The 241,350-nt window shown below is 40.0% G+C and overlaps 6 protein-coding genes across 7 annotated transcripts in view; 4 read left to right on the top strand and 2 right to left on the bottom strand.

The window, feature by feature from the left end:
• LOC140233098 (lactosylceramide alpha-2,3-sialyltransferase-like) overlaps positions 1 to 18,120 on the top strand; it is a 35,165-nt gene extending 17,045 nt beyond the window's left edge. For both annotated transcript variants that reach the window (XM_072313209.1, XM_072313210.1), the window contains exons 4-10: positions 7,081 to 7,248; positions 9,709 to 9,896; positions 10,451 to 10,514; positions 12,653 to 12,748; positions 15,402 to 15,597; positions 16,842 to 16,985; positions 17,875 to 18,120. In XM_072313209.1, the coding sequence (XP_072169310.1) occupies positions 7,081 to 7,248; positions 9,709 to 9,896; positions 10,451 to 10,514; positions 12,653 to 12,748; positions 15,402 to 15,597; positions 16,842 to 16,985; positions 17,875 to 18,120 (1,102 nt within the window). The remainder of the gene's footprint in view (positions 1 to 7,080; positions 7,249 to 9,708; positions 9,897 to 10,450; positions 10,515 to 12,652; positions 12,749 to 15,401; positions 15,598 to 16,841; positions 16,986 to 17,874) is intronic.
• A 47,336-nt stretch (positions 18,121 to 65,456) lies between these two features.
• Positions 65,457 to 188,742, top strand: LOC140233334 (uncharacterized). Its single transcript, XM_072313443.1, has 82 exons — positions 65,457 to 65,930; positions 78,448 to 78,678; positions 79,417 to 79,668; positions 81,616 to 81,864; positions 82,681 to 82,932; positions 85,371 to 85,628; positions 89,136 to 89,405; positions 92,546 to 92,804; positions 93,102 to 93,358; positions 94,538 to 94,807; positions 95,345 to 95,596; positions 96,352 to 96,603; positions 97,692 to 97,943; positions 100,178 to 100,429; positions 101,616 to 101,867; positions 103,068 to 103,319; positions 103,715 to 103,966; positions 104,371 to 104,622; positions 105,022 to 105,273; positions 105,847 to 106,098; positions 108,920 to 109,171; positions 110,175 to 110,426; positions 111,595 to 111,846; positions 112,160 to 112,411; positions 113,731 to 113,985; positions 114,499 to 114,753; positions 115,144 to 115,398; positions 115,790 to 116,044; positions 116,904 to 117,158; positions 117,676 to 117,930; positions 118,708 to 118,962; positions 120,153 to 120,407; positions 127,962 to 128,213; positions 129,264 to 129,518; positions 130,175 to 130,420; positions 131,871 to 132,125; positions 137,058 to 137,303; positions 138,262 to 138,513; positions 140,009 to 140,254; positions 140,981 to 141,238; positions 142,076 to 142,321; positions 142,786 to 143,040; positions 143,448 to 143,699; positions 144,196 to 144,447; positions 145,127 to 145,378; positions 146,430 to 146,684; positions 147,151 to 147,264; positions 147,826 to 147,948; positions 148,659 to 148,784; positions 149,191 to 149,313; positions 149,953 to 150,078; positions 151,008 to 151,142; positions 152,150 to 152,308; positions 153,343 to 153,489; positions 153,952 to 154,071; positions 154,874 to 155,122; positions 155,622 to 155,870; positions 156,585 to 156,836; positions 157,656 to 157,910; positions 158,364 to 158,615; positions 159,504 to 159,755; positions 160,332 to 160,574; positions 161,418 to 161,669; positions 163,216 to 163,467; positions 163,982 to 164,236; positions 164,931 to 165,185; positions 165,450 to 165,707; positions 166,133 to 166,390; positions 167,490 to 167,744; positions 170,714 to 170,968; positions 171,637 to 171,885; positions 173,097 to 173,348; positions 174,705 to 174,959; positions 175,632 to 175,892; positions 176,680 to 176,931; positions 177,481 to 177,726; positions 178,458 to 178,715; positions 181,035 to 181,115; positions 185,033 to 185,071; positions 185,900 to 186,001; positions 186,664 to 186,798; positions 187,441 to 188,742. Exons 1-82 carry the CDS (start codon positions 65,870 to 65,872, stop codon positions 187,668 to 187,670), a joined length of 18,774 nt encoding a protein of 6,257 aa, XP_072169544.1. The 5' UTR covers positions 65,457 to 65,869; the 3' UTR covers positions 187,671 to 188,742.
• Positions 89,704 to 92,229, top strand: LOC140232720 (hyalin-like). Its single transcript, XM_072312837.1, has 5 exons — positions 89,704 to 89,734; positions 89,915 to 90,166; positions 90,605 to 90,868; positions 91,225 to 91,479; positions 91,922 to 92,229. The coding sequence occupies exons 1-5, from the start codon at positions 89,704 to 89,706 to the stop codon at positions 92,227 to 92,229; spliced, it is 1,110 nt and encodes a 369-aa protein (XP_072168938.1).
• A 3,740-nt stretch (positions 188,743 to 192,482) lies between the features above and the next one.
• LOC140233333 (metallophosphoesterase 1-like) lies at positions 192,483 to 203,327 on the top strand. Its single transcript, XM_072313442.1, has 8 exons — positions 192,483 to 192,820; positions 193,610 to 193,718; positions 194,918 to 195,021; positions 197,203 to 197,283; positions 197,886 to 198,090; positions 200,109 to 200,231; positions 200,722 to 200,862; positions 203,154 to 203,327. The coding sequence occupies exons 1-8, from the start codon at positions 192,483 to 192,485 to the stop codon at positions 203,325 to 203,327; spliced, it is 1,275 nt and encodes a 424-aa protein (XP_072169543.1).
• A 4,916-nt stretch (positions 203,328 to 208,243) lies between these two features.
• Positions 208,244 to 209,426, bottom strand: LOC140233332 (uncharacterized). Its single transcript, XM_072313441.1, has 3 exons — positions 209,319 to 209,426; positions 208,861 to 209,271; positions 208,244 to 208,387 (listed from the first exon to the last, which is right to left on the bottom strand). The coding sequence occupies exons 1-3, from the start codon at positions 209,424 to 209,426 to the stop codon at positions 208,244 to 208,246; spliced, it is 663 nt and encodes a 220-aa protein (XP_072169542.1).
• A 13,303-nt stretch (positions 209,427 to 222,729) lies between these two features.
• On the bottom strand, positions 222,730 to 237,942 carry LOC140233103 (cytochrome b5-like). Its single transcript, XM_072313218.1, has 5 exons — positions 237,802 to 237,942; positions 228,898 to 229,035; positions 225,915 to 225,951; positions 225,237 to 225,328; positions 222,730 to 223,192 (listed from the first exon to the last, which is right to left on the bottom strand). The coding sequence occupies exons 1-5, from the start codon at positions 237,850 to 237,852 to the stop codon at positions 223,169 to 223,171; spliced, it is 342 nt and encodes a 113-aa protein (XP_072169319.1). The 5' UTR covers positions 237,853 to 237,942; the 3' UTR covers positions 222,730 to 223,168.
• Between the last annotated feature and the right edge of the window lie 3,408 nt (positions 237,943 to 241,350).

The raw sequence follows: 241,350 nt of genomic DNA, 5'->3' as shown, positions 1-241,350 counted from the left end.
GTGTGCAAATTAATCGAGCGTAATTGAGATTTGAAGTCTTTTGTGCAGAACGGTGCCATGTTCTATATGTACATGTAGGTCTATATAGGCCTCTATATATGATACTCGTGTGTGTAAGTGTGCGTATGTCTGTGTGCGTGTGTGTGTTTAATTATTAGCAATGTGAAGTATCATAGTCTGTCTCTTTCGCCACCCATGAACACACACATCTGGAAATATTGATATCTGCAGTGAGTGTGTGTTTGTTTGTACAGTAACAAATTCCACCGTGTGTGTCCTCCATGGCCATGCACTGTGAGTACAAGGTTATTGTCATTCGTCCAGGACAAAATACATTCTACTGTGTGCCCCTGTGCAAAATAACCCACTATCAGTAATTTTCATGGGGATAATTAGTAAATTGTACACAGACTTGTTGGCAGCTATGTAGACTTGTCCAGATCAAATGTGCACAGAATCGAAAAACAACGTTGTTGTTGTTTTTTTTGTTCCTGCGCATTTCTTTTGCAGTTCGCAGCAGCTTCGTCACTATATTATAGAAATTTAACCAATAATGATATTCCCTAATGAAAGGTATCAGATTATAAAAATTCATAAGATAGACGATCGAAGCAAGCTACATGAACACATTTCGCCCTACAAACTCACACACGTAAAAACACACGCACACAACATATTTTAACACACCCGGGTTAACACACTCACAGTTGTATACACAACCGCACACATGCACTGACTCGCACATAGACAAGCACAGCAGCACTTTCATAATGTGATTATGTGAATACACAGTTAAACCTTTCTTAGCGGCCACCTGCCGCATACGACCACTAAAAAATCCCCATATTACACCCCACCCCTGGTCCGCAGCTCCCCTTGCTCAGTAAATTTATAGCCTATGACATGTGATGCATACAAAATGTAGGGAGAACATGTCTATAGCGGCCACATTTCTATAACAACCACGGTGCACGTTTCATCTTCCTTTGGGTGGCCGCTTTTGACAGGTTTGACTTTACTTCTGTAACGCAACATACACAGAGAGAGAGAGAGACTAGCTCACGCACACATACACACTCAGGAAACACACACAACATACAAGTTACAACACAACGCACACGTACTGATTCACATTACATTCAAACACGGCAAAGTTATATGAAGTCAAACCTGTCTGTAGTGGCCACCCAAGGGAGACGGAAAAAGTGGCCGTTATAGACAGGTGGCCGCTATAGACAGGTAATCCAACTTTGTGTGCATTGCTTACATGTACATGAATCATCATTGTATCCTTTGTACATGTATGTGTGTACGTATGCACACACCGTGTGTTTCATGCATATTTGACCATGCCGGTGTATATGAAATTGTTGCATAGTATAGTATGTGTATTGTCGTGAAGAAAGCTTAACACTAGTGCATTATTATTACTGAATGAGGAATGAAGGCAGCGGTGGCGATCACTGAACGTTGCCAGCACTGTTACAAAGCAGAAAAACACGCTGAATTATCGGCTCGGCTACGGCTCAATTGGGTTTTTGGCCGCTATAGACAGGTTAAAATCTACCGCGGGAAACAAAATTTGTGGCCGCTGGCCGCGTTAGACAGGTGGTCGCTATACACAGGGTATTTAACAGGGCTTTTCTCTCGGGGGATTTTTCAGTGGCCGCTATAGACATGTGGTCGCTATAGACAGGTGGCCGCTAAGGCAGGTTTGACTGTACACGGTATGCAACATACTTAATCAACACAATACACACACACAGACTCAAAGATGCACAGACATATCACATAATTATATCGGACGTACAACCGACACAATATGCACACAGTATTGCTATACAGAACCACTTTGCATACGTCGCGCTCTTGCACTCCAAACTATAGCTGGTAGAGTAGGCCTATATTGATGTATAGTTGGTGATCGAAATCCCGTCTGTTTATCCAGACTGAAGGGTTAAACAAATAAGACACAGCTAGCCACAACGACATGCCCCTAGGCCGCCTCAAAGTCTCGACAAAGTGCTAGTGAAACAGTCGAGAGCTAAGAAAACGCAAAGAAAAGAAAAAATCGCGATCAGATAAATAGCGCAGTGTAGTGTAGTGTAGAATATATCGAGTAACAGTAACGATCATGTTTTGACGTCATCAAACACGGGCGGGGCGTGAAAAGTACAGTCTTGACTATGACAAAATGTTAATGTACAAATGAAAACAAAATCAACACCCTAGCATGTAATTCGAAGAAAAAAATCACGTTCCGACAACAAAAAAATAACGTGGGTTTCTTACAATTAAGGAAAGCAATTTTGTGATGCAGCAATTACGTCATACGGCTGAATTAAGCTTCGATTATCGTAAGTTATCATCACATACCTATCTTCTGTTAGAATCTCCCTAGTGCGATTTTATTTCCCCCCCCTTTTTTTTTGCTTTGTAAATGAAGGACATTCACCAAAAATCTGCGTTTCCCTATTGTGAGAAAGGTTAAATCAAAACAAAGCCAGCTTCGATCCGACTATGAAACAAAATTTAGCGACAGAATGTACAGATGAATTTTTGCATGTGCCTGTGCATTTGCCTTTATATAGAGATAATAGTAGGCCTATTATGATTATAGATGTATATTATACTAACAGATATATGTATCCATATCTATCTATTAATCTAAATGATTTATAGATAAACGCAGAAAAAGAAGATTGGTCCGTCAAGATAATGTTCTCGCCGATCATTTATTTACTAGAGTTTTCGGTCATCTTATCCTTGTCGAGATATTCATGGTTAAACAAATTGTATGATGGTGAACACGGAAATTTGTCTCAACCAGGCAGTTTTACAGACATACTCTTCATCCACATGCAGATCATGCACATTTTATACACATTGTAGACAAACTAAACTAAGATGATAATCAAAATCACTTGCACATTTTTTATGCTCAAAATGGTATTAGCTATAGAAATCGAAATTTTAACTATTAAAAGCTAAATGCAACTAAATGAGCGTGGATAAAATGCGGGTATGTGTGTCCCGTTTATGTGATGTTATGACTGTTGTCAGTGCCATGTTGTTAGACCAGTAGAAGGGTTGTGTACTTTATTGGTGTGGATGTCTTTTCTGGCCCTGATACCAGTGTCAGTTTGCTGACGTTTCAGGTTTCAGGTTCAATGACATTTATTTCCAGCAAATATAATATGATATAATATATATATATATATATATATATATATATATATATATATATATATATATATATATATATATATATATATATATAGGTCGAAACATGTTGAGAATTCACGTATTGGCTCCACGAAGAAATGAAGAAATAAACTGGTAATGCATTTTTGCCAATAAAGAATGAGTTTATTCGACTTAAATTTTCAGCGGCCACCGCCTTCTTCAGGAGTCTTGTGAGTCGAATAAACTCATTCTTTATTGGCAAAAATGCATTACCAGTTTATTTCTTTATATATCAATCAATCAATCAGTCAATCATAGTTTATTTCCAATCAACGAAAATAAAAAAAACATAGTACAATGTATACATGTCATTAAATGATATTGTTCATATATATATATATATATATATATATATATATATATACAAATATATATATATATATATATATACACATATATATATATATATATATATATATATATATATATATATATATATACATACATATAAGAAACAACTGCAATTAGTATAATATGCGATTAACTCAAAACTGCTGGAGCCACATCTTCATGTTGCCAAATACTAATAGCAATGGGAATTCTAGGTTCAATTCCAGAGTCTAGCCTTGTTTTGTTTGTTTTCATTTTTCATCTGACCTGTCCTACCAATTAGCTAGGTGAAATATCACGAAAAGCGAGTCAGGTGCAAGAAAAAGTGGCAGATCATTGTGCGCCTTGATACAGGGTAACATCAAGTTTGGATGCCTTTCTGTTCATTCACTCATTACAGGTATATACTTCTCTTTATAAAATGTCCATGAAGTCAATACTCTGTAGCAAGTGCTTATTATATTAACATTGATGAGAAGTTGGGATATATATACATGTGTATGTATATATATGTATATATATATATATATATATATATATATATATATATATATATATATATTATATAATAAAACAGTATTATTAATACCATTATTATTATTATTATTATTATTATTATTATTATTATTATTATTATTATTATTATTATTATTATTATTATTATTATTATTATTATTATTATTATTATTATATCTCATCTATTTGTTGAGACTGTCATTTCCAGTCTGTTGGAGCATACTTGTCAGGAATGTGGAGACGAAACATACATACACAAGAACACGGAAACAATAACAACTGAATGAAGGGAATTTATTCACTTCCAGCATTCATTGAGATTCTCAAAGGGATATGTGCATGAGTGTATGTGTATGTCGATCTGTATGTGTTTAGGGAAGAGTAAACACCAATTCCATTAGCTGATCAGTGCAGCCTTTGATCAAGATCAAAAAGAGTGTTGTTTTTTAGCACCATGTTGTGTTAAAGGCATATTTACCATTTGCAGATGAAACAAAAACGCAGCTTTTTAGTGCTTCAAAATAGTTCTAAAATGTGAGTTAGAGATAGAAACAACCGATGTAAGAATTTGAATCGGTATAATCAATGTTAAAGTATTGTTAGATATACAAATTGTGAACAATAGTTATAATATAAAAAGTTTCTAGACTAAACAGTCTACAGTTATGGTTTAGTGGGGAAAGTAGTAATATGTTGTTATTTTTAAGGCTTTATTACAAAATGTTTATATGGTAGGATGTTTTGTGATACAACTGACCTATGACAAATATGCATCAAATGATATATCTCGAACATTTTTTAAATCACTACACCCAATGGTAACGTATTAATAGAGACAAGAACTATACAATTGTCCTTTGCGTGTCAGTGTCAGGCAGGAAAATTGGAGGATAAGAGAAGCTGTCCTTCACAAAATATTGAAAAACAGAAACTTAAGGCATCATTTGAATATTCTTCTTTCCCCTATTTCTCTACTTGGCAATGACAATGGTTGAGCTGAGTAACTATTTCCTGTTTGTAAGCTGTCACTCTCTCATAAACGCTCTTTTTAAAGAAATGGCAGTACGTGTGAACTCAAAAATGTTACTTTTTCCTCTGTCGTGATCCATGCTCTCCGCATTAGGTTTTAGTAATTTTGGCAGAAGTTCCATCTGAAACATGACAACATTGATGGCATGGCAACAGTCCTTCATTTTCATCTTTTTTGTGTGTCTGTGAATTTAATAGCTTTTGCCAAAATCACGAAATCATGAAAATGAGTCTAGAGAGTGATCCGAGAAATGAAATAACAGGGGAGAGATGCTTCCTAGTTATTACGGGGCTTCCAGAGAAGCGAGTTTTGTGAATAGACTGAGTAGATGCGGTTACCATGCAGCATGGTTTGTCGTCATCTGTTTTCTGTCATACTCTCATAATTGACCAGCAATTCTAGTCAAGACCGTCAAACGATGACCTGTCTGCAGTGGCGAATGATTGGGGGGGGGGGGGGGGTAGCAGGTTTAAACCCCTCCCCCTCCTTTCTCCTCCCTTCGCCCCTTGGGCTACCAAGGGAAATATGATGAGCATTGAAAAACGGCATCACGACGATTTGGCATTGACATTAAAAAAAAAAAATGGGTAGACTTTTTTTTTCCCTTTGTAATCCAATTTGGGAAGAGAAGTGGCAGCTCTCCCCCCCCCCCCACCAAAAAAAAAAAAAATAAATAAATAAAACATAAATTTAAAAAATGAAGACTTTTTTTTTTCTTTTAGTTTTTGTTTTTGTTCTGTTTCGTATCAGTCAAGTTGGCGAGAGAATTATCATTGGGTCAACCTTCTTATATAGAAAAAAGCTATTTCGGCGCCTGGATTCATATGGGTTAGAGAATATAGAACCCACTTCCAATTAGTGTTCCGTTGTCTATTTCTGTCCAAATAAGGGGATTAATTGGATCATTTGTACATACGATCTTTAGAAATGTCTTTTAAAAAAGTGTGTGTGTGTGTGTGTGTTTGTGTTTGTGTGCGTGTGTGTGCACGCGCGCTCAAGAGGTCATATTGTAAAAAGACATGAATCCACACATTAGTTTTATGCGATGAATCCACTTTGATAGTAACTATGGCACAAAATAGCGCAGAGCGTGACAGGATCTGTAATTTGATCCAATTTATGTAGACATTGATGCTGAATGTGAATCCAGCATTGCCCCGAGTTATCACTATAATTGATGATAAGACTTCGTCACGAGATTTGACAAGTAAAGACAGATGGTTTGTATGTTTGTTTGTTTGTTTATATGTTTGTTTTTGATAACCTTATTGTGTCATATCTGATGTTCAGTTCAGTTCATTTTTTTTTCTTCATATTTTCATTTTTTTCTTTCTCAAAGCAAATAACAAATTAATCACATTCATACAACAGGTAAGAATACAAAATGTATACATGCAAGCATGCATGTGTCTTGATTGCAGCAAATAAAGAACACACTGAACACGTTATGTTGATGGTCATATAATGGTATAAAAGGTGTCTCAAAGAAGTAACAGGAATAATGATGGGGCTCACATACGTGCTAGCCTGTAAAACTGTATAGGTCAAAAAATTCACAGGTGTGGAATTATCATGGAGAGCGGCTAGGAGTGCCGTGACCAGCGAAAATAATTACAATATAAAAATCAATCTTAAAAACATGTGGGCAAGAACTTCTTGTTTTTTTTTCCCCTTTCTTTACCATCCGGTAATAAAGAATAATGATTGCGTCGGCCCTGAATAATGACAGACGCAGTTGTGTCGTGAATTATATAAATGCAGAAATCGAACGATATGCCTGAAAGAAATCAATCCTTATTCCCACGGTTGAAGCCATTAGTGTCACGAATGTTGTATCGCAACGCTTGTGGGGGTCATACTCGTAACAGCTGTGATGCCTCTTGATTTTAAACACAATTTCCACGTGATCAGCATATAGCTTGTAATCTACTCGTTCTCATTCTGTTCTCTCTTTGCAGCAGTACTTCAAAGTCGGACAGAACAAATCTGCAGGGTCAGGACGCTATCACAGTAAAGAAACCGTCAGAGATGAACGTAGTCAACTCGGCCGTATCATCTCGGAATAGTAGCGACAGAAAGCCGACCCCCGCCATCCCCAAACCGGCAGAAATAGATATTATCTCAAGGTGTGCATGACGTTTAAGGGTGTTCACATATCTTTATCTTAAGATAATTGCTTACTGCTCTGTGATTTTGTACTCATTTAAAAATGACAATGACGAAATTCAGTAAAATTTATGAATATATATTATGGAAGCATGACGAAATTATCGATATTCTTTTTGTTTATTCCCCCTTTCTCTCTTTCTTGCCTTCTAAAAAAGAGATATTATTGAGATATTAATCTCTGTGAAAATCTGTCTATTTCGGTGTAAAATAAACTTTGGGGAATCAAAGATCAAAGAGTAATACTTTTGAGCATATCTACTCCATTTTCACATCCAGTACATGGGGCTCGACGCTGACATTTTTTTTTTCCTCGGGTGGCCCGTTCAGGCCACACACCAAAAAAAAACAAAAAACAAAAAACAAAACAAAACAAAAAACAAGTCTATTAATATTGTATTTTGGTGGGTCAACATACGAGGAAACATACGAGGAAACATAACAATCCATTTTGAATGTTATTTGTCCGATCGGGCCACCAAAAGATAGCCTTCTAGGAAATTTGGCGGCCCGACATCATTTTTAGTGGCCCGTGGCCCCAGGCCCCGGGCCACCATTAATATCGAGTTCCCTTTTACATAACTTTTTCGTTTGATGACGCCAAAGAGAAAATTAAATATGATGGTATTTTTTGATCGTAAGATATTTTGATATGAGTAGAATTTGATGGAGGTGTCGTGGCTGAGTGGATAAGAGCGCTCGTCTGTGAACAACATGAGCGTGGTATGGTTCGTGGGTTCGAGCCCATGCCAAGCCCGACACGTTTGCCCTTCAGCAAGGCACTTTATCCACATTGCTGCTCTCCACCCAGGAGTATAAATGGGTACCCGGTAGGATGAGAAAGTTTATGTTGGTTGATCAGCATGTGCGCGCCTGTAAAATGGCTGCGACTGGCTGGAATGCTCCCCAGGGAGTGGAAAATGAGCACTATTAGTGCTGGTTGGAAATAATGTATCCAGTGACCGGGGTGATAATAGTCTGTAAAGCGCATTGAAACCCTGAAGTGTGTGAAATGCGCTATATAAAAACCAGCTATTATTATTATTATTATTATAATAAAATAACGGTATAATGTCGTCAATGAATCTGTTACAGGAAAAAGTTATAAAAGAAATGGGATAATGAACATCTCCGTTATAGCAAATAAATACATTTATACGAACAAAATATTTAGGATCTCTTTCTCGATCGCTCGACCTCTGTCGATATCAGTCCATATCTCTCATGAACACGTTGTATGTATAGTTAGTTGTTTTAGTACGTGACTTAAAGCTGATGAATGAATTTTAGTGGGACGTTCTATTTCAACATAGATTTCAACATAAATAATAATTATGTGTTCCACTCCATGAGCTGCACACATTTTGTTTCTGTTTCCTGCAAGTAATCCCGGTTACGCTGCATGAGACTAGACTGTATATACGTATAGAATTAAGCGCCCGAGCGGTAGGTGGCGACATAATCTCTGCAACTAATAGACTGCCGAAGCTCGAAGGTTTTCTCATTTTCGGGTGTAGGCGGTCGGCAGCTAACATCTGCCATAATGCGTAATAGTTTGACTAGTGTGACACTCGTTCGGAGAACACAGATGCTGCGGCGTTGTGTTGAAGAAAGTATCCATGCAGAATGATCTGATAGGCCATCGATTCGCGTGGCAAAGCAAACATTGAAGCTAAACATAACAGCTGTTTTTTGTGGGGGTGGGTGGGGTATATGAGTCATGCTTCTTTTTTTTTGTTTTTAGGTTTGTTCTCTTCCTCTTCTTTTCTTTTCCTTGCTCTGTTTTTCTTTACTTATCTTTGATTATTATTGACTCTCACTGTACCAGTTCTGTAAATGATTTTCATTAAGGATTTTTTTAATGTTTTGTGTATATACAGTGTATTATTCTTGTATTCTAATATTCGGGACCCTGTGGAAGTACAGTCACATTTTGCAGATGTGGCTGAACGGGCAATCCCCCGTTTCTTCATCCTGTTCATGCTGTTACGTATATGCAATGTATATGCAACTTGTGTGTATTTATATATTTTTTTAATCTGAAGACGGAAATAAAAACAAACAAACAAAGCCAAACGTTCTCTCGTGCATGCGATATGCCCCCATCCCATTGATCACACGTTTAAGCCGAGGAGAGGCTCTTTGGCTAGATCATCCAAACTATTTGTTGAATAATCTGATCTAAGAGAACAAAGTCTCTTTGTCTCTAGTTTAAGCTCGGTCAGTCAAAGACTGAATAGAAAGCATGCGAATTGGAGCCAACCCCTGTCTGTATCTGATGTAGTAGACTACCACTGTTCACTATCACATCATGAGAGGAATATAGATATTGTCACATTCTGTCGCTATATATTTAGTTATTTCTAATTCCACTTTTCGATGATTTAAATATTGTTTGTGTTTTCCTTTTATTTGTTCAGGCAAGACAAGGCTGACGCAGCACCAGTCATAGAAAGACCTTCGTGCACCAAGGGGAAGACACGCCAACGCCTTGACAATCTATTTGGGGAAAAGTTCAATCCCAACCTGCCCCCCTTCGCCACCCCCGAGAGCATAGAGAGCCAAATTTCGAAAAACTTTCCCTTGCCATTCGGATTTAAGGGAGCTGGTAAGAACTTACACTCTCTTGCACAGTCACACAATTACACACAAACCTGTCATTAGCGGCCACCAAAGGAAGACGGAACAAGTGGCCTCACTCCGGGGTCGGAGGGACTACATGTGTGTTTCCCAGATCTCCGGTAACAGGGTACTTTTGGCGCGACTAAACCACTTTAGTTTCACTCGTAGTTTGAACGATTAGCTCGCCAATGATAATGATCCCAGTGATGAAGATCCCAAAACGAATGAGCGTGTATATTAATCTGGTGATCTGCATTCTATGAATGAATAATCAAGCCGTCTATTTTCAGTTCCAGTGAAGCGATGAAAACGATACCGTGACCATCCAAAGTAGGACCCTAAATCTGAACGTAAATGTAATGTGAGAAAAGAATGTCAGCTAACATACCGTATAAAGTTGTCCTAATATCGTGATAGAGGTTCGACACGTTTCTATTAGTCATACATTGTCTGTTCAATGTCTCTGCGTGATGTTGTTGTTTTTCGTTGTTATTCGTTGTTATTACTGTTGAAAATTTTCTTTGTTTTATTTCTAAACAGAAAGTATAGCGCAAACGGTTGTGAGTAAGCTGCCTAATACCGGTCTACCCGACATCATATCAAGGTATGTACATTCACTGCCGCCACAGTACTAGTACTTGTCTCACATTACAGGTTCATACCTGTGAATAAAGTGGACCAGCCAGCAAGCTACATCACTTTGTCATTCTAAAAAGATACTAAAATAGATAAATGAAGTAATGAATATAATGTATGTATATTATATGTATATATACTGTACATATGTTCATTTATTTATTTTAGTATCTGTTTTGAACGGCAAAGTTTAATATAATTATATACATGTATATATATATATATATATAATACTGGCTTTATGTCACTTTACCAATATCACACAATGGATCCAAATTGACATATATACAAGTAGAACACTATGAAATCATGACTTCAAATTGTCACAGGGAAAAAAGGCAAATATCAGCTTACCTGCATGGATGTAAGTTGATGCCTTTAAAATATTCTGAATAATGTAATGTATTAGAAAAATGAAATGTCTAGTAAGTGCCAGCAGGTTTCTCACGCAAATATTAGACACGGATACCGAGTTAAAGCATACTTTAGCACCATGGTTTATGTTACAAACCACCAAGTTTTTACCCGTCCACCCCCCCCCCCCCCAAATGGTAGTAAAATTCCGAAATGTATAATAACCCACTTTTGTCATAAAAGGCCAGCATATTGCGCGTGTTCTGGCAGATAGAGCCAGAAATGTTGAACTCGTGCCTACTCCCTTATAAAGGGGGAGATTACGGGGATCACTCCCATAGATCACGTCATAGGCGATAAAGGGGGGGGGGGGGGGGGGGAGAAGATACATACCATCAGCCCACAACTTTAAAGGACAAGTTCACCTTCATAGACATGTGGGTTGAGTGAATGCAGCAATATATTAGTAGGACTCATCAGTGAGAGTTTGAAGAAAATTGTACAATCCGTTCAAAAGTTATGAATTTTTAAAGTTTCTGCTCAGTCATGGCTGGATGAAAAAGACTACTGTAATAGCTTGTGATGTCACATTTGTACAACGATATGAAAAAAAAAAGAATAACGAAAATCCAACATATTTCCATTTTTCTAGCACAACAAAAGAACACTCCACTTCTCTCTTTCAGAAGGCAGGGGGAATAATATTACCCTTAACATACATCAGTAACAAGTCGAAGAAATGTACACTTTATTCAAGAAGTAAAGTTTTGTGAAATTCTCTTTTTATTTTCCTTTGATCGTTGTACGCATATAACATCATACACTTTAGTAGTCTTCTCATCCAGCAGTGACAGATAATTCATAAAAATTAATAACTTTTGAACGACTTTTCCGATTTTCCTCAAACTTTCACTGGTGTGTTTCACTAATAATGCTGTATTCTGTCAATCTAGCTTATGTATATGAAGGTGGACTTGTCCTTTAACTCTATCTGACTAGGAAATCCTGTGAACACTATGACTACGTGAATATCATGGACTCGTCTATAAGCATGACATAATTATACTGAGTAGGCCTACTACGAATAGCTGTCATAGAAATTTGAATAACGCCGGCTGTATAAAGCGCTTCGCCCTATACAGGTTTTGTAGTGTTCTTTAGTTGTGTTCTTTTGCTCTTTTTAAGGCAAAATTTCTTTTGGAGTAGAATAAAGTTCCTTCAATAAATTCAAGAAGAATCATTGGTTTGTTCATCACGCACGTTTCTGCTCAAATTGTACCTGGTATCGCTGTAATGAAATTATCACATAAGTTTGCTCGCGTATATTGCATTCACCCCTCGTTTACCCATAATTCTTTGAGTGGAAATACCTTGGCACAGTTATTAGATGATGCTCTCGACTCGGAAATACTGGATCCCTGCAGTTCGCATAATGCACGTCGTTGTCTAGTCTCTGACCCACTCTGTCCCAATGTTACCCGGATGTTGATGAATGCACATCCAATAATGCCGGGTTAAACAAAGGCAGGGCGCTCTTGGAGAACGTTACTGCCGTGGCTACATTGCCATGACATTGGATTATTAAGACCTTAACTTTATGCTAGAAGTATGCCAGTATCACTAGTATAATTGTTATTATTGTAATTATCAATATTTGTGTCGTTGCTGTTGGTATTGTTGCCGTGGTTGTTGTCAATACAATGTGTATCATCATGATATCGTTGTCTTTGTGTGTGTGTTTTTAATGCACAGCTTATCGTGCCGGCGATGCATTGTGGTTGGCAACGGAAATCTCATGAAGGGATCAAGGCTTGGTCACGTGATTGACAACTATGACGTCGTCATGAGGTATTTTGACATGTGTGCTTGGAAAAAAAAAAACAAACACCGTGCATTCGTATTGTCTGATAGGAGTTGTATACAGTGCGTATAAAAAAGGGGGTACTAGTAATCCAAATTTGGAGAGCTACTATAATTGTCAGCCATGGAGAGTGCAACTTTAAGATTGAGGAAAGGGGAACTCTTCCTCTTTCCAATGATACCTAATTATGTAAAAAAAAAAAAAAAGTCATGCATGACTGAGCACATGAACTTTAAAGGCAATAATAACAAAATGCACTTTTTCCAAGTTTGCGTGTTATTGTGAAGGAACATTGCATGCTTACTGTATGGATGAGACCTGTCAATGAAAGTGGTCAAATCAGTAGGCCAGCCTGCACGGCTGCAGGTTCTTGTTTAGGGTTTCTTCTAACCTTTTTATTGTTCATAACCTTCAACATGGCCACGCTGTCGATAACTTAGTCCTTCCCATAAAGGCTAAACCATTATCTATTTTTCTCTCTTTATATTCAAGACATGGTTTATCGCTGCGAGCTATGTGTTGAATATGAATAGAGAAAATGGACTGTGTGGGTTGGCCTCTGTGGGAGTGACCAAGTTATCTGACAGGTGGCCATGTTAAAGGTTATAAACCATACAACATTAGGAGAAACCCTAAACACAAACCTGCATTCGTACAGGCTGCATGGCCTATGTAATTTGGCCACTTTCATTGGCAGATCTCATCCATGCAGTGAGACATGCATTGTTCCTTCATAATAACACACAGACTTGGAAAAAGTGCAATTTGTTATTGTTGTCTTTAAAGGTCATGTGCTCAGTCATGCATGATATTTGTCAACAAAATTAGGCTATACCAATAGAAAGAAGAAGAGTTTGTCTTTCCTCACAACCAACATTGTGCTATCCATATAGCTGCAATTATGAAATAGTAGACCTCCAAAGTTTAACTTTTTTTTTATTCATACACACTGTATATTTACAATCTCATTAAATGCAAGTATAGCTTGATAGCCAGGATTGATAGCAATACAAAAGCACAAATACTTTAATATGCTCGAGGGCCCACAGTTTGAATTTTCATTTAACGGCGGCAGCTCAAATGCGCGGTTGCGAGTCATCAGGATTATCAACAAATTTTGTTACTACAGCCTGACTGAATTAATGAGTGGATAGGATCGCTCATTGTCCTGTTATGACTTTCAGGAGGGGGATGTTTAAAACATTATTATAGCAACTTGGAGTAAACAAGAGTGACGTCGGGCCTTGAAAGTCAACCAAGCTACATGTATTGTTTGCCAGCACACTGTAAAAGAGTTATGGGCGGGAAATAATAATGCTTTCACTTCTCATAGTGCGTAACAATAATTGCTGGCGTCGTGCTGACACCCACTCGAAACAAACTTGAGATAATAACTAATTATGCAATGGCGTGAACAATCAGCTCTTAGAAAGCAGAGAGGAACAAAAAGAGACAGGAAAAATGAGGATGAATGAAAGAAAAGTGAAACAAGGAAGGATTTTGCAGCCAATGCAATACCAGGTTTCATAAAGTGTGCACTTCACCATGTTCACACACTCTTAGAGCTAGCGATTCTGGCCTGACATTTTTGTCATCCGATAAGGTGGTGCCACGTCACATTTCACATTTAAAGGGAAAAAATGGCTCTTTTGTATGCCTGCAGAAGTGTCGAATTTTTTTTTTCCTGCCGTATTTGTGAAATTATGCTGTGATTACACGATTTCAGGTAGGTAATGACGAAAATGAAATATTACCCCAAAATGACTAGCTGGAATTACCACAGAATGAGAGCATACCCGGTCGTGGTTGCTACGCTTTTCTTCTTGTTCTTTTTATAGAATAATTAACTATGGATAATCGACAAAATTATAATGATCGTTCTACAGCAGTATCCACCCATCTTCCGCACTATATAGGCTACAGACTGAATCGCATTAAGCGTGTTGGGGAAACGATTGCTAAGGCACGAGCCATCATCGCGTAACGTTCTGATGCAATCTACCTATACCCACTATAACTAAACACGGAGGGTTATCCTGGTATAAAAGTCGGGTACATTATTTTACTCTTTTGATCTCAATTATACTCCAAAATTTTGAGTCCCATTCGCAGGGTCTAGGCAATGAAGATACAGTATCATGCCTATAGGGTCATTGTTAGTCCACGCATGGTCTTCTATCCACTTTAGCTATACAATCTCCTCACCATCATTCGTGAGAATAATGGAGAAGGCCTGGCGGGCGCATCACTCTTTCTGAATGATTCATCCGCCGAATAATTCAGTTTCACTTTGCCAAATGAAATTACTAAAATTCGTTCAGACCATCAGTGCGGGCTGAATAATGAATGGTCCAGAATTCTTCAGACCGCTGCTCGCTTGAATTCATTACATACAATTACTTGCGCCACTTAATGCTGCTATCAAAATTCGGTGATTCAAATTCATACTTTCCTCCAGACACTGCTTATATTTGTTCCCTCTGAAACTGAAAGTCAAATTAGACACGGACAATACGGATTTTCTATATGCCTGTAAATTTAGCGATTGGACTGTACAAATAAGAAGTTTTACGATGCACATATTAAGCCATAATTCGAAGCCCGCCGACTAAATTCCGCTCCCTGTTCCCTCTCCTAAAGGCTGAACGACGCCCCCATTAGTGGTTTCGAGAGAGACGTGGGCGCGAAAACGACGTTTCGCCTGCTGTACCCAGAAAGCTCCCTACTGCCAGGAAGCAGATACAGCTATGCCCAGTCTAACTTCACGTTGGTCGTACTGCCCTTCAAGGCGGCAGATGTCCAGTGGGCGGACAAGGTCGTTGACGGCCGAGACACGGTGAGGAAAGAAACAAATCCTGGGAAGATGTAAATTTGAGAGAGACGGGGGGGGGGGGGGTTGGGACAGGAGATGCAGGAAGAAGGAGATGGGGGAGGGGGTGAGAAGAAGGTGGGAATAACTGAATTAAAAAAACATATCCTGCGTTTTATCTTCAGTAAACTTTGATGTTTGACTGGCATTGAAAACCATAAATTTTCCAGCTTTTTTAAATCTTAATAGTTAACCTTGATGCTTGACTGGCTAAATGTTGTCCACTCCAGCGAACAGCTGCTGTGTGAAATTCGGGTCATTTCTCCGTCATATAGTCTTCCATGGAGTTTAACCAAAGCTAATGAAAGTGTAAAAGTTTTGAAAAACCCAAGTGAAAACCATGCCAAAACAGGATTTGATGTTACGAGTTCGGTGATTAGGTGACAGGGAAGAAAGTCATGTCTCTTCAAGTGTGTATGTGTGTGTCTATCATTGTGTGTGCGCTTGAACAGTACAAGTTCAAGTTCAGGTTGATTTATTTCATCTCCAACAAAATAATTAGGGATACAATGAAATGTTCGCGTATAGAAATAATGTCACGAAATCAGTACAATGTGATGAACATAATAACATGCAATAAAGACACAGTTAAATCATTTATAGAGATACAAATAAATGTTATATCATTATGGTAAACTCAGAAACAAAATTGTTCGAAATGGAGGGGACTGCTAAAAGGCAGAGCTTGTAGTATGCAGTCCCCTCATTAAAAAAAAAAAAAAAGATCTGCACAATAGTTCCTCATTTTATAAAAATAATGTTTGACCAGAAATTATGAAATTTGTGACTAGAACCAATGTTCTTACAGTCCAGGTTGAAAAGAGAGACGCAATCACAAATATGAATCACTAGTTTGAAAAGTATAGGCATTTGATTATTTTGTGTGTGTGTGTGTGTGTGTGTGTGTGTACGTGTATTTATCTTTTTTTTTCTTAATTTAATCATCTATTCAGCTATTTGTCTGTTAATAAACCTACCTGTTCTATCTAAACATCTATCTACCTTCCAACCTATCAACCTACCTATTTTAATCCATCTATCTATATCGTCCATCTATCCACCTAACTTTTTTTTTCTCTTTTTTTTCTGTCCTTGCCATCCCCCCCCCCCCACACACACCATCCCGACCTGTATACCACCTTCTCCAACTGTCCCGTTCCCGTTCCCCATCCCCCTCTCCCCACCTCCATAACTCACCCCCATCTAAACAGTCCGGCGTGAAAGGATTCTGGGCTTCAGTGGCTCACGTCGTGCGGATTGCCAAGAGTAACGTGCGGTTGTTTAACCCTACAATCAGCTACGAGCTATCCTCTAACCTCATTGGGTTCAGTATGAACGGAGGAAGGATGAACAAGGTAAAATCCGGGGATCTCTAAATCGTTAATTTTATTCGTAATTATAGGCAATGTGCAACAATACTTCACATTAACAGTGTGTGTTTCGTGGTCTCTGCTACCAGTGTCTCTCACACTGTGAAAAATAAAAGTTATATAGTTTAGGGGGTTCCGAAATGCAGTTAAATGTTTCACAAAGCAAACAATTGATGATAATCTGTGAATTACCGGATTTACCGTCCTCAGTGATGTTAAGAGAAGCAAACAATTCAACATGAAAATAACGGTCGAACAGCATTGCGGTAATTTGTGTTTTCTTAATAATATTTAGTAGTACAATAATTTTAACAATGTAATTTAAAAAATGCATTGTACAGAAGGGATTTTTCTTCCATATTGATCAAGTTGTACAGTAAGGTCAGGAAGTCGGCAATCGGTGTTAAAGAGTGTCCCTTTGATACATGATAGGGCCTACTTACTCGTAAGCAATGGGTTAATCTCCAGCTGATTTTCAGACTTTTACATTTGAATAACTGTAAACTGGTTATACTGGGTACAGAGTTTCAGAATAAGTCTGTAAGTCCACTTATCTAAACATGGAGCAGTCGAGTTATGAACTGCATGTTGTGAAATCATGAAAATCGCATGGATTTCCCATTTTATGGTCATGTTCAAAGGAAACATGGGGAAAACGTAAAGAAAACTCCAAATATTTTCATTTTTCCAGCTTGATGAATGAGCACTAGACTTAGCTCCTTCAGAAGGCAAACGAACGTAACACAAAACGTAACATGAATATTTACATGTCAGCAACAAGTCGAGGGAATGTCCCCTTCTCATTGAAAAAGAAGACATTTTGTGAAATTACCAACCATTATGTCGGTTTTGTTTAAATTTCACCTGTCGTCAGAATGTGCCTACGTCTGGTGTCATGGCCATCATGCTAGCAGCCCGTATATGCGACGAAGTATCCGTAGCCGGGTTCGGCTATGACACGAGCAAGCCGAAGTCTCCCCTCCATTACTACTCGTCGGCCAGTACGCAGGTGGTCATGAACTCGCGCACGCACAACATCGGGCCCGAACGGAAAATGCTCGGGCGACTCGTCTCGCAGGGCGCCATCAACGACCTGACGAAAGGTATTAGAAATTATTGAGTCTTGGCTACAGAAAGAGTTCTGTGGTCGTGACGCCGCATGGTCCGCGGACGATTATAAGTTGACCATGCTGGACGTTTCTGGTTTTTTTTGTTGTTGTTTTGTTTTTTACTGTGCCAATGATGCTCCTACTGTACAGTGGAAAAATGTGACAGACGAGACAAATTTTTGCCAAGTTTGAGATGACCGCCAAAACTGTACTAAAACAAGCTCGTAATCAGTACAGTGACCTTAATCCATGTGTCTTCGGTTGTAATGATCGAAGATGTGTATCTCTTTGTTAGAGTAAGATGAGTTTGTATGTGTATGTGTGTGTGTGTGTGTGTGTGTGTGTGTGCGCGCGCGCGCGTGTTTGTGTGTGGGTGTATAATGGATGTATATGGATGGAGGTGTGTTTGTGATGGTGTCTATTTAGATTCGTGGCTTTGTGTGTGACGCAGCTTCCGCTATTGCCTCCTAATTGTAATTAGATGGATAACAGGCATACTTCACTGAGGGAGTAAAAAATATTACATCATGGAGGAAAAACAAACTAACCTTGTGCACTTTGCTGTCGTGCGCATGCTCGTTTTCAGCAGGGCGGATTTTGATGCTGTGATTTATACCAGCCGTTGCACGACGTTTGATTGTTTGCAATAAGGATTCAAGGGGCACGCAAAACCCTTGAAAAATGGAGGAGACGTTCCAGCAAGAGACATCACACGACCATATACCAGGTTCTTCAAGTATACTTTATCCTTTCGATATCAAAAAACAAATTGAAACATTATGACCAATGTATTGCATACATACGTGTGCGTATGATTACGCAATAGTTTGTCTGACCAAAATAATACCCGTAAACGTGCCAAAGGTATAGGAAGTTTTGTATTTGTGGATTTTAACCTTAGTTTCTTTCGTCCCATCATGTACATCTAAGTAAAAAAATATTTCGTTTCGCCACATTTTTGTAGCGTATATTATGTGGGTAAGAAACAATATGAAAACTTGGCGTGGATAAAGTAGAACTGAAGAATTGTGTGTCAGTTGGATATAAAAGTTGTTGGATCGTTTTACAATGTAATGCGCACCTCGTAGGACTGTTCTATTGATATTGGTGGGTGAAACGTTCGAACCATTAACTTTGAACCATTTCTTTGAAAGCACAGTGGATGAACTGCGATCCTTGCTCAAATCAGCTTTAAAACCAAATCGTGAACAGTTCTAGAGTTATCGTAATCGGGCAAAGAAACAATGGATAAATTTTTGACAGATTTTGGGTTTCACATGACACCGTGAAACAGTATAGGCCCTTCAGGCTAACAGCGGTCATGATAATGAGTGGAAATAATGTGAAACAAAGGGTGATTTTCATGCTACCCAATGAAAGGCTTATAAGACAAACGTTCAGACGGTGATCCTTAATTTTGAGGATAAGCTAACTTCGAGAATAATCTTGCAGTTAAGTATGGGGCGCCAAGTGTCGCATGATCTCTTTCGTTACGAAATGACAGTTTCGTGATGAAACTTTTTTTTTTTTCGTTGACAAGTGACAACGTCAGTTTCGTCGACGAAATGACAATATCGTCACAAAATTGTCATTTCGTGACGAAAGACATCATGCAACACTTGGCGCCCCATCCACTAATATCCACTAATATCCAGATCTTGAAGTAAGATTATCCTCGAATGTAACTATTGACATGGTCTCAAGATTTGCATATTTTATTACGTCAGCACTACATTCGTCACCATCTGGTGAAAAGTGAGGACCAGTAAACGTTCTTCATTATATTTTGTCCTATTTTTTCTTCAGTTTCTGTCTCTTTTTCTACTTTTTAAAAAAAATAAATTGTTCCATTTTCCACATTTCATACAATTTTACATTCCATTTGATTTCGAGAGGGAAATACAACACGAAATATTAAGTGTAAGATGGAAAGAAACAATTAAATATGAGCGAATATGAATAACGTATGATAGCAGAAAATAATATACTAAAAAGCAGAAGCTCGTAGAATGTAGGCTCAAAAGTGATGATTTTAAGACTTTCCTACTATACTGTATGTAATAATGAAGAAAATGACGGAACATGCAAGAAACAACATGTCGATAACGATATAAAGTTACGCATTGCACAAAAAAAAAAACCAAAGAAAAAAAAATGCAGTGTTCATGATTAACCTAACAAAGCTTATTGACACTTTGCTCAAACAAATTTATTCAGTTCTGCGGAGTCAACTTACACATCTTCTTTTGATTAACACATAAAAAAGTCACTATCAAAACTGCTATCACCACAATTTGACGTCTGTGTTTCTTCCGTCAACTTTTTTTTTTTATGAACTCGAAGAGTATTTTCGTCTGACAAGGTCATATCTGTCAAGGTATCAACACTACACGCCCCATCCAAGGTCTTGACTCGAATACATCATGGATCAATCTTTGTTACGCTGCATGGGTATGTAAGAACGATGAAAGCACAGAACTACATGTAGACAACATGGAATACAAAAGGGATGGTACAGTATTGGTGGAGATGAGAATTGGGATTTTAACTTTTTGCGAGATACAAAAAAAAAAAACTTATGAAATAGTACAGAGCATACCATTCTAAGAGGAATTCAAAGTTTATTTGATAAAAATCGGGTTTGGAATGACTGAAACATCCAAAAACAAAGTAAAACAAAGCGATCGATGAAAAAGAGTGGATCCCACACTTTATTAGAATCGTTCTGTTTTGGATATCTCAGCCATTTCAAAATAATTTTCATCAAATAAACGTTAAATTCCTCATGGAATTGCATGCTCTTTCATATTTCATAAGAGATTTCTCATTATCTCACAAACAAAATGTTAGAAACCTGAAATTAAGTCTCAACCAAAACTATAAGATCCCTTTAAAGAGATGTAAATATTTTGTTTTCTCGTGTATCATTCACTCTATTCTAAAATTTCCATCAGTTTTACGGTTGTCCTCGGAACAGTAGATGAAAACAAACACGGAGAATTTCCCCCTTCTCTTGCTTTCTGTGTGTGATGATGATATAGGAAGTACAAGTCATTATTGTACAAGAAAGCCACTTGCCGTTGGTATGGCATGTGAGTTAGTGTTTGTTTATTGTTTTTTTTTTCTTCAATGTTTTATATTCCGACAATATATTGGCGTAATTATTCAGCACAAGCAGATGACACAAGTAAGAGGTTTGCACAGTAATGTATTGATATCTTCACGGTTTTCGTGTCTGTTGGTCTTCATCTTTATGTCAATGTTTACGAGGGTATATCCCAGGCTATCCAATGACGTCATTCCGCTGTAAAATTGTGTACAGTCACTAAGGGAAAATTCCTGTAAAAAAATGTCTCCAGATCTTACTAACTGCTGATACGAACGTACTATGACGCAGGTTGTCGAAGCACGCTTTGGGGTAAAAATTTGGGTTAAGTGTTACAAAGTGTGAAGTGTTTCGCGACGAGTGACTGTGACCCAGAACCCAGAATATGATTCTTCAGGTTGACAGTGACACTATATTATGCTGCTATTTTCCCTTTCCATGATCATTGATTATTATCTTGTTCTGACAAATGCAATCTGGTATAGATTTGTCTTTAGACAGTTATCTCTTCATTTTCACTCACTGGGTATAGCTTAGAAGCCTTTTTAACAGTGTGCTCATATTCAAGAGGCTCCAATATCGGCTTATCATACGGTTAAAACCGTGACATGTGTATTTCGTACATTGCTTCTGTACGTTTGTGAAACAGTTGCCATAAATTCACAGTATACGTACTTTATAAACGGATCAGGGGATGCAAGCTGTTTGGGTATGATGCCAAAATATTGCCGGTCTGTCGAAAAAGTATACGTGATATTGTGAACACATGTTGTTGACCACTCGCTTAATGCCAACCACTGTCACGTAATGTGGAGGTGGGCTTATATATCCACTGATCCTGACCTTGGCCAATAGGAGGTCATGATTTTACTGGCTTTTGTTTGTTTATTTGTTTGTTTGTTTGTTTGTAAGTTCGTTGATTGGATGGTTGGCTAGCAGTACTTCGTCAAAAGCATTTGAACGGATATTGATGAAATTGTATATGTCCCAGGGGCCGCGGAACGTTTTTCACTTTGGGGGGGGGGGGCTGTGAGACCGGGGAGGGGGGGGGGTGTGTCAAGGTCAAGCCCCCCCCCCCCCCCCCCAAGGGCGGAATCTTTGGAAATTGAAATTCATGGGTGATTTTGTTTTTACGATTTTTTTCCCGATTTTTTTTTCGATTTTTTTTCAGAGCCAAAAGTGTGTGTGGGGAGGGGGGCTGCAGCCCCCCCCCCCAGCCCCCCCCCCCCCCCCCGCTTCCGCGGCCCCTGTGTCCGTTGGGGTGATTGCTCTTTTTGTGGTGACCCCAGAGTCAGATCAGTATATCTATGATGGCATTAGAAAACACCTGCGCTCTCCGAGTGCTTCCAAAACAGTAACAATAATGATAACAATGATAATGACGTTTAACGTTACTCAAAGACAGCAAAGATAAAAGGTATTGGTGTGTGCTGTTCTTGTTATAATCAAAATCATTTTATCATTATGTATCGCTGTTGTGGCAATGAAACGCTTATCTCAGATTTTTGGTTTAATTCCTTGTGTGCAAGCGTGTGTTGTGTGCACTAAGCATCATTATTGTCATTCCACTGCCGACAGTGGTAGATTAAAAGATGTACGCTACAACTTCTCTAAAACCTTCGAGGTCAGGATTTTTCCGCACTATGGCAATATTATGATTCAAATTCAAATTCAAATTTATTCCGTTTTTCGACAATGAAAAATAACATAACATACATCACACTTTCTTCAGTGATAGAAGTCGTATCAACAAAGCAATGTGAGTTTAACAGAGTAAACAGTACTTGTATACTTACAGTAAAGATACATTACAATGCCTGAAGTAAAATGATGAGCCAAATGGAAGAAAAATCAAATGAGAATAGAGTAATAAAGCAAAACAGACGCATAGGGATACGAATCACTTGATACAGATTGTGTGCAGAGAGGGAAAAAGGTCAGGCATCTGGCTAAGTATAAGACACGAGTGAGAACGTGTTTTGGCAAAAGTGGATGGAGAGGTTAACGTCTGCTTATGTTTCCCTTTATGATATGAATTGAGGACTTCATTTACATGCATAATAACTATTATACATCTCAAAACTACATTGTGAAAACCAAACTAATCGCATCTCAACGGATGGAAGGTTACATTCCCAAACAAGATAGGCAGCTGTTCTTAATGTTTTCCTGTCCTTATCAGCTACAAACTGCCAAACTTTGTGGCTATTCGTCATTCTTACAAACTTCTTTCCAGATTTGTGTTTCTTCTTATTTTCCCTGTTTTTTTATCAGTAGCTACGCACCATGTGAGTGCCTTTGATAATTACTGTATTGTTAGCACCAATATACATCATACAGGCAGTGTAATGGAAGGTTGTCTGTTACAACAGATGAAATGCGTAGATTGTTTTAGTCATTATTTCATCGTTAAAAAGTGGTTATGAGACCAAGTCGATATGTTCAAATTCATCCTATGTTCTGTTCGTTACAATGTTCACACAGGTGACAAGTTGTGTATTTATTTCCTAATTCTGCTCAGGTTGGGAATTCATAAATACTGTCACTCCACAGTGGATCAATATATCAACTTGAGTATTACAAAGTGTTTGTTTACGTTTATACTCAAGATAGTTAAAATCCCACAGACGAACAACCCGCTCGTCATCGGGATGATGAATTTTATTAAATATTTTAATGCACGGGGTCAGCTGTATCCTTTATTTCGGGACGCATTTTCATGGGGGGGGGGGGGAAGGAAAATGAGGGTGTAACACGAGTCAGTTTGTCTTTCCATTTTGCGCATGAGCAGAATAGGTAATTATTAATTGTACTAGACTTTTCCCACTTATTGTCGAGTTCTGTTATATGTAGAAAAGACCGAATGATCAAGAGCAATAATTATTTAAGACCAAAGCAAGACAAGAGTGTTTAGACGATCGGAAGAGGTGAAATCAATACGTCACCACCGTGTATTCTGTTTAGAAACATTCATGTATTATTTTTACAAGAGTACATTCTATTCTCGATTTGCCAAATTTTACAATGAAAATGGAAAATGTTCAAGGCAATGTGTAGTGTAGATGGATTCCACATTGGCAGTTAATAGTCCGAAGATGCCTATGGAGATTGCGATTTTGTAAATCCATAAATTCAAATATGACACATTGCGTATACCCTAACGGAAACCAATGATTTACGCTGATACGTGCATGCGCCTGGTATACTTATTTTGCTTTTTTTTTTCCTGTAGTCCATAGATTACAGTTAAACCATGACATATTTAAAACTATATATGTAAATAATGTGGACCCATTTGGCATCCATTCTCATCCTTTTCCTCCGTGAACCATTTGAGTCCTACACAATGTTTTGACATTGAGAAAAAAACAACCACACCTCATAATAGGGATCAGGTTACATTAAACTAAGAGCATTATTTTGTGTGTCCTGTGCTATAATAATATTGGTTTGTTCTCGTTGAGTGCGTTCTTCTGTGTTTCCTTATTTTGAGAAACGTACGTGTATACATGCAATACTTTGTTGCAGTGATTCTTGTGATACAATTATTGATATTTGTCAGTTGTCGAGTCCCTAGTCATATCAAGGGAAGCGAGTACAATGTGTAAATGACTCATTCTCGGTTACTCTCTGCAAACCTCTATAATGGTTATTATTGTTAGGGGCCTACTTCTCATTGTGCGTGTGGGACTATGAAAAGGAACTCGCGCCGATGATATTATTGTTACTTCTCATTGTGTGTATGGGACTATGAGAATGAACTCTCGTCATTGTAATAATAGGCAACCTATAAATGATGTTATTTGATATGAGTGAAATTTTCACAGTCCTATTCCAAAGGTTATCGTTATTGTTTGTTTCTTTCTTTTTGACTGTGTAAACCTGGGATGAGAGTGGTTAAACCACATTTTACTGAAATATTTTCGAAGTCATTGTTTTGTCTTGATTATGATTATGTTACGCAATATCGATGATATGATACTACAGCACGCGATGTATAGAGCCCGGTAATACTTGCACGCAGAATCCCGAACTCCACTGGACTACAGCGTAGTCTAGTGTCCAGCCTTACTCAGTATTTACCAAGCCATCGCGACAACGCGTTAGAGGGCATATTATGAACACGCGGAATAAAATAAAACAAAAGAAAACAAGGTAAAACTGATCAAAGCCAGGAGCACATCATGTAGGACTTGTTTCAATGATAATTTCCTGTAGCTTGTGCTATGAAATAGGCGCCTGTCTTGCCGATTTACCTGTACAAAGAGTCTGCCTAAGAGTCTCGAACAGAGAATAGAGAGCTCAGTAGTGACGGCGTAAATATTCCTCGAGGAATGATAAACGCCAAATAAATTCAAATAACAACAACAACAACGACGTGCAGTGATGACGTAATAATCTGAAATATCCTGTCACCCCTTTCGCGTCACCATGACCTGAAAATATTTGTGTGAATTTCTCTATATATACGTTCTGACATGACGCAACGGGAATATCTCTTGAGTACTTATCGAAAATTACGGGAAATTTGAATACGCCAAAATTTGCTTGAAATGTGGAAGTGACTTGCCTTTTCAATGTTTTTGGAGTCATCTATTAGATTAGATGCAATTTCGTTCGACGGTTAGTATGCGCATCGCTGTTCAGGAAGAATTGGATTAGTGAAGAACAAAGGGAATATGAGTTTACATGAGACTCCTGCACAAAATCATAAAACATTTAGTGAACACATTTTCATTCATTCATTCATTCATTTCTTGTTCCAGTCAAAGCTAGCTTGAAGATGCTACTTTAATATAATGACTGTAGTATACGTGATGTACATGCATATTGATAATTTCTTGTCAAAGGTGTAAGATAATATATTGTGTATGCTTTTCATTGCAAACTTCTATCTTTTATAGAGAAAAAAATGAGAACGGCTTCTGCAACAAAGTAAGATATATTATGATATTTAACTGGCTCTATGCATGTCTATGTGTGGGTAATCGATTCTTGCGATATCTAATGTCGCCTCTTTGCTGTCGTACTATACATTGTCGTGTGTAGTCTCTGGTCGGATTGTTGTCTACTGGTATGGCTATCATGCTTTGGTGGAGTTAATAAAGGACTGCTATATCTTGAATAATTATGACATAAGTATAGTCTAATGGCGTCGTCAATTTGTATTGTATCCATGATATACATTACTATCTATCTATCTATCTATCTATCGATCTGTCTATCTATCCACATGATTTATTATATAATTATATATTATATATTTCATTTATTTCATTTCATTTCATTTATGTCATCTTATTTCATTTTCAACATAGAATGTCAGAGTACAAAACATAGCACAAAAAAGAAAAAAATATAAAAATGCATAATTTGCATACATGGAAAAATGATATTAACAAAAAAAATGAGGAAGAAATAGACACATTATATACATTATACAGTATATATATATATATATATATATATATATATATATACTGTATAATGTAAAAAAAAAAATGGAGGGGAAGTTAAAATGCAGAGCTTGTCGTATGCTTTCCACTCAAAACCATTATTAATAACTTAAAACCCTAAAAAGCTCTTCACAAGGTCGCCTTCTCTCAGCAAAGAATTGGAGTGAGAAGGAGACATGAGATGAATTCAAAACGGACCATTTTAGACCTGGAAAAGAAATTGCAGATGAAAAGTAACAAATCCTCACAAATAAAAACTATCACAATGTGAGAGAGAAGAGAAGAAATAATGCACTGTGTATGGCATCAGAATTGCTTCGGACGAATATATTGTTTAAAACAAATTCATAACAAGAAAAGTTTTGGATGACTGACAATTATTTAAGGCTGATTCTCTGAATATCCGATACAGAAACAATTTTAGTCTGCAGTTTTAAATGACGTGATACTTGATGCAAATTTAATGCTGTCACCAAAAGAATTCCAAAAGAGCATATGTATTATCCATGATAATATACATTTGTTTATTTATTCATATATACCTCATTTGATGGATCCTCGATCGTGATTGGTCAGCATTGCATCTTGCATCTCTTGAATTATTTTACTTTCTATTTTTATTCTCTGACCGGTGTCCACTTGGTTGGTAGCATGACAATAAGCCAGTTCGGAGTTCCACTTTGCGCATGAGCAGAAACAAGGTCATTCGGACCAACATGCATGTTGGTTTTTAAATTCACTCGGATAAGCATCTGTGATGTAATGATTATTCATGTAATCCTTATAAATGCCGCTTGCCAGCACATCCACCTGACAGCAAAAGTGGTATTTGGCAATATCAATAAAAAGAGATTGTCAATACATCCAATGCAAAATAATGAAATGGATGCTTTCTCAACTGTAATTGACAGATCATTCTGCTCATCTGGTCTTCGCAAGTTTATTCTTTGTTTGAACAGGATTGATGAATCCCATAAATTGTTACGTAAAACTTATATGCATTATGTCAGGTGCAGTGTATGAAGACGAGTGAAGTGCCCCTAACCAACTGAGAAAAAAGGTCATTCGTACCAATGTGCCCATGAGCTAACTCCGAACTGGCTTATTTGATTTCAATTCCCTTAATTTAACATAGATATCCTAATAAATTCAGACAAAGGGTATACTGTTTGAAAGATATATCGTTATCATACTCTGGATGAGCAAAAAATATGGGATAGTATTGGATTCCATACGGATCCCAATGGAATCGCATTTTCTTTGCTCATTCTCCATTTATAGATATTTTTAAGTAAGTGAGATGCGGTGTGTAAAACAGATATCAATTGCAGCTATTCGGGTCACTGTTATAACTATCTGCCCTCGCTTATTTATTTACTTCTTTTTTTTTTCTAATAGTGCTATTCGTCTCAGGGCATAGCACTGTTGAGAAATCAGTGAGGGCAGATAGTTTTGACCATCCACCGCAAAGCAGTCTGTATTTGTGGTATGTGTTGATAGTGTTGAGGTTATATTATACGGGACTAATGATAATGATGAATTTATACCACTTGAAATGAGATGAAGAGATCGCTGATGCATCATCGGAGTCTAACATTATGCGCAGGTACTATGTGCGTATATAAATATGTGTGCGTATCATTTCGTAAACGGAAAAAGGCAATTAAGCACTCAACAGCAACAACAATAACAACAACAACATTTTTGTTGTTGTTGTTGTTTCTCATGGATTTGGCGTGACCCATCACGGCAGCAAAGTTAAAGCATGGACCTAAAGTACACATGCATGGACATTAATCGCTCGTTGATTATTCATGAAGCTGTTTCTGTCAAAACAAGCAACAAAAGATTTTAAACATACTTTCCTGCTTTGATCTCATTATCACCGCCGACAGCCAGCCTGGATTAAAACAAGGCGGCGATTTGAGAAAGTAATCTAAAAACTACACTCGCAGAAGATGATATCTATCAAATCCAGAAAAATGCATGTGCGGTTTAAGTGCATGTGCAATAGGAAATCATCGCTCAGGCAATATCATCTGCAAAATGCTCGTACATTACACGAGAACTCAATGTTTTGGTTTTTTTTATTGTGATTTGTAATCTAATTTTTCAATTTTCGCCACTATTTCAGAGAAAAAAAGGGACAGTAATGGTACAGGACATGCATTTTCTATCATTAAGCAACGTTACATGCATGCCCACAATTTAGTGTCCACTTCAGTAATTACCAAGTTTGTGATACAAAATTTGTCATGATTGGAGGTTTGCTGCTCCCCATCATTGCTGTTCATTCAAAGGCAGTTATTGAGTCTGGAAAGTCACCTCAGTGAAATAAGACCGAAATTAGGTAAACGGTTCTTTTGTCAGTGACGATGCACGATTACATAATCGTTATTGTTCAAACATCTGAATGTACTCATCAACATGCACAACCGAGGTGATGATTGGATCAAAGAATGAGTTCCTTTTGTAGTCCAAATTATTAAGTGTAGTAGATAGGTCCATGGTGAAAGTAAGGTGAAATAAACCAGTGCAGGTACGAAACACGTACGGATAATGAATTCTGTGAATTTACCTCTCGGACTGAATTGCAAAGGCATTGAAACCCATATTGTCGGATAGGGGTCATCCAATGAGTTCGACACCCGCGAGTCATACAGCCCACGAGTTAGAAAGTAGGGAAAAAAAAGGGGGGGGGGGGGGGGGGTCAACGAGCTCGACACTAGGCTGAAAAAAAACCCACCAACCCACAAGCTAGACAATAGGTAAGTACACATAAGGCCCACACTGCAGAAGCAAGGTCCACTAGCTCGACAGGATGAATAGCGCCATCTATGTGCCAACAAACTCTACATTGAAAAAAGGTCGACATACGCCCACGAATCATATAACCCACGAGCTTGTCACTAGACCCCCCCCCCCCCAAAAAAAAAAAAAAAAAAAAAAAATGGTCCAACATCTCGACGCTGGGTAAATAAGGCCCACAAGCTCGACACTAGACAAGTTAGGCCCACAAGTTGGACAGGATGAATAGCGCCATCTTCCCATACCAACGACAAGTACGTATTTGCACAGGGTGTTGCAATAAATAAATGACATAAGGGGGAAAAATAACTGGTCGAAGGGAGATATATGACTTTCGTCATACTGTCCAAGGCAAACGAAGCAGAAGAGGCGGTATCTCACATATCCATGATGCCTGCAATGTCTGTCGAGTTCGGGGACAAACAACCAGCTCATCCTAGACTCAACCTTTCCACGAACCTATACTGCGAAAATCACTACTGATTTGAGGGCCACTAGGCCGTTGTTCCTAATAGATAGGATGCACGTCTCGAGTCCGACACCCACGAGTCATACAACACACAAGACATACAGCCCACCAGTCATACAGCCTACGAGCTAGACACTAAGTGCACAAGACCCACGAAGTCAATATCAAGTCATATACATGTACCAGTAAGGCCCATTAGTCGGACACTAAAATGCCCCCCCAAAAATAATAATAATAAATGAATAAAAAAACCAAACAAACACGAGACCGACATTACATCATAGGGCTGGTCTCGTGGGCCTTTTTTTTTTGTGTGTGTGTAACTTTGGGCTGTATAACTCGCGTCCTGTATTACTCGTGGACCTTTTTTCCGTTGTCGAACTTGTGGGCCGTATGACTCGTGGGTGTCGGGCTCGTGGGATGACCCCAACAGATGTGGTACAGTACCATGGAAGGTTGGAATACTGGATTTGTGGGCCCTAAATTTCCGACATATCTCCGGCAACTTTTGCAAAATCCTCATATTTGGGAGGAGTTTTCGTAGGGTGGCAAGAAATTAGAGAGAGAGAGGAAGAAAAAGGGAGAGAGGTGGAAGCGTGTGTGTATGTGTGTGTGTGTGTGTGTGTGTGTGTGTGTGTGTGTGTGTGTGACATGTAGTGAAAAAAAGGTATTAGGTGAACTCGGTCACATGCTGCAATAATCTATTGTACTTGGAAAAAGACCGCAGTTAGTGAAGGAGGGTCTGTGTAGGTTACATGGTACAAAGATCCTGTAAAGTTGCCAACACCCTACCCCCCGTTCCTCTCTCCCTCCCCCCCCCCATCTCTCCTTCTCTCTCTCTCTGTTTCTCTGTTTCATTCTGTTATCATCTTATACACTCCGTATTCAACAAAAGGCGGCTTTTACATGTCTTGCCATGTCTCTTCGTCTTGTTTCTCTTCAAATGTCGAGATTCAACGGGACTTACTGATTTCAGGTACTATAGCATATTTAGCAAATTCCAGAGGGGGGGGGGGGGTAGGGGAGAGGGGATGAACAAAGATAAATTACATTAATTCCGCTCAGCTGCTAAGCGGACTTAACTTCTCATCGCATGGCGGAGATTAGTACTGTACTGCAGAGATAAAAACCCGAGTCGTGAGAAGTCGTTAAGTGCAAAGTTATAAAGCCTGATATAATAGTATAGGCCCTACTCAAGTGTATAAAGCATACTTCTCTGTTAGCAAGGAAGAACAGGTACTCGTGCGTGTAGAGACGTTGGGATAACTCCATGTTGCATCACACATCAGTTATTACACATAGTAATTATGATAATAATAATGGTGATGATGATCATGATGATGATGATAATAATAATAATAATAATAATAATGATAATAATAATAATGATAATAATAGTGATAATGATAATAATTATAATACTAATAATAAGAAAAATAATAATAGTACTAATGATGGTAATCATAATCTTCATGATCAATTATGACTAATTTCATTCTTTATCATTCAACTGCTTTCTGCACACACTTGATCGCCCAATTATCCCAAGAGAGTTATGTCGCCGAATATTCTTACTTAGTATCTTTTTTGTTTTATGAAAAATATTACCATATATTTCTTACCTTATTGACATGTTTTGTACATAACGCTGTTTGTCTATGTTTTTATACTTTTGATTAATACTTTTGTTTTAAAAAATGAGTCATTGCCTTTGTCAATGTTTTCATTTCTGGATTTTGAATTTGTATTTTGTTTGAATGAAGAAGTAAACCAAACCAAACCAAACCAAACCAAACCAAACCAAACCAAATCAAACCAAACCAAACCAAATCAAACCAAACCAAACCAAACCAAACCAAACCAAACCAAACCAAACCAAACCAAACCAAACCAAACCAAAACAAACCAAAACAAACCAAACCAAACCAAACCAGGACTTGGAATTGGTAAAAGTTTCATTAGAATTCCACGTATCGGCTTTGTAAATATAGAGTGAAATCAAACAGACGAAACGTAGGAGTGGTGTTCATCAAAAAGTAGACTTGCAGTATGAAAGTTCCACATGTTTACGCGAAATAGTGATAGACGTTTTAGTAGCAAGCGTATTACGTACAATGTATTTTGATGAAGTGATGTAAGCACGTGTACATACAGTTTGTTTAAAAATTACAAGGGTACGCTCCGCAATGATAACTTTAGAAATGGTGAATCAATCCAAATGCCATTTTAGGGTATGACAAATATTACCCACATCTTACAGAAGACCCCATCCGATTGTCTTCTGTGGTTAAAGAGGATCTTTGTAGAGCATGTCAAGAATCTCTTCCCTCCAAGTTCTGTCCATTGTGTTCACACATTAATATGCAGTTCCAAGAGCATTCAAGTGCTAAACTTGAAACCCATGACATGCTTTACAACAATCGAAATTTTTCTGTGACCACTTAACCAAATTGAAGGGGGTTTTCTGCAAAATATAGTAAAGATGTTATATTTTCAGACCTTGGAATAGCATTCAGACAGTTTAATCACATTGAAAGTTATCAATGCGGAAATCCGACTGTATTTTTTTTTTTTTGGGGGGGGGGCATACTGTATAGGGATAATTATGTATTTGCGTGTGTTGTGTGTGTGTGTATGCGTGTGTGTTGTGTGTGTCTGTCGCACAATGAGAGCACATGCCTGAGGATGTGAGGATGAGGATGTGAATGAGATAGATGATCGGTTTACATCTTGCAGGGATAACTCCCAGAACTGTGCTGAATGGAATCAATGGGCGAGAATGTAAGGAAATCTCGAGAGCTTAATTGCTCTCAGAATGTTTAGGACTATCCTGACATCAGTGAACTGGAACGTCTCTTTATCAGCAGATCTCGAGTAGAATGAGAGAACAGCAAAAGTAAGCATTCAGTTCTACATACTGAATAGTGAGTCTTATGTCGAGCCATGGCATCATCCATTGTGAAAAATCATGTTACGGTAGCTTTGTTTTTTTTTTTCTGATGTCAACTTACATTTCGGACCCTCGCATAAGTCATATCCTCGCAAACATTTTAAAATCCGTGATTCTTTGCTATGTGCTGTCTCAGGCTTTCTTTTTCTCTCTCTTTCTCTCTCTGAGATATAAGAAGCACAAAGAGAAGATATATATGTATACATACGTAGAATATTTACACATGTAAGTAATTAAGTATACATGCATATATACAATCATACATTATATCATATAAAACCATGTACACCTGTATGCATGCATACGTATTTGTTTCAAACTCGTTGAACATGAAAATTCTGTATAAGAATGAATTAACGATGCCTATATACCCCAGCTTCCAGCTACATTGCTGAATATCACCTGCTTATCACCATAGTAATTATGACTAGAATCATAGGCGTAGCCAGGATTTTTAGAGGGGGGTGTTTAACCCTATGAAGCCCAAGCTATTTTGACCCCTCGCAGGCCCGGGGGGGGGGGCATTGTGCCCCCCCCCCCCCTTTATAACTTTTTTATTATTTGATGTATCATTGTCATATTTAGCACATGGGTAGAGTAACTCATACTCTACACGACTGTACATTTGAATTTTCTCAAGGTCACCCATGGAGGGCGCTAGTTTCCAAAATATAAAGAAATACATTCATGCTAAAAACATGATTTTTCTGCATAATTTCTTTATCCCCATTATATATGTCTTATCATAGACCAATCATTTTCATATTTGTCACAAGTGATAAACAAGTGGAATCTTATTATTTGTTATGGTTGAAATTTCTCAAGGTCACCACGTGGGGCGCTATTCGTGTCAACATAATAATACATTATGAGACCTGAGATGAAATGTTTTGGGATGGGTACATGTACAGTTATGACATTTCATATTTGCATAATAGTGGAATTTCAAGATTACAAATTGAAAATATGAAGAACTAATGATGTTATAGAGGGTTAGCTTGGGTGAGGGAATCAAAATATCACAAAATAGAAGGGCAATATTTAGAAAGTATTATTGTTTTCAATTATCTCTATTATATCTATTGTTTTATGCCTTTGTCACATAAAAACACAGGAAATGATAAGAAAAACTTTCCAGGACCATAATTACTTCAAATTTTACTCGTTCAACAAATTTCAGCCAAGAAACACCCATATTCATCCACTGTAATGCTGTTAAATAAAATGGGAACAGAAAAAGATGCAAAATCTGACTGACATGCTTGTCAGTTTATGGTTGCCATGGCAACCAGCAACATCAAATATAGCTGAATTATATATCAAAATGTTCGCAATAAGATTTTAGGAAAAGTCACCAAATTTGGTTGAAATCGGATAAAGGGCGAAGGAGTGGCAAATGAAAATCTGGTGGGGGGGGGCATAATGTGCCCCCCCCCCCTGACACCGGGCGTCTTTTATATTTTTTTCGTAAAAGACGCGCTCGATGGCTGTAGAGAGCACGCGCATCATCCATACGGGGAGTGAATCCGTGGCCCAAACACAGCCCGGACGCCAGCAGAAGTTTCTCATGCAGTATAGCCTAAAATTGCTACGTCGTGTCTGTGGGCTCCCAAATCCGTATGCTTTTGCCAACGGACGTTGAACAAGTGTGTGTGTGTCAACGGCGTAAATCCGTGCTGAGGAGTGTGTGTGTGGGGGGGGGGGGGGGGGGTGATCGGCGATAGTCACCATCACCACGATTACAAGCCCATAACCGGACGGGTGCAGCCAGTGAAGTACCGTGGCGGGTTGGTCAAGACAGGGGGGGGGGGGGGGCACCTCGTGGAAAAGTAATTTAGAGGGTGTGTATGCATGCTTGTGCGTGCGTGCGTGTGTATGTGTGTGTGCGCGTATGTGCGTGTGCTGTCAGTCTGGAAACTGTAATGGGGACTGCAATACATAACGGAATATGATACATTCCACTGCGCAGTCATTTTTTCCTTATGGATTATGGAATGACGGTGTGAAACGACAAATTACTGGCAGCAACATCAGGAGAATTACATAACAATTGAAATGAATGCGAGCGAGCGGAGCGAGCGAGGGTTGAAAATTTGACATTTTACAGTCCCCAAACTGCCGTTTGTAGCTATATTTTTCGCTTTGGAAATTAAGTGGGCGCACCGGACGCAACTGCTGGCAATTACTGGCAACGACATCAGGAGAATGACATAACGAGTATATGCGAGCGAGCGAAGCGAGCGATCTTGAAAATTTTGACATTTTACAGTCTCCAAACTGCCGGTGTAGCGATATTTTTGTCGCTTTGGAAATTAAGGGGGCGCACCGGGCGCAACTGCTGGCAATTACTGGCAGCGACATCAGGAGAATGACATAACGATTATATGCGAGCGAGCGAAGCGAGCGAGCTTGAAAATTTTAACATTTTACAGTCCCAAAACTGCCGGTTGTAGCTATATTTTTTCGCTTTGGAAATTAAGGGGGCGCAACGGGCGCAACTGCTGGTAATTACTGGCAGCAACATCGGGAGTATGGCATCACGATTACTGCGAGCGAGCGAAGCGAGCGAGCATGAAAATTTTGACATTTTACTGCCCCAAAACTGCCGTTTGTGTAGCTATATTTTTTCGCTCTGGAAATTAGGGGGCGCTCCGGACGCAACTGCTGGCAATTACTGCCAGCGACATCAGGAGAATGACATAACGATTATATGCGAGCGAGCGAAGCGAGCGAGCATGAAAATTTTGACATTTTACTGCCCCAAAACTGCCGTTTGTGTAGCTATATTTTTTCGCTCTGGAAATTAGGGGGCGCTCCGGACGCAACTGCTGGCAATTACTGCCAGCGACATCAGGAGAATGACATAACGATTATTATGCGAGCGAGCGAAGCGAGCGATCTTGAAATTTTGACATTTTACATGCAGTCACAAAACTGCCGGTTGTAGCTATATTTTTTCGCTTTGGAAATTAAGGGGGGGCACCGGGTGAAACTGCTGGCAATTACTGGCAGCAACATTAGGAGAATAACATAAAGATTATAATATGCGAGCGAGCGCAGCTAGTGAGCCTGCAAATTTTGACATTTTACAGTCCCAAAACTGCCGTTTGTGTAGCCGTATTTTTTCACTTTTGGAAATTAAGGGGAGGGGGGCGCACCGGGCGCAACTGCTGGCAATTACTGGTACCAACATCAGCAGATTGGCATAGCGATTAAATGCGAGTGAGCTTGAAAATTTTGATATTTTGCAGTCCCAAAACTGCCGTTTGTAGCTATACTTTTTTGCTTTGGAAATTAAGGGGGGGGGGGGTGCAACGGGCGCAACTGCTGTCATAACTGGCAGTGACATCAGGAGAATAGCATAACAACTAAACGTGAGCGAGTGGAGCGAGTGAGCTTGAAAATTTTGACATTTTCAGTCTCAAAACTGCCGTTTGTAGCTATACTTTATAATGAGGGGGCGCACCGGGCGCAACTACTGGCAATTACTGGCAGCAACATCAGGAGAATGGCATAGCATTAAAGGGAGTGAGCTTGAAAATTTTGACATTTTGCACTCCAAAAACTGCCTTTGTAGCTATATTTTTACGCTTTGGAAATTGAGAGGGTAGTCAATGGTGTCGGTTTATGTTCATGATTTGGGGAGGTATGACCAGCGAGGGGACGTCGAAGTGACCAAATGGGGGAAGGATATCCAAAACCTGCACTTTAGAACATTCTCTAATATTATTGTTTGTGTTTGTGTGTGTGTGTGTTTTATATACATGAAAAAGTTAGGAAATAGCCCAGGTCAAGTCTTATTATTGGCAATGCAAGGCATTTTGATATAGACTAGTATGTAAGCAACACTGCAAAATCATTAATGATCTAGCTTTGATATAATAAACGAAGCGTAAGGTACAAAGGTGTACATTCTACATCAAATTGCGCAACGTTATACAGCGACTCTTTTTGCCGTTCGGATGTTCTGAGTACACTGCACACATCCTGCTTATATTCAGAATGCCAACAGGAATCATGCTGAATCGCAATATTTTGTCGGCTCCGCACTTTTTGCACAATGTTTCACGTTACATACCTCTTTAATTATGGTTACAAGAAATCTTAGAAAAATATCTTATTTCTTGATCCCCTTTCATGTCGATTTCAAAAAGCAGTTTAGTAACCCTTGAATTACCATTTTGGTAAGTTTCTTATTCTTTTTTTACGAGCGGATGCGGGGGGGGGGGAAGCTTGGCGCCCCCCCCCCCACACACACACACACTTAACAGGGATCGAATGTACCACTGTTTTGCATGAAATATAAAGTATGAGGGAAGTGGCAGCAAAAATATGAAGACTTTTTGTTTTTGTTTGGGTTTTTTTCTTTTGCTTGTCAGCCGACTTTTGGTGGAAAATCAGACCTTGAAAGAACGAGGAGTTTTTGCTGTTGTTTCTCTTATCTTTTGATTTTCTTTCTTCTTGACTGACAGGTGATTTTGACCCCCCCCCCTCCCTTTAAAAACGTAGCATAGCCCTGAATAATACCCAAATATATTCAATGAAATGGTAATATGGATCTCCATTTCTTTGTATGTAATAACGTACCGGTATATTATCTTCCTGTAGGTATTGTATTTTTCTATTTTCTTGATTTAAGTCAATAAAGCAATCATCCCAGAGGCATCGTTCTGTAATGATGGTGGGTGGGGGAGGGACTTGGAGTAGGAATATCTGTGCGAGGGAGCGGAGCGATCGAATAGGGGGGGGGGGAGGGTGTGGGAGGGGGATACCCCCCTCTCAGACGAGGAAGATTTTGCATTTTCAGACCTGAAATTAAGCGATCTGGTGCACACTTTTGGTGAAGTTTTGGATTTACATGTTTACAATGTAGGCCTATAGGGCTATACTATTTGACGTTGTCAACGTCTGGGTCATACCTTATGTCGATATTACTGTCTTTGCGAGCGAGCGAAGCGAGCGAGCGCTTGAGAAAATTATGTATACATTATCCTACACTAATCAGCTCTGTTACCTGTCTGGAGGCGGGCGTACGAACGTCATGCAATATGCCAAAATTGATGCAATCACATTTCTGCTTCCTCCATTTTTTCCCTCAAATTTCGGGGGGGGGGATGATTGTACAGGCCATCCCCCCTCCTCCATTTCGGGGGGGGGGGGGGGGATATATCCCCCCCCCCATCCCCCGGGAAGTTACGCCCATGGTGTGTGTGTGTGGGGGGGGGGGGGGGCAATGCACGGTGCAATGTGCGTCCCTCAAGAACATACATGCATCCCCCGGTAATATTGGAGGTGTTCAAAAAGGGGCATTAAATGCAAATAATTTGATATCAAATGATTTTAGACATTAAGTGTAAAATCTTAGTCGATACCTAGTTGAATCATTACAAAAAATCTTTCATTGCAACAACTTCCCATTTTCGTCTTGCACAGATGCACTGCGTTGGCGAATAAAATATTCCCACACTAGACACTACAGAACAGAACTAACTTAGGTCTGCTGATACTGGCACGTCATGACAGGGCTATTAGGAGTGTCGATCGTGAAAAAAATTAGGAACTTTTAGTTTTGTGCGCCTCCGCCAACATAAAAAAAAGGAAGAAAAGAATAAAACCCGGATATGAATGGGTCTAATAATTATATTATCAAAACTCATTCAAATTATTGCATATCATTTTATCTTCAAAATTTGTGGTCAAATCATGAGACAGAGTAATAGTAGCTTAACTTTGGAGGAATAAAAATTATTCACTTTCCGGAAATGGAAGTGGCAGCTAAAGGCTTTTGTTTTTATATTAGTGTTAATAGTCTGGATCCCCCCCCCAAACACACACACACAAATTAGCTTAAATTAACTTCAATTATTAATAACAAAAAAATCAAAATTTGAGGCAGTGCATTGTGTAACGTTTTTTCGCACTTTATTTTGGGAAAATAAGGAAGTTGATAATTTGGCAAAAAGCCGAAAGGTTCAGCTCCCCTCCCCTCCGCCGGCGAAATTGTGCTCGTATAACCAATGTTACTACTAGTAATAAATGTGTGAAGCATCAGTATAGTTAAGACTTAAGACCCCAATTTCATGAATTACTTTTACAAAAGATAATGGAGAGGGGAAGACCGGATAGATCGCCGTTTTTGGTGTAACGCCTGCCATGCATAATTATGGAAAAGGGCGCAAAACAGCATTGGATAAGTAACCGACGCATTTTGTGTATAAACAAATGGGAGAACCTGACCCAGACCACACCCGTGTAGCCAGGGGGACGATGGGTGTGGTCGCCCCCAAAACGCAAAAAAAAAAGGAAAAGAAAAAACATGAAGAAAAAAAGGAGTAAAAAAGACAAGAAGGTGAGGAAAAGAAAGAAGAGAAGAAGTAGAAACGTCGATGCTTCGATAATACACAAAGCGCGTCACAGAATCGGTATAGCATGCATTGCACACACATAATAATTATGCATCATACACAATTTACGGTACCGCGTACGGTATAATACCGGTAAACGGTGAACATTATGCGCAATGTATCTTCGCGATTCGGCCAGAAAGCAAAGCAGGGAAGAGAGAGAGAGAGAAAGAAAATGAACACAAAAGAAAGGAAAGGCGGAATTCAAAACGGAAATAAAAGCGGTAAAGACAGCTTTTGTTTCATTTTTTTAACATCTAAACATTGTTGAAGAGGGGTGTTGAACAGCTCAAACACCTCCCTTTTGCCCAAGGGAGGTGTTTGAACACCTCAAACACCCCCATTTCGGCAAAGGGGGGTGTTTGAACACCCAAAACACCCCCCCCCTCGCTACGCCCTTGACTAGAATATTATACCCAGTTGTAAAAGCCAATCCGTTAATTTTCTCGTGGGATCATATCACCATTATACGTTGTATGCATGTCAGTCAAGCATTATGGTGTCAATTAAGGCTGACATCCGGCGAAAAGAAATAGAGGGAAACTTGCGACGGTTAGAGAAGGATAGGGAGAAGGGGCGGGCCAAGGAGGTAGGAAAAAACGGGACAGGGGTGGGGGAGAGGGGAACACTAGAAACAATTTACACATCTCTATATTCTATTGGGTGTAACCGGAGGCAAGGAAAAAGTATGAAAATCTAAGAAAAAGAAAAGAAAAACAAAACAAAACAAAACCCAAACACATTATGCGCCTTGCCTCGGCGTCTTTCGACGGCTTCGCATTGTCCGAAAACCACGTCCCCTCAAAAGTCTTCAACTTATCGTGTGAAAAGAAGCACAAAGAGAAGATTTCTATCGCGCCAGGTTACGCTAAGAATGATAATGACTGGGTAGTAAGCAGATATGACCTCAACATCAGGGTGTACTTTTCGGGGGGGGGGGCGGGAGGGTTCTCCTGTTGTTCCTTCTAATGAGTGTGATAACGGGATGTTTGATATTTCTGCCCCTATATATGAAGTGTTTGTTCGCAAAAATCGATAAGTCCATTTTTGAAGATTTTGAAGTACGGTCTCTGTCATAAAGTACAAAATAATACCTTTTAAATGATACATTGGTCACTACATGTAAAGGTACATTTTTGAAGTTATGGTCAAAAGAAGCAAAATTTTTTCTTATTATTCTCTTTATTTTTCTTGACCTTTAATCGCAAGTATCTCCATTTGGCAAATATGGACTTATTGGTTTTTGCGAACAAACTCTTCATACAGTTCTGATCGTGGTAAAAAACAATTGCCCCAGCAACAACAACAAAATTGAGGTCTAAAATACTTATATGACGGAAACATACTAAGAAAATGGATGTCATTCTCAAAACCAGAGCAACGACCAAGTAAACTACAAGGGATGTGCAGTTCATCGGTGAGATGAACCGGCTCAGAGACCATACCTTTTGACACCACCTTTTTATTTTGTGGAGATATCCCAATAAGAAATTACTGATATTCTGCTTAGAATCATCATCGTCGGCATCAACACCATCAACATAATCATTACAATTATCATTATTATCTTCGTATTTAAAGGGGATGACTAGTCACTGATCAGTGGGAATCAGTGGGAATGCTTGGGGATGATTGTTCCAATCCTTGTGGGATTCATTTAAGAGTACATTATATATCTATTGTTGTGTGAGAATTATTTGCTTGAGAATGGTCTCCTATTCAAGTAATGTGCAGTTTAATGTTTCCAGGTTAGCATGCCTGTACAGTGACGGGGCATTAAACTGCACCTTACTTGAATATGAGACCGTTCCGAAGCAAATAATTTTCACACAACAATAGATATATAATGTACTCTTAAATGAATCCCACAAGAATTGGAACAACCATCCCCCAGCATTTGCACTGATTCCCACTGATCAGTTACTAGCCATCCCCTTTAAGAAAATGGATGTCATTCTCAAAGCCAGAGCAACAACCAAATAAACAACAAGGGATGTGCAGTTCATCGGTGAGGTGAACTGGCTCAGAGACCATACCTTTTGACACCACCTTTTCATTTTGTGGAGGTATCCCAATAAGAAATTACTGATATTCTGCTTAGAATCATCATCGTCGGCATCAACACCATCAACATAATCATTACAATTATTATTATTTTCGTATTTAACAACATTACCATATATCATAGCCATGGGTACAGCAATGCCGCCACTGCTGATATATCGATTAAAACTTCTTCCCTCTCCCTAAAACCTTCCTCAAAAACAAACAACTAGGTACTATATTTTATATGAAAAATAAGTCACACTCCGCCGCTCCGACATAAACTTTTTTTCCCTCTGGTGGCCCGTTCGTTCCCTTAAACAAATGTTAAAAGTCTTTGAATCTGACATTTTGGTGGCCTGAAAAAGAAAGAAATGTAGTGGTCCGAAATAACAGGAACATATCAAAATGATCTGTATTTTATGACAGGAATTAACAATACATTGTAAATGTATTATCAGCGTAAATAGACATTTTTAGCATTAATCATTCTTTTTACATATGCGTTGCAGTCTATCTGAGAACAGCAAAGAACAGCAAACTAGTGTTATGTAAACGTGATTATGTTTGCTAACAATGACTTGAAACCACTGAACTCTGCGAAAGCATCACCTTGGAACAAGGTCTTAAGAATTAACTGTTGTTGTATAGTTGTTTGCTGGGGTCATGTCTTAAAATGATGAATCAGATGTCTCTAAGACCCGTAGATTTTTAACTAAAGCATTCTTCCTTCACGGACGCACTGCGTCTACCGACCGTTGCAACGCGTTGGGGCAAAGCTCCCCACAATCATGACAATCAGTATACAAAATAATGTGTGTTACCACAGGGCGTTAGTAAGAACCATCCCCCAATCGTAACTTTAGAACAGTCGGAAACACACGAATCAAGTCGAGTACGTTTAGGACTGTTAAAACGTTAAGGAAAGTGAATAATTTTTACTATAAACGTTAGAGGAAGTCATGTGCATTATCAGTTTTATGAAATGGTTACAAGATATAACTTCTGCAGCGCAGCCATTAAAGCAAACTAACTTAACAGTACACACAAACATTTGCGATGCATTTGAAATACACAGGGAACTGCAGCTAAGCTCAGACGAGCGATCGTAAGTACCTGTCATAAGCATGATAAGTATACTAACGCCCGGTAACAGCGAAGGTGAGACTTTCAGGCCAAAATAACATATTGGTCATTTCATTTTTTTATTTCTATTTTATTTCAAATTTATTTCATATTTCCACTTTCTCAATGATGAGATTACAAAATGATCGGCAGTAAAACAAGAATCCAAATATACACAACCATGTCTTTTTGATTGAAGAAAAAACAACACAAAAACATACTTAACACTAATGTATATGGTCATACTTATCATCTGAGGATGTCACAAGTAAATATCAGAAATATGATGGGGCCTACATAAAAGCTATAACGCTTGTAAAACTGTAGGTTCCCGAATTCATAGGCATGGAATTATACGGAGAAAGGATATGTTCATCTTGACCAAAATTGTACCAGCACAAAAATCAATATAAAGAATGAACTAATGAACCACATGAATATCATGTGATAGTTCTCAGCCAATCATGTGGTTAGATTCCTCATCAGCATTCTGTATTACACCGATAGTCGCTTTGATCGCTTGACTTCAAAAAGGGGCGTGGCACTATATCGGACATGATCCTTCATTCTGTCCTCGCTGGCTCGTCATAATGTGCGCACATGGACAACATTGAAGGAAATGTTCATCGCAACTCCTTTCTTCTTTTTTTTTCAATCTCTTTCTCCTCTCTCCTTCTCTCTCTGTAGAACGTCACAGTGAATGAAAAGGAATGTCTGTCTTCTGCACATGCACGACCTTTCTTTTTTTTTCTCTCTCTCTCTCTCTCTGTCGTGAACGTGCGAGAGCGTACTACACACAAACAATGCAAATCTTTTAAAAAGTTGTTGTTTTTATCGCTGTCTCTTTTGTCGTCTTTCTCCCTCTATTTTTCCTGTCTCTCTCTCTCTCTTTTACACACACACACACACACACACACACACACACACACACTGATGTGTTTTTCTAATGTTGCTGCTTTCACTCGATCCACATTTCTCTTTGGGTTTTGGTTTCCTTTAACTGGAGTTGAACGAAGATGTCGCCTTCATACATTTTGTTTTCCCGTTGGTCAGAATTGAGCTCATCATTATAGTTTGAAATCAAGACCTACATCGTGTGTAGAATCATAACGAGTATCTCTTTATAGTATTGTCAAATTTGCTTTTATCATTATTTCATTAAAACAATCTATTGGTGTCCTGTTCGCACCCACTGGAGCTCCAAAATGAAACAAAAAATATAGTAGTGAATACATAAATGACACCGGTGATTGTATTATGTACTTTAATTAGAATTGGACGTAGCCCTTACACACTACTAGTATTCTGACACGTATACATCCACACACAGGATTTCATTGTTTGAACCTATAAGGATTGTGCATATGTAAGCCTCTAACAGACAATGGCAGAGGATTAGCATATTACGTCAGGTAAGTTCAGCTTGTTCGTCTGCCTGTCCGCCTCTCTCTCTCCTCTCTCTCTCTCTCTCTTAGTGCGTATCATATGTCTTTCTCAGTCCATTATATGCCTCTATCAATCCATCTAATCTATCTATCTGTCTATCTATCTATCTATCTATCTATCTACCTATCTATCTATCTAATCAATTTAATATTGCATCATTGTTTTATATGCGCATCCACTTTGCTCTTTCTCTATAGTCCATGTATATGCTTCTATCAATCCATCTAATCTTTCTACCTATTTATCTATCTGCTTATCTATCTATCTATCGATCTATCTATCTATCTATCTATCTATCTATCTATCTATCTATCTATCTATCTATAAATATAATATATCTGTCTATCTATATATCTATCCACCTACCTGTCCATCTATGTAATCAATTTAATATTGTATTATTGTTATATGTGCGCATCCATTTCTGTTTCTCTATCACCATCATCTCATTCACTTTCTTCAGTCGATTGCATCTCCTGTACTAGAAGCTACGACACATTTCCTATTCTTCATTTCATCCTCACAGATTAAAAACGATGCTCCCAACTAGAGACGACCAAGCTCCGTTTCACTGGCTAACTTGGGGTGAAGGAAGAAAATCGTGTTTGTTCTGTCCCTTAACGAATGCAAAGCACCAAAAGAGGAATTTTGGAGGTCTCTTAAGGAGAGGGGTGGGGGGGGGGGGAGAGAAAAGAAAGTCTATTGTCATTCATTTGCAATCAAAGTAAATATCACATCGAGTACCAACCAAACACGCCCTGACTTTAATGCAAATCGTTTGACGGGCAAAGTTTCACCTCACTACAAACATTCCTTTCCGTCTAAACTCAATGCTTATTATAGATGAAGAGAGAAAGAGAGATAGATGGGGAGATATAAGGAGTAAACTCTAGCATTCTGCACACATTACTTTTCAGTGGCTTCCTTGTTTTATTTTATTTTGTTTTGTTTTGTTTTCACTGAACATGGTTATTTTGTCGAAAATGACAAACTCGTATAAGAATATCGTATATGAAATGTACTTGATATCATTATGCAGTATCGAGTCATCGACATTGTTGTTGTTTTTTGTCTCCAAAAGCTTTGCATTTTCATTTTGGTGCTGATCAAAAAGTAAAACTAAAGTTGACTCGATGATGATGATGATGATGATGACGACGATGATGATGATAATGATAATATTGATGAAAGAATGAATAAACCATAAAAAAAAAAACATGATGAAATAATGAAAGATCAGTGTCGCAACGAGAGACAGCAGCAACGTAACAAATTCATTGAAAATAAAAAAATGTAAATAAACAGAGGTCTGTATAGACATTATTATTGTGTACGTGCATACATGTCATGTATGTATACATAAATGCATTTTATCATATCTTGATATAGTGATATTAATAATTGCAAAGATCTTGATTAAGTTCCATTTGATTCAAACTTTGTTATCTTTTTCCACAACAGAATATGTAAAGTAATTGTTGAAATTAGACATCCATTTGAATAATAAACCGGAAGCAAAAAAAAAAAAAATAATTATAGTATGTTCACATCCCTGATCAATGCAACGAGATATATGATTATTTCAATTCAATTCAATTCAATTCAATTCAATAGTTTATTTATTTCCATCATCATAAAGAAAAGAAAAAGTTGACATAATCCAAAGTGATACAATTTTTTCATTTTTCTTACACTCGTCTGATTAAAGGATTTTTTTTTTCAAATACAACATTAAGTATATGCACGAATGATGTCATAAAAAAGAAACAATGCACTTTGCCATGGCAACAAAAATAGTAAATAATCACAATGATGGAAAACAGTGTTCCACTAAAAAAGCCAAGCTTGTAAGACGTGGAACACTGGAACAAAACAACAACAGCACCAATTTGTTATACCAATAAAACATATTCATTTAAAATTCTTCTGTATACTATTGTACATTTACTCATTGATAAATGATGCTGATATGAACAATACTTACTAGGATACTATGAACAATACTTACTAGGATTATACAGACACGCTTATATATTCTGCGAACAAAATTGGAGGTACTCACTTAAACGACACCTAGTATGCTTGTAGTATGAGGTCACCTCGGGGGAGGGGGAGGGTAAAAACTTAAAACTACAAAGAGTGCGGAAATAAATGCTTGCTTTATGATTTGATGATCACTGTAATCAGGTAATCTCAAAACACTCGCAACATACACAAAGTAACATCAGATTAAGAAAATGCTTCAAGACGTTGTCCGATGTTATAGCTCTCTTCGACACAACTTACATCAAACTACTTTAGTACGCTTCTGTCCATTTTCTCGTTTGTTATTTTTGATTCTAACATTGTCAAGAGCAGGGTGCATAACCCGGTGAAGTGGTCGGTCGGACTTACATCCAACTGAACCCCATGGAAGACCAGCTATATGTGAAGCGGAATTTGGGCTCTCCAGACATCTTCTCAGGTGGAAAATGAAACAAGTAAGTATACAAGCAAGCAAGCAAACAAACAAACAAACAAATCAACAAACAAACAAACAAACAAATAAATAAACAAACAAACCAACAAACCTGCATGTCTTTTTTTCATGACTCCCAGTGGGTGATAAAACCTTAGCATAAAGAATAAAGCCACTTTCTTTACGCCCATTAGAGCCCGGCATTAGAGCTACTTTTGATTCCCAAAACCAAGGAGTTATCAGACATAACTCCTTGCCAAAACGTAAGGCCAGAAACTTGTCGGTTGTTGCTCCTGATGGCTGAGTCATCGGACGGTGGATCCCATTATTACGGGAAGTTTTCATAGCGGACACGAGGGAGGGAGAATAAACGATCCGTAAAGCTTTATGCTGGTTTAGACTAATCAACCAGGACGACCACCGCGCCGGTTACATCGTAAAAGTCACCAATATGAAAATATCTCAGTTTAGTTGTTGTATCACAGCGCCACCGTCAAAATTTAACGAAAATAGCTATGCGCTTCACGTTCTGCGTATACACTGCACCTTCTGTACTGTTCCTGGAATACATTATCTTTTAATAATCAATATACATGAAAAACAAATACATTGTATCGTCATGAAATTGAAATAAACCATCCTAGTGTCATCGTTACTTGAAATATGCAGTATATGGTGTCTCCTGTTCAAAGCTTGAATGTAGCATGATGGATGGTGGGGCAAGAGTCATCAAATTCTAAATAAAGACCAAACAGATGAAAAGTCGACCGGACGTCCCAATATAATCATTTTTTTCGCACATTTTCAATGAGAGTGGAATATGATATGTATTTATACACACCATTTTCTCGTGGTGTTAGGTTACAAATTAATGAACAGTATAGCGTCATCTGCAATCGAAACTTAACTTACACAGTCCCAAACCTCGAAAAACATCGTGTTTATACACCCACACCACCATCTACTTAGTGTAAGTCATTCGTATGTACTGCACATAACCAACTTGAAACGCAATTCATCACCGTGCTGAAATTGGCTTTACCCCATAAAGTACAAGTACTCAACCAGAATGGCGAAGACTTCGTCAGAATCAGACGTTTTAGGAATAGAAAATCATGGATAAAAAAGGAGTGAAATTGATAACAAGAAAGCAAAAGGTGAATTTGTGATTTTTATGTCAATGTGTCGTGACTCCAGAACTCTTCCATTTACCTACACAAAATTGTTACTTAATTAGGCATACAATGTACTTGCATACAGCTTTTGTTGAGGTGGCAAGAAATTTACACCTGATTATTATCGTAGTTTTGTCCACAAAGCAATTGCAGAGTTGTGACTTAAGGAAGAATTATCATCTCAAGAATATACGTAGGCCTACATGCGGCAAATATCCATTTTCGGTAAAAATATAATGTAACACATTAACATTGCATAAGGAATTGTTAATTTACGCCCAACATCAGTTTGTCCAAAATGTTCTCTTATTTTCAAGACAACGTCAACATAATTCCGAATTGAACTCAAATCAGCTGGTGAATGAAGTACGAGAACTCAATACGAGGATAAGTTCTTACATCAGTGCCAGATATATGCTCAATTCAATTCAATTCAATAGTTTATTTATTTCCATCATCACAAAGAAAGAAAAGAAAAAGTTGACATAATCCAAAGTGATACAATTTTTTTTTTCATTTCTCTTACACTCGTCCGATAAAGGATTTTTTTTTCAATACAATATAAAGTATATTATACACGAATGGTGTCGTAAAAAGAAACAATGCACTTTGTCATGGCAACAAAAATAGTAAATAATCACAATGATGGAAAACAGTGTTCCACTAAAAAAGCCACGCTTGTAAAACGTGGAACACTGGAACAAAACAACAACAGCACCAATTTGTTATACCAAATAGACATATTCATTTCAATTCTTCTATATACTATTGTACATTTTACTAATTGATATAATGATGTTGATACTATAAACAATACTTACTAGGATTTTAGGATGCAATCGTATAAACTATATAACATATCACATTTGTGGCACAGACACTATGGGGCCAGGTGTGCCAGGAAAATTGAATGGAAAAAGATATGCAATCGGCCACAAAAAAAATAACGACGACAACAACAATAACACAATACACAGAAATAACAAAATTTGAGGAAATGCACTCAGACAGATACTGGACAACGAAGAACGAGGAAAAAGTAGCAGGGAAGAATAGAGAAGGAAAAGGAGAGGGATGGAAAAGGTCTGTGGACACACTACAAAATCTCAAGGAAAAGTGAAACATGACGGGTTTTTCCATTAAACAGAATTAACTGGTATATTTAGAAAACAAATATTTTTTGAGTTTATACTTAAATGTAATTAACTTCACAGATTCTTTTAGATCATTATCTAAGCTATTCCAAAATCTGGGTCCGGTATAAACAAATGTATTTTGAGTGTGTACAGTTCTAACTAAGGGAAGATGAAATTCTTTAGATTGTCTAGTGGGATAATTATGTACGTGGCTGTTACGGTGAAATAAAGAATGAAATATTTTGGGTAGATGATTGCAGTTGTAATTAAACATAAATTGACCAAGTTGTAACAAATACAACTCATTTATTTTCAGAATTTTGTGCTCAAGGAAAAGCTTGTCAGTATGTGCTCGGATATGAAGGTTAAAAACGATTCTGAGCGCCATCTTTTGCAGAAGAAATAGTTTATCTAACAATGTCGAATATGTATTCCCCCAAGCAAGAATTCCGTAATTCAAGTACGGCAATACCAAACTTGAATAAAGCGTAATCAAAGCCGAAGAAGGAAGATAATATTTCAATCTATTCATTATGCCTATGTTACGTGCAATTACTTTACAAATATTGTTTATGTGACACTTCCATGATAACTTATTATCAACACAGACACCTAGGAATTTAATAGACGAAACCTCTTCTAGAGGAGTAGTGTCAAATATAACATTACCTGGTAATCTATCTAAAGAATTACTGAAAAACATATACTTTGTCTTCTCAATATTCAGTGACAATTTATTTGCATATATCCATTGTGAGACATTCTTCAATTCATCATTCACTGTACTAATCAAAGTATTAGGGTCAGGGTGGGAATAAAAAAGATTGGAATCATCCGCGAATAATATGAAAGAGAGTTTATCTGAAGATCTATAAAAATCATTAATGTAAACTATAAATAACAGTGGACCTAACAAACTTCCTTGCGGAACACCACATTCTATTTTCTTCATAGAAGAATCAAAACTGTTGACATGTACATATTGAAAACTGTCAGATAAATAACTCGTAAACCATTGCAAGGCTTTTCCGCGAATACCATAATGGGATAACTTAGAAAGAAGTATACCGTGATTAATCGTATCAAAAGCCTTTGAAAAGTCCAGGAAGATGCTTATTGTATGCGAAAATGTATCAAGTGCATGTGTAATCTTTTCCACAAAGGTAAGTAAAGCGTGGGTGGTGTTGTGATTTTCTCTGAATCCAAATTGAAAATTCGTAAATATATTACTCATATTGAAAAATTTTACAGTTCGGATATGTACTATTCTTTCCAAAATTTTAGAAATTGAGGTTAATAACGATATTGGTCTGTAATTATTGACATCATTTTTCTCCCCTTTCTTATATATAGGTATAACTTTGGCAGTCTTCATTTGACTTGGTACAAGCCCAGTACTAAGTGATAAATTAATAATATATACTAAAGGATCTATTATTTGAAGAATTATATTTTTCAACAAATAATTATCGATTCCATCACAACCTGGGCTTTTCCCTTCTTTCAAATTATGAATAATATCAATAACTTCTTCATTATACGTAGGGTCCAAAAATATAGTTTTAGGATTAGGTATATCTAAAAAATCATAAAACACTTTATTAGATGAAGGGATACTTTGTGATAAATTTTTCCCAATCGATGCAAAAAAATCATTAAAAATTTCGGCCATACCAGCAGGTACATTGCTTGAGGTATTACCCCATCGTACTTCTGAAATACTAGATACATCATTAGATGTATTCATAACCTCTTTTATTGTTTTCCAAGTATTCTTGATATCATTTTTATATTTCATTATCTGGTTGACATAAAATTTTCTCTTTTGTAAACGCAATAAATTAGTAAGCGTGTTTTTATAAGTCACATATTTTTGTCTGTTTTTATCCGTAGGGTTACTCCTGTATTTATAAAACAAATTATTTTTTTCTATTAATCGATCTTAAAAGTGATTGGGTTATCCACGGGAGTCTTGGAGTTCTTTTATAAGAACTTTTCCTTGTGCAAAACGGAATATGTTCATCAATTTTAGAAGTGATAGTTTTCATAAAATGATCATAACACAAATCAAGATCGGTATTGTTGTATACATAAAACCAATCAATATCTTTTAAACTATTTTGCAAATTAATAAGATTATTGGCCGTAATCTTACGACGTCTCTGATAATTATTTTGCCTAGTAGATAACTTAATTGGCACTTGTGTGAAGATTGGATAATGATCAGAGATGTCAGATAAAACAATACCAGACTCGGGAATTGGGAGAATATTACAAAAAATATTATCAATCAAAGTGGCAGATCGGTCAGTAACACGGGTCGGCTTAGAAATTAACGGTAATAAAGAAACAGACATTAAGGTTTCTACAAATTCTTGCGAAATATGTTGGGAGTTACATTTCATAAGATCAATATTGAAATCACCCATTAAATATACGTGTTTATTTGTAAAGATAGAGTTCTGCATTAAATTTTGTATATACAACAAAAAATCATTCGGATTCGATCCAGGGGGTCTGTAAACAACTCCAATCAGTATGTTTTTCCCATTCGGGTTTACCATTTCAACAAAAAGAGATTCAACTACATCAGTCATGACATTCAATTCTTCGTGGATAGAATATTCAAATTTGTTGGGGATGTATAAACCCACGCCTCCACCCATTCTTTCTTTTCTATTTCTGTACACGAAATCAAAGCCGGATATAGAAAATAAATGACTTATATTGGGAGTCAACCATGTTTCGGTCAAACCTATAACAGAACAGTTATTACCAGAGTTTTCTAAAAATAATCGCAACTTATCAAAATTTCTATTTATGATTCGTATATTCAAGTGAGCTAACAAAAAAATTGTCATCATCACTATTCATAACATATTGTTTATACTGATTTACAGTCAGATAAACACATGATGAACTTTGCACAGGATCTTCAGGATCAAAATTATATTCAAATTCTTGTGCTGAAGCATTAAGTTTGTTCGATATGTATGCTTCATATAAGGTGGAAGTTTTGTTTTCCTGCGCGGACGTAAAAGAGCGCCCAACTGTATCATGAAATTCATCATCGTTCACAGAGTTGAAAGCAAATGTTGGATTAGCCATAAGTATAAAGAGAATCACACCGGAATCGAAAAAAGTTCCACTTAGACCTAGACCTGGAAATTGTAGTTATGTGGGAATGTACAGACCTGGAAGAAAAGAAAGAGAAACGCATATACACAAACATGAAACACATACAAGAAACACACACATGAAGCATAGATATGAGACACACACAAGACACGAGAAACAACAAGGACGCAGACAAGACATAGCCGATGATATCAAATTGGGCACGCACGTCCGTGGCCTGTGTCTGCTCTGCCAATACAAAACGAGGCATAAGCAATAATGTCAGCTTGGATTTAACAACAGACTGCATTTGAGTGAGTGAGCTCCCTTGATATTCAAAAAATATCATTTTCATACGAGATATATTCACGTGCATAATTCAAACTATCAATATGAATTTTTATAGGTTATTTGGGGATCAGGAGAGAAGGAGAGAGACGAAGGGAGATACGAATAGAACTTTGATGTTTACTGTATACACCTACACTGTAGTTTCTGATATTAACAGTAAGTGCCTATTGGGCCATAATAAAACAATAAGTGTCATATCTTCACAAGTCATGACAGACAAACTACGATGTAATTCGGAGCACCCGTTAACGTAACTGCGCAGTATACACGTACAGGATTCTTACTTCGCAGTCTGTTTATCAAGCATTGGGAAACTAAAGTGAATATCAACAGGAAAAGACGAAACAAGTGTGTTTGCTTTCCCCCTCTCAAACTCAGAAGCCCTAAGTTGCATCGCAGTAAGAGCATCTTGAAATAACAGCAGCCCTATACACATTTTAACCGAGGGTGCGGCATTCCGTTGATGTTTATTCGGCACCAAATCGGCACACACTGCAAATAGTATAGCCCGAACGGAAGATTTACCCAAGAAGCACGACATATGCAACGAATCGCCTCAACTCGCACTCAAACTGTATTTGGAGAAAGCTGAAGTGTTGTGTTTGCTGCCTGGAGCAAATAGCACACACTATAGTTTGTCATGGAACCATTCTCGTCAAAATCGTCTATGTTTTCCAGTCACGTATGTGCCAAACTTAACATGTTTTGTTTCGCTAGTGAAAGTGCGACCGCTGCTATTCAATCACCTGTCATAGGAAGAGTAATCACTGTCTTTTCACACACAGGAAAAAAAGAAAGATAGAAGATGTCTCAGGGAGCGGCCTTGCAGCACACATCATTTGGGAAACGCCTTTATCTGACAACAATCGCTATAATCTCCAATGTGTCGCATCCGGGCCAGGCTAAGATGAAAATTGGCTCTTATACAGGTGTTTATAGGAATGCAGGGCCTACGAATCTGTCATCAACTCGTGAAACTCCCTGCAGTGGCTCAATAGCGGCTCCACCTACAATGTCACTCCTTTTGATTGACAGAAATGAGAGTAAAAGAGGCGAAGAAGACAGCATTCACGGTGGACACTTGGGATGAAATCAGTGACGCCAATCCGAGAAATAGGTTCTATCTCCATTGTACGGTGAAGTTCTATATACCTCACAGGAGTTGGGTTAATTGGAAGGTGATGGACAACATCGGGAGGGGGGGGGGGGATTCATGAAGCGTTTTGTCCGACGAACTTGTCGGACAAATTTGCTCTCAGCCAATCAGATACAAGGGGATTTCAGTAGCTTATAACAGTTTTCAGGAAAAATATCTGACAAATCGCTTCATGAAATACCCCCGGATGGCTCATCAGTTCGGACTCTGTTGTCCACCCCCCCCCCCCCAAAAAAAGGAGCCAAAACAAAGACCACCACCACCAACAACAACAACAAGAACAACAAACCAAATCAAAATATAAATACACACACACACACACACACACATACACACACACACACACATACACACACATACGAAAATAGTTATAGACTGGAGACGGGGTTAGGGCGGTGAGTTGGCTCAGTCGGTAGCGCGTCTGCCGCACGATCCTAAGGGCCTGGGTTCGAGTCTGGAGTCTGGACTGAGCAATGTTGTGTGTAAGCATACCGTCCCCTCTTGCAAGAGGCAAAACACTCTGTCCCTTGGATAGGACATAAAAATAATGGAGGTCCCGTGTATGAAAGAGTAACAACTCATGCACCTAAAAGATCACGCTTCATTCATTCATCGCAAAGAGCAAGGAGTTTAACCCGGTGAAGTAGTCCCACCTCACGTCCAACTGGACCCCATGGAAGACCAGCTTAACATAGCTGAATATGGGCTATCCAGCCATCTTCTCAGATGAAAATGAACAAACAAAAAAACAAACGAACATCAATTGCAAGGAATGAGTCGAAGTTGAAGTTGAAGTTGAAGTTTATCATCTATATTCACATGTTTACATTACATATATATTACATAACAAAAGAAGAAAGAAAGTATGGCTGGGCCCGAGCGTTCTATGACCGAATGCTGATTTCTTAAGGCACTACTTCGAATATCACGTAAATCATTTCTAAAAATAGCTCGCACTGCAGTGTTCACCTATTCTGCCTACTTGTGATAGCCTTTCTAAACTCAAGTCTGCATTTGCGTTACAAAGTAAAGCAGTCCTCGGTTTTGTACAAACAGGAAGAAGAAGAAGAAGAAGAAGAAGAAGAAGAAGAAGAAGAAGAAGAAGAAGAAAAGCTCCTGTATATAGAGAAACACGACACGGGATCTGTTACAAAGCTATACTGCACTGGCAAAATGAAGCTTGGAAAAGTTAGAAATGTTTGAACGTGTTTCCTCTATATGACATGATAACTACACAATATTTCAAACAGGGCTCCATGATAAAATAATATGATCTTATCGCTCCCGTGTGTAAAGCAAAACCAACATCGTTTTAGTTCATCTAGTAAAAAAAAATCGAGAGGAATAAAAAACCGTAATATGTGGAGAACTGAGGAATAAATTAGCTTTTCTTCGAATTCAGGGATTGTCGATAAGCTGGAAGAAGTTTTACAGGGTTTTTTTCTTAGCATGTCATTATGTGGATAATCCCTAAACATTCAATTTGGTAAGATACTGTAAAGGCAAATATAGATAAGTGAATTTTTTTTTTTTAATCTTGAGAGAATTCGGCCAATCTCTTCAAGAGTTCAAATTAAAAGAGAAGGTAGCACATGAAATTTACCACAGCTTTATCAGAAGTCATAACATTTTAACGAATTTTCCCATAAACCCTCAAACTTTCATGGGGTGTTTCAATAATCCTTCTTCATTCACTGAATACATGTCCAGGGAATCTTCTTCTCTTAATACAGATATGATATTATTGGCGGAAATAAAAAAAAGGAGAGAAATAAAGGGTGACTTCAAAATACGCAGCTGTTTTTTAGGGAACGGTTACCACTATGATGCCACTTGGGTATTCCGGATCATCCACACTGGTGCCTAATTCATGTTGTTTTGTTCTCCCAAATGCACTGTGACAAAATAATCATAAGATCAGGGAAAACTGTTATATACAGTATAGTGCGGAGTGGCAAACTCTAATAGGAATGAATCAAATCAGAAAAACAACGACAACAGCAACAACAAAACAATGACAACAATAAGACATATAAGTTTTATTGTACTCGGGGAGTTTTATCGAGCTAGACCCTGGGACCAGATTCCGTCCGGAGAACAGGGGTGTGCTAAGCCTATTGGACAAGCCCGATTGACACTAGACAATTCTATCGACATCGTTAGGCTTCCACGTTTTATGCACACCAAACCCCAACCACATTGTCATGACACATGCACATGCTTCTGGAAACTTTCGAGAAACCTGTACATGTACATGTTTTTCTCTTTTGTTGAAATCCGGTTTTACACGTTTCTTTTCTCCATAAGATTACATAACTCTGAGTTACATAATTACATGTATATATGTGTACATGTATATAGTACATGTTTTTATCTCTACGTATTGAAACTGACTGGAAATCAAATTAACATCCCTATTATCCGAGGACAGTTTCTCTTTGGTAACCATATGCATCAAAACAAAAATAAAATAGCATGTGTGATGATTTTGAGTTCAGTAATTCAAAGCACAAAAAAGTTTTGAAATAATTTTCTGTCCTTGTGCTTTTTATCTTCAATTTTTGGAGTCTTTCTCTTCAGTGTTTTTTCCCCTTTATCTTCATCAATTTATCAAGCAGGACCACATATTTTTGGTTTTATTTGAAAAATACTGCACTGCATCATTTTATTCGATTGCCGCCACCTACCTTTCTGAGCAATCTGAAGACTAATTTTGAACTCCAGCACAATATCGCGAGCATACATTTTCAATTCGAGGGTGTCTACTAGATCATCTTGTACTCTTTCCACATGTACCTCGAAGCAAGCGCCTAAAAATTCCTCACTTGTAGTATTAGTGGGGCAGATATGTGAAAAAGATGCTCACATCCGGCGGAAAGTATGACATTTTGCACATAGGGGTATTTTGGGGCACTGATTTCAAAAATTGCCGGATCCAAGAGATCTGGCCACGGGGTCGGCCGCAATTTTGAATTCCAATATGGCCGCCGTCAAAGATCTCTATCTTCAGTTCTGAATGACATAAGCCATTGAAATTTGATACATAAAAGCATGGTGATATGATGAACTCAAGAACAGACTTAATTGATATGTCTCACAAGCTGCATGGCAGCCAAATTGGATTTTCCTACATAGTTACCATGTTGGAGTGTTGAAAATCTCTATCTTGGGTTTGTAAATTAGGCAACCTGATTGAGCGCGCGTTTGTAACTGATTGAGTGCGCGCTGCAGATTTACATTGTGACGTCAGTGAAAGGTACATTGTGCTTCAATTTTGCTGCACTTTTTGGCATGCCCCTGAATGTTAGTCGTGATGTTTGTCTTCGCAGCCAATATTGGAATTCAAAATAGCGGGCATTGCGTTTGTCAGACACATCACATTAGTCAATTTTTGAGCTCAGTATATTAATATACTTGTTTGCACCTGATTTCAGCGCCACTCACCACTTAGAACTCGAGATAGGGATTTTGAAAATTTCGTCGAGGCGGCCATATTGGAATTCAAAATGGCGGCCATTCGATGTTTGTCAGACATTTCAAATTAATCTGTCATCAAATTCAATATGTCAAAACGCTCTTGTGTACCAAGTTTTGGTACCACCGGTCATTCAGAACTGAAGATAGGGGTCTTTAAATTCATTTTGTGATGGCGGCCATATTGGAATTCAAAATGGCGGCTATTCGATGTTTGTCAGACATTTCAAATTAATCTGTCATCAAATTCAATATGTCAAAACGCTCTTGTGTACCAAGTTTTGGTACCACAGGTCATTCAGAACTGAAGATAAGGGTCTTTAAATTTATTTTGTGATGGCGGCCATATTGGAATTCAAAATGGCGGCCGACCCCGTGGTCAGATCTCTTGGATCCGGCAATTTTTGAAATCAGCGCCCCAAAATACCCCTATATGCAAAATTTCATACTTTCCGCCGGATGTGAGCATCTCGACCAATTTTTGCTACATATCTGCCCTACTATATAGATTCTTTTTGAATGCATTTCGTAAAGGGATCAATTTTCTTCCAAAGATTCTTGGCTTATATTTATAACCAAATCCTAGTTATATCTATATATATATATATATATTCAAGTCGACAACCCAGTTTCCAGGCAAAAACGGAATTAGCAAAGCTGTTAATTTGGACGTATTTGGCCTGCATCTGATTTTCTCCCCTCTGAACCGAAGATGAAGTGTAAGACTTTACTGGAGGAATGTGCAGACGTTCATTCATTTGGTCAAAATGTCGAGGACAATATTCACTTATATTCATGCAATGCGAAAAGGCTATACACATATATATAATAGTCGGTATAATGAGTATGTAACCTCTTCCTGAAAAACTAAAAAACCCTGAATCAAAGAGCCTGAAAATATCAATGCACTCTACTCTGCCGTTTATATCTGTAGTTTGCATTGAACCGTTCAGACACGGCTAAACACCTCGATGCCCTGTACAATGTATTGACAATAGAAGAGCTTGAGACTTCTCAAGGCGCTCTTGATTCCGAATCACCGAATTTTGTCTAGACTTGGCGGCAGCGATTGCGATATATTCACAGACCTCATCGATGGAGGCTTAAAAAAAAAAAAAGCTTCTCCCATCTCGTCTGCATGATTTCACTTGTACATGATCCTAGCAAACTGCTTTATTTTGGCATTCAAGTTGTTCCACCCCATCCATTAGGCCTAAACTTCCCCTCCCTTTTAGATTGTACATATTCAATTTTCAATTGTCCATTTATCGTTGTTCAGCATGAAGATAGCTTGTCGTCTCACTTTCTTCTCCTCCTTAATTCTTTCTTTCCTCTTAGGATCCAACATATGTTATCATATATATACGGTATTTATTGTGATTAAACATCCGCTTAACAGTTACAAGGGTGTCACATGCAAAATGGCATGTCTTATCTTTTTTTTAACATGTAAAATAACATTTACAATGCAAGTAATTGCGTTGCGTCGACAATCTTATCAAGTTTGCAATTGAAAAAAAAAATAAAGTTCAGTAAATTGATTCCCGAAAATGGCGTTATTAAGTGGTCAATCGAACTAACAGCCCTCTATAGTCCCTTTAGTACAGTATTATTACTTTTGTTTTATGTGGTATGTGGACACTTTTCAAGCATTGTGTTTCATTTAATGATCATTCCAGAACTTATCCGAGTTCTACACACGTAACGATATCGCTGTATTCTATATAGATTATGACGTCAACTACGCATTGTAATCCTATATGCCTACAATCACGAATACCTGAAAATGTGGACTGTTCTTCCTTCTGCTTTGTTTGTTATGCTATGTGTTAACGTGTGCTATGTGATGTGACAACCTTGTGTAAATTTGTTATGCAAACCCACAAAACCCCAGTCACAAGATAAGGTTGAATGCGCTTCTATATGATCCGGACACACATATTTGAAAAGCCCACACTTTCTTTCAATTCAAAGAAAACACTGTCCACTAAAGGTATAAGAATAAACGAAATCGCTGTAGTAACTGTGGAGAGCAAGCACACGTACATTAAAGATACAACGCTTCATCCTCATTTTTCATTTCATTTAATTTCATTTATTTTTCTATTGATATAGCCAAATAATACCAAATTATTACAAAGTAATAAAACAAGTAGGTGAAAAGACATAATTAGGATAGCACAATAAAGCACGTAAAATAGATGTTTGAAATAAACAACCATAATGATTAACATTACAAATACACACCTGCACAAACAAACACAAGTCATGTACAAATATTTTAATCTTCATGAAGTCAACGTGAACTGAAGTATAGCACTAAATTATTTGTATGGAACATAGAGGGAACTTGCAAAAATAAGCACAGCTTGTACAAATATTAGCAACTTATGACCACTGTATCAATCTTGATAATCTGTCTCATTGTTCAAATCGATAGCACATTGCAGTAAAATGTAAATCATAAAATTAATGGCATTTAATATCGGAAATTCATCATAAACTATCTCATTATTCACCAATGACATGCATGAAGGGGGGGGGGGTCGAGGACACAACGTGTTTTCTATGATACGAGAATTTTCGAGAGAACTCTCGCGATGCCACTTTATCCAACTCATCAAATGAAATGTTGCATAATCAAACGTCCAACAATTGCATAATAGGGGATGATTATGTACCCCTATTATACCAGCCGTCATTTCACGGCGCCTTGAGCGAACTCCTTTTCATCACACCAACAATGGTTTAAACGTGGCGATATCGTACCATTAAGGGTATAATGACGGGCAGTTGCAGTCGGTTCTTTGTCGAATCCTTTCAAATTCATTTTTCTCCTGTCTGATGTCTCTGTCTGCGCGTCTCTTTTTTTTTTCTTTTACTCTGGCAAACAATAGGACTAATAGGCCTACAAAGTGTGCATCTTCTTGTCTTAACTCTTCAGGGACACTCATATTATACTTCGAATGGACTTCTTTGTCAGGCAGGCATCTTCTCGACGCTGTTCTCTGTTCTCTCAGCGGTGCAGACCTCCTCGAGGGAAAGGCTTCGAAACCTAGTCCGCGGGGGCCAGTCCACGGGGGCCAGTCCTGGGTACAGTCGTTTTTTTTAGCACCGGGCTAAAATTCTTAAAGGGAAATTCCAGACGATTTTCATAATTTCACATCATGACATTGTAGTACATAAATCGACAACTCCGTGTATAGATTTGCGGATTTTTTTCTGGTTCTTGAGCAGAGAAACAATACTTTGAAAAACCTTAAACAAATTACACTGAACATGGATGATGACATAGGAGGTTCACATATTTCAGAAATGCAGCAGTGTAATTCCATTACAATACTGCTTGCTTGCAGTTCACCTGTGTATTAATCTATGCATGCCTTCTTCTTTTGTTCTGCTTCCTTGAGCCCCAACTCATGCTTTCTTATGGTGACTCTGCCATGTCATCATCCTTGTTCATTGCAATTTGTTCTAAATTTTGAAAATATTCTTATTCTTCATCCCAATTTCTGAAAACTCTGAAACAAATTCTGAAACTCTGTCCTCAGTATTACTAATTTATAGTTGTTCACATGTAAAAATCTGAAAATCATCCGGAGGTCTCCTTTAAGTGAAGAGTATTTCCTCTGAGAGACATGGAGAGAGATATATTAGTAGTATGAAGCTAGAGAGTTAGGGAGAGGGAAGGCGGGAAAAGGAGAGAAGGAAAGAAGCAGAAACACAGGGAGAAAATTGATTAAGAAAAGGAGACACGCACACACACACACACACAAATAAACAAATAATATATCATTCTTGGTCATTCTATAGGTCATTATTTACAATTTGAAATGCATCGATATTCAGGGCCTGTGATTTTCGTCTTCTTTATCATTCTGTTAATTCATCTGGTGAATGTATATATAGGGTGCACTTGTAATTGTATTGTCCGTTTTTGTCTGACGTCATATTGCGTCTTTAGTCAGAATTTGAAAGGGTAAACAAAATGTTCTCCACCGAACCTCATCTTTCAGTGTTATTTTGTATCACGTATGTATATGTGCATGGGGTGTGTATACGTACATTTTGTTAATAATAAAATAATAATAATAATAATAATAATGATAATAATAATTATAATAATGATAATAACAATAACAACAATAATAATACATTGTACATACGGTTTCTATAGCGCCATACATCATACCATTGTTTGACACTCAGTACGTATATTGTATTTGCTTCATGCCATTTCACCATTTTTACAGTATATCGTCATTGTTATTTTGTAATAATTTTGTATTATTTGTAAATTGAAAAACAAATGAAATGAAATGAAATGAAATGAAATGAAATGATTTTAGATTATTGAATTTTGATATTTTGTCCTTGAGCCCAATATTACAAAATCAGTTTCGAAAGGGTTTGCTTCTAATCACAGCATGCGCTCTGCACATTTTCGTTGTATCTTTAATTTAAACACTATTTTGATGATTAGTTGAAATAAGTTTGACGCAATCGCATGGGCTTAGTTTCCAGTCACGACACTGATGAACGCTAAGAACAAACATAATTGTTAAAAAAAAACCCCGCAATGTTACAACGCCGTATTTGCTTTACTGAATTGCAGCAATTACAAAAGACAGGTTAGAGTAAAACGTTGTTCATGTTCATGTAAAAAGGGAAATGGTTATAATAATAAGACACACATTTTGTTGCAGTCTTTCGAACTGTTTGGTATTTTTCATTTCCTTTCTCTACACAGCGTTTTATGTTGAAAATTCCCATGGTCGTACTGGTGTCCTTGGAGTGAAACTTTTACTTCCGCTCCCACTAACGCCACGCTACCTCCACCGTCCACGCCCAGTTTACAAGCAATTAAAGGGAGGGGCTGTCATATAGATGTAAGAGTTAATTGCTCGGCAAAGAAATCGCTGTTCATCTCTCCTTTGTTTCGGACTTTAAATAAATGAATCATTGTTGGCAAGAAGGGAAGTGCCGAAAACCACGTAACTTGTCCTTGGCCTAAAATGAGTTGTGCCCTCGTGGGCTGGTCTCACTGAGGGAGCGCGCATCGCAGATCGTATATCTACAGTTAAACTACGCTTAAAGATCCGCAAACCTGACAGTGTACCTACTGCTATTGATGCCCTGTTTGTTCTGCGCCAACGCGATCACTGACATCTTAGTCAGAAGGGCTTTCAATGTTTGTGCATATACACAAGTCGTTCTTATCCCAGCTAACAATAAGCCACCAGTTCTAACGTAATAATACCGAGAGCTGCGATGCATCAGAATCGAATGAATGAAAGACGATTAAGTCATTATCATAACAAACCTCTTGCATGCATAGTTTATATGCATTTAAGGCATATCTAGCGATGATCCATTCCTTTCACAGATGGAGGTTGTGGCATAGTGGATGATAAGATTCTTGATTTTGAAACGCAGGTCGGAGTTCGATGGCTGTCAATGGCTGACGTATTGGTCAAGATATTTTTTACTCATGCTACCCTTCTCTACCCAAGTGTGTGAAATGGGTCCCTGGATAATGAGAGATGAGATAAATTAAATGGGGAAATCCAGTCCAAATATCAGTTAGTGTGAAAAAAAGAGTAAAATCTTACGAGTTCAATGGTAAAAATGTGACTGAAATTGGATGAGAAATAAGGAAGTTATGACATTTTGAAGTTTTGCTAATTTCTGCAAAACAGTTCCTGAACAGTGGATATGAATATGCAAATGAGTGAGCTAACCATGCCATAACCTCACAATTTGCCATTGATCGTGTGAAAAAAAAAAAAATTGATGAAACTTCAATGTTTCTGTCATTGTACTCCGAATTATTATGTTATCCCTGGTTGCATAACTTCATAATAGTGATCAGTTAGATATACGAGGATTTGGGCCTCGGGCATAATTGCGTTTGAATGAAAAATCTTGAAATTTCAAAAGTTTATGTACAAACTATATAGTTGTGAGGGGATGACATGCTCACTTTTTCCATTCGCATATTCATATTGACCGTTCAAGAACTCCCCCACCCAACGCGAAACTTTACAATGTCACAAGTTCCTTATTCTTCATCCGATTTCGATCAAAATTATACTGTTGAACTCGTAAGATTTTACTCTTTCTCATCAGACTAACTTATATTTGGACTGGATTTCCCCTTTAAGGGCTCAGTGGGGTATCAAATGGTTTTACAGGGAATAAGACTTTTGTGAATTCATCTCCTGGACCTCCTAAACAGTTTGAAACCGTTATCTACGGAAGATTGTAACCTAGACTGCTCTCTGATGTCAGAATGGTATGTCTATTGTATGTGCGTTTGTGCGCGTTTGCGTGCGTGTGGGTCTGGGTGTGGGTCTGGGTCTGGGTGTGTGTGTGTGTGTCTGTGTGTGTGTGTGTGTGTGTGTGTTTGTTGCATGTGTGAGCACGATAATGAGTGTGGGTGTCAAATGAAATTAGAAAGAGAGGAAGAGAGAGAGAAAAAGAAATAGATGCACGACAGGAGAGGTTAGCAATCATAGTCCGTCATTAGACGAATATAATTTATGCTTCACTTTAAATACCAAATCATGAACCTGTTTTAAACAAGGTGTAATAACAAGTCGGTATAATAGCCAATCAGGATTAAGTGTCCAGAGATTTAGGACCTATATTTTGATATTTGGACTTGACATGTTTGATCTCAACTTTTTATGCAATAGGGCCGAGGAATACACAATGTAGGCCTACATATTCTATATACGTTTTTATGAATTTTTTACGGTTGTATCAGTTTCATTGGAATCCAGAACGACAGCTGACGTGTGATCTTTAAAGGGAAAGCTAGCCTGTCTGGAATCCCCCTAATAAGAAATAGGTCTGTAGCTACATGTAAGTGATTCGCACTTTGAACAGAATTTAAGAAGAGGTAAACAAACAGTCGGCTAAACAAAAGATGGAACTCGAATCATAAGATGAGTAAGGCCTCATTTCACTGACCATCGGAGGCTCATCTGATCCTCAAAATGACAAAAAAAAAAAGCGTATACGGACGAGTTCCGATGAAATCTCATCTGATACGCGACAAGTTCCACAGACTTGCACGAAGGTACACCGAGGGCGATACTAGTGCCTAGTTGGAGCCCTAAAACCAAGTCTCACGTTGATGTCCGATGACTGTTTAATCATCGGACACTCAACAGACTGTCATAAGACACAAAATGGACACTCCCGCTACTAGTATTAGACCGCGCAACACGAATCTAACACACACTGGACTGTCTCGACACTAATTCAACACCGAATTGATTTGCAACGGCAAATGACGTCCGATGACGGTCTAGGCTCTGAGCTTAGTTCCTTCATCGGAAGATCATGCCTCATCGGCACACGCCAGATACAAAATGGACGACAAACACAAGAAGGATTCATCTGACGGCGAGCCGATACACATCGGTGAGTGGTCGGAAGCAAAAAACTTTGTATCCGATGATTGACCAATGAAAAAAAAAAAACACCTCTGTATAGAACGGGAGTATTACTGCAAGTAATAAGTGTTGGATTTGGAGCGCTCAAAAGCTAGCCCCTTTTTCATTTCTGTTTGTGAATTGACCTTCTATGACAGTGTATAGTGATTTGGAATACGAGACCAATCGAATGTCATACGTGCAACAGTGTTGCAGCCGCAATCCAGAATTTTGTGACCGACATGTAAAGCTAACAACACTGGCTCGTCCCACGCACATGCAAATTATTATTTTCTTGTTGGTAGCTTTGCGTTTATTTTCATGAATGTCTCCAGTAGGTCTGTTTATTTTTTTTAAACGTAATCATGCACACACTCATGGAAAAACCGAAGACAATTTGTCTCTCCCTTGATCGCAGTGACGTCCAATTACAAACGACTCTTTACTTTAACAGTAGCAGAGTGCGTTATTTCCGCGTTCGCCGGCGCAAGAGTACAATTGATTTCAAAGACCGTGCTCAATTAAGAGGAGAAAGGAGCATGAATTCGGCCTGCCGGGACCGACATTCCAACCAGCTCGATTTACATTTTGGTTAAAGACATTCTAAGAATAGGCAAAATCGTTATCGACGGGTTTCTCAGATCACCGAAAGCTTTTTTAAACAGTGCTACCCTGTAGCAAGCAATGCTACAATAACCCCTTCGGACAGTTCTGGGTCCCGTAACGCTTAATTTGGTGTCATGTAAGGGACTGAGATCTCGGGGAAGTAAATGAATGATTATACAGTCTTGCCATTCGTGGTTTTGACGCAGCTTCAACATTATGTAGGGGAAAATGAGATCAAGACAACTCCCTTGCGTGTGCCTTGCGTTCCGTGTCATGTGTTGCATGATTCATAAAATGCCCAAGTCCCCTTTGACTGATCAATCCGCTGCAGCAATTGATTTGCATTGTTACATCACGATCCGAAATGCCAATTTGAACATTCTTCTGAATGGACTCTCCTTCACTCTCTCTCCTGCACTTCTCCCCCATTCCCTCTCCCTCTCTTACCTTCTCTTACCATGTTCCTATTGTCCAAGTGGAGTGTCCTGTCAAGCACGTCCCATTGTTCGCAATTCTTTGCAATTTGCATACGCCAATGAATGGCGAGAATGGGAGGTGAATGGCGAAGGGATTTTTAAAAGAAGCCCTCGATCCTTTGCGCAATCAAAAGAAGAGCTTTGGAGGAGATTGGTACGTACGGCGTCTGGTGCACTGGTGCGTCGTACCAGGTCTATTCAACTCCTCAACAGTTATACGAAGAGAGAACGGAAAATAGGGCCAGTCGGCGAGGTTCAACTCTGCGAGGAGGAAGCCAGCCGTCCCGACCACTCCCTTTTCTTCTAAGATCAGTTTTTTTTTAAATCCCCCCTCTCTTCAATCCGGACCCCCATCATTCCCGCCCATCTTTCCCGGCGACCGTGCTGAGGAAACCTGTGGGACCTGTCCCGAAGCGGGGATTCATCAACCTCAACTCCTTGATTTTGTATTCCCCCGAAGAGGAAATTTTGTCGACAGGGGAAAATAAATCTGTTTGGACTCTCAGCAAGTCCCCATCTTCACCGTCCAGAGTAGAATACCATCCATCCTGTACCTCAAACGATGGGGAGGTTAACATTCATCCTCATAGCAGCCAGCTTCCTTGTCCAGGCTCTCGCACAAGGTAAGATTGTCTTTTTCAGATTTAAAAAAAAAGTTTGAACTTCACTATTGAAGAAAAGCTGTATTTCTAAGTGATTAAATATGATTATTACAAAACAAAGTCTTATGGGGGGGGGGGGAAGATAACATCGCGCTGTAGCCACCAACTATACATTAGACCTAGTTTATGTGTAAAGGTTTGCTTTTAAAGTCACATTTTGTGATGAAGGCCCCTCCGGACCCCGAAAAAAAAAAGAAAAAGAAAAGAAGAAACAAAACTCACTGAGCCGTAAGGATTATTTAGACTAGTCTATAGACCTATGCCTCCAATCAGCCTGATCAGAAAGTGGAACAATGACTTGAGTGTAGAATCCATGACAGTAATATCTTATTATTTCGTTCGTCGAGAAGTCTTTTGGTTTTCACTTTCAGATTCAAATTGTTAAAACCTACTGGTGCAAATTTACATAGTGTACAGAAAAAGCAAAGAGGAGAAGTTGTTGTTGACTTTGTCGTTTTTCTTGGTGTTTTGCATTAAAATTTTACATAGATCTAGATCTACTTATCCATCTCTTTGGTCACAGAAATGGCATTTGAAAAAGAATTGGTGGGAGCGAGGCATATTGAATGCGCCGAAGTATGCAAGCTATAGCAAAAAGCAACAAGTTAAATTAACTAAACCTTGTGAAACTACTGCTGAAAAACTTACAAAACGTAATGACAGAAAAATGAAACGAGACTTAATTTTAAAGCCACAGCCAAATTTTCCCTCTCAAAAAAAAAAAGTATCCCGAAAATCAAAACTTTCAATCGTGTTAGATCTCACTTCTTTACATCACTGGTCTAATTCACTTTATCGTTGTCAGTCAGAGTCCACTCTTGGGTTGTCAGAGCAGCTTCTCTAGGAATTCACAGTAAAGCCGCAGTATCAATTCAAATATGAAAATCAATTCAGACAACTGCACCAAGGTCACGGAATGTTCCTGGAGAATTGATCTGCATAATGTTTTGGGGAACGAAATGATTTAACTATGTTTAGTGTAACCCTGGAATGCACCAGACCGGTTTACCTTTAGTGAGAGCTAGACATTATTATTTTGATTCACCCGTTCTTCTGTGATAGCGGCTGCTCGGAAATTAACGGTTGCACGCATCACCTGTTGCTATGTCGGGTGAGTGCTGGCTGGCCTTTGCAGTTATGTCAAACCACCACTGTTTCTGACGTAAGCTGTTGAACTCTCCGCCTCACTGTGGATGACTACAACGCCACACCACGTGATCTTCAAAGTAGTGTCATGTGACATGCACGACTCGGATTTGAAAAAAAAAAATACATGTACTAGTCGTTTGAAGGAACACTTTAAAGTGCAAACGAATCTGAGGTTAAAGATATCCAGTCTCCTAAATCCCAGGTGCGCAAATATGTCTATTTTGTTCGTTTGGTTATCTATTGCCAGAAGTTATGATTCGCGATTGTCTTGGTAATACCCCGCAAGATATGACTGTTTAAATTCTGCTCCGTGAATTGCAGGTGTCCACAATCTGAGTGTGCGTTCGTGTGTGTGTTTGTATTTGAGTGTCCGAGCCTACATCCTGCATGATAGGATGGAGGAACCTGCAATGATAAACATAAAAATGCATACGCGATATGCAGAAGGCAGTTATCGAATCGTACGATTGGTTTTGCATCAAGTTCGTTGGATGTTTAAAGCTTTACACATCGCAAGTTCCGCTTCAAATTGCCAGTTTACAAGTCCGAGGTTTGTTACTGCAGCTCCTACTGATATGAAAATATAAATCCTCAAATCACTCTTAAGCGTCTCGAGTTACCGATGACACGGTATAATCTGCTTGTTATTACTTTGAGAGAAAAGCAAATGTAAGATGCATTTCACGTGTGGATCCAAGAACACGGTCAATGACAGTGTTCATACCCACACGTCATTTTGATCTGTGCCGACATCACTATGAGATATCCTCTATTTTACTCTGGAAGTTAAGCACAATCATAGGTAACACTTCGTTGACGGAGCAGCGAAACTCTGTGACGACAACAATTGCACGTTACGATATCACTTCCGTCTGTCCGTCTTGTTTGTTTGTTTTTGTGTGTGGTTTTTTTTTTTTTTTTTTGGTTTTTTGGTCAGTAACGGGATCAATCTCTTTGGTTAAATTTTCATTCTTTTAGCAAGGTTCGCAAAGAAAGCAGACAACTGAGAAAAAAAAAACCCCGGGTAGTTTCGTAAAGTTGGCGGAAAACGGAGAGGAGAAGATTTTTGGGATGAATTCCTGCTAATCGGATCTCGGGCAATTCCATCTCTCGAGCGTGACACGAGGACATAGCTCCGCATGAGAGAGCGAAGCGTCTCCTTTGATTGATTTTATCGAACCAACACGCGTCCCTTGCCCTGTATCGATTTCACGAGCCCAGTTCGGGCACCATTTTTAAATGCCGATTTCGCTGTTCCGCTGTTGGATTAATACTTCCATAATTATCCTCCTTGTGAGAACAGACTATACTACTTAACGTCTTGTAGATCCTTTCGGTCACGGTCGGCATGTTGGCCTATCCGCACGTGGGCCAGGTACTCGGAACAATGATTTGAAGGAGGGCATTATCGGAGATCCTGTAGACAACCATCATATTCACACAAAACGTCGTACATGTATATAATGCCAGGGAGGTGGACCACCTGATAATACCTAGCCAAAGACGTTCAAGCGCTGGGATTCCAACTGGCTACGACTATTCAAACGGGGATGCACAAAAGAATCCCACAGGTTCACTTGTGCCTTTGATTGTCGGGGTTTGCATTATGTCGCCATCTTTCAGAGCAATCTGAAAATTGATTTTAAACTCTCACTTTAAAGTGTCGATATTTCTTGCTTGTTTACTCATTTAATGAAAGTCAATGCCGTTCAGAAATATAATTATACAAAAGTGTTAATCAGAGCAGTAGGTTACGAAAGTATTTGAAATTACCTTCTTGAAAAGCCGATTAATTTACTTCTGATTAATTTTGACAAATAAAACTATTAGTTTTAATGGCATAATCTATAAGTAGAATTCTTCATGAATTGATAGTTCAGATCAGTGTCCGGACATGTCTATAGTCGAGCAATATTGATTTTGATTTCATCAATTTTTTGCTTAAAGGGATCGTATACAATTTTGGTTGAGACTTAATTTCAGGTTTCTAACATTTTTATTGTTGTTGAGATAATGAGAAACCTCTTATGAAATATGAAAGAGCATGTAATTCTATTAGGAATTCAACGTTTATTTGATGAATATTGGTTTTGAAATGGCTGAGATATCCAAAAAAGAGCAATTTCAATAAAGTGTGGGACCCACACTTTATTACGATCGCTTTGCTTTACTTTGTTTTTGGATGTTTCAGTCATTCCAAACCCGATTTTCGTCAAATAAACTTTGAGTTCTTCTTAAAATGGTATACTCTGTACTATATCATACATGTTTTCTTGGTATCTCGCAAAAAGTTAAAAGCCCAATTCTCATCTCCACCAATACTGTACCATTCCTTAATGTTTTATCCACGCATCCCCATGTGTTGACGATTATACCGCTTATTTCTCATAAAGTAAAGACAATCCATGATTCGTGATGAGAGAGTGGCTGGACAGCATTCAACGTGACATAGTCTATTATCTTCCTATCTGTGCTGTAGATCCATGTTGACATAATAGCGACGGGCATCAAAGTCGGTTCGAAGTAAAACGGGACTGCTGTGGTTCCATGATCTCATTCAATTTGTTTGCATTGCGCGCTCTGATCCCTCTCATGTATTGGAGTCCGTAGGTATGCATTTAGATCACGTGCTTGAAAATTGCAAAAATGGATTTCTTTTTTTAATAGTTCTAATTATTGAGCAGGTCTCGAGCTTGCGGAATGCTAAAGATGTTCTTCTCTTTTCAATTAGGAAATGGAGGAAAAAAAAAAACCTCACAAGGTGGTGGTGATTGGGGGCGGGGAACGTTTGAGCATGCGCCAAGAGTTCAAGATATAACTAACAGTCACGTGTTTGCCCCCAGATCACCTGACTTGACTTCCGGGAGTGTTGCCACCGTTCTGTTGCTATTCCTGCATTCGTAACTAGCTATTATTCCTCCAAGCTATTGTTCTCTAAATCCTTCTTAAACATTAAAAAAACCCCGACCGACAGACCAAACTACAATGATAAATTAAACAAACGGGGTGAGGTACATCGATGACAGCTCATAAGGTTAGTCAGGCCCATCAGGTCATTGCGCACAGATCATTATGCATCAGCGACCCGGATCACGTTAATTTTACTTATGCATGATGACATGCAGGAAAGCCCACATTCATGCCAAACAGTAACGTTCTTTTCCGGTTCATTTAAGCACCATATGAGTTATCTAAGCACACTATTTTAAGAAAAATACTATTCACGCAGAAAACATTGCGAATGAGATTAGTCGATCAAAATTGAACTAAATTCGAGAAAAAAAAAACCATCAAGACAAAAAAAAAAAAATCCGCAGACAATTCTTAGTCGAAAGATGGAAAAGAACTGCAATCCACGGGTATACGACGGTACATAGACTGGCACATGTACTTCCCGTTTTCTTCAGAAAAACACATTCGTCATGGTAACGATTTATGCCAAAGGGTGTAACATAGACAAATGTTTAGAATGAAGTCCCTCGAGTGCCTCTCAAAACAGTGGAGAAATTTCGCTCCTCCCCCCTTAGATGTGAAAGGCAATAGACAGGTTTCACCCAGGTCATGTGACCAGACCGTGAGATGGGCAGTAATGGGAACGCCATTTTTTCGATGTGTTGCGTTTTGTTTTGTACGCTGTCTTCGTTTTAGGCAACTTTTTTTTGTTTGTAATATAGATTTTCTTTAAAACAATATCTTCCTTTGAGGCCTATTATTTCGAACTTATTAATCTACCTTCTGCCTACAATATTGGACAAAATTGTATTCTATCCTTTGAAGGATTGAATCATCCTTAATCGATATTATAAAAGTAAAAAGAATGATGGCACATTAAATGGATAGAGATCAGCTTGGTACTCTTTCTTTTTTAAACAATGATAATCGAATCTTTATTTCATATAACGATTGAGGGATTCTTTGTAATTTACCATAAGGTGGCCGCATTTTTCATAATCGGTTCGCTACTTACGCTTGTCATCGTGTGAATAAAAAGTAAGTGGAGTCGTCGATGTATATACACTTGTTAGTGCTGCAGTGAGTGTATTTTGTAAAACCGTGTCATGGTCTTAAAATAATTATGATCTTGGTTAGTTGAAATATCCCAGCATTCCCCGCTACATTCATAATACTGCATGAGATAGCGTGCGGACGACGAGTGTGTAGTAAATGGGCGTGGCCCGTCTCACAGTGTACTCGATACACGGCGGAAGCGCTTTTTAAGCTCCCAAAACTAATCTACACACGAATGTGTCACGCATCACAACATGATCCCCGCCAAGTCAGGGAAGGAGAAAAAACAACAACAAAAGGTCTTTTGTTCGAGAAGCTCACGAATGCCACAGCATTTGTGGGCTATCCAATCGAGGGTCCTGCACCTGTAGATTTTGGTCCTGTCCGTGTGTGTGTGTGTGTGTGTTCGAGTGTGTGTGTGTCGTGTATGTTTCTTGCGCCACGAAGAGACAGCAAAAATCAGTCGTCGGTGGTTTGAATACCGGTACTTTGTGTGATGCCAGACACAGGCTGTTCTAGTAGAATTCCAGTTGATATCAAACAGTTTAATTTCTTGTAACACAATAATCCCACAAGAAAGTATTGTGCGTCTTGCACACATGAGAGCAATAAACGTCTTAATTGGCAGTTCGAGGGAACCCAAGAGGGGAAGGTAGGGCCCACAAAAAAAGAAGAAGATAAAAATGGCTCATCGTGTTTGCGAGAGATAGACTGATCATTGTTCACTTTTAGTAAAATATGCAGTATGAGTATACTGTAATATGTAAATGAGTTAACGTGAATTATGTAGCTTAAAATTGTTCTTCATTAATTAGGCTTCCTAGAAACGTCCCTGGTATTGCTAAAGGGGAAAGATTTCAGTGCATAATTTAGGCACAGTGAAACTTTATTCCAAATTAAAAGCAGGATTCTCAAAAAGGGCGACGTCAATCTGTAAACTAAATGTTTAATCTCAGACCGCCACGGCGAGACGCCATCAATGTTGTGAGCAAGAAGTATAGTATGATGATGGTAACCACAATAGCACCACCACAGCCGCCAACATCAACAACAACTTCATCACCACTATCGGACATAAAAAAACAACAACAAAAACAGAACAGACAAAACAGATTAATCGCGAAGCTCCTCAGTACTAGGCTAACAGGGCGCGCCGGTGTGCCTTTTTAAAAGTACGCCTCAGAGCTTGCCCCACCCTCACGACCTTGGGTATGTCTTGTACTTTTTATAAGTGGATTAAAGAAAAAACAAGCAGAAAAAGACGGACAATCGACGCCTCGCCTGCCCTTTGTCCATACATTTATTGACAGGAACCGAAATATTGTGTAAGCATATCGATCCTCGGCTTAGCGAGACTCGCACTGAATGTATCACTGTGAATCCACATTAAACAACGAGGAGGTCCATTTCACATGGGCATCATGATTTCTTGTCTTTAGTTCTCATTGTTGTTTTTCGATGATGTTTAGTGGAGATGACGCCTGTCCGGTGATCAGGAGGTCGTAGGTTCGAATCCTGCTCGAGTAAGTACGCCCATGATTTTTTTTTTTTTTTTTATCATGGCTTCTACTAAAACACTGATCAATTCAGTTCTTATTTACGTCGATGTAGGGCGATTTGTCAATCAGTTGCAATGAAAACATCTCGACGGAAGAATTTCATGAATTTGAATAACAAAGCAGTACCCGCTGCATGCTATAAGGATTAGAACCAACACTTGCTGTCGGGCGAAAGCTCGGTGGTCTAGTGGAGATGACGCCTGTCCGGTGATCAGGAGGTCGTAGGTTCGAATCCTGCTCGAGTATGTAAGCCCATGATTTTTAATCATGGCTACTACTAAAACACTGATCAATTCAGTGCTTATTTACGTCGATGTAGGGCAATTTGTCAATCAGTTGCAACCGAAAAGTTTACCCGTATCTTACCTAGTGGATAGCTTACAGTACCTTCCTATACATGCGATTGGAATCGCCACACCCTCACTATACAATATCAATTACGCAGCTTTATAATGAAGCAGCCTTGATAAAGGGTCTTTCTCCTTAACGATAATGGCTCCTCAAACATTCACTGATGTGTTATCAATCATTAATATAGTCTATTGATTTCGTTAATATTTACGATTCACCGCACAGATCCATTGTGTTAGGCGAAATGAATAACAGGATCTGGCAAAAGGGGCATTTACTTCCCGTCGCTGACCAAACCTCGTGTATTTTGCCGCAATTGTCCGGGCAAGGACATAACGCCGTCAACCCTTTTATGCATGTGCGCCCGAGCTCGCTGATGCGAAACGGAGGCTCATTGTTTGGAGTGTCCGTTAGCTGGCATTCCGAACTGTGATTCGGATGAATGGATAAGAAAATGTGGTCGCTACATTCAAGAAGAAAAATGCGCTGTTCAGCGACACACCCCGGGAGATCGGTCTTCACAGATCCCATGTGACCTCGCTCAGTGAATGCCTCGATCAGTTCACGAGTCTGAGCTGAATTTAGTAATCGTCTTGAGTAATCGCCTATGTGAATGACTTGTGTTATGGAATTACATACGTGTCGTACAATAAAATGTTCGTATGTGCTACCAGGGAGTCCCACCTCCCTGGTGCTACTGCGTGTATGTTTGTGTTGTGTGTGTGAAAGGAAAAGATGGTGCTTGTGTCTGGAGGCCTCCTTGTCCATGCTAAAGCTAGTGTCAAATCACCCCCCCCCCCCAATCTAACGCGAAGATTTTGGGCGGCGCCATTTTGCCGTCCTGAATACTGGTGTGACCCGACAATGAAGGTCCACTTACACCACAAACTCACAGTACTTTACGACGGAAAAGGTACTTCTTCATTTTGTAAACATCACAATGTGGGTAATCTGAGGCGGGATCCCCGGGTTCTTTTTCTGCCTTTTATATATTAAAGTCATTTCTAACCACGCCTATGGCCTTTTTTTAGGGGGATGGGGTGGGGCGTGAGGGGTTATCTTACTACAAGGCAGGATGAAAATAATATGCAAACTGATCGGTGACAAGGTCGTGCTATACTAGTTTCAGAGTTTGATTTCTGGAAAAGTGTCGACAAGAGAGTTCAAACTCTCACTTTTTCGTCAGCGGCATTTGCTGGTAACATTTCACCCGATACTTTGATACTTCATTGTTCATTTTATTATCATTATTATTGTTATTATTATTATTACTATAATTATTATCAATATTATTATTATTATTATTATTATTATTATTATTATTATTATTATTATTATTATCATTATTATTATTATTATTATTATTATTATCATTATTATTATTATTATCATTATTATTATTATCATTATTATTATTATCATTATTATTATTATTATCATTATTATTATTATCATTATTATTATTATCATTATTATTATTATCATTATTATTATTATTATCATTATTATTATTATCATTATTATTATTATCATTATTATTATTATTATCATTATTGTTATTATCAAAGTAAAGTGGTATGATTTCTTAGAAACCGTCGAGCAACACATGCAAACATCAAAAGGCAAAAAAGTGACGTAGTTTCGATACCATGAGGGAAAATGTCCCTGGCTGATTAGAACGTCGTAGCTCCATGATCAGAATGAGTCACAATTCAGCAGTAGGTCTTATTTTTTAACGCCGTGAGGTACGCTGCAACGACCATTCTTTCTTTGTATGATTCGTCGCTTGTGCACAGCGCAGTTTCCCCTTTCATTTTATCCATATATGAGGGGCTCTCGACAGGATTATACACAAAGAATGAACGGTGTCGGGTATATAGGTTGTTTGGGCGCTCACATCACAGGATGGTCCTTTTGTAACCGTTGCAATCACATCGTCAGGCGTTTAACGCTTTTTCAGAGATGGTCGAAAAGACAGTGCTGTACTCGAGTATTTTATGCTGTATCATGTTTCCATGTTATCAAAATGATAATGGTATTTCAGTGTATTGCAATTCAGAAACTTGTCAACAATCTAGATATGATACGAAAATTAGGAGGCACCATGAACCCCCCCCCCAAAAAAAAACACAAAACAAACAAACACCCAAACAACAACAACCCCTTATAATAAATGCCGATTGAAACAAAGTTGAACATAACTGTGCAGAAATTGACCTGTACCCTGGAAGGTAATTACACAGATATGGATGAGTAGGACAAGAAAGGCTACATAAAAATTGCTGCATGAGGGTGTTTATAGGCAAATTATAATAAGAACCGTTAAGACACGTGTTTCGTTTTGCTTTTAATCATGAAGAGATTTCACTGTTCGAGCTTCACTTAGCTTTATCAAGTGCGGGTCTTTATTTTCATAACCAGAGTAACAACATAGTCAGTATTTCGCAAATGGAGATTTCTTAATATTGTTCTTGCCACAATTAACTGTGATTTGCGATAACCTGTATATATATCGACACAATCTGAATCTTTCGCAAATGATGTAAAAGATGTTTGACCCCAATTCCCACAGAATTATTTGAACAAGATTCTTTTGCAGGAAGGAAAGAAAAACGTCGTTCTACTCAACCGGTGTCTTTAAACATAAAAAAGTCACCAAACAATAGGGAGAAGACTCTACAAGCCGTTGGATTCTTTCCTCACCGTTATAAGAAGATTACCACGTGCAATTCAGAGAACGAACAAATCGATGACATCGCGAACAGAAAAGGTCACTTTTTACTCGGAGACTCTACCTCTATTCTAGTATTCGTATTTTGTGTAATCTCCTCGAAGTGCGCAAATGGCGTAACGGGCTTGTCGAGAGTCCGGAGCGAGAGAGGGTGTGGTACTTTGTCTCCTTTGTGATTGGGCGGAGTCCCTCTTTTTTTTTTTTCCAGGGTCGCGACCAAAGAGGTTACTTTGGTCGCGACTTTGTGCGCGTGCACCCCAGAGAACTCTACTGTGTGTAGAGTTCTGTGGTGCACCCCTTGTTCTGTAATCGTTAAGATTCTTCTTGATCAGGATGAGTTGCCCACGTGATCAGGTGATACAGAGAATTAAAGTATGCACATGTTAGGATTGCAAACCTTTGATTACGCACCATCTCGCAAAGCATTATGGGATACTGAGGAGACCGGTATTATGTCACATGTAAAAATCACTATGGGATATGTGCAAAGCGCATAAGCAGGGACTGGGCTCATTCGTGGAGACCGATCGAGATCTTACCATGCCCCAAAATATAATAACTAGTCTTACGCGGGTCTCTAAAAGATGACAGTCCCTTCGTGATGTCTGAACAATTTCTGAATTTAGTGTAAGTGTTTCTGCACAAGAAGGGTAGATCTAAATTAAAACAAATAAAGGGTAGAAATTATCCAGAAATCATTTCACTTCAGTTTGTTTCATACTTCTCATAGGCTCTATCAAGTTGCATTGAAAACCATTAATGTGAGTACACATTTTTTGCACTTTGTCAATAGTAAACAAACAAAAGAATACACGCGCGCATACACTTTCGATGATAACTTGTTAATATCGATTACGTTACGGGTTAATAGTAAAGAAGTTATGATGGGGTCTATACTCCTAATTTTTTGGCTGTATGCCCCGAATGATCAGTGGTTGCAAAATGAAGGGAGCGCGGATAAGAAAATTCAGACAAGATCAAATAATGATATCAAATAAAGAAAACGACTTGTTTCTATATATGCCGAACGTAAACTATTTCAATCACGACTGTGACCCAGTTTGCATTTGCTTTGAGAATCGAAAGTGGGATAATTCAGGCCTATAATAGCTATATACGTACATTGTATTACTGTATGAAGTGGAATGCACAGTCATTATTAGGCCTACCCCGCCGTCGAGCTCTCAGCAGAGAGAAAAAAAAAATCCAATCGGACACATAAAATGAAAATCACAAATCATTTACGAAGATTTTACAATTCAGCACGCAAATAGTGGTACTCATACTGAATGCTCAGTTACTAGGCCTCATTGGTGCATTTTGTAGACGAAAAGATAGCGAACGAATTAGTATCCTCAGAAACTATCTTGGCTAGATCCATTCCCATACGTGTTGCAATTTTCACAGATTAACAACATAAGATGCTTAAATTTGCCAACAAGACTCATTCTTATGCTGCGAATTGCTTATGATAAATTTAATCATTATTTTCAGCCTACCCGTATAAAGACCTCAGGGAGACCTCTTTCCTTGGTTTCTAAAAGATAAGGTCGACACTTTAATTTAGAAAAAAATAATGAGCCTCCAAGCAAATCAACAAAAACGCTGGGCTGGCTTTGACATTTTCCTGATGATGAGAATGATATAGGTAGAATTCCTGTAACAATTTACTTGTACTCTCATTGTTTTGTATTACCACACTGAAGTAGAAGTGGGAATTCTCAAAACAACAAACGATCGAAGGTAAACAAAAGAAAACAAAAAACGCAAAAACCCTCGTGTGCAAAAGGTTGGAACCAGGTCACATGACCAAAGTATTGTCAGGTGACTAACATCAAAGAGATTTTTCTCCTCCCCAGTCGAAAGTCACCGCGTACGGGGAAAATCTCTTTTGCTTACATTCGCAGTAGTGGCCACCGGTGAACGTGCGCATTCCGTTGTCTTGGCGTGGTTTCATGTCCCCGATCATGATCACGATTTAATCATCAGGGAGGTGGGCACCTCACACCTCCCCGATTCGATTGATCCTCTGCGCGGCACTGCACAATGAGGTAGAACAGCAAAGTTGGTAAGAAACTCTCGGCCATGTTTTGTGATGGAGATAGCGGTCAAAGCCTGTCGGAGGTTAACTGCGACCGGCAGCCGGCAGCGTATGGGGCTGCTGGTCTAGTCCGACCATACAGACGCCGTGCGCTATAGCGCCAGCACACTTGTGTACAGCGACAGGGCTGTGTATAGTTAGAGGTAATCAAATGAGCGACCACTAGAAAGGTGATAGATTTAAACACTAAACTTTACCACTGGTTTTCCTGTTCATGCATTAGGCTAATCTACACGTACATCATCACCCACTTCAAATTATCAGTAATATTTACAGAATAATTCCATTATCTTGTATCATCAGACAATGAATGGCTACCGGTCTAACATATGAAAAAGGTCTTGAAAATCTTCATTTAGAAAGTTGAGCAACATTGAAGACATACACAACATAGACTCTACCATAATTTTAAGTCAATCTTAAATTTTAAGTTCGACTTAAAATCTGTGTGAAACATCCAGGAATGTGAGATTGTGTCCAACCTGCTGTGTGTGCTAAGTAGCAATGCTGCATGCTGCCTGGTGACAACAAAATTTGATCTTTATTCATAGCATGTTAATTTTTTCCACCTTTCTCCAGGGCCGGACATCGTGGACTGCCCCAATGACGTGAGAGTAGTCGTCGCTTCCACGGCCAGTTCGACGCAAGTGACCTGGACGGAGCCCACAACAACTACACCAGCATCCGTCATTCAAACGGCATCGCCTGGAGACACATTTGGCTTTGGCTTTACAGATGTCACGTACACATTTACGGAACAAGCGAGTCCATTTGATTCGTCTGTTTGCAGCTTTACTGTGATTGTCTCTGGTAAGTTGAAGAAAAAACACAAAACAACAAAAATGTAAAAATATTTTATTCTTATGTTAGATTCTTAGATGAGATAGATTGTGAATTATGTGCAGTTGAGATGCAGAACATGTTCTGGTTGATTCTGGATATATTCTTTAATATTTTGAATATCAATTGCAGTCAGGATCACACAATTAAATGAGAGCTTTGTCTAGCGAACTGAACCGATCAATAAGAGCCTAGATAATAGATTCTATCTTAATCTAGTTCATTCTCAACTGAAATTTGCACCGAAGTTTGGCATGCAATCGATGGAAGCTTCATGCAGTCAAAAAGTACTCAATCGGCAATCATTCATGACCCATTATTGGAGAAACCTCACACTAGACCATCTAAACTATTTTTAACTGCACTTTAAAATTGAAAAAACAAACAAAACAAACCAAAACTAGATTCTCTATAGACATTGTACCACCAACCACTAAAAGCAAGAATAGACCTTCTACAACTTCTAGACTCATGTTGTGAACTCTAGACAATACTACGTGGAGAGTACGAAAAGCTTTAAATAGAATCCTATGTATGTTGTCTATCATCAACTGAGTTAGTAGGATGGTCTCTGGTATTGTCATTATTGTCATCTGCTTGCAGCCATCTTGTTGTTTGTGACTTTTTCTTAAACCTTAGTGTAACCATTCAAGAAAAAAATGGATCAATGGAGTATCTCGGTATGACCATCATTTTTGTCGATCACAGTACCCAATGACAACACCTTGCCAACGGTCTTCAGCTGTCCATCCGACATCACTACCTATGTGGCAAATGGGGTCTCGAGCACTCAGGTGACATGGACCGAGCCAACCGCATCGGACAACCTCGGTGCTGTGCGGTCATTCAAGACAAGCTCGCCCGGTGACGTGTTCTCTGTAGGCACCACCACAGTCACATACACATTTGAAGACACAGTCCCAAACCAGTCGACGTGTACATTTGACGTTGCCGTTGTTGGTAAGTGGGCAACAGCCCCTTTTTCATTAACTTAACCCGTTGAGGACGAGTCCCGACTATACTCGGGCAAGCGTCTATGGGAAATGCGTGTTGTAGCAAAATAAAACCGCCCTCAACGGGTTAAGATTGTAGTGTGTGGATATCTTTTGAAGAAATAAGGTAACCATCCTTGACATTTTTTTTTTTTTTTTTTTTTAGATATCATCCTGAATGCAGATTTTAAACAGTGTTGCATTTACATATATGTATACTCATTACGTAGTTAAAGGGCGGAAAGTGCTTGCAGATTGCTCATTTTAGAAACATAATTTTATTCCATCTTGTAGTAGCCAGAAAAATATGGCAGGGTATTATATGATTTTAAGTTGAATTTTATAACAAACAATGTCTGAAATGTCTTATAAATCTGTCTTCTAGAATTGAAAATTCTTTTAAAAGTGCAGATTACATTACAAAGTTCAAAGTTATGTCTTCTTTTTAATGTCAATTTTTCAGCAGCAATGCAGCGCAAAGTTTGATAAAAATGATAAACTTGTAAATTGACAGGAGATTTCATGGGGGGGGGGGGGGACATTTCCTGAAGCTTTTTGTCTGATAAATCTGTTGGAAAATTTGCTCGCAGCCAATCAGATGCAAGGATATTGGTAGTTTATAACATTTTGTCGAAAAAAATATCTGACAAAATGCTTCATGAAATGCCCCCCAAGGTCTGATGTTGATGAAAGCTCATCCATTCTGTTAGTATCATTTGCTGCATGCATCCTAACATCAAATATTATAGTCTGGGTGCCAGAGGCTGAACCTTGTTTTACCGTCCACCCAATGTTTTTTTTATGGTTTTACCCTATTTCGGGGGTGCTGAATCCGAATCTGGATGATGCAACTCTTGCATCCTTGAGGATTTTGAGATATTCAAGATGGCCGCCAAAATGGCCGCCCGAACTGGAAATTCCCAAGTATTTCCTTCTAAATGGTGAGATATTGAAAACAATTCATGGTTTTACCCTATTTCGAGGGTGCTGAATCCGAATCTGGATGATGCAACTCTTGCATCCTTGAGGGTTTTGAGATATTCAAGATGGCCGCCAAAATGACCGCCAATTAAAACCGGAAATTCCCACGTATTTCCTTCTTAATGGTGAGATATGGAAAACATATCATATTGTGATAGTGATGTAGAGAAGTGTACTGAAATTACCCAATATTACCTGTCTTAATCCATGAGCAGTTTTAATCTCTTCATCCATGAACACTCAAATTGGTTATTTGGTTTATATTGATGGCATTTTTTGACACTGCTTCTGTCAATGGGATTAAGGTTGTTGTGACCACAGGCCTGTCATTTTATAAACAATGCTTGAACTTTAAGACTCCTGGAGGATTACTAGTAGAACCACTTGTAGATCCCCAATAAAATCAAGGGCTTTAAAATACACCTGAAAAAACTCCACAGTCTGGGTGACAGTGAAAAACAAAACTTGCTCTTTTTTTCTTTCTTTTTTTAATCGGAAGTTACTGAACTGATCATGTAAACATAGAACAAAGAATTTGATGCAGAAAAACCACTATTATTTATAGGCATTATAGAGCAAAGCAAGCAGTACAATAGCAAATTTTATTGCCTGCCATGCAGTCCCGAGAGAAAGGGCTGATATGAATGAATTAAATGTAGATGGGTCTCAATGTATCAGCAGAAATTTGTTGAAAACACACAAACTGATCTATGGAGTAACAGGCACCCTCTCAAAAGACATACATGGGCACACAAACAGCAGGGTGGTGCACCTCCTTGCACAGAGCAAGACTTTATGAAACACTTCATCTGTCACTGTTTGCATGTGAAGAGGAAATGATTGTACAAGGGACTGAAACAAATGTAAAGAATGTTGCAATGTCCTTTGTGCCCAGTGGTGCTAATTTGTTCTTCACGTCTTGTTCCTGATCCAGTCGATTCAACGGCCCCCGTTGTGTCCAACTGCCCCGCGGACATCAGCTTGCTGGTGAACAACCTCGGGGACACCACAACGGCAACATGGACTGAGCCAACGGCCACCGACAACACTGGACTGGCCGTGTCGGTCATCCAGTCCCACACCCCAGGAGATTCCTTTGAAATTGGTTTCACCGGTGTCACATACGTCTTCAGGGACTCTGTCAACAATGTCAACATCTGCAACTTTGTTGTCAAAGTTGGATGTGAGTTTCCCTCCCCATATTTTACCTCTGGAGTGGCACCTTTTCTTTTTAATCAGCTCTCAAAGAGAATTTCTGAACCTTTCTAGTGTTGACATTAGGGTAAAACTTTTATGCCGCCAAACTTACCTTGCCAAAAGTCTAAAAGGAAGTGGAAAGAACCATACATGATTGAGCCGAAGCTCCCTTTTCCTTGGTCCACAGTAAATATGTAGGGCCTAGTAATTACCTACACTCTCTTATACCGCATTATCAAAGGTGTTTACAGGGTGAAGAAAACTTTCCATGTTGCATGAGTTTTAGGCAGCTCAGTTTTAGCAGTACCAAAGTACTCATGACCTTTTTGGACCAACGTGGACAGACAAGAGAAATAAAAATGACTATGAATGACCGTTCCAAATGTACTGAATCATTCAGGTAATGTCTTTACTGGTTGTTGAATTGGGTTAATGCCAGAACTTACATTCTGTGTCATAAGCAATTGCTATTTTTACCATTTACAGGCAATTTCCCGTATAGCAAAGTCCTTGGGACGGACAGTTTTCTTTTGTTATATCCAAAGAAAATATTGAAAGATGTATAGATATCAATTTTGGGACCTGAAATTTTACCTTGCTTTGATAAAAGTAATGTTAGTATTACAGTCTCTGTTATAGTGGGAGCACACTTTATCAGCCAGTTCAGCAATCTTGCGCTCTTTTCGTAAAATGTGTGCATTTTTGTTATGGGCAGTTTTTAACTTTCGCTCTGGCTGCCTTGGTGATTTTTAAATTCTTTCCCCATTTGCCTTTCCCCTGTGATTCACCGTATTTCCTGAAGTGGTGGGAGATGCAACAGCGCCTGTGATAAGCAACTGCCCGGCAGATTTCACCATCTTCGTCCCGACGAGTGGCTCGACGGGAACGCCGACGTGGACGGCGCCCACAGCGACAGATGACACGGGCGTGACCCAGTTCACCGCAAACCTCTCGCCCCTGACCAGTCTGCCTGTAGGCACGTTTACGGTCACCTACACCTTCGAGGATCCGTCCGGCAACGAAGCAACATGCTCCTTTGCTGTGACAGTGGCTGGTAAGTTCTGCAGGCTGCCCTCCAGAATATTGTGATTTTTGAAAGCAAACAAAGTTAGTATTCTGTAAAGTCTGGACTTCTCGTTATTGGCTGTTTTTTTTTCTTTTTCTTTCTTTAGCCAGCCAACTTCAAACTTGTTATTTCTGACAAGTTCTGTAAATGCCTTGATGTAATCATTCAAACAGAATTCCAATCCTCTTAGGTCCTTAGCTTTACTTGCCAATTCTTTTTTGTTTGTTTGTTTGTTTGTTTGTTTGTTTGTTTGTTTGTTTTTTTGTTTTTTATGCCTCCGCCACGAAGTGGTGCCGGAGGCATTATGTTTTCGGGTTGTCCGTCCGTCCGTCCGTCCGTCCTTCCGTCCGTCCGTCCGTCCGTCCGTCCGTCCTTCCGTCCGTCCGTAATGAATTTTGTGGACAAGGTAACTATCGAAACCTGTAGAGGTATCCTAATGAAACTTGGCATGTATGTGTATTAGGGGGTGAAGTTGTGCCTATCAACTTTTGGGTGCACATGGTCAAGGTCAAAGGTCAAAAGGTCAAGGTCAAATACATAAAATTTCACTATTTCCACCATATCTATTGAATGCCTAAAGATATTTTCTTTAAACTTAGTGTATGCATGTATTACCCAATTAAGATTCTCTGGTGAAAGTTTGGGTCATGAGGTCAAAGGTCAAAGGTCAAAAGGTTAGGGTAAAATACATAAAATTTCACTATTTCCACCATATCTATTGAATGCCTGAAGAGATTTTCTTGAAACTTAGTGTATACATGTATTACCCAATTAAGATTCTCTGGTGAAAGTTTGGGTCATGAGGTCAAAGGTCAAAGGTCAAAAGGTCAAGTAAAAATATTAAAACTTCTTTTTTTTTTCTCCGTACCTTCGAAAATTGTTCAAGGTATCTTCATGGAACATAGTATATACATGTACTGACTGGAAGTGATTATCTAGAGAATGTAGGGTTCATGGGGTCAAAGGTCAGGGGTCAAAGGTCAAGTGCAAGACTTCAAAATTTTACTATTACCCTCATATTTATGCAATGCCAGCAGGGTTATTTTTTTACACTTGGTGTATGTGTGTGTAACCTAATAGAAATTCTCTGGAAAGTTTTTTTTTTTTTTTCTTTTTGCCTCAAAGGTCAAAAGGTCAAAGATCAAGTGAAAGTGCTGAACTAACTTTTTCCTCCATATCTCGGAAGTGGCTCAAGTTACCTTGAAACTTAGTACATATTATGCATGTTCTACCTGAAAGTAATTATCTTATGAATTTTAGGGTCAAGGGCCAGATGAAAATGGTAACAATTTACTATTCAATTCAGAAATTGCACTTTTTCTCCACTCCTGTACCTTGAAAATTACTCAATGCCTAAATGTGTGAATGGGTCAAAGTCGAGTTAAAGCCCTTAAATCCCTAGATACATGCTCTCCTATTCATCCAATTAAACCTACGTCAAGGAAGGTGAAAATTCAACACATTTGTGACAAACTTGTCATTCCAATATTTTGCCAATTTTGTGAAAATGTAATCACACAGTGTCCACATGTACTATCTAGACCTATTGGGAAAATCATGCATTATGGCGGAGGCATACCAGTCGCCAAAGCGACATTTCTAGTTTGTTCTTGCATTTAGTAATTCATCCAAACTTGGCCAAGTTGTAGATTAGCAAACCCATTCAGGTGAAACCACTCTCTTCAGTCCAACAGGAAGACCATGGTGACCCAATAGGGACTAGGAGGGAAAGGCAATCACTATTCACTGACAGTTGGTTACCAAACATTGGTGCCTTATTGGCGAACAAAGCACAGTACAGGGTTAAGGGATGATAAGAATGCATTATGCACTTCCTGTTGAGGCAAAGTGAAGCTGATTTAGTTTTAGGTCCATAAACCTTAGAAGTAGGAAATGGGGGAGTACACTCGGAGTTTATGCAGTGACGTTTCACTTGGTTTGCTTTCAATAATATTCCACAAATTTGTGTCTTGAATAGCTGCATTAGTCCCACTTCAAGTCAGAATTTATTCCATTGTCTTCAGCAATCGGTAAAAGTAATGAAATGAATTCATGAGAAAAAAAAATCAAACTTTGAGGCTGTGGTTCTTTTATTGTGCATCACCCAGTCATGATTGAATAAAAAATGTAATGCAGCTGTTAATGTCAGAAAATCATATCACTAAATATTTATTTTTTATTCCTCATTGACTTTGCACATGGTGAAAACGGAATATACATTTTATTTTTTGTTTTATGCTAATATATCATATTAAGATGAGGTTAAGGAGGTTCATGGAGTCTTTTCTTTTGTCCACATTGGCTTGAATTGATGTATTTCTCTTTTTAGATTATTTAGATTAAGTGTCTAGATTTTTGTTACTGTCTAGTCAGTTATGAACTGCACAAGTTTCAGTTCCATGTCTTTGTATCGTTGCTCTCCGTAGTTGGAACTCCCGATACCACTGTTCCCGTTGTGACATTCTGCCCGTCTGACATTGTTCGCGCAAATGGTGGACAGAACTTTGTTCTCGTCACTTGGGATGTGCCGGTGGTTGTTGATGACTCGGGCGTTGTCAACCAGCTCTCTGGCCCGTCCTCGAACTCCCAGTTTTACGCTGCTGGTACCACCAACACCATCAGCTACCAGTTTTATGACCCCTCTGGTAACCGTGCAGACTGCAGTTTTACAGCAACTGTTACAGGTAAAGACCTCTTAGTCGTGTACGGTATATAGATTCCTAGTCATAATTCCATGAGATTTCAGCCTAACCCCACCTTTTTTTTTTTTTTTTTTGGTTGGAATTCTTTCTGTGGAAAGCAGAAGAGAAACTTTGATTAAATTTCCAAGTTTTGTCAGATGTTGTTGAGACACTCCTTTGCATACCATAGAAGTTATCATCAACACTTCAAGCACATCAACCTGAGTGCATAGAACATGGTAGACATTCACAAATCTGTATTTAGCAGCACAAACACAGCACAGTTTACTACTACCATGTGGAATCCAAGGTATGAATATTTAGTGTGACATCAAGATTTTATGTTTAACAATCAAACTTGACATTAAATTCCAATGTGTCATTGTCTTAAAAAAGGAGGGGCAAAATTATAACAAAGGTCACATGAAATACCTGGGCCCCGTTTTATCAAAAGATAAAATCGATTTTAAATTTCCTTACCACACAGGCTGCCATAGACTTACAGTTGAAATTAACTATATAATCAATTTTAACTCTTCATAAAACAGGGCCCTGGAAATGTAACGACAGGTTGTATTAATTTCTTGAAAGGCTGGAATTCTTGCTGTGGTCTTCTTTTATAAGAAAGGGTTGAGGCTTGAGTGTAAAGGTTACCCACAAATGTTCTTGTCAAATTGAATGTTTCATCGAACCCATTGATAATGGGCTGATTTTGCTATAATACGCATTTCCCATAGACAACTGCCCGAGTATACTCGGGACTCGTCCTCAACAGGTTTATTGAATGTTTCATTTGATTGAAAAGGTCAAAGTTTGAGTGACCAGTCTCTTTTGTCCATCACAGCTCTTGGTGATACCACGGCACCTGTCATCAGCAATTGTCCAGCTGACATCACCGCTACTACGGCCTTCGGTCAGACAAGCACCATTGTCACATGGACCGAGCCAACGGCCACTGACGACTCGGGAGTGGTCAGCTCATCCAGCACCAGCTCTCCCGGCCAGTTGTTCTCGACGGGAGTCACTACAGTCACCTACACCTTTACGGATGGGTCGGGGAATTCCGCAGTGTGCTCATTCACCGTCACTGTATTGAGTAAGTTATTAAGGTTGTTATTTTCTCTTGTCTTTGATACTGTAAAATGAGGAGTGTTTGTGTGCATTTTAATTTTGTGAATTTCTTGAGATTTAAGATTCATAAAATTAAAATCCATGCAAAAGTTCTTGTCGTCACTATATACACTGTATACTGATATGCCAGTGGTAATTCACGAAAATTTCATGCCACGAAAGAGGCCATTGGCTCCCATTTGCGAAAATGTCATGCCGCGAATATATCTTGTTATGCAGGAAGTGAACAGGAATGTGTGTGCTTGTGTACTGTTGGAGAGAGTCAGCTACAAGATATTCTTTATATTATCTTATATGGTGTTGGTGACCTTTGACCTTCTGACACTCAACTGCTGCATAACTCTTTTGATTTGTATTTATCAGTCGCATCTTGTAAAATGTACTATACTTTCTTAATGTTGTCACTATTATTCAGCCTAGCTAGGCTGCAGTGGAAGACATTTGACTTTTCCTTGCCCAGAGAAAGAAAATGAAAACAAAATTGAGAAGTTAAGTCATACTGTTGGTTCTCCCTCTCTCTGCACACAACCCCTGAAATCTCGGCATTTCTCGTGAAAGAATTGACAACTTGTACCTAGTGTACAACTGAGAATTTTCACCCAAAATATAAGAGCATCAATTCCATATTTGCTCCCAAACAAATCCACAAATGGAGCATAGTGCAGCATTCCTAAGATCAGCCAAACTTTTGAGGAATATCCAAAGTTTGTTTTCATGCTATGTCAGTGGTGCAGTGTAAAGCCTCATCTCCTTGTAATGTTGATTTTTTAGTTTTCTTGTACCAAGAAAACCTGCCAAATGCAATGTAGTATACCAATAGTTCATGCATTTGACATTTTCTCCCATCCTTTTTGAGTTTTGCATAGGCCTATTCATCCCATTTTACATATAGTTTGTGTCCAAATGTTCTCTGTGAGTTGGTCCAGTTGCCGTTTTCAAGCTGTGATGACTGAGTATTTGTGATTTGATTAAATTAAGTCCACCTTCTACAAAATTTATTTATAGCTCTCTGACTACAAAGAGGAATCTAGTACTAGAGCATGGGTCTCAGTTTAGAGTGGGACAAAAGTTCTTCAGAGGTTGTGACCAAAGGTTTACAGAAAATCCAGAAGTCTTGTCTCCAGAGGTTGTCTTCTCAATTCATTTTAAGGCTTAAGATATTTGTTTAGGCCTTTGCAGCAGGAGATTCCATTGCAAAAGTATGGAAAATTTATCAACTTTGTGTGCAAAGAGAGCATTGTAATCAATTTCAAGTTGTGGCATATTGGCACAATAAGGGTTGCGTTTATAGTGCTAAGCATGGCATCTCAAGTAAAGCTATTTGAGATGATTGTCATAAACTTGAACTTGGTTTTTTGTATTGTATATTAGTATCAAATTATTCTTATTTCAATTATTAATTCTAGCCTCGAGTGACACCACCGCACCAGTCATTTCCAACTGTCCATCCGACATCAGTGTGGCCATTGCATCTGGGTCCGCTGGTACAGCCGTCACCTGGACTGTTCCCACAGCCACGGACAACTCCGGTTCGGTCAGCTCTTCGTCTACTGCTAGCCCAGGCGACTTCTTCCCTGTCGGCACAACAACTGTCAGCTACACGTTTTCTGATCCATCTGGAAATTCGGCTGTCTGCTCATTTGACGTCACCGTCAGTGGTATGTTGTTGGGGAAAAACAGAGCAAATGGCACCCTCCCTTTGGGTGGGAAGTGGTGACGTGGGTCGGTGGATTTTGTTGCATTTCCTGCGGGAAATTGTCGGGTTATATGCTATCACTTGCAGCGTTTTGTCAATGTGCTTGTCCAAGTTTAGTAATTCTGTTCTGTCAATGTAATTGTCCAAGTTAAGTAATTCTGTCCTATCAATGTAATTGTTCAAGTTAAGTAATTCTGTCCTGTCGATGTACTTGTCCAGGTGAAGTAATTCTGTCCTATCGGTGTAATTGTCCAAGTGAAGTAATTCTGTCCTATCGGTGTAATTGTCCAAGTGAAGTAATTCTGTCCTGTCATTGTTTAAGTCTGTCATGATATCTTGTTGAAGAGACTAAACCTGTGTAACCAGTGATGAGTATTTTCATGCGAGTTACACCAATTTTCTGTGGTTTGAAATGTATTAAACTGACCTAACACTCTTTCCACAAGTGACCTCAGATGTAAACTACTTAACACAACTAAACAAGCAACCTACCGACAAATACTGAGCTTTTCTTGCTAGTCCCCGTTCATCATTCGATCCGTTCGGGGACCCTCAGATGCATGCAGGTATCTGCTGGTACTCGTCACACTGCACACTTGCATGAGCATCTTTCATCCATGATTAGCCTCATCTGGCTTCTCCATGTGCCTTTCTCGTGTTCCCACATTCCTTCCTCTTTTAAGCATCGTCAGATGGGGACACGACCCCACCGGTAATCACAGGATGCCCCGCAGACATAAACCTAGAAATCCCCTCTCTTGCCCTCACGTCCGTCTCGATTTCGTGGACGGAGCCAACGGCAACTGACGACTCGGGTTCGGTTAGTTCCATGTCGACCCACCAGCCAGGTGACTCCTTCGATGTAGGGACTTCGACGACTGTCAGCTACACATTTAGTGATGATGCTGGGAATACGGCCACATGTTCCTTTGATGTCGTCATTACCTCTGCTGGTATGGGATCTTTCTTTTCCTCTCCCGACCAGCACATGTCTTCAAGAAATGTGGTTGTTATTCCATACCTGTCTTGTATTCAAATTTCACTCTTTTGAACCTTGTACAAGACAAGTGTTTCATTTTGATTGATAAAGCTGATATCATTCCTAATCTAACTCGTAGCCAATCACTAAAACTAGTTACAACTTGACTCCTAACACTATGTGAAATAATTGTATGGTACATGCTCTCAAACAAAAACTCAACTACTCTTGAGTGCCCAACTATCTTCCTATTTATGTGCTGAAATGAGACTATGGCTTTATCTGACAAATATCATTTCTCCTGTAAATCCTCTGTTTTTGTGGTAAAGGATACAATACCATCTACATTGTAACTACTTCACTTTTCTCATCATGTTCCATGTGTTTTTCTTCTCAACTTGTGTTGTACTAGTATTTTTTGCGCGAGTGTTCCATATCATTGTGTTTATTTCTATTCAAACATCTGACTGCCTGTTCCTGCAGCTACGTTAGACACCACACCCCCAGTGATTGATGGGTGTCCGTCCAACATAGCGATTGAAGCAGCAAATGGAGCCAGTGATGTTTCAGTCACGTGGGTCGAGCCGACGGCCACGGACGACTCTGGCTCAGTGAGCTTGACTCAGACAGCCATCCCCGGAGACATTTTCCCTCTGGGGTCCACAGAAGTGACATACACATTTTCTGATCCATCAGGAAATTCAGCAACCTGTTCGTTCAGTGTTGTAGTGTCTGGTATGTGTTCCTTTCCTTTCATCCGATTTCTTTTCATCTTATATTTCCTTCTTGTGCATGTGTGATAATCCTTTGTAATTGTACCATGTTGTGCACTTTGAAAGGTCTTTGAACCCCTTTGCACTTCGCACTTTGTGATCAAGGTCTAGTCACTTGAAGTACCTCACAGTTGCGTGTGAATACTTCTGTTTGAGTCATTTACGATAAACTTCATTTGACCACAAATTACTAACTGAGATGTGGAATATCCCTGAACTAACATCTTGTACAATGGCTACAATGATCAGAGCAGTCAATGTAGAATTTTTCTTTCAAAGTCAAATGCTACGCTTGCCAATGTGCTGTGGGATGGTGTCACTTAGCAATAGAAGTGATTGAGTGACTCCTGTTAGTAGTCATTTACATCTCATTTCCCCCTTGCCTTCCTTCCCTCTGAAGTGGCCAGTGGTGACACAATAAGTCCGGTCATCACAGGATGTCCGTCCGACATAAACCTTGATCTCCCCTCCGATTTCCTCTCGTCCGTCTCGGTGTCGTGGACGGAGCCCACGGCCACGGATGACTCTGGTTTTGTCTCGTCCACATCGACGCACCAGCCGGGTGACATCTTTGATGTCGGATCTCAGACAACTGTGACCTACACGTTCAGTGATGAAGCTGGAAACACTGCGATATGTGCCTTTGATGTGATTGTTTCTTCTGGTATGTCTTTCTGAATAACTTTCATGAAGAGAAAGAAAACCTGAATTCTTACCCCTCTATTAGTGGAGATCAATTCAGACCCTATCATGTGTAATATTTGCTTTTGCTTGTCTTTTCTCTGCCTAGAACAAACCATGTTTCTGTACTGTCAAATTTTGCTGTCCTGCATGTGTGCTCCCTTAGTATTGTTTGTTATAATGCATGTGCTTCTAACAACTGAACATTTCTATTCTAAGTCAAGTTTTCTTGATATCCTGTGTCCTGTCATTAACCATCCACCTGTGAAATTTCTGTGTGTCCTATCTATTGAATCATGTCTTGGGTGTGTGTATTACTTTATGTGCTACGAAACGCAGCCACCCCATTGGATACCACACCCCCAGTGATTGATGGGTGTCCGTCCAACATAGCGATTGAAGCAGCAAATGGAGCCAGTGATGTTTCAGTCACGTGGGTCGAGCCGACGGCCACGGACGACTCTGGCTCAGTGAGCTTGACTCAGACAGCCATCCCCGGAGACATTTTCCCTCTGGGGTCCACAGAAGTGACGTACACATTTTCAGATCCATCGGGAAATTCAGCAACCTGTTCGTTCAGTGTTGTAGTGTCTGGTATGTGTTCCTTTCCTTTCATCCGATTTCTTTTCATCTTATATTTCCTTCTTGTGCATGTGTGATAAGCCTTTATAATTGTACCATGCTGTGCACTTTGAAAGGTCTTTGAACCTCTTTGCACTTCGCACTTTGTGATCAAGGTCTAGTCACTTGAAGTACCTCACAGTTGCATGTGAATACTTCTGTTTGAGTCAGTTATGATAAACTTCATTTGACCACAAATTACCAACCAAGATGTGGAATATCCCTGAACTAACATCTTGTACAATGGCTATGATGATCAGAGCAGTCAATGTAGAATTTCTGTCAAAGTTGAAGTCAAATGCTACACTTGCCAATGTGCTGTGAGATGGTGTCACTTAGCAATAGAAGTGATTGAGTGACTCCTGTTAGTAGTCATTTACATCTCATTTCCCCCTTGCCTTCCTTCCCTCTGAAGTGGCCAGTGGTGACACAATAAGTCCGGTCATCACAGGATGTCCGTCCGACATAAACCTTGATCTCCCCTCCGATTTCCTCTCGTCCGTCTCGGTGTCGTGGACGGAGCCCACGGCCACGGACGATTCTGGTTTTGTCTCGTCCACATCGACGCACCAGCCAGGTGACATCTTTGATGTCGGATCTCAGACAACTGTGACCTACACGTTCAGTGATGAAGCTGGAAACACTGCGATATGTGCCTTTGATGTGATTGTTTCTTCTGGTATGTCTTTCCGAACAACTTTCATGAAGAGAAAGAAAACATAAATTCTTACCCCTCTTTCAGTGCTAATCAATTCAGACCCCTTCATGTGTGATATATGCTTTTGCTAATCTTGTCCCCGCCCCTAATAAACTATGTTTTTGTACTGACTGTCAAATGTTGCCGTCATGCATGTGTGCTCCCTTAGTATTGTTTGTTATAATGCATGTGCTTCTAACAACTGAACATTTCTATTCTAAGTCAAGTTTTCTTGATATCCTGTGTCCTGTCATTAACCATCCATCTGTGAAATATCTGTGTGTCCCATCTACTGATTCATGTCTTGAGTGTGTGTATTACTTTGTGTGCTATGAAACACAGCCACTCCATTGGATACCACACCCCCAGTGATTGATGGGTGTCCGTCCAACATAGCGATTGAAGCAGCAAATGGAGCCAGTGATGTTTCAGTCACGTGGGTTGAGCCGACGGCCACGGACGACTCTGGCTCAGTGAGCTTGACTCAGACAGCCATTCCCGGAGACTCTTTCCCTCTGGGGTCCACAGAAGTGACATACACATTTTCAGATCCATCAGGAAATTCGGCAACCTGTTCGTTTACCGTTGTAGTGTCTGGTATGTGTTCCTTTCCTTTCATCTATTTTCTTTTCATCTTATATTTCCTTCTTGTGCATGTGTGATAAGCCCTTGTAATTGTACCATGCTGTGCACTTTGAAAGGTCTTTGAACCCCTTTGTACTTTGCACTTGATGATCAGGGTCTAGTCACTTGAAGTACCTCACTGTTGCTACAATGCTAGACTTGCCAATGTGCTGTGAGATGGTGTCACTTAGCAATAGAAGTGACTGAGTGGCTCCTGTTAGTAGTCATTTACATCTCATTTCCCCCTTGCCTTCCTTCCCTCTGAAGTGGCCAGTGGTGACACAATAAATCCGGTCATCACAGGATGTCCGTCCGACATAAACCTTGAACTCCCCTCCGATTTCCTCTCGTCCGTCTCGGTGTCGTGGACAGAGCCCACGGCCACGGACGACTCTGGTTTTGTCTCGTCCACATCGACGCACCAGCCGGGTGACATCTTTGATGTCGGATCTCAGACAACTGTGACCTACACGTTCAGTGATGAAGCTGGAAACACGGCTATATGTTCCTTTGATGTGGTTGTTTCTTCTGGTATGTCTTTACAACTTTCTTGATGAGAAGGAAACATGAATTCTTACTCCTCTCTCAATGTTGATTGAATCAGACCCTTTGATGTGTAATATTTGCTTTTGCTTGTCTTTTTTCTGCCCCGAACAAACCATGTTTCTATACTGTCAAATTTTGCTTTCATGCATGTGTGCTCCCTTAGTATTGTTTGTTGTAATGCATGTATTTCTAACAGCTAAATATTTCAATTCTAACTAAAGTTTTCGTAATATTCCATGTTCTGTCATTAATCGTCAATCTGTGAGATCTCTGTGTGTCCCATCTATTGAATCATGTCTAGTGTGCATGTGTGTGTGTCTTTCTGTGTCATGAAACACAGCCACTCCGTTGGATACCACACCCCCAGTGATTGATGGGTGTCCGTCCGACATAGCGATTGAAGCAGCAAATGGAGCCAGTGATGTTTCAGTCACATGGGTCGAGCCGACGGCCACGGACGACTCTGGCTCAGTGAGCTTGACTCAGACAGCCATCCCCGGAGACATTTTCCCTCTGGGGTCCACAGAAGTGACGTACACGTTTTCAGATCCATCGGGAAACTCGGCAACCTGCTCGTTCGGTGTTGTAGTGCTTGGTATGTTTGTCTGTCTGTGTATTATCACACATCTTGACTCCATCTTGCTTACTTGTCTGTGCTCCTTTGTTTATCTCTTCCTGTGCATGGAACTATTCTGTCACCAGTTACCCAACTGATAAGACATTTATGCCTATCTAGCTTTCAAAGTCGTACCCCATTTTCAAAATTGGAGGACTAGTTCTGATAAATGATCGGTTTGATTTGTTACTGTTGACTAAGTTGTAATTTACAGCTGACATTCAGTGCACAGTACAAATCAAAAATGCACAAACATTTCTCAGTGATTATATAATGACACCTAGAAAGATAACAGTGCTAAAGAGTCTGGTAAAGAGTAGAGTTGTGCGAAGTAACCTTTTATAGGGCATAATGCTTTCACAAAACATTCTACATTTCAATCAGCTTAGTTAGACAGGAGTCTTTCTCTATTACTTCTGTGTGTTCTGTTATTCCCTTCTGTGCTGCTCACAGTTAATACCTCTTCATTCACACTTTCTCCTACTTTTCTTTGGGAAAAATGTTCATAAAGTTGATCTACATCAGGTTCACATTTTCTTCTTTTGTAGCATCTACAACCAGTGATACCACAAGTCCAGTCATCACTGGCTGTCCGTCTGATATAAACATTGAAATCCCTTCCGCTTCCATAACGACCATTTCTGTCACCTGGACGGAGCCCACGGCAACGGACGACTCTGGCTCCGTCACATCCTCCTCAACCCACCAGCCTGGCGATTCATTTGCACTGGGCTCTTCCACGACTGTCGTTTACACGTTTAGCGACAGCGCCGGAAATACCGCCACATGTTCTTTTGATGTCGTATTAACATCGCCTGGTATGTGTTTACTAATCCAGCTTGGTCTAAATTTACATCTTTCATTAATCAATTTCTGCCAGTTATCAGCTACTCGTGTGATATTTGATAGGCTCTTTCCCGAGTGAAAACATTACAGTTGTCATGTAACCTCAATTACTGCATCTGTGTCCAATGTTAAACTCTATCTCTCTGTGTGGCAATGTCACTGTCCTAATTTTGCTAATTACTACCTTGACTTTATATCTAATGCATCTGACCTTATCAAACAATTGTGTGTGCTTGTACCTGTTGTAAAAACCATGGCAAGTTTTGTTGGACTGTCTTGTTACTGTAATGTACCTTCCATGTGTTTGTGCACACTATGTATATGTATGTGCTTGTCATTTTTGTAATCCATTCACATGCTTGTCCACATCTGTTAAGTCTTGAAATACATCAAAAAAAGGAAGGCTCATTTATACTGTGCTGGCTCAAACTCATATTCCTCTGTGAGCCATTGTTATCTTTGCTCTGGAATCTTGTCATACTAATATTTAAGAATAATGTTTATAACAGCAACAATGGATACAACACCACCCGTGATCAGTGGATGTCCATCCGACATCACCGTGGAAGCAATTTTCGGCTCCAGTGATGTTTCGGTCACGTGGCTGGAGCCGACGGCCACCGATGACTCGGGGTCTGTGAGCTCAACTCAAACGGCCATTCCTGGGGATCAATTTCCGTTTGGATCCACGGAAGTGATTTACACCTTTGCCGACCCCTCAGGAAACACGGCTGCTTGCTCGTTCAATGTTATTGTGTCTGGTATGTTGTTTGTGTTTTCTAATCTTTGTGCTCACAAGTGACACATGCTTGAGGGTCACTGTGTTTGGTACTAACACACACACACACATGCACACTCACGCAAACAAACATACACGCAAACATACATACACACACACACACACCTAGCAGTAGACCAAGGTGCCAGCACATCAGAACACTAATATTTTATTGGCACACTTGAAAGAAAAGTTACTGACAAATGATTTGAATGATAAGTTCATGAAAGGGTTCACTGATGCAAAAGTCACATGTGAAATATTCAATATGGTGAGAAATAGTAGTTTCAGATCATTCCTTTATCAATTTTTTGTTTTATTTCGTTATTTCTTGAAACTCCCCTGATAGATAACAAAGATAATTTTGACACTTTGTAGAAAAAACTTGACTAGTCTACATTTCATTTTGGACAAATTCAAAATACCAACAAGGTACATGTTATTCAAAAGCTTGTCATGAAAATGCAGTTTCCTCTTTGATATGAAGAAATGTGAACCAGTTGATAGAACAGCATTTACTATTAATAAAGTCAAATGCAAGAGTTGTCTTAGGGAGAATTCACAAGTTGGTACAAATATTTCACCCTTCGAAAACGTAAGAAGCTCAGGAATTGCACATTCACGTCATTGTATCTGTCACTGGTACAAGTGTGTCTTTTACTAAAAAAAAAATGTTCCTGTCCATGTGTGAGTATCTGTTTTGTGTTAATGCACCCTCACATTCGCACGACCTCTCAGCCATACCCGATGAATTTGCGCCCGTCATTGAGGGCTGCCCAGCGGACATCGTGGTCGAGGCTGTGGTCGGGTCCAGCGACATTCCTGTGAACTGGACGGACCCCACTGCCACGGATAACTCTGGCACGCTCACCCAGACGCAGACGGCCCAGCCTGGGGATACCTTTCCCTTTGGTTCCACTAACGTTGTGTACACTTTCACTGATATGTCGGGCAACAGTGCTTCATGTTCCTTCACTGTAATTGTGTCTGGTATGTCTGAAACACTTGTCACTACTTTCCTGCAATGCATGGCTATATTTATCACAGACAAAGAGTTTTATTATCCCATGACTGTTCTTAACACTACTTCACTACAGTGTATTTCAACACAAAGACCCAGATAAATGCCTTGATTGCAAAGGGGCTGATACCTGACCTTTGAATCAAGTTTTCATTAATTTGCTCATGTATCTTACTGATATCCCACACATATAGGTCAGTGTAATCCAAAAGAATTTCTACTAAATATGTGAATAAACGTGTAAGTGCCGTTGCACTGTATTTCCATATCTAGCTCTCGCGCTTTTTTCCCCCTAGCAGTTTGGCAAAGCCAGTATGTCCATCCAAATTACTTTACTATCTACTGAAGATGTGAGTAGTCGTGAAAGTACAAATTACATTTGTACTGTTTCATTTTTGTAGCAATTTGGTCACGTCTGTGTCTGCATCCAAATAGATTTTCTGGAATACAAAAGGGTATTCATTTACCCAGACCCTTTATGTGCCCCAAATTTGCTGTCTTTCTACCCAAGCAAAAGGTTCTGTCAAGTGGCAGTAGCTTCCCAACTTGTTTTTATTTGGTATGTTCCCAAGTGACTACTGCAATGCCACATGCACGACTGATGATGACTAGTGAAGTAAATAAATTTGCAGTGCTACCACAAAAATTTCTATCACATCCAACTGGCTTCAGAGTTTGGTTGCAAGGGAAAATTAGTATACTTTGGAATTTTTTATTTTTTTTTTGTAATTTGTAATTTTTTTTGCACCCCTGCCTCCCAAAAAGTGTCTTGCCGCTCTTTTCCCTTCATTTTCTAATCTGTAAATGTAAAGATGTAACTTACAACCATCCAAGTCAACCTCATGAAGTCTCCAAACTCCTGTAGGTTTATCCCAGATTACTGTACTTTAATGCATTCAGAAAGTTAAGGTCAGTGTAGATCATTCATGCATATGGTCCACAAAAATGTCAGTGGGTGCTGGTCCTTTGACTTTATCTGCCAACCTATCTCAGTTGAAGGCATCTTGGTCACATACAACTCACATCATCCACTCTTAACCAACAATGATTCACGCAGCAATTCCGGATCTGTCCCCTCCTGTCATTACTGAGTGCCCCACCGATATCGTCGTGGAGGCAGTGGTTGGCGTGGACGGGGTTCCAGTCAGTTGGACCGAGCCGGTGGCCACGGACAACTCGGGGAACTTTTCCGTCACTCAGACAGCCCTTCCAGGAGACACCTTTCACTTTGGCACCACTAACGTTCTTTACACCTTCACTGATGCTTCGGGAAACACTGCCATGTGTTCCTTTGATGTAATTGTCTCTGGTATGTCACATGTCATCAACTAACCACTTTCCCCCACATTCATTGTGCGATCACAGTAATTCAGTACTTTTCAAATTGTGAAAGGTTTGATTTCTTAAGAATAAAGAGCAGAATCACAACGCAACTGTAACTTCTTAGTCAGATGACAATGGCAAATATCAAACCATCAATTACACCAACATTAGCAAGGTAGATACTTCAATGCTTGTGCACAAGTCTTCTTAATTCTTTGTGATTAGGGAGCACTACCACTTTGTGAACCTTGATATATTCATCCATTCATATCCTATCATACACAAATTGCTGATTCTGCTGCTGAAAGAACTTGCAGTCAAATGAAGGACATGAATGGCATGTCACATATCAAAGAAACAAAACACTTCTCTTTAATACTGTTACTGTCTCTTTTACTTGTATGTGATGGACATTGTGAAACTTGTAATTGTGCAGTCCCATATTTGTTGCTCTGTGTTATGTGCATCTTATTAATGAAACATTGACATATCTTTGTTGCTGTCTGTTTCACATTAAGTTCACCTGCTAAAACAAAATTGTCTTTTATGTTACTATGTGTTTCATTACCCCTTCTGCTGCTAAAACAACCTTACCTGTGTTTTTCATTATTATGTAAGTGTCTCATACATGTATACTCTTCTGCTGCTAAAACATTGCCATCCATAATTGGTATGCCTGTAGCCATACCTGACACTGAAGAGCCGGTCATACAAAACTGCCCCGCTGACGTGGCAGTGACGGCTCCAGAAGGCACGACTGATGTTAGTGTAACGTGGGTGGAGCCGACAGCGAATGACAACTCGGGATCTATCTCCTCCTCGGCATCTCACATTCCCGGAGACACGTTCACTCTCGGCACTACGCCCGTCACGTATACCTTCTCCGACGCTTCTGGCAACTCAGTGACTTGTTCATTTAACGTGATTGTGTCAGCTGGTATGTTTACTCGTGACTAATTTCATAATTCCGTCTGCATTTCAGATATTCTGTACTGTTCCTGAGTTCTTTCTTTTGTAATTTTTGTACAGCAAATAAACACAACACTATGAGTATTCTACTCCCTGACCCACATGTACAAGTGTACAGTACTGTATATGCTGTCCTGTGCAAGTCCAATTTGTTAATGTGTATGTATTACATACATGTATTCTATGTAATCTATTATTCTATGTAATCTATTAACATTGGTGCATCTTAATCAATTTGTGACTTCTGATCATCCACCCCATGTGTGTCAAACATGCTTTGCATACTTGTTCAATCAATAATTGTTGTGTCCACTGCCCTTTGCAGACTAATTTTTAAGCACTTTTGTGTCCAAAAACTATTCATGTCCTTTCTCTTGCCTGTCTATTCTCATTCTTGCTTGCCACTGTTCGTTGCGGAAATTTTAGCAAGTGTTGACACGACGAGTCCGGTTATCTCGGGCTGTCCCTCCGACATCGACCTCCAGATTCCGTCAGACGCCATATCGACCATCTCGGTCACATGGTCCGAGCCCACGGCGACGGACGACTCGGGTCCGGTCACGTCGTTGTCGACCCACGCGCCGGGAGATTCTTTCGCGGTGGGTTCTTCGACGACGGTGACCTATACGTTTAGCGACGAGGCTGGGAACGTCGCCACATGCTCGTTTGATGTTGTCGTAACCTCTGCTGGTATGTGTAGCTAACCCTTTGTCTGTGTCTAACCTTTAAATGTAATTTCATGTCTTGCCCCCCCCCCCCTTTCCATGTTGACAAAATGTTTAACTCTGTGTATGTATAACTTTTTTGTGATTGTTTTGTTTTCATGTACTGTATGTGTATATGTATGTGTGTGCGTGCTTGTATGCATTATGAGGATTGTCTCATTTGTCTTTCTTGTTCGTTTGATTGCATTTCATGCTCGGCAATTATTATTCAGAGGCCCCCCTCCCCCCCCCCCTAAAAACAAAAGTATTCTATTGCTCATGTTAAACAAACATGTTTATAGAGATGTACAATTTTCCTGTGTTTACATTTTGTTATTTGCAAAGTCCTTGTCATATAAATGTTCTTGTTGCCTCACTTGTGCATTGTACCGCATCATTTTACTTCATCTCGTTTAATGTAATGTTTGAAAGGCACTGTAGAAGTTGTTGCTATTCTCAATACATGCATTGTCCTGTGACTCATCATGCTCATGTCAGTACTGCACACACAACCCTGCTTTTCACTATCCTGCCTGTGTGTGTTTAGCCACGATCGACAACACCGCACCGGTCATCTCCAACTGTCCCTCGGACATCAGTGTGTCCATTGCATCTGGGTCCGCTGGTGTAGCCGTCACCTGGACTGTTCCCACTGCCACGGATAACTCTGGTTCTGTCAGCTCTTCGTCCACTGCTAACCCTGGCGACTTTTTCCCCGTCGGCACAACAACTGTTAGCTACACATTCACTGATGGTTCCGGCAACTCTGCTGTGTGTTCATTTGATGTCACTGTTGCTGGTATAATGCCTATCTTCTGTCACCATTTGTCTCTGTCTGTTAATGTATATCAAATGCGACTTTGTGTCAGAGAACTTGAACAAATTCTGCTGATGAGAATACCCCTCCCCCAATTCTGATTCTGAAAGGAAAGGTTCTTAGCTTTGGAGTTAAAGTTTCTTGTCCATGTAGAATGTTCCTATGAAACCAGCTGAAATAAGCGCTGGAATATATTATCCATTTTCAAAAGAGAATCATTGCTTTGAGAGGCTCTTTTAAAGTTGATTAAGTTTCTACTGACGTTTTGTGTGCGTCTGTTTGTGCACACAGAAGAGTACTTAGCTATGAGTTGGTATTAGAGGATTTTCAAATTACTGAAAAATTTGCATATGCATTCTTAAGCACACAATATTCCAACTTATTTCAAAGTATTGAGGCTACCAATGACTGTTTTTGAAAGTTTATAGGGTTATTATGTTCACTCTTATTTGCCTCATTGGAGGAAACTGGAGAAAACAAGATCAGACTTTGGAAATGTGGCAAAAAAAAAAACTGTTAAAAGCACTAGGGCCTACTGTCCCTTAATTTGCTTCAAAGCTTCAGATAATTAGGTACAATAGAAGAGGAAATGCTCTAAAAAAAAAAAAAAAAAAAAAAAAAATCAGAATTCATCATTTACTTTCATAAATGAGTGTACTTCACCTGTATACGAAATTTCCTGTTGTGTTATGTGTGAGGATGGGTATTAAACATGAGGTTGGATTGTGTCAAAGGAAATACAGTTTCAGAGCTGCCAACTAGTACTGATTTTCAGCAATTTCCACTGAAATTTGTGAAGAAGACTGAATGTTACTAGCAAATTGTACTGGTTTTAGAAGTCATTGTCTGGGATGTATTCTATTACACTGTTTAATAAGGATTACTGGTTCTCACTCAAAAATGGTGCAAATTACTGATTTTACAAAAGTTGGCAGCTCTGCGGTTTGTGTGGTCCAGTCCAGTGTTTCCTCATTCATCTTTGCTGCACATTCCCATCCCATACCCAAGCAAATCATCTGTAGTCCTCACTCTGCCTGGGACTTCACTGTGCTAGTATTATGTTCATGCCATTTCCTGCACAGAGTTGCTTCATCTTACATGTTGCTTGTCATACATTTTTTAATGTCACATGCACACACTCTCCATTCACTGTCCTGTCTGTGTTTAGCCACGATCGACAACACCGCACCGGTCATCTCCAACTGTCCCTCGGACATCAGTGTGTCCATTGCATCTGGGTCCACTGGTGTAGCCGTCACCTGGACTGTTCCCACTGCCACGGATAACTCTGGTTCTGTCAGCTCTTCGTCCACTGCTAACCCTGGCGACTTTTTCCCCGTCGGCACAACAACTGTTAGCTACACATTCACTGATGGTTCCGGCAACTCTGCTGTGTGTTCATTTGATGTCACTGTTGCTGGTATAATGCATCTCTTCTGTCACCATTTGTCTCTGTCTGTTAATGTATATCAAATGCGACTTTGTGTCAGAGAACTTGAACAAATTCTGCTGATGAGAATACCCCTCCCCCAATTCTGATTCTGAAAGGAAAGGTTCTTAGCTTTGGAGTAAAAGTTTCTTGTCCATGTAGAATGTTCCTATGAAACCAGCTGAAATAAGTGCTGGAATATATTATCCATTTTCAAAAGAGAATCATTGCTTTGAGAGGGTCTTTTAAAGGTGATTAAGTTTCTACTGACCTTTTGTGTGTGTGTGTTTGTGCACACAGAAGAGTACTTATCTATGAGTTGGTATTAGAGGATTTTCAAATTACTGAAATATTTGCATATGCATTCTTAAGCACACAATATTCCAACTTATTTCAAAGTATTGAGGCTACCAATGACTGTTTTTGAAAGTTTATAGGGTTATTATGTTCACTCTTATTTGCCTCATTGGAGGAAACTGGAGAAAACAAGATCAGACTTCGGAAATGTGGCCCCCCCAAAAAAAACCTGTTAAAAGCACTAGGGCCTACTGTCCCTTAATTTGCTTCAAAGCTTCTGATAATTAGGTACAATAGAAGAGGAAATGCTCTTTAAAAAAAAAAAAAAAAAAAAAAAAATCAGAATTCATCATTTACTTTCATAAATGAGTGTACTTCACCTGTATACGAAATTTCCTGTTGTGTTACGTGTGAGGATGGGTATTAAACATGAGGTTGGATTGTGTCAAAGGAAATACAGTTTCAGAGCTGCCAACTAGTACTGATTTTCAGCAATTTCCACTGAAATTTGCAAAGAATACTGAATGTTACTAGCAAATTTTACTGGTTTTAGAAATGATTGTCTGGGATATATTCTATTACACTGTTTAATAAGGATTACTGATTCTCACTCAAAAATGGTGCAAATTACTGATTTTACAAAAGTTGGCAGCTCTGCGGTTTGTGTGGTCCAGTCCAGTGGTTCCTCATTCATCTTTGCTGCACATTCCCATCCCATACCCAAGCAAATCATCTGTAGTCCTCACTCTGCCTGGGACTTCACTGTGCTAGTATTATGTTCATGCCATTTCCTGCACAGAGTTGCTTCATCTTACAAATTGTACATGTTGCTTGTCATACATTTTTTAATGTCACATGCACACACTCTCCGTTCACTGTCCTGTCTGTGTTTAGCCACGATCGACAACACCGCACCGGTCATCTCCAACTGTCCCTCGGACATCAGTGTGTCCATTGCATCTGGGTCCGCTGGCGTAGCCGTCACCTGGACTGTTCCCACTGCCACGGATAACTCTGGTTCCGTCAGTACTGCGTCTACTGCCAACCCTGGCGACTTTTTCCCCATTGGCACAACAACTGTTAGCTACACATTCACTGATGGCTCTGGCAACTCTGCTGTGTGTTCTTTTGATGTCACTGTTGCTGGTATATTGTCTTTTTTATGTCATTGTTTGTCTCTGTGTTATGTATGGATGTACTACATCAGTAAAATAGAATGTACTGTTGTGTTAATATGTGCTTGCACTATAGCATTTAAAAACCTCAAATGTAAACATATTTTATATGTTGCCATGCATGTGAAAACTTGCTCATTGCTCAAATCATCATAGCCGCATTAAGATGTTCATTCCCTTTTTTGTGTATGCCAAATTCAGGATAAGTAATGGCATATCCATCTCATACCCATTTCATTATATCAATATGATCCAATACGTTACCATGCATGGATATGATGATACACATGTACACTTGACTGTTTTTCATGCATCTATCTATATCGCATACACATACCCACTGTATACTATCCTGTCTGTGTGTAGCCACTATCGACAACACCGCACCGGTCATCTCCAACTGTCCATCGGACATCAGTGTGTCCATTTCATCTGGGTCCACTGGTGTGGCCGTCACCTGGACTGTTCCCACTGCCACAGATAACTCTGGTTCCGTCAGCTCTGCATCTACTGCTAACCCCGGCGACTTTTTCCCCGTTGGCACAACAACTGTTAGCTATACATTCACTGATGGCTCCGGCAACTCTGCTGTGTGTTCTTTTGATGTCACTGTTGCTGGTATAATGTCTTTTATATGTCATTGTTTGTCTCTGTGTTATGTATGAATGTACTACATCAGTAAAATAGAATGTACATGTATGTTGTGTTAATATGTGCTTGCACTATAGCATTTGAAACAGCAAAATGTAAACACATTTTGTATGCTGCCATTCATATGAAAATTGGTTCATTGCTCATATATATATCAGCATAGCAGCAAATTCCATTTTTTGTGTATGCCAAATCCATTATAAGTAATGGCACGTTTATGTCTTACCCATTTCATTTTACACTGTACCAATGTGGTCCAGTAAGTTGCCTTGCATGGTGTTGTGATATACACTTGTACTGTTTTTTCATGCATCTACATGTACCTCTATCGCATCCACATACCCGCTGTATACTGTCCTGTCTATGTTTAGCCACGATCGACAACACCGCACCGGTCATCTCTAACTGTCCATCGGACATCAGTGTGTCCATTTCATCTGGGTCGGCTGGTGTGGCCGTCACCTGGACTGTTCCCACTGCCACGGATAACTCTGGTTCCGTCAGCTCTTCGTCCACTGCTAACCCCGGCGACTTTTTCCCCGTCGGCACAACAACTGTTAGCTACACATTCACTGATGGCTCTGGCAACTCGGCTGTGTGTTCATTTGATGTCACTGTTGCTGGTATAATGTCTTTTATATGTCATTGTTTGTCTTTGTGTTATGTATGAATGTACTACATCAGTAAAATAGAATGTACTGTTGTGTTAATATGTGCTTGCACTATAGCATTTGAAACAGCAAAATGTAAACACATTTTGTATACTGCCATTCATATGAAAATTGGTTCATTGCTCATATATATATCAGCATAGCAGCAAATTCCATTTTTTGTGTATGCCAAATCCATTATGAGTAATGGCATGTTTATGTCTTACCCATTTCATTTTACATTGTACCAATGTGGTCCAGTAAGTTGCCTTGCATGATGTTGTGATATACACTTGTACTGTTTTTTCATGCGTCTACATGTACCTCTATCGCATCCACATACCCGCTGTATACTGTCCTGTCTATGTTTAGCCACAATCGACAACACCGCACCGGTCATCTCCAACTGTCCATCGGACATCAGTGTGTCCATTGCATCTGGGTCCGCTGGTGTAGCCGTCACCTGGACTGTTCCCACTGCCACGGATAACTCTGGTTCCGTCAGCTCTGCATCTACTGCTAACCCTGGCGACTTTTTCCCCGTTGGCACAACAACTGTTAGCTACACATTCACTGATGGCTCTGGCAACTCGGCTGTGTGTTCATTTGATGTCACTGTTGCTGGTATATTGTCTTTTATTTGTCATCATCCATTTGTCTCTTTCTGTTGTCATGTATATATGTACTCCATCTGTCAACTGGAATGTATGTTTTTGTTAATGTGTGCTTGGACTATTGCATTTAAAAACCTCAAAATGTAACCATATTTTGTATGTTGCCATGCATGTGAAAACTTGGTCATTACTCGAATCATTGTAGCAGCATATTCCCTTTATGTGTATGCCAAATCCAGGATATGCAATGACAGATTTATCTCATCCCATTTCATTATATCAGTATGATCCAATTACTGTAAAAGTGGAAATTTTCGCGCATTTTGTGCAACCAGAAACCAGCGCTGAAATAAAAGCCATACATGTGTATGTTCCAGTGGTTGGATGTCTTGATTCCGCAGAATGAAAAACATGCGAATCTCGCCTTACCTGGCCGAGCACAAAAAATTAGTTGTGCAAAAATATCCACTTATACAGTAGTTACCTTGCATGGATGTGGTGATACACTGTACACTTGTATTGTTTTTCATGCATCTATAATTGCATACACATACCCACTGTATACTATCCTGTCTGTGTGTAGCCACTATCGACAACACCGCACCGGTCATCTCCAACTGTCCATCGGACATCAGTGTGTCCATTTCATCTGGGTCCACTGGTGTGGCCGTCACATGGACTATTCCCACTGCCACGGATAACTCTGGTTCCGTCAGCTCTGCATCTACTGCTAACCCCGGCGACTTTTTCCCCATTGGCACAACAACTGTTAGCTACACATTCACTGATGGTTCCGGCAACTCGGCTGTGTGTTCATTTGATGTCACTGTGGCTGGTACACTACACTTATTGTCTTGCACGACTGTCACACTTGATATCAAAGTGTCTCTGTAAAGCATGCATGTGCGTCTTTGTACATGGCTTTGTAATTACACGTGTATCTTTTGCTTTTGTATGCATGTTTATTTATTTTTTTGCCTTTGATATGGTCAATCCATCAATTCAATTCAATTCAATTCATTTATTTTCATACTTCTCATTTATGAATATTACACCAGAAATAATAGTACAAATTCTTTTACCTTATCAACAATGTGCAAGAATACATTACATTCGCCATCTTTGTTCTGCATTACCTTTGCTGCATGAGATGTGAATGAACTCTTTCTGTCCTGTATTATGTAATCACTGTGTGCATATTCCTTTGCGATATACTCTATAAAGCTTTCATACTCCATTAGCTTTTGTTTCAGAATTGCATACATGTAAATACTGACAGGTTTTTGTATGACCTGAAGTGGAGCCAGCTTTGCATGTTACAAACCAGTATTTCCCCCCTTTTTAGATCGCCCAGCATATTCTAGCTGTTCTCATCATCCGCATCGCATGTCAATTCTTTTCATGCAGAATTTTGAAGTGTTCCATGAGCCGAGTTTTGCAGCTGTGTGCTGTATACAGCATATATTTAGCGAGTCTAAATTTTCACGAATGGGCACTTCCTGACAATTTCACGAGTGGTTAAATTTGTGATTGTGGAGTACTGTACTGGATTGCAAAATGTACTTGTGCATATCACATTCATATTTGGATCAGGGTCAATATTTTTGCATGTCTTTAACTTCTAAATAGCACCTCACTCGCGAAATTTGCAAAAATGAAAACCTTGCGATATATTCAACGTACAATGTATGCTCTGGTTGTCATGAAATGGAGTTAATGTTCTTCTTTCCCACCCCACGTACAATCAGTTGGTATGCCAGTGACACAGTGGAGCAGTTTCCTCGTTTCTGTACAGAGGAGTCGCCTCTAAGCATACATAATGTGATATCATTCCTGCAGCCGCCGCTGACACCACGGCACCGGTCATCACCAACTGCCCCAGCGATTTCTCCGTGAACTCGGGCACGAATTCCTTCGTCTTCGTCTCCTGGGGTGCCGTCGACGCTACCGACGACTCGGGCACGGTGACTCAAGTGGCTGGGCCATCCTCCAACCAGGGGTTCTACCAGGCGGACACCGTCAACACGGTCACCTATGTCTTTGAGGATCCCTCTGGCAACCAGGCCACCTGTACCTTCACTGTCACTGTACTGGGTACGTTCCCCCATGAAAGAAAATGCCTCTTAATTTTGCTAGATGTATACCTGCAAATAGTGAAAGGCATGGTACAGTTGGTCGAGATGGGTGATTCAGAGTTTAACTTATTATGATTAAAATATTAATGAGCAAACATGTATGATTCTAAGAGGAATTAAAAGTTTATTTGATGAAAATTGATTATGAAATGACCGAGATACAGTGTATCAATTAACAAAGTAAAACAGAGTGGTCCTAATAAAAGGTAGGTCCTGCCTTTTGTTAGGACCTTTTTATTTTTGGATATCTCACCCATCATAAAACCAATATTCATCAATTAAACTTTAAATTCCTCATAAAACTGTACATTCCTTAATATTTCATAAGAGGTTTCTCATTATCTCACTCAAAAAAGTTGGAAACCTGAAGCCTCATCTCAACAAAAATGACACCATCTCTTTAAGCTGTGCGTAGAGACATGTTTAGCTTTTGTTGTTTTGTTACTCTGAAGATGATATCCGAACATCTTTGTATTCTTGGTAGCGAAAGTGCCAAGAGACAACCCAGGCTCACTGCTGATGAATTTACATGTGCATATCGTCGCTGGGGTGACAAGACCTTGTATCTGCAATTTTGGTAAAAATGACTTTTTGAGTTAATGGTCAGATAATCAGTTAAGTGATGTCCTGTCCAAATCCCAGATGTCTTACCCCAAAAATGAAGCCACCACGGCATGTCAAAGGAATGTCTATCCCATTGGATACAGTGCTTTGGCTGCCATGTTTTTTTGTTCTCCTGAACATTTGACATTTTGTAGATATGAGGTCTTGTCGCCCCAGCGTCGATATGCTCTTTTTATGAAACATAAGGCAGGGCTCGACACTAATGGTGGCCCGATGGCCCGGAGCCACCAAAGACGCACGTCGGGCCACCAAAATTTCAAAAATGAAGAATTTGGTGGCCTGATCGGGCCACCAAAAAAGTGGGATGTTTGCCTTTGGGCCACCAAAAATCAAAGTTATTGTGGAGCCCTGCATAAGGGTTTGTTGTGATGTTCTCTCTCAGAGATGTATACTGTATTACCAATAACTGGGAGGAGGATATCGCACAATATCATATTCCACTCCAGCTGTTCCGCAAGAAAGATTCTACCAGTTGATACAAGCAGCAGTATCAAGTTATGGCTGCTGACAGGAGGAAAATGCTGTCTGTTCATTCTGGTCATAAATTCCGAGGTATTCTGCATGGCACTGCCCAAGCAAATGCCGATTGAACACGCGCATCGCATACCCGGCCAGATTTGTATTCCACACGAGGCAATGATTGAAGCCTAGAGATGTGCTCAGTGCAGAGATTCTGTGGGTTGAACATGTACATGTCATGTGGCAGACATGGGCATTGCAGTCATATAACACTGATAAGTAAAAGTAACTTCTTTTTTTTCCGGTCAAGTGTTGGGGTACATGTACAAGAGGTTATAAAGAGCATTTAGCAGGTCACGCTTTGATTCAAGCAAATTTTCTGCTTCGGACAGTGACAATTATGTGCCATATGCGGTTTTAATAATCCTTTTCTTGCAGGCAACGTAGACAACACAAGTCCTGTCATCTCTGGTTGCCCGTCGGACATTACCGTTTCGACGACGCTGAATGGCAATCCCGTGGCAGTGACCTGGACGGAGCCCACGGCCACCGACGACAGCGGGTCGGTCACCACCACGCAGTCCGCCAACCCCGGCGATTCTTTCAATGTCGGCTCCACCACTGTCACGTACACCTTCAGCGATGCCGCGGGCAACACAGCTGTCTGTTCCTTTGATGTAATCGTGGTTGGTGAGTGTGTGTGTGTTGTGTTTTGGGGAAGGCAAAATGTCTTTTGAACAGGATGTATCTTATTTATCTAACCTCCACCTATACAGATACATGTATGTTCTTACTGTAAAGGAATGATTGATATTTTCTGTGCAGTGTCCATTTTAAACTAATCAGGGTCCAACTATTCTTGCATTTGCAATGTTGTGCATGTTTGGTGGTGGTGGTGACTTTAATGATGTCCTTCTCTGATTCCTAACTCTTGTTTGTTTTGACATTTGCCGTGATGAAAGAGAAACTGGTAGAGACGGCCAGATTGCATATTTGAGTGTTTGTACAATTCAAATACTGTATCACTAATTTTTTTTTTTATTATTATTCACACTAAATCTGATCCATGAACCACATTTTCCTGTGAACCAACCAAACAGCAGATACAGATATCTCGTGTCCCAAAACTGCCCCAAGTTGTGATTCTCTTTTTGTTTTAATTTAAGAATCAATTTTCCTCTTTTTCAGTGGAGCAATGATGCGCCAATACAAAGACTGAAATCCCTCAATGTGCCAGTCACTTGAGATCTCGTGTTCTGAAAGCTTGGTATTACAGAAGAATGCCACATTCAATTTCTTTTTTTTTCCCCCTCTGGTTTGCCATTTAAGTCTTAGTGGTAGCCATGCGGATGATAATTGTCAAATTTTGTGCACAATACAATTCATAATCTTTAATTTGATTTCTATGGTTTATAAAAGTGTAATGAATAGATGCTTGATCAAGTGTCATATCACAGTCTGCACCAACAGACAAGAAGAATGAAATTTATTTTGCCTTCAATACACGGGACAAGCTTTGGCTGCTGCTTGTACAAACAGGAAAATGTGGTCTTAAGTACACTGTAACATCAAGTTAACATTGAGTGCCTACAACCTGAACCAGTGGAGGAAATTCAGCAAGTTTGTGAGTATACAGTTCCACGCTCTCCTCACTTTCATCCAAATGCGTGTCATGCTTGTCTCGAACTAACAGCGACAATCGACAACACCGTTCCGGTCATTTCAAATTGTCCGAGCGACATCGCCGTCCAGACCACTCTGGATGGTGCCGCTGTGGCCGTCACCTGGACCGAACCGACCGCTACTGATGATTCCGGATCGGTTACCTCCGCCTCGACCGCCAGCCCAGGGGACTCTTTCCCGGTCGGGATTACCACAGTCACGTACACATTTAGTGACGGCTCTGGCAATTCTGCTGTCTGTTCATTCTCTGTTACTGTTTCTGGTATGTGTTTTCGTTTGTTTGTTTGTTTTTTTGTCCCTTTCCCTGCCCTTGCATGCATATAATCCACAGGGAATGTAATTCCTGTAATAAATCTATAGACAAATCTTGCATGTCTCATATAATCATCAAATATTACATTTTTGACTAGACACTTGGTTGTCTTTGAAATGTAGAAGCTAACCTGTATAACAAGCACTTGTTGTGGGAGGGGCAGATCATGTTCAGTTGTAGCTAATATCCATGATTATGTAAGCAGTAAGAAATGATAAATATCTGTCCACATTTCTCAAAATTTTACTTCTCAACTAAGTGCTTTGTGACAGAATGATATGTTGTTATGGTAAGAACTTGGCTCTTTTAGAATTTTTTGAAAGTATCTGCAGTAATTTGAAAGTATCTGCAGTATGTTTCATGTTTGTAATTCTTATTATAGCCACTTGTATGCCTGTGTACCCTTGTACTGCATGGTAAAGTCCCCACTGGGTACTTTGGAATTAAACACTATCACAGATCACAGTGTGTATATGGCCATGCTTGTTGCTGCATTACTTTTCCTGGCAGATTTTATTCCAAAGTTGTGCATAATTCCATTAGTGTTTCAAAGTTCAAAGTCACACCTGGATGCCTCATATCTTGGCAGGGAGGATTTCAGTTTTACAAAAGTCAAAGGTCATAAGGTCAATAGATTCCGCCAAAAGAACTCTGTATCTGTAGATGAGATGAAATCCTCATATTCGAAATCTCACAAAACTTTTTACAGTCAGGAGTTAGGATGAGCACATTGGTCCAACGGATGAATTTGTGTTATTCTGCCATGAACAAAACAAAACAAGAAAAGAATGATAGCACATCCGCAAGTGGTCTGCATGTGTGAGCATAAATGGCACTCACTGTGATATACATATTTTATAACACCAGGAGGCTAAATGTACCTCTGTACCTTCTTTTACTGGCTTGTCACAAAATTGAGTATTCTCCTTCCCACAATCATGTACTGCCAATTCTAAGCACAAAATGTGCCTTCCCAGCGGAATGCACTTGTGTGCAAAAGAGCTGTACGTCCACCACCATTGCTTGAATATGCTTAAGGAATGGAGTGCTGAAAGGACATAACTCAAAACGGTTTTCATTGATGCCTTCAACCTCATACTAACTTCGTATCGTGCAGCTACCGTAGACAACACCCCTCCCGTTATCTCGGGATGCCCGAGCGACATTTCCGTCCAGACGACACTCGGTGGCACCGCTGTTGCGGTGACTTGGACAGAGCCGACTGCTGTTGACGATTCTGGCTCTGTTAGCGTTGCCTCGACAGCTAGCCCCGGAGATTCCTTCAATGTTGGCAGCACCCTTGTCATTTACACTTTCACTGATGGCTCTGGGAATGCGGCTGTTTGCACATTTACCGTGACCGTATCTGGTATGTTTTCCTTTTATTGAGCATCACCCGTTTACCTTCACAATGTACTCGGTTGTGTTTCACCCTTAACTGATGAAGACGTAAATGACATGTCATGCATGCACAGGATTAATTCAAAACAGTGTTTTTGTTTCATTTTCAGTTGTTCTCGTGCATTATATACTGAATTCATAACATGAGTGATCATTTTATCCATCATACAATGAGAAATTGTTTTCTCACCTAACCTCCATCCTGATTTATCCGCCATGCATGTGTGTATTAAACCATATTTATCCACGTACCGTGTGTTGTGCAATGTATTCACGAACAGCCACCGTTGACAACACCTCGCCCGTGGTCTCGGATTGCCCCGACGACATCACGGTCCAGACGACGCTCGGCGGGTCCGCCGTGGGCGTGACGTGGGCGGAGCCGACCGCCGTGGACGATTCTGGCTTTGTCACATCCTCCTCCACGGCCTCTCCCGGAGATTCGTTCGGTGTTGGCGCCACCACAGTGACGTATACGTTTAGTGATGGCTCCGGCAACGTAGCTGTGTGTGAATTTACAGTCACTGTGGTTGGTAGGTGTATTTTCCCAACCAACCCATCATATCTTCTTTTTTCTCTTTAAATTTAGTAGTCACGCTACAACCCTCTTGTTGCTGTATCCTGTACATTCCAGTTCCTATGGTTTCAATTTTATAACACTAATGACATGCATGTTTCCATTTTGTCTATATAGAAAAGCCCGTGCATGCAGATAATTCCTTATTAAATATCATATTCTCTTCTGTAGCCCATTTCTAGAGCCTTGTACCTAAAACACTTTACTTGTCTGAATATATTTCTCATTAATGTACTGTCCTCGTATCAACAAGTTGTGTTTGGTGTGTGAGATAATTTCCCAATGTGTGATTTTCAACAACAACAACAAAAGAGAAATATAATATCTATGTAATGTCAGGTAAAGTTTTGTACATGTAGTTTCCTCACAATTTGTATATACTTAGTTTGAATATCTACAGGCATTTTTTTGCTGCATCACTCATACATGTATGGTCTTTTGATTTTGTTTTGTGAGTTGTTATATGTAACTGTGATAATGATTGCCCATGACATCACACGCCAAATTGAATTGCTTGTATTTTCATTATTCTATTTCAATATTCAGTTATTTGTTCTAGCAGACAATGCCCTCGTACACACTAAATATGATGTGCTTTTAAAATGTTGTCAAGCATTTGTCAAAACCAATCGTAATTGAAGCAAAGAAGCGAATTTCCAGACTTGCATTCCTCGCCATCCTTCCATTCGTCTGGGATTATATCCATCGGCCTCTGTTACCCCACTGATTAATTCTTTACTTTGGTTGTAGCAGGATTATGATAGACATTCTTTTCCCTTCCAGTATCCTCTGGCTTCTATTACAAAAACTGCATTTATTATAGCGTCCATCTGTGCTGCCTTAGCTTCTGCCACAAGCAGTGGTGATTAAAAGCACAACAGCTGAACGGTATATTGCCTCCTTTAGCACTTTCTGGTGTTGGGATGGTGAAAAGGAATTTAAAGTGATTAACCCAAATCCAGTCACCCCATGTGTCCATTTTTTTTATTCGGGTATTGTCCTCCCTACATTTTGCTTAAATTGAAAGGCTTGTATTATGTCGCAACATAAAACATTGGCGGTCTCTAGCAATACTGGGTAAAGTGTTGACTTGCCTCTATCTGGCTTGACAGCTACAGCTACATAACACTTGTGCCATTGCCCTCTGCTGGTGTTGGAAAGAGTTACTCGTGCTTGACCGCGGCCAAATGCACCCGCCTCTCAGAGATGATAATGTGCCGAGTTATCGAGTTCAGTTGGTCACTAAAAAGCCTAACCCTGCACCCCCCCTCCCAGCTACCATTGATAACACGGCACCTGTGGTCACTAACTGCCCTTCCGACATCACCGTGGCGACCACCCTCGATGGCAGTCCGGTCAGCGTGTCGTGGACGGAGCCCACGGCGACGGACGACTCCGGCAATCCCGTCATCACCACGTCAACGTCTTCCCCGGGAGATTCTTTTGCCGTCGGGGCAACCACGGTTACGTACACCTTTGCTGATGATTCAGGAAACGCTGCCGTCTGTACATTTGATATCATTGTCGTTGGTACGTGTCAAGCTGCATTCCGCTCTCTGCCGTGTTTGTCCTTCGAGCTCTCAACTTTGATTTTTTCACCCTTAATCTACAGTTTGTAGATATTAACAACTTGTTTGCTCAAACACTGACAAGTTCTAAGCCATACACTGTACAAGTATCCTGCTCTTCGACATTGATACTCCATTGACTGATACTTTTCAAAACCCAACTATTTTTTCACACCTGCAACAGCAGTGTACATAGCATATGAACAGGATGAAATTACATGTAGGTTCAGATTAGTTCAGGGCAATTTGATTTTAGTATGTATACCCGTCCAAAAATAAAAGACTACTTTTTTTGCAGTATTTGTCTGCGCAGCCCATACATGGTCACTTTTCTTATGCATGATGATATCTGATTGATGGCAAGAAATGATGATTTTCCAGTCTTTAATGTAATCAGTGTGTAATTTGAAGTATTAATATCAGAATATTACTTAATCTGATCTATACCTCACATATATTCACATCAATAACCCAGCTACGGTCGATAACACGGCACCTGTGGTTACTAACTGTCCAAATGATATCACCGTGGCCACCACCCTCGACGGAGCGGCTGTCGCCGTAACTTGGACCGAACCCACTGCTGTGGATGATTCGGGCTTGCCCGTTACCACCACCTCCACATCTACACCGGGAGATTCTTTCCCGTTAGGAACCACCACAATTGTGTACACTTTTACCGATGGTTCCGGCAATACAGCTGTGTGTACATTTGATGTCACAGTCACTGGTATGTGGTAAATTAATTGCATACTACTACACAAGTAACACCTAACATACATTGTACCTTCTGTATCCAACTATTTCATTTAAACCCCAATGCTGCTATACTATGAATAATGCAGCAGTTTCCTTCAAATGTTGCCTCAACTTACATTTTGATTTTCACATTTGCCTACAAATTCGAAGGTTGTAGTGAAGCTTTCAATAGAACACACAGCTAGCAATTAGAAAAAAAAAAAATTTCCTATGATGATACAACTTTTTTTTTTTCACCTAGCCGAGAAACAAATTGCTATGATGTTCTGCCAACTTTGTGCAACATCTGAATTATGGAAAAAGATGTTGAATGTTTCCTTACTAACGTGACATATGAAATTTTTCCTCTTACTAACTCCAGCAACTATTGATAACACTGCACCTGTGGTCACTAACTGTCCAAACGATATCTCTGTGGCAACCACCCTGGATGGCGCGGCGGTCGCCGTCACTTGGACCGAACCCACTGCTGTGGACGATTCTGGCTTGCCTGTTACCACCACCTCCACATCTACACCGGGAGATTCTTTCCCGTTAGGAACCACCACAATTGTGTACACTTTTACCGATGGTTCCGGCAATACAGCTGTGTGTACATTTGATGTCACAGTCACTGGTATGTGGTAAATTAATTGCATACTACTACACAAGTAACACCTAACATACATTGTACCTTCTGTATCCAACTATTTCATTTAAACCCCAATGCTGCCATACTATGAATAATGCAGCAGTTTCCTTCAGATGTTGCCTCAACTTACATTTTGATTTTCACATTTAACAGCAAATGTGAAGGTTGTAGTCGAGCTTTCACATAGAACACACAGCTTGCAATTAGAAAAAAAGAATAATTTCCTATGATGCTGCAACTTTTTTTTTTCACCTAGCCGAAAAACAAATTGCTATGATGTTCTGCCAACTTTGTACAACATCTGAATTATTGAAAAAGATGTTGAATGTTTCGTTACTAACGTGACATATGAAATTGCTCCTCTTACTAACTCCAGCAACTATTGATAACACTGCACCTGTGGTCACTAACTGTCCAAACGATATCTCTGTGGCAACCACCCTGGATGGCGCGGCGGTTGCCGTCACTTGGACCGAACCCACTGCTGTGGACGATTCGGGCTTGCCCGTTACCACCACCTCCACATCTACACCGGGAGATTCTTTCCCGGTGGGAACCACCACAATTGTGTACACTTTTACGGATGGTTCCGGCAATACAGCTGTGTGTACATTTGATGTCACAGTCACTGGTACGTGGTAGATTAACTACTTGTTCATGCACATGCACTAATACTTAATGTATTCTTTGTATCTAACTTTCATTTCCATGAAGTTCAAGTCTCTCAAATGAAATGAATAGAGATGATAACGTTTCTTATGTTGCGAGACAGCTTTGATATATTTCATAACCTGCGGGCATATTGCAGCCATCAATTAAATTATTCAATTCTCTGTGCCAATTTTCTGCCATAGTGCCACTGTGCATTATAAAGTTGCTGTCAAGCTGCCACAATCTCTCTTGAATTCAACTTCTCACCAATTAGACACTGCAAAATTTCAAGTTCTTAGGATTCTGCATCTTGTATCTTTCTTGCTTCCTAGCAGAGGAAAAAAAAAATTTCCCATGTGATTTAACATATCTAAAGCACTGCTGATTCTAACCCTAACTTTGCGTATTAGAGCAGTTCTTGAATACTGTGGGTATCGGATTTAGCTGATCTTATTTATATTAACACGTACAGGCATGCAAAATGCACTTTCGGCTTCCTTTCACTTTTCCCATTTCTCAGAGCCTCGTTCTGCCAAATGTACACTGATGTTGATTTGCATGAGGTCGCAGGCAAGCAGCTTAGAAAAAGAGGAATTTCCATTAGTATTTCCTCAAAGTCCATTACAGATGATATTAATTCATAGTGCTGCAGCTTCCTTTTTTCTTCTTAGCAAAGAAAAGATAATTATGCTGTCAGCCTTAATACTGCTTCAAGCACTGCCCGTCATCATCCAAATTTTTTGTGCAGTAGTAAAACTTTGTAAACAGAAAAAATGTCAAATACATTGTACTTTCATCGCTAACTTTACCCCTGTAATTATTTCTTTGACTAACCATAGCAACTATTGATAACACGGCACCTGTGGTTACTAACTGTCCAAACGATATCTCCGTGGCAACCACCCTCGGAGGAGCGGCTGTTGCCGTGACTTGGACCGAACCCACTGCTGTGGACGATTCAGGCTTGCCCGTTGCCACCACCTCCACATCTACACCGGGAGATTCTTTCCCGGTGGGAACCACCACAATTGTGTACACTTTTACCGATGGTTCTGGCAATACAGCTGTGTGTACATTTGATGTCACAGTCACTGGTATGTGGTAGATTAACAAAATGTTGCTACACAAGTAATACTAACCATGCTCTTAATATCTACCGGTTGTTTCTCCAAACCCTGATGTACATGTAGGAATGAAAGGGACGTGAATGAATGATATTGCACTTATGTATTGGAGCTTTTTTTAAGTGCTTCATTGTATTTAACATCTGCAAGCAAGATTTTATTTTTATATAATCCTGTTTTCCATTTTTTTTCTGCCAATTTTGCCGACCTTCTCTGGTTCACGCTGCATAAGATTGCAAACGGGCTGCCAAAATCTTTGTAAGGCTTAATTTTCATTTGAAAAAGATATATATTTTGCAAATATCAGAATCAATAATGGCTTGCTCTATTCTTTCAAAACCATTACCAGTAGCACAATGTAATGAAAATACTGTCATGACCAACTCCAAATTTCGAACATAAGAAAATTCAACAGCAACAAAATACAGAATGCTCTCCGGGATGACACTACCGTACCTCGTTTAATTGTTTATTTGACTAAACCTAGCAACTATCGATAACACGGCACCTGTGGTTACTAACTGTCCAAACGATATCTCCGTGGCAACCACCCTCGACGGAGCGGCGGTTGCCGTGACTTGGACCGAACCCACTGCTGTGGATGATTCAGGCTTGCCTGTTACCACCACCTCCACATCTACACCGGGAGATTCTTTCCCAGTGGGAACCACCACAATTGTGTACACTTTTACCGATGGTTCCGGCAATACAGCTGTGTGTACATTTGATGTCACAGTAACTGGTACGTGGTAAATTAACTGCATGTTACGGCACATGAGTGATACTAAATACATTCTTCGTATCTAATAGTTGCTTTCTCAAGTCTAAATAAATAAAGGTGATTAAAAACCCAAGTAATGAATCGTTCCTTCTACTGCGAGATCAGCATATGAATTGTCGCCTGCAAGCCTTCCGCAAACTTTCTAAATATCCAACTCTCTCTGTCAATTCTGTCAACTCTGTGCTATTTTGCCTCATAAAGTTGCCATCATGTTCCCAAAATCTTTCTTGTGGTCAACTTCTCACCTATTTGACATGCAAAATATCAAGCTCTTATGATTTCTGGAACTTGTTCCACTCTTGCTTCTTGGCAAAGGAAAAACATTGCTGTCTTCCGTACTATTGCTTTTTTTTTATTTGATAGCATTATTATTTCAAGCACTACAGAGTCTAATCCTTACTTTCTGTATGGGAGCTTTCCTTTGAATGCTGCATCACCTGATGTTTGACACTTTGCAAACAAAGTTTCAGCTGCCTTCAAATTTTTTCAGATTTTTCTGATTTCTTATTTTGCCAAATTTACACAAATGTATCTTTTAATGAGGTTGCATTGAAGTTGCTAAAATCTTTCTTTTGTCAATATTTCATGAAAGCTCAATACTGCAACTTTTCTCTTCTTCTTGGCACTGCAAAAATCTTTCAAACTTTGTGCAATACCGTGATAAGTTAGCAGAAGAGTCTCAAATGCTTTCCTCACTAACATTACCCTTGTAATCATTTCTTTGGCTAACCTTAATAGCAACTATTGATAACGCGGCACCTGTGGTTACTAACTGTCCAAATGATATCACCGTGGCCACCACCCTCGACGGAGCAGCCGTTGCCGTGACTTGGACCGAACCCACTGCTGTGGATGATTCGGGCTTGCCCGTTACCACCACCTCCACATCTGCACCAGGGGATTCCTTCCCGGTGGGAACCACCACAATTGTGTACACTTTTACCGATGGTTCTGGCAATACAGCTGTGTGTACATTTGGTGTCACAGTAACTGGTATGTGGTAAATTAACTGCATGCCATAACACTAAACATGCCCTCTGTTTCCAGCTATTTCCTTCAGGTTCCAATCCTGCAATAAAATGAAATATGCACCAGTTTCCTTAAGTCATCTCGTCATGCATTTTTACATTTGGTAACAAATTTGTAGGTTGCAGCCAAGCTGCTAAAATCTTTGTAAAATGATTTTTCCATAAACAAAAAGCTTGCAAAGAGAGAAAAAAAATGTTTGATTTCGTATAATGCTGCAATGCTAATTCTTTTCAATAAGCTGAGAAAAAAATTGCTCTGATTTGCTGCCAACTGTGTGCAACATCTGAATCATTGAAAGAGATGTTGAATGTTTCCTCACTAACGTCACATCTGAAATTTTTTCTCTTACTAACTCTAGCAACTATTGATAACACTGCACCTGTGGTTACTAACTGTCCAAATGATATCTCCGTGGCCACCACCCTGGACGGCGTGGCGGTCGCCGTGACTTGGACCGAACCCATCGCGGTGGACGATTCGGCATTGCCCCCGGCTACGACCTCCTCATCCCTCCCAGGGGATTCTTTCCCGCTGGGGACCACCACGGTCGTGTACACATTCACTGATGGCTCTGGCAATACAGCCGTGTGTGCATTCGATATCACAGTCACTGGTACTAATTTTACTTTGCGTGTTCTGTTCCCCACACACAAAGTACATGTACATGTAGTTGCTACCAAAAATAGGAAAAAGGGCAGTGAACGTGAGCTCCCTAGGATTATAGTGATTGAGGAATGACAAATGCTTAAACAGAAGTGCTGCGTTTTGTCAAAGCAATTTATTAAAACCTGCGATAGAGCGCATGACTTCTCCACGGCACGGAGCATTGGGTACAAAGGAGAGATTCTAGTTTCTTCTCCTTCTCTGACACCTCCCTGATTAACTTGGTTTGAAGTCCTGTCCGCTGAATCTCAAAAGCATCTTTCCTCATACTTTTTTTGTGTGTGTGTGTGTTAGAACTGTTTTTCTAACATTTAAGTAATGATATTGGCATTGTGCAAAGATTGATTCACATCTCTTTAAATTCTGTCATTACACCACACCACTGAAATGATGTTATATTCCCTCTCATTTACGTGTTCCTTGTATTGCGCATTCACTTGAATATATACTTGATACATGAACATTATTTCTTCCCCATTTCACTAACCCAGCAACTATTGATAACACTGCACCTGTTATTGATAACTGCCCAACTGACATTACTGTTCCGACCACTCTCGATGGCTCGCCAGTCAGCGTGTCTTGGACCGAGCCGACGGCCACTGACGATTCGGGCGAGATGTTGAATGTGATTGCCACGTCGGTACCCGGGATCGCCTTCCCCCTTGGCACAACCACTGTCATATATACTTTCAGTGATAATGCCGGAAACAGCGCCGCGTGCACATTTGATATTACTGTCACTGGTACGTCTCAAGGTTGAATGTCCCCTCGTTATAGCGCCCATCATCCTAGTTTTGGAGCAGCGACCAGAAGAGCATGCAGTTGGAAGCTGTTTTAGAGTAGGGTCAGATCTCGTGGCTCAGACATTTGCTGCTTTCTCTCAAGGAGGTCATGGAAATACAATGTAGCTGTACTATAGGTTGGCCCCTTCCATCATTGAGGAGATGGTACTCCGGACATTTTAGCATTTTAATTTCGGTTTTCATCACACAATTTGTCAATCGCAGTTACTGTAATCCTTTGTTCAGTTCCATTCTTACAACTGTACATCTTGATTGCATGGCTCTTTAGACATACATTTGTAGTGCATTGTGGCAACCCTGTGCTCCTAGTTTCATTCATTTCTTGGTCACAGAGACGAGGTAGCATGCGCTTTTGGAGCATTGCAACCTGTGCTGCGACCTCGTGCTTGCAGGTTGGATTTTACAGCTCAATCCATGCACTGTTACAGTGCAATGCTTGTACACGTAGATCATGGTGCAATGAATGTAACATGTCCATGATGTGTCCATTCCATTAGGGCATTGGGAGGAAAGCACTGATTTTAATGTTACTCTCTTATTTATCCCATTGCGAGAGAAGATATGAGATGCTATTCCCTTTGAGTGCTGTCTCTTAATTCAGACTAAGCTGGCACAAAGTTTCCCAAACCTCATCCAGACTATTGAAGTTACAGTGTACCTACGGTCTCTGCGTGACTTCAGCACTTGTACGCACATTCACTATTACTGTATTCTTTCCTAGGAGGTTTTAAAGTCCAAATTTTCAGCCAAAAGTGGCTTCCTATGTAGTCATTCTTTTTTCGTTAGCAATCTCTTGGGATCCAAATATGTCTCACTAGATTGGGGAGCGGGAAGGATATCTATGTCAGATTTGAATACATTATGAAATTTGTGCAGTCAAATATTCATCATAAAAAGTAATTTGGTTTTGCAAACTAAACTTGATCTGAAACCTTTCATCCACACTCTACTCCAATTGGCTTCATGTATTAAAGTCTTTTTCTTTCTTTTTAGTTTTCCTAGTATTTTTTCCATCTCAGATGACCACTGGAGGTAGCGCTACCAGAAATAAAACACTTTTTTCAGAAGTTGTGTTTTTCCTGATCTTTCCTCCCCTTCTTGAATCATTTTCATCTGGACTTCGTTACAAAAGCTTTATTCTCTCACTGCATTGACCTTAATCTGTTCTCTTAATTGCAAATAATGAACTAATGTGGTTTCAACTCATTACTAATTATTTGTTGTGTAATGGCGCGCTAGGCGCCATTTGGGATCGAAGTTGTTGAGTGTTATGACATTGTGGAGAGGTACAGATTCAAACATGCAATTACGCTGATGAAGTCATCGACGAAATAAAGGAGATGTGGAGTCCATTAATATGCAGTTGAAGTGTTTATTTCTGAGTCCCGAAACTCAGACAGCAAAATAGTGAACGTGTAACATAGGAGTTACACGAATTACAAGTATCTCCAATGCGGGTAACACAGATAAATCACAACAGATGAAATGCTAACTCATCTGGCTGAGGCCTGGAGTAGAAGTCTCTCAATTATACTTTTAGAAACTATCTCTAAAACTTGGGGGAAATCTCATCCTGAAAAGCACATGGTCCATACACAATATGATTGGTCAGTTCAGCGTAGACATGGAAACGTAGGGTGTGGTCTTACTCATTTTGGGGCCTGAAACAAAGGAACAGTGTTGAGGGTAATGGGAGATGGATTTGCAGGAAGGGAACTGGACAAGGGGTGATAACTTTCTGACCACAATGGGAGTGTTGTTAGGAGGAAACTAACCTTGGTGGTCTAACATAAAGACTCCTATTGACATGAGGGGTGATGGACAGGTGTTGGGGTTACTGTGTTATAGCAGGGGGTTATTGAACTACAAGGGAAAGGACTAAAGCACAAATGGAAACTATATTACATAGTTAGGTAATGGAGAATTGCCTAACTCTATGTAACATCCCCTTTCTCTAAAGAATGCTGGGGGGGGGGGGGGTGTCAAAATACTATGCAACATCCCCTTTCTCTAAAGCATGCTATACTGTATATAGGGTATCATAACAAAGAATGCAATTATAGAGTATGAAATATCATTCAAATACAAATAATATGGTTAGTGAAACTCTGTATCATTGTTCCAATCCACTCTCACGCAAAACACTCTCTTTCTTAAATTTTGTTTGGGTCTTCCAAGGTAAAAATAAATTAAAGTCTTTCATTACAAATGCACATAATATTATGCTTCATCACGCATGTCAGAATCATAAGGATCACTGTACCACACTACCAAAAAAACATATGTACCATGATTGTTTCTTAAGACAACAAAATCGTAACATGTGAAACCTATTAAATTTTAATACCACAAATACTAACTGGATGATAGTGTTTGGATGTAGGAAAACCCTTTTTGTTTCTTTAGAGTAGATCAATGTCTAATCATTAGATCATTGTAATGATTGTCGCACTAGCTCAAATTCATATAATGAAATGTCGTGAACCAGTAAAATTAGTGCTTATTTACGTTTATCTACAAAAAAATACTATAAAATATTGAAAGGTACTTTGTGCAGACTTATGCACTGATGCACAGAATTATACAAATGATACTATTAAGTGCGAGTTGTACTGTAGACTAATCATTAATGTGATCTTGCCTATCATAAGACAATGGCAATCAATGTAACACAAAACAAAGTAAAAACAATTCGCTGGTCATTATTCTGTGCAGTGCGATAAACAATCTGATCCAAATAACGACCTTGAGTGCTTGTATCTAATGCACTATCCACACATATGTCTTCGTAATAAAATCATTGGGAAAATAATAGGAACGCTCAAGGAATAAAAGTCAAGTCTATGATCCAGGCAAAATGTCATTCAATTTTGAAAGACTGTCATAGAATATCATGGCTTACAAACCTTTCCTATTTAAGCACAAATGCAAATTTCCCAATTGATAAAAAGTAAAACTTGAAATGAACGAGGGAACAAGCACTTTCAAGCTTGCTTTAATTCTAACAAGTATAATCTCAACTTGCAAGTAAATGAATGTTCACTTAATGAAACAATAATCGTTCATGACAAGTACTTTCAAACTTGTATGTATTCATGTCACATGTATATTACTAGAAACAATCAGATTGAGTCAAATGTCATCCATCAATCCACATAGAACTATACTTGATCAAATCTTTCACAAAAGAGTATGCTGAAATAACTTCAAATTTCATCAAACATTAGGCTACTGAGTGTCTCATCAATATGGTGGAAGGTCAACAGGTATACTCAAGGTATTGATAGCGTCTATGTTAAAAGGGGCCCATATACTTCATTTTGAAGTATCAACATAGAATAAATTCACTATCAATCCTATCCTGTTAAGCAAGGGTTTCCTTCCATATTCTTCCATACTAATGCCGAATTGACGAACGATTGAACAAGTACTTTCAAACTTGTTAGTATCATAAACGAGTCATTCAAGCTCGTTCCACATCAAATTGATGCCACATAATGATTAATATCGTTCAAAACTGAGCATACTGTCTTGCAAAAGATACAGTCGTAGTCAACATTTAATGAGTATGATGCTATCCAACCATGGCCGATGTTTCACACTAAAAGGAAGTTACATAAGAACATAACATAACATAACATAACATAACATAACATAACATAACATAACATATCATAACAATATGATTTTTTTTTCTAGTTCGCCTGGAACTCTATGCTACTTGAAGATAAAAGAGATACATGAGACTATCTACAAGTTATACAATCATCACAAGAATTGGTCTGTCTTCTATTGTTTTCTCTTATTAGGTCTGTGTATACCATTGTACTATCCTATGTCCAACCTCTAAACAGGTTTGAGTCATGTTAATATCGCCAGAGGAGGCTGTCGAGAACTGGCCAACTTGTCTTTGCCGTGAAACATGATAAAAATAATGGCTGGGCTGCATGGGGTGCAGCTATCCATTTGTATTCTTTTTTTGGTTTTTTTTTTGTTTTTGTTTTTGTTTTGTTTTTGTTTTGTTTTGTTTTGTTTTTTTTGCTAGTGGTAGATCTGTCCATCGACTTCATTTTGTGTGAGCTGTCCAGCTACAATATCATGTTATTTATAGTCAAGGTTGTTAGGGGTGAACAGTTCAAGTAGTTCTTCGCTGGGCAGTGGTCATTGGGGGCACATTGCATTTCATTCTGTCTGTCGTCAAGTCTGGGTTCAGTGGAACCGTAATTGGGTCTGTTAGTGTTATGGTAGGACACATTTTACGTCATTGTTACATAGTGAAAATGAAAGGATATTAGTTGTGCATGTTGTTGAACCATGCTGGTAGTGATTTTTTTTTTTTTTATAATAACAGAATGAAAAACTCTTGATTGTTGAAAAAAAGAGTAAAAAAGTTATTATACCATTGAGTTTATCTCTAGTGATTGCAGCATCCAATGGCATTGAAGTTAGTGCAGACTGCCAATAATCTAGCCAATTTATATACTCCATACTCCTCTCTCATGCTCGCTCTCATTCAAATTGGAACAATGAAAGTGTGTTTCACTTACCGGTCATAATGAAGGATTTGACAAATGTTGACGCATAGGATGCCAAGGATGTGTCGAAAAAAGGTAAAATTTAAGCAAAAAAGGATAAAAAAAGGCAATAAATGTGTTCGAATCAAAGTGTCACTGTTCAGAAAAATAAATTCCAGGGATTAATTATTAATTCTAAGTGTCTATGTCCTCTATAAATTTTCTGTGGGTAGCGGTAGTCGTCGTCCGTTGTTGGGGTTGAGTTGAGTTTGTCGCATCATGTCACATATCTAGGCAATGCTGGTTATGACCGGCGGTGTCCATGTCGTACATTTGTCATTGTGGGCTACATCGTGGGGCGTCATCTGGCAGGTCTGGCTGTCGTCAGCGGTGCCGGTGGGGTGATCAGTCGATCCCGTTATGGTAGTTCGTCGTCGGGGTCGTCGTTATAAGTCATCTTGGATTCGGTCATGTCAGAGGAGAACACATCAGTCAAAACACGTTATCATCCAATGTCCCATAAAGACAATGATGGCAGACGGTGTTGTATGGCATAGTTTATCAGTCACATGTAACAAACTCTCAGTTCTGCTGCACAGACTTTCACAGCAAGGAGACAAGTTCTGGTCTCAGGAAGCTGAAACTTTCGTTGGCCACAGCAACAGATGTCAGTCTTTTTTTTCTTATTCTCGGAGCACCGGGTTCTCAGGCGGTAGTGTCGCAAGTCATGAACAATAAATTGTTAACAGTTGATGTTCTGTCACAACTGATGTGTTGAATAAGTATTGTTCAAATCAAGCCGGGTTCTCAGGTGGTAGTATCACAAGTCATGAACTGTCAAGTCTGTTCTGTCACAACTGCTGTGTCGAATTGTTCGAATCAAGCCGGGTTCTCCACCATGTTGTGTAATGGCGCGCTAGGCGCCATTTGGGATCGAAGTTGTTGAGTGTTATGACATTGTGGAGAGGTACAGATTCAAACATGCAATTACGCTGATGAAGTCATCGACGAAATAAAGGAGATGTGGAGTCCATTAATATGCAGTTGAAGTGTTTATTTCTGAGTCCCGAAACTCAGACAGCAAAATAGTGAACGTGTAACATAGGAGTTACACGAATTACAAGTATCTCCAATGCGGGTAACACAGATAAATCACAACAGATGAAATGCTAACTCATCTGGCTGAGGCCTGGAGTAGAAGTCTCTCAATTATACTTTTAGAAACTATCTCTAAAACTTGGGGGAAATCTCATCCTGAAAAGCACATGGTCCATACACAATATGATTGGTCAGTTCAGCGTAGACATGGAAATGTAGGGTGTGGTCTTACTCATTTTGGGGCCTGAAACAAAGGAACAGTGTTGAGGGTAATGGGAGATGGATTTGCAGGAAGGGAACTGGACAAGGGGTGATAACTTTCTGACCACAATGGGAGTGTTGTTAGGAGGAAACTAACCTTGGTGGTCTAACATAAAGACTCCTATTGACATGAGGGGTGATGGACAGGTGTTGGGGTTACTGTGTTATAGCAGGGGGTTATTGAACTACAAGGGAAAGGACTAAAGCACAAATGGAAACTATATTACATAGTTAGGTAATGGAGAATTGCCTAACTCTATGTAACATATTCTTCTCCCCGCTATAGGAATTGCTACCATCTGCAGGTTTTACAGTTCTCGCATCACATTTTTAGCTGCTTTTATCCCAACGTGTATTTCTCTATACCTTGTCTTGATATAGTAATGTAGCATTTGCATCTCATTGCTAATGATTGTAGACTAGTACTCCTAACAATATCTCTTTCATTGCATAGGTAAGTTTGCAGTATAATAGTATTCTGTCTATTTCGTTCCACTTCTCTCAGCCTCACCCAATGCAATTAATACACTGTACTATTATGTCGTGTCTGTATCGTGTACAATTGTCACCCCCATTACTCTAAGCAGTCACTTTTCTCCCCTACAGCAAGCTGGAAATGAAACTTCTTTGAAATGCAAGCTGTGCATTCCATTTGATCCATTCCCTTCTAGCAGCCAGTGCCTACACACAATTTCTCTCGCAGCGAGCCGCCCAAAAGCGCACACGAAAAGGAACAGCAAAAAGATAACAAAATTGCAATACAACATGCATACTGTGCATCAATTCTTTTGTAATGGATTAAATTTGAGCATTTTTAAAGATTTATCTATTTATTTTTTTTTTTTTGAGGGGGGGGGGGTGGGATACACAGTGTACATGGTGAGTTTCCTGTGATCCATAATGAAAACAATATTCAAGCCAGTGTGCATTTTATCATCAAGTGACTTTTGTGAAGTTTTGTTATATGAAGGTATGCCATGTGTGCATAAACCTTTCAAATGATGTGTGACACACATTAAAGGGAATAGATGAGAAGGGTGCACTTATAAGCTAGTTCGGATTTCCGCTTTGAGCATGAGCAGAAAAAGGTCATTTGTACCTGCAGAGCATGTTGGTTTTTAAATTCACTTAGATAAGCATCTGTGATGCAATGATTATTCAAGTAATCCTTGTATTAAAGTGGTGCTTGCCATCACATCCACCTGGCAGCAAAAGCAGTATTTGGCAATATCAATAGAAGAAGATTGTCATTACATTCAATGCAAAATAAATAGATGTTTTCCGAAGTGTCAATTGATGGATCATTCTGATCACCTGGTCTACGCGAGTACATCCTTTGTTTGAACATGACTGATGAATTCCATGAATTGTTACGTTAGGCAAGCTAATGCATTCTGTTGCTTGAAGACTAGTGGAGTGCCTAATCAACTGAAAAAGAAGAAAGGTCATTTGTACCCATCTGTACATGAGCTAACCCCAAACTGGCTTATTGTAGGCCTACATACTACATACCATGTATGGTTTGGGAGATTGTGATGTAGGCAATATCTATAATCACCATCTGGGGTTATTACATGTACACTGTATGTCTCATTAAAAATGCCATCCCTCGCTCACACAGCCACCATCGATAACACTCCGCCCGTCATCTCCAACTGCCCCGGCGACATCACCGTGCAGACCAGCCTGGGCGGCGACTCCGCCACCGTCACGTGGCAGGAGCCGACGGCCGTCGACGACTCGGGCTCCGTGACGTCCACGTCAACGACCTCCCCCGGGAGCTCGTTCCCCGTCGGCACGACGACGGTCATCTACACGTTCACCGACGGCAGCGGCAACACTGCTGTCTGCACGTTTGCTGTGACTGTTCAGGGTATGGGTTATCACCTGTCACCAGTTCACTCTTGTCTTGTGTTTGTGGTGTGTGAGGCTTTTTTTCACCTTTGTGAGTTTGTGGACACAATGCTGCCTAGTGTTGGACTCCACCGATTGTTTTATCCCACTGTAAACCAGTGTTTGAAATTACTTGCACCTCACGTCTGCAATGTGTTTGAAAGCATACACCAAAATACTGTTTGTGGTGAATGTGCACCATTTGGGATGTGTGACTGAAATGAATGCAATGTTTAAAGTTATAATTTCCATTTCTACTTGAATAGATTGTAAATTTACCCGTATTTTTTTGCATGTTTTCTGCCTGAAAAAGGTAGAATACTTTGTATGTATATGTTGTTGGTCTCTGTCACTGTCATGTAGTGATATTTAAGTTGGTAAAGACGTATGAACAGACTGAGTAGTCCACAGATATCCTTTTTATTCTCAGCTGATTATGACATTCTTATATAAACCAGAAATATTATATTATGACCAGGAATATGTTCCAGTGAGATAGTTCCTATTTATTGTTTTCTTTTTCGAAAGGAGATTCTTGCCATACTCTGCTAGTAAGAACACTTCGGACTGTGACTGCACCAGTACACATGTAGGCAATGGTGTCCAATTTGTTTGTATTTTAAAGGAGTGAATATACGGTGACATGACGTTTGCTCTTGTGACCCTTGCTCCGGTCTTAATTCTCCAAGGACTTGGGGTTAGGGTTAGAGTTATGTTTGTGGGTAAAATTTTTGTTTGCCGTCGCGTGCAGATACTTCATGGGAGCAATTGCTGAGGAGCAAATGCCATGGAACCAAATATACTGCCCATTAATGCAAGGTTTTGGCTTTATAGGCTCTTGTCTGTAGACACCCACCAACCATTAATTCAAATAAACCTGCAATATGTTTGTTTGGTTTGTGTTTTTTTTAAAGAATCTATGTAGACCCATAGATTGAGTCTCCTTGCTTTAGTATGAGTCCGCAAGTGCAAAATAAAAAAAAGAAGAAAAAAAATGGTCTGAATGTATCCTCTTCTTTTACCCTTGAAGCCACCATTGATGTGACCGCTCCTGTCATCTTTGGCTGCCCCAACGACATCTCGGCCAACAGCGTGTCCAACAACAACCAGGTGACCGTCACATGGCTGGAGCCCACGGCAACGGATGACTCGGGATCAGTGGCATCTGTTGTATCCACTAGCAGCCCTGGTGACCCATTCTTCATCGGCGTAACGACCGTCACCTACACTTTCGCCGATGCGGCTGGCAACACAGCTACTTGCACTTTCTCCGTCACCGTTGTCGGTAAGTCTCGAGTTATTCCACTTGAGCCAATGTGTTCCTATCAATAATGCGTGGTTTGCCCATTAACAGACAAGTACACTCAGTGGGGTTTCTTCGGAGGTTTTGTTTTTTTTTTCTTCTGCTTCTAAAAGTGTATGTATAGATGCTGATTAGATAAGAACAGGTATTATACCTTCTTTTTCTTCTTTTTTTGTTTCTGTAGAAGTGAAGAAACGATAAGTGCAAAATTTTGGCAAATAATTAAAGACTCTTTCAAAGCTATTTACATGCCCTCACAGCTGAAAAGCTGTGCAAAATGTGCATTATCAGCCAACTTTGTGGCAGTAAACCTGTCTGTGCCTAATCATCAACAGCCAGCCATGTAGTCTATGTGATTATCCTGAATGGCAATATGCTAAGCGGAAGGGCCTTCTCTTGGAATGAAATCTTATTCTCGATTCGTCCTTCAATGTTACCTTTCATCAAAAGTAAATAGGTGTATTCAAACCTTCAGCTCCCCAGTGTGCTTCTATTCAAATGCTGCCCACCCCACCCCATACTTCCTCTACAGTCCTTGTAACTCTTCAATGTTGCATCAGCTGGTAAATTTCCTTAGAAATTCACGAGAAATGACTTCTCTTCTCCTCCCCCGATTCCCCTTCCTTTTTTGCCGACAGACACAAGCGCACCAATCATCAGCAACTGCCCCAACGACATTGTCGTCAGCGTTCCGTTTGGCACCAGCAGCGCCTCCGTCACGTGGACCGTGCCGACTGCCACCGACAACAGCGGAGGCAGTGTTACTGTCTCTGCCACCGCCAGCCCCGGAGACACCTTCCCCGCAGGCGTGACTCAGGTTACCTACACATTCACCGATGGCAACTCCAATACTGCCGTCTGTAGCTTCAACGTCATTATACCCGGTAAGACCGTGGGCTTGTGACAAGAGGTTTGCTGAATACGAGATTAGGTTGCGATTAAATGTTATGTATAATGTCGCAACAACCTGAGCATTTGACTTGAGATTTGGCACATGTGATGGCTATGATGTATAGTTGTGCAAACTTCATTTTTTGTTAATGTCAAACATTGTGTTGGCATCATATTTTTAAAATGAAAATCAGAGAAATTGCCGATTTACTTATCTTGCCACCTCGGGTTTTGAGCACTTGACTTGAATATGGCACATGTGACTATCAGCAAGCAAAATATATATACGTTTATTCAATGTTGAACAATACATTGCCGTGGTAACTATTTTTTATTTTCAATAAACAGCACACAAAGTAATTGCTGGTTGAGCTGACTCCCTCAGTGTTTAATAGGTGGGGGTATCAATCGCATTGAGTGATAGTTCTAGTTTAAAGAGAGCTTCAGTCTTTGAATCATACAATACAAGTAGTGATTATGGAATACATGTATACTTGAAATGCTGTCCCTGTGTTGTGTGCTCTGTCTTGATTTATAATTCTGCCAGCTTGCAGACCTTGCCAAATCCAGATGCACCAACTCTCAATAGCAAGACAGGTATTAATGCAATATAATTGCAGACATTTTCTTGCCCCAAATTCCGATTCCTTGAAAATTTTCCACACAACAATGGCTATTAAATCACAAATGAAAGGCTCTTGGGTGTTATTCTAGGAGACCAGTCTTTTCTCTTGTGAAGTCCTGATCAAGTTGGTAGGGTGCATACCATCAGCATTGTGATGCAGATTTTCTTTGATTTTTTCTAATGATGACATCACAAAAGGAAAGATATATATATATATATATATATATATATATATATATAATGGTATTATTATCCGCGTGTTGGAATAAGAGCATGAAGACGATGAAGACAAACAAGTTGACATAATGCATGAGAATCCAACTTCATTTATCTGTGCTGAGCTTCAAATACAAATATCACTGTTACCCTGAGGAAGATCCGTGCAAGGGTCGAAAATTTGGTTTACAAATAAATGAAGTTGGATTCTAATGCATTATGTCAACTTGTTTGTCTTCATCGTCTTTATATATATATATATATATATATATATATATATATATATATATATAATTTTTTTTTTTTTGGGGGGGGGGGAGGTGGTAGGGAGTAGGGGCAGAGCTTCGTAGGTGCAAAAAAGAGTGAGAAATAGAATTATAAAAAATTAATTATCACATATTTTGGTCAAACATTTCCATAGAGTGTGATCTGTAGACCTAGTCACAACATTTCTACAGAGTGTGATCTGTAGACCTAGTCACATCAGCAGAAGTCCATGTGGATTTGCATGGGGACCTTTGATTCCCTCTTGTTCTCACCTGGTCAGTCTTGACCATTAACTATGTTCGTGGTCACCTTTTTTCCTCTCTCTTACATGCCAGTTGAGGGCGACATCACTCCCCCAGTCATTGCTGGCTGCCCGAATAACATTGTCGTCGCCAGCGACGGCAACTTCAACGGCGCCACCGTGACCTGGACGGAGCCGACAGCCGTGGACAACTCGGGAGATGTTCCGACCGTCGACAGGACGAGGGCGCCAGGCTCCCTCTTCCCCATCGGAGACACCGCCGTCACGTACACATTCACCGACGCAGCCGGAAACATGGCCAGTTGTTCCTTTGATGTCACCGTCGTTGGTGGGTCACATGCCTCTCGAGTCTTGCCGTATCAAAAATTGGTCAAAAGATAGGAATTCCGTATTCCTTTGATTGAACCAGTTAGAAACTTTGATCTTTGTAAATGAACTAGTGACCCCCTTGTGTGAAAATGAAGGTACCAAACATTTCTTTGAATGGTACCTTTTTGGAATGTGGGTTGGAAAATCTGTTGTGGTGAAATTAGTAGAGGCTTCTATGTAATCCCGTGAGATTTTTGTGCCAAAATTGATTTTTTTGGCTAACTTTGTCAATTTGGGGGTGCTGAATCCAAATAAGTTTGGTTCCATTTTTTCCGACCACGTCTTCAGCCGCCATTTTGAATTCCAAAATGGCCGCCATAGTAAACTGTAATTTTATCCATATCTCATTAAGTGAGTATTATACAAGCTTCAAATTTGGTGCAAAGTGCATGGTTGTGATGTCAGACACTCTGGTATATCTTTTTCTGATATTGTGGATTGTTTTGATACAATTTGTAGGCTGTCATCTTGAATTTCAAAATGGCCGCCATAGCAAACAGTATTTTGAACCATATCTCATGCAGTGAGCATTGTAGAAGCTTCAAATTTGGTGCAAAATGCATGGTTGTGATGTCAGCCACTCTGATATATCATTTTCTGTTATTGTGGCTTGTTTTGATACAATTTATAGGCTGCCATCTTGAAATTCAAAATGGCCGCCATAGCGTTTTTACCCATATCTAATGTTGCAATTATTGTAGGAGTATCAAATTCTCAGTAATAGACATGCTAGTGGTGTCCAACGTTCCAATACAGCTGTTTCCTATTGTCGATCATTAGATAGGCCACCATCTTGAAATTCAAGATGGTGGCTATAGAAAAAAATATGATACTGTGGTAAGCGCCCTAGATAAATTTGCCAAAATTGTCTTAGATAGACCGAATTCACTTTCAGGTCACGCAGAACGACAGCCATCTCTTAATTCAAAATGGCCGCCATAAATTCAGACTGTAAGGACGAGGTTCCAATGACGTCATCAAGCCATCCTGAGGGGCAAAAACTGTGTGTGGGGGGGGGGGGGGGGGAGGGGAGGGGTCCCATACCATTTCCCATAAGTGTGGGCAAGCGTGTAAGCGTTACATCCCACGTCCCATAATAGCGCCAAGCGGGTATGTGATTCGCTTACACGTGATTTGTTTTTGCCTCTCAGCCAAAACATTATCTGGTTTCGTGGAACCTCGTCAATAGTTACATTCAATCCCAGTTATTAAATATTTGTACAAAAGTAAGCATTGATACGATTAAAGGTGATCTTCAAAAATTTGATGCTGCCTTGAGAGAATGAAGACAAACACGGGAAAGTCTCGCAATGTCAAGAAATGCCATGGTCACCCTACCAGGCATCCCATTCACAAGCTTGTTTGTTGACCACAAAATAAAACAACTCATCAGGGAGCTCATAATTGCTGGATGTATTTCTGGAATAACACAGAATGAATAAGGAATGCCAATGAGTAGGATTTTCCTGATTGCCCTTGTGTGGGTCATCCTTAATTATCAAGACTTCCAAGATGCTTACTGCTGTACCGTCAATGACACTAAAACTACCAAGGAGCAATAATAGCTCAGTTCTGTGGCACTTTGGATGCATCGGAATTCCTCAACAAGAACTCCATCACACGAGGGTAATCTCAAAAATTATCACTGCATTGAAACTGATGAACGTGGTGTTTGGCAATCAGATATCGGAAACATTCAAGGAGGATATTCTAGAAAGAGATGAAAATTGATGTTTTCATGTTCTGTACTACGAATTTGTATCTGAAAGAATAAAAAAAAAAAAAATCTGTCTGGGACAATATGAGAAAGGCCAGTCATACAGCTCTTGCAATTGAAATACACCATGTAAGATTGGATCAAAAGTCACTAAGCTTAAGAAGACCACTACCTTCTTATAACACTTCTACCGGTACAACAGTCTGATAGACCTGTCATTATCCAATCATTACTGGAGGATACAATTATCGGTAGTTATAAGTTCTACTGTTCTATCAAGTAATTCCACAATCACTCTTCATCTCACAATTTATGGCCTTCTCCTCATTCTGACTAACAAAGGTTCATTTTTCATACCCATGCCTTAGAAACCCACAAAACTGAGCCAAATAATCAGCCTGAAAGTTGAAATACTGAGCAGTCAATTCCATCTGACACAGAACGGGGAAAAAAGAAACAAAAGGTTCATCAAAGATGCCATGGGAGCTGTCACCCGTCACAATGAGGAAGCAGATATCCTCATTCCGTTGCATACTTCAAGAGCAACAGGGAATTTCAGAGATATTGATGATTATTACGTATAGACACTGACATTTTCATTCTCCTAATGGATCTTTGCTTTACTTTTAATACTGCATCGCATGTTGTCTGCTCCATCACTGGAAAAGGGGAGATGATTAAGTACAATTGACAATGTTCAGAGATTATGTTCTGCAAATTGTTGCGAAAAACAAAGGTCTGCTTGGTCATGCCTTTCATGGCACAGGATGAAGTTGAAAATTTGAGGATGTCTCAAAGAGCCGATGATTCAAGAATTCTCTAAGCCTTGAATCATGCAGAATGTCCAATGACACAGTCCATGCCTTCCAGAAGTTGGGCGTGGATGACTTCAACCTGGACAATCTCCCGCTTTGCTTTCGTAGAGTCTTCATACAACACATCCAGAGAACAAACTTTGTAAACCTTCAAAACCTAATTTGTGCCTCTACTATACAGGGGAATTTAATATGGTACATCGTAGTTATTTCCAGCGGATATACATAAACTGTGCAATTAAATGATTTGAGCTTCCTACACCAACGGTAGCCACATAATTCATTATCATGTTCATAATAATGACAAGAAATGCAAAAGTCATTGTTTCTGGAAGAATTTAGAGCCAATTCTCCCTTGTGTACAGCCCTATATACAAGTGCTGTGACTTTAAGAACACATGCAGGAGTGAGCCTAGAAGACATTAACTAAAGTAAATTTCCAATAAATTTTCTAGTACACGGCTAATATTGTTTATTTAAACTCTACAACCAAATCGTCTAAATGGGGGCATTTAGTCACCCAGACACAGTTATTGAGGAACTTTTGAAAGTCATTTGCTTTGACACCAGAATCACATGATTTCCCATTCACAAGTTTTACCCAAATGCAATGCTCTTAAAGGAATGTTTCCCATGGCAGCCATTTTGCATTTCAACATGGCAGTGTACCTACAGGAAGCAGTCCCTCCTATGCAATGATAACACTATTTATTGAAGTGATTGACTTACACATTGGTCCTACATGAAAGTGCTCCATCATGCTTGAGTTTGCAGGGTACAGATCTTACAGTACCAGATATGGGTCGAAATCATCTTGAATTTCACGAGTGGCAGCCAATGCGAATAATCCATTATTACAGAATGTATATGATTATGTGTGTGTGTGTCTGTGTTTGTAAAATAATGTACAATGTACACCACCATAAACATTGATATGCCTAAAAGTTGCTTGTCGACCACAGATATTAGCTGAAAAGCAGCCATTTTGAATGATGAAATGGCAGCCTCAAAAATGATCTGCAATTTTAGGGAGGGGATCAAAGTGCATCTGAATGTTCAACATCATGAGCCCGGTTTATGCCAGAAATGTGAACTTTCTGTATTGTTTACTGCATGAAATACGGGTCAAAATATACATTCTGGTATGGCGGCCATTTTGAATTTAAAGATGGCCACCTATGATATCAAAATGGACCATCATTTCAGATAAAGATGTTTCAGAAAGTATGATAGCAAACGCATGCTCTTTGCAGCAAGTTAGAACCTTACACAATGCATACAATATGAGATATAGGCCCAATTACATTTGCTATGGTGGTCATTTTGAATTTCAAGATGGCCGCCAATCAAAATTATCCCTCATTTAAAACAAATATGTATATATTAGCATATCTGACATCATAAGCATGCTTTTTGGCCCAAATTTATACTTTCCATAATGCTTTACAACCTGAGATACAGGTAAAAATGCATTTAGCTATGGCGGCCATTTTGAATTTCAAGATGACAGCCCTCGAATTGTATCAAAACAATCTACAATATCAGGAAATGGTGTATCACAATGTCTGACGTTATAAGCATGCTTTTTGCATCAAATTTGAACCTTCCATGATGCGCACATTATGAGATCTGGGTCAAAATACAGTTTGCTATGGCGGCCATTTTGAAATTCAAAATGGCGGCTGAAGACGTGGTCGAAAAAAATGGAACCAAACTTTTTTGGATTCAGCACCCCCAAATTGACCAAGTTAGTTAAAAAAATCAATTTTGGCACGAAAATCTCACGGGATCCAATATTTCGACATAGCAGACCGTACTAAATGTGAAGTGCTTTCGTTGATACTACCATTGTGTATTGTGCCGAATGCACATCTTCTATCAAATCTGCTCCCCAAAAAGTGCAATACGAGGCATTTTCTCAAAAAAATTTTAGGGAGACTGAAGGTTTTAATTTTGTCATGGTTGTCTTTCTGAAAGTAATTTTTGTTTTCCACTAGTCCAATTCATTCGTTCTTAATATTGATGGGGTGGTGTTCCCACTGCCTACTATAATGATTGAAGACTGGCAGCACTTTAAAGCAGCATCTACACAAGTACATATTTCACATGCTTATCGGTATACGAATGGAAGATACCGTAGAAAGGTATATTTATTTTACATGAAAACAACTGGTTAAAGCAGTGGTGTCTGCACTTAAATCATCTTCTTCAGTCTTTTTTTTTTTTTTTTTTACTGCAAATGGTCATTAGGTTTCCTGTATGAAATGAACCAAAAAGAGATTTTTGCTGTTACAGAAAATATTTTCAACATCAAAAGTTTCTTATGGTGTGTGTGTTTTTTTTCTGTCTCCATCCTCAGATGCATCTGCACCGGTCATCGCCAACTGCCCAGTGGACATCACGTTGACAGTACCATTTGGCACTACCGGTGCGGTAGTGACCTGGACCACGCCTACTGCTACCGACAACTCGGGCGGAGTGGTGACCAGCACCAACACGGCCTCACCCGGCGATGTGTTCCCTGTCGGTCTGACCCAGGTCCTGTACACCTTCTCGGACAACCAGGGCAACTCGGCCGTCTGTAGCTTCACCGTGCTGGTCACAGGTATTTTTGACTCGCTCCCATGCAGTTCCCCCTCCCCCCATACCCAAGAATTACTGTACAGTGTATATGCCATATATTATGCAGGGTTTTTGATTTCACAAATGCAGATGTTGGGTGCTAGTCACAAATTTAAGAACACGCTAGAATATTATGTCTGATTCCAACATGAAAGCGACATGCACATGCATGTATCGTCGCTTGAGAATGATAAGGGCGTTAAGTTGCCACTGAAACCATAGTGTTTGAGGCACTTTAACACACTATAATACCATTCTTGCCCAGTGATATAAATTTTCTCCATTCATCACTGTTTTCCATGATTGCGATTTGATTTTAATCACTCCTGAATACTGTCGGCGAGTCCTGATTCGCAAAAAATGACTCGCTAAATGTACGTTGTATACACTTCTATCTGATGGAAGAGCATGTTAAAAATTAGACTTTTAGGAACTGGGACACACGCTAGAACATGATGAATAACGAAAAGCATTCCCCCTTTCTACAATGCATCAAAAAGTGTTGGTGAGTGTACAAAGGATTGCCCAGGGATTTTAGATGAAATTAGTTGGCAAAATTTCGTTACTGACAGAACTTGACATTACACGGAGCAGAAGCAGGAGGTCGCAGAGAAAGTAATCGTTACCTTCCCATTACGAAACACTTTGAAAGCAAAAAACAAAACGAGTGACTGCTAAAGGTCCTGACACTTTGCCAAAGTTCATATCTCAAGTATACACACGTATACACATTCTGTTCTAAGTTTCTCTCCATCTCGATTCGCATTGCAGTTGGCCTTGATGAAAAGGCTACTACATTCTAATGGTGTCAGAGCAGTAGGCTAAAAAAACAAAAGAGACAATTCTTTCACGTTTGTTCACCCACTTGCATTGACTGAACAAGTTGAAGAAAATACGTAGGTGATTTAAACAGTGCCATATTTTGTTGGTTTAATCCATAGCCCTCGGTGACACCACTATTCCTGTCATCACTGGGTGCCCCAGCGACATCGGTGTCACGGCCGACAGCAGCCTCAATGGTGCATTCGTCCAGTGGACCGAGCCAACAGCCACGGACAACTCGGGGTCCGTCAGCTCGAGTTCCACGGCATCCCCGGATGACTTCTTCGTCATTGGAGAGACGACCGTCACATACACCTTCACCGATCCTGTGGGCAACCAGGCATTCTGCTCATTCAACATCCTTGTCACTGGTGAGACGATTAAGACCACAATTTACCTGACATAACAAAACTATTTCTTTCTTCTTTTTTTGCATGCAAAGGAGCATATAGTCCCTTGGGTGATAGGACCTCCTATCTCAGTCGGCATATATTCAAAAACCTACAAGTAACTCGATTTTGAAAATCAAAATCCTGATTTTGACTGACAGAACAGTAGTTGATGTGATTCACAACAACATTTCAGCATTATTAAACATCAAGATTCATGTAATCCTGCGGGGATGAGGGGAGAATGATAATTGAGGAGCAATTTTCCGAATTATTTCCTTACAGTGTATGTCTCCTGTAATAGTTTTCTCCCACATACTTAAACTTTGTTCGATTGTCATATGCAATTTGCTACCTGTGTATGCTATATTCATCTATGTCATGAAAAAGGACTATTGCAACATTATCTTGTACTGGTCTTGTACTTGTATTGGAAAAAGGCACATACTTTGTGCTCTATTTGCTACTGTATATGGAGAAGAATACATTGTGTACATAAAATGTAGCTGGTATACATCTTTTAACTCAAAAAAGTTAAACATATATTTGAACATAAGGATTACAATGTATGTAGAATCAGATTCCTTCATCTCCAATGCTGATACAAAATTTATATGCCCTTATGTAGGACTTCTAGTGCTGTGCCATTGGCCACTTTTAGATGGATTCCTTATACTGCCACTGCAGTGGTTTCAGCTGAGAACAAAATCACAACTGGCCCTTCTATGGAGTCATGCACAAATATGCATTATGGGAAAGGGTGAATGAACTCCTGTAGGGTTCATTGACCCCTCTGATAAGGAGTGAAACTAATTCAAACATTCTACTGATAGATTGTAGGGCTGACATAGACTGTACAATTGTCAATATACAAATGGCGCACAGGTCTGAGTGCATCAGTCGGAATTGTGTGCATGAGGTAACTATGGAATGCTTAACCCACGAGGTGAAGCCAAGTGGGTTTAGGCTGAATTCCATATAGTTACCGCATGCACACTGTATTCCGACTGATGCACGAAAAGACATGTGCATCATCTGTTTTATAGAATGGGTAATTTTCTTGCCAAAAACCCATTTTTCTATCATTACCCGATGACAAATTTACTGGATGCATTTCCTTTTGGCTTGCCAGAGACGAAAGCCCCCAAAATCATGCATCCGGTATGTACTTGATGCATCCGGTATGTACTTGATGCATGTTTTTTTTTTAGCCAATAACGCGTCTTGTACTGAGTGCGCAAACGCTTGCTTAGTGTGCGAACCTTTGTTACAAGTGCGCGTACTCTTGCTACAAGTGCGCGATAACATGTTTACCACTGTGACTCGGCGATGGCCAGTACAGAATCAACACATAGCTCTCGACCAGTGAATTCTCAGCATTCTCACTACTCATTCTAAAAACACAAGTATATGTAGATCTTGAGCCTTGATGATGGATCCAATAACATGTGACTTCTGTCGATTTCTGTTTGTGTAGACACCACTGCTCCTCTTATCAACAACTGCCCGGAGGACATCTCTATCACCGTGCCGTTTGGAGTCAGCTCCGCCGTCGTCACGTGGACTGTTCCCACGGCGAACGACAACTCCGGTACCTCCACCCTCACTTCCAATACGGCCAACCCGGGAGATGCCTTCTCTGTTGGCAGCTCCCAGGTTGTCTACACCTTCAGCGATGACAACGGCAACACCGCCGTCTGTGCCTTCAACATCTTTGTCAATGGTAAGGAAAGCCACCCCATCTCTTTGATTTTCTATTTTTGTGACTTTGTCTCGGTGTTAAGAATTGATGAGAACTTTAAAGGGGAAGTCATCGCCTTTTTCAGAACTGAGAAAATGTAAAGTAGCTACTAAAGCAAGAATTGACATGTCAAACAAGATTTGCACATACCAGTTTGTCGCCATGATTTTTGCAATTTTGTTATAAGTTAATAGTTGTAGCAAGTGTTGTATCAGACAGGAATCTTATACAAGCACTCTTCTCGCAGCTTTGTGTAGCAAGATTTGCAGGAGCTGCTGAAAAGTTCAGATACAACACGTATCTTGACCTGCTTTGAAAATAAAGTAGATAGTAACCCTTTTTGTGCTCGGGACTAAGCTTAATTTGCCAATCTTTGTCACAAGCATTCATTTACATGTATCTATCCAAATTTACCTATTTTTAAAGCTAGCAAGCCCTGTGAGGTGCAGCAATGTGCCTCAGTCCAACAACAAGGCCATAGGGACAATAGGGATTACTGTAATCTCTCTTTGGTTTCAAGTACCAGTAGTTTCCAGACATATGTGCTACATGTAATTTGTGAAGAAAGCACTCTGAAATACATGTTATTTGGTCACTGTAGCACAATGAGGTTTACATTGTACATGACATCTTATAAGTCGAATGTCTAGGGGTGCCATTTGACACTGCCTTGTTTTCATTGTTTACCACACTGTCTACTCCTCAAAGCCTTGGGTGACACAACACCACCTGTCATCTCCGGCTGCCCAACTTCCACCATCGCCGCTCAGGCCGACCCTCTCCTACCGGGAAGCAACGTGGACTGGACGGAGCCCACCGCCACCGACAACGACGGAAATGCTCCCACCGTTCAGGTCGCCAACGGCCCCGGCACATTCTTCGTCATTGGCACCACCACTGTGACGTACACGTTCACTGACGCTTCTGGAAACCAGGCAGTCTGTTCGTTTGACGTGGTGGTCATTGGTGAGATTTGATGTGTCATTTTGTCACAGCTGTATTTTAAAGGGACTGTACAGTACTGGTTGAGGTTAGGATTCAGCTTGTAATGTTTTGTGAGATATTTAGAAACCACTCTATGAAATGTTAAAGGGCATACAATTCTAAGGGAAATCAAAAGTTTATTTGATGAATATCGGTTTTGAAATGACTGAGATATCTAAAAACTAGGAATAACAGAGATTCTTATAAAAGCCGTGGCCTGTGAATTTGATTAGGATTGCTTTTTTGGATATCTTATCCATTTCAAGGCCAATTTTCATCAAATAAATGTTGAATCCTTCTTGAAATTACATACTCTTTCATATTTCATAAGAGGTTCTCATTACAAGTGTATCTCACCAAAAATGTTATAAACCTTAATCCTCGCCTCGACCACTGCTGTACAGTCCCTTTAAAGGCCCAGTAGCGTAACCATCTCGCGGATGGCACAGTTCATTCACTGCCCACCAGGGCACATCCAAAAACCAAAAATAGCACCAGTCAGGGAAGTTGTTGTATGTAAGCTCTGTTTCTTTGGCAGTGCAGTTTGAAATTCTGGTCTGACTGGTAAATGTGATTTGTGTATTCTCCAAAATTACTCCAGAGTCTTTAATCAAGACGTAGTGAACTACATGTACTTATTCAGCCCCAATAATGTTAAGGTAGTAGAATTTGGTATTTATTTCTTCTTTTTTTTTCTACTTTTTATATCGAGTCCATGATCACATGAGAAGAGACTTGGCCACTGCATATTTTTACGTGAACATCCTAAAGCTTCAGATTTTTGAATACTCGCTATCCTCCGTGTTATGACTCTGGCAGATACCACTGCACCAGCTGTAACTGGATGCCCCGAGGACATCTCCCTCAACGTTCCCTTCGGCACCACCTCCACCGCTGTCACGTGGGAGGCCCCCATTGTTAGCGACAACTCGGGTTCGTTCGACGCCACCAACAACTTCAACCCAGGAGACACTTTCCCTGCTGGTGTCTCAACCCAGGTCACCTACACTTACACAGATGATTCCAACAACGTTGCTGTCTGTGCCTTCCTTGTTACAATCACCAGTAAGTAGCTGAGAAATTACTTTACTCCACGACTGTCAAAGAATGTAACCACATGCTAAATGTCAGAAAATCCTGATTTCCGAAAAATTAGTCTTGCTAGATATATGGCTTGTACAGTACATTCGTGTCTGAAAAGACAAGTATACTGAAAAGAGACAAAAACAAATTTCATATGTACAAATTATTCTGTCACATCCATAGGGTAGAGGCCTTCTTAAAAAAATTGATACCAGTATGTAACACACCTTGTTCTTATACTGTGTGCTGCCTACCAGTGCATGTATGTGTGCATGTCACATTCATGTCTGGATCAGAATTGATATCTTCACGTATGCTTAAATTTGTGAATAGCACCCGACTCCCCAAATTTATTGCATATACAGTAATTATTCGTTTATGTTGGTGATAGTACCTCTGCCGTTTGATCCCCGGTAACTACTGACCAATGAAAACAATTTCCACAGTCGGAGCTGATATGACTGTACCCGTTATTGCCGATTGCCCGGCCGACATCGTGCAAATCCTGCCGGATGATGCCAGCAGCGTGTCTGTGACGTGGACCGTGCCCACGGCGACTGACAACTCCGGGGCTACGCCCGCCGTCACCACGACAGGAAACTCTGGAGACTTCTTTGCCGTCGGCACTGCGACCGTCACCTACACCTTCACTGACGATGCCGGCAACGAAGCAGTCTGTTCGTTTGTTGTCACAGTCGTTGGTACGTTGTGCAATGATTTCTGTGTTCCAACTCTCACATAATTATGATTATTTACCATTTCATACACATTCTTTCCCTGAAACTTGAAGAAAAAGAATGACTCGTTTGCATTTCGCATTGCATGCCCGTCAAACACAAATGATTACTGTTTAAAAAGTTCAGAAAGTCCTGAGATAACATTCCTATAGTACTTGTGAAAGTCATAAAAAAGTTCTTATATTCTACAAAAACAGCTGCATCTTGAGAACAATCTTGAATAAAGCAAATGTGGGCATTTTCCTTATGCCTGTAGATAAGGACAGGGGCACATACTGAAAAGACTGTGTTGCCATATGCTTGGGTTTTAATGGATTGCACAGATAAATAAAAGTTTAAAATGTTCTCTCTCTCTCTCTCTCTGTCTTCAGACAACACCCCACCCACATTCCTCTTCTGTCCCTCGGACATCGTGCTGGAGATCCCGTTGGGCACCACTTCGGCCATCGCCATCTGGAACGAGCCCGTTGCCCAGGACAACTCGGGCACGGCCACCTTCCAGAGCCAGACCGCATCCTCTGGGGATTCGTTCGCCGCCGCAACCACCACCACCGTCACCTACGCATACGCTGACGACAGTGGCAACGTCGCCACCTGCTCATTTGATGTTACCGTCAATACATGTACGTCTTCACTCTTCAATTATCAGAAATTTTGGGAAAATGCTACCATGACCCTATTGTTGAAAATTGTTGAGACATCTTGAAAGATTTAGTACAATTGATAGCAAAGGAAGGTATTTTACCTATTGCTTTACCTTGCTTAGAGAACTTTTTGCGAGAAGTGAGGTACATGTATGCATACTGGATTCCAAGTGTTTAACTCATTTAGTAAAAACAGACATCATATGGCAAATTACAATGTCTTGTTGGGGGGGGGGGGATTATGCATGAATGTGCATGCATTAGTAGATTGGCCTACTCTGTACATGAAAATTACTGAATTTATTCATCAAATCTAAATGCATTTAGGCTTTCATCTGTCATTGAATAATGTTATGGTTTCCAGATATTAACTGAAATATATTAATGATAATGTTCAAAAAAGTTTGTTGTGCTGATAAGATGGATAAGATTTTGCAGCCCTGAAATTTTACTTTTATGTGGCCTTCACCTGCAGTCGATGACGAAGGACCGGTGATCGCAAACTGCCCCGACAACATCGTCGTTGAGGTGGAGATTGGCGTTGGAGGAACGCCCGTCACGTGGGCCATCCCCACGGCGACCGACAACTCCGGTGTCATCGTGACCGTGGAGAACAACTTCGCACCCGGAGACTTCTTTGACGTGGGTTCCACCCTGGTCGTGTACACCTTCACCGACAATGCCGGCAATCAAGTGCAGTGCGCTTTCAATGTGGCCGTGAACGGAGGTACAATGCAGAATGTGGGCTGAATCACATGCATTCATAGCAATTTCCCCCAAGTTGATTAGATGAAGCTTTATGGAAATTGAGTTGAATGTTATTGCTTGCATTATTGTTGATGTTAAAAGGGATGGTATAGTATTGGTTTAGGTGAGGATTCAGCTTTTAACTTTTGGCGAGATACTCGGAAACTAATCCATGAAATGTTAAAGAGCATACAATTCTAAGAGGAATTAAAAGTTTATTTGAATGAAAATTAGTTTTGAAATGGCTGGGATATCCAAAAATCAAACAAAACAAAGTGATCGTCATAAAAGGTGGATCCCACCTTTTATGAGGATCACGTTTATGAGGACCACTTTAAAACCAATTTTCATTAAATAAGCTTTGAATTCCTCCCAGAATTCTGTTCTTTCACATTTCAGAAGAGGTTTCTCATTATCTAAAAAAATCATCACCAAAAAAGTTTGCATAAAGGTCTTCACATCCGCGTTTCAAGTATTTCATTGCTGTAGCATACCAGATTACACCCTGTTATTCACATCGCTCATTAACTTCTCTGGGTTCGGCATCATTTACATACCTGTTGAAATATTAGCAGTGCTTTGCTCCTGTCTTCAACTTATGTAGTTGAAGGGAAAACACTTTTCATCAATATTCTCCTTGTTCTTCTTTTCTTTCTCAGTGGACACCAGACCACCCCTCATCCAGTTCTGCCCGGATGACATCTCCGTGACGACGGACATCGTCAACACCGGCGCCACCGTCTCGTGGGACAATCCAATCGTCGCCGACGCATCTGGCGATCCCATCAGCATTGTGGTCTCCAAGGCGTCTGGCACCTCCTTCGACGTTGGAACCACGGAAGTCATGTACACATTCGTGGACTCGTCCGGAAACAGTGTGTCTTGCAGCTTCTTGGTCACAGTTGTGGCAGGTAAATAAAAAAAAATGAACTAGAGAGGAAACTCACTCTTCCCTTATGACTTTCTTTGATCTTATTGTTGAAAGCCATAGCAACCAATCTCATCTCCTTTGTGTTTTCTTTGCCCTTTATTTAAAATCCACCATGAATAACAGAAGAAAAAAAAAAACAGTAAATGGGAAGAGAGTGATCATCTTGCATCACAGAGGGTGTTTGAAACATTAGTTTAACATTTTCTCATCTTTCTCGATTTTTTGTTTTGTTAAGAAGATTGACGGTTCAAAATCTGACGAAGTGTAGTTGTCACTTTGAAGAACTTTGATAAAAGTCTCTGAATATGAAATCAGTTTGAGATTGTGATGATGTTCATGTGGCAATGGTGATGTCACAATAAGGAATCCTCTGCCATAAGTCTTGAAATCTATTATTTCTGACCAGTTTCTTTTAGTTGTAATGCAATACATGTACAAGGTGTACATTAATTTGCATAAAATAGCAGCTTTTGCAGTGATCAGCTCTTTAGACTAGAAGTGGTGTCTGACACAAGCATTAACCAAACTGCAGGCCTCCACAATTCCTGATAGTGGTAGTAGTACAAAATCCAAAGCACCATTTTGGAAACCTGAGAAATTATATGTATGTAGTTTATGGGGATTTTTGAGTCTCGTGGAAGTGGGCTAAAAAATTGTGACGATAGGCCTTTTGAAGGCATAATTTACCATTTGCAGATGAATTAAAAACCCAGCATTAGTGTTTTAAAATAGTTCTAAAATGTGAGTTAGGGATAGAAACAACCACTGTAAAAATTTGAATCCGTATAATCGATGTTATGTATTGTTAAATGCACAAAATGTGAACAACAGTTATAATAAAAATGTTTCCAGACTAACTCCTTATATTTTAGGCTTTATTGTGACAATTTTATATGGTAGGATGTTTTGTGATACAACAGACCTACACATATGCATCAAATGTGATGTCGTGAAAATTTTTTAAATCACTGCTCCCAAAGGTAAACAGTACCATTAAAATTGAGTCTTGTGTTTGCCTTTCTGCCTACCAGTGGACGATGCCGCCCCAGTCATCAGCGGTTGCCCCAACGACATCACCCGCACGGTGCTGACGGATACCACCGGTGGCATCATCACCTGGACCCCGCCCGTTGCCACGGACAACTCTGGGGAGCCAGTGGATCTCCAGAACGTTCCCAGTCTGCCGGGAACCTTCTTCCCCGTGGGCACCACGGTCGTCGTCTATTCCTTTGCAGACGCCGTGGGCAACACCGCCGAGTGTACCTTCACCATCACCATCGACCAGGGTGAGAGGATACATCCTCCTTTTCAGCAGGCTTGATCTTGACCTTTAACCTTTGAACAAAACATCTGTGCTGTAGGGTGTCAATGGTAACAAGCCTTAGATGTGCAACGTGAATACTAACATGCCGCTGTCATACAAAAAATAGCGTTGTGCGCATGCCTGAGACGGCTGTTTCCATTGTCCAACCTGGGAGGAGGTGCATCATCGTGAACATTAGCGTCGCAGATCTAGGGCTTCCTATGGATAAGCTCTTACAGCTCAATATTTCAATCAAATGCTTGACAAAGTGTAAAAAAAAAAGAAGTACATGCATAAGGTTTTGTTTTATATTAAGTTTCCTATTCATATATTTGTGATTATCTTTAGATTAGCAGAATTAAAGTCAAGATTATTCAAGTTAATTCTAGTGTATTGTTTTTTATTTGTCAACTGTGCCTTAACAACAACTTGCTTTTATGTTCATACAGACTCGCCATGCAACCTCAGCCCGTGTGAGAACGGTGGAGTGTGCCTCGCCCAGAGCTTGACTAACTATGTCTGTGTGTGCCCTGGCTGCTTCACTGGCGTCAACTGCCAGATTGGTGAGTTACATGTATATCACTCTCCCTTCTCCCCTTGCTGTGGGAGGGACTCAATTCTACAGCATGACTAGTGTAAGACCTGTTCGACAATGTTACATGTATGTCATTAAATCATTTGAGACTGTGATATTCAGTGCTCGTGCAATGTTGCTGTGCTTGAACAGGCTGCATTTAAACAAGAAGTTATGAATATGTGTTCATGATAGAGTAAAATACCGGTAAGATGTGATGTATGCATTGAGCATATGAAAATTCAATATCAAAACATGTTTTATTTCTGTTTTTCTGTTTTGCAGATGAACGAACAATCCAAAAGCTAGATAATGCACCCAAACAGTTATCTGTGAGTTTACATTAACATATGCAATTCCAATGAGAAAGAAGAAATGATTACATTGGGGAGAAAGGGAGTCATTTCATAGTTTTTTTTTAGAAAAACTAGTGGATATTTTGCTGTACAACTTGTAATAGGGAAGGTATGAGGAAAATGAAGTATGTGTATTTTCAACGAGTTGTTTGAATCTGTCTCATTTCTCTTTATATTTTTTTTTTTACCTCAAGAACTCGACCCATGTGATGGCAACACCTGTATCAACGGTGGAGAATGTTTCCCTCAACCAAACTCCTGCACACAGTACTACTGCGAATGCCCCGAGTGCTACTACGGAGAATTCTGCGAAAACCGTGAGTGTATTGAATTGTACAGGTATCTGCTTTTTGCTGCCCTTGATGTTAAACTTCAATCTTGTCTTCAAGATGAATGTTGTCATTATAGTATCATGATCATGTGTTTGCTATTTCATGTGTGGCTGTGAAAACACAAAAAATGCCAAAAATTAATTCATTCAAGAATCTTTGGCCCAAAATATGAGACCAGAATGTCTCTTACATCAGTGAAATGAGATTCACTAACAGATGATCAATGCCAAGTAGTTTGTTTATTGGGTATGCACTTGCAGGTTGGAGTAGATTCTTTCAAGAAAAGTAGTAGGCTCAAGAGTGCATCTAACTGCAGTATGTACTCTTCTGATGGAATTGCCCCACTTTCAACCGGTTAAATTCTCGGCTGTGATGAAAGTTCCTCGGCAAGATAAAGACATTTTCTCTCTAAGAGCATGTCATCTTCTTCACCAACACTTCAGTAAATATGATCAGTTAGTAGTCATTCCTACTCATTTCACCTTTATCTACATTTTAACACATTTTGTGCCAAATATTGTTCACCCCTTGAAGGACATTTGCATTATCTTTCTGCCAAGGCTCAGTTGTTCAAAGTCTTGGCTCCTAGAAACTGAGCTAAAGTGTTTTAGCACAGCACATACAAATACAATTTCCAAGGCAACATATTTTATATTGACTGGATTGTTCTGCCCCCTGCCATTTTTCCCCACCAGGTGTGGATGCCTGCGCCTGCAACAAGTGCGAGAACGGAGGTGTCTGCATGCCCTCCAGTGGTACCTCCTGCACTGACTACAGCTGCCTCTGCACTGGATGCTTCGTCGGACAGTTCTGCGAGAATGGTGGGTAAAAAGACAGTGTGATGAAAGGGCATATTATAATTCATGGGTAAAAATAAATAATTCTTCTACCTTAGAGGAAAATAAAACTTTATATATCGATATAAAATGAAGGTGTAATTTCCTAGTTACTTTTTTAGGGGAATCCAAGGTTTGAAATGTCATTCATGTGTTTTATTTACATGTATCAGAAAATAAAAATGTATATGTATTTTTTTTTCCCCAAGAGGACAGCTGCAAGATATTCAGGGCTTTCTGATATTGAGGAAACCACACAGTACCAGAGTCTTTTGTTTTTTGTTTTGCCATTATCAATGCATTGGGTGTTCCTTTGTAAAGTATGAATATTCTAAAGAGTATGGACCGCAGTGTGTGATGAACCCTGCCTGTGTGCTGTTTGAAATCTCAGAGTACAACCCCTGCGATTTTGGACCCTGTCAGAACGGAGGAATCTGCAGTAACATTGCCGACTCTTGCTCCGCCTACAGCTGCGAGTGCCAGGGCTGCTTCACTGGCTACAGCTGTGACATTGGTGAGTACTTTGCTGCCAAACGCTGGGCCGCTAGCGGTTTGAAGAGAGCCAGATAGACCGCCGATGGAACAGTGATCAAAATTTTGGAGTGACCACGTTCTCATGAGAAGTGCTTCCATGAACATTAAGTTCTTGAAACTCTCATATACAGATGTGTGTAGAGTATGGAGCCTTGCTTATACAAATGTAGTATGCCGTAGGAAGAGAAATCCGTTTTCCTAATTTACAATGATGCACCTTAAGAGCTAGATTCTTTGAGATGGTTCATTTGAATATATTGTTGTTGTGAAGGCCGATTGACCCTTCAACATAATTTCTGACTACGGTAGCTAAATGTTCCAAAGTGATAGGTGACTTTGTGTGTGTGTGTGTGTGTGTGTGTGTGTGTGTGTGTGTGTGTGTGTGGGGATGGGGGGGTCAAGTTTGATATCTCGTTATAATGTTGTGCGGTGGACCCTCAAACCATTGGAGCTGGTTGCATTCATTTTTTTTTTTGAAGGAAAGACCATGGCATTTTCGTCTTTGTTTTATAGAGCAGTGGGGATCCTCATATAAGCAAAGAAATTGACAAAATGACATATATCAGTGTGCGTGTCGTAACTCCCATGCACACCTTTGGTTTACCTTTATCCTTCTTAGCCATCCCCAACCCATGCGACGAAGATCCATGCGCCAATGGAGGGGTGTGCTCACGGGTGTCCGGAAGTTGCTACGCCTACCAGTGTGCTTGCCAGCCGGGATTTGCCGGGCCACGATGTGAAGATGGTAAGATGATGATTTTGCATGACAGTGGGGGAATATTTTTTAACAACACATTTTACAACAAATCTCTCCAATGATAGAGGCTTTCTGTACAAGGCTTGATTGTGAAAAGTAGCCGTATGTTCTCTGGGAGGAGAGCAGTTTGTATTGTGTCTTTTTTTCAATTCATCAGTGACATCAGATGAAAAGTTTTGTGCTGCGCTCTCATGTCCTTCAGTCACAATTATTGTCCCTTCTATTGGACTGGTATGTGAGCTTCACCATCATCTTCATCACCAACAAGGACTCCTTAGACATCCCCTCAATAATAACTACTCTTAGGGTGCGTTCGAGCGCTCTAAAGCGAACCAAAGCGAACTGAACTAAAGCGTACCGTACCGTACCATGCCAATTTTGGAGCGTTCGAGCGCTCTGTGGAGAAAGCGTACTCATTTATTTTTAGAAAGGTCACGCTTGTTTGTAGCAAGAATGTCATTCACCCCTGGCGCTTGAACTACTTACAGCTGTCCAGAACAAAGAGAATGATGTTTTTGCATTGTGACGTATACGCATGATACGCGCATGCTTTACAACGAACTTTTGGTACGCTTTGGTACGCTTTTGGAGCACATCGGGAAGTGGTCCACTTTTGGCTCGGTACAGTACGGTACGGTACACTTTAGGAGCGTTCGAATGCTCCTCTGGCGCGGGTACGGTACGGTACAGTTCGCTTTAGGAGAGCGCTCGAACGCACCCTTACTCTCAAGAATTTCATGGAGTTTCTTGTACAAATGTTGGCAGTTACAATCATGAATACACTCTTCAGTATTCAGTAAAATACGGGGAAAAAAAAATCTTTAAAGTCTCACTGAATTGATTACCAAGAGAGAACTTTGTATTCAAAGACATGCTAGTCTTGATTCTGATATTCTGTGTTTTTGTGCTCAATGCAGCTGTCGTTGTCCTCATCAATCCGTGCAACAACTTCCCCTGTGACAATGGCGGATCCTGTGTGTGCGACAGCGAGGGTGACTACGTCTGCTTGTGTCCCCCAGGATACAATGGAATAAACTGCCAGTCTGGACTCAGTAAGTAGCCTGACAAAAGGACAACGTCTATCAGATATGGGGGGGGGGGGGGGGGGATGGGGCAGATGCAATGTGACTTTAAAGGGATTGTATATACTTTTGGTCAAGACGTAACGTCAGGTTTCAAACATTTTTTGGTGAGATAATTAGAAACCTTTTATGAAATATGAAAGAGCATGTACATATCGTATGTAATTCCGAGAAGGATTCAACATTTTTTTGATGAAATTGGTCTCGAAATGACCAAGATATCGAAAAAGCGATCCTAATAAAATTGACAGGCCACAACTTTAATTAGTATCTCTTTGTTTTACCTTGTATTTGGATATATCAGTCATTTAAAAACCGATTTTCATCAATTAAACATTTGATTCCCCTTAGAATTGTATGCTCTTTAACATTTCAGAGAGTGGCTTCTAAATATCTCACAAAACTTTACAAGCTGAATCCGCACATCAACCAGTACTGTACAGTCCCTTTAAATACCATGAAACGACCCTTATAAAGGTATAAATAAATTCATCTTGGCTATTGCATAAAAAAATACAACTTATTTTGTTGTCTGGGAGCTTTGCAATTTGATCTTTCCAATGGTTTTTTGCTCAAAGGGTAAAAAGGACCAGTTGGAGTCACTTAAAAAAATTATGATATACATGTATTACAATTCATTAGCTACTGGAATGTGATGGACCCTGTGCCAAAGTCTATAGGGCTTACAGAATCTTGTAGGGAATGAGTTAAAGGTGATCAAATTATGCAGATGCTCATGAAATTCTGCCTTTAAATTGTTGCTATTATATTTGCTTTTGTGGGTGTTTCTGCTACAAAAATGATAACAAAGGAAGGCACTCCATCCACACTTCACACGGCAACAGTATCTGAAAAGCGAATGATGTTGAATATGATATGTACTGTGGTGTGCAGTGTCGGGGTGCATAGGCTGTGTAACTGTACTGTTGAGGGATGAAAGCGACAATTAATTTTCCCTTCTGTCTGGTACCTCCCAGTCACCGTCCAGGATGCCTGCGCCTCCAACCCGTGCCTGAACGGAGGAAACTGCATCAACAGTTACCATAGCGACAGCAACGTCAACGGCAACTACGTCCCAGAATACACCTGCATCTGCGAAACAGGCTTTACTGGCATCAACTGTGCTTTCACCACAGGTACTGCAGTAGTCATTGTATCCTTTCCTGTGGAGGTGAAGAATGAGCTTTAATCCCTTCTCTATGGAAACCTTGTTGATTTTCATACAAGTGTAGGGGTCTCTCAGAGTTCCAAAGGTAAAGATTTAAGGACCATTGTAGAAGTTTAACACGGAAATCTGTTGGCAAGCTCTGTTGAGTTAAAGAGAAATTAACCTGGACTGTTTTAGCAGGAGAAATTTTATTCAAAGATATTAATGTTGCTGTTTTTTATTTTTTTTAATTTCTGCCCGTGTCGCTTTGTGCAAATGACCAAAGTTTGATCAAAGAAACGAGACGCTGGGTGCTGGATATCATTTTTTTTTTTTTTTTTTTTTGGGGGGGGGGGGAGGATTTCGAATACTACCTGTTGTATATGATGTCAAAATAAACGAATCATTGTAGGCGATCATTCATTTATGAGTGTTGGGCTTTATTCAATACAACGCACTGACGTTGCATCAATGTTGCGAGTCAATAATACACATAGGGGACAACGCCCTCATGGTTGACAGACAGTATAAACCGATACAACACTACTCCTAGTTTAATTGGAGGATACTTGCTCCAAGTCTTGAAACCACCATTGCCGAGTCACCCTGTGATTGCAATGCTGTTCCAAATTTGACAGTGACTGCTTGTGTTCGATCGGATGAGTAAAACTACAAATACATGTACCTTCCTGAATAGATGGCAGTCATGTCGGTTTGATAATTTCGTTTTGTTTATGGACAGGTTAAGAAGAATCAAATGTTATAAATCTAAGTAGTGACAAAAGCCAATAATATCAAAATGTGAGCATAGGAACCAACCAAGACCTATCAATCAAAATTAGATTAATTTAGTCATTGAAGAGCAGAGTGCCCTCCTATAAACTGTTGTGGATGGTAATGACATGAATGCTAAAACACAAACATGAATATGACTGAATGTAGCAATGTCAAGGTTGACAAAAAGAGTTTCATGATGTGATAAATGAGATATATTGTGTGTGAACTTTTGCCTGTCTTATACAGCCGACAACCCAAGCCTTGTTGTGTGTGACGATTCCAAGTGTCAGAATGGCGGAGCTTGCTTCAACAGCTACTACAGCTTCGACCAGAGTCTCTCCTACTACTGCAACTGTCCGCTCGGATTCTTCGGAGAGTGTTGCGAGCTTGTGCGTAAGTGCAACTCTGCCTCGTTCGAGCATGGATTCTTGATATATGATATGTCTACTTTGTCTAGCGTAATTATAAATTTATCACGCTGTAGATGTGGACATACAATATACTTGCATGTTCAATTCAGCCACTCGCAAATGCGTTTCATTGGTTGCAATGTTTGGAAAGTAGTCTTTACAAAGTGCAGCGGTGCCCTCAGAATTTAGTAGATTTTAATTGTATATTAATATGACTTTTTAGATGAAAAATATATGATGGTATTCAGGTGTAAGACATATTTTTGAATTTGGGGAATCTAGTTAATACTGTCAAAGCAAGGAGCATGGTAGTAACTCCACATGTGCATGTTGATGAACACTTGCATGTAAGAAGATTGCTCTCTGGTAGAAGATGGACATGTCGCATCAACAGTGGATTTCATCATTTTTCTCTCTGCTTTTGACGTGCTCTGAATCTGTATAGACCCCGATCCGTGTGCCAGCAACCCCTGCCAGAATGAAGGCAACTGTCTCGCATTCAACACCTACTTTGTCTGCTCCTGCGTTAACGGCTTTACTGGAATCACCTGTGAGATCGCACCAGGTAAGTCTCGTGCCATGTTTTACAACCCCCCCCCCTATTTTACAACCCCCCCCCCCTTTTGAATTAAGATGACATGTTTTGAAATCAGTGCTGAAATTCTATTTTTCATCTGCAATGGCAGGACAGGGAGTAACATTCACTACTTAAGAATGAAAAAATTGAAAGAATGATAAATGGTAGACTATGATAAGAACGACAATAGTGACGATTTTTTTAGTGTTACTGTAGGCAAAATATTTAATAGGTTTCAATAGATAAAATGAGAAGATGGCATAAATCTCTCTTATTCATTGAGGGAGATTACCTAGATCCATGCTTCTCAACTGATGGGCTGGAAAGTTCTTGCAGGTGAGCTGCGATGTCAGCCAGAATCGAAATAAAAAAAGATTAATGTTTGAACTAGCTGGGCCTCAACAAAATTTATAGGAGCCACAGTGGTCCTGGGGTTGAAAAGGTTGAGAAGTGCTGATCTAGATGAAGACACTGTATCAAAAGTTTGATATGATTGATGATATCATTATCAATTGATTGCATAATTGTCTTAATGCATGTGGTTCAAAGTCCTTGGTTCTAATTCCCAAGCAGTGATAAGGAAAAGAAACTGTAAAAATACAAGTAGATCACTTGTTACATTTTGTATTTCACATATTTAAAAATATGGCTCTATCACATAATTTGGACATGATTGAGTGTCTGTTGTGTGATTTAGAAATAGGCTGATGTGGCATATGCAGCTTTACACAGCAGAGTGGCATGTGAACATGTGATTTTTACATCTGGCTGTTACCCATTCATCCCCCAGACGACATCACAGCTCCGGTCCTCCTCTGCCCCAGCGACATCTCGGTGTCTGCCACCACCACCAGCGGTGGCACCGAGGTCAACTGGAACGTACCCACCGTCACCGACAACTCGGGTAGCTGGGGCTTCGTCAGTGTCAACAGCGAACCCGGCGTCTTCTACCCCATCGGCACTTCCCTCCCCGTCACCTACACGTACGCCGACGCGGACGGGAACGTCGCCACCTGTACATTCGTCGTCACTGTCACAGGTAAATGCTCAGGACTTTTGCAAAATTCGTCCACTTGACATTCTCACATATGTGACATTGAAGAAACAAATGCAAAGGTGCATTGATCGATGTGTCAATTGCTGCGATACCCTTGGGTTTTCCTCCCTAACGTGTGTAAGAAATATTTCATCCATTTCTTGTGCTTTTGCCCTGTTTGAAATACTTGGAAATAGAGTGCATTGACTTCAATATGTGATAAAAGCAGTCATTTGGGCTTAGGAATACATATGAATACTACAAAATCATCAATGCCTAGTGTATTGATTGAAGTAAGAATTATTAAGCTGCAGCCAGAAAAGATTCTACCGTCAGCAAAAATATCCTAATTTTTTTATAACCAAGTGAAAGAAGAGATTAAAACAGCTTAGCCTTGGAATGGTGATAGAAAGTCGAGATAGTTTTGTATAAAGGTTAGACAAAGGGGGAAACAAATCTAAAAGCTATCTACACCTTCTTGTCCCCTCTGTCCACTATCCAGAATCGGACAACGTCCTGCCAATCCTCCAAGACTGTCCAGAGGACATCGAGCTCACTCTGCCCCCCGGCGGCCTCAGCTCTGCCGTCTCCTGGCAGGTACCGTCGGCCACCGACAACTTCGGCAACGTCAACGTCCTCAGCAACTTCTCTCCCGGCGATACCTTTGATCTTGGTTCCACCCTGGTGTCCTATATCTTCAGTGACGACTCTGGCAACTCTGTCAGCTGTGACTTTACGGTCACCATTGCTGGTGAGAAATTGTCTTGACTGTATATCTGTTTTAGTGATTAGAAATATCAAGGTGATATATCAATATGTTACGTCACCTTTGTCACAATATGTCAGTGCCATTATACATAAGTTAAGTAATGTTAGTAAAGTTATATACACATATAATATTCCCAGATAGAAACTGTATATCTGTTTTAGTGATTAGAAATATTAAGGTGATATATCAATATGTTACGTCACTTTTGTCACAATATGTCAGTGCCATTATACATAAGTTAAGTAATGTTAGTAAAGTTATATACACATATAATATTCCCAGATAGAAACTGTATATCTGTTTTAGTGATTAGAAATATTAAGGTGATATATCAATATGTTACGTCACTTTTGTCACAATATGTCAGTGCCATTATACATAAGTTAAGTAATGTTAGTAAAGTTATATACGCATATCATATTCCCAGATAGAAACTCACAATGCACTTATTTGAGGAACAATTATGATTATTTTATTCATAGATTATTTGAACCTGTGATCGGTATATGTTGTTTCTTAATTGTCAATGCTCGTTTGGTGTTATTATTCCTATAGTGCTAAAAAACATTTTATGATAGGCATCATTAAAAAAGAATAAAATAAAATAATATCATTATTACCAGCAGCAAAGGGAAATTGGAGACGGTGATTCCTGGAGGGTTGAATTTTCGTTGTTTTGTCTTTTGTTTTATCCAGTTGAGCCGGATATTGACCCACCGGTCATCAACAACTGCCCTGGAGACCTGGACATTGTGGTTGCCCCGGGGGTCACCGAGTCTCTGGCCACTTGGATCGAGCCCACGGCCATCGACAACGTCGCCGTGGCCAGCGTGTCCAACAACTTCAACCCCGGTACCTCGTTCCCTCTGGGCACCACGGTGGTCACTTACAGCTTCTCCGATGCCGCCGGCAACCCGGCTTCCTGCAGCTTTGATATCACTGTGTCTGGTAAGATTTCCTAGCACAGAAATACGTACCTTGAATCCATGTGTGTGTGTCTGTGTGTCCAAAGACACCTGTTAAAAGCAAAATAAGAAGGGGAAGAGGGACATTGTAAGCAGAAAACTTCTGTAGCTGGGACTAATTCGACTTGTCATATACCATGGTCTCACTCTTGACCAGTTAGATGACCCAACTGCATGGATGTTCAGAAACAATCCAGATAAAGTTCCAGGTGTGAAATGACTGACTTCATGCTTGGGGACTATGCTAGGATGTGTTTGGTGCTACCATGCATGTGGTATCATTCCTGGAGGAAAGTGTTCAGTTTTCATGCATTCTTGGGAGCCAGGGAATTTTGATTTAAGTGTAAAAGAAGGCATGGTATCTTGTAGTAGCAAGAAAAAAAAAAATAGAATTATTGTAGTATCCTGTAGCTGCACTATCATTCTCTGCAGTAGTGTTAACAAATGTAAATCATTTGAGGTACAGTTTGTAGAGCATATATTGCAGTGTCGGCCTCCATGATTGACAAGACATACATGTTTATACTCTTGTAGCAAAGAGAGCCATATGAACTTTATTAAAGCTAGCTTTCAATAATATCTCCATGATTTGAAAAGCATGCAATTTTGGCGATTAGAAATCACCAACTTTACTTGGGTTGATACCTTATTCATCCGTCAAATATAATGCTGTAGACCTTCAGAAATCAACTTTATTCAAGTCATACCCCATTCATCAATCAAATATAACGCAAGTACCGAACATACAATTTTATCTGTTTGCCATCTCTCTCTCTTTCTCTCTGCGTTTCTGCTACCAAAGTTGGTGAAGACTTGCTGGCACCCGTTGTTCAGAACTGTCCCGGAAACATCGCCATCTTTGTCAGCGTCGGCATCTCCGAGACTGCCGTCACCTGGATCGAGCCCTCTGCCGTGGACAACTCGGCCGGTGCCATCACGGTCACCCAGAACTACGCTCCCGGGGATATCTTCCCCATCGGAGCCACCCAGGTCACCTACACCTTTGCCGATCAGGCCGGGAACACCGCCACCTGCGAATTCTTTGTTGGCCTTTCGGGTATGTTTACTTCCTATACCTCGAGATTCAGCTGTGACATTGCCTTTTTTTCCTCCATACCATTCATATTTTAGGGATACCATACCCACTTGCATGTCTGTTGAATAAGATACTTTCAAACATCTTTAATAAAAATAATAATGATAATAATTGCATTTATATGGCACTTTATACTTCTTAACTATGTCTCAAGGGAATTGGTCAATTTGATAAGTAACCTTTGGAAAGTGCATACAGTACACTCCCATTATAACGAACACGGTTTTAACAAAATTCTGGTCAGAACAAATAAAAATCCAGGTCGCAAATTTATCGGCGCTATGTTTTTTGTGAATTGTTTATTATTTCAGTTATAACGAAATTTCAATATAACGAATGAAATCTGCTCGTCCCGAGAACTTCGTCACAATGGGAGTCCACTGTAATTCTGTCTGATTTGTCCACTTTTTATAGTTGCCGTCGACAACGAGGCACCAGTCATCTCTAACTGCCCCGGCGACATCACTCTGAACGTCGACGCCGAAGTGACCCAGGTCACCGCCTCTTGGAGTCCCCCAACGGCCGTGGACAACTCTGGCAGCTTCAACACTGTCAGTAACTTCGTTCCCGGTGACGTCTTCAGCCTCGGCACCACTGGCGTCGTCTACACTTTCACTGACCTCTCTGGCAACGATGCTGTCTGTGCATTCAACATCATTGTCACAGGTGTGTGTCTTGAGATCTCTTTGTAAAAGAAAGCTGTAAATCTTGGAAGTAGCACATGGTGCTATTACAATGGATTGAACTGAATGAAAATTGGTGTCCGTGGAGGAGGCGGTTAAAGATTTGTTGGCCGTTTGCTCGTACATGTAGCATTGATGTGTTGATTTCTCCATTTAGAAATTGAGGCTAGAAATTTGTTTCAGTCAATAACGTGTCTTGCAGGAGAATGGGCAATAGTATGTGTACAAATGATATCTTAGCCCTTCAACATTATCATGCAATATAAATTGTGTGATGCCTAATTACAGCTTTAAAAGACCTCTTCAAATCACTCCTCTCAAAAGTTTTTAACTGTAACTTCTTTATTCGTGAATTATCAGTGTCTCTTTCAACATGAAATGTTTAGATATATAATATTTTGTGAACTATGCTTGGAACAGTGCAGCACAATAGCCGCCCAAAGGATATGTGTTTGATAGTGGTCACACAGGTGACACACTTTAACATTTTGCTGCTGTGACAATTGCTCCAGTCTCATTTTCTCCTTCCATGGACTTATTAGGGTTAGGGTTAGGGTTGCAATAGGGTTTTAGGTTTAGTTTGATGTGAGTATTAGAATTAGGGTTAGGGTCATGTTTGGTAAAATTTATGTTTGGCTACGGGAGCAATTGTTGCAGGAGCAAATATCATGGAACCAATCACACAAGACTGTCATCAGTGGTGTTGAATTTAAGATTTGAGGAAGAAGGACAGCTTGAGATCCAGGCAGTCATACAATGTATGTCTGTATCAGAAATAAATCTATAGATTAGACATGGAATACCAGTGAGGTAGCGGTTCCTGTTGCATATCTGTAATTTGATGCTGGCATCTCTTACCATTCTTGAATAGTTGCTGCCGATGTCGTTCCGCCCGAAATCTCGAATTGCGCCGGCGATATCAGTGTGGAGGTCAGCGCCAGTGTGGCCAGCGCCACGGTGTCCTGGCTGGAACCCACGGCCGCCGACAACTCCGGTGTGGTCTTCACCAGCCAGACCGCCGCCCCAGGCCAGGTCTTCCCCATCGGAACGTCCACGGTCACCTACACCTTCACTGACCAGGCTGGCAACATGGCCATCTGCTCCTTCGTTGTCACGGTTACCGGTGAGGAATCTCTCTGCAATTATATGATTGCAAAAATTACATTTAAATATCGCATTGTTCACTTCCTTTGTTCCATGGGAGAGAGGACATTTTAAGCAGGGTTTAATGGTTATGAAACATTTAGAAACCTTATTCTGACAATCATATATACGTAAGTTCAGCAATGGAATTTACGGAAAGTCGTATGAGAATGTGACTTGCACGATTTGAATTGTACGATTATCTCTGGGGCATATCGGGCATTCAAATGTTTACACCAAATGGCTATACATGTTCTTGATGTAAAATACTTGTCAAAGTATCGATACTCTGTACAAATATCAAATATTTGCCAGGCATGCTGATGTGAACAAAGTCATTTGAGAGTATACATACGTATATGATGGAATTCCACCAGCCGTTATAATCTAGTCAGGTATGAAAAGTAAACACACAAAAAGGCATCCATCCATGAAGCTACAGTGTACAAGTGTATTGTCAGTGCCACACGATTCAAGTACGATTGTTACATGTACATGTAAAAATCCTGTAGTAGCCAGCTGAAATTACCCTTCCCCTCGTCTTCTTTCTACCCAGCCGTTGACGACATCGCACCTGTCATCGTCGGCTGCCCCAACATGATCACTTACGAGGCACCACTCGGCTTCACCAGTGCCCCCGTGGTCTGGAACGAGCCCACGGCGCTGGAGGGTAACGTTGTAGTCACCCAGACCAACTCGCCAGGCTCCCAGTTCCCGATGGGAACCACCCAGGTCACCTACACCTTCACCGACGCCGCGGGCAACTCCGCCTCCTGTACATTCACTGTGATTGTCACCAGTGAGTGCATCAACAAAACACCAGTCAATACCATTAGTTGCAGTAGTAGTAGCAGCAGGAATAGGAAATACAGTAGTAGATGTAGAAGTAGCAGTAGCAGTGGCAGCAGCAGCAGCAGTAGTAGTAGTAGTAGTAGTAGTAGTAGTGGTGGTAGTATTTAGTGGTAGTGGTGGTAGTAGCAGTAGTAGTAGTAGTAGTAGGAGCAGTAGTAGATGTAGAAATAGCAGTAGCGGTAGTAATGGAAGGAGTAGACACAGCTCTTGTCTTCGCAGTCACTGCCGTTGCCATAGTCGCCGTTGCCATGGCAGCAGCTGCAATAGTTGAAGTGGTAGTAGCTACAAAAGTAGTACCACAGTAGTGGTAGTAGTTCAGGGTATTAGTAGTAGCAGTAGTAGATGTAGAAGTAGCAGAAACAGCAGTAGTAGTGATGATAATAGTAGTGCTGACAATGATGACAATGATAATGATGATAGTAAGGATAATGTGGTAACAATAATTCTATCAATCCCATCTCCTTTGATGAAACTGAAACTTCATCTTGACCCTTTGAGGACAAGTCTTGAGTACAATCGGGCAAGTGTCTATGGAGTCAGCCCATCCTGAACGGGCTAAGTAGTGGTATTCAACAGTAAAATGAAGTATTTGGGCTACATCTTCCAACTAGTGCTTTCACAATTACTTTTGCAGGTAACTGTGTAGGTGGCGTGCAACGATTAAGGTCAGATGTTCTCTCCAGTATGTACACATTAAGTTGCTCTGAAAATTTCTGCATTTGTGCCTTGATCCACATTAATTCCTCTAACCATGCAAGTTATTCATTTCTTTGCTTTTTCAAATTCATAGTTGCTGTTGATGTTACCCGCCCTGTGATCTCCGGCTGCCCTGATGACGTCGACGTCCGTGTCGATGTTGGAGTGACTGCCGGTGCGGCCAGTTGGGTTGCCCCAACGGCCGTCGATGACTCTGGTGTGGTTAATGTTGCCAACAACTTCAACTCCGGGGACCTGTTCTCAGTGGGAACCACCATTGTGACATACACCTTCAGCGACGCCGAAGGCAACTCGGCTACCTGTAGCTTCCTCGTCACCGTCGTTGGTGAGAAATCAAATACAGTGAAAATCTGCCTTATTGGTTGCCTGTCTAGAGTGGCCACCTGCTGTATACCGCCACTAATCCCCCCCCCCCCCCCCCCTGGAAGAAATACATGTAGCCACTATTTTTGTCTCCCTTGAGTGGCTGCAATGGACGGGTTTGACCGTATGTATCATTTTTTGTACAGTATGATATGATAAGCTGAGAGCCAATGTCGCAGCTATCAACAGCCAACTGCAAAGATTTAGTACCTCAGACTTGTGTCTAGTAATGTGTGCATCTTAGCAATGTGTGCAATGAGATATGATTTATTGTATAATTGCTACAAGAAAAGAGAGAAATTTGTGGAATTCACATGACTTTTTGTGGAACATTATCTTGAATGGATGATATAAGTTTATACCATCCTCAAAAGAACAAAATATGCACACACATGGTGCACCGAATTTAATTACAGTTTCATAAAAGATCACCATCTTCTTTGAATATCTGAAAATAATGAATGAGCAAACGTGATACAAAACAAAGAAAACACCCCCCCCCCAAAGAATATAAGACTATAAATCACCAAATTAAGGTTATCACAAGGTTCCACAGATATTCACTGATAAAGTGCTATGAACGTATGATGGACACTATCTTCTTCACATTTAATATTTCTGAACATGCATCACAAAACAAACAAAAAGTCGCACACACTGATTTTGCGTCAGGACTGAAAATAGGTGAAATAGGTCAACCTAGCCGATCTTGACTTCTTCATATTTTCTGAAAGAGCAAGTCTTCTTCTACTTTATGCTAAATTTGGGATCATAAAACGGGCAGGAAAGTGTGGTTTTTAGCAGTTTATCTCGAACATTTTTGGTAGAATAGTGTGATTAGGTGTGTCTTTATAGTCCCCTTTTCATTTCTGAAAAACCTTGTACACACTCTTCACTTTCAACTCTATTAACTTTTGGAAGGATAATGCTACTGCTTTGAAAGTTGGCATTGATTATGGACAGAATGTGTTGATAAGGCATGCTCAATTTCAGTTTAATCTGATAATCCCTACATTGTTGTTGCTCCGGTGGTTTACTTCCTGTTTTTTGTCCCATTCATCGCACAGCCAGCACAGCTTGGTAAAGATTAAGCGCTTGAATATACACTGTACTTCAGAGCCTCTTTTCTCAGTTCACACTTTTCCTGAATGTGTGCTTTCTTTCCAATATTTAAATAGGTTAGGAGAGTCCATTTGATTTGAGTTATACATCATTTTAAAGCTTAAAGTCTGCTCTTTCAGAATATTATGCTCTTACCTAAAATTTTATGTCTTGCGACTTTGTTTGTTTTGTGATGCAGGGTCACATTTGTGCTTTACCTTCTACAATGTTCTTATCAAGATGTTGTATTGGTTGGTAACACAGAGTTACCTGAATGAAACAAGTCACTCTGTAGATGGATTGCTTGATATTATAAATGAATAGAAAGTAAGTAGAGGAGTTTTTAGATACTTTGATTGGCGGCTTTGTAACCACATACCCTCTCCATCTCCCTTCCCCCGATCCAGCTGAGGCTGACAACATCGCTCCCGTGATCACGGGCTGCCCCGACGATGTCTTCTTGTTCGTCCCACTGGGCACCACCCGGGCCAACGTTTTCTGGACGGAGCCCACGGCCACCGATAACTTCGGCGACGTCAGCGTGAGCCAGTCGTCCACGCCGGGCAGCCTGTTTGCGCTCGGCCAGAGTTCGGTCACGTACACTTTTGTTGACGAGGCAAATAATGTCGCTTTCTGCAGCTTTGACGTCTTTGTCCTCGGTGAGTGTTTCTTTTCCCTTGCAATGAAAATGTACAAATGGGTGCCACTCTCTTCATACCACTTGAAGAGAAATCTTACTCAGTGTTCAAATTGGTTCATCAAATGCAGTAAAATCAAACAAACAGACCATTTAGGAGCTTGAGTAAACTTGATCAGGACAAGAACTTCATTGTTTTTATTACTTTTTACCAGCTGGCTGATGTGCCAACAGAGTTCTGGCCTAAATGAAATATATTTTTTTCTCGCCTCTATCCCATACTTCAGTTACAGCCACAGTTTTGAAGGCTCTTGTTTGGATATGACAGTACTCCATTCTTGGGTCAGTATTGACAAGGTTATATTTTTTGGATGACCTTGACGTTGTTTGATGTGAATGTGCATTTATGGGAGAAGAAATACAAAGGTTATTCAAAGCATACGCAAGAGTTTGATGAATGGGATATGAGCTTGACTTGGCGTGGCGGGCACTGCATTGTGCACCTGTTTATGACTGTCTCTCTCTCGTTCCTCTAGTCCGCGATGCTGATGACGTAGCCCCGGTCGTGACCGCCTGCCCAGGGGATATCACGGTGAACACGCCTGACTCCAACACCGCCGTCGTGGCCTCCTGGCCCGTTCCGCGGGCCATCGACAACTCGGGCGTCGTGAACGTTGTCTCGACCAACGTTCCCGGAGACTCATTCCCGCTGGGCATCACCACAGTCACCTACACATTCTCCGATGATTCTGGAAACAGCGCCACCTGTGTATTCAATGTCAACGTTGTCAGTAAGTGTCTGAGGAATCTTATGCGCAATCATGTGGATGTATATACCTGGGGAAGCAGAAAGAGAGCATTGTTGCTAAAAACTGTAAAAGCATGAGTAACAGACATGAGCTGTGTAGCACTTTTTTGTAGTTTATGTGTTAAAATCAAATTCTCGTTCATAGTGGTTTGAACTATTTGAGTAAGACCCCTACTGAAATTTTATGAGAAGAAAAGCCAATTGGCACCGATCTAGAGTATTATTCAGCGTAGATGAAAGTATTACAAATATGAATCCATTTCTCAAATGACATCATCTCCAACTAGCCTCTTATATTGTTGTTGCTAACAATGATTCCGCCACTTAATATACTATTCATATGACTGTTCTTTTTGCAAATTTGTGGTATTCTTTGAGGTATACTAGAAATGGGAAATGAAATTTCACTTCTTCATACAGTCAACCCTGTCTTAGCAACCACCCGTCTATAGCAGCCACCTGCCTTATACAACCGCTTAAAAAAAAATTCCCTCCGAGAGAAAAAGCATGTTAAAGGACCTGCGTATGGTGGCCACCTGTCTATAATAGCCACTTTTTTCGTCTCCCTTGGGTGGCGGCCACAGACAGGTTTGACTGTTTAATTGAGAACAGACCCTCATGTCACACCTTCTCACCATCCTTCCCCATCTTTTTAAACAAACCTTCCGTCCACCCAGTCGGTGCCATTGACACCACGATCCCCGTCGTCAATGGTTGCCCCGCCGACTTTGAGGTGCTGACCCCAGAGGGTTCCACATCTGAGGTTGTCACGTGGACGGAGCCGCAGGCCTTTGACGACTCCGGAAGCGTCGCCGTCACCCAGAGCCATCAACCTGGCGACCTCTTCAACCTCGGCACCACTCAGGTGGTCTATCAGTTCAGCGACCCCAGCGGCAATGATGCCTTCTGCATCTTCATCGTCACAGTAACAGGTTAGTCTTGAGTCCAGACTTCTTGTCTTGACACCATAGGCAAAATGATATTCATACACTTTGTGTTTGCCATTGACTTTCGCCTGTTTTCTTTTTCCTGTTCATTTTTCTCCAATCCTATTAAATCAATTTATAAACTTGCACAAAATCCTCACGTTAAGGATACCTGACTAGCATTACAAAGAAGGACCGTTTGATGAATTTTAGATCATTGGAAGCTTGCAGCAATCTGAATGTTTTCTCAATACCTGTGTCCCAATGCAGAGCTCATCATTGTGGATAACACCCCACCGGTCATCTCCAACTGCCCCGAGGACATCCAGCTGACCGTCCCCGAGAACATTGCCACCATCACGGCCGTGTGGCAGGAGCCTACGGCCAACGATGAGTCCCTCCCGATCGCTTCCATCCAAAACTTCCTCTCGGGAGATGAATTCCCCGTCGGCGTCACGACTGTCGTCTACACCTTCACCGACGCTGCCGGCAACTCCGCCGTGTGCTCATTCGATGTCACTGTAGTCGGTGAGGCTCAAAATACCACCTTGTCTCTTGCCTTAGACTTTCTGTGTGGATAAACTAGGCCAGTCAGGGTGCAACTTTTAATTAGCTCATGTGATACCTATTTTGTTTTGAATGTTTTTACGTTATGGTAATAGTTGTGGACTATCAAAAACCTGGTCATCTATTCAATCAGCATATTTCCATTCCATTTATATCATATCTATGCATAAAAGACTGGGCTTCCAGTACCAACTATCTGAGAGGAAAGCTGTACAGTGGGTAGCCAGTGCTATATGTCAGTTTGCGTTTCTTTTATGGAATGAAGCATTGTATAAAACATGACACATGTTTGAACTGAAAGTAAACCTTTGTAAAGAGGTGAGGTCGAGATGCAAAATCTTTTAATTTGTGTCTATGGAATCAAATCTGTTTTGTTTTTTTTGTAGCCATTCCTGTCGACAATACACCACCAGTGATCTCCGACTGCCCCAGTGACATCAGCCTCTCCGTCCCGGCTGGCATTGACAATGTGGCAGTCACCTGGACCGAGCCCACGGCTACGGACGAGACCAGCGCTGTAACGGTCACCCAGACAGCCAGCCCCGCAGACGTCTTCCCCGTCGGTCAGACGTCCATTGTCACTTACACCTTCACTGATGCTGCAGGAAATATCGCTGTCTGCAGTTTCCAGGTGTCGGTCACTGGTGAGTTCCTGCTCAATGATCCATTTAATGTTGGAGTATCCAAAATAGGGCTGCCCAGCCTTGGTAACAGTGGCATGAATAATGCTTTATATCCAGTACCTTTTGTACTCTAAATGAGAGAGAAGGAATCCTGATAAATACTGATGGATATTTCAGCAAATTCAGTCGTGCAAAGATTTCATCTTCATTTTTGTCCTTCCATTTTTAGCCATTGTTGTGGACAACACCGCCCCTGTCATCAGCAACTGCCCCAGCGATATCTCCCTGACTGTCGGTGCTGGAGTCACCAGTGTCCCTGTATCTTGGACCGAGCCATCTGCTATTGATGAAACGAGCGCAGTGACCGTGACCCAAACCCACGCCCCAGGCAACAGCTTTGGCCTTGGCCAGACCACAGTGGTGTACACATTCTCTGATGCAGCAGGAAATGTGGCCGTTTGTGCCTTTGATATCTCAATTTCTGGTAAGTGTTCCTGATTTTTAACTATTTTGTATTTTCATTATTGTGTGAATTTGATGGCAAAACTCAAAAAAGAATTTTTATTCAGTGTGTGAATGAGATCGATGTCAAAATTGCTCTAGTCACTTTGAGGCAAACACAGATTCCATTGCTTGAAAACACAAAAAAATTCTCTGTTTTCATTTTTATCAATTCTGTGAATACTTGGAAGACCTTATGAAGAAGTTATGCGATACTGTCTCTAAGGCCCAAATCTGATATTATTGTCATTATCATTATCTTTACCATTGTTATAGAGCGCATTATGCCTTTGGCAGGGTCTCTGTGCACTTTAGAGGAAAACTAAAATAAAAGCGGGAAAAGATAATTACAATTGTACAGAGACAATAGAGTGCCGCATCGATCCTCATCTAACAATCATTACAGTGTATGTTACTTCTTAAACAGGTACGGGTTTTAACGTTGTTTTAAGCTTTTTAATGGAACTTTCATGTTTAATGTCATTTGTTATTGTTAGATTCAAAGGTGTGCCAACATTGCTTCTGTACTAGTGTGAGAGGTGAGAGAGCCGATCTCCCTGTAGTTTGAGAAAATGGATGAAGTCTTGTTTTTAATGAAATACCTCTCCATCATTTTCAGCCACTACTGTTGACAACACCGCTCCTGTCATCAGCAACTGCCCCAACGATATCTCCCTGACCGTCGGTGCCGGAGTCACCAGCGTCCCTGTATCTTGGACTGAGCCGTCCGCTGTTGACGAAACGAGTGCAGTGACGGTGACCCAAACCCACGCCCCAGGCAACAGCTTTGGCCTTGGTCAGACCACAGTGGTGTACACATTCTCGGATGCTGCAGGAAATGTGGCCGTTTGCGCCTTTGATATCTCCATTTCTGGTAAGCGTCCCTGGTATTTACCTACTGTTTATTTTTGTTTGTGAATTGGATGGCCAGACTAAAAATACATTTCCCTTTCAATCTGTGAATGACATACACGTCAAAAATTGCTCCAGTCAGTTTAAGTGGTACACAACCTTCCTGTTTTTAGAATAAATGGGATTTTTTTTTTTGAATCATGTTTGTAACTCTAATTATTCTCTGCATGTTTGAAAAGCTTCAATTATCAAATTTCTGTAATATTTTCATGAAACTGGGATTGTTAGATGCGTAGATGTGGCGACATTTCTGCCCTACTGAATCTTGTGTTAGATGTGACAAGGTGCATCAATTGAGCTTTGAGGAAATGTATATGATGACCCGGTCTTTCCAATAAAACTCTTTGTCCACTTACAGCCACTACTGTTGACAACACTGCCCCTGTCATCAGCAACTGCCCCAACGACATCTCCCTGACCGTCGGTGCCGGAGTCACCAGCGTCCCTGTATCTTGGACCGAGCCGTCCGCTGTCGACGAAACGAGCGCAGTGACGGTGACCCAAACCCACGCCCCAGGCAGCAGCTTTGGCCTTGGTCAGACCACAGTGGTGTACACATTCTCTGATGCTGCAGGAAATGTGGCCGTGTGTGCCTTTGATATCTCCATTTCTGGTAAACATCCCTGATATTTACCTACTGGTTATTTGTATTTGCAAATTGGATGACCGAACTAAAAAAAGATTTCCATTCAGTCTGTGAATGACATACACATCAAAATTGGTCCACTCAGTTTGATTGGTACACAGCCGTCCTGGCTTGAAAACAAACAGGAAAAATATTTGTTTTTTACAAGCATGTTTTTAACTTTGATTTATTCTATGACTATTTGAAAAGCTTCAAATATCAAAGTTGTGTGATGTTTACATGAAACTCTGAATCTAAGATTGTTAGATGCATAGATATGATGACATTTCTGCCCTACTGAATCTTGTGTTACATGTGACAAGGTGCATCTCATTCGAGCTTTGAGAAAATGTATATGATGACCCGGTCTTTCCAATAAATCTCTTCGTCCACTTACAGCCACTACTGTTGACAACACTGCCCCCGTCATCAGCAACTGCCCCAACGATATCTCCCTGACCGTCGGTGCCGGAGTCACAAGTGTTCCCGTGTCGTGGACAGAGCCATCCGCCATTGACGAAACGAGCGCAGTGACTGTCACCCAAACCCACGCCCCAGGCAACAGCTTTGGCCTTGGTCAGACCACAGTGGTTTACACATTCTCAGATGCCGCAGGAAATGTGGCCGTTTGTGCCTTTGATATCTCCATTTCTGGTAAGCCTCTACATGTGTCTGCATCTTTTTGATAACTTTTTGATATCTTTTGTATTAAACTAGAAGGGCTCAATTCTACTGATTGTTGCATACTTCAGCAAGATTGATCCCCCCCCCCCCATATCTGTTCAAGCTTTTGATGAATATGAACATTTTAGATATGGAATAACAAATCTCTGTATTCTGTTTTTGTTTGTCTGTTTGTTTCATATTTTGGGGGAATGGGGGAGATCAGAATTCTGGATACTTATGAATTTTCATCCGATTCTCGGAAAAAAAAATTGCAATACCATTTTTTTTTTTTGAGGAGTTTCCTTTAACTTAATTCATTATAATGGCAAGTCTCCTTACCTTTTCCGTTATACATGCCGTCTCAAGAAGTCTCACCCGCAAATGATGTACTCTTTGTAGGTGTCAGAGTAGTTTGTGTCAGTTTTTAGGTGCAAATAAACAGCCTTCCTCATTGTAGATACATGTACGAAATGGATACTGCATAAAGTTCATCACGAGACTCAAATTTCTTGGCATCACTGGGTATAACTGTAATGTGTGTACAGACAATTCAAAGCATTGAGCTTGTCATGTATGGATATAAATGGAGGCATATCTTTAAAGGGACTGTTCAGCACTGGTTGAGGTGGGGATTCATGTTTTGAACATTCCTAAGTGAGATAATGGGAAGCCTTTTATGAAATATGAAAGAACATGTAATTTTATTTTAAGAAGGATTTAACGTTTATTTGATGAAAATTGGTTTTCAAATGGCTGAGATATCCAAAAAAGTGATAATAATAAAAAGCGACAGGCCAGGCCTTTTATTAGGATCTCTTTGTTTCACCTTGTTTTTGGATATCTCAGCCATTTCAAAACCAATTTTCATCAAATAAACTTTTGATACCCCTTAGAATTGCATGCTCTTTGACATCTCATAGAGTGGTTTCTGAATATCTCGTAAAACATTAAAAGATAAATCCTCACCTCAACCAGAACTGTACACACTTTGAAGGTTAATGCTAGTGCTGACATTTGTGTTCAGGTTGCCCTGCCCAGTTTATTCATAAAGTTTTCATCATAGTCTTTGTCGAAGTCATATTCATCCTCTTATAATTGCAGCCACCACTGTTGACAACACTGCCCCTGTCATCAGCAACTGCCCAAGCGATATCTCACTGACCGTTGGTGCTGGAGTCACCAGCATTCCCTTATCCTGGACTGAACCATCCGCTGTCGACGAAACAAGCGCAGTAACAGTGACCCAAACCCACGCCCCAGGCAACAGCTTTGGCCTTGGTCAGACCACAGTGGTGTACACATTCTCTGATGCAGCGGGAAATGTGGCCATCTGCACCTTTGATGTCGTAATTTCTGGTAAGTGCCATAATTTTCCGTAGTTGTTCTTTTTATGATGTTTTATTTACTGAGTAAGGTATGTTTGCAAATAGTATTGTTTGCCCCAGCAACCCTTGAGAGGGTTATTGATAAGACCGTGTGTTAGATATTTCATCACACCTACATGCACTCAATAAATCCACCATTTAGAGGTGGAATTTGTTTTGTGAAGTTTGTGCTCAGTAGTCGATACAACAGACTAGAGCTAGCTTTTGTATTATAGAGCAATATTTCCTCTTCAATTTGTCCTCGCGACTTTGCAGCCACCACTGTTGACAACACACCCCCGGTCATCAGCAACTGCCCCAGTGATATCTCCCTGACCGTCGGGACGGGAGTCACGAGCGTTCCCGTGACGTGGACCGAGCCGTCGGCCGTAGACGAGACCAGCGCTGTCACGGTCACTCGCTCCAGTCTACCAGGCGACAGCTTCGGGCTGGGCACGACGACCGTCCTGTACACTTTCACCGACGCATCCGGAAATAACGCGGTGTGCTCCTTTGACATTACCATCACTGGTAAGTTACAGCCGCTGTCGCGTACAGTGGTTTCCATCCATTATCACCCTGAAAGATAATCATGTGGCATCATCTTTTCTTTATCATCTTGCTCTTCTGAACTTTCTTATTAGCTCTTTGGTTTACACATATTGTAGAACAATTTTACTTATTTGTTACCTTTTTTCTTTCAAAACAGAAGGATGCACACAGCTTAAAACCCCACAGAGGTTGTCTCTGTAGATATGGTGATAGAACATTTTGATAACAGGAAGATATGACTCGTATCTTTGAAGGCTTACTACACTCCATCACTTCCTTGTAGTTTTTCTACACTCGCGTATAAATCACCTCTCTTCAAATGTTTACTGCTCCTTGTATCTTCAATTGTGTTATACAACTTTCTTCACTATGCATGATATTAACCATATCTATCTTTGTACATTTTTCATTTCTATATATTATAATCACATCGAAAATTATCTTCCTAATGACCAATGTAAATGAATGCATTTAGGAGGGTGTAGAATTAGAGGCCAATTCTTTTTCTGAAATATCCAATCAGAATACCTTTTAGATAACATTCTTGCATGTCGACATAACCCCTGATTCCCATTTCTTGCATGCCACTGTCTCCATTCATTCTCTCTACCTTTTGTAAACACTTCTCCCTAATCCACCATGTGTAGCTGCAGTAGATACCACCCCTCCCGTCATCAGCGGTTGCCCCGCGGATATCACGGTGGTTTCGGCTGGCACCGCCAGCACTCGCGTAGACTGGGTAGAGCCCACGGCGACAGACGCCTCGGGTTCTGTCTTTGTCTCGCGAAACCTCGCCCCGGGCTCCTCCTTCCCCGTAGGCACCACTACGGTAACCTACGTCTTCAGTGATAACGCCGGGAACGTTGCCTCGTGCAGTTTTGATGTCACTGTCACCGGTAGGATCACAGTCCCAGACATTACTCTGGACGTTGGACGTAACATTTCCAACAGTTTGCGTTAAACACATTGTGGTCTTTTCTTGCACTCTCTGTTGCTGTTCAAAAAAAAGAAAAAAAAAAAAGAATTCTTGCACTCATATGGGTAGCAATACCATTTTAGAAAAGCATTTTTTGATATTTTGCTGCACCCCAAGCACTGTGCTGTAGTCTTGATCTTTGGGTTTCCATCCCATCATTCAAAAGTTGAGATTCACTGTATGACTGGCGCATTGAAACATGGCAGACCAAACTCTTTCGGTGACTTTGGGCACAGATTCTAATCTACACATCACCTTTGGGCTGGGGAGAGATCGGTGATCAGTGGGTTGATGGCTCCTAAGGGACTGCTCTTCTGAAAAGTTCGGATGATTAAATTTTGCTTGTAAATATAGCGAGCAGCAGTCACATTTTACATTGGAAGAATTCTGGGGGGTCCTTTTTTTTGTGGGAGGAGGGTCCTCTGGTGTCGAGCATCCTCAACTTGGGTAAAAAAGATCCACTAACCAGCTTCAATAATGCCAGGTGTACTTTCTTAGGATGCATTTGAGTTTGAGCGCTCAAAAGTGAACCGAAGCGAATCGAATCAAAGCAAACCCTACCGCGCTGTGCTATATTTGGAGTGTTCAAGTGCTCTCTGGAGAAAGCGTACCTCGGTTATCTTTGGAGGGGGTCACACATTTTGTAGCAACAGGGTCACTCACCTGGCGCATTTAAACTACTTGCAGACTTCCTGAACAAAGAGAATTAACTCTTTGCGTTATGACGTATGCATGTTACGCGCATTCTTCTAATGCAAACTGTACGCTTTTGGTACCTTTTTAGAGCACATCGGGAAATTGTCCCCTTTTGGCTTGGTTCAGTTTAGTACAGGACACTTATAGGAGGGTTCGAGCGCTCTTGTGGCATGGATTGGGTACGGTTCTGTTTGCTGTAGGATAGTGTTGATTCGAACGCACTCCTGGCTAACATCTATCTATGAAGGTTTGCTGTATCTTTGTCCAAAGCTATAAACTCACTCTTCAATGTTTGTGTCTGACTTCTTCAACTTCTCTGTTTTTCTTTATAGCTCACTTTCTTTGTGTATCTCTATGTCTTTCTGCATGTTTGTCCATGTATCTCTTGTTTTTCTTCCTGTCCACTTGTACTACCTGTGTGAAATGCACCCGTAGCCGCGGTTGACAATACCCCTCCAACAATCGCTGGCTGCCCCATGGATGTCTCCATCGTGCTACCGGCCGGCACGGTCAGCACGGAGGTGGGCTGGGTGGAGCCGACCGCCACCGACGCGGAGGGCGCCGTCACGGGCTCGAGCAACCTGTCCCCCGGGGACACGTTCCCGCTCGGATCCACCACTGTCGTCTACACTTTCGCCGATGGCGCTGGCAACACTGCCACCTGCACTTTCGTTGTTACTCTTGTTGGTAAAATGGCTCACTGTCTCTTTCTCTGTCTTTCTATGACTTCTGTGTTCTTTGTTACAGGTTTGTGTCATATCTCATGCTCCAATGTTGGCGCATTGGATGTTACTTTTCTGTTGCACAGTAACTCTTAAAGCTCCTTCACGTTCATTCTCTCTCTCTCTCTCTCTTCTCCTCTTATTCTTCTTCCTCTCCCATCTCCTGTTATTCCTCTCTCGTTCTCTCTCCATCTCTCTTTGTTTTGTCGAGGTGATGTTGTCCTATACGTCTAAACAGTAACAATACTTTCCTTTGCTCACTTGATGTTGGTCTAAAAATGTTTTGAGATTGTGTGTTTTGTCACTCTCAATGTATTTTTTTCCATGTAACGAGTAGTATGTCATAAAAAAAATCATCTACTGCTTGTTTGATATTAGTAAAATTTGGTCATTTTCTTTCTTCTTTAATCCCATTTTCTTCCTCATCACTGAAGCTGACTTTCAAGTTGACAGTTTTTGCCTCTTAACAACTTACTCTAAAACCTGACTGATGTAGATTTGTTCTTGTTTCCTTTCTTTCATAGATTTAATTTTTTAACATATCCTTGAGAATATTCCCATTGCACCTTTTTATGAACTCATTTGTTTATTTTCTTGTAATTTCTTCAATGTTACTGTGGATTATTAGCATCTGCACATGCTGTCATTTGTTCTATTACTTTGAGCTGCAGTAAAGTCGAATGACAGTATATTCGGATTTGTCATCTTGGAGATGTACATTATGTCCATCATGGACTTTTCTTCTATGTGTTGTTTGTCTCTAATTTGAGGTGCTGAATGAAATGACTGCCAGCACATTATGTTTGCCTTTTGATGTCTTTGGTAAAGTCTTCAGTATACTTGAATAATAATAATAATAAAAAATATGCATATTGTTATTGAATTGTCTTTTTGTGTCACAGTGTTCTGCACGATAATTAATATCAGTCACACAATCTTTGCTCTTCTGATTCCCAATGGTAATGAAAAGCCTACCTGATGAGGCATCTACTCAAGAAAGATAGAAGAATCCACTGCAGAGAAATACTGGTGCCTACACTTCTCGAGGCAATTCCAATTTTGAAGAGCCTCCCTGAGAGTCATAATTGTTACGCTGCTCGGAAAGTAGGCTGATGGCTTTTGCAAGTCTTTTGTTTTGGAAAAGCGATGTTTGCAGGAATTAGTCAGTTTATGATAGATACACATTCAAAATATATCAAAGTGGATGATTTACCGTGAAGAAGTTGTTTTTCAAATACATTAAATTGGTGAATCTATTCAATAGGACTTCAACAAAATCAGCTCCTCACCAAAGTTTTGTTTGGAATTTTTTTTGCAATAGCCTCTGTCGTGGACAACACTGCCCCAGTGATCAGCAACTGCCCCAATGACATCTCCCTGACCGTCGGCGCCGGAGTGACCAGTGTTCCGGTGTCGTGGACAGAGCCGACGGCCGTTGACGAGACCAGTGCTGTGACGGTCACCCAGAGCAGCACTCCGGGCAGCAGCTTCGACCTCGGCCAGACCCAAGTCTCCTATGTCTTCTCGGACGCGTCTGGAAACAACGCCTTCTGCATCTTCACCATCACAATCACTGGTAGGAACTATGTAGCCCTTTCTATGCCATTGACTTATAACGGCGTTTACAATCCTATGGGGGCCTTCTGTGCCAAACAAAATGTAAAGCAACTGAAGGGTTGATAGACATCCTCCTGCTTGTGGAATAAATGTGCTGCAAAGTTGCCTTTTCTCCTTCAACTACTTTTCTTGTCTGAGAAAAAAAAAGGGGGAAAAAGAAAAGGGAATAGTGAAACATTTTTGCCCCTTTTTATTTCAGAATGTTTCAGGATATTGAAGCCTACAATGTTCTTGAAGTCCTGCTAACCTATTGAAGACTAATCCTGTGTGTAGTGTACTCAGGCAGGCATCTACGAGAAATGCCTGTTACCTCGTCCTAAGCGAGTGAAGTGAAGACACCCTTTACGTTGTTTGCTTCATTGTTTGTCTACTTTTTGTGTTGACAGACATGGCCTCGGAATTTCAAACATAAAATAATAACATCAATGCCATAGCTCACATGTTGATGATCAAGTCTTACCCATCATTATGGGAGCTGAGCGCATTTGAATGTTTCTACAGATAAATGGCGCTGTTCATAAATGATGCTGTTTCATCACCATCATCATCATCAAGTGAAGGTGATATTTGTCGAGAAGCTTTTGGATTACTGGTAGCCTTCTCTGACGGTGTTTCATCTATTCACTCGCAGCCCAAGCCACCGGTGACACCACTCCGCCCGTCATCAGCGGGTGCCCCGATGACATCAGCCTCGTCGTGTCCGGCAGCACCACCAGTGCCGCCGTCTCCTGGACCGAGCCCACCGCGGTGGACGAGACCAGTGCCGTGACGGTGACCCAGACGGCCTCCCCCGGCACCACTTTCGCTGTCGGCACTTCGACCAGCGTCGTGTACACCTTCACAGACGCTGCAGGCAATTCTGCCATCTGCCAGTTCACAGTCACGCTGACTTGTAAGTGCAGAATGTCTTTTTATGGACCACACTGTTATACCTCTTACCCCCTTGGGGGATTAACCTATGTACATGTTTTGAGAGTTTTCCGATTTCTGTAATACCCAAACTGTTGCCGCCCTCCTCATTACCACATAGACAAATTTGATTTTTTTTTTTCCCATATATTCTAGGAATGAAATTTTCACTGGTAAACAACCACAACAAGATATTAGAATGTACAATCTGGTCTGGAGCTCAAGTTGAACTTTGCCTTTTATGGGCCACATGGGGACATGATTATTGAGGCAAACAGGAAGATTTGTTGACTTGCTTGCCCTAAAGCTAATTCTAATCAAATAGAATCCATAGCTTACTATTTCATCACTTTCATTTGTAAATGATTTTAGCAAAGAAGCTAGCATCAAGCCATTAACAAAGTTAGGAGAAGCTCTATCAAATCTTCATTACAATTTGTAAATGAGTGTAGCAAAAAGCTAGCATCAAGCCACTAACAAAGTTGGTAGAAGCTCTTTTCAAATCTAACAGAAGAAAACACAATCGTACGTGTATGTTCTCATATTTTCAATCACTTTGTAAAAGAGACAGGATGGTCCAATTTAGCAATTTATACATCATTTTAAAGCTCAGAGCTCACTGTTTTTAACTGTAGAAAAGTGGAAATTCATATTGGCCTCCTTATCAGTTTTGAGCTGGGCGGTCAGATATACGTATGTGTACATATTAAGATAGAAATAGCAGAACTTTCTTCCATGATGCATTACCTGTGATCACTCGTCTCCTGCAGCTGCTAATACTGACAACACAGCACCCGTCATCAGCAACTGCCCCTCGGACATCACAACGTTTGTTGCCAGTGGCACCACGAGTTCGGCCGTGTCCTGGATCGAGCCGACAGCCGTGGACCTCGTGTCGGCCGTCACCACCACCAGGACTGCCGCCCCCGGCACCGCCTTCCCGGTCGGAACCTCGCAGGTCACGTACACGTTCTCCGATGCTTCCGGAAACGCTGCGACATGCTCATTCCTTGTCACTGTTGGTGAGCTATCAAACACTATGTGCACATTCTGGCAAGGCTCATCCATAATTGCCCACCAAGTGATTAAATGGTCCATGACAAATCACGAAGCAAAGCCGCAACTTGTTGGCTGTAGGGAATATTGGATTTATGATTGGCCCTGAAAATTAGCATTTGGCGCTACAAGATATTTGTCATTTTTAATTCACGAGCACGGTGTAAGGGTTAGGTGGTGATAAACTCGGTCATATTCAACTCGAGGCAACTGTTAAGTGTCAAAACATTTGTAGAATATACAAGAGCATGTTTTATGAACACTACGTCTGGGTCAAAAGGGAACACAACTGAGGTGGCTTTTTGCCCACCAGGCAGGATTTGAATCAAGAACTTCTGGAATGAAAGTGCCAAGAAATCTCCACCACACCACGTTTATTTGATGATGATGCTGATGGTGCTCCAAAATAGTAATCGTCTGTTCTGTTAGCATGAACCACTTTACCTGTTGAGTAAAACTTAGTTTCCAGGAGCGATTTGACCTTATTTTTTTTTCTTTCCTCTCCCCTATGTTAGCCATTGATTCTGCCGCTCCTGTCATCCAGAACTGTCCTTCCGACATCACCCAGACCGTGGCAGTGGGAGTGACCAGCACCCAGGTCTCCTGGACGGAGCCCTCTGCCCTGGATGCTGAGGGAGGAGTGACAGTGTCCTCCACCATCTCACCGGGAGCTGTCTTCTCGCTGGGGGTCACGCCCGTGACGTACACGTTCACCGACAACGTCGGCAACCAGGCCACGTGCAGCTTCAATGTCATCATTGGTGAGTACCATCTTCCATCCCACACCCCCCCCCCCCCACACACACATTTCTCCCTATTTGGTAGTCAAAGTTCTAACCACAGGTGCAATATACTGTGATTGTAGTTTCCATGGCAACAGTTTACACACAACCAATCAGTTAATGTGAGAGGTTTTTGAACTGTCACTGTGGCGGGCAAAAGTATCGAGACTGGAAATAGTTGCATACCTCTTCATGAAATGGGCAGCAGAATTTGAGTTGTTGCCTTGTTGATGGACAGACACCATGACCTTGATGACTACTACACTTTCTAAAGAGTCAGCCCCTGGAGTGCTTGAATGTCCTTTGACTCGAGACAGCCTGTGAATTTAAATTTGTATGGAAGTAAGTACTGATGCTCCTGCAATTTATTACATTAGCCAATATAAAGCACACATGTACAATTGTAATTCTGCTTTGTTAGATTTTGTGTTTCAATAAAAAGTCACATGTGACCTTAAAAATGAATTGTATTGCAATTTCAGTGCCTCTTGAGATGAACCCTTTTGCCTTTTGTTTCCTTTTAAGAGAACTCTTGAAACTCGTTCGAATTTTATATGCTGCTGCTGTACTACAGCATGCACAGATTTTGGAATGTATGCTCATCAGTACGGCTGAAAGCAGATGAAAGGCTAGGCACGGTAAGATTGCTCACAACAGCCTGGATGCATCCACTATTAAAACTGCATCTTTGCCGCCGCTTTCTGATACAGCTACTGCGGGGACCGGCGACACGACAGCTCCAGTGATCTCCAACTGCCCCAGCGACATCACCGTCTCGGACATCAACCTGGACGGAACCCAGGCCGCCTTCTGGGTGGAACCGACCGCCACCGACAACTCCGCCGTGACCGTCTCCCAGACCGCCTCGCCCGGAGACAGCTTCATCCTCGGTGACACGACCGTCACCTACACCTTCACGGACACCTCCAACAACCAGGCTGTTTGCCAGTTCGTCGTCACGGTGACAGGTTTGTAGTGATGATGCTCGCAATAGCCAGTTGTGGTTCTAGTGGAGATTAAAATGATGATGATGATGACGATGATGGAGATGATGATGATTGAGATGATGATGATGGGAGGTCTTGATGAGTTGAACAAAGAATGAATTGTTTGCTTGATGGATGAAATTTGAAATCCCAAGTGAAAGTTGTGCTCTACAGCCATGGATTTGAAATTGGGAACATTCCGTGTTCATAGCTCCAAGCCTGTCCTGTCGTCTTCATACATGGTATAGATCCCCCATCCTTTTATAACTTCTCATGTCCAATGATAAAACATTTGAAAAATTCCCCCTTGGAATATATTTTATGTTGTTTGCATTGTGCTTCTTCCTCTATTACCTCCATAAACTTCAGTCTGACCACCTGAAATATGCACGTGGTGGTTGTACTCGATTTGTTTTTTATTACGAAAGAACTCCCATCCATCCTTATCTTTTGTCTTTCCTCCATCAGTGCGATGACAAAAGCTTGAGCATTAGAGTTTACCATAGCAACCCCTATGTGGCTGTACAGCACACCTGCACTGTAATGATGATCATCATCATGACAACAACGATAATGATGGGGATGATGGTGATATTGAGGACGATGATGGTGAAGGCAGTGATGATGATGATAATGTTGATGACGGTGGTAGTGATGATGATGATGATGAAGGTGACCGTGACGATGACAGTGATAGTAATGATGATGATGTTGATGGAATCATGATGGTGATGATGATGATGATGATGACGGTGATGGTGATGATGACGAAGATGATGATGATAAAAGATGATAGGATGATGATGGTATGATGATGATGATGATGATGATGATGACAATGATGATGATGGTGAATCTCAACAGTCAGTGACCTCCCAACGCATTGTTAACTATGTAGTCCATACATGCATGCACGGCTAATTTCCCACTGCATGTCATTGTAATTCATCAAAACCATGCACCCATCATTTGTTGTTCATTTGTTTATACGTGGCTCAAGTGCAATTTACAAGATTTTAGTGTTATAGGACCAATAGCAACCAACGATTTAATCCTTGGCCACTTTTCACCGGAGGATTGGTATTGACCAGTCATATCACTTGATGTAACAATTGAATGAAATACTGCTTAAAAAGACACCAAGAGTAAAAACAATGATTTTTTGTTGCATCATGTATGCACTCACTTTCCAGTCCTTGAGCAAAATGAATCCTGAAATTCTGTGTCACCTTTTTCCTGTTTCGTAACCCTTGCATGCCATAATTCTTTGATGGTATCAAGCATTTTTTCCCGCAAGGGTACTGGCAATTCAAATTACTGAACTTAAAAAGAATATCCCTATTGTTGTAATCCATTCTATTTAATTGCACACTTTCCTAGTGCAACAATTCTAATAAATGTTCCGTAATTCTCGTGTGCAATTTCAATCCTTTAATTTTGCCAGAATTTGGAGGAACTGAGGAAAACAGATGACATAAATCTTGATATTACTTCAACCAGCTGTGTGCAGATGAATTGTATACAACTTGCAGTATTTTATTCATCACATATTTTGAAACAGACAAATTGGGGCTACTGTGCCAGTTCATTCGTATCTTTAAAATCATGCTTTCTGCACCCTGTCAAAAGTTGTAAGCATACACCATACAGTAGGCCTGGATTTGCTGGAAAAGGCCTTCAGTTTTGTCTTTTTTCGGCAGTAAATGCCGCAAAATCTTGTTACAATGATCAATGAAATCTGCATATTCGACCTTTAATCTTCTGTGATAGAAACTCGAGGCAGCTGTCAAGATGTATCAATTAAAAAAGCAGCGAAATAAGCAGACAAAATGTTGATTTTTTGTTGAATGTATGTTATTTTTCTCACAATTAGAATGACAACCCAGTGTTGCAGCAAAATAAAGCAAAAACCTAAAATCCGATATGTTTGCCAATATTTTTCTCTTTTATATGTGCAAAGTTACCTTTACTTGCTGCTTCATTTCATGGCAATCTGTGTTCTATAGATGGTGTCCTTCAATGCAAGCATATGATTACTCTCTGTTTGTGATTGTTTTGTTTGTGACTGTTGACACTCACTTATGTAGTCTAATTAGTTGCATCTATGACTCTACTAACACAAACATCCTGTGCATCGATTGATATGTGTAATTAATAAGTGAGCTACGTAGAGTTATCAGTTGACTCAAATGAAAACAAAGCCAACTTATTTTCTCGCTCCTCTCCTCCACCCAGTCGCTTTCTTTTGCAAACATTGACCATCTTTTTCTTCCCTACCCCCAACCTCTGTGAACTTTCCAGAAAGTACGCCCTGTGACAGCAACCCGTGTCAGGCCAACGAACAATGCTTCTACAGCGCCGACACCTTCCTGTGTCTTCCAGGTGCGCTTCTCAACCCTGCAGGGAAAAAAAAAGAAGAGATTAAGAGATAGAGTGAGAGAGAAATAAAGAGAGAGGGAGCGAGGGTTCAGATATCACAGACTTGGTGTGAGCCTATACAGAAGGATAAATTCCAGTATGCACTGTACTTCGGTTTAGCACTGCTGCCAAATACATGTACGTGTACCTCCATGTTAGCCTCGTGTAAAGAAACACACATGCACACACACACACGAAATTGCTAGATGTGAATATTTTTGTGATTTTTTTTTTCTCATTGATACCTCAAAGAGCAAGACAAGCAATAACTTTGTATAAATGTTTCCTTATAATTGTTCATACACTGTACTTCTTTAAATTGTTGCATAAATCACAAAATTATAAAAAGAAAGAAAGTAAACAAAACAACAAAAGCCGAGAAAAAAAGGGTGTACAAGCACTTGAAAAGTGTAGTATTTTTTTTTTCCATGCAGGTGTAGGTAGAGAGTGGTGTGAGATGTTAAAAGTGTTGTGGATCAGTTGATAATGATTTGCAGTTGGATTTCTCGTTTAATTTTTGAATATTTATTGGTTTTTTTTGTTTTGCACTCTATATTGTTGTGCAGCTGAGACTTTGCTCGGTTTGGAGTGTTCCCATTGCATCAAGATATGGCACTGTGTGGGTTTTTGTAAAAATAAAGTGTGGGAAAAGTGTTTTGCTTGATAGAGTCATGTACCATTTCACGTTACATTTCACCTCGGTGGTCATTTCTGTATGCATGAGACCCCTAGTAGGTAGGTAGGATGCACTCCCTCATTCTTCTCACATCGACAGCTTTTTCATCCTCCACAATCAAACCCTGCTGCCTGCGGTAATCACTTCAGTGTCAGCTTCTCTCATACCGATCTTATCCTCCATCCCCTCATAACTCCTTCCCCCATTCAATCCCCCCCCCCCTCCACCTTCTACCCCAAATTTCTCTCTCTCTCTCTCATTTTCAGATCTTTTCTTCTGTGATAGACCTCTACCGTGACATTCAAACAAATGTCCTCTGGTTGGATCACTCTATTCCTCTAACTGTTCATGAATATTCCTCTCATTTGCCTTAAGCTTGCTCTTGACAGAACGAGACTTCCAAATTTCAATTTTGCTCTCCGTTCTTATCAAGAATTGGATTTGTTTTCTTACTTAATCAGCCAAGATCTCAAAAGGATCTACTTTGACCGAATTTGACTATGTTACCGAACAGAATCGCATAAGATTCAAAATGTTTAAGTCTTTTACAGTGAACAACAACAACAACAAAACCAGTGTCAGATGTGGTTGAATAAACTGCATTTGATACTTGTTGGACGACAATTTTTCTTCTTATCTGGAACTAATCCGTAATTGTGCAAAATGATCAGCAGAATGAAACTAAAACTGGAGTGTTTCAACTGCCTAGATTGATGAGTAGATGTCCATTTTTTTTGCAGCTATTTCCTACCCTAAAGAAACCTGTCATTCATCATATCACTGTACAAGAAAGTCAACCTAGGATTTTTTTTTTTTTTTATAAAGGTTACATATACATATAGGCAGTGATAATTAACTCTTTCAGAGTCATAATCTCAAAATGCCATTGATGTTTTAGACAAGTAGGATGTCGGTGGTAGCCACAGAGTTATAAAAAATACCCATGATGCACTGGGAGCACTCCAACATTATTTGTCTCAAAGTCCTGAATTTTACTTTCTTGCAAGAAAACTAAGTTTTGAGCAAGTTTATTGATCCACCCTGAAAATCTCCAAACAGAATGGAAGAAAATTCTGATAAGAAAGATTAGAATAGTGGCAATTAGTGAGGTGCGGTTTGCCGTGTTGTGTTCAAAAGAATTCCTGCCAATTTGACGGAAGTTTGTTGTAGTTTTGCAAAACACACACATGGGAGTTTTCATAGCCATGTGAACAAGAGGGGGAAAAAAAACTATCAAAAATAAATGTTGAGTGAAGATTTTCCCATTTGTGGATTCTTTTTTTTTTGGGGGGGGGGGTGGGCCTTTGGTATTCTAGGTACCCTCACAATGTTGTTTGCATAAGTTTTAAGCCAATGACAAAGAAAGTGGTAAATTGTATGAATGAAAGAATCAATGAATCTGCCTGTAACAGTCTTTTCCCAGCTTTTTTCCCCTACTGCCCTCCTTGTCCTGCTGTGGCCTTCTGCACCTGTATTTGTGATTTCATAACACCCTATGCATTCTCTTTGCAGAGTAACGCTCTCAAGATAATGCTCCACCTCTTTCAGAACCCCTTCCCCCCACCCCACCCCCACCCATCTTCCCTGTCTTCGTTTATTCAGTCAAATTCAAAGAACCCTACCGTCTACAGTGATTTATTCATATTACCTTCATGTAGTGAAGAAGAAGGAACAGGTAGGCGAAAGTTTGGGCAAAATTGGGCAGGCGGTTAGAGGCATAAGACCATGTTACTGCGGCTTCTAAATCAATAAGTGTGATGTTCAATTACCACTTCATGTTTGCTTCATGCAACTATGCCATGCTCAGGACATACATTGTACCACTTCATCAATGCTTTGTTTAAAATTTTTGCCTAGTCTTCAATATCTTCTACAGGTGTGTCGGGGATGTCAAGATTTTATCCATCGTTCCCAGACTGTTAATATGAATCAAAGAAACTCGTGTATTGGTTTAAATGAGCAAACAAACAAAAACACCATTTTGAGGTTATTTGATTCTAGTTACCATTTGTAGCCTCTAACTCACAAGGCTGTATGTTCCATGGCTTCCCTCTGTTCAGTCTGTTATAAATTTCATAGGGAGTGCTTTATTTCACTCAAGCTTTGGCAAATTTGTTGCTTCTTCTCCATCACAGTCCCTTTAAGATAACAAAAAGGGGTCATTAAATCATGCATGCACAGCTGTGATCATTGTGAAGACGTCGATCATCCCATCGTAGTTAGATTCATTTGCTCAAGTCTCCGCCTCATGTACCAGAGAACAGACAACTGTCTTAAATATGTAGTTTAGATAGATCGGGATATTTTCACGACAGCTTTTGCCCCAGACATTAACTTCTCCTGTGAAAGGTTAATGTACTTCAGAGGTCGTGTCGGCCAAGTCAGTAGTGATCACTGTGCGGAATGTTCGTGCGTGTCATTACAAAAAAAGAAACAACTACATGAAATGCCACTTCAGTTTATTGGCAAGTTTTAGAAACAGGTGTTTTACAGTTGAATTATCAAATTGCCAAATGTAAATGAGAGCTCAGTGCTGTTCCACAAAATCATTATGCCACTATAACACTACGTTTATTTGAAAATAATCCTGACAAATTTCTCCCAGACAATTTACCATACTGGAAAATTTACTCTAGACAATTCCAATATGTTTGCATAATTGCCTTCCAGAAATTGTAAATGCACATTAGAGTGCTTTTATACCACCCAGGGCAATTGCCATGAGGTAGTTGCCAAAAATGAGATAGTTGTTGATTGTTCAGTGAAGACAGTCCTCCAATGTGGGTGATTTTCATAGCTGTCATTGCACCATAAACTTTTAAAGGGGGGGGGGGGGGCATTAACCAAATTGGTAAGGGTCTAATTTTTTACACAGTGCCATATCACATGATGTCATTGACTTTGAGCTGTGCTATTCGATCCCTAGAAAAAAGACAACCGAGCAATATTTTAAACATGATTTTTCAACATGAGGTTGTTGCTTTTTCAAATTCACTAATTCCTGGTTGTATGTGTTCACACCATGTGATTGTGCAATCATATACAAGATATCTGCTATATACAATATCACAGGAGAGTAGAAAAAATGGATTCACACTTGATGTAGTTGTTGTGTTTTGGTAATACCACCACTACTTACATTGTATTGTATGTGAGTATATTACTGAAATTAATTTCTCTTTTTGTGTTTTGTTTTTTTCAAAAGCTGGCCGAAAGCGTAGGGAGGCTGACTCCATGATGACCGGTAAGTAAATGATGGAATTTGATACAGTGCACTCTTGTTATAATGAACAAGGTTATAACGAAATTTCGGTTAAAACGAAGTAAAAATTCAGACCATAACATTATCCGCTCTATACATGTTTTGTATTGTTTATTTGTTCGGTTATAACAAAATTTTGATGTATCAAAAGAAAACTACCAGTCATGAGGACTTTGTTATAACAGTAGTCCATTGTATGTTCATTCTGACTGTCACTTGGATTGTTCCAAATTTACTAGCCATTTTTCAAAATGCCATCCACTATACAAAGAGACTAGTATCAGGCTAGGTTTCAATCGCCAGTTGCAAAGAGTTGGTAGGATGCTGTTTTGGTTTACTCAAAAATGAAGGGAATTTACCAGTGTTTTTGTGTTTGGTATCTTCCCCCCACCCCAGTCTTCCTCTACCCCTCTTGCCAAGCATTAATAGATCTTTTGTAATTTGCATGTATTTACATAGTTTTTGACCTCAGTTACAATGTAGCTCCCATTTCATCAAAATAAGATTTCTGTGTTTACTTTATCCCTTGAAAAGTCGAAAGCTCTTTCTGACATGAGGGATGCCCATGTTTTGTTACACAAATTTTTTTGTATTGATTTTCTTTTCTTTTGTTTTTTTTTTCAATTTTTTTTTCATGTAACACTGTCTTTCTGTGCCAATGAGTCAAATGTGCACAACTTATGCACACATACATGTTGTACCTGTACTTAATATGGACAGGCTATAAATTTGGCACACAGAGGATTATACATGATTCTTTTAATTCTGTGTGCATTCAACATTGTCTCTCGATCTAATTGCTTTGTCCAGAGGATTGCCCATGTGAAAATGGCGGCCTTTGTCAGGAGGACAGCAATGGGGATAGTTTCTGTCTCTGTGAGCCAGGATTCCGTGGACCTCTCTGTGAACACGGTGAGTAGTTGGGATTTAAACCCTGGGACTAAAATGTTTGGATCTACACCCTGGAACATAAATGTTTGGATCTACACCCTGGCACTAAAATATTTGGATCTGCACCCTGGGTCTAAAATGTTTGGATCTACACCCTGGGACTAACATGTTTGGATCTACACCCTGGGTCTAAAATGTTTGGATCTACACCCTGGGACTAAAATGTTTCGATCTACACCCTGGGTCTAAAATGTTTGGATCTGCACCCTGGGACATCCCTGGGACTTGCCGAACTCTAGGACTTATCAGTAAAAGTTTGAATCTACTTTCTGATACTAAAAGTTTGAATCTAAATCGTGGGACTAAAAGTTTTGACCTACAGTTGTAAAGTCTTGGACTGAAAGTTTTGCTCTACACCCTGGGACTAAAAGGTTTGCAAACACTTGTGAAAAAAAAGCAGTTTTACATGTTTGAAGCCCTTGCTCTCCAGTGAGCTACTCCTCCAAAGTGTGGCTTTGATCAAAGTGTAAACTGTAGGGATGTGGCCGTTGGAAAGGTATAATGCAAGTGCAAATCAGTGAAAGCAAATAAGGAGTTAATTCTGCATGTTGTAAAAGTTATTAATACGCACTAGTTATTACTTAGCAATCTGTCTGTTCCTGTCTCTTGAAATCGTCCTACAGCTGTGGAGATCGCTGATCCCTGCCATCCCAACCCCTGTGTCAACAATGGAACATGCCTTCTCACCCCCCGTGGCACCACCGTCACCTTCGTCTGCGACTGTGCCGGCGGCTGGTACGGACGTTTCTGTGAGAAATGTAAGTGTGTCCACGACTCTGTAAATTGTACAATAGTTCATCACATCTCTTATCTCCTGGCCATTTCTTGCTGCTTATGTATCTGAAAAGTGTCACATCAATGACATAGATGGCATGTACACGTGTAGGTATTCTGGGCATGCTGCTAATGCAATAACATACGTGTAAAGAAGTTTTAGTTCGAAACAAAACTTGTGTGTACAATTTTTATTCTTGCTCTTGTGAAACAAATTCAATCAATGAACTGTGTAAGATGTGATAAGCATACACAAGATCACATTATTGAAAAGAAATTGAGTGTGCACAGTACATTTCATATCAGATAGCAGTTGACTGGATAACAAATTCATGTACGACAAGCTTCTAATTGTCAGATACAATCTGTATTACAAAGCTATGCACAAGACTGCATTACATTAGTAAACTAGTTAATATCTATTGGGTATATCTTTTGTTTGCTTTTATGTAGGTAGACATGCATATGATTAAAATTAACATAAAACTGCAAATTAACTGCTTTATGCTAGAGTTGATATCTGATATCCATTGAAAATCAGACTTGGTGATATGATAAAACTTTGTAAGATAAGTGTTGCATGTATTGACTAACTTGCCATCTGTCACTTCACTTTCTCTGTGCAGCCGGCGTAGAGCTGTTGTCGGACAATGACCAGCGGCTGGTCAGGATGGGCGAACACGCCCTGCGCAGGATCGTGGCGGACCAGGAGCAGATGTCTTGGGCCTTCCTCGCCGGCTGCCTCCTAGTCGTCACCGTCATCACCCTCCTCTTGGGCTTGCTATGCCTCGTTCCCCGTCTCCGGACAATACGCACTGGCAAGGCCGCCCTGGATGAGGTCACCCTTGTCCAGTAGAAGGGCGTCCTCACGAGCTTGTTACGCAAAAAAGGGGGAATTTTTATATATATCCTCTCTCTCTTCCAGTGTATAGGGCTGAGATTAAAAAAAAAGATGTTTTGTTTTTCGTATTGTATATAAAGTAGGATATCACTCGCTGCAGCTTTAAGTGTGATTTGAGGAATTGTGACGCAAGAAGAATCAAGGCGGTCTCGTAACACTTGTCGTTTTGCACAACTTGCAAAATAACTTGCATAATAATGTGACTGCACTAATAAAAGGAAGGTTGGTGCCTTCAGCATAATATATTGTTGATAAGTCCTAAATCACTGTTTGCAGCATTGTTTGGCTAGCACATCTTCCTTTGTTCCTACTGTAATTGATTTTTATGTAGTGGATTAGAAAGTAGTTTGTACAGAAATGTGCATGTTTCTATGGAATACCACTATGTAGAACAAATCTTTAAAAATAGAATTCTATGCAAGCAAATTATTGCTCTTCCCTTCCATCAAATCTCTCATCTTATCCATTTTCTTTTTTTAAGAGGGAATAAGTTCACTGGTGTCAGAAAGACCGTAACTGAAATTTAGTGTGTGCATCTATGTATGGATGACACCTCTGTTTACAGGACTTGTGTTGACGATTGGTTTGATTTATTCTTTTTTTTAAATGGGTTTATGGAAGATTGTCTTTCAGGGAATTTGGTTGGAACGACTTCTTGCACGATCATGTATTTTCCTATGTTTTTCTTTTTGATTTAACAATCTGTCATTATTTCAGAACTTTGATGAGCATTGTACAATGTAATGCATTTTGTGTCTACATACATTTTATACATGTCTCCGACTGAGCAGCTATTTACCCAGCAGCTTCGAAAAAATTTTATGAAGAGCTTGAATGGATAGAAAGTCTGTTTTGGAATTATGAAATATGGGGTTTCATATCTTCCTACGAGCAGCTAATCTTGGTATTTTGTTAAAATCATTTTGCGTGCTGTATTCTCTTTACTTCACAATCATAACTTTGCTCATTGTTATTTAATTCATTGCACTGTCTCTGGACTTGAATAAATTCTGAATTTTGAAATGGAGCTTGTTGATTCTATGCATGTTGTTATTCTTGTGTCTTTAGTAGCTTCAGTAGACTCCCATTATAACAAAGTCCTCAGGACCGGCAGTTTTCTTTCGTTATATCGAAATGTTGTTATAACTGAACAAATAAACAATGAAAATACATAAGAGTGAATAATGTTGCGGTCTGAATTTTTACTTCGTTGTAACCGGAATTTTGTTATAACCGTGTTCGTTATAACAGTAGTGCACTGTACTCTAACTGTGCATCTAATGTTAATATTAGTAAGCAATACGAGGCTGATTGAGAGTGTGGTATATAAAAATGATAAAGAAAAACAGTGGTAATGTGTATGGTTTTATATGGACATTCAAGTTAGTATTTACATGTTTGTTAAAGTTTTGTTTGATATTTTTAGCCTTTGTTGGTGGCATGTAAGAATCTAACAAGAGGCATTACTTATGCATGAATGTACATAGTGACTTCACAATGAATGGATATATATATATATATATATATATATATATATATATACACACACATGTGTGTGTATGTGTGTGTGTGTGTGCGCGCGTGTGTATGTGTGTGTGTGTGCATACACTATGCTTAAACCTTATTTCATTTTTATATTTGTATTTGTGATATTTCACATACAACTTACCTCATCAACACAAATTCTGCATTGCAATAGATTTATTGGGAAGTTATCTTTTCTCCATAAGTTGAGTGATTCAGCGTACCATGCATGCTCCTGTCTTCTAGTACATGTTTACACAAGTATCATTTTCCAGAACTTGACAAGACAAAAAGCATTAAAACTGCCCTTTTCTCAATGTCTGGTTTCTTTTACATAAACAAAATTGCTATTATATTATCCTAACTTGAACATATGAACATGCCCCTTTATATATATATATATATATATTATATATATAATATTCATACAGTTGTACTTGAATTTTTTTTTTTTGTGCAAAAGTTGGAACCATTGGACCAGACACGTTTGTAGCTTCTTATGGTCAGACCGTCTATGACCTGATACATTTCCGATGCAGAGGAGCTTCTGTGCATTGACAATATGTGTACAGATGAGAGATGAAGTGGGACTTCCTAGGAATGTATTTGTATGGAAATCTATGTGCCTTAATTGTTATTGCAATTGTCAGATCCAGATCTATGGAACGTTTCCTTTTGTTAAAGTTGTCATTTGTTCAGCGGGAGACGTGAATAAGATAGTAAGGATGTGTACAGTTCTGGTCGAGGTGAGGATTTAGCTTTTAACGTTTTGCAAGATATTCAGAGACCATGCAATTCTAAGGGGTATCAAAAGTTTATTTGATGAAAATCGTTTTTGAAATGAGTGAGATATCCAAAAACAAGGTGAAACAAAGAGATCCTAATAAAAGGCGTGGCCTGTCGCCTTTTATTATCATCACTTTTTTGGATATCTCAGCCATTTGAAATTCAATTTTCATCAAATAAACGTTGAATCCTTCTTGAAATTACATGCTCATTTATATTTCATAAGAGGTTTCTCATTATCTCGCTTAGGAATGTTCAAAACATGAATTCTCACATCAACCAGTACTGTACAGTCCCTTTAAACATCTTTTTTTTTTTCATTTTTCTAGCACAATGAAAGAGCACTAGACATACGTCCTTCAGAAATCAGGGGGAATAATATAATTACCCTTGACAGATATGTCAGTAACAAGTCCAGGGAATGTGTACTGTTCTTATGAAATGATATTTTGTAGAATTTTCCTTATATTTTCTTTATGTCGTAGTCCATATGTGATGTCATGATCCATAGTAGTCTTCTGATCCAGTGGTCTCATCACCAGAATTTCAAAAATTCATAACTTTTCAACAGTGTCTGATTTTCCTCCAACTTTCGCTGATGTGTTCTATACTATAGTATTGCTGCATTCACTCGATCCACATACATTTGGGGTTAATTCCCCTCTAAGTTTTGGTGGAGAGAAAACAGATATAAGTATAAGGATGGGTTGGGGAAAAAAATGATAAAGACTGGAAAGAGATTAAGGAGAGGAAAGTAAAGAAAGAGGAAGGTAAGGAAAATGGAAGAACATGAGATGGCCTATATGAGAGACAGGGCATAAGAGAATGAGGTCGATTAAAGGGAGCTAGGAGCAAAGGGATTAAAGAGATGGTACAGTATTGGTGGAGATGAAAATTGGGCTTTAACTTTTTTTTGCGAGATACCAAGAAAAAACATGAAATAGTACAGAGCATACCATTTTAAGAGAAATTCAAAGTTTATTTGATAAAAATCGGGTTTGGAATAGCTGAAACCTCCAAAAACAAAGTGAAACAGAACGATCGTAATAAAATGTGGGTCCCGCACTTTATTAGGATTGCTCTGTTTTGGATATCTCGGCCATTTCAAAACCAATTTTCATCAAATAAACATTGAATCCCTCTTGGTATTACATGCTCTTTCATATTTCAGAAGAGGTTTCTCACTATCTCGCCAAAAATGATAAAAACCTGAAGTTAAGTCTCAACCAAAACTATACGATGTCTTTAAAAATGATTTAGATGTTTAATTTGTTTATGATGACTTGACATGATGAAAGTATAAAATCTTTCACGTATTTCATAATACTAAAGCATTCGTTAATACATTCCTAAATGATTTAAACGTACTTTATTTTTATCACCTGATCTTATTCTTAATGGCTAAAGATTCATGACTTTTTACAAGAAAATATAGAAATGAATATGAAAATACACGTATGCCTATACGAAAAACAAGAAAACTCATCAACTCGTTGATAATACGGGGACAATGCATCTATTTCTGCTTTCATCTCGGATTAAATTTCTGTCAAGAATTAGAATCACCGCTGGCTCATAAGTTGTAAAGTTCGACTCGTGATTGTCCTATTGGAATGTTGATGACAACGGTCCAAACAATGAGATACAGGCTACATTCCAGAGCCCCGGAGCAGAGCATGATTTTAAGACAGATTATCACTTTCAAGGTGAAGCCCACTCTATTTAAAAGCAGAAAATGTAACGCTAGACGGCTGTCTGTATGTGCTTTATCACATTATCTAGAAAACCAAACACACTTCCGGACGTTATGAAATTACATACCGGTACCGGTACTTAATGTCAAGATCAAGTCACCATTCGCTTTTATTTTATGCTACAATTAAAAATAAATGCAGAATTTTCTTGGTAGTTATTGATTAGAAGTGAAATAAAAAGGATGATAACAGCAATGTCCAGCAAAAGCAGTAACATATATGAAGACTAGGACCAAGCTCAACTTAATCGGTTACAAATGGACTCAGATCAGTGAACACTGATAAGGCGATGAAGCAACAGCAGTCTTTTCAACAATAAACAAAAATATGTTGGACAGCGAATGTTGTCGCCAACTACCGTTCATCATTTTGAGGCGCTGATTCTCAGACAGTTGAAAATATACTGAATAACTCAGCCAAGTAAAAAAAAAACAAAAAAAAAAAACAGGCTTACAAGGAGATACAATGTACATGTAATTCAAGGCACTGCTCAGAATCGTACAGCCCCCCAACCTCTTCTCGCATTCGAGTCTTGCCGATGAAAAAGGGGATTTCCCTACATTCGTACACTAGCTGGCGCCCTCTCGATCATGTTGAGTACACTGTATACACTATGCATGGTACTAGTATAACACTCTTTGTATATTACCATGGCACAACACCGACCCGCGAGAGTTGAGCGCGAGACAAACAACTGGGTTTGATGGCGATATATACAAATATCCGAGCGTTATTCTCTTTCCTCGCGTACTTTGGACTTGTGGTAATTATTTGTGAGTATCTAGTATACTACTTTGTCATGTTTAAGTGTGTTTGGCCAAATGTGAGCGTGACAAATGACCACAGACATGTTGGTCAAATCGGCGAATCCGAGTGGTTCTTCAGCGAGAACTCGGATTCCCACCCGGGGAGTTACGGCGAGGACAACAGCGTTGAGAGGGATGCCCAGACGCGTTCATCGGATAGCGTACGAACTTTCTTCATAGCAGATACGCATTTACTGGGGAGCCGTCTGGGTCATTGGCTTGACAAATTAAGGAGGTAGAGTATCGGTTTATGCTTTGTCTGATCATTCTAGTAATACAGAGCGTATTTAAATTCAGTGTCGTCCGTTCTGTACACGTATGTGAGTAAAGGGGAAAGTGAACAATGTCAATAGAACGGTCGAAGTTTACATTGTCGTTGTTATACATAAACTAAAGAAGGCAACACCGGAACAGCAAGTTGTTTTCCAATTCGTGTGTGGGTTACATTTTACAGTGATGTGCGATGAGCGAGATGAGAGTAGGTTCCATTAATTTCAGTGTGTGGACTGGGCTCAGGACTCGACTCTGAACTGAGAGTTGTCTGCAGAAGTTGTAGCCCGACCAGACGCCGTGCGCTAGCGCTAGCACACTTGACTTGTGTACAGCGACAGGGCTGTGTATAGTTACAGAAGTTGTAACTTGTATTAGACTCTCGAGTCAAATCCTGCCTGGCACATTCATAAATGACCACAATGTTCTTACCCAAGGGCATGGTGGTGTCTCTCATGGCCTGGACTGTGCAAATTTTGGTCAGTGGGCAACACTACAGAATTCAGAATGAGTGGAATGATACTGATGGGATGACATGGCAGTGAGTGTGTACTGTCACTGTCAGTGTTCAGCGGGAGAAGTTTACAAAAGAGACTAAACCTGGCCTCACCGGCCGGATAAATGAGACAGCATATGTTATCAATTAGATCTGTTTAGTAAAAGAAGTCTTAATTCTTATGCTTTCATGTAGCTTAACTGTGGTAAAATTTCTGATTCAGTGTACGTAAACAATGGTAACTGTAACCTTGAACAGAGAATGGCAGATGGAGCGTGCCTTCCAAGCTGCATTAAACCTTCTGGCACCGGAGGCTGTCTTTGTCCTGGGCGACCTGACAGATGAGGGCAAATGGGCAAGTGATGAGGTACGATGTTGGTTGGCTCACATGTCTGCACTGATTTTGAGTTTCCATTGTTTCTCCTTTCCTTCAAAGAGTTTTTTTCTATATGAATCTTAAAGGTATTAGCCCACATTTGTAAACCTGCAGCAATTGGTCTCATAGTTAGCATGGAGTTTGGGTATGATTGCAGTAACACCTGTGCAAAATTTCGTTCCAATTAGTCCATTACTTTCATAAAAATAAATGAAAATGCACCGTAATCCGTATGCATGCGTATAACGCTCGCTAGCTCCGGTCCACGTACGTGTTACATGTACAATGTACGTAGCTATAGCCCGCGCTCGTAATTCGATTTTGGGTCGGGTTGACCCGGTTTGAAAATTGATTTTAAAACGATGATTTTCTCTCTTTTATCGAATGGTATAGACAAAGAGCGACAGGTGAGGTATGTTACTGTTATAACTTGTACTTGAAGTCATATTGGACCTGTTTTATGCAGTTTTGATTTTCGTGGGTTTGCAAATGTGGGCTAGTACCTTTAAGCAAGGTGTAGGCCTACAGTATGCTAAGCAAGTAGCCATAATTCAAAAATAGTTGGATATTCATATTCTTCTCCTCCTCCACCTCCTCCTTCTTCTCTTTCTTCTTCTTCTTCTTCTTATAATTGTTATTATTATTATTATTATTATTATTATTACTAGATATTATATTATTATTATTATTATTATTATTATTATTATTATTATTATTATTATTATTATTATTATTATTATTATTATTATTATTATTATTATTATTATTATTATTATTATTATTATTATCATTATTATCCGAGAGCAAGGTTTTATGCTCTGTGTTTGAGTTCTCTTCCACTTATGTAGCCTGCTTGGCATGTGTGCTAAAGTTTTCATACAGGTGATGAATGATAGTGAAGTCAAGAAAAAATGAATGCATTCATACAAAAAGATGAAACTAGAAAAAACTGTTAAGCTGAAATAAAAAAAAAATAGGTGCAAAAAAATCAAGATGTGAGGAGTGAAGTAGCAGAAAAAGAGAAAACACAGTTTTAAGACACATTTAGAAAACTGAGTAGGAAAGAGAGGAATTTCAGCATTAGAAAAATAGGTAAATTATAGTAATAAAAGTAAAGGAGGAAGAAAAAAAAGAGAAAAATTGTAAAGTTAATTGATGATTTTTATCATAATCCAAATTATTGCCTGCAGGAATTCCGAGATACTGCCAAGCGTTTCTGGAAGATGTTTCGACACCCAGACGCCATGAATTTCAAAGTAGTTGTCGGCAATCACGACATTGGCTTCCATCATCTGTGAGTTCTGCCAGGGTACTCCTCTTGTTGATTTATAAACATTTTGAGGTAGACTGTTTGGAAATATGTGACCGTGCGTCACAAAACCAACAAATAATTGCATCCCTTGCGTCACGTGAGGACTCAAAAAAGGTGAAATGAGTCAACCAAGTCAATCTAGAGTTTTCCATATTTTCTGAAATTTTCCATATTTTCTGAAAGAGCTATTCTTCTGAACTACATTATGCTAAAGTTTGAGATCATAAAATGAATGGGGAAAGTGTGTTTTCAGCAGATTTTCTACGACCCTTTTTTGTAAAGTAGTGAGATCAGGTATGTTTTGGAGGCCCCTTTTCATTTCTTGAAAATCCTCTGCACACTCTTTTGAAAGGATCATTTTATAATGCTACTGCTTTGAAAGTTGGCATTAATCATGGGCCAAATGTGTTGATGCAGCATGCTCAATTTCAGCTTAATCTGATAATCCCTTCATTATTGTTGCTCCTGTGGTTTGCATCCTGTTTTTTGTCCCATTCATCACACAGCTAGCATGGCTTGGTAAGGATTAAGTGCTTGAATAGACCCTGCACTTCAGAGCCTCTTTTCTCAGTGTTTTCTTTCCAACATTTAGATGGGTTGGGAGAGTCCTTTTGAATTGAGTTTTACATCATTTTAAAGCTTAGAGTCTGCTGTCTTAGAATCTGTCCTTAACCAGAAATCCATGTCTGGCGACTTTATGTTGGTTTTGTGATGCAGGGTCACATATGATTTCGTCTAGCAAGTATGGAACAGGTTCACACAAACTTAACATGTGTAGTGATTTGTTTGAACAGCAGGTGGGGTGGGGGGGGGGGAGGATTACAGCCAACTCGAAAACATAAATGTACAGTGTCAGATAACTGTGACTTATGACAAATTTGCATCACAATTGGCAATTTGCATGAAGATATTTTAAGCATGCTCGATAGCTTTCTCAGCAAGCAAGCATTGCAAAATATCTTGAGGTGTGTCTTTGAAATCTGCGTGCTCCACCATGATGGTAATAATTTGAATGATTTTGTTGCAACAAACAACCCTGAGTCATGCAAATCTTTGAAATCCATACAAAATTCATGTGTGTGGACACAGTGTCATTGTTCTCCTTGAATTCTTGCCGAGTAGTATTTATCTTCAGTAGGAAAGATAAAAGGATGTCTGTAGTGCATCCGGGCCGTTAAGTCAAAAGTCAAGTTGAAACATTCATGTAACTTTTGCTGATACATGTATGATGTAAGTGTACACATTGGCCAACCCTTTAATATTTCTTAAGATGTAATGTATTGTAGCAGCAAGGTGCAGAAACCATGCACTTTACAAACCTTCCTGATAATGCCCTGTATCTTAAAGGACAAGTTCACCTTCATAAACATAGGGATTGAGAGAATGCAGCAATATTAGTAGAACACAATATTAGTAGTTATGAATGTTCAAAATTTTTGTGTTGGAACCGCTAGATGAGGAGACTAAGGCACATGATGTCATATGAGTACAACAGTATAAAGAAAATGTAAAGAAAATTCAACATATTTTCACCTTTTTTGCATAATAAAAGAGCACTTGACTTGCCTCTTTCTAAAGGCAATGGGAATAATATCACCCACAACATATGTCAGTATTAAAAAACAAGTCGAGGGAATGTGTACTTTTTTCAAAAGATGACATTTTGTGAAATTCTCTTTATATTCTCCTTATATTGTTGTACGCATGTGACATCATACACTGCAGTAGTCTTCTCATCCAGCGGTGACTGCACAAAAACTTCAAAAATTCATAACTTTTGAACGGATTGTCCGATTATCCTCAAACTTTCAATGATGTGTTCTACTAATATTGCTACATTCTCTCAATCCTTATGTTAATGAAGGTGAACTTGTCCTTTAAGTAGAGACCACTGTAGTGTACCACTATAATACAGCTATAAACCGTAATCAATGATGTAATTCCTAGAACAGTGTGGGAGACACCAGGATTTTCACCATGTGATGTTTTATTCAATAATGATAATAATAATTCACGATATTTATATTGCCCATTATCACATGAAATGTCTCTCAGCGCTATGGGAACAAAAAAAAAAACAATAGAAAAAGAGTGTGTATTAATATTAAACTACATTATGTAGTCAATTATTTGACATGTTGTTAACATTTTTGTGTCTTGCAGGTCAATCAAGAACAAGCTAGATAGATTTTTTGATGCTTTCAGCTGTAAAGGTGTCGAATTAGTAACGCTGAAAAATATTAGGTGAGTGTGAAATATTTCTGTGGCATATATCCTGCTCAGAATGCCTGCCATGTCTGATTTGAAACGACTAATTTGTAATATGATTGATGTGCCGTCTGACCAAAAGCAAGATTTTATGAGGATGCTTCAAAATAAAGCTAAAGAGAAAAATGTTTGACATATGCATTAAAGTTCATGCTTTCATTTTGACCTGTATAAGACAACTGAACAGATCATTCATGTTTGCTATTTCGTAACAGTATACAATTTGTGTGTGATAAGTTATGATTATATTGTGCTCTGCAGGTCTTTTTTGACAAAAGTAACCATTATCTAAAAGAAAAAACTGAATGGATCCTTAATGATTGTTATTTGACAACATGCATCTCAGTCTTTTGGTACTAAAACCCCCCAATTTTCATCTAAGTTGTGAAAGTTCAAAGTTGGGTCACATTTTTGACAGCTCGCAGAATATCATAAATTTTTTTGCATTCTTGTGAACAAAGGCTGAAACAGAGATATAAAGTATGTGTGTGTGACCATGTAAAAACGCCACAGTGTTCAATTGTGTATCAACGGATTAGGTTAATATGTGAGTGCTTTCCTGTTCTCTTTAAACACAGTTTTGTGCTGGTCAACAGCATGGCTTTTCACGGCGACAACTGCGAGATGTGTTCGGGGGCAAAAAAGGACTTGCGCCGGGTCTCAGAGAGACTGAATTGTTCCCGGAACAGAGGGGCTAGGACAGGGGCTAAGATGGGCATGGCTGAGAACAAAAGGTGTAAAGTCCACAAGCCACTACCTCCTTCAGCCCCCATTCTCCTACAGGTAGGAACTTAATGCACCTGGGCTCTTATCAGTGACATTGACCGTGCCTGAGTGACCAGACTTTGACAAAACTGCACGAGCAGAAATTTGGTGTACAGATACAATGTACTTTTGCGAATTGCTACTTGTTGGACATTTTCACCTGCTGTTCACTCTTTGTGTACCATGGTTGAAACCCCCTATGTGCCACATTATTCTGAGACACCAAAGTAATAATACTTTGAGTAAAAAAAAATTCTATTTTCAGATCTATGTAACTTCTATAGTTATCTGTTACGCTGGACATACAGTGAGCAAAGTTTTAGAAAATATGCCAAGATTTGCTTTGATGTAAATTGTGTGACAAATCTATGATTGTTTTTCATTCAAATGACCGGTAGCTATCTTACTGTAAATGCATGACTTTTGCACACAAAACAGTGACAGAAGCTTAGAATTTACATGAAATTCAATAGGGCACACCGCTTGATAGTCAATCACCAAATAAAATGCGAGCTTTATGTGAGAGGAACAGAAGCATGCAAAACACTTTCATTGTACTGCGGCATTTGATGATTTATTGATCGGTTTGGGCGTGTTTGTGCGTTTGAGCATAATATGCGAAGTTGGCACGCCGTCAACTGAGTCGGATGTGCGAGCGTGGTACATAAAGATTTAATTTTGCGGTTGTGAGGGTCTGGTAATCATAACACAACCTTTCACAAAATGAATAAATTTCATTAACAAGTGACAACACTAGTACTGTTCTGGTTTTACTCAATGATTCCCTGTACATAAACGAGTAGTGTGTTCTGCTTTCGAAGTTCTGTACTAGCACGTTGATACGCCCCTGATATCACTACATCATGGCTGACACAGTGTGCTTGACCTATAGTAGTTACTGGTTGTGCACAATCCATCACCGGCGTGGCTTGATTTTCTTTTCTTTAAAAAAAAAAGAAATTGGATCTATGTGATTTGCTCCATTTGCATGCACGGCAAAAGCCAGGCACACTACGTGTACGTAAAACACTTGTGTTTGCAATGTGCATGCAATCAAGCATATTGCAACGGACTGCGCACTAGCATATAGCACTCAGCACTCTCTCGATCTCAGATCTTGCACACTCTCTCTTATTTCTAGATTCATAAAACATCAAATGACAAGGATCTATTTTTAGGTGTTATATAAAACAAATAATAATTTGTTTTTTTCATTCATGCAAGTCACAGAATATTTAATTCGGTGAAAGATGAAATGATCCATTGCACTCATAAACATTCATTATTTGTATGATGTATGACAGTTGCTTGCATTTTTTTTGTGAACAAATCCCCCACAGAATGGGAGCTTCGTGCTAATTTTTTTTTTCTCTGTCATGCAACAAACATGTCAGCTCATGAGCGTGCTGTGTCTTTAGAACCACAGGATTCTGTATCACTCTCTCTCTCTCTCACTCTTTCTATATCCCTTTAGTCAGTTTGTAATGTTGAGTAATCATTCAGCACACAGGTAGCTCTTGATACGACATACAGCATATGGAACTTGAACGATGTAAACTCAGCTTTATCATTTTTCATATATATTCAGTTATTGATATCACCTTGCTGAGCTCTTTCCTGTTTATTTAAAGCTAATGACTCTGAATAACTTCCCATTTTGACATCTTTAGTTATGAGTGCTAATATGGGTGCTGGTAGTTTTTTATTGTGTTGTCACTTACCAGAAAGGCATTACTGCAACTACTTATGTTTTTGGAGGTTTTTCTTTTGCAAATTCTAGTACAGTGGTGCTTGAGTGCCTGATTTTGAGTGCCTTATCAATATATATCCGTTAGACAAACAAGTCAAAATGTGCAGATGTATTTTTTTATTTCATTTGACTTGTTTCCATTTTTATGTAGTTTTGATGAGGTAAGGATCATGTGGGATTTCTTTTTCTTTTTTTTTTAAGACCGCACCTCATGATTTTTAGCTGGCCATATGATAAGTCTCATGATTTATTACCATCTGCTCACCTGTCTTGTGTGCCAATGCAGCACTTTCCGTTATACAGGCGTTCTGACGAGATGTGCTCGGGGGTGGACGGGACTCCCCTTGATGAGAAGTTTGTCCCCCATGGAGAGCGGAGAGAGGTGATTTCCAGAGAGGCAACAAAAACTGTGAGTGGATTGCAAATTTTAACCTGAAATCGGTCTTGCCATTGCTGAGATTAACTGAATATTTCCACATGATTAAAAAGACGAAAGTGCAATTGGAGAAAAGAAGTTGTAATAACTTTTATTTTGCTGATTATTTATGGTAATTCAAATACTTTTTGAAATTTGGACAGCAGCAAATGATTCTTAGTGAAATCATTAGATATTTTAAAATAACCTATGCTGAAAATTAAAGACAAAGAGATGTGACCATGAACTCCAAATATTTCTTGCTTTTTTAAATGAATGTGATTTGCCAGTCCATACTTTAAAACACAATTGGTTACAACTGATTTGCTCAAGTTGTATACCCTCTTCTCTCAAATAGTTTAGATTCGTATGAAGTTACAAGTATATTGCAGCAAAGAACAATTTTAGTAAAAAAAAAAAAAAAAAAAACTAAACAAACTATAACAAGAGCAATGTCTTTCTATTGTGTGCTTCATCGTCATAGCTACTCTCGTGGATTCGGCCTCGCCTTGTTCTCAGTGGGCACACCCACCACGGTTGCTACGTGGTCCACCAGAACTCCACCCCTGAGATCTCGGTGCCTTCCTTCAGCTGGAGAAACAGGCGCAATCCAAGCATCACCTTGGTAAGGCATTGTCTTGGCGGGGTCCTCTGCTGTACCATATACCTGCTCTAGAGCATGTCTATGAAATAGTAAAGTGGTCCCTACCTTATTAAGAAGGATGGGGAAACTGTTCTCCAGCTTAAGTGGGGCTTCTGCTTAACCTGTTGAGAATGGACTGATTTTGCTGTAATACGCATTTCCCATAGACACCTGTCTCAGTTTTCTTTGGATTCATCTTCAGTGGGTTAAGCTTTTTGTCCCCGCCGAACGAGTTCGAGCAGGGGACTATGAAACGGGCTCCGTACGTGTGTGTGTCCGTGTGTCCGTCCGTCCGTCCGTCCGTCTGTGTGTCCGTCCGTCCGTCCGTGTGTCCGTGTGTGCGTCCGTGTGTGATCAAAATCTTCAATTTGCTACTTCTCTGTCATTTATGAGCCAATTTTGATTCTGTTTGCTTTATATGATAGCACTACATGGGAGCTTTGAAACTTCTACACAGAATTTCAGTCGTGACCTTTGACCTTGACCTTTGACCTATATTGTACATTTTGCTACAAAATGCTACTCCTTCGCCATTTCTAACCCGATTTTGATTCCGCTTGCTTTATGTGATGGCACTAGGTGAGGGCTTCAAAACTTCTACACAGAATTTTGACCTTTGACTTCTTTGACCTTTGAACTTGATTTTTTGACCTATATTGTACATTTTTGCTACAAAATGCTACTCCTTCGCCATTTGTAACCCGATTTCGATTCCGTTTGCTTTATGTGATGGCACTAGGTGAGGGCTTCAAAACTTCTACACAGAATTTTGACCTTTGACCTTTGACCTTGATTTTTGACCTATATTGCACATTTTGCTACGAAATGCTACTCCTTCGCCATTTTTAACCCGATTTCAATTCTGTTTGCTTTATATGATGGCACTAGTTGAGGGCTTCAAAACTTCTACACAGAATTTTGACCTTTGACTTCTATGACCTTTGACCTTGATTTTTGACCTATATTGTGCATTTTGCTACAGAATGCTACTCCTTCGCCATTTCTAACCCGATTTCGATTCCGTTTGCTTTATGTGATAGCACTAGGTGAGGGCTTCAAAACTTCTACACAGAATTTTGACCTTTGTCTTCTTTGACCTTTGACCTTGATTTTTGACCCATATTGTACATTGGCTACAAAATGCTACTCCTTCGCCATTTCTAACCCGATTTCGATTCCGTTTGCTTTATGTGATGGCACTAGGTGAGGGCTTCAAAACTTCTACACAGAATTTTGACCTTTGACTTCTTTGACCTTTGACCTTGATTTTTTGACCTATATTGCACATTTTGTTACAAAATGCTACTTCCGGCGGGGACATATGTTACGCACCGCGTAATTTCTACTTTTCCTTGTTTTGATAGTGACAGTCCATAGAAATCATTTCTTGGGTGACAAGACTTTGTATTGAAGAAATCATGAAATTTTAGGAGAAGGTACCATTAATTTTGACATCAAATAATGAAGAAATATTGGTTTGGATTACTTTGATAATTGTAATGTTTTAAACTCAAATCAATATTTTGTACATGTATATTTAAAATGGAGTTACAAGGTTTTGGAATACATGCTAATTGAGATACGAGATCTTGTCACCCCAAGGAAGATATGAAGGGTTTGTTTGCAAAAACCGATAAGTCCATTTTTGAAGATTTTGAAATACGATATCTGTCATAAAGTACAAAATAATACCTTTTAAATGATATATTGGTCACTACATATAAAGGTATATTTTTGAAGTTATGGTCAAAAGAAGCAAAAATGTTCTTATTATTCTCTTTATTTTTCTTGACCTTTAATCGCAAATATCTCCATTTGGCAAATATGGACTTATCGGTTTTTGCAAACAAACTCTTCAATGCAAGACACCCCACACAATACCTAGTATATAGGTTGGTAGGCTGATAACATTTGACCACCGCATTAGATGCACACACTCTGACACTGAAAAGACTGGAAAGCTTCATTCTCTACCAGAAATGACTCTAACGTGGCATCATAAGAACACCATCATATTTGACCATCAATGTCATGTCCATCTTCACATTTTGATTAGAATCAGGCCCCCTGAGGATTTTGTTGAATTATAGCTATTCCTGTAATCCTTTTTATTTTGAGCCTACTGGCAGTTGGTGTCTGTACAATACCCACTTGATGTTTGTGGAGGTGAAGGTGACTAACTTTATGATGAAACGTTTTTAAAAAAGTGTCATACATCATGCTGCACGTTGTATCTTAAGGAAAACAATCCTCTTGTTTTTACACTTCCCCAGGCTACCATCACTCCGCGATCCATCGCCATCAACAAGTGTTTCCTCCCAGAAGAGAGCCTCATCATCAACCTGTACGTCTTGTCTGGCGTTGCCATGGCAGTCTTCCTTCTCCATGCTTGGATCCGCCTCCTATTCAAGGGGCGGGCAAGCAGGGAGCGCAGAAAAGATCTATGACGACACTCCGTAGTTTAACCCGTTTATTTCAGGAGATGCACTTTGTAATACTTGTGTGTGTGTGATGTTGCAATATCAAACAATTAAGATGACTTGTATTGGACAGTACAGTAACTGTGACTGAAATAGTATTTGGCTAAGTCTTTAAGGAATGATAACGAGCACCAATTTTTTACTAAGCACAAAACAGCAACAAAAAGGAGCTCTCTTTTACTGACATTAGTAGCAGAGCAAAAGCATTCTTTGTACTTTAAAGGTAGTGTCTCTACTTTTTTTAGAGTTCTCAGAACTTTCCCCAAACATGGTCTGGAGAAATCAAGTACACTGTATTATCAAGATATTAAGTGTGAAAGTCTAGCTCATACTGAGTACATTTGCATTGATGGTATAACTGGAACAGACAGTGCATGTGAATAGACTAGAATGATATTCGCAGGAGGTCAAACTGACAGCACTTAACTGCAATGAATGGAGTAGATTCGCCTACAGCCAGTCAATGTGGTGCCAGAACCACGCTCCTTGCCGCGTTAAAAGGGTTGGTGTAAAAAGAGCATGCCCTTGGTTCAGGTTTACAACTCATCATATTGGCCGTCTATTGGTGATAACAGTGACGTTCCACTCCGTTCACAAGCCGGACACAGTCAGCATTCTACATTGATTCCCTCACTGTGTCTCACTCTCGTTCATTGTGTCATGTGTGTAGCCCATGGGGCTTTTCGTAATTTTGTTTTTCTTCAAATTATGTAGTCATCAGGTGCAACAGTCTCACAGTTGTAGACCATTTTTCCCCATCACTGCCATTTGCTCCACCCTATTCAATGCTTGAATTTATACTACAAGTGAAAGTACACTGGAGTTGACTGGGGCATGCTCTACTGTAAAAGTGGAAATTTTCGCGCATTTTGCGCAACCAGAAGCTAGCACGAAAATAAAAGCATGTGAATATTTTTGCAAGCCATATGTTAACATCCTGATTCCACGGAATTGTAAACACGCGAAATTCACCTTACCCGGCCAAGTGCAAAAAATTACTCGTGCGAAACTATCCACTTTCACATTATCTCTGTGGGAAATTATCATATCAGATTCAGTGGGTTAATTACATATGTACATTTTACAAGTCAAGATTCATGTGTGACGGACCAAATGTGTCCACTCAGCTTACCAGCATTGTACCAAACAAACACAAAGTTTGCCCTATGTCTGGTTTAAACACTTGAAGAGAAGGTGTAAAGGAAGACACAGAGCAATGACTTTCACATGCCTACAGACTTTTGAGGACAAAAAAAAATCAGTATCTTAAATATAATGGCGCTTAACAGGGGGAGGGTGTAGAAGGGGGTGTCTCCCCTCCCACTACAGGGACTTGTTGCATTTTTAACAATTAAAAGTAGTACTTTCCTGCTTTGCTTAAAGCGAATTTACCTTCACTGTTATGTCAAGGGTTGACCTAATTACAGCTGTATATCATAATTGAATATCATTTATCAATTACTTTTATCTGTTATTGCATATCATTAGCATCATTTTGCTATTGTGCATTCATTTGTATGTACTACATTAATGATGTAAGAACAATCTTACCAAGAATAAGGGTTACCTAAGTTGATAGTCTATGATTTTAGGCCAGTTGAAGTAGCTTGCTTGGCCTGCTTCAGAAGAGCTGCCGAATGGATCATTGCATTGCAGGGTGTTGCAGTAGCCACCACACTCTTTGTGTCATCAAGTTCCCTAGGACTTTTGTAGATAACGTTGAACGTAACTAAGTTTTGGTCATGTTTTCCAAACTAAAAATCCTCTCGCAGTCAGCATTGCTATGATACATGACCAACACAACCTTTGCTAGCTTGACTAGAGCAGAATACCTTGCACCACCACTTGCAGATAACTTCAGTAGGGAAATTTCATTCCATACTTGATCTACTCTCATCTCTTGCTTCAAAATGTCCTCAAAAGAATCAACCTGAAACCTGCAGAATTTTTCTTCTATGGTCTTTCTTTCCTCATCTCCAAGTAACTGTAGATATCTCTCAGCAAATTAGAATCACTGCTTCAGTTTTGCTTGGTTTCTCGTGGACACATCTAAAACTTCATTTACAAGGACTTTCTCTTTTAAGGAAGGATATGACATGACCATAAAGCTACAGACGGCGGTATACAAGTAATAGCTTCATACACGTTTGTAGAAGTTCTTCAGATCACATTCTTGTCCGTTTGATTGGATAAATTTTCTGACTGCTTGACCAACATACAATCCATCATCACTCTTCTGGTTATCTTCATTAGTGAAGTCTACAAAGTGTACTTCATACACTTCAGTTTGTGATGTTATCACGTGGGGTTTGACATGCCTGACCAAAAGATCATGGAGCTGAGAGCACATTGTACTGTGTAAGCAATGGATACAACGCTCGTCCTTCTGAAGAATCACATTGCTCTCCTCAAACAATGGCATTTCACCTTCCCAGAAGCTTCCGCACGCGATTGGCTTTCTTACTAGTGTAATCTCTTTAGTGTAAAGATTGCAGTGGTTACGAAAAGGGTGTGCTGTGAATGGATGGAGTCTGTAACAGAAGAGGCAAAAGCAGAAGATATTTACTTGTTGAACTTGTTGGACGGACTGCGGAAGTTGCCGAATGGGATTTCTTCGGGTCAACAATGATTTGCATAAAACGAAAACTAAAATCAAGATCTCATCTACATAATTCCAAGGGAGTCCAAAACTCCCACATTAACAGATTTCACATCACGTGATACGAGGTTGCCCTATTAGCGGGTAGCAGGATGGGTTTAACTTATAAGCCATTTCGATTGTTCTAGAACCATGCGACTAGCCTCAGCTAAAGTGGCCTGGTTACATCCTCCCCTTCTTCGTACCCATGCCGTCCTGGCATATCTCCAGGACAAATTAAGTTTTCAGATCCTGAAGACACGCTGCCATACATTGTCTAGAGTCCGTTCAACCCCAGGATGGCTGATGTCATCATGGAGCTGGCCAAGCACCGTTTTCCTATAGCACCGATGGAGGACCAGCTGCAACCTCCAAGCACCAGTGGGATCTTGGAAGTGCCAGTGGAGCACTGTCTGAGTAGAAGGCGGGCATTTGGGTGGCAGTTCTGCCACTCTTTCTTGGTAGGTCTAGAACCCTGTTCCACAAAGGGCAATGCTGGACTTATGTCTGGGTCAGCTTTCTGTCGGTGGGAGAGGCTCTCTGGGGTGATGCTGTTGATGGAGGACACTCCAGGCACACCAGTGCTGAGGCTGGCTATGAGTTGTTGGCCGATGGGGGTTGGTATCTCAGGGCCCTTGGTATAAGGCACCTACAACTACCTGTGGGTCTAGGTGGTGGCCATCCTTCTTGTGCCCCTCTTCCAGGGTGGGTGCCTGCGACAGGGTGTCAGCGGCAGCATTTGTGCGACCACTCCTGTACTCCACACTGTACTCGAAATCTGCCAATGCAGAAGCCCATCTCTGGCCAGTGGCATCTAGCTTTGCTAGTGTGGTGACATAGAGCAGGGGATTGTTGTCTGTCAAAACATGAAACTGCTGGCCCAACAGGTACATTGTACTCCTTGAATTTGTCTACCACCGCCCACTTGAGGCCCAAGAATTCAAGTTTGTGTGCAGGGTACTTCCTCTCCGATATGGTCAGCCCCTTGCTTGCATATGCAATGACCTGTTTGGTTCCATCTTGCTTCTGGCTCAAAACTGCCCCCAGACCTCTCCAGATGCATCCACCTCCATTAATTGTTCGAAGCCAGAGAAACCAAGGACGGGAGGCTGGACTAATCTAGCCTTCAGGGAGTTGAAAGCATGCTCACCCTTATTAGTCCAGATGAAGGGCAGGGGCTGGTTTCTTCACCTTCTGTTGGTCGCCACCCCTTTCCATGAGATGGAAGAGTGGGCGGGCAATCTTGGCATAGTCCTCGACAAATCGCTGGTAGTATCCCGTAAAGCCCAAGAATCACCTGACCTCCTGTGCATTCTTAGGTTGTGGCCGTCCCTCCACTGTACTGGCCTCCTCTGGGTCAGTCTCAATCCCATCCTTTGCTGGTCACATGCCCCAAGTACTTAAATGAAGTTTGGAGAAGATGACATTTCTTTGGCTTAAGTTTGAGGTCGTGCTGGCGAAGGCAGATGAAGACCAGATAAAGACGTTCCAAATGCTGAGGGAAATCAGAGGAAATGACTACTACATCATCTACGTAGATGAGGAGGGACTCAAAATTGTAGTCTCCAAGGAAGGCCATCATCAATCTCTGGAAGGTGGCAGGGGCATTCTACAGACCAAACAGCATACGGACACACTCATGGAGTCCCATCAGGGTCGTGAATGCTGTCTTCTGACGATCCTTCTCCGCAACCTCCACCTGCCAATACTCACCTGTCAAGTCCAAGGCGTCTAGCTATTAGTCATTCCGGGGCAGCAGAAAGGCATCTTGATGGGTCTTATTGTTGAGGTGTTGTTAGTCCACGCAAAGATGGATAGATCCATCCTTCTTGTGGACTACAACAATCGGTGAAGCGTATGGGCTGCTGCTTTTCTGAATTATGCTAGCACTCTCCATTTCTGTAATGTGCCGCTGTACATCCTGGAATTGGGCAGGGGGGATTCCCCTGCATGGGAGTCTAAATGGATCATCATTGATCAGCGGGATTTCATTCTCGATGCCTTTTGCACACTCATAATCAAAGTCATGCTGGGAAAATATGTCGGTGTACTCCTGTAGAAGATTAACCAGCCGTGTCTCCTCTTCTTGGTTGGCAAAGGATGAGTGGGTGAAGCCAACATCAGGGACGGGGATTGCTTGGGTGGGATGAGAAGTGGATATTGGGGCCATCCTCACAGGTGGGATATGCCTTAGACTTTGGGGGTCATCGTAGGAGCAGGCTACGCACAATTGTGCCATTTTGGATCATTTTGACTGTTCTGACGTATCGCGGATGGGGACAGGGATAAGATTATCCGGAGTGGCATTGATGAGGGCTCTCCTTACCAGCATCCTGGTTCCTTTGGTCATTCTAGGGGGCTCAATAATGCTGTGCAACTTGGTACCCTCCTTGTGCCACAGAAAGCATATGCTTCCTCTCGGGGCTTGATTATTCTTGCAGTCTGTCCTTGGTAGGTGAACTCTCCCATCCTTCCAAGGTGGTATCTGGCAAAGCAGTGTCTACTGCAGCACATGCCATATGCCATCCGGGGCTTACCTCCTTTAGGTGCGCTAGATACGCTGCTCCTTGGACACGTCAAGGTGATAACCTTGTATTACCCATCACGAAGGCGCAGTGAGTGTTCCCTCCAATTTCCTCCATTTGGAGATAGGCCACTGCTGCATATCCTCTTTGAGAAGCATCGCAGAAGATATGTAGGTCATGCCTGGTGATCTCTTCACTTGCATTTGGCTTCAGACACCTGTCAATTTGTATCTTCTCCAGTTATTCTGCTTCTCCAACCACTTGGTCCCATCCTAGACCTTGGATGCAGACATCCTGAAACAGGATTTTGGCCACGAGCACGACAGGGGCAACAAACCCTAAGTGGGTCATAGAGAGAACTGGTGACTGAGAGGATACCCCTTCTAGTTGGAGGCTTCTCCTTTGGGGTGACCTTGAAGGTGAAAGCATCTGCTTCGACATCCCATGAAACACCAAGAGTCCGTTCTATGGGAGAATTGTCCAAGTCGAGATCAACCACTGATGCTGCTCGCTCAGAGGGAGGGATGCTGGCTATGACATCATAGTAGTTGCTGACCCACTTTGTCAGCCGGAAACCACCAGTCACCAGCAATTCGCGTAGATTACTTGCCAGATCGATGGCTTCCTGTTGGGTGCCCATAGAAACAAGGCAATCGTCTACATAGAAGTTGTCCTTCACAGCTCTCGCTGCCTCCTCGAAACTATTGCTGACATTGTCGTCGGCTGTCTTAATGCATACGCTGCGCAACTAGGGGAAGATGTTGCGCCAAATAAGTGCACCATCATTTTGTACACCTGAGGTTGTTTATCCAAGTCACCTTGAGACCACCACAGGAACTGAAGAGCATCGCTGTCTCCAGGTGTGATCTTCACCTGGTGGAACATTGCTTCAATGTCTGCCATCTGAGCGACTCTTTCAGCTCTGAATCATGTCAAGACACCAACGAGGTTGTTGTTGTAATCCGGTCCCTGGAGGAGCTGGTCATTTAGCGAAGTTCCATGGCTTCTGGCTGCGCAGTTGAAGACTACCCTCACCTTGTCCCTTTTTTGTGGGTGTATCACTGGGTGATGGGGCAAGTACCAAGTCTTCCCTGAAGTGTGTTCATCAGGCTGTGCTACCTCTTGGGCATAGCCCTTCTCGATGTAGCCCTCAACAGTTTCAGTGTACTTTTCATGCATCACTGCATCTTTGGTCAAGCATCTCTCGAGTGATTGTAGCCTTGACTCCGCCATCTTCTTGCTGTCTGGCAGATGTGTATCAGGGTGGCGCCATGGAAGGCCAAGTTCATAATGTCCATCGACTTTCTTGATGGTGTCTCTGAAAATGGATAGTGCTCGCTGATCTTCTACTGATAATCCTTTCTTCACTTCATTTTCCCCAGAGTCGATCCTCCAGAATCTCTCGACCTGCTCATGGAGAAGTTCGTCACTAATCTTGGGTGAAGTTGGACGTGAAGTTTGACTGCCTGCGATCGCTTCGAGAAATTGGGCCAATGAGAGTCCACCCTTGGACTGAATGCATGGCATAGGGACCCCCTTTTTTTACCGTGCCTATCTTCCTTCACCCAGAAGGCCTCCGGAGCATCGCTGCCAATGAGTAACATCACTTCCTTTTTGTCGATTTGGGGGATTGTGACACCTCAAAGATGAGACCATTGGCTGGTATCGCTTGGTCGTGGTATGCTGTCCGCAGAGATTGGTACATGTAGCTTATCGACGGTCCATACAGCATCTAAGTCGATGGTTTCCGTCTCATTGACGCCAGTGACAGATAAGCGAATGTCTGTCCCGCTCATTTCCTTATTCTGTTGACTGATAGTGGACAGGTGGAACTGTTTCCTGGTTCCCTTTAATCCAATTCTCTCTGTGAGCCTCTTGTCGCAGAGTGAAATGTCAAAAACGTGCACTTCTGCTCCTGCCCAGTGCAGGGGTCGGAAAGGTTAATCCCTGGCCAAAACATTTTTCGCCTGGCTGGTCAGTGTTCATGTAACCCTGAGCACATTGCTGTGTACTGTGTTGTGCGGTTGCACTCTGTGTGCAAACCAGATACAAACATACTGTTCTGCCACTACATTTTCCTTCCTCTGTATCAGCTGGAAATCACCTGATGGTGTATTGATCGCATGCAGTAATGATCTCAGATTGACGTTTTTGCATCGAAAAATCGAGGGACATGAACTTCTGCCGAGCATGTGCTTCTCCAGAATGTGATTATGCGGTTACGTTTGATATACTGTATAACATGGACAGCTGGTTCGTCGGCGTGTTTTGTGATATGACAGTCACTCGAAGCGTCGGACAACCGGCACGCGCTTCTGTGGAATGTGACTGTGCGGTTATCCTTTGATGTTACATGGGCGGCTGGTTGCTCGGCGTGTGTTTTTTTTTTTTTTTCTCTCCAGTTACTTGAAGCGTCGGAAATCCATAATCATATACACGGATTAAAACGACTGAACAACAATGACCACAGCACTTAAAAGGGGGAAAATTAGGAAGGGGGGGGGGGGTTGAGCCAATCCCAGCAATTTTGCCACTTCATAATTTCCATTATTCATCACTACAACACTGCATAAAAGAGCAAATGTCCATTGCGACTCATCGTTTTACATTTGAGTCATGAATGATTATGCATAAGCGAGTTACCTCTGACATTTTTACCTCTGACATTTCTACCTGGCACCGAATTTTCTCTAAATCGAAGCTATTTCTTCAGTCCAAATAAGATACGATTCAGGCAAGGTTGACTGTAGCAATTATTGCTTCCTGTTTGTGCCCCAGTACATTACAGTGTGGATTAATATGTTGCAGTATGGTACAGTATTCAACTCTGCAAAAAACATGTTAGAGTAATTTGGGCAATGTGTAAATCCAATATAGAGATGATAAATGCTGAATAATTATCAAGATTACCCAATAAAATAAAATGATTGGGTGAAGGAGGAGAAGTTGTTAACAATACAATAACAAAACAACACCTTATTTTCTGTTACCCAAAAAAGTGATGTCTATATGTTCTTGTCAAAAAATGAAATAAAACATTGAATTGAATTGAATATTGTCCTCTCACACATTCTGCCCAAGTCATATTTTGTTTTCTTGTCCAGATAGATTCTGCTTATGCAGACTTGACAGTAGTGTCTCCCAGGTTCCCAGAGTAAGTTCATTTCTTGTGGCAATCTTTTCCTTCAGTTCCAATTCTTACTTTTCCTCAATTTGAGCATCATTCCACCAGAAGATGTATGTGCAATGTTCCTTTTACATGTATGTGTTTTGTATTGATGAACTGTACTTTTGTATGTTAAAGGCATAATTTACCATTTGCAGAAGAAACAAAAAACAGCATTAGTGCTTTAAAATAGTTCTGCATTGTGAGTTAGGGATAGAAACTACCACTGTACAAATTTGAATCTGTATAATCGATGTTAAGTATTGTTAAATACACAAAACATGAACAATAGTTATTATAGAAATGTTGCCAGACTAAACCGTCTACAGTTATGGTTTATTGAGGAAAATACTGATATCTCCTTAATATTCTAGGCTGCATTGCGAAAATTTTATATGGTACGATGTTATGTGATACAACAACCCTTAATATATATATGCATCAAATGTGATATCTTGAACATTTTTAAATCACTGTTCCCAAAGGTAAACTGGACTTTTAAATGGTGTCATTCGAATCATGTGACTGTGCCTTCAGTATCCACCCCTGGTAATTATGATACATTCGTAAGAGCTACATACATATCCATGGCAATGTGGGGTATGCCAGCACTGAAACACTGTGCAGTTGACCCTCACTATAACAAGGTTGGATATAGCCAGATACTCGATGTAACAAGGTTATCTTGCAGGTCTGATTCCTTTGGTATTGCTTTGTTTTTTATACCTGATATAATGAGATACCTGATATAACAAGAAAATTTCAGTAGCCCGAAGCAGCCTGTTATACGGTTCCACTTGTAGTGCAATGTCAGGCAAGACAGCACTTGCGCAAGAATCCCCCCCCCAAAAAAAAACAAAAAACAAACAAACAAACCACAAAACAAAACAAAAAACTAAGGATATTTCTTTGCTAAATGAGGGCAAGTAGTTTTTGCCTCCAGACAACCAAGTGACTGATCTCTTGCCCTTTAAAAGTTGTTTTTTCCCCAATCAAGCATTAATTTGGGAGGATGAGGGAATAATATAATCCTGAAGGTTGATAACACACCGGTAAATGGGCATCAATCATTACTTTCACTAATACACCAACAGCTAAACAAGGAGTTCATGATCAAATGGCATTTACAGCCTCATTGACATACAGTACATACATACACGCGCGCGCGCGCACACACACACACACACACGCACACACTCGTGGGATACTTCCAGAGGTTTCACACTTTATGGCAGAATTGTCAAATTTGAAAAACGAAATGCATGTCGAGTATAGTTTTGCTCAACAAGTCAACATGCCCTTTCGTTCATACGAGACCGTACTACATTTTATACCTTCAACTTGTGATTGATGATGAACATGGTGCATGAAAAAGATGCTGTGTGCCAGACGCAGAGACAGGCCTATCGACAGTCACATGACCTAGTCAGGGATTTAAAAAAAAAAAGAAAAAAAAAACTTTTCGTTTGTTTGTTGTTGTTTTTGTGTGTGTGGTGTTTAGAGAGCCTCCCACAGAGTCGGGACTGAGATGTACCTTGGGAAAGGTTCGGGATGTAGGACCTACAGAAGTCTACTCCGAACAATATACTAAAATCTGGAATATGACGCTGTCTAATTTATCTTGTCACGTGAACAAGTTCCCGTATGAATGTCTATTTGATCAGAATGTTAACTATCAGTAAGTAATCAGTAAGCAATATCAATATTCAGTCACCAATCATCTGAAGTACGGCATTTGTTCTGCCCCTTCAAACCTTCTCCTGTTCCTTCAAACCTTCTTCTGGCGACTCCCAAAAGGTGACGTTATGATCCAGGAAATCCCTGGTTAAATGAACATTTCAGGCAGAAATCAGACAACGGAGTACAATTCCGACAGTTTTAATAGTTTAATAGACCTCTCTCGACCCTGTTTTTTCCGAATGCCTCCAAGAGGCAATATACAGTACATAATTATCACAGAGCATAATAAGGATTATACACGCACAAAGATTATACGTACAACGATAGTTTCCACAGGACATATTGACAGAATTGCATACGAAACTAAGTCATTGCATAATACAATGTATATACAAGAACATAGTTGCAACTGATTGATATATTGCCCTACATCGACGTAAATGAGTCGATGTAGAGTAATTTTTCAAGCAGCTGCAATAAAAACAATTCGACGCAGGAAATTCACTAAGTTGAATAAAAACATACATGTAACATTATAGGAAATGAATACAGGGATTATACATGCAAAAGTTGTACAGACTGCAGACAAAATTCATGGCATTTCCCCCAGCTAGCTGTAAAGGGGGGGGGGGGGGATCCATTCTTTTTTGCTCTGTCTGTCTTTTTCTTTCCGTATTCCGCTTCAAGAAACATGTATAGTGGTTACATCTCACAAACCTCCCGAGGCACTTTGGTTGCATAGCTCATTAAAATTCTAAATAAAGAAGCTTCTACGGCCATTTTAACGTGGCTTCATATCCTATCAGTGACTGACGCCAGAGTTCAAACCTGGGCACAATCACGAGTTGATCGTGAAAGGGGCGACGTACATGAACACCAGGTACTGAATGAACATCAACTGAGAACTTATGTCTCTCCCTACATACCTAGTACAGGAGATAGGCATATCGCGATGAGTCTCCATTCGACACATTTTCTGGGAATAATTCATAGGGCCTATAATTATATCATATAATTTTACAACACAATCGTGTCGTACACAAGGTGATCTATATGAATTCACACTCGAAAGGTCGCCACCACAGTGTACAAATAAACTGACACAATTCAAGTTGTCTTTTTGTTTTCCATAATATGGAATATTATGGACAGGCGAACAGCATATGGACCATTTCAAAATATTGATAGCTATCAACGTCAAATTCAGCATAGTTATGACATGAGCAACGATAGATGTTGTATTGTGCGGGTATGTATGTGTATTGTGTGTGTGTGTGGGGGGGGGGGGGGTACGTGTGATTTCATGCTTTCCGGGTGATATCTTTCAAGGCGTGTCATTAAAAGCATCACATAAACCCGAGCGAAAATCTTAGATTCAGTTTAACAGAAAGTGTGGCCAATATTGGTCATTGACTGCTACACAGGCAGACGGCAAATTTCTTAAAATGCACTGTAAATACAGTAGATTCGCCTAATTTTCACTGTCACTGAAAGCAGGGGCGGATCCAGGAATTCTGTTAAGGGGGGGGGGGGGGGCGCAACTAATATTTCTGGTGCCACTTCCGGGTTTCATTTTTTTCTTTTTATTTCTTTTGTTTTTAACGATAAATGGGGGGGGGTGCGCCCCTTGCGCCCCCTCTGGGGCCCATTGCATAAAAGTTACTATTATGGTAACTTTGCCATCCAATGGTAACTTCCATGGAATTCTTGCTTTTGATTGGCTGTTGAGTATTGTTGCCATGGTAGTTACCATTGGATGACAAAGTTACCATAATAGTAACTTTTATGCAACGGGCCCCTGGATCCGCCACTGGAAAGTGCACGCAAAATAGATTTATGTTTTATCTCGGAATGTACATAGGGATGTCTTCGGATTCACGACTTGTGATTTATGACAACACTATCAACGGTTGCTCAGTGTTCGATTTCGCTGTTTTTCATGGTTCACGTAATGAATTCGACCCTGGTTTGGAACAGTAACAATGCAGCACAGAGTAAAATCTTAGTCATTTATTAGTAGTATGGATTTACAAAAATATCTATACATTCATGATTGCATACATTTCAGAATACTGAGCCTCAATTATCTTTATTACACTGTACAAAGGCAATGTAAGTTACCGAATCTTTAAATCAAGCCTCCAAATAAATGAATAGAAATACGTATGAAACACGTGAAAATTCATTTAATTATTAAAGGGATGGTCCAGTATTGGTGGAGATGAGAATTGGGCTTTTAACTTTTTGCGAGATACCAAGAAAACACCTATATGATGTAGTACAGAACATAAAGTGTGGGTCCCACACTTTCTTAGAATCGCTCTTCTTTGGATATCTCAGCCATTTCAAAATCAATTTTCATCAAATAAACGTTGAATTCCTCACAGAATTACATGCTCTTTCATATTTCATAAGAGGTTTCTCATTATCTCACCAAAAAATGTTAGAAACCTGAAATTAGGTCTCAACCAGAACTATACGATCCCTTTAAACTATTATAAACAATATTCGAATTATATTCTTTTTAATACGAACAAGACATGCATGTCTGTGTGTAAAGAAACATACACCGAGAAAAAACATTTATTCTTGTATAGCGCATGGCTCATCCATGGCTGATATTACACGCAAACATAGTACAGATATTAGAATTCAGTTCATTCTTACGCGTCGAAACAATACACGACTTCGATAGTCATGCATGGTATACGAAATATACTTGATTTACTGGTACATGATTGTATAAAGCAAATCTTGAAGGATCTGCCTTCATAATAATTTCGCTTGTTCGCGTAGGCATAGTTGTACAGTTGTACTTCATTGCACTTAAAAGAAATGAACAAAAATCATTTCGAAATCCTCTTCTCTTCTTTTCATTTCTCCCCTTTGAAAACAAACTGTTCCCAGCCTGCACGAAGGTATACTTTTTACGAATAACAAAATGATGCACAGTGTAATAACGGCGTATAAATCTTTGACAAGATGAAATAAAAAAAAATATGTAAGCTGAATGACGCTTCAGATTACTGCCATATTCCTTCAGATTACTATAATGGCACAAATCATAATTGAATCGCATACAAAGTACAATGTATATAATGTAACCAAGCAAAGCTAGCAATACAAAGTCGATATAAAAGTATAAAAATCAAAATAATCCCCGATCAAAGTACTTATCCAAGCAAAATTGATGGATTCACGACTGCTTATTGTTCTCTGATGGTGTCCCCATTTCTGATCTAAACACAGCTCACAGGGTCATTCCAATTTCAGGTAGATTATCAAATTGATGGATGGTAATCTCTTTAACCTTGGGTAGAAAAAAAAATACCATGCATACATAATGAATCGGCCCTTGTGAGTTGTATTAACACTTCAAAATTTGGAATCCAAATTGTACTGTGTACAAATGTACGTTCATCATTCATCAACATGATCGTATACTGCTGCCACACGGCGACCTCGGGGTAAAGAGCGTCGTTGTTCGGAAAAGCAAAACCGAAAAGGGGGGGGGGGGGGGGCGTCGTGTTGGCAAATCACAATGGAGTCGAAAACTTCATCGCCTTTCTGGCTTTACTATACCCGGGGCTAATACCCGTTATTAATGCAAACGTTGGTTAATGCACAAAGATGGTTGTAAAAATGATCAACATTGACGAATCTAGATGAATAAAGTACAGTACTGTCGGTATTTAGATAATTAAAAAAAAAACGTAGCTTCCATGCGTGCACGAAAACATACAAACATTTCAGCACGGAAGAAAAAAAAAAACAACGGATGGTGTTTAAACAGATATAAATTGAAAAGAACGCGCACAGGTTTCTCTTCAGCCAAGAAAGACAATTGACAGCGTACAGGAAAACGCGTAAGAGAGCAAAATATATCATGAAAACGAAAAGATTTCATCCTCAAAGCGACCTACAGTAACGGAACCCCCCCCCCCCCCTCTGAAAAAAAGGGGATTGGGATACAGAAATGCCTTTGAAGGGATAGTTTAGAATGGGTGGAGATGAGAATTTGGCTTTTAACTTTTTCTCGATATACCAGGTAACCACTTATGAAATAGCACAGAGGATACCATTCTAGGAGGAATTCAAAGTTTATTTGATGGAAATCGGTTTTAGAATGGCTGAGGCACCCAAAAACAAAGTAAAACAAAGCGATCGTAATAAAAGGTGGATCCCACACTTTATTAGAATCGCTCTGTTTTGGATATCTCAGCCATTTCAAAACCAATTTTCATCAAATAAACGTTGAATTCCTCATGGAATTATACGTCATGTTCTTTCATATTTCATAAGAGGTTTCTCATTATCTCACCAAAAAAAATGTTAGAAACCTGAAATAAGGTCTCAACCAAAACTATACGATCCCTTTAAGCTACGATCCAACTTGTAGTTCTGGATTAACGAAACATTTTTTAGCACTTTTTCTGCGACTTAAGATCAGTATTTTCACCGATCACTGCCGCGAAAGAACTGACCATTTACATCAAAGCAATTTCAAAGATGAGAAATTCAATCAATTCAAATTATCGACATCACACATTATGAACAACACTTGGCCATACATAGCTTCATTCAATGAAGCATAAATCATTTCTGTGAATGAGTTAAAACTGTCTTCTTTGTGTTTTTTTAGGTTTAAAAATCAGATGAATGCTTTCAGCGATCAACTCGTGTGTAAACTCAAAGTTCCTTAAAATTGATTATTATGTACTCATGTTCGCGTTATGCATATTGCTTTGTATTACTTTATATGGAAATAAAATCATTGAATTGAACTGAATTGAAAGTCGGTCTTTTATAATTATGTGTAAACCAATGAAATTATGAAACAGTTGTGCAAAAGTGGGTAAACTGTATACCTCAAGGCCGCGGTGATGATCATAATCAATAGTTGGCAGCTATTTATAAAGCAGCAAATAATAAGCGGAGCATGGAGGGGGTGTGCAGTTTCGTGAACATGGCGAAGGAAGCAATTTATCAACATGACGACGGATCCAAGGACAGGTCGAGGTACACAGTGATTTATACAAAGCACTGAACACCGTACGCCCTTCATTAGCAAAATGAAAACATGATATGAGTCGTATGTCTCTTCCACCACCCTCGTGCAAGAGACACGAATATACAAAAGGTATATATATATATACCTCTTATATACGCATGAATTATTATATACGCATGATTATACAAAAGGTAGATATTCATGCGTGACGCGTCTGAGGAGTCACGGCTGAATCACTGGATCAGATTTTGAGTTCAAAACTCAGACTGATTTCTGGTAAGAATTAAAAATAATGCATCACTCTCGATCCGAACATAATACCAATGAAGGCCGTGATGTAGTGATAATAGCATGTATTAGAATCAGACTCGACATTCTGGAAGTAAGCTCAGTGGGAATAATGCTGGCTGAGTTCTTCCTCATCAGGGTCGGTAGGTGAGACAGGCAGACATAGACGAAGATCGGAGCCTTTACAAGGCAATTATGATTGGTATGCTGCTGCAGTACACATGGGAAATGATATATTCACTAAACACCAAACCGCATTCTACAGAACTTTTAATAGCGACGCAGTTATAATCATTTTCATCGAGGGCATGGAATCGAGGGCATCGTAACGTGCGATATCTGGGGCCCGTTTCATAAAACTTGTTATCAGTGACAAGTGCCACATTTCTATGACAAATTTTCCTCAGCCAATCAGATGCAAGGATTTCAGTAGCTTGTCACATCTATGACAACTTGTCACTTATGACAAGTTTTATGAAACGGGCCTCCAGGTCGCTTGTTACGTCTACTTTTATAGACTAAATACACGGAATCCATCTCTTGTAAATGCTGCATACGTGCATTATGATATGATAGAAAATATCACAAATCTGTGGAAAAGATTTAATTCCTCCACCCGGTTCTGTTTATTGTAATGGCGTCAGGATGGTAATCAGTGAAGAAATGATGAAGTCTCTTTCCCAAAAAGGTCAACTGATGACGGAAAACGGTTGAACTGACAGTATCCAGTCGCGGTATAGAATTGCAATTCGTTTACACTGATCTGCACACAATAATGTTCACTGATCTGGGGCAAATTATTTGTATAGGGCCCCGTTTTTCTCTCTCTCTCCTTTCGTTCTTTAAAACAACAACCTCTGTACACATGATGGCTTTGTGTTTAACGCGCCACTCACAAACAACAGCGTGCCTATTACGAAGCCCATGACGTTAAATCCCTTCCGAAAGTTTAGGCAATGGGGATAAGTGTCTTGCCTATGAGCACAGCCATTGCTGCTATAATGTGGAGTCGATCCGCGGATTTCACGGTTGAGGGACCGCCATTATGGTTTAGTGGATAAGGCGGCGCGCCGCCTTATCCACTAGGCCATAATGGCTAATAATGGAGAATGAAGACACAAAAATGGACAGCTTTGTAGCATAGCTGGTCTATAGATTGCACATACAACTGTAACCTTGGCCTGCAGCTGCAGGTATATGTCAACACACACAGACAATTAAACAAGAAAGCAAACGAAAAGCTACTACACATGTATAATGTAATCGATCCTCGAGAACCTCTATACATGCATGCATTGTTCTGGCATAAAACTCACCATCCGTGAGTCTTTGTGCTAATTTGAAAGAATGAATCCTTCATAAGCGTAGCGCACGCCAAAGGTATGCTATATTTAATGCTCTCTTGTCCATAAAAACGTTCATAAGAATATTTGCCGGGTAGGTGGTTACATAACAAAGCGCTTTTTTTCATTATGGAAGCCATCTAGGCAAGCATGCTAACAGTAGGTCTACTCGAAGTGCACTTGTCAGTCATTTATAAAGCCCAAGGCTTTCAGTGGATTAGAAAAAAAAAATCGCGTCATACAAGTTTGGTTGAAATTGACCTGACATTTAACCTTGACATGCACTGATGTATTTCAGTGCCCGGAATGTCAGTTTTATGATTGATAATTCATTGGCAAAGCCGGCGAACTGCACAGGGGGAGAAAGCGTGCAGGAACTGATCTCTAGAGAAAATAATACAACGTGCAATATATGAACTATCCATAATCATCGCGAGGACACATTCTTTCGTTTTGATCTGATACGATCTGATTAAGATGAAAAGGATATAGGTACACATTGTATATCACTGCGAGTCACCACCTCGAGAAATCGATCAACGTAAATCGAAGCGACCTATAGCACAAGAGAAATTGATATGATAGCCGGAAGGACAGGAGAAAATTACGTGACCTGCTTGGAGTCCGTGTTAAGCAGTGGCTTCTGTCTGCATACATTGGTAGGCCTTGACTGAAGCTTTTAAAGGGGAAATCCAGTCCACACATAAGTCAGTCTGATAAAACAAAGAGTAGATTCTTACGAGTTCAACGGTAAGAATTTGACTGAAATCGGATGAAAAATAAGGAAGTTATGAATTCTGAAGTTTTGCTAATTTCTGCAAAACACTGAGTTCTTCTACAGTGGATATTATGAATATGCAAATTAGTGACCTCACAATTTTTCATTGACCATGTACAAAAATGATGAAAATTCAATGTTTCTGTCATTGAAGTATGAAACATGATGTTATTCCTGGGCGAATAACTTCAGAATAGTGATCAGTTATACAGATATAGGATTTGAGCTTCAAGCACGATTGCGTTTGAATGAAAACTGGAAATTTCACAATTTTATGTACAAACTATAGGGCCTATGGCAAGATGTGAGGGAATGACATACTCCCTTTGCCATTTGCATATTCATATTGACCGTTAAAGAACTATATTTCCTGAAGAATTAGCCAAACTTTCAAATGTCATAACTTCCTTATTTTTCATCCGATTTCAATCAAAATTTTACCCGTAATATTTTATTCTTTCTTATCAGACTAACTTATACTTGGACTGGATTTCCCCTTTAAAAAACGTAAAAATATCCAACTCAAGTTGTTGCTTACGGAAATGTCGCGCGCTGTTATAACTACGATGAGGGTCACAATGTCTCGAAGGTTACGGGAGAAACATTCGGAATTGTGTCGGTGGCTGTTATTAAAATTGTCACAAAATTGAGACCTCAATATACTCATTTTAATTACATGATTTTCAAAAATGACAAACAACCTATTGGCATATCCATGATAAAGAGACGTTTGCGCGGAAAATAAGTTCAAGTCTGGTCAACAACCTCTCTAGATCATTATATAGCGCTCCCTTGAAGGTATGCATGCAAGCACCAGTCGAAGGAATGAAGATAGTACTGAAAAAAAAGGAAAATCAAACGCCAAATCCACGTTTGCGTATTTCAGAAAGATTTCAGAAAGACCTTCAATAAAGACAGCGATAGCGGAGATGCTCCCGCCCCCCCCAAAAAAGTCATATAAAGTTAAACTTTTGACTTTTTAATCATGTTGGATAACAGTTTCGAGTCAGAAGACTCTATACATTATACTGCAGTAGTAATACTATCTTGCAACCACAAAAAGCATAATTCTAACCTAATTGACAACACTGTCAACCAGTGCGGCCACTGAGTCTCCTCTCCTCAATTAGTTATGCATTGGGAGCAAAAACATCAAAGCTCTATGATGGTACTCATGATTGTAGATGAATAATTACACCCATGATGCTTGCCATGGAGGTGTATAGAGACGTCCACAGAACTCGGTTTACTTATATTATATAGCAAGCCGTCTGCTCGCTGTGAGTTATCGGGATAACTGACATTGTATAGTTTGTATACTTATGTGCATGACAAAATTTTGTAATATTTACAATATAAACGTGACACAATTTAATTATGTCATGATTCCATCTTCTCGCTTTCATCAAAATTCACCTGATTTACCTTAAACATCTGACAAGTATTTCCGATGGATAACGCAGTCAGGACAGGCAGTGGTTTAGGCTATACTATTCCTTTCTTGATCAGAGCTGAAAGCCCCTAGAATTTTTCCAAGTCATTGCTATTATCTAGCTCAAGGTACTTCACTCTGTTCGGTGATTTATCATGAAATATATACTCCCGTCTGACTGGTCATACTAGAAAGCAATTCAATTCTTTAGCTTTGGGGTGTTGTGCCTTGTTATAAGTGGCATTTTGGCAATTCATTTTGCATAGAAATTGTAACATGCCTCGGAAAGAGCAGATCAAACCATGCAGTGCAAGGTGTACAAGTGTGGCAACTTAGATGCGGAATGGTTCTGGCTGCAATATCTTGCCTTTTTAAAATATTCCCCATTTCAGAAAGCCGTGCGCATAACGGTGGAATAAGGGCCAAGTTCTGACAAGAATGCAGTGCAAAGGAATCTCAAACAGAGAACCGTCGTACAAAACATCCAAGATTATATACCGTTCCGTAGAAAAAGTGAAAGACAAAAATGACGTCAAAATTTGCAAATTGCTCCGTCAGAGTCCGCATGGTATATCAGTAACTCACCATTTTACGCTTGGCATAGCCCGATATTCTACTTACAATTTTACTTATATACAAAATACGTATAAAAATACATTTCAATTAATTTGAATGATGGCGTATTAACAAAGTTATTCTCACATACAGGCCTATACATTGCAATACATACGCGACACCACCCTCATAACATAAATATTGCTACTTATTATACTATTACAGATAAATAGCAATTTTCACCTTGAATTTTTATGCTTACACGTAAAGGAAAACTGCAAAGTGAGGACAAAAAGTATGAACGAGAAAATATGAAAACCCTTGACTAGCTCGGTCTTATCTCCAGGTAGCTTTGAAATTACTTTGTCAATGACGTCATCCCGTCAATGACGTCATCCCTTCTCCAGTCTGTCATTCTGTACATAAATCAACAAAAGAGAAACAATAATATACGGTATGATAACTATTGTTGCATTCATAGCCAGGAACAGCATGGAATTGAAATGAAAAATCGCTGGATTGCGTGACGTAAGATGGAGCAAAACTTGTCTGAAGCCCCGTTTTTAAAGGACAAGTTCACCGTCATAAACATAAGGATTGAGAGAATGCAGCAATATTAGTAGAACACATTAGTGAAAGTTTGAGGAAAATTGGACAATCGATGCAAAGGTTATGAATTTTTAAATTTTTTGTGTTGGAACCGCTGGATGAGGAGACTACTAAGGCTTGTGATGTCATATGAGTAAAACAGTATAAAGAAAATGTAAAGAAAATTAAACATGTTTTCACTTTTTTCGCATAATAAAAAAGCACTTGACTTGCCTCTTTCTAAAGGCAATGGGAATAATATTACCCATAACATATGTCAGTAACGAGTCAAGGGAATGTGTACTTTTATCAAAAGATGAAATTTTGTGAAATTCTCATTATATTCTCCTTATATTGTTGTACGCATGTGACATCATACACTGTAGTAATCTTCTCATCCAGCAGTGACTGCACAAAAACTTCAAAAATTCATAACTTTTGAACGGATTGTCCGATTTTCCTCAAACTTTCAATGATGTGTTCTATAAATATTGCTACATTCTCTCAATCCTTATGTTAATGTAGGTGAACTTGTCCTTTAAGTGGACCAGGAGATGCACATGACAGCCTATAGTTTAAAAACTAATCATTATAGGGATTGCACCCGCAGAAAGCATATTGCAGGGCACAGCTAGTGTTTCAATGTGGACCTGCTTATAAAGAGCGACAGAAAAAGGACACGATGAGTTTACCACAAGAACTAAAATTATGAGTTTGCTATTATCAAAGATCTTCAATAGTGGCTTTATTACTGAAATACAGTTGTACTCGTGAAATCCCACACACTGGGCACATTTTACCCATTCACTTCTCAGCGTAGCGACGCAACGCGTCGTTTCACGGATATGGATATATACCCTGCTGGAAAGAACAGTGTCCCACAGTGTGAAATCTCTTCACACTGTTATATTCAAGCGTCTTAACACTTTGAACACATTGTGAAGCATAAGTTTACACTGTGAAACAGAACATTACTATGAGAACTCTCTGTAAAACAAAAAACAAAAACAAAAACATCATCAACAACAACATCATCAACAACAACAACAACAACCGCACAGTGTGAAATCATTACACACTGTTAAATTCGAGCGTTTTCGCATAGCCGACAATGTGAACACCTCGCTATATCACACTGTGGGACACTGTGTTCTTTCCAGTGTTCAGGTTAATACACGGGTAAGTACCGGCTCTCCCGGTGAGGTTCTCCTTGGAGTAGAGCTGACCTCTGTATAACTTAAGTTAATAATAATGATAATAATAATGATAATGATAATAATAATAATAATAATAATAATAATAATAATAATAATAATAATAATAATAATAATAATAATAATAATAACAATGATAATAATAATGATACTACTACTACTAATAATAATAATAATCATCATCATCATCATCATCATAATCACCGTTGTCATGTACTATAGTACTAACTGACTGCGTGTGAAAGACGACTTCAAGTGATGAACAGTGAAGCGAGTAAAATACAAATAAGTGTGACCAGGTTTTGGATTTTTCGACAAAATAGAGACAAAGAGGGAAAAATGGGTTACCCAAAACTGGTGTGAACGAGATCACAGAGGACACGGGGGGGGGGGGGTGCGCAAGATTTTGCATTCAAACCGAAAGGAACTATACTGTATATAATTCAGTCAGCAATAAAACATTGTGCACCAATGACTTCTATCGAAGCTTTCTATTCAGATGTCTCGTGTGTATAATAATATTTGTTCCGCATTCATACTGCGAACATTCCAACTAAGCATGGATCCATAGCAAAGCTTCTATGTAGGCCTATATAGAACTTTGTATATACGCAAATTACGAGAATTAGGAAGAAAGAAGGTGAAAAGGGAAATATACCTTCGTCAGTTGTCCTATCTTGAATTTTCCCAGTAATTCAATGGCATCATCTGAGTGACCTTTGCCCTCAAACGCGTACGTAGCGTCAGTTCCTGTTGAAGTTAATACCACAACAAACGACAAATGTATTTCATTTTACGCGAGTTGTACCATGGAGGTGAGAAGAAACACCTCCCTGGTGGTACATGGCATTCCTCAAGACATAAAAAACCAAAATATTCTTTTCCGATTTCATTTTTCCTTTTGTATGTAGTGGAAGACAAAAAAAAAAAAATAAGAAGCAGCTAGATTGTGACACGACGTTGTTTCGATGCCACATCACGGCTTTAATCTATTGAAACATTGTACTACAGTAACATTTTTGTTACTGTCTATTTGAATTATATAACACTTGAAGAATATCACAGACTTAGCGCAAGGTTCTCAGAAAGAAAGATAATTGTGGTGCCGCAGTAAAGACAGAAACACACGTAGACACATTTACAAATAGGCATCATTGAAAATATAAACGAACACATTTGTTTTGAGAAACAAAAAAAAAAAAAAAATCATGCCATAACGTGAAATAAGCCACAATTACAAATATCATTATGATAAGAAATGTATATTGGATTAGCCATACTGTACAGCAGACTGTTGAAAGTTTCAGCAAGTCTGGAAAGTTTCAAAGGGTCATACCTCCTCGCTCCATTATCACCTCCCAGCCTCCAGGGTGCTGCAACAACGGGGGAAAAAGATAATTATGAAGTTTACTCGCTTTGTGTGACAACTGTCCAGTAACTATGCCTTGTACTGTTCAACGGTTCTGAAACCAACGTAAGACCAGGGAGGTGAGAGGAAATTTTGTCTCACCTCCCTGATAAGACCGAGGCGGGTCACGTTGGTAGTTTTGGACAGTGACTGTAGCATATCTTAATAAAAGGGATCGTATATAGTCCTGGTTGAGATATAACGTCAGGTTACTAGCATTTTTTGGGTGAGATAATGAGAATCATCTTATCGCGAATATGAAATATGGAAGAATATGTAACTCCCAGAGGTATTCAACGTTTATTTGATGAAAATTGGTTTTGAAATGGCTGAGATATCCAAAATAGAGAAATCCCTATAAAAGGTGGGGCCCACCTTTTATTAGGGTCGCTTTGTTTTACTTTGTTTTTGGATGTCTCAGCATTTCAAAACCGATTTTCATCTTATAAACTTTGAATTCCTCTTATAGCAATGCTTAGAATGGTATGCTCTGTATTATTTCATAAGCGGTTTCTTGGTACTTCGCAAAAAGTTAATAGCCCAATCCCCATCTCCACTAATACTATACATCCCTTTAACTCACCAGGTCTGATAAAGGTTACAATGTTCTATAAATCATACACTCTATACTTGTTTCCGTACAATGCTATACGAAGTTCATCGCATAATTTCAAACCACTGGACACAGACAAGGTGTAAAGCTGCTCAACATGCCATTAAATCGTAGAATATAATGACAAGGGTAATGCATGGAACTGTGCATGGGGTGACGCCTATATTCACTGCAAGACACATTAAAACGATATTGGCTGACACCAAACAGTTAATAACGACATTAATATTTAAGAATCACAATTTCCCTTATTCCTGCTCGTTTATCCCATAAATCTTCCTCTTGATATATTTCTTATCACCGCTATCGTTCGATTCCCAATACTCCCCTTTCTCTCCCTCTATCTCCCTGGAAGACTATATGTAGTGTGTCTGTTTTTCGAATCATATCTTGCTTTTTTTATTGCTGTATTAGTGCCTGTCATCAAGACTTTTTTGCCGATTTCACATACTGAGACAAGAAAAAACAAGATTAGACTTGAATTCAATCGTAACCATCACAAAGGTGGCACGATTAAAACTGTTTTAGCTTTTGATTGTTTTTTTTTGTGTGTTTTTGCATCCTACCTTTATTTCTATTAAAAAGAATAACCCTACATAGCCTCATAGCCGTATGTCATTGTCCAAACGGTACGGAGTCACCTATAAAAGATATGTACAAGAAAAGTGATTAACAACATTAGTATCGTCTCACATGATGCACACGAGGGTAAATGCGATAGCTCCTTAGAAGATTAATAACCCCGAGGGTGAATGAACGGTTCTTCCACTATTGCAAATTTTGCACCGTATATTTTTTTCTTCTCGCAACAGAGGCGCATTACTACCAGAGCCTGAAGGCTCTGATTACTACGAGGTAGATTTCGTTACGTCGTGCTAAATATTATATACAGGATTTCCACCTGTGTGGTGGACTATTGCCCTTTTTGCACGTTGTTAATGCACGTTTGTCTTGTTTGCGACCTCAAATTGCTGTACCCATGTTTCACGTCACTGTGTATGTTTTTAGTTGTTGTTTTTGTTTGTGTGTGTATGGGGTGTATGCTTGCTTTGTATTGTCTGTTTATTATCATTATTCACCTTTTGGAGCAGCCATACTCGCGAACTCAGTGATTGCGAGCGAGAAGAATAAGATCTCGAAACTAAAGGAGTTCTTGTCCAGCGTATCCAGGACAAGGGCTGTTGGGTATTGTACGTCAGAAAGCCGGCATGTATTAATGGCCATATACGATCATACGACCTTTTTTTCAGTGTGTCCTCGATGCGTTCATCAAATCTTTTTTTTTTTTTTTTTTTTTTTTTTTTTTTTTTTTTTTTGTCGGCAGAAAAAGATTGCCAAACGGCTTTCAGGATGTTTATTATTATTATTATTATTATTTTTTTTTAGAGAGATGATAAAACGCAAAGCTGTTTTGATTATGGGGTTTATAAAGCCTTTTTGAAAACTACACATTTGTGCTTTCCGAAACGGATTTCAGCCAGAAACGTGTTTCTTTAGAAGCGAGATAAATGCTAGCTGTTTTGAAATAGCTTTGTACGGCGCATGCACGCTTTATAAAAAGACCCCTTCTCCTCGGATCAAACGGCGCAATGCAGCTGCGCAGCGACAAGGCCAGTTTTTGTGTTGGGATGACTAAACTTGATAAACGCAACTTATTTTGGAAGGCGGTTGCAAGGGGCTTTGGAAAGAACGTTTGGGTGTGGAAAGCTGTTTCAAACTGGGGAAAGATGATGAAAACGCAGCCCTTGTTGCCGGTATTGGCTACATAACTGCTGCTGTGTTTCTGCTGCTGCTGCTGTTGGTGGTGGTGGCGATGGTGGTGGCAATGGTGGCGGTGGTATGTGTGTGTGTGTTTGGGTGTGTTTGGGTGTGTGTGGGTGTGTGCGTGTTAGTGTGTGTGTGAGTGTAGCGCTATCTTATGTCCACTGTTTCTTAATAGACCTTATCGGTTTTAAAACAGTTTAACTTTATGCCGGCAATAACGGGTCGATGGGGTGCTTCCAAAATGAGAAGAAAATATGATGCGGTGGGTTATGCAATGAGTCAGGTGCATTGCTATGTTAGTGCGTTGAATATTTTAGACATACTGAACCCCCCCCCCCCCGAAAAAAACAAACAAACAAACAAATACATATGGTTGAAATATACATTAATATAAAACCAGTGCCCAAACCGAACGGGTTTTATGACATGCAGGCTTTCTGACGTACAACACCAATATCGTACTATATACTTATAACTTTATGTTATGCGATGTGTCCATTACTTCAGTATCATGATATGCCCGGGGTTATTCACCTCTGAAAGGAAAGAAGTGACATCGTAGACGAAATCCTTGATGACCAACCAGCACGAGTCGCGGTCGCTGTGTAAGGCGACCTCCTTCATCGGGTATTGTCGTATTTCGGTCTCATCCGAGGGAAGCACCGTCACATTCTGAAAAACACGGATACGGATGCGAAAGAAAATGAATTTAATATGATATTTCTGTTCAATATTGTGCTAAAATAGTTGTTGAATTCGAGTGTAATGCATCCCTCGCTATTCAAAGGGCTATCTATAAGTGAATTACGGACGTGTGACATATGCCGGGGACTTTCATCCTGTTTTCATTCCCATCGGTATTAGTGGAGTGTCAGTTCATGTACCATTATTTCATGTAGAAGATCGTTTGGTTGTCAAAAATCCTCTGCCGCCTTTTATCTGGCATACCTTCAGGTTGTGATACAGGTCTACAGTTTAAAGTCATTTATAGGAATGGAAATGGGTCTTACCATGGAGTAATAAGAAACGCAGCGTCATTGGATGTTGCCACCTATAAGAGCACAATAGCTTTCGCGAAAGTTTCACACGCGAGCGAGTGTGTTTGTAACACATTTGGAGAACAGGTCGTGTCCTGTTAGCATTGATGCGGCCGTTCTAACTAACCCTAAGGCATCCTCGCTCATGGCGCCATAATTATAGGGAGTGATACTCTACTGTTGTGAAACGATGATATAAGAGGCGATTTGGGACCTTTCTAGGTCTGAGTTAGAAATGTGAGAGGGAATTCTTAATGATCTAACACGTCGTGTTTGAAAGTGTGGGAAGAAAGACGGATAGGATTATAGGTAAAATAGACACGACCATCCGTCAAGACACACAGCCCGTCGTAAACAACATAATGTAGTAATTTTTGTTCGGGGGGGGGGGGGGGGTGATGGAATAGGGGTGACGATGAGAATGGTTGGTGCACCGTAAGACCATGAAGCTAAAATATCGTGCGGAGATTGGGTGTCACTATTATTGTCAACCAAAGCAGTCGTGTGGTCGAGGAGGTGTCACATAATTATGATATCACACACCTCCATGATTGAGTTCATGTTCTACTAATTGCAGTATGACGGCGGTAAAAGAGCACATGTACACAGTTAAATAGACCCTGTTGATAATGTTTCCAGTTTGCAACAAGAAAATATAGAAAAAGAAAGAACGCGAGTTACCAGCTGGTTATACATTCTATACCAAAGTCTCTGATATCATGAAATATGAAGCTATGTAAAACACACACACACACCTTGGAGTACGAAATAAACATGACATTGTCGACAATATGAAATCTGTAAACTCGATGCATACTCATTCACATGGACGGTGTCACAATATACAACTAAAAAAAACCGGTTCATTAATATAAAACAGTGATAATTGTTTATACATACCAACAAGTCATAATATTCTCAAACTTTATGAAGTTGAAGGGAGGGAGAGTGTGTGTGTGTGTGCGTGCGTGTGTGTGTATGCAGCTAAGATACTTTTTCTAGAAGAGGCAATTTTCTAAGATTGAGATACCATTATAGTGCCTTTATAACATTAAGAGCAAAACACAGGTCCATTTGTAAAGGTGTGGTATTACTGGTAAGTGAGAACGCAGTAAACTCTACAAAGGTTTCCCCTTACGGGCCTATACAGTATTTCACTGGAGGAAACTTCGCCGCGACTATCGAGACTGATCACTAGCTGTGACTCGTGGGTCTGTGACCATCCGACCAAGAAATGACTTGCGCTCTCACGAAAGAAAGTGACTCCATGACGGCGTCCGAAACGTCGGTAAAAAGGTGCCAACTTATTCGCCCGGAAGTCGCAGAGACGTCACTGCGACGTCACCCCGACGTCTACGTACACGTCTTCTCAGTCGCGAAGACGTCTCTGCGACGTCTGAGGCAGGTCGCCAATGGGTCTCCGCAAGGTCGCAGAGACTTTTCGGAGACGTCGCGGACTAAAATCCAGTCTCCAAGACTTGGCGCCGACTATACGTCGCAGAGACATCGCTGAGACGTCTCCGAGACCATCTGGAGACAGGAACAATTCTACGTAAAAATCGAACATGAACACGTTCGATTCTTTCGCGACTCCTTTAAAGCCAGGCTCGTCTCCAAGAGACTTACGTTGCGGAGACGTCTCCGCGACGAGTCCCCACCAGGTCGCCACCTCGATTCATTTCGGATTAACAAACCTTCGGAATAAGGAGCCTTATTCCATTTTCGGATTAGCGAACAAGCGAAGTAACAAACCTTATTTCATATTCGGAATTGCGTACCTTTGGAATAACGAAGTTTTGGAGTGACGAATCTTCGGAATAACGAACTGTAACCTATAACGCTATAATTTCAAAGAGTGGCATTCACTGGCGAATTGTATTGGAACTTACCGGTGGTATATACACTGGGGTAAAAAGATGCTTTATCAAATCAACGTCATTATACAAGAAGGATTTCTGAACCGCTTTAGTTACGGACGACTGAGGGATAGAAATCATTCAAGTGATATGTAAATAGAGTTCCAAAGTGATCACGTCAGAGTCTTTTGTTACAGCTGTTACGATTGCTGTTCCACACAATTGCCTTTGTACAAGTCTTTCAGCAGTTATGGGTTTGAGCTGGATACGAGCATGGCTAGCGACCGTTGAGTTCACATACAGATATTTCGGTTTCGCAAGGTTGTTTGGAACCAGTTTTGTAGTAATTTTTGATTTTATGGCGACAAATGGCTATGACGTCACATTTTGGTATACTCTATCACAGTGGAAAAGAACTGCAAGAGTGCGGTATATAATGTTGATTTCTCCACGCAGAGCATAACAGCGATTTCGTTTTCTTTAATGTATGATAAGAATTATTTATAAACGCGTTAAGTTTCTCTGCAAGGACCGACTGCAGGGCAGGTAAGGGGGAAACTGGATGGGTCGACAAAGCAGGACAAAACTCTAACGCTTAAAATTGGTCAGACGATACTACTTTGAAATTCTGGAGCCGTTTTATAGCCTTATTATGGAAATATAGATGTCCAAAACAAATACAAATACAATGTAATTGATGTTATAACTTTATTGATGTGGAAACCATCCCCCTTTTTCATTTTTATTGCATATGATATAAAGAATTCAAATAATTCTAAAAATTCTTTGCATGCAATATAACTTAGAATTTATTCTAAAAAGCTTCTGCATCATATATCTTGTGGACGAAAATGATATTCTTTCAATTTTTTTCTTTTAAGTCGACAAAATTCCTGATTACGGAGAATAACTGATGCACATATCTCTTTCTATCTCTTCTTGCGATATGCACACAATCACTTTTATACTAGTCTATGAGAACTCATTGTTCGATATGCATAATAGACCAGCTCATCAGGCACACAGTCAAATACAAATACAAATGTCCCAAAAATACAAACAGCTGATTCTCTGGAATAGACCGGTTTACTGACATATTCAATTTCTAGGGAGGCACCACATACTTAGTTAGTTCTATCCCTTCATGATTCAAGAGGAGATTTCCAAAGATAATTCAGAAGGGTTGGGTTTTATTACTCATGGCTCTCGAAGATCTATCCCTTCTATTCTATAGAGAAGAATATCTTGAAAGATTCCTTGATTTGGGAGCTTTCGCGATCCCTGGCGTCGCGGGGGGGGGGGGGGGGTACCAGGAAGCATCGGCGCCCATTAGAACAATCTGAGGTCCTATCAAGATATTACCGAGATGCTACCCGGCCGCCAAGCTTTGTGAAAGATACGTCGTGACGTTTTTTAAGGAAAAGCTGAAAATGTATACAAGTTAACGCACGGCGCACGACGGACGATGAACGACATACGACAACGGACGCCGGACAATGACTAATCGCAAACGCTCACTGTAGCTTTTGGCTCAGGTGAGTTAAAAACCGACCGGAAAGTGCCGATTGCCGATGACGAACTACAGTATATTGAAACTGATAACAGGGACTTCCGTAAAGGGGGCGGGGTGGGAGGCACTGCGGTGTTGATCGCTACCAGTTGGAGAAGACAACATCACCAAAGTCTTGACCCATCCTATGAAACACATACTTCCTGCACAGTGCACATCACTCATTAGCATGCACACACTTTACAAACGAAAAGGATAATCCATTCCATAAACAAGCGAACACTTACACTTATGGACACTTAAACATGTCATGAAAATTCGATAGGGCCTATGTGGCGGGTATATCCATATCACACACGTATATCTATCTCACCTCATCCGAAGCCGTTTCGCCTTTGCAACTGGCGCCTTCCATTCGCCGAGAAATGAACGGGCACGTAACGGACCTTCGCGGAAAATTCAATGCTTCGATTTGTCTATATAGGTGGACACAAAGTGAGGTGACGGCAATTTGCTGCAGTTACCCATGTAGAACTGCACTTTGATAGCGATATATTTTGTTTGCTATCCCTTTATTACTCGCGATGACACCCAAAAAGGTACCACATAGATCCACGCAGTATATTGTCAATGTTTATAATCACAATCCGTGACGCAGCCGCCCCGAATGACAGAGTGCACCCATATGCAATGACCTTTATTCACTCTGCACCCTTTTGAGTTCCAACTTTGCTTGCAAAGTTACCGGTAGTCATGTGTGTAACAATTCGATCGTCGTCTCTTTTTATCGACGGCACAAAGGCGGCGCTCTTTTGCTCTGCTCTTATGATCGATACACAGGTATCAAAGACGCAATCCCGTGTTTGTTCGCCTCCAACCCCACTCCCCCTCCCCCTCCTTTGGGAGATGGATGAGCGACCTTTGCGGACCGCAAGCTTCTTCTTTCTTTTTTTCCATAATTGCTTGCAATACCCATCTAAATACACAAACTCCTTAACCTACGAAGCCTGTATGAGTAAAAGGCTGATGTTTAGTATTATGTTCATGTCCGTCAATCACCAGCCTTGAAAAGAAAAGCCTTTCAACATACGTGATCATAATATTATAGATATGGATATGCATGACTAACTATACAGGAAAACAACAATAACACCAGGAAGATACCTCCCTGATAACACATTATATACAGTTTATTTACACATCAACACGAGTGGTTGTTTTACAAGCTTAACACAATACTAGAAGTTAGTACTAATTAAGTTGAATGAATACTCTTCTTCCTTTGGTTAATGACAACATTTATTTTTAACTAAAGTTAACTTAGTTAAATTCTCAAATTTTTCCACTGTTAAACAGCGTTCCCAAGTGTAACAGAATTATTTACTTTTTATTAGTAATCTAGTATGTATATTTTGGGTAAATGGTTCATGTGAAACTCCAATGACGCTAACAGTGCCCGCGAAAGGGCTTGCCATGGGCGCGTCTCCAGTTCTCGCGCCTGATTGGTTGAACACATGCAGGTCATACCAAGATCAGAATCTCGTTGTATGCACCGTGAAGATTGTATGCTGAGAGAGGTGGGATTTCTGTGTTGTACACAATAGCTCCTTGATTGTACATATACAGCCGCTTGTTTGTACAGCAGCAGACAGCCTCTTTTCAATACATGGTGTGCAGACAAGCAGCGCGGAAATATCCTGAAGCTTCAAACACAATACATACCCATGTACTGATACTTATACTAATATACAACATCAGAGTACACAAGTTAATGCAGCACACATTCGCTATCGAGGTTAGCACGATGGACAATCGTGAGCGTATGAACACTGAGCTGCGCCTACTCTAGAACGTGCCGGTGAAGATAGTGAATATAATCGTATGACCAGGGAGGTGCCGGTAAGACCGCACTCTTCTGTTCAAGTACTTCTTCCCCTTACTATTAAATACAAGTGTACTGTTCTCTGCTTCCTTCAAACATGAAGAACGCGAAACTTGTAGAGCTTGGCATAATGTGTGTCACAGGTGTCAAATACATGCACCATATTGTTAACAAGGGTGCAAATAAACACGCGGCTTTGGATCTAGCTGCTTTTCAATAGTGATTAGTATACAAGAGTAGTAAGCGAGGACTGCAGTTTGTCGCTCCCGGCTGGACAATCACTTAGGGGTCACTTAGGGTCACAACAAGAAGCGCGTGGAGGCAAGAAGACCGTGAACATGGCACTGTCGACACAAAGGAGAACTGATGTAGGGCACATGCCGTGCACATGCAATTTAACGTTTCGAAGAGGCGGTTGAGAGGGAAATAGTCTTTCAATTAGAGTCAAAGAAGAGTTATGTGTCGGATATAATCATGTACACTGTATTTTTTTTCAACCGATGGAATCAAGATTTGGAGTTTGGAAACGAACTACCATCGCAAGCCCATGTTGCCAATGCGTTTTATCATAGATAAAGCGGTAGATAATAGAATGCCCTATATACTGCTATATTATACAAGGCCCATAATACATAGGCGGTCAACACGGTCATCTACAATGTTGATTCATAGAATCATACACTTATCATTACATGCGAACCTCTCAAGTGCAACGGTTTTTTTTCACTGAATTTATATATTGCGTCGGTTCCATGACATTTGCTCCTGCGACAATTACTCCCATTGATATATCTGCATGCTAAGCCAAACGTAAATTCAACCCATACACATAACCCTAACCCTAATCCTAATTCTCACATCAAACTAAACCTAAAACCCTATCACAACCCTAACCCTAACCCTTAGTCCTTAGAGAAAATAAGACTGGAGCAATTGTCGCAGGAGCAAATGTCGTGTCACCATTGCGTCAATACATTAATAATCAGCATGGATAGTAAAATCGTATAGATATTCACTTTTGACCTAATCCGAAACGTAATTTTCATTGATCATGAACTGTGGCTGGATTGGAATTCTACTGCTTTGTAATACTACATGTATTAACATTGCGGGAATGGGTTTTAAGCCGGCAAAGCAATAACATTAAGTCCAAATGATATGATGCATGTGTACTATAGCGTGCATTGCAGCTAGTTCTTCATAAGATATCATTCTCATTAGGCCTATACATCTTTACAAAAGCGCGATGGATTACGATTAACTGCTGGGACATGTGCAAATTTAGTCCTTACAATTAAACTTTCACTGGCCCTTCCTAGAATGTGAGGCATCTGGCTATAGTGCTTTTTAAACACTCAACAAAAACGATGAGAAACAATCCAAATTATCTGGAATGAATATTGTAATTCGCAAAGTGGCGATAAATTGGTGAATGGATGAGCGAACATACAACAAAGCGTATAACCCACACCGACACAATAACAGTCATGCGTTTTGAATCACTTTACAACAATAATACTCCGGAAGAATAAGCAATTATTCAATCTAGCAGAGGCAAAGCATAGGAAATGTGTGAATTCGTCAACATGTGCTCTAATAGATCTAATGTATGAGAATATAATTGACGTTTGGTAGTACTATAATAGGCCAATATCTAGGGTATCGTTTTGCTCATGCGACAATAATATGACGATTAACTCTGCATACCACACGAAATTCCTGTTTGCAGGTGTATGTGTGTTAAATTTGTCCATGTCAGGTATGATATTGAGGTTTGTTGAAAAAATCAGAAATTTTCAGGTGCATAGACTTGAGAAAAAAAACCCACTAAAATCAGATTTTAAATCTACAGAATATCATGCTGGGTGTCGCATTTGAATCATTGGCGCAAAAAGGGTTAAAATCCTTTAAGTAAGAAGATCGTCATTTAAAGTGAGTAAACAAAGCCGCTACGATTCATGGAGTGTTCAGAGCAGACGATAAAAACTAGCATGTACTATAGGATACCTATGCATCGCGTGCTTTCTGCGATGACTACGGTCACTTCAATCTTCGAGTTCGTGTAGGGGAAGTGTGGGAGAGTTGAGCCACTTTTTACATTTAGTGATATTGTTCAATAACTATACACAATTTATGGATTATTCGTTCGCTGGTATATACTACAACTATTCAGGCATAATATGATAGCCCAATAAGACACCTAGCACAAACAACTTGGGAGTGACACTTCAACAAAAATATTTTGCAAAATGGCTCAAGTCTCCCTTGGTGTGGTGAGAGTTGAGCCACAGGGTTGGGAGAGTTGAGCCACTATGCTATAGGCCCTACATATCATATTAAGAAGTTCAGGCTTATAAAAGAAATGACTATGGAAACCTATCTAAGGAAAGATGGTGTAATGGTAACAGAGGGGGCGGGGCATCTGTTTGACTTACGGGTCATCGGATGGATAATGTGGATGTTGTTGGGGTCCATCTACAATCACATGATCAGGATTTCTAGATGCATTCTGATTGGATTTGCGTAATAAGTCAACTGTTGGTGTTAGGAAGAAGAAACCGCCTGTAGGGCGTCACCCCTGGCGAGAACATCACATACCTTTCCAATATTCCTCACCTCATCCAATTGCAGACCAGTTTCTTTGACCAAAAAATGACACTCATTGAGCCACTTGAAGGGAGGGTTGAGCCACTTGAGGGCTGAGCCATTGGAATACAGGGTTTAGCCATGGCACAACTCTCCCTCGACACGTTGGCACAACTCTCCCCACAGTCGCCTTTTAAACTAACCCTCAAAACCTATGAAAGTGACCACACCAAACATGTTGAAATTTGCTGAAAGAAACAAATGATATACAGACTATCTGCTAATCAAACTGATTCGCATTTATCCTCTACCATAGGTGTGAGAGAAAACCACATATCTGACAAGTGGACATTCACTTTTGGTGACCAAAAATGGTTTTTCTTTGACTATTTTGTCATGCTTCGTCCAATGTCGCTGCCTCATACACTGGTATATAGTTAATCATAGGCATGAACAAGAAATGGCAGCAGCTGACTGCTATCAGTCACTATGAAGATGTGAGGTGGCCTGGATCAACTCTCCCAGTGGCTCAACTCTCCCACACTTCCCCTATGTACACGTACTTACCTGAAATTTCTGCCACAACAGTCTTGCCGCTGAAAGTGGGTTCACCGTCATGACTGAATATTGCCGTGTCCAATCTAGTTTTCTCCAGAGAGCTCTATGAGTTAGCCTGCTTATAATCACAAGCGTGATAACGACGCCAAAAGTCGTACACCACACACAACAAATTTTGTGACGCCAATCTCGGACCCTGCTACCAATGTGATGCCAGCGCAAAAAGGGTTAAAATCCTTGAAGAAGATCGTCATTTAAAGTGAGTAAACAAAGCCGCTACGATTCATGGAGTGTTCAGAGCAGACGATAAAAACTAGCATGTACTACTCTATAGGATACCTATGCATCGCGTGCTTTCTGCGATGACTACGGTCACTTCAATCTTCGAGTTCGTGTATGTACACGTACTTACCTGAAATTTCTGCCACAACAGTCTTGCCGCTGAAAGTGGGTTCACCGTCATGACTGAATATTGCCGTGTCCAATCTAGTTTTCTCCAGAAAGCTCTATGAGTTAGCCTGCTTATAATCACAAGCGTGATAACGACGCCATAAGTCGTACACCACTCACAACAAATTTTGTGACGCCAATCTCGGACCCTGCTACCTATGTGATGCCAGCGCAAATTTCTCGTTGGTTGCACTCAACGCTCGCTCGCGCATCATCCGCCAAGCGACATCCCGTTTACTTGGCAATACAGGCCACAGGTTACACGCTGTGGACTTACAGAACACGCACTGTATACACACTCAGGATACGGCAGCATGATAAAAATGTAATATTATTGTTCATATCGTATAGGGCCTACATCCGTCCACAACAGTTACCGCAAAGCCGGACTTGCACTTGTGATGTGATTTGTCGACAAAATTACGTGTCACGCAGTAACTATAGTACTTTTGCAATAAGATCTATGTTGCAGGCATACACACAACGGGGTCAAAGTCATAATGATAACAATTCGTGTATATTGTACATGTATTTATATAATTTGTATTTTCATAATTTTCCGCATTCATTTATTTGTAGGGCCTACTCTTCCACATTAAAGAAAACAAAGGCACATAATAGGCCCTAGTGAAATAAGCCATGGTGAGAATGCATATAAGCCTTATACCAGGAACAACAACAAAACAAAACAAACAAAACAAAACACAAACAAAACAGAACACACTGTCGTGAAACAACATACCACTGACTCCTGAGTTGGCGAGGATATAAGACAAATTTATATGGGATAGAAAATGGAACAATGGGGCCCGATGAAAAGCAATGTGTTGCTTTCTATATTGCAAAGGAAATTGGGGACATGCCTTTCGGAGTGATAAAGAGCCATGAATAATATCAACACGACACTGGTGACAAAATAACGGCGGGAAAATGAGAAATATATTACAGTCATTACAACGTGATGGGAATTTCAGAAGATAATCACTATACATGCAGAAGGCCCTACTTGCACGGCTGATAATGCTTTACGTCCTTGGGTGACTCTTATAGCTTTTGCAGAGCGGGTGACAGTTTTTGGTTTGTTTTGTTTTTGTTTTTGTTTTTGTTTTATTGCTTGTGGGTTTTTTTTTTTTTTCGTACGGAGGTACAGGTGTGGTGGCGGGGGAAAGGGCCCTCCATACTCTAGGCCTGGAAAGGGACGGAGGGGTATTGTTGAACAGTGTGACCCCAAACTCCTATATACTTTGATTGTTAATCTAGCTGTTGACCGTAGAGAATGATGTCAGTCACTATTGAGATTGTCATCGTGAATTAAATGGACAGTCGATTCAACTCGATTGACATAAACGAGCAAAATAAATGGGAAATACTTCCACTTTTTGCGGAGGCGGATCTGCGTGACTGATATTTCGTGATATTTTCTGATAATGGATTGCGTGAAGATATTTTCATTTTTCTGAAGCCTAATACCATATAAGAGAACTTGCCTTTCCTCTTTCGAAGTCATCTATAAAAAAAAAATAATGATAATAATAATATGTGGAATTTTGCGTTTAGCTCACCAGTCAAATTGATGTTGCGATCATTCATTTTCGATTCGTCGAATCTGCATTCATGTCAATCAAATCTGAAATGTTGTCCTTCAAATTCGTCGAAAGTTAAAAAGGCCTATTTTCCTTTTTCTCGAAGTGGTCATTCATTATTTTATCGCGAGAGACAAGAATGTACTTGCACAATGTTTTTCTTTTTTTTTCAGCATTCAAATTCGAGCTCTCGTAGTGTTCTGATCTCGTGTCATAATCATTAGCATAATCATGTGTTAGTTCTGTAACCATGTCGTTTCTATGTTTTTTTTAATTCATTTTTGCATATTATGTACATGCATGCATTTATCGTTACAGACTTTATGAAATCACATTCCTGCATTCTCATTTTCACCGTACAGTTACAACGAAATAATGTCATTTCCTTTGATTTAAAACCAAAATTTATGTAGTGATAATGTTTTCTTTCTGTGCATTATGTCTTGTTGGGGGAAAAAAAACACCACTTAACATTATTTTCTTTCATCATGTACCAGGTACACTAAAAATAATTACTGATTTACAGTCTTAAGGGGCACCCCAGACGATTTTCATAATTTACATCCTGCAGTTTATACATAAATCGACGGCTTCATGTATAGATTCGTGGAATTTATTGTGGTACTTGAGCAGAGAAACCAATAAACTGAAAATCTTAAAAAAATTACACTGAACTTACACTGAACAGTGTTGATGACATCAGAGCCTCACATATTAATTATTTCGGAAATGTAGCAGTGTAATTCAAATACAATCATACCGCTTGCTCAACAAGTTCGCCTGTGCAAGAATCTGTATACGCATGTTTTCTTCTTTTGTTCCGCTTCCTCGAGGCCCAACTCATGTATTCTTGTGGTGACTGCCATGTCATCATCCTTGTTCATTGCAATTTGTTATAAATTTTGAAAACATTTCATTCCTCATCCCAATCACTATAAATTCTGAGACTCTGTACTCATAGCTATACAGTTTAACCAAGGAGTTTCAATTAAGAGATGGAGTAACAACAGTGCTATTCCCTTTGATCCCATGTTTGATGCCGCCACTAAGAAATATTATAATAAGTATGTTATAAATAAGTATGTGCTAAACTGGAGCTACCCACAGATCGGAAGACAATGATTCATGTGGCATATATGATGCATCGTGACTTGACTATCTCAAAGGAAGATATGTCTTCATGATGGTAATTACTTTTCGCCGTCCCTTCAATGAAACATGGGCGGTACATAAGTTTACAGGCACAGGGATGTGCAAATAAAAATTCCACAAAAATTGATGAAATAGCAATTAAAATTACTCGACTTTACATTTTTTTTTACACACTTATCTAGCATATCAATGAATAAAGAACTACACTTGAAGATTGTCCCATATCAGTTTCATTTGTCGGAAGTGATCGGAAAGATGATAAAAATATGGACTTTCCAGTTGGCGGCAGTTCAAAATATTTTCACAACGTACGGCTCAGATTTTCACTTTTTTGACATAATCCTTGACAAGGAGTTACTTTCCTTTTCATATG

The sequence above is a fragment of the Diadema setosum genome, chromosome 9, assembly GCF_964275005.1.
Source record: "Diadema setosum chromosome 9, eeDiaSeto1, whole genome shotgun sequence".
Taxonomy (NCBI): Eukaryota; Metazoa; Echinodermata; class Echinoidea; order Diadematoida; family Diadematidae; genus Diadema; species Diadema setosum.
Note: the sequence above shows the minus strand (reverse complement) of the source record. Positions and strands in the feature narration are given on the sequence as shown.

Coding starts and splice junctions, on each gene's coding strand:
- LOC140233333 (XM_072313442.1), top strand. CDS start 192,483: ATGGCGATATATACAAATATCCGAGCGTTATTCTCTTTCCTCGCGTAC. Junction 195,022..197,202: donor GACATTGGCTTCCATCATCT/GTGAGTTCTGCC, acceptor TGTGTCTTGCAG/GTCAATCAAGAACAAGCTAG. Junction 198,091..200,108: donor CAGCCCCCATTCTCCTACAG/GTAGGAACTTAA, acceptor GTGCCAATGCAG/CACTTTCCGTTATACAGGCG.
- LOC140233332 (XM_072313441.1), bottom strand. CDS start 209,426: ATGGCAGACATTGAAGCAATGTTCCACCAGGTGAAGATCACACCTGGA. Junction 209,272..209,318: donor ACTTGGATAAACAACCTCAG/GTGTACAAAATG, acceptor ATCTTCCCCTAG/TTGCGCAGCGTATGCATTAA. Junction 208,388..208,860: donor CTCTCTATGACCCACTTAGG/GTTTGTTGCCCC, acceptor CTGTGGCACAAG/GAGGGTACCAAGTTGCACAG.
- LOC140233103 (XM_072313218.1), bottom strand. CDS start 237,852: ATGACGGTGAACCCACTTTCAGCGGCAAGACTGTTGTGGCAGAAATTT. Junction 225,952..228,897: donor TCACTTCTTTCCTTTCAGAG/GTGAATAACCCC, acceptor CCGTTGTTGCAG/CACCCTGGAGGCTGGGAGGT. Junction 223,193..225,236: donor AGATAGGACAACTGACGAAG/GTATATTTCCCT, acceptor ATTTATGTACAG/AATGACAGACTGGAGAAGGG.
- LOC140232720 (XM_072312837.1), top strand. CDS start 89,704: ATGGCTTTATCTGACAAATATCATTTCTCCT. Junction 90,167..90,604: donor GTTCAGTGTTGTAGTGTCTG/GTATGTGTTCCT, acceptor TTCCCTCTGAAG/TGGCCAGTGGTGACACAATA. Junction 91,480..91,921: donor GTTCAGTGTTGTAGTGTCTG/GTATGTGTTCCT, acceptor TTCCCTCTGAAG/TGGCCAGTGGTGACACAATA.
- LOC140233334 (XM_072313443.1), top strand. CDS start 65,870: ATGGGGAGGTTAACATTCATCCTCATAGCAGCCAGCTTCCTTGTCCAG. Junction 93,359..94,537: donor TGATGTGGTTGTTTCTTCTG/GTATGTCTTTAC, acceptor CTTCTTTTGTAG/CATCTACAACCAGTGATACC. Junction 140,255..140,980: donor CTTCAACATCTTTGTCAATG/GTAAGGAAAGCC, acceptor TACTCCTCAAAG/CCTTGGGTGACACAACACCA.